General features: G+C 33.5%; 12 protein-coding genes and 4 long non-coding RNA genes across 23 annotated transcripts in view; 6 read left to right on the top strand and 10 right to left on the bottom strand.

The window, feature by feature from the left end:
• LOC111505101 (1-phosphatidylinositol 4,5-bisphosphate phosphodiesterase epsilon-1) overlaps positions 1–67,778 on the bottom strand; it is a 702,515-nt gene extending 634,737 nt beyond the window's left edge. Inside the window, exon 1 of the mRNA XM_074172786.1 lies at positions 67,688–67,778. The gene's annotated coding sequence lies outside the window, so the exon portion shown is untranslated. The remainder of the gene's footprint in view (positions 1–67,687) is intronic.
• Positions 67,779–68,120: 342 nt separating this feature from the next.
• LOC141481378 (uncharacterized) lies at positions 68,121–68,386 on the top strand. Its single transcript, XR_012464925.1, has 2 exons — positions 68,121–68,231; positions 68,286–68,386. It is a non-coding gene; the product is annotated as an uncharacterized lncRNA (long non-coding RNA).
• A 20,624-nt stretch (positions 68,387–89,010) lies between these two features.
• Positions 89,011–108,122, bottom strand: LOC111509594 (uncharacterized). 3 transcript variants are annotated; one of them, XM_074172783.1, is made up of 2 exons: positions 108,061–108,122; positions 89,011–89,322 (listed from the first exon to the last, which is right to left on the bottom strand). In XM_074172783.1, exons 1-2 carry the CDS (start codon positions 108,110–108,112, stop codon positions 89,066–89,068), a joined length of 309 nt encoding a protein of 102 aa, XP_074028884.1. In that variant the 5' UTR covers positions 108,113–108,122; the 3' UTR covers positions 89,011–89,065. The 3 variants fall into 3 exon arrangements, with proteins under 3 accessions (XP_074028884.1, XP_023021137.2, XP_023021144.2); XM_023165369.2 differs by lacking the exon at positions 108,061–108,122 and adding an exon at positions 100,339–100,831; XM_023165376.2 differs by lacking the exon at positions 108,061–108,122 and adding an exon at positions 100,348–100,825.
• On the bottom strand, positions 98,758–100,342 carry LOC141481377 (potassium/sodium hyperpolarization-activated cyclic nucleotide-gated channel 2-like). The gene has a single exon (XM_074172782.1). The coding sequence runs from the start codon at positions 100,155–100,157 to the stop codon at positions 98,889–98,891; it is 1,269 nt and encodes a 422-aa protein (XP_074028883.1). The 5' UTR covers positions 100,158–100,342; the 3' UTR covers positions 98,758–98,888.
• On the bottom strand, positions 103,071–105,345 carry LOC111509613 (potassium/sodium hyperpolarization-activated cyclic nucleotide-gated channel 1-like). Its single transcript, XM_074172781.1, has one exon. It carries the CDS (start codon positions 104,900–104,902, stop codon positions 103,214–103,216), a length of 1,689 nt encoding a protein of 562 aa, XP_074028882.1. The 5' UTR covers positions 104,903–105,345; the 3' UTR covers positions 103,071–103,213.
• A 1,224-nt stretch (positions 108,123–109,346) lies between the features above and the next one.
• On the bottom strand, positions 109,347–111,098 carry LOC141481520 (zinc finger MYM-type protein 1-like). Its single transcript, XM_074173143.1, has one exon. It carries the CDS (start codon positions 111,096–111,098, stop codon positions 109,347–109,349), a length of 1,752 nt encoding a protein of 583 aa, XP_074029244.1.
• A 3,336-nt stretch (positions 111,099–114,434) lies between these two features.
• mus101 (mutagen-sensitive 101) lies at positions 114,435–142,604 on the bottom strand. 2 transcript variants are annotated; one of them, XM_023165358.2, is made up of 18 exons: positions 142,318–142,604; positions 142,124–142,266; positions 141,808–142,048; positions 140,547–140,815; positions 139,558–139,850; positions 137,024–137,106; positions 136,673–136,966; positions 134,551–134,686; positions 134,255–134,497; positions 129,612–130,106; positions 127,507–127,680; positions 127,202–127,452; positions 126,996–127,127; positions 126,785–126,923; positions 125,040–125,104; positions 120,021–120,272; positions 119,659–119,882; positions 114,435–114,873 (listed from the first exon to the last, which is right to left on the bottom strand). In XM_023165358.2, exons 1-18 carry the CDS (start codon positions 142,402–142,404, stop codon positions 114,669–114,671), a joined length of 3,726 nt encoding a protein of 1,241 aa, XP_023021126.2. In that variant the 5' UTR covers positions 142,405–142,604; the 3' UTR covers positions 114,435–114,668. The 2 variants fall into 2 exon arrangements, with proteins under 2 accessions (XP_023021126.2, XP_023021117.2); XM_023165349.2 differs by having other exon boundaries at positions 141,808–142,051; positions 142,318–142,603.
• LOC141481376 (uncharacterized) lies at positions 115,019–117,067 on the bottom strand. The gene is made up of 2 exons (XR_012464924.1): positions 116,101–117,067; positions 115,019–116,038 (listed from the first exon to the last, which is right to left on the bottom strand). It is a non-coding gene; the product is annotated as an uncharacterized lncRNA (long non-coding RNA).
• A 1,247-nt stretch (positions 142,605–143,851) lies between the features above and the next one.
• na (sodium leak channel non-selective protein na) lies at positions 143,852–174,524 on the top strand. Of its 4 annotated transcripts, none has more exons than XM_074172780.1 (25): positions 143,852–144,165; positions 144,223–144,370; positions 145,094–145,279; positions 147,446–147,669; positions 147,724–147,855; positions 147,954–148,102; positions 150,306–150,553; positions 156,923–157,639; positions 157,704–157,910; positions 157,981–158,186; positions 158,367–158,492; positions 161,788–161,970; positions 162,028–162,207; positions 162,258–162,510; positions 164,816–165,192; positions 165,245–165,365; positions 165,419–165,552; positions 167,064–167,229; positions 167,290–167,484; positions 168,633–168,850; positions 168,907–169,130; positions 171,881–172,017; positions 172,067–172,203; positions 172,262–172,418; positions 173,853–174,524. In XM_074172780.1, the coding sequence occupies exons 2-25, from the start codon at positions 144,266–144,268 to the stop codon at positions 174,297–174,299; spliced, it is 5,229 nt and encodes a 1,742-aa protein (XP_074028881.1). In that variant the 5' UTR covers positions 143,852–144,165; positions 144,223–144,265; the 3' UTR covers positions 174,300–174,524. The 4 variants fall into 4 exon arrangements, with proteins under 4 accessions (XP_074028881.1, XP_023021091.2, XP_023021083.2 ...); XM_023165323.2 differs by having other exon boundaries at positions 144,219–144,370; positions 158,367–158,471; XM_023165315.2 differs by having other exon boundaries at positions 144,219–144,370.
• Positions 174,525–175,726: 1,202 nt separating this feature from the next.
• LOC111509572 (replication termination factor 2) lies at positions 175,727–178,271 on the bottom strand. Its single transcript, XM_023165337.2, has one exon. It carries the CDS (start codon positions 178,111–178,113, stop codon positions 177,202–177,204), a length of 912 nt encoding a protein of 303 aa, XP_023021105.2. The 5' UTR covers positions 178,114–178,271; the 3' UTR covers positions 175,727–177,201.
• A 1,648-nt stretch (positions 178,272–179,919) lies between these two features.
• Positions 179,920–182,648, top strand: LOC141481519 (uncharacterized). The gene is made up of 3 exons (XM_074173141.1): positions 179,920–179,924; positions 179,968–180,831; positions 182,639–182,648. Exons 1-3 carry the CDS (start codon positions 179,920–179,922, stop codon positions 182,646–182,648), a joined length of 879 nt encoding a protein of 292 aa, XP_074029242.1.
• A 1,930-nt stretch (positions 182,649–184,578) lies between these two features.
• On the top strand, positions 184,579–224,656 carry LOC111509531 (putative helicase mov-10-B.1). The gene is made up of 18 exons (XM_074172779.1): positions 184,579–184,726; positions 184,939–184,995; positions 185,057–185,157; positions 193,384–193,498; positions 194,020–194,200; positions 203,311–203,444; positions 204,255–204,364; positions 204,416–204,529; positions 205,788–205,905; positions 205,956–206,137; positions 209,038–209,229; positions 209,307–209,588; positions 212,625–212,929; positions 215,061–215,206; positions 215,267–215,430; positions 216,050–216,179; positions 216,261–216,437; positions 219,594–224,656. The coding sequence occupies exons 2-18, from the start codon at positions 184,975–184,977 to the stop codon at positions 219,813–219,815; spliced, it is 2,694 nt and encodes an 897-aa protein (XP_074028880.1). The 5' UTR covers positions 184,579–184,726; positions 184,939–184,974; the 3' UTR covers positions 219,816–224,656.
• A 7,163-nt stretch (positions 224,657–231,819) lies between these two features.
• LOC111509492 (uncharacterized) lies at positions 231,820–251,993 on the bottom strand. Its single transcript, XM_074172778.1, is given in 8 exon segments — positions 231,820–232,979; positions 236,865–237,145; positions 239,471–239,786; positions 241,446–241,807; positions 241,810–241,912; positions 246,510–246,642; positions 249,338–249,471; positions 251,100–251,993. Coding segments are annotated over 7 exon segments (1,572 nt in total). The 5' UTR covers positions 249,432–249,471; positions 251,100–251,993; the 3' UTR covers positions 231,820–232,696.
• Positions 251,994–254,696: 2,703 nt separating this feature from the next.
• LOC141481375 (uncharacterized) lies at positions 254,697–258,415 on the top strand. Its single transcript, XR_012464923.1, has 2 exons — positions 254,697–257,072; positions 257,184–258,415. It is a non-coding gene; the product is annotated as an uncharacterized lncRNA (long non-coding RNA).
• On the bottom strand, positions 258,076–263,401 carry LOC111509463 (cytokine receptor-like factor 3). The gene is made up of 6 exons (XM_023165227.2): positions 262,988–263,401; positions 262,640–262,924; positions 261,011–261,173; positions 260,659–260,927; positions 258,649–258,828; positions 258,076–258,441 (listed from the first exon to the last, which is right to left on the bottom strand). Exons 1-6 carry the CDS (start codon positions 263,204–263,206, stop codon positions 258,283–258,285), a joined length of 1,275 nt encoding a protein of 424 aa, XP_023020995.2. The 5' UTR covers positions 263,207–263,401; the 3' UTR covers positions 258,076–258,282.
• Positions 263,402–263,936: 535 nt separating this feature from the next.
• LOC111509453 (uncharacterized) lies at positions 263,937–288,053 on the top strand. 2 transcript variants are annotated; one of them, XR_002722642.2, is made up of 5 exons: positions 263,937–264,170; positions 264,236–264,333; positions 267,364–267,793; positions 269,371–269,747; positions 287,698–288,053. It is a non-coding gene; the product is annotated as an uncharacterized lncRNA (long non-coding RNA). The 2 variants fall into 2 exon arrangements; XR_002722643.2 differs by lacking the exon at positions 267,364–267,793 and having other exon boundaries at positions 287,698–288,051.
• Positions 288,054–288,358: the final 305 nt, after the last annotated feature.

The following is a 288,358-nucleotide window of genomic DNA, read 5'->3' as shown; positions in this document are numbered from 1 at the left end:
AATTTTATAGTCAAGGGGGAAACTTTCAAGGAATATTAGTCGCCCTCCTGGTTCAACCCCTAAGGAGGGGTAGATGTTACCCTCAGAATCTCAAATGGGAAGGGACGTCAAGTGGCATATTTTTTTGATTGGCGGTAAATTCTGCTTTCAATGATACCGTAACGTTTTATTTTTTGATGTACCCTGGCGCTGACTTATTATTTTTTAATGCTCAGCAAAAAATAATGAGCCAGGATACCATTGGAAGCAGAATTTGACGCCATTCAAAATGATGTGCCACTTGATCCCCCCCTTCTCATTCAAAATTTCAAAGGTAACATCTACCCTTCCTAGGGGGTTGAATCACAAGGGCTACAGATAGTATTTGGAAGTTTCCCCCTTGATCTGTATTTTTATTCCTTATATTGTTTACTGGAAAGAAGATATTAAGGGAGGGAAATTGACACCCTGTATATTTCAACTTATGTTATTTAGTACGGAAATACTTTATTTCTAATTTTCCTATGAAAAACCTATCACAGGGGCCTTTGTTTGGATAACTTAAATATGCAGGTATGAATTTCAATTGTATACTGTTTGTGCTATTACTCAACCAAACTCCACAGAACACTTTCTTATCAACTTTGATTTTCCAGCTTCATAAATTGTTTCTACTTGTATTTCCACAACGTTGAATGGCGCACACTTAATTGGAATTTGTTGAAAATAATTTTTAAACGAACCCATAGTGCTCCCCGGCTGAAAGCTGCCGTTTGCGATTAAATGTACAACAGATAATTGAATTGTCAATAATTTGCTGCTACATGTTCATAGTCAATTCCTATAATTTTCAGAACTGTAAATTTAGTTGTATACCTATAAAGAGAACAAGTGTAAAACCATACCTATATAATTATTTCCTTCTCCGCGTTTACGAATTTTTTTACATAGTGATAACACCCTAATATCGATCATTCAAACGCACAAAGTAAATAACGTGTATGACCCGGAACTGATGGGAAACAGTTAAAACCGCCAAAATTTCACCAAGTATCTCCCTTGAAAAGCCATTAAAGCCTGTCACGAGCGGTATTGCGTGATAGAACACATACACGGGAGGATTATTGATTCCATTTTTTCAATGTCGCTGGCGAATTCGAAGTGACATAATAAAAATTAATTGAAAGGCGAAAACACTCGCCACGGGTCAACGCTGTGAATGGAAATGCAAATACGAGTGGACGAATTCGTTTGTCGAATAATTGGGAATTTGAGAAATAATTAATTGAAATACAGGACTCCGACTCCACCTGTAGAATGATATAATGCCATTGTTGACGACGAGGTAGAGTTTCATATGTTTCCTCTACTCACTTGTTGAATTTACCAATTTGGTATTCAATGATAAACTTGAATGAGAGAATGTTATTTATACTGTATATATATCAGAAGGGGATGGAAAAGCGATGTAAAGTTGTATACAGATGTCATTTTCATACATACTTCTAAACGGAACCACATGAAAAAAATTTACACAAAGTGTCATAATTTTTTCTACTTTTTGATGGAAAAAAACAGTGTGCCAATACTCGTTGCTGAAAGGGCACTATCAACTTTTTTTCTCAATGGGAAGGGAGTTCTTGTGATTTTTCGAAATCGAAACAGCTGAATCAGCAATCAAATGATAAATATCATAATTTCATTAAAAATTTTGTTCAAAACTCACTTCGATTTATCCCAACACTCAATAAGAATTGTATTCAAAACTAACTTGTTCATCCTCATCGACGGTGTCCCCACCTTGTCGTGACGGTGGAGCTTGCGATCTCGAAATTATTAATAATAATAATGATATCGTCTTTATTATCTTCTAATACATTTAAAGCAAATTAATCAGGAACAGTTCATTTATTATATGAAGATGAAAAGCGAAGTTCAATTTACATGATGACAAGTCACCATTTAATTGCTCTTCCACTTAACCTGACTTAATCGTCAGGCCGGCTATAGCTCAGCTACTGGTTGGGCCTAACAAGCCGGATGGGTAGAGAGGAAAAAGTCAAACGAAGAAGGATATAGTAGCATGGGGGTTAGAATCAGTTACACAGAATGTTAGAATCATGAGTTACCAGCGGTAACTCATGCCTGTTGTAAGAGGCAAGACTCATACCGAAGGATGAATGGTACCTGAGCGTTATCAGGTATTTCCAACTGGGCCTCTGAAATACCAAGTATTCCGTCTTGCAGGCATCCGAGAGAAGTTAATTCACAACAGAACCTCAGAGACCTCAGGAACGCATGAACATACAAAAGGAATCAAATGAACTACCGTTGAATAACTTCTTCGTACCTTCCTTAACGATAGTCAGGCCACCAATCAGGGATGTAGATGAGCTAGTGAGTACCGCTGGCAAACAGAAAGGCATAGTTTATAATTGACTCTGATATCAATGCGCACCACCTAACCTGGTGAAAGCACTGATACCAATGGAATATGTAAGCATTCATTACATTTTATTATGGCAAACAATTTAGACATATTAAACGTAACCCAACCTTCGTTGGGAAGTAATAGGGAAGTGTTATACTCAACATTCGGTACTACATTTCAATGAAATGTATCTGATCAGGAAAGCTGTTTAGATCCTTGGAATGAAAACTTTTGAATCGGAAGGTCTCATACCTCGATTATATTTTATCAAAACCCTCGAGAAACAAAGTAGAATGCCTATAAGTCAGACCTAGAACTGATAGGTTTTGTAATAAGAAATTCTACAGAATCAGCAGCGAAGGAAGTCGTACCGTCAACCAGAGATAAAACAGGAATGTTTCCTCATGGAGTAAAGATCTGGCAGGGATAAAACAACAAACTAGATAAACCTCCAAAACAACTAATGAAAAATGTATCCTGGATTAACACAAAAGGTCGCTAACTGATGAAAACAAAGCTCTGCGGCTTTCATGTGGACCTTCTACTGAACGGTTTCCGGTGACAGAGTTGTGATCGCCTCGTCCAGTGACGAGAACTTAACCGAATCTATCAATCGCTCAGGCAGCAGCCTGAAAAAGAATTGCTTTAATAACTGCTCGGTCATGTTCGGACCATGCAGAACCGGGGATCCAATGAGTGGCGTTGTTTCACCCCAAGGTAAGTATGCGTCTCTTCGGCATCCAAGTGACACAGAATGCTTCCGCCTACGAGGTATACGAGCTGTTTCGAGATGGACCGTTGAACATTTTTCCATCCTGAATTTCTTCATGATAGCATGCGCGTATCCTTCCGCCACCCTCAATGACTGGTGATGATCCTCTTCTCCAGGGGCATGAATTTCAAGTAAGTAAAGTTCAAATAACCATATAAAGAAATGAGGTGACCTTATACATCCGGTTTCTGGGCATGCCACAGCTATACCCTCGAGTATTTCCACGAGCAACCGACAACAGATACAGTGAGATGCATAAAAGAATATTTCATCAACTGCGGAAAGTATTCGTGTATATAGAATGCTCGTACACCGTTTATATCACGAATGCAGGCATAGTATCGGTCTGGTATTCTTAGGAATCGACAAATCTCCGTTTTTGGGGATAAGAACGATTCACTCTTCGACAAACCATTTCGGAATCAACTGCTCTCCGTTCAGCCATGAGTTGAAAATTCTGGTTGGAGTGCTTGGTAGTTTTTCCAGCTAATAAGTGTTCATTCCAACTGGGACTGGAGCACCAAAATTCTTGAAACCCACAAGGGCATTTCGATCGTCATCCGGAGTTATCGGGTATTGCAGTTCATTCAACTGGCTGCCAAAGCTCTCTACTACACTACACTAGGGCTGAAGGGTCTAGGTCCAGTGACTGGGGTCTTTATAAGTGTCAGGAAGGATTCCATCTGTTCAGCAATTGACGTATTAACCAGAACACGTGGAAGCTGTTAGAATGAGCGAGGTTTCTCGAGAAAGTTTTTCGCGATGCATCTCACTGGCCTCACCAGTGACTTTTCAATAGTCACACCAACATTCGTACTCTATCGGATTCAATATCCCCCAGAGCGTAGGTTAACACCGGTGCCTCGTCAATACCGTAAGAGTGCCGTAGATGGTAATATAGCACGATTAGAACCGCGTTATGTCGATGGATATATGCCGAAACAGCATATGCTGGACATAGTGATAGCAAGTGCATTAGGGTATCGGGCGCCACGCGGCAGGCCCTGCACCTTGTCTCAGGAACCTCTATACCCATCACGCGACTGCGGTAGACTAAGGTATTCAAGACACCATCCTGGCAAGCCATGATGAACCCCTCAGTTTCCGAGTTCAACCCACTCGACATGAGGAAAGCGAAAGTCAGGCGCTTTGATAAGTCAAAGTCTATTTTTCGTATTATTATTATTATCATTATCGAAATCATTATCATTACATTATTCCATGAATATGTTGGCTACAACCGGTGAAAGTGCGAATTCCAAATGTTTTAAAGTAACTCATCCGAATATTTCGGTACTGCTATTCATAACATTTCATTAATTTTTTTCTTCTCATAGATTTCATTGATATTTTTGCAAGCCATGGATTTCCGAACATCTAACAGCCATCAAGAAACATTGTCGACAACAAAAGAAAAATTTTCATTCTTCATGATGAGTTTTGATGGGTTTTTCTTTGAACTGGCTAGGACGGAGGAATTATCTTTTGAATGCAATTTCTAGCATAGATGTCATCCTTTCAAAAACAGAAGTGGTGGTAGAACTTCACAAATTTCTAATATTTTAAAATTTTCATAGTATTCACAATGGACACTGTGTGTCATTTTCAATTTCAAATAATCGTTCAAATCAAAACTTTGGGAGCTCTTCTATATTTTCTTTATGAGAACTGAATTTTCAAAGCATGAAAATTGGCAAATCAAATGTTTGAAGGCACATCACAAGAAACATCTGAACGCATTCGCTTCATGAAGAAAATGATCAATATTCTTTTATATTTTCCCTGTTATTCAGCGAGTATAATTAGTAGTGCTATAGAGCAGGCAATAAAATTTTATTACAATTTCGTGTGCCCCAGCTGAATAACCTGAAGCAATAGTACTTACAATAATGTTAACTGTATATAACAAAGCAATCTTGCTGCCACTTTATGGACAGAGGCATCGCAGTGCTAAGGGCCTCGCGCCTCAAAGCCGAAAATAAATTATAAAAAAAGTATGGAAAATCCAAAAGGACACGCCATGATTTTTTTATTATTGATACATTAGAAAATTCTAAATCAAAAGATATTCCGCTCTTCGGCGCCCGAGAAAATATGAATGAAAATTCATGAATATATTTATTTTTCTAATAAACTATATTATATTATAAAATCAATTAGATGATTTTTTCGGGCGTTTCTGATCATTTGTTTTCATTCAGTCTGGCAACTTAACGTTGATCAGCTATCGCGGGGAATCCCCGGTCAGAGACCTCGGGACTTCCTCTTAATAGAAAGCGAATCAAAGTATCACATGCAGACGCAGTCTCGCTTCATGTTCCTATATTATGATTTCTGAAAGTATTTGATGTGGGAATAAATAATAGTGTTCCATATTTTTAAAATGATAACACGCTTTTGATAAGTAGAAATTCGGATTGTGTCGTGAAGAAAAATAATAACGACTGTGTTAATTGTATCCATCATGAATAAGGTAAGAAGTATTTATTATACTTGCACTCATATTTTTTATAGTTTTTTTTTACAAAATATTACACGATTAAAACTTATGTCTATTATTTGATATTCGATTTGTTGCGCTAGAATTCACCTTCTTTTTTTTCATTATGCATATTTTATTGTAATAAACATACATTACGTTAGTGGAATACCAAAGTAGGTAATATACAAAGAAGATAGAAGAGTGCCTAGAAGATGACAGCACGACCAGCTGTCGAAAGCGCTCGCAGATAATCAAATAGAAGTCATAGAGCTTCAAATCCTTTTTGTAACTTACGTTAATAGTAAAATACTGAAAATAAAGAAAAAATTAGTTGCATCATCCAAAAATATATATGTATATATACCGGGTGTCCCACATTTTATGTGACAGGCAATATCTGGTTTGTTGAAGGAGATACACAAAAATGTTTCATACAACAGTTTCTGGAGTTCATGAGAGCTATATTTTGATATAATTTTTAAATATACAGGGTGTTTGGTGTAGGTGCTACAAACCAAAATTCCATTTTTTTAAATAGAACGCCCTGTATATCATTACCTATTCAGATGCTACGTTAAATTCTGATATCATTTCATGTTTGGCTTTTGAAATTCGGTTACGGCGTTGTTGAGTTATTGCACTTTTCCTTAAATATAAAGTTTCAAAAAAACGTATTTACTCGACAAGGAATTTGGTGGCAACAAGATGGTGCTCCTCCTCACAATTCACAGGTTGTTACTGAATATCTGGATAGAACGTACCCAAATAGATGGATTGGTAATAAGGGTCCAATTCGGTGGCCGGCTCGTTCCCCAGATTTATCACCGCTTGATTTTTTCCTATGTGGTTATTTGAAAGATATTGTTTTCACTACTCCCCCTTTGAATGTGGATGATCTGAAAATGAAAATTCGACTAGCGTGCAGTGATATTACGCCTGATATTATAAGAGCGACTTGTACGAGAGAAGTGATTCGACGTTTCGAAGCCTGTATAATATCTAATGGGCATCACTTTGAACAATTTTTATGACTTATTTCTAGGTACCTACCATTCTTATGAAATGATTTATCAAGTTATATTATTTACATTGTTATTAATTAAAGATTTGTTTTCGAATACACCTCTTTCAATTTCGCAATTGTTTCATATTCAAAATGATTCCTGACTGAATTCCACAACTCAAATTTGAAACCATTACTTCGAACACCCAAAATTTTGACTAATTTTCATGTGATCTGATGCAGAGAGAATAATTGTATGAGATATTTTTAAAAATAATAGTCGTTCTCAAGTTTGAGCAATAACTCAGCAACGCCGTAACCGAATTTCAAAAACCAAACATGAAATGATATCAGAATTTAACGTAGCATCTGAATATGTAATGATATACAGTGCGTTTTATTTAAAAAAATGGAATTTTGGTCTGTAGCACCTACACCAAACACCCTGTATATTTAAAAATTATATCAAAATATAGCTCTCATGAACTCCTAAAACTTTTGTATGAAACATTTTTGTGTATCTCCTTCAGCAAACCAGATATTGCCTGTCACATAAAATGTGGGACACCCGGTATATATATATATATATATATATATATATATATATATATATATATATACACCATTCTATTATTTTGGCAACGATACATTGTGGTTTTACCATCAATTTGACGTCACACAACGTTGTGGCGTCAGTATATCGCCGCCACACTGTTTTTGTAAATAAATTTTGTTTCGAGTGAGATAGAAACACTGTTTTTACTGCATTCGAACCAGATGTGACTCCAAATTGTTGGGCCCAAATACCACCTATCTAACTCTCTTTAGTGTAAAGTAGGTAGTTTAATGTTTTCGTGTGTGCCCAAATGATAGTAGAATGTAAAAATTCATATATAATTAGTTTGGGGTTTATCCACATTGGCGCTGTTATCGATGTATTTCCAGCTTTCACTCTATCGACATTTTGGCATCGAAAATCTGGCAACACCGTATATTGATATTTGGTCGATCTCGAAATCTTTTTACTCTTTGAGTAATTTTTAGTGAATAACATTTCAACCTCAAGATATATAACTATATACAAATGGGATTACTTACTATCATTATGGCATCAAGATACACCACTATTATAGTAATAAAATGAAGGAAAACGTAATTCAGTTACATTGTGGCAGTTCGCCACTTAGTCATGTTTTGTCGTATTTATTAAATAAAATCGAATAAAGTAATATAAAGTAGAACGTATTATAAACAAAGGCTTATTTAAATTTTCACCACTTTTTAATGAAAAAATGTTTTTATTTAGCGATGACGGCCGTTTCAAGTTATCATGAAACGGCCGTCATTACTTAATAAAAACATTTTTTTATTAAAAATTGGTGAAAATTTATATAGATTTGTGTTTATAATGAGTTTCAAAGTAACGATAAAAACAATAAATTTCATAATATAAAGTAAACAATATATATTTATAAAATAACAATTGAAAACTACTAAGTTTGAAATTTTGATATCGGTGGAAAATTTTTATTAAAAGCTTTTTGTACTTTTTTCAGGTTATTTTGACTATTAGTTTATTAGAATATATTAGTTTTTTGGTTTGTTTAGGATTTTTTGGTAGTTTTTGAGAATTTTCGGGTTCAAGGCTTTCATTTTAAGTGAATATTGATGATTATGAGATTCAAGTAGCATACCAATTTGCACCCAAATATTATTTTTTTATATTTCTTTGTTTTTTTAGAAAAATAATAACTGTTTGAAATTATTATTAACTTAAAGTATAGTTTTTAGAATTTTATGGATAGTAGCCCCAAAGTATTATGAAAAATCTTAATTATTCCCTATAAAATCGGAAATATTGAAAAAAAATATAGAATCCCAATAGAAATGAGCTTCTCCAGCTTCTATTTCAGACAAATTTGAATTAGATTAGATTATGAATCCTAGTCTTAGAGTTTTTATGTTGAATTAGTTTTCTGTTTCAGAACATTTCCTACCACTTTCGGTAATAGTGTATTCTTGACACAGCTTAGCTACCTAATCCAAACTGGAATTGTTTGAGAAATATAAATCCAGTATGACCTAAATAATAGTGAGGTTAATAAAATAGAATAAAATGTATAAAAGTTTTTATTTAAAATCAGCTCCAAACAACCAAACAGGTAATAATAAAATCAAAAAAGAGAACACAAGATTTGCATCTATTGTTTTATCAAAAATATTTTGAAACAGTTAAAAACTAAAATATAAGTTACATAAATGACTGTTAAAGTAAATAAGATATAATTAATAAAACGGGAATAATTTTCCAAGTGTTTTATTGAAATAATAAATATACTTACACAAGGATCCCGCTGAATCCATAATTTTAGAAGCTATAGAACTCACCATAGAATAGAATATAATTTATTCATCATTAAAATATCATACACATATAATATCAATATTTATCAGACTAGTCACACAAACTGAAGAAAAAGCAGCTTATACATTCGAATCTAAAAATTCTTCGACATTGTAAAAGGCATTTTCTAGAAGAAGGTCTATTGAAGCTTTTTTGATTTTTGAAGGTATTGTATGCCAGCGATACATCAAATTATTTTTTTTTAATAATAAATACTTTTGTAAGGTATCTTGAGTTTCCCCAGAATATTAACCCATTTGAGATATTAGATTGTACTAATTCGAAATAGGCCAATTTAGGTACTTCTAGAGATACTGTTCCATGTAGTTGTCTTTTATGAAGCAGACTCTACTCAGTTTTGTTATTAGATAATCTGTATGTTTTCGCCGAGTTACTAATCCTAGATACTTATATTGATTGACCTGCTATATAGATTTGTGATGTATTTTTATAAGTGAACAATGATCATTAGTAAGATTATTTTGTTGATGATTCATGAAAACAGTTTTATTTATATTAACAAGTAGACCTTTATTTGTGCACCATTGTGAAAATTCATCAGCAGTTTTATTTGCAGCTTGAACAGAGAGGAGAATTTCATTCTCTGCTACTATTTGATAGGTATCATCAGCATATATTATTGTTTTTTGTGGAGAAGCTGGTTGTGATTTTATTCCATCTATTACCACTATTTGCGACCTTTGACATAAATATGATGCTACCCATTCATTGACTACTCCTCATAATCCCATTCTATACAGTTTCTCAAGTAATAAACTGTGGTCAACTGTATCGAATGCCCGGGATAGATCAAAGAATAAACCAATTGGAATTTATTTATCATTAAGGTTTCTGTAGATGTCACACATTTCGAATATGGCGGATGATGTTGATTTTTGCTGTCTAAAACCATGTTGACATTCTGGTATGAGTTTATAGTGTTCAACAATTTTACGAAGTAATAGGCATATATAGGCAAATAATAGGCATCGTCGATAACTTTGGCAATTTGCGATTGCAAACAGATATTTCTATAGTTGGTTTGGAGCCCTTGTTTTATATGGGTATAGACTTTGATGTTTTCAGCGATTCTGGATATATGCCGTCACATAAAGATTCATTTACAATAAATGATAGAGGTTGAATTTGTCATTGACACTTTTAAGAGATTTACCGTGTATATCATCCATTCCTGAGGCTGTAGTTTTAATGGTTTTATTATTGATTTTTGGATCTCTATATGTGATGTTGGATATAAGAATAAGCTGTTGTATGAGAAAGGAGATAATTTCAATTCATTTGTATTAGGTTGACTTGTTTTTATGTCAATGAAAAATGTATTGAGAAGGTTACTTATTGTTGTTTTATCTGTAGTAGTATTACCATTGATTGTTAGTTCTAAAGTATCATTAATTTTTATTTTATACCTATTTTCATTGATAATTTTCCAACTTTCCTTATTAATATTTCTTGCATTTATAATTCTGTTGCTGTATCCCATTTTTGCCCATTTCACTACTTCTGTATATAAGTTCTTCAGTTGTATATATTTTTGTTTGATAATTGCTATGTTAGAAAATTTAGCTAATTTGCACATGTCACATACCATTTGATGTAGTTCTTTGATTTCTTTTGATATCCAGGGTTTGTCCTTTTACGATTATAATTGTTTGAGACTCTTCTTAGTGGAAACGCATTATGGTAATGATTCGTTCAAATCAGTTGATAATATCAACTGATTTGAACGAATGTTATATGTAGACATCTTCCCAAGTTTCGTTTGCCAGCACAGTAATACAACGTCTCTCTTTCAACACAAAATCTAAACTGAACTATATTATTCTCTGTATGCAATAACTTCAAAACAGAAAAGTACTCCATCACACTGGCGAAAAATAATAGTTTGTAAGCAGACTGCAATTTGTAGTAAAATTTCAATAGGTTTTTATAAATTATGACGTCTTAATGATGGTAAAATATCTTTCAATTGATTACATACACGATTGCTACAAATGTTACATGATTTATACTTTTAATACATGTTTTTGTACATTGAGTCCATAATGATGTGCAAATAAGACGCCAAAATCATATCTCTTGTCAATGCTGAAAAATTGGCAACCTTGTATGATGCCAGAATGTTTCCTTATGGAATGATTTTTTGAACAGAAGTCAATTATTACAGTACTGGTGCATTCTTCATAATTTATCAATCATGTCAGGCTTAAGCACTAAGAGAGGTAGACTCAAAGGGAGAAAATGGAAATATGATTTAGCAGAAAGAAATAAATAAATCTCTGCAACTGAACTTTCTACCCCTCTTTTAGTCGTAGCCTCCCCGTTATGGAACGAAAACCCACGAACTGTTTCAAAATTTCGTGGTGGCCTGATATATCATTACTGGAAGTTTCATTTTCCGTAGCGATTACCAGCAAACATCCGGATGCGTTCCAGAGAAAAACAAAGAACTAAATGGGCAGGGTGAACTATGAGAGTGAACGATTGGCGAAAGCATTTATAAAATTGGCACGTCGAACGTCGACAATCTTGCTCTTACTCAGTTACAACTGCCGTCTTCTCGTCGTTTTTCTTTTATAAATCGTTCCGGGGTTTGGAAGCAAATCAGAAAACGACTCGAAGACACGCTCCTAATACTGATCGTAATTTGTTATGACGGGGATGTAATATCTACTTTAGATGACAACCGGAAGATGGGAGCAATTCGGCTGTTCATCACGGTATTATTGTAGTTTTGTTTCATGATCATCTGCGACCGGAGTAGAAGAAAAAACAACGGGATCTTCATCTTCGAATTATACAGTGCATTTCTTTAATGTCAAAAAATTGCAATTTGGGATAATGAAATGAATGCATGAATACTTTATTTTGAAGTGAAATTGAGAGATGAAACTTTCAAAATGGCGACTGGGCGCCATCTGGAAAAAAAATGTGACATCTTTTGAAGCTCCTTCACAACCCTAGAATATGTCATTACTTTCAACAACTTCATAATGGCGGAACATTTAATAATTGCCTGCATATATTGACATTTAACTACCTACATAATATGAAATAATAAGCTTGAGGTCAGTTCATTGACCTTTCATTGAACTTCTTGACATATGAACAGCCTACTCGATATTTCACGCTGAACATTTTCGAACACAGTAACGTCAATATCTCTACAAATATTTATTATTTTCTGCCGTATATCCAATATTGAAGCAGGTTCAGTTTCGCATAGCCCTTCAAATAGCCCATGAAAAAAGTCCAAAGGTGTCAAATCTGACTAGCGTTCTGTCCATTCTGTAGGACCTCGACGGCCAATCCAACGACCGGGAAAAGTAGTAACCAAATAGTTTCTTACTTTTCTGAAGTAATGTGGAGGTGCTCCATCTTGTTGTAATAAAATCTCCATATCGAATTCATTAGGATTCGCTTCGACGATTTCAGTGATGAGAGGGTCAACAGTAGTTTCCAGCATATTCAAATACAGTTTTCCTGTTGAATTTTGATCAATGAATAGAGGTCCTACAATATGGTTTCAAATATTCCTGCCCAAACGTTTACTTTTTCTGGATATTGGGTAGGTGTTTCCCGGAAAACGTTAGGGTTACGGTCACTTCAATTACGGCAATTTTGTCTGTGAACATTGCCGAAAAAAAAATGTACATTCGTCACTAAAACAAATATTGTGGATATAGGATATGCCTTGCAATGGTTTCCGTCATGATTTCGAAGAATTCTGTTCTTTGATCAGGGTCATCCTCAGTTAATTGGTGTACTATTTATTCCTATTCAAAAGTCTCCACACCTCACAAACATTCGCGACGGAATAAGTAGACTTTTCAGGATTTACTACCATCCCACCAATTATTTGTACTTGCTCTTCTTCCGGAATAGACCTGGGGGCTTTTTGTTATCTACACTACCTGTAGTTGTGAATTTGGATACAAGTTTCTTCAAATAATTTCTACAGATAGGACGATTCGGAAAACGTTCATTGAAAATCCTTTCGGTCTCTTGAAAGTTACGCGTCGCGCTGTAAATAAAAATCGCTTCAATTTTTTTCCAATGGACGATAATTGACCATTATAGAGATTGTTGACGTGGTACCTTTCTACTAGTAAAACCGAAAACTAAATGAGAATATTCTATATATGATAGAATCGGCCGATACTTGATGAAAATCCATAACTAACGTATTCCAAAAACACTTTATTGTGAGATTTTCACAAAATTGTTTTACAAGGACAAAACTTTGGTGTCGGATAGATCAGGAGTATATAAGCTGACTTGTGGCTCTTGTCCAAAACTGTATATTGGCCAAACATGAAGAACATTTTTCCAACGAATTGAAGAACATAGGAGTAGTTTTGTAAATAGAAAGACCAATTCCACATTTGCAAACCATCTTTTAGCAGAAGGACATGAGTTCAATCATGAGTACGAGGTGTTACATTTAGAAGAGAAGAGTTTGAAACTTAATCATCTAGAATGTTTAGAAATCAATAGATTCAGGAATTCGGGTAATTTACTGAATGATCAATTAGAACTCAATAACTCTCCGTTACTGAATATATTTTTTCAAATGTGAAAATGGAACATAAGTGCAGGTAATTTAATTCGTTAGAAACTCAGGTAAAATATCAGCTACTTAAAATTCAGGTACTTCGTTTACAGGTACTTTGATTTCAGGTACTCCATAAACTATATATATATATTTAGTATTGAATGTGTAGAATTAGTTGAAAGACACGCCAGATGAAGCCATTGTATGGCGAAACACGTGTTGCGTTTTTGTAAAACAATTTAGTGAAAATCTCACAATAAAGTGTTTTTGGAATACGTGAGAATATTATAACTGAACAATGATGTTCATTGTCGTACTGACACTTTTTGTCATTTTTATGAACAAAAAATAACTTAACAAACTTTATCGGGTTGTTGGAATTACCATATGGCAGATAAAAAGGAATATTTCTAGAAATATCGGTACTAATGTGTTTGTCTTCAGGAAATTATTAAATGTTCCGCCATTTTGTAGTAGGTGAAGATATTAACTTCACATATCATATATCATCTAGGGTTGTGAAGTATTCATCAGGAGCTTCAAAATGATGTGTCACAAGACCCCTCTATCTATTTTTTTTTTTCAGTTGGCGCCCAGTCGCCATCTTGAAAGTGTAATCTGTCAATTTCACTTCAAAATAAAGTATGCATACATTAATTTCATTATCCCAAATTTAAATTTTTTGAGTTGACCCGTTCAGAAAATAAAAGGGGAGGGGACATTGAAGAAATGCACTGTATGGATTTTACGTGTTTTAACATCAAACATTAGTGCGTTATCACATCACCGCCGAGCACAATTTGTATGCATAAAGATGTAGAGAGATTGGGATTTGACAAAGCTGTTTATAAACATTTCCTACGCACGGACTGATGATATAAGTTTTATTAATTATCATCACGAGTTCATGTATCATTTGTTGAGAGCTCAGTTGCTCTGTCAAATACCTAATAGATTTTCCGCAGATTTTTCGCATTTTCTACACAAAAGTGTAGATGTAGATATAAAATCAATCCTGTATGTAGTTATGTCTGCCTGAAGTATATGTGAAAACTCACTAATATAATTATTTATTATGATTTTCACTGTTCTAAGAAGCTTTTACAAATGTTGAGATTGAGGATACTTCAATATATTATCTTCGTTCTCGCAGTCAACCACTAATGATGTTTGTCGCAGTATCAGACAAAACGTTTAGTTCTGCAAGTTCCATTTAACCACATCCCATCAGACCGGATTTCTTTCTTTCTAATCAGAATTAAGTCTACAAATATTCAACGAACGACCTGGGAAAACTAGTCTAGAAAACAAAATTGTAAAAAGGAATCATGGAAAAGTTAGAGAAAAAACATAATGCACATATGAGGCTGAAGTGTTTCCCAAGATCCGAAGACTTCGAAGGAATAGACAAGCCGGGCAGCTTCTAGGTAGCAAAATGCAGATGTAAGTAAAAAAGGTGCAGCAGAAAATAAGAGGATGAGGTAAGATCCTGACGCACTCCTCTGAAAATAAATTGATCCGTTTGGATTTCAGCTTTACCAGATGTTAGGATGAAAAACTCTTAGATATCGCTAACAGTTATACAAAGCAGTGTATAAATGAAACATGAGTTCGTGGGAAGTTTTGTCAAATACTTTGCGATGAGCAATCCAATTCATAGAATGGTTAAACTGTATTTTACTAAGTGCAATACAATACATTTGGCAATGAAAATTCTTTCTCATGCATCCAGCAACCCCCAATTTGAATCTTTCTGTTAACATACTGAGTTAACTGTATTCGAATATAAAAATTACTTAAAAAGAACGTATACCACATACTGAAGAGAAAATGACTAGTGTCCGGCTGTAAATAAAACAATCCGCTGCTTCCTCTTCGAATATAACGTTGAAATTTTTTGTCCAAAGCATCAAAGTTCTTCGAGTTCAAATCGTTGAGAGAATGAGGACATTAAATGTCCATCCAGAAGGTATCCACTTGATAGCTTTCAAAGTACTAGTAGTACTATCAGTGAAGGATTATTGTTCAATATAGTAATCAAAAGATTATTAACTATTTAAAAATTCATTAATACTATAAAAACAGTGATCTGAAAGTACATTTCTAATAGCCCTTTTGAATTCAGAAATTTCCAGTGATCGCATCTCTGAAGTCAACTTGTTGTAAAGTATCAAATTTATGGAGTTCGATATTCACACACGAAGATCAAAAATATTTGTACCTATTTTTACTAGCTGTTATCTGTTATTTAGATAGGATGATAATAGTTTGAGAGGTACACCTCTGATACCGTAACACTTTAACTTAAGCAACAGGTCATGTGAGACAAAGTCGAACGCCTTGGACAAATCGCACATGGTGATAATTGCATGTTGCTTGATCTCAAGACCTTCGACAATATCTCCAATGATCTTCAGTAAAGCCCTTATTGTTTGTTGATTTGTTCTTTCGGAAACCATATTGAGTGTTTGATATAAACTTATTTTTTTCGAAATAATCTGCCAGCCTAACTTTCAATAATAACTCCACTATTTTTGAAAAAATATTTATGATTAAAATTGGACGAAAGTTGCCTAAAATATTGGGATCATTTTTTTTAATATCGGTAAGACTCTAGATATTTTAAATATGTCAGGAAAAACTTTTGATAATGTTTTCTGCAACTGTACTGAAATAATCAAGGAAGTCGTCGCGATTATGATCTGAATAATCATTTTTATTGCAATTTTTACAGTATTCAAAATTTTTAATTCTCCAGCTATCTTTAACTAGATTGGTAGATCTAGTGAGAAAGTTCTTATAGGCGACCCTTTTTGTATTTGTAATCGAATTTCTGTAGTCGGTTTTCAGTTTTTTGTAAAATAACCAATATTCCGGATTGTTAGTATTATTGCGAATTATTCTGATATATGATAGAAATTTTCGTGTTTTTCCAATTCTTCATTGAACCATTTTACTGGCACCTTATTTGGGGGACATCTTTTTAGGGGAAACAATTCTTTACAAGGTTATTGTAAGTACTAACCAACCAATCGGCAGATTTGTTTACATCGTTACCCAAATATTCCAAAAATAAATGTCAATTTGCTATTCTTATCAAGTCACTGAACATTGCTAATGATTTTTCGTCATCTGTCTTCTGTAATCCACTATTGTTTGCGATCCGTTTAAAGGGACGCTTATGTATTGTCCCATGTGGTCTGACAGACAAGGATCATACATTCCTACGGTACGATTTCCGTCAATAGCAGTAATTATGTTATCGATTCAAGTTGCAGATTGGCAGGTAATTTTTGTATCTTCTTAGCATTTATTATTAGTAACATTTTCTTGGATGAGATGATTGAATCCACATGAAAGTTTAAATCTACCTGACGGTGTTCACTGCTCTTTTTCAAAATAATTTCTATTCAAATTCTCCATGTCAAAACGCTACTGGTTCAGTTAACTACGCTGCCACTTCCACGATTCATTTTCAGGATGATATATCTGCGCCATTTACTTTATATTTTTCTTTCAGTTCCGTTTCCATTATCTTTGATAAGTTCGGCCTAATAACCTGTTTCGTTCATTTTTTCGGATCATTTCCCCGTACAAGAAACAGAAGTAATGAGGAACTCGTTTGGTGTGATCGATACCACAAGTCAGAGGGACGTTATCAATCGATCTTATAAGATTGCATGTTAGACAGCTTCGTGAAAATGAATCCCAGCGTTTTTTTTCTCCAAATATTGTATTTTCGGTTCGTTCAGTCAAAATAATTATCTAGAACTCTTATAAATTTTCTTTCACAGACTGGAAAACTAGTGGATATTCAAAATCACAAAAGATTAATAATCAATAATCGTTATGAATGCCAAAATGCTACAAGAAAGTTATTGTAGAATAAGCAAGTCTTTCGTCATGTATGAAATAGAAAAATCACATAAACTGTTTTCTACAACAAGTACAACGACTGAATGGTGTTTTAAGAAAAAAAATACCTGGCCAAAATTCAAAACTGAGAAATGATTGGTACTCCCGAAAAAGTAAATTCTCTTGGTCATGGATTCTTGATTTTTATTGCGAAGCATCCCTTTACGATTTTTTTTTGTTCTGAGTAGGAAAAAACTCTGAATCAAAAGAACTCTAGCTTTAGATCGAGAAATAATGAGTCAACTATCGGCGTTACATTGTAAAATGGTGTCACACTGTCAACGAGAAGTCAAGAAAAGATAGTCTATGCTTACTTGGAACCACCTCAGAGAAAGTCGCAGTAGATATTTTTCCCATCATTGATAATAGCTATAAATGCCAGATGTTGCTTATGGACTATTTTTCTTTAGGATTTGGATAAGCATATTGGGGACGAATTACTGGGTAACAGACCACTGCATCAAGACCAATATGCGTTCAGGACAGGAATGTCAAAGAATACGACCTTATGCTAGTTCAAAGAAAATATAGAATATGCTTATACAAAAAAGTACTTCCAGCTGTATGCTTTAGGGAAATATGGTAATCGCGACCGTAACGTTTGACAGAGAAGAAACATCTACGAAATGAGCAGATCAATATTTTTGTTGACAGACAGACCTCACTCAGAGCAACAATAAATCCAAAAATGACATCTAGACTGGTTTGAGGACGTTTTGAGGCTAATCGATATGATATTAAGATTAGAGAGTATTCAGTGAAGGCATGATTCTACCTGAATTCCACAGAACATCCACCACAGAGTGATCTGGGTAGTACCGGGGTTCGAGAAGTAAATATTCATGCTTCAAACGATATTACTGTTTCACTTTGATGAACGAGGACGAATTCAATATCCTTCGGAGCATGAGGTAATACCGGTGTCTCGTCAGTACCGTGGGAGTGCTGAAGATTATCATCATCAATATCATTATCATACAATTGAAAGCGTGACACCTTCCTAAAATTTGCATCTTTTTTCCGACTTCGAAGAACATCATTTTGAATTGTAGAACTCAAAAAACTGTACTTTCGGACCAAATATCATTTTCTTTCTAAAATAAACCAAAACCTGCTGCGAATATTTCTATAGGTTAAAATACAAGAAATCGTAAAAGTGATTTATTTAGAAAAAAATTAAAAAAATTAGACTGGCCACCCTCTTGAATGATGATATATCAAATTCATTAAAAAAATATTCAATATCATTAATTCTGTGGTCCAATCAAAGTAATTATAATTATGAATTAATTAGAGTGTCTGATGGACTGAGAAATAAAATAAACATTGATTAATCGTTAATTACTGTGTGGCAAATTAAATAAACAAATGAACATATTCAGTCTGATCAATTAATCATTGAAAAGATTAAACGACTGGAAAACAATATTTAACAAATTATTGTAGATAGAAACAAGAATGAACGTTCATCAAATTTTTGTTGTTTCAACCAATGTCATTCATTCAATGCACTTGCCATTCCAATACGTAGTTCTTCTACTGACTATGGTCTGAAGTTTTTGCTTCACATTATTCCAAAGAAAAAAATCTAGCGGTGTCACGTCCGGTGATCTTGGCGGCCACTCAATATGGGGACTATTTCCACTTATCCATCGATTTACATAATCATTATTCAGTCATTCTCTTGCAATAACTGCATGATGTACAGAAGACGTATCAAATTGAAATTTCAAATAAAGGCGACCATGCACTAGTATGTTATGTATTGCGTCCCAAAACTCATTTTTCAAAAAGTCTAAAAATATAATTACATTAAGATTACTTTCGAAGGAAAACGAACCGAAAATCTTATCACGGATTAAATCTGTTTTTCCGTTAATCAGCTGTCGCTCCCATACGAACGACAACTCTCAGAAGTTGAGAAACTTATATAAGCTAAGGACTAACGAGGTCTTGCCTTTCAACGTGTTATTCCTAACACATTTATTTTATGGGAATATAACCTTTTTGCATTTATAACCCAATCAGTAATATCCGCAGACTAGTACCTTCAATTTTGGAACGAGACTACTCCATTTGCAGTGAACGTAGCTTCGTCACCAAACAAAATTATTTTGAAGGAGTTTATACAATCATTCAAATATTCTCCTTGAGTCCACAAACAGAATTCTAACCTTTTTCATTCATCTCCCGGTCCGAGAGTATGTAAAATTTTTGGCTTGGGTGGTTTAATTTTATTTTTCACAAGGCATTTCCTGATATATTTTCTCTAGGGATATTTAAGTTCAAACTAGCCGTTTGCAAGCTTGAATGAGGATTATTACGAAAATATTACAATATTCGCACACATTTTTTCTCTCACGATGTGCATTGTTTCTGTTTCTGAGCATAAATATGCCTCGATACCCAACCTGTTTCGTTAAATACAGAATATATACTCTCCTGTCCAAAACTGTATATTGGGCAAACAGGAAGAACATTTTTCCAACGAATTAAAGAACATAGGAGTAGTTTTGTAAATAGAAAGACCAATTCCACATTTGCAAACCATCTTTTAGCAGAAGGACACGAGTTCAATCATGAGTACGAGGTGTTACATTTAGAAGAGAAGAGTTGGAAACTTAATCATCTAGAATGTTTAGAAATCAATAGATTCAGGAATTCGGGTAATTTACTGAATGATCAATTAGAACTCAATAACTCTCCGTTACTGAATATATTTTTTCAAATGTGAAAATGGATCATAAGTGCAGGTAATTTAATTCGTTAGAAACTCAGGTAAAATATCAGCTACTTAAAATTCAGGTACTTCGTTTACAGGTACTTTGATTTCAGGTACTCCATAAACTATATATATATTTAGTATTGAATGTGTAGAATTAGTTGAAAGACACGCCAGATGAAGCCATTGTATGGCGAAACACGTGTTGCGTTTTTGTAAAACAATTTAGTGAAAATCTCACAATAAAGTGTTTTTGGAATACGTTAGAATATATACGGTTCATCGTGCTGCTGCTCACTGAAAGTTTATCAGGACGTCTATTATGAAATTCTCTGGCAGCTTCTCTTGCCGAAAGAGCATTATCTCCAACAAGGCGCACAAGTTCAATTTTATCTCGCAGACTTAGTTCTCTCACGATGAATCACTAATTTCTATCGCTTTACAAAATATTTTTTTATAGCAGCAGTAATAAACAACAATAGTCTTTTGTTTCCAGTGCCGAATGAAAAGACCGCGATTTTGCATATCCGCACGGTATTTCACGGCCAACTCACCAAGATTTGAAAACCATTCAAGAGGTGTGCAGTTAACATTCTATCGTGATACAATGTGAATATTGATTCGACCACAGAATTATCAATATTGAATATTTTCTGATGAAATTTGGTGTACCACCATTTGAGAGGGTGCCCAGTCCAATAGTGGTTTTAAATTTTTCCTAAAAAATCGCTAATACGATTTCTTGTAATTCAACCTATAGAAATATTCGCAGCAGGCCTTGGTTTTTGTAGATTGAAAATGATATTTGGTCCCAAAGTATAGTTTTTTGAGCTCTACATTTCAAAATAAAGTTCTTCGAAACCAAAGGAAAGATGCAAATTTTAGGGAGGTATTCCGCTTCAAAGTGGGTCACACCTGAATTGCTTGATTCTTTCAGATACTCTTCATTTGTTCATGTATGCGTGAACACGTCTGTTGGACGAAAAATCTACAATGTACGAACATCATCAAGAATCTAAACACAAGATAAATAAAGATAACCTCAAAATCTTACACATATGTAATAAATGGAAAAAAATGAATTTTTTTAAGGCCATGGAAATTAATAAATCAATTAAAAAACAGAAATATATACCCCTAAATGAGCAACTCGATTTCTCCTTTCTTAAATTTATGAGTTTAACAACCCCTAAAATTTCCAGTGTGGAATTTTAAAGTTGGCATCCTGGTTCGCCCAACTACCTGTCTTTCAAATACCTGGCCTTGCATCATACCTGAAAATTCTATATAACCGAAGTCTCAAACTTCAGATTCAGTTTTATACTTGATAATGGGGTCAAACCCGAAACCGGTCTGTTTAAAAATCTGTTTAAAATCTATTTTTCCGTTAAGCAGCTGTCGCACCCCTACGAACGACAATCCTCAGAAGTCGAAACTTGTGCGAGCTAAGGATTAACGAGGTCTTACCTTTCAACGTGTGATTCCTAACACGTATAAATAAAAATCTACCAGTGGTATTCAGACAAAAGTGTTTTTATTCATTTCATTAAAGATGTCTGTGGGGTTTATATCATTGCTGTATACCATAAAATCGTCTTCATAATCAGATCTGCAGAGCTCATTTGGATGAATGCATGAATGAATAAAAATTAGTCGTACCTTTCCATCTCATTCATATGTATTTTAAAACATACTTCAAACAAACCGAACTGACCTATTTTGATTGCACCGCAACCATCATTTCAATAATAGCTTCCTGAAGTCTAATGAATGCCCACACAATACCATCATTTTGATGGAGAAATACATATTATTCGAAGACTAATTGTTGTATCGGTTGGAATATGCCTGCAGAATAACTCACTATTAACATGCACGTGCCACTCAGTGTATGACATTTTCAGCACGAAACATATAACGATGACTGATTATGATGGTTGAATATTCATGGAAGCTCACGCAGAATACATCAGATCATATTATCAGAATAGACTAGAAATTGAGTGTCAAGTCTGCTGTGAAGAATGGAATTTTTTATTTGGACACTGTTTTAGTACTTATGAAGTTTGCAAAAATTTCGCATTATTTTCAAACGGACTTTGTTAGACGGCATTTTTTGTAAAACCCAACGTTAAAGTTATCATTTTGAATGAAAAATAGTTCGAATTGATATCAACCGTAGCACTGTTCATTCTAGCGATACAACTGAATTTTTGATAATACATTGACAATATATTTATTCGCGATCACGAATTTAAAATCTTTTTAAAGTCAAAAATATTGAAGAATCGATTTTTCAGAGGTTCAAGTTCGGCAACAAGAAATTGCAAAATACCTTCTTCTTTTTATTATGAAACAAATTGAAATTTTTTATCATTTCCTCAAAACGGCGTTATATTTATCAACTAGCCAGAAGTAAATACTTTTAATATGGATATTAAAAATTTTACTTTCATTTTGCATGAGATGTTTTATTCACTTCAAAAATTTTTGGAAATATATGAAATATAGATATGATGTATATTCTTGAATGGTAATTGTTTCTGAGTTATTTTGAAGAAATGCAATTTCTGCAAAATCACAAAAATGATCGTTTCACTTCAAACTCGTTTTTGTTTAAAAACTAAGCATCAGTTAGACTTCTACAGGATATATCAAAAATACATAAATGAAGTGAATTTTGAATTGATAACTATTATTTTAAATTGAGTAGATGAAAACATGGTCATTTCATCGCCGAAAAAAAAATAAAACCACCATTTTCGTCATATCTCGCTCAGTTGTGATGCTACGTTTTTTATATGCTACATTTTAATTCGAAATCAATGTTTCAGTAAAATACTCACTTTTTTAGTTATCCGCGATAAACCGTTAGTTGTGAAGTCAACTTTTTGACTCGCAAATAAGCAGAAAAGTAATGACTTCCAGAAAAACTTCATAGAATAGAATTTGTTTGGAAGAAGCAAGCAAAATAAACTGTCGAACAGATGTAAATGACGAAGGACTGAAACATCAAACTCGACCAATAAACTAGTTAAAAGTATATGGTGCATTTTAATTCCAAATCATGTTGAAGATCTTCGACAATACCAAGTGTTTTTCATAAAAATCTACAGTATCTTCCCAACGAAGTTGAAGAAATTTTGATTGTGTTGTGATATGTATCTCTAATCATTAATTGACTGAACTGAATCATCAACTTAGACTCAAGTGAATGGCAAGCAATCACTTCAGTTCGAATTGAGTACGTGGTACTTCAAAGTTCAGTCCTGAGGCCCTTACAAATCATTCTTTACATAGGTGACTTATATCAATACATGCTGCCAATAAGGAGAGTCGCTTTGCCGATTACACTACTCCTAACAATTCTGACGAAGACGTTGAAAATTTGCGGGCACACTCTGAATTTACGTTATTAAGGGCTGAACGTGAGGAAAAATCAACAATTAGTGCTGTCTTTCCACTCCAGTATCACAAACGGTGATCTTATTACTCTGCTGGGCATTGTAATCAGTGACACACCAAACCGGTCACATCGTATCAACTTCTTAGGGCTCAAGTTTTTTAGTGCAGTTTTCTCAATCAGTACTGTAGATCTCTCAGTTGTCGTGGATTTTCCCAAGTCTACGTATTTCAGTTTATTTCATGGTCATTTAATACTATATTAGAGAAATCCATGTGCTGCTCATTAGATTTTTACTCTACCTACTTATGACCGAAGTAAAATATAGAGATCATAGTCATTCACTCTTTGCACTCTTTGAGATTAGATTCATTCAATAAATAACCACCACATGTGAGAAACTTGAATCTCGGCATGAATTTTAGAATTATAATCAAATCGGTTTTGTTGGAACACTGTTACTATTCGATTGACACGTTTTTGAATACGTGTTCATTTCAATTCAAATAGATATTATACGAATGGAAATGTTACCATTTTGAAGTGATAACTTCTTATGGGAGGGTAAACGCATCGTTACCTAACGCGTTACAGCGTCAATCTGTCTAGCTTCACGCATACGTCAGCGGAAGGCAGGCTCCTTCTCTCTCGTCGGACAGACGCTTAGCGTTTAGTATACGATAGACATATACTGTTGACAGTATTATAAAAATCTAACCAGCAAGCATTATTATGTGAAACGTGGTTAAAAAATGACGATTCTAATTTTGTGTATGTACGATATTAGTATCATTATTTAATCCTACAAAAGTAACAATTGGCTTATGGTAGCTGAAATATAGGTTAGGTTAGGTCTAAGGTGAGTAGGTCTATTCGACCCTCCACCGCAATCCACAAGGGTTTATTGCGGCTCACACCTATTCACACTCGACCAAATAAACCCAGATTCTCAACGAAGCCGATTAGTTTGTATGGTGAGTGGTCTCTCATGTCAGATGGTACGAGCACGGCTCTGCCGAAACCTGCTTCGGTCCCCAGCGGGGCAGGCACAAAGTATATGCTCTGCTGTTTCATCATTTTCCAAACAGAGGCTACACACACTATCTACCGACAGTCCGAGCCTCTGCATATGTTGATTCAAATGACAGTGACCTGTAAGAAGGCCTGTTAGACATGGTAGTTCATCCCTACTGTAGTCCAACAACTGTTTGGTATCAAGCTTCGAAGGGTGAATAAACGCCTTGGAGTGAGTCAATCCTGGAAGATTCTGCCAGAAGTCCACAAATCTTCTTGTCATCCAGGTCTTCAATGTTTGTTTGGCAAAGCCTAAAGCGATGCCATTGACAGGTTCTGGTCCGATGAAGCCACTTGCAGCACCCTCCTTTACAAGGGAGTCAGCAGCCTCATTGTCTTCCAGGCCAGTAGGTATGGCCAGGAATCCAGACCAGAGACAATCTGTTACGTCTTCGAGGAAAGTCGTTTTTGGCAATTTGCTACCAATTTAGATGTTGCTCGGTAAGAGCCAAGAGCTTCCAACGCCGCATGACTATCCGAAAATATTTTTATTGACGTCTGTATGAGTTTGGATTCTTCCAATCTCTCTGCACACAATTCAATAGCGTAAATTTTCGCTTGAAATACAGTCGCATAGGTTCCTAGGCAGGTAGATATCTCTGTTCTGGGTCTGCGACTAAAAACACCTGCACCAGAACCGGAAGGTGTTTTTGATCTATCTGTGAATCAACAACTATCTGCTTTTAATATTTTCTTCTCCTGGAGGATCCAGTCCTCTTTACTCGGGAACAGTACTTTATAAGGCAGTTCGTAATTGACAGTTGAAGGAATAAAGTCAGAGGTCATTTCCAGAATGCTGTGACTTCTAGTATCAACCAACAGTCGGTTGCGCTCTGCATTAAATTGATTTGTGAAATTGGCAATGTGCACAAGTCTGTATGTAGCTCTCTATATATCTATAGCCGCTGCCGGTGTGGTACTGATGGCACCACTGACATCCAGACAAGCCTGTCTCTGTGAGCCAGAGAGCTTCGCCTGGGCCGTTTTCTGTAAAGCCTTCGGCCACCAGGCAATTGCACCATACGTGATCATTGGTCTGACAATCATCACATGAATACAATTGATTTCTTTGGGACCTAAACCCCAAGTTTTACCACATTTAGGTCATACACAAAATAATCGATAGAAGATTTTATTAATAGATGGCATTTCCAAACATTATCATATTGATATACATAAAATTCAAGTAGCTCTTCTAGCATCAGTAGCATCAGTAGCTTAGCTGTTCTCAAGTTGAACAATTTCATTATTACTTAGATTACTTTAAGTTATCATTTCTGTCGGGCGTCCAGAGCCGCACACTTTTTTGTAAATACATTTCAGGAGTTTAAATTTACTTCAGTAACGATTTGACTCGATGTAAATATACCAATGGTATGTTAAGTTGTGAATGACTATTCATTTCATTCTATTCAAATACAGAATACCTGGCTGTGTCGCCACCACAAAATTCCCCATACTTTCATGAAAACCTCTCTGAAAACCACAACACAAACCCACAACCCACAACTCACCCCCTATTGCAAACTGAACTGTTACGCACTTCAAAGAGCAGGTAATTTGATTTATAACGTCGTATACCTCAGTGCAAACGCGATAATATGAAAAGCCCGACAATACAGTCTTCTATAAGAATCCATTTACATTGCAAGGCAGCTTCGAAAGTACGCTTGTTCTTGTTCGAGCTTAATGTGTGTTTGCTGAAAGCTCAGTTTTCAGCACAATGGATGCGAGGTAGTTAATGTGGAATTTGGAGCGAGAGAAATAGGTCGTCGGTAAGCAATGCAGAGAAGACCTTGGAAACGACATTGCTTTATCCAAGTATTGAAAGAAAAATTAAAATATGAAATTTTATCAGTTTGGATTATTGTCCAGCCCATCTTCATGAAAATTGCGACAAACTGGGATAATTTGAATATCGCGACTCCAGGTAAGTCTAAATTAAAAGACCAGAGTGAAAACCATCCGAAATAGTGCAGAAACGGTTCCAATGAGGAATGAATGATGTGTTTTAGGTCCAATATTCCAGGTCACGAGGGTCATTTTGCATAATTTCAATTCGATTTCGGGGATAATTATTCAAACGAAAAAAGTTTTTTAAAAATATCTCAAAAACTTTGAAATAATTCAAAATTTGAGGAAACATTCCTAAAGAATTAATTACACAATTCTCACTTCCCGAAACAATAGCGCCAAGTGAATGGTTTTTTCGTCGTTTATTTTTCACAAATTTAAAATTCAAATTCATTTATTCGTAATTGCAACAGCAGCCATCTATAAGATGGATATACACATCATGTTTTACACTCACACACAAATTGACAGTACACTTAGAAACAGGTAGTTAAAAATAAAAAATATAAAATACATATAATGGTAAATATAAATGGTCTCTAACCGAATAATATGCCTTTACCAACATCATTTTTTTAATTGTTTGTTTGTACTTTCTGAAACTCATGTTCTGTATGCCGCTCGGTAGTTTGTTAAAAAACTTATCTCCGACATATCCTGGACTTTTTTCTAATTTTGTTAATTCATGTTGAGTTACGCTCAATTCGTTTTTCAGTTATTGGTGGATAATTATGAAAGGATGAGTTTCTCTTGAATGAATGTATGTTTTCTTTTACATAACTTAATGTTTTATAGATATATATGCAAGGATAAGTCAATATTTTGTTGTCATTGAATATAGTCTTGCAGCTATCTTCGGATTTCATACTGAACATAAGCCTCAGGATGCGTTTTTGGCAGACAAAAATTCTTTCAGCATTAGTGCAATCTCCCCATAGAATGACGTTGTATGTGAGGTCGCAGTAGAACGGTTTTGTCCATTGTTATTTTTAGCTTCAGTATAGCAAAGAATCCAGAATTATTTTATTTTTGTATGTGTTGAAGATGGTTGTCCCATGATATATATTGATCTAGTTGGACTCCTAAGAATTTGGTCGATTCTGAGTTCTGAATTACGGCAAGAGAAGAACTGGGACTGTTTCTTCTGCACTTAAATTGAATATATACAATTTTTTCAATGTTTACTATCAAATTATTAGCATTGCACCAATTTCTGAAAGGGTCTGTGCAGAGGCCACCACCGAAGAGTCGTCTGCAAACATTGTGACTTGTCCATTCGTGATATGGTCGGGCAAAGACAATGACTACTGTGTGAGAGTCGTCAATTCAGAAAAAACTAAACCTAAATCTCAATCTAAGAATATATAAAACATTATGAATACGCAATACAAACTGATACTAGCATAATTCCTTCGAGGAATATTAACTTCGACGTATCAGAAATTCCTTCAAATTCTTCTTGAAAAGTGCCACATTGGAAAAAGATTTTATTTCCTTGGGGTAATTTTTCAAAAATTGAACAGCTACTTATATAATTAGGGGATCTACATGCTGCTGAACATTTTGTAATAGAAACGTGAAAGTTTTCTTTATTCCTGGTGTTCAGATCGTGGGTTTCAGAATTGTTCTGGAAAATATTCAAGATTATTAATAATTGTGATAAAAGTTTCCAATATGAATAAACCATTCAATGACAAAATAATAAGCAATGAACACATCAACTTGAGTTGGCAGATGAACCCCAAAAGCAAACTCTATATCTCACCAAGAGTCGACTATTGTTTTTTAATTTAAACGGTCCTCAAGATTGGTTCAGATAGCTGACATGTTTAGTGAAGAGGAGTTCTGGATGAAACCATAATCCTAAATTTTTATCTCGGTCGCGAAGGGAAGTATTTATTTTCGATGCGAAAAGTAGAGTATTAGATATCCCTCATGAATATGAGGTAAACAATATTTCCGCTGTGTGATCGAATCAACAATGATCCTGTTGTTAAGCTTTTATTGATGAACACTTAAATGTTCACATTGAAACCTTGTCAATTTCTATAATTGGAGTGTGGATTTTTTTCCTTTTTTGAGGACATGACTATCTCACGTAAAGGTGATGTGAACTGGCTACCGAGATCGTGTGATTTGACCCCGTTGGACTTTTTCTTGTGGAGTTTTCTAAAGTGGTAGATGTATGTGAATGAGCCACAAACCTCAGTGGTTCTCAAAGCTCCACCCAGAGAAGCTGTGGCGAACATTTGAACGATATTATATCCCACACATAATGGCATGCATCAATAGGTCTTTCAAAATAATAAAAATTTTTGATATCTCACACATACTTTGTTTTATTGAAATTTAAAGATAGGTAGCGCTTAATGAGAGATCCTTTTGTTAACACAACTTGGTTCCAATCCTAAATTACTTTCTTCAAAATTACGGAATTACGATTCGAAGCGAGTTATAATTATGTGAAATGGCTCTAAAACTAGACTACAAACAGAAGGAATACGACGACAGCTGAGGCGGTTGGGGATCGTGCGTGACATTAATTCATGCAATTGTAACGAATTTCAAGCCGCCCCTGACCGATATGCCGGCCGACTCTTCGAACAAACACATGACATAACCGCGAAAGAATGCAGTCGGAAATCGCCGGTAAAATTCTACGACCGAACCGACTTCAGATTTCTAGAAAGGACCGTTACCGATATAAGCACTTCTTCCCGATACAAGAGGGCAGTTCAGAAAGTGAATCGAGCGGCTAGAAAAGAAATTCAAATAGTGGCAATTAGGCGTTAGTACTGTTGTAAATAAATTAGTATTTGTTTGAGACATTTAATTATTCAATTTGTTACACAATGTTAGTTCTCTTAACTAACTCCCCCCACCTGAGTTTGAACAATTTTCACTTCTGATTATTGAGAAAGGGTCCCATTTTGGTTCATTCTCCACTGTCACTTCTGACACGATTCGCGCTAGGCTAGTCGATAATCTTCAAACACTTCCCAGAGTTAGTTATATTCCATAAAAAAGTCCCGTCGTTTGCACGAGCCGAAATTATGCTCGAAAATAATTGGCGTGGCGTTTAGTATCATCAACTCATGCAACTCATGCAAAAAGTGCATTTGTATTTGACGGTATTGTTTGTGAAATGTATGGAGTTGAAGACTGTAACATTAAAGAGGGGTGGCTGTCATTGGAATTCAGGTAACACTTCGTTGTGAGACTTTCTCTAAACAGTTTGCAAGAAGGTAACACGTGTGTTGCTTGAATATATTATGGATTTTTTTTCAAGTACCGGACAATTTCATCACACAATATCTGTGTTGTTCATCGTCCTAACATACAAGTACGAAGATGGTGCTCTAAACATTATTATCTTCAATTATTAAGGACTTTCTTATAAACTTTTACAAAAAAATCAGCGGTTTTTATTGTTGCCTTGTTTGAAAAATCATACGTTAACAAATACAAAATGTCTAACGGAGCCAAAAATGACGTAAACCTCAGGAGTTTCCTTTACAAATGTAGTTGAGAGCTGGATTAGTTCGAGGGTATGCTGCATGATATAAGATAACTGTTCAAAAACAATAATTTCAATTACACACAGTGTGTCCCAGCCAAAGCTGGTCACCCCCTGATCTATGAACTCGTGAAAAAAATTTAAAATCGCTCAGACTCGTCGATTTTTATTTCAAGGGGGAACACTTTCACCAAATACATCATCATTGTGTTATCACCCCCTACCTCAGAATTCTCAGTGGGACTGCTATAATTGTGATACATCATTTTGAAGGGAATCCAATCCCAAATATATTGGTGTACTGAAATTGAGGATCGATCAAGTGTTGTTGAAGTTTTTATGAAAACTAAAGTTTATCAAAGTATTTTTATTTTTCATGACCTAAAATGTAATCATCATATGAGAGGTTTGAAATGTGAACCATTTAGTTCCATACAGAAGTATTAGCAATTTTCTCAACATTTCTGGAGTCACTGCACAAAAAATCTCCTGCGTAGATCATCAAGAGAATTTGGATATGTTATATGAACTTTGGATTTCAAATGACCATGAAAAAAAGTCTAATGGTGATAAATCAGGAGATCTATCCGGCAATTATATTGGCCTTGCTTTCCAATCCATCTCCCTGTGAAATTGTCATCTAAAAATTGACGAACGTACAGGTCTAACAAAATGTGGAGAAACTCCATCTTGTTAAAAGGTAGCTGACCTTCAAGTAGACTATCATCGTCTTCAAGTATCTGAGAGATTCTGGGGTTCATAGATTTATCAAGAAGTTCAAGATTCGTTTGTCCGTTGAGGTTACCATCAATAAAATATGGACGTACAATATGGTCTCCCAGAATACCAGCCCAAACATTCAATTTCTGGAGAGTTTGTGAACGAGTTTCCCTGTATCAATGGGGATTTACGTCACTCCAGAATCTGCAGTTGTGCCTGTTCACATGTCCATTTAAATAAAAAGAAAATTCGTCAGAAAAGCACACATTGTAGAAGTAATTATTATCACCAATCGATAATTGACTCATGATTTCACAAAACTCTATTTGTTTGTCAGGATCATCTTCATTCAATTCTTGTACATTCTGCATTTTATAAAGATGGAACTTTGCTTCTTTCAGAATTCGATGTACGCTGCTTTTAGAAACTCCAAAAATAGTCTCAAGTTGTCTTAGAGATTGTCCATCTCTGCATGTCCTTCAACTGCAACAGCGACCCCTTCATTCCTCATAGGCTTCTCTCGTTCATGTTTTTTATTTAGCACTGATCCCGACTCCATGAACTTATTCATCAATTGAATCACGTACTGATATGATGTGGTTTTTTCTGGATGAATTTCCTTAAAAATTCAAGCCGTAACTCTAGCTCATCGTCCATTCTCAAAATATTATTGTTCAATACAGTGGCGTAACCACAGTGAACCTTTCTTACGACAATAACATTTTAGACGATGAAAAATATCTTGATAAAACTTGGTTTCCATTAAAACTTCAAAAACACTTGATCTATTCTCAATTTCAGTAAACCGATGTATTTGGCATAGCCCATTGACTAATAAGAACGATGTATTTGGGATTGAATTTCTTTCAAAATGATGTATAACAAGTATAGTAGTCCCATTGAAAATTCTGAAGTAGGGGATGCTGGGGTTGAGAAGGTTCACAACACAATGATGATGTATTTGGCAAAAGTGTTCCCCCTTGAAATAAAAATTGACGGGTCTGAGCAATTTTCAATTTTTTTCACGAATTCGCAGATTAGGGGGTGACAAGTTTTAGCTGGGATACACTGTATAAACTCTATACGTTAATTTGAGTGGTTTGGATTCAAGGATGACCCCATCACTTAATTTGTATTTGAAATGTTTTCTGTGTGTCTTTGGATTTTATACACAAAACCAACCTCCTCCTAAGGGAATATCATTTCATGAATAAAGCATTTCATTTCATTTCAACAACCAAAACAATGAATGAACTGATTACTACCCAACTCAAATCTCAGACGGTATTTACAATGGTTGCCATTCAGAAATATTATTATGTTTTTTTGTATTTTCAATTATCGTAGGTAAGACTATTTAATAACAAATATCAGTAGATCTTTTTTCTATTATTGTGTTTATATGTAAATTAATGTGAACATCATTATCATTGTTGTATATTAGGATGTATCCTATTTGAAAAAAGCATTTTTTCAATATCTGTCCAAAAAGCTTGAGGCAGTTGACTCTTCGATATCTCCTCAAGTGATTTGCTTGATTCTGCTACATATCTCACTGAAAATGCTCTACTCAATATGGTAATCATGAAAGAATCCTGAGCTTGAATCCGGTTGTTTCTTTTCCTGAATTTCATAAAATATACGGACTCCTTCGAAAAAACAAAGGCGTCATTCATACTCAACATCAACGCTCATTTTGCTGTGTATACTCGTATTCACCACATAATGCAGTGAGCTCTACATTTTTCATCATTCACATCGTGAATGTTATTTAGTGAATCCCTCGCTTCTGATACAGACGATCCCGATTTTTTTGTACCTAGGGTGAACTTTCGTAATTTCGCTCAGGTTTACGGTTCATTAAATATAATTGTTGCGAAACAAAATCCGCGTTCATAAATCTCTACTTTAAACGAAGTTAATATCCATCCATATTTGATGAGAAAATTCGTTCTTTAGGAATTTGATACACTTTTCAAAACTTGAACTGCTCGTTTCAGGTAATAACTGAAAATTGATAATTATGTACCATCACACATGTGTATTAAAAGTTTCATTCGACTACTTTATCACTTCCCAGCAAAAAGTCGCTCTTTCACGTGATATCAGATGCTTAGCCCAAAAGACACTTTTTAGACCAATAATGTCCCGATAAATGGATTCAAAGAAGAATTATTCGAATAATTCGACTCCTCTATCAGGATATAGTCTACACGATTAAAAAAATCTGAGGTCAAAGGTCACAAAAATCGATTTCTTGCACATTTTTTGGAAATATCTTATTTTCTATTGGTTTTTCGCTAGTTGTATTCATCATCAATATTGTAGAAAATCAAATTCCCCACACTTTTTTTTCAAAAACTTTCCATACGTTCACCCGTTTTCGAGATATAGGGTGGAGAGCACGCGGTTAGAGCATCATTCAATGTCAACCGGTAGTCACGGTCAAAAACACGCCATATAAATATTACTGGAATTTTTTCCCAACATCAAACCGTTATTTTAACACCTCGACACGTGTTTCGATCACCAAGTGATCATCTTCAAGAGGAATATCAAACAGTTTGATGGTAAGAGCACAGCTCTGCCGAGCTCTGAAAACCTGATTTGATCCCCTGAGGAGCAGGCACAAAGTATGTGTTGTGCTGTTTCATCATTTTCCAAACAGAGGCGACACACACTGTCTTCCGACAGTCTGAGTCTCTACATATGATGATTCTAATGACAGTGACCTGTGAGAAGGCCTGTTAGACATCGTAGTTCACCCCTATTGTAGTCCTACAACTGTTTGGTATCAACCTTCGAAGAGTGAATAAACGCCTTGAAGTGAGCCAATCCTGGAAAATTCTGCCAGAAGTCCATAAATCTTCTTGCCATCCAGATGTTCAATCTTTGTTTGGCAAAGCCTGAAGCGATGCCAATGACAGGTTCTGGTCGGATGAAGCTGCCTGCAGCACCCTTCTTTGCAAGGGAATCGGCAACCTCATAATAAGGGTGTTGTCAATTAATTAATTTCAATTTGATGCAATTGATATTGGCTTTCCTCATTGATTTGCTAATATAACAGCAGATGTCTCTGATCACTTATGCACCATAACAGTTCTCATTTGTTCCATAGTTTTAGCATAGACAAACAAACACACTCTTTGCCTCTCTTTGTTCTTCAATCACATGGCTTTCAACGGTAATCCATAAATTTAAAACAAATAACAATTTTTAGTAAATTGATTCAATAATCTTCTTCATATCAGTGAGGAGTCATTCTCTTTTGTAGCTCTTCCTTGAAGATAATAATATTTTTTTGAAATATTGGGTTAACTTGTGTTATAAGTGTACACTTCCGTTCTACTGATCACCCAAAGATATTTTTCAAGTTTTGTTCTTTGTTCCATTTTGTGTATTTAGAAACTTGCGTTTCTAACAACTTAACTACGCAGCCTCCTACGGCTCTGAGAAATGATTCTCTACAGCTCCCTACGAGTGTAGTAGTATATATATATATATATATATATATATATATATATATATATATATATATATATATATATATATATATATATATAGAGAGAGAGAGAGAGAGAGAGAGAGAGAGAGAAAATCATACCCAACGGAAAAAACAACAGAGAGTTGAAGTAAAACCATCAGATACCTGTACAACTTCTTCGATTTGGAAAATTCGTCACAAGGTATTTCCCACTATAAAAAGCAGAAATTAATTTCATTTGGTCGACACGACCAACCGATAGACCTTTCTTCAACATCAGTACCGGGCATGGTCTCTTCAGAATGTTGTGAACCGTCTGGGTATCATGACTACACATATATAATTCCAGCTAGTCATGAACTCTTTCTGCAGTGGATTCAGTGGGATGTCTAGTGCGCCACCTGCAAGCAGGGCCAGAAAACAACTCCATAAACACATACTCTGGGGTGGGAGTCAAAATAATGATTAATATTCCGTAGAGGAATATTGCTCCAGGTTCAGGTGAAAACACCTTACCCTTGTCGTTCTGAAGAGACCATGCCAGGTACTGATGATGAGGCAAGTAACATTTCCACAATTATTAATTTTTTATTATAACATTTTCTATTTCGTCATTTTTTTAAGGTTACATACATATGTTTTTATACATCATACCATTCATACATATTATGTCAATTTTTATGGAAAACAAGTGCTTTGCACTTATCCTAAAATCGCTTAATTCATTCACTTTATGCTGTAACTTACTTGCATCTGTATTTGTATTCATCTATTGTGAATAAACCTATATATTTTTTTTCACCGTAGTGTGCGCTGGTCAGGCCCTATCCCCCGAAGCCCCGATACATTCGGGAGGGCGCGCCGGCATTATCAACCAATGACCACTCCCTACACTGTGGGGTAAGTGATCATTGGGTCCGAGAATCATGTGCCCTGAGCAAACGCAGTGAGCCAAGAATGACAGCATCTTTGCGGCTAAGATTTTTGCGTTAGTGCGTCAAGCCCGTATGATTTTGAAATTCGAGAGTAGAGAGGGCATCATTCCACCAAGGACTCCAATAATCAGACCAACCATCTTGACAGAGTGATCTGGATAGAGTCTGCGAACTTCGAAGAGAAAATCTCGATATTTTATCCGTTTTTCCTCCTCTTTTCTGACGATATTCGTTTCGCCAGGAGCTGAAAACTCTACGACAAATATCGTTTTGCTCTGGTGATCAAAAAAGACTACATCAGGCTCATTAGCTTGTATGAGCCTGAGGGTGGGGAACGAATAGTTCCAATAAATTCGGCACTTCTCGTTCCCCACAACGGATTCAATATCCCCCGGAGCGTAGGGCAACACCTGTGTCTCGTCAATACCGTAACAGTGCCGTAGATGGTAATATAGCACTCTTAGGGCGGCGTTATGTCGATGGATATAGGCCGAGACCGCATATGCTGGACATGCTGATAGCAAGTGCATTAGGGTCTCGGGCGCCTCGCGGCAGGCCCTGCATCTTGTGTCAGGAACCTCTATACCCATCACGCGACTGCGGAAGACTAAGGTGTTGAAGACACCATCCTGGCAAGACATGATGAACCCCTCAGTTTCCGATTTGAGCCCACTCGACCTGAGAAAAGCAAACGCGCTTTGATAAGCCAAGATCTCCAATGTTATTAAAGAAGACCCACCCCATGCAGTGGCTTATCCTTTGTCTCCGTAGAAGTAAGGTGATCTCTGCGGTTTTTATCTGAGCTTTTTGCTGAACGGGTTCCAACTCGGTGACAGAGTTGTGGTCACCTCGTTCAGAGTCGTATTATTATTATCATTATTATTATTATTATTATTATTATTTCACCGTAGTGTGCGCTGATTCCACACCGTGGGGTAAGTGATCATTGGGTCCGAGAATCATGTTCCCTGAGCAAACGCAGTGAGCCAAAAAAGACAGCCTTCTGCATCTGTGCGGCTAAAATTTCTGCCTTAGTGCGGCAAGCCGGTATGATTTTAAGATTCGAAAGTAAAGAGGGCATCATTGCACCAAGGACTCCAATAATCAGAACAACCATTATCATTATTTTTTTTTCACCGTAGTGTGCGCTGGTCAGGCCCTATCCTCTGAGGCCCCGATACATTCGGGAGGGCGCGCCATCATTATCAACCAATGACCACTCCCCACACCGTGGAGTAAGTGATCATTGGGTTCCAGAATCATGTGCCCTGAGCAAGTGCAGTGAGCCAGCCTTCTGCATCTGTGCGGCTAAGATGTCTGCCCTAGTGCGGCAAGCCGGCATGATTTTAAGATTCGAGAGTAGAGAGGGCATCATTCCACCAAGGACTCCAATAATGAGAACAACCATCTTGACAGAGTGGTCTGGATAGAGTCTGCGGAGTTCGAATAGAAAATCTCGATATTTTATCCGTTTTTCCTTTCTTCTGATGATATTCATCTCGCCAGGAGCTGAAAACTCTACGACAAATATCGTCTTGCTCTGGTGGTCGAGAAGGACTACATCAGGCTTATTAGCTTGTATGAGCCTGAGGGTGGGGAACAAATAGTTCCAATAAACTCGGCACTTCTCGTTCTATACAACGGATTCAATATCCCCCGGAGCGTAGGGCAACACCGGTATCTCATCAATACCGTAAGAGTGCCGTAGATGGTAATAACAATAATTATTATTATTATTATCAATATACTATTGCTTGTATTTTCATTCAGAAGCCCTAATAATATGTTATACCCTAATAACTTATATTCTACTTTCAATGATATTGTGAAATTCCTTTTTTCAAATCAATAAAAAATTATTCATGATTCCAAAACCACAACGACTTCCACGTATATATTTGGATACCTCTCAGTGCGAAGAATACAAATGCCATTGATTGAACCGCCTCTCGTAACAGTGAGGTTCTCATTTCAACTGTATTTTCGTATTTCGCTAAATTTCGAACTTTCGAATTATTTTGCCAGCCAAGAAAATGCGGTGTCGGTTGGTTCGAACAAAGAAACTTCATTTAAATTCAGCACGAAAGCGGTTCCAAAATCCTATCGAAGGAGCCGATTGGCCGCACAGGCGTTGTCCTCTATAACAAGCTTTGTTCTAGTCACGAAGTCGATTAGATGTTAGTTTCGCCGAAATCTCGATTGTATTCCGTCAAGAAGGAGTACTCCGGAATTACCTCGCATCGAATTAACTCGCAATATATTGTCGGACGAAAAGGATTTCGATACAATTAAGTGCAGGGTTTGCGAAGTGCGAAAGCCGAAAAGCTGATTTTCCGAACGAGAAAGTTGGTTTTGGTTCCTTTGTCTACGATGGTGTAATAGTGGCAATCCAAAAAATCAGAAAAATTTCATTTTTCAACAGTACCACGAAATCAACCATCATTCTAGGTCCGTGGATCGAGTAGTTTTATCTTCTGCTGGTAGCTCGATGATGAAAAAATTTATATTCATCAGAGAACTTTCAGATCGAGTGGTATTCCTGAAAATTATTGTGTTAAATATCATCAGGTGAATACATCGACACTACGTGAGAGGATTGTCGGAAAGGATATAAAGAATTGGGTCGAAGCACACCATCAGAACCTGCTTCAGATCCGGAAACACCATCCGTAGCAGCCTCACGAAAACAAGGCCACCAAACGCGGACTGCGATTCCAAGAATTGTATTTACCGGATATCCTGTGAGTGCGGCAAATTCTATATCGGTGAAACTAAGAGGCCATTGAAAATTCGCATTGCCGAGCACAATAAAAACACACAGCGAGGAGAAAACAGCAATAAAGTAATAGCAGAGCATGTTTAGACTCATCAACATAATATTATAGGTTCCATGCTGCATATATTTTGTCCAACGATGCATTCAGCCAAGCTAGGGAAGAAATACGCAACATATGGGAATCTGCAATCCAGCGGATAACGATCAACTCCCGCCAAAGGGTCAACTTTCGCTAAACCGGTGAAACGAAAAGAGGAAAGAACGGATAGGAGAAAGCGCTCGAATGACCTATAAATAGTAATTTCTCGGAGGAATAGTCCAATCATCACCCAAAGACGATTGTGGAAACTAACTTTCGAAAGGTCTTGAAGTAACTTAGTTTGAAATATTTTTTTATTTATTGTCCAATCAATCACTCAAAATATGCTTTGAAATCAAAGAATAAAATCTTGTTGACAAAGCGGGTGTATATAAATGTAAATGTAAATAAATCAATAACATTTGATAAATGTATAAAAATAGTCACTAACATATAAAATTGAATTAAATGAAAACAATCAGTCACTTTGAAATTCAAAATATAACAAACAATAGAAGGTGTATAGTGTATAGAAAGTGTATATAAGTGTATATAAATTATATAGTTTTGATCTACTCATCATTTTATTATATCCACATAATATTCTTCCAAACTATAACAGTATCGAAAAGAACTCTTTTCACTGCTTTTCTGAAGCTGGCGTTGGACGGTACATCTTTAATACTATTTGGAAGGTGATTGTACATTTTAAATCCGTTATATACGTATAATTGAATCCTTAACGAGAGTGGAAGATGGTAATGATAGTTTGAGATGGTTACTTTGACGAGTGGGGTATCTATTCCCTGTAATGAAATTTTGTTTGTGTTTATTCATGAGACACATTGTTCCAAGTATACTTCACTCAGTCACTATACTCACGGTAGTGAGTGAAGTGAAATCTGCACAAATCGCGAGATACAGAAGTATCTCAGGGCTCTTTTTTATAAGACAAAAACACTTTGAAAAACATCACCACTGCACACTCCCCAGAGTGGGATACCGTATCGCAAACTCTATCAAGAAGTAGTGTATCCGCTCTACGGTTGGGTTTCCTAGTTCATTTGCAGCAATTTTCACAGCATAACAACCAGAGGACAATTTTGTATTCAAGTTTTTGATAAGTTCATTGAATTTGAAGCCTTTGTCGATGTATAGTCCTAGAAATTTAGAAAAAACACTGTTTTCAAAAATCTGGTGGTTTAAAGAAATATCAACAACTGCACATTTGAAGGACACTATCTTAGTTTTCAATATGTTGACGGATAAAAGTCTCGAGTCGCACCACTCTTTGACCTTTATTATAAATGAATTGATGATATGATGAAGATCATAATATGATGGTATCATTGGCGAATAGGGTGACATTTCCTGTAACGTCAAGCGTCGTCAGGTCATTAACATATAGTAAACACAAAATTGGACCTAAGACTGATCCTTGTGGAACACCACATTCTATATTACCTAAACTTGAGATTGATTTTGTCTCATCTAGTTGGGTGCAGCCTGATAACGATGTCGTGAACCATCAATGTGCTTTATTTCGAAATCCGCAACGGTGAAGTTTCCGCAGCAGTATCTCATGATTCAGTCAAAAGCCTTCGATAAATCACAAAATACAGCCACGGCAACTCCCCATTATTGATTCCAGTATACAGTTCATATAACAATTAAAATAAAGCACCATTTGTGTTCTTTTTGCACTGAAATCCAAATTGTTTGATGCTCAATTTTTAATTTTTCACTTCCCTTCTTTTACCCTGTGGTCATTTTCATTTTGTTTCTTGATTATTCTATCCATTTTATTGTATTTTCATTTTACGTTTTATTGTTTAATATAATTGATATTTCAGCTATTCATTCCAATTCAATTTGTTCTTTTATAGATTTCGAATCATATTAGACAATGCACATGTCACTCTAACTTCCCCGTATATTGAGCAATATATGAGTTCACAAATAAGTAAAATCTTTCAAAGTTATCATGCAACTGATATCTAGTATTGAAAATGAATTGGAGCAGTATATTCAAATGAAATCTACGTAATTGGATAATTCTAACCTCATCTATAAGGCTGACCTTTCTGAAATGTTATTAAGATTTCCCGGAAAGCTAATTTGGGGTACATTCTCGAAACTGTCTTAATGATAAAATGCTGCTACGTTCTAGTTTTGAGGATTCGTGATGGTCCTATTAGCAGAGCTCGACCATTTGAAAAGTGCGTGTTTTTAGAAGGTTTGACTCTCCAAACCAAATATGACATATATATACAAAGAAGAGTCGAGTCCTATTGAAAATTGGATTGGGAGATCAAATAAGTAACAAAATTTTCATCACCTGTCAATCACATCAAAAATACGTATAAACATTGCTGTTCAAACCGAATCGTTTTCGTTTTGTGAAAAAATCCCAACGCGAGAAATGATGTTGACCCAACTTTGCACACATGTTGATAGATGGTGTAAGATTCGAAATCTGTGTCTCGTTTTTCATTCAGATCTTCAATTTATGGACCATCTTGTTAGTCGGTGGGCTATGCTTGAAGACTGGCTGTAAACAAATCTAAAGAAATGAACTTTAAACGTTCAAGCCAGTCTCGGATATACCTACACAGTGGGTTGAATGGACTGACGCCTATCAGAAAACAACTAGTCATCTGGCTAACACCACGAAGGGCGTTGGATTATATCCGACAGGCGTCAGAAAATTTCCTGCATATGCAATTGGCAATACAACAGAAAGAGTCGACCTTCAATTTTGGAACGGGCACACTTGCAGATCGGTTTCGGGCTCATTAGCTACTCATCAGTGCAAGATAGTGGCCATCATCGACCTAAAGTCAATGATATTCCATAATTGAAAATCGGAATTCTTTCAGAGTATTTCATTCCTCTTCCTAAGTTGGAGTGAACAACAAAATGTCACTTCATCTAGTGGAGGAGGTACTAACCAACTGCATATCTTATTAGTCAGTGGGCTATGCTTGAAGACTGGCAGTAAACAAATCTGAAGAAATGAACTTCAAACATTCAAGCGATGCTGGCCACTATCTTGCTCTGACGAGTGGCTAATGAGCCCGAAACCGGTCTGCGAGTGTGCCCCTTCCAAAATTGAAGGTCAACCCTCTCAGTTGTATTGCCAATTGCATATGCAGGAGATTCCTGCACTGACGTCTGTCGGATATAATCCAACGCCCTTCGTGGTATTAGCCAGGGGAGTAGTTGTTTTCTGATAGGCGTCAGTCCATTCAATCTACTGTGTAAGTATATCGGAGAGTGGCTTGAATGTTTAAAGTTCATTTCTTTAGATTTATTCATGGACCATAATGTGAAAAATCTTTCACATAATATCACTTTATTCCCAGATGTAATCAGCATTAAAAATTGAATATCGATTTAACATTGACAAACAGTGTCACTTTCAAGTGTTCTCAGCACATCTGTGAATTGTAGGCTGAAACTTATAGGATCTCTCAATTATTTCTTTATCAAGAGTACCGTAAGTAGAGACTTTATGACAAAATATTTTACATAGGAGAGGAGTAAAAGTGATCACAGGATGGGATATTCGATGTAACAATACCACATTGAATTAAATGTCAAAAAACAATAATACTCACCTAGATGCACTCAACATGATTAATTGACAAATTTTTTGGGGTAGAATCTATTGAAATATGAATTGAATTCAACCTGCAATAATATTGAACTAATTCGATAGAAAGTGAAACCTGAGCAAGCCGAAGAAATATGCAAATCCAGTTCTGAACATTCAAAGTCGGCAATAGTTCAACTTTCCAGAAGGACTTCAACAGAAATGAATAATTTCTTGGATTATATTAGGAGATGAGTGAATGTCGATTTGAGTTATATAATGTTTCATTCATATTCTCCCCTTGTTTTTATCCTTGCTAAAAATTCAAAGAAATTTTGTTTCATTCATTGTTTGAAATCCAATCAATCATCTACCCTGGACAGTTTGAATCCAGATGACAATCATCCCTCTCAAAGCACTCTTGCGTATATAGTCATGCTGTTGATGTCACTGAGGAAGGCAAACACTTTCTTTTGACACTGCAAATCAATAAAAGCTTCCGACTGAGCATCTCGCAGTAGAAAGCAAGCAATGCTTTTTTAGTATGAGGTAATAATGAGCAGTCACTTTCAGTTCAAAATCACACGAGGTTACCGAACGTTTAGTCCAGTTATGGATCATTCACACAAATATGTGATACAAATGTATGCTAAAGGGTGAGAAATGTACTTATTGCGAATTGCACTACTTTTGTTTGCTTCTGCGGACCTTCGGAACCAAGGAATACAACGCTTTGCGATGCTTGGTTGGCCGTTAGCAACAAAATATTTAATCCTTTCTGAACATACCCTTGCTCAGTGGAGACGGGTGGGGTTCTTTATCGAACAAAAAAAATAAACCAATAAAACTCGAATAGTTATACCAACTATATTATTAAATTAAACAACCTATCAAGTTCGATAATCCTCAACAAAATCAAATAAATCTTAATTGCTTGTCGTTGACAATTGACAGGGTGACAATGTTGTGGAACCGGAGCTGGATAAATATCTCAAAACAAGAGTCCGTCGATGAAAAACGTTTGACAGTTGGGGAAATCGCAATTATGAATGATGGCTAGCCTGATTTCAATAAGGAAAAGAGTGAGAGGAGTGACAGGAAAAGAAAGAAAAAGAGGGGCTATGGTATAAACAGGGGTCAAAGGTCGATCTTCATGTAAATATTGCAATAGAGGCAAAAATGCAATCTTGTAAATTGTATGGTAATATTATGTTCTTGAGGCAATTATTCGTCATAAATGTACTAGTTACATGCGCTAAATTCCTTAACCTTTTAGTATATATACTGAAAGTGTACACTGTTAACGCTAGAGGTAAGTTGTTTAATTTTGACCCACTATAGGTTCTTTTAAAGTTGTTCTTTATATGCTTCTTCTTTACGGGAAATGAGGATGTGACTGAACTAATGGTCTAGCACAACTTGATAACTGTACAACTATAAAGAAAGAAAACAAAACAATTTGTGTGGTAATTCATGCACAATCAGTGAAAGCGACCATGCTGAGCAATAAAATGATAGAAATAAAGCGCAGTTATGAAAAAAGCTTATCCGTTTCAAGTCCTGATCCACTTCATAAGAGTATCCTAAGAGTTGGGGTGTTTAAATATCACTCGTGCATTGGGTCAATTAAAGCAGAAGCAAATCCCTCAACCAGTGAAGCCTTATGACAGATTCCAAATCCCTATTATTAAGCAGGAAGGAATGAGGAAGCCGGGTTCAGCACTATACTCCACTACTCTATTTCTTGATATACAGGGTGTCCCTGGACTTCCTCTTTTCCTCTCGGAAATGTATAGATGGGGTCAAAATATCACCAGTACTTCATATAACTTTTTTTTCCTAAAAGTCTTCGTAACCAAGTTACGGGCTCTCGAAACTACAAAATGAAAAATGTTTTTCTTTGATAACTTTTCAAGTGAATATTCAAAATCATCCAAATTTTGGTAATTGACTAAACAAATGAATTCCGTCGATGAGCTTTCATGCAGGAGTCAGTTGTTTTGCTACAAAGTCAGGAACGGACTACCCCCGATGGTCCACACCCCAAAACTTTGAAATGACAGATATTTTTCAACAAAATAAGGTTACTTGGACAATTTTATGAATAAAAGTACTCGTGTGGAAAGTCGATCGGAGCAACGACTCTTGATAAAAATGTAGTTCTACTCGACGACATCAAACCCGCTCGTCCACCATTATTTGAAATGAATAATTATCAAAGCAGAAATAATAATGATAACGTTAATTCAACAACATTTATAACAGGAATAATACAAAGTATGCTAAAATGAAGTCGTAAACAAAAAGTACAGTACCTATATGGAAGTTTAAGTCACAATTGTGATAGCAGATATTTTTTCAAAAGAAATATCAAGTTCTGTAGATTCGTGGTGTTTTTAAACTAACAAGCTACTCTACTATGAAATATCGAATTCATTCCATATTTTGTATGTACATAATACGTGTGGAATAATCACGTTTCGTGTTGATCAGTTATCTGAATCTCATGAAACTCAACATTCGAATGTTTCAAATTCTTCTTCACAGCTAAACTGTTGAGGAGTTTCACTGATAATTATAATTTTATGGGAGAAATTCTTCAACACGAATCTAAATTTAGCTGAAAAAACGCACATCGGAAAAAATATTTACTATACTAATAAAAAGCAAACGAATGAACTACAAAAACAGCTGCACATGATCAGGTGAAAAATATCCAGGGAATAATATTTCTTTCACAGATGTTGACAAAAAAACCTTTTAGAAAGTTTTGATAAAAAATGAGAAACTGGAATGCGATTTTGTTTTGTTGAGTGGTGCGTTGTCATATGACTATCATTGTATTGTCAATATTCTATATTCAACGTGAATGTTTGGGCTGGTATCATAGGAAACCATCTTATAGGACCATTCGTTCTACAGGACCGATTGAATGGAGAACGTTATTTGGAGTTCATTCAGAACGATTTGAATGGACTTTTGGAACATGTTCCATTGCAAACCCGAAGAGATATGTGGTTTATGCATGATGGCGCTCCTCCTGATTTTAGTTTGATTGTGCGTGACCATCTGAACCATATTGTCCACAATAGATGGATTGGTAGAGGTGGGCCATATTCATGGCCATCGCGGTCTCCGGATTTAAATCCATTGGATTTCTTTCTGTGGGGGCATCTAAAAAGCCTTGTTTACGCTACACCTATTCACACAAGAGATGCATTGTTGAATAGAATAACATTACATTGTGAAGCCATACGAAACGACCCTGGAATGCTATTTCAAGTACAGAGAGGGTGTCTTCGCAGACTCAGAAAATGTATAGAGAGAGAAGGTGGTCATATCGAGCAGTTTCTGTAGCGGATTTTTCATTTCTGTTTGCTCTTGAGGCTCTTGAGTTTCGTTAGTTAAACGTGTTTGCATTATAAAAATTCGTTATGAACATTTTACCTATCATTTCCATTTTCCTTAAAAACTAATATTTTCGAATAATGGTAGACATCTCAGGATAAATGTTGTTGAATTAACGTTATCATTATTATTTCTGCTTTGATAATTATTCATTTCAAATAATGGTGGACGAGCGGGTTTGATGTCGTCGAGTGAAACTACATTTTTATCAAGACTCGTTGCTCCGATCGACTTTCCACACGAGTACTTTTATTCATAAAATTGTCCAAGTAACCTTAATTTGTTGAAAAATATTGAAAAATATCTGTCATTTCAAAGTTTTGGGGTGTGGACCATCGGGGGTAGTCCGTTCCTGACTTTGTAGCAAAACAACTGACTCCTGCATGAAAGCTCATCGAAGGAATTCATTTGTTTAGTCAATTACCAAAATTTGGATGATTTTGAATATTCACTTGAAAAGTTATCAAAGAAAAACATTTTTCATTTTGTAACTTCGAGGGCCCGTTACTTGGTAACGAAGGATTTTAGGAAAAAAAGTTATATGAAGTACTGGTGATATTTTGACCCCATCTATACATTCCCGAGAGGAAAAGAGGAAGTCCAGGGACACCCTGTATAAAGCAGAACAAATCAAGGATAATAAAAGAAGGAAACAGGCCTGAAAACAATGAATACATTCAGTATTAATGACATTCTATTGTAGTGAATGTTCAAATGAAGAAGGTAACATACCCTAGATGTTGTGTGGCCTCGAAAGTGATTACGTAGAACTTACATCGAACAAGATTGGAATGTTCAGTACTCCAGAAAATATATCCACAAATAAGTGAAGGTGGTTAAGATTACCCAACTTATCAATAATCTGGTGCTTTTGAACGAGATTTCCAGAATAAATCCGCAAAATGCGTAAATTGAATATCACCATCAAAATGGAGGACTTCAATCTTTTTTTCCAGTTTTTTTCTTTCCTTCACATCTGTGCCAGTTCTAGTTACCTTTTTCCCAAATGAATGGTACCAAATGTGGACGAAATTTCAATCATAGAGAAGAATTTCAATACAGACATAAATCAATCTGAATGGATGATGATGACAAGTTTAGGTTATGTTTTGAAATTTTATTTATTTTATAATAACTGCTATATTTTTAATGATCTAAGTGACTGAAGAGACCAAGTTTACTGCCAGAGATAGTGAGAGTAGGAAAATTTGAGAATTGAAATAAAAAAAAATAATAATATTTAATAATAATGATTATCTGTAAGGGCATGACCACATATAATATAGATTTGTTGACAATCCGATTCCTCTATTTATTTTCTCCTTCTTCCCTTCCTTTTTAGTCTAAAATTCTTAATATCTAGAAAGGGAAAATAAAACCGTAACATGTTAACTCTGGTGAGAATATTAAAAATGTAATAACATGAGCTAAAAAGTCACGGGCCTAAGAGAGAAAACGCGTTTTTTGTTTGCCTTCATTCATCAACGTAATCAACATCAAGAGACACAATAATTCTAGTGCAGCTGTAACATTTCAATAACACTTTTGTGTGTGTGTGTCCAATTCGTAGTCTGGATAAGGTTGTTTGAATGTTTCTCTTCTGTGGTAGATTGCTCCATGGTAGTACTGTTGATTCGATTTCTGAAGTTTGGCTTTAGATATATTCCATTTCATCTGCCACTTAGATAGTACGGCTTTCCTGATGTGCGGTTTTAGATCGTTATAGTGAATGTCGGGGCAAATGATTGTGCCCTCTTGAAGTTTTGTGCATCCTTGGCTAAACTATCAGCCTTCTCATTGCCCTCTATTCCGATATGAGAAGGAGCCCAAAGAAATTGAATTTGAATGTTGTTTTGATGAATATTTGATAGTTCTGTTTCAATCTTCATCAGAACCGGATGGCTAGGATAGAGTTGATTCACTGAAGTTACTGCACTCAATGAGTCTGTTATTAGACATTGAGGGATGTTATGAAGATTTATGTAGTGCAACGCTTCAAGAATTGCTGTCAATTCTGCAGTGTAGATAAAGGTTGACGATGGTAATTTGAATTTTGCATTGAATTCATTTGTAGTGAAAGCGGCGCCAACGCCGTTATTGGAACAAGAGGCGTCTGTGAAGATGAGCTGATGGGTTCGAAATGATTGTATAGTTTCTGTGAATAGTTTTTTGAGAATTGTGGGGTGCATTTGGGATTTTTTTTTAGCTGTTCAAGTTAATGTTGGTTAAAGCAAGGCGGATGGTCCATGGAGGAGGATAATCGATTTCAGATAAATGAGCGGTTTTGAGTATGGTCAAATTGAGGTTGAAGGAAATTCGATTCAGACGTTCGTAAAACGGAAAATCAGTTTTTCTTCGATGGTTGTAGGTTTCTTGAAATCTTCTGACAAAAACATTTCTGTATACTGGATTGTTGGGATAAGCTGAGATTTTAGAAGCGTACATCATCGCTAAATATTTTCGACGCTCCGCTAATGGTGGTTCTCCTGCTTCGCAAAGAATGCTCTCGATCGGGCTTGTACAGAATGCTCCCAGTGCTATTCTCATAGCTGTATTATGAATTGTGTCAAGCTTCTTCAGTGTGCATTTACTGGCGGAATCATAAACTATAGCTCCGTAATCTAATTTAGATCTGATCAACGTTTCGTAAATCTGATTCAAAGTGAAAAAGTCTTCTCCCCATTCTGTGTGGGAGACGGAGATTGCTGATGTGTGATTTCCAAGAAAGTTTGCGATCTAAAGTCATTCCTAAAAAGCGTTTCTCCTCTATGTATTCAAAAGGGATACTATTCAGTTTCAGAACAGGGTGGAGGTAATTTTTTTTTTAGAAATTTGAGCAAAATTTCTTACCGGTGAGCCAGTAATCGTTGGGAGCCAAATCTGGCGTTGTGACATTTTTTTTCTTTGCCTTATGCGGCTTGCAAACGCTATAATAACGCTATATTATATTCACTGTTGATGTTATTTTCCTTCTCTAGATACCGAAGCCATAACCTTTTCAGCTAATTGTTGTGCTTTCGGACGCTTAAGACGTGGTTCACCAGTTGCTCTTCATTCAGGTGATAATTCTTTTGATTCCAGAGTAAAGAGAAGGATCTACATTAGATTAGCTTGTCGGAGAGCTAGCCCATGGCCTGATTTATTGCGACCTTTTCAGATCTATCGTGATGCTCCTTCATTGTCTAGCTTGATCTTTGATGATACTCCATAGCCTTGACGCTGACACCTTCATATAGCTGGCAGCCTCTGGTTTCTCTTCCCCGCATCTTGCGTGTCTTAGCCTTGTTATCAGTTCGCAGTCACAGGCCACATGCAGTGCGGTTTCTTCCTCTTCTTGACAAAACCTGCATTGGGTTTCTTCTGTCAGACCCACGTTGCTCATATGTTTCCTGAATCGGTTATGCCCCGTTAGTAGACCCACCACTACCCTTACAACCTTACGGCTGTGGTTTAGCAGGTCTTCCGTGAATCTGGTGATGGTTTCTTCATGAACTCTTTCGCTTGCCTCATTCCTGGGAGCTTATTCTACCAATTTATCGATTCGGCTTGCATCCATGAATTTATGGATGTCTTTATACATGCGTTCGCTACCCCACAGAAGAATTCTGGGCCGATCATAGCCTTGGATGCGCCTTCGCGGGCGAGAACATCGGCCTCCTCATTGCCCTTGATACCCTCATGTCAGGGTACTCAAGCTAGAGTGACTCTATTTTGGGTGCTCAGCTCCTTGAGTGCGCTCAGATAGCTTCCCACCAGTTTTGAGAAGACTTGAAATAAGCCGAGCGCCTTAATTGCCGCCTTGCTGTCGGAGAAAATGGCCGCTACTTCTGCCTGGAACACAGTTGCATTATGTCCGAGGCCGAGTGCGATTCTCGTCTTTGCTCTGCCTTCGTAGGTATATACCGGCTTCTACTCCTTCTTTGGTCTTTGAGCCATCTGTATGTGATGGATCTATGTTCAATCCATTGTCATATATCGACGCCAAAGTTCTGTTTTGATACGTTTGAACATGACCAAACACTGCACAGAATCGTCAAGATGTTCTAGTTTTTGGTCAACAGTGAGCTAGCGCGGCATCCACTTTGAACAGAGCTTTCTCATAGACAAATACTCATGAATTATAAAGCCAATATTTTCTTTTGATATTTTTACAATGTCAGCTAACTCATGCAACTTCACTTTTTGATCATTGAAAACGATTTTTTGGATTTTTTTATGTTTTCTGGTTTAACTGCTTCATTTGGACGTCCACTGCGTTCTGCATCATCGGTGTCATCGTCAAAAAACCAACGTTATTTTATTGTTTCTGATGAAGTGGAGTCCTTATAACACTTTTCAAGCCATTGCTTCACTTGAACGGTATTTTTTTCATCAAGAAGCAGTGTAAAATTAAAACACAAAATTGTTTTCGATCCATTGGTTTGAAAATAACAAAAATGGATGTCACTCTTAGCACAATAACTAACAAACTTATAAGTAGAGTATCATGAAATTTCCGCCTTTCTTAAAGGTTAGAACCAACTGAAAAAGCGATGAATGTAATAAGACTAGTGCGATCTATATGTTAGAACTGAGACTTTTTAGCCCATATGGCAAATTATTATTTGAAAAGATATAGTACTAATTCACAAATGGAGTCAAGTTTTATTCTAATGGAAACTGACGATTCGATATACAAAAATACCAAAGGTGAGTAACATGGCCAATAAAATATATCTATATATTTCTGGCGAATGCGTCTCAATATTATTTTGATGGTAGTTAAAATAGTGCTTCTTTGGAAATAAAATTGATCAAACAGTTACAGCCACTTTTTTTTACCTAAAAATTATTGACACACTCATCAATTTCGCCTGGTATGTAATAAATTCGTTTGAAGACCATTTCGATACACACGCATTGAAAGAGAAAAAACCTACATGTGCGATTTTATTCGTCTCGAATATAGCTCAATAAAATACTTCATTTCTTTGTTGATAGAATGGAAGGAAAAAAGGAAACCCAATAAAATCCAAGATTTTCCGTGACTTTTTTGATGGGCATCTCATTTTCCGTCTGTCATGTAACCCTGCACAACCAACATCATACAATAGATCTCTGTTAACCTCGTCAACCTCCAAAAGTCGGGATAGAAATGAACGGCTGGTTTTATCTTTATGGCTTCCAGTTACGCCGTTTTTTTTTGCGGGACCTTTTTTCTACTCCAAATTGAATATGTAGATATTTATCTATTCAAATTCTGTTGGAAACACTCCTCGAGGATATGTATGAGAGTTACGTGGTGCCACGCATAGAAAAAAATGGGGATAAAGATATACGATACTTGATCCAAAACCGATTGATGTAAGTTGCATCCTGAATGGGAGTGTCTGTTGATAATGATATTCTAGAAAGCTTGATATGAACCCAAGATACAATGGAAAGTAAAGAAATTGCTTCTTTCACGATATTAATACAGATATTTTCTCGCAATATATCTTCATTACTTCCACTCCGGAGAAATAAAGTTGGGCATTATCAGATCATTAGTAACTATAATCTTCGATGGAGTGAAAGAAAGTACTTATGATTATCATCATCGTCGAAGTAATTGACAAGATATTAAAATAAATTGGATAAAATACTAGTCCTGAAATGTTGTGAAATCTATGTATGTGATTACTCCAATGAATAGAGGTAACTCATTTTCTCAATCTTCTATAAAAACTAGTATGATATATCACCTGTAATATATTGTGATTCAGATGCTTTCAAATAGTGAAGAAGTATCAGTATGAAAAGCCTACTCCCATCAATTCCTGCAAACGCAGCTTTTTTTTTTGTAATAAACTGGTGAGTTGATAAAGGCAACTATCGAGACCCAAAAATATTCTATAAGACTTTCACTTTCATCGTCTAAAGGAGTATTGAAAGGTTTGAAAATAATTGAATGAAGTATACAAAATGATAGAACGAAAGTATTCGAATGATATAGTGAACTGTGAGAAAAACTAAATAACTCAAAGAACCTGATTCAGTCCCCAGCGGAGCAGGCTGTTTCATCATTTTCCAGATAGAGGCAACACACACTGTCTTCCGACAGTCCAAATCTCTGCATATGATTATTCAAATGACAGTGTCCTGTAAGAAGGCCTGTTAAACATCGTAGTTCATCCCTACTGTAGTCCAAAAACTGTTTGAAATCAAGCTTCGAAGGGTGAATAAACGCCTTGGAGTGAGCCAATCCTGGAAGATTCTGCCAGAAGTCCATAAATCTTCTTGCCATCCAGGCAAGTGTTTGTGTGGCAAAGACCACAGCGATGCCAATGAAGCGGATTGCAGCACCGCCTTTGCAAGAGAGTCAGCAGCTTCATTGCCTTCCAGACCAGTATGGCCAGGAATCCATACCAGAGACAATCTGTTAAATCTTCCTATCGAGAAAAGTCGTTTTTGGCAGTTTGCTACCAATTTAGACATTTCTCGGTAGGAGCCAAGATCTTCCAACGCCGCTTGACTGTCTGAGAATATTTTGATTGACTTGTGAGTGAGGTTAGATTTATCCAATCTCTCCGCACACAAATCAGTAGCGTAAATTTCCGCTTGAAATACAGTCGCATAAGTTCCTTGGCAGGTAGATAACTCTGTCATGGGTCTGCGACTGAAAACACCTGCACCAGAACCGGAAAGAGATTTTGATCCATCTGTGAACCAACAACTATCTGCTCTTAATATTTCCTTCTCTCGAAGGATCCAGTCCTCTCTACTCGGGAATAGTACTTTATAAGGCAAATCGTAGTTGACAGTTGGAGGTATAAAGTCAGAGGTCATTTCCAGAATGATGTGACCTCCAATGTCAACCAACAGTCTGTTGCACTCTGCATTGAATGGATTTGTGCAATTAGCAATGTGCACAAGACTGTATGCAGTCCATCTAGCCTCTCTTTCTAGAAAAATGTGGAGAGGAGTTGGAGAAGGATCTCCATGGCCGCTGACGGTGTGGTACTGATGGCACCACTGATAGCCAGACAAGCCTGTCTCTGTAGGTAAGCCAGAGAGCTTCGCTTGGGCCGTTTTCTGTATTAACACCATTTTTAACGAGCGAACTCGACTTTATCATTGAAAACTTGCTCCACAAAGTTGACGAGTTCCATATTTTTGATTTCTCTTCTAGATAGGCTAAGAAGACGGTTTCGCTAAAATTTCCTTCGACGTTTTCAAATCTACACCACCTAAAAAAATTAAAATATGCGAAGTCGTACTGCTGAGCCGATTTTTTTGGTAACAATTCAATTGAAGCTCTTTTTGCAGCTTCTTCAATATTGTCAGGAACACACAATTCCTCACTATTGTTCTTCATTATGCAAGTTATTATAAACCAGCAAAAACTTTAAATGTGACTTTAAATAAAACGCGTGAGCTGTTAACAATACTGTTTGTTGGTCCAGGTGATTCGGTGTCACCCGACACGGCCACTTCACAACAAATGCGATAACAATAAAATATTTAACTGACAAGAGATGTGAGAATGTGTTTTTATAGAAATATTAAATTCATCTATTTCATTATGAAAACAGAAGAGTTGTACAAAAACTTAGTATGATATTTGTGTTAAAAGTAAATTTTATTTTGTTCGTGAAATTGCTCAACTCGCTACGCTCGTTTCGCAAACTTTTTCACTCACAAAATAAAACCTTACTTTCAACACTAATATCATGAATAGCTATTTCATCACTGTTTCTCCATAACGCTATATTTTCGGAGGCAGAACTGAAGCGTCAAACGCGGAGGAAAACCCAAGTAACAATTTCAAGACAGTTTCTATTTATTTAGTTTATAAAAATAATTCAATTTGTTCAGTAAATCGACATCGGATTCAAAGTAACTTCAAGATAAACTGAAAGTTCTTAAACAAAGAATTCAATGCAGTCTTAAATTTTTTTGCTCTTAATGTCCTATTGATCTTATACTGGTTTTATGTTACTCTTAACATTGGCTTCTTTAAAACTTATTTGCCATAATCAAGAATTAAATAGCAAGTTAGTTTTAAAACAATCCGTTCTGGGAAAAATAGTTACAATGCAGTTTTATGGAGTATCCTTGATGTATTCTTTAAAACTCATTAAAAAAATTATTTTATCCTAAGACTATACATTCAATATAAAACCACATCAAATCCAAAAACATAATTTTAATTTGAATTGAAGGGGTTATATTTTTAGGAGTGATTAATTTTTGGGAAAGAAAGTTTTTGGCTTTCTACTACTCAATCTTGATACTTCCTTCCTTTCTTTGGAAGATTCCCTCATCCTTTTTTTTGTATCAAGATGGAGTAGTAGAAAGCCAAAAACTTTCTTTCCCATAATTTTAACTTTTTAATGAGTACATTGAGAGTATTGTAAAGTTGAAAGGTTTTAATTTATAGTCAATTTAGTTAAAAGAACTACTTTTTGATCTTTTGACGACTTCATTAAAACTGATTTGTGAAATAAAATGTTGAATCAGCAGGTGAAAGTATTAGCAACAGGTAAAGAAGTAATAATTTTCTAAAGAGGTGTGGGCAGAAATGAGTAAGTTTCAAAATTCAAGTAAAAGTGATACAACTGAGAGGAGCTCTTTTCAACCAGTGCAAAAAAACCACAGTGTAATTAAAACCAGCGTTACTTCTAAAGAGTGTCCTTCCACTTCATTTTCCAATACATTCGATTATGAAAACAATGCCAGGAAATTACAATAATAAAACTACGAAAACGACCATAAAAGTAGTAGTAGTAGTAGTAGTAAGATTTATTTTCTTTTTGACAAATTCATAATTTGTATAAGAATAGACATGCTTATCCTAGATCAGGGGTCTCCAAACTACGGCCCGCGGGCCACATCCGGCCCGCCAGTGTCATCAATCCGGCCCGCGACAGCCAATAATTTACTGTCATCAATCTGGCCCGCGACAGCCAATGATTACCTAATTGTTGCCACTATTGCTGTGATAAATTGAAGAAGAAAACACACAATGATAATTACTCGGTTTTATTTACTTGCAAGGTAAAACTTAACGACAGAAATGAAGACAAAGAAAACTTAACTTAAGTTTAAGTTTAAGCATATTAATAACTAACAAATAATTGAAATGAATCACAGTAAAACAAAAAACCCTAATGAGATTTATGTAATTGTGATTTTCCACCGACAATACTTTGTAGTTTTGTATCAATTTCACTTGTACCAATTATCAAAATAGATTTGAGATGCTCATCGGTTAATTGAGATCTGAAAACATTCTTTGTGTACTTTATCTTGGAAAACATTTTCTCACACAAGTAAGTAGTACCATAAACAGAAAACAACCCACGAGCAAATTTATGCCAATTATCGAATTGTTCCACTGGAAGACTCTTATAAAATTCCAACAAAGATGAATTTTGATATTTGTTCTTGAGCATATCACTGCACCGTTAATCAATAATTTCCATTTGGACTTCCGGAGCCAGGGTTTCAATGACAGAATCAAAAGGATTTTGAAAAAGCTTAATTTCATTCGCAATGACATCAAAATCTGAAAAACGAGTATCAAAATTTGTCTTCAAAGCACTCAAAGTTTCGATTGCAAAATTGACAGGAAACTCAGTCTCTGTAGTGTGGCTGAATATTTCACATGTTTCAAAATGTGTGAAACATTCTTTACGTAATTGCGATTAAAATAGTATTATTTTCTGCTTGAAGGATTTGATATTGGTGTATAAATCAGGAAGAAGCTGATTTTCTCCTTGCAATCTCAAATTCAGTTCGTTCATATGATTTGTCAAATCGACATAGAAGGCTAACTTACACATCCATTCACTATTTTCTAAATCGGCAAAAGGGCGCTGCTTCTCATTTAAAAAAAATTCGATCTCTGCTCGAAGTTCAAAAAAGCGCTTGAAGACTTTTCCGCAACTAAGCCAGCGTACGGCAGTATGATATGGTAAATCATTTTCTCCAATATGTTGAATAAACTCGAGGAATTGTCAGTGATTCAGCCCAGTGGATCTGATGAAGTTAACAACTGATATGACTGGTTTTAGAACTTCAGACATATCCAAACATTTTCCGCACAAGGACTGTTGATGAATGATACAATGTAAGACTAATGGTTTTGAACCACCATCATTTTCTACAGCCTTTGACACAAGTGCAACCACTCCTTTATTTTTACCGTACATATTTTTGCCTCCATCAGTTGATATATATTTCAAATTTCTCCATCGAAGGTTCTTTTTATTAATGGCATTTTCAACTCCCTTGAAAATATCTGCCCCAGTTGTCGTGCCGTGAATACTATCAATATCAAAAAATTCTTCATACACTTCATAGCTTTTATCTACTCCGCGAATAAAAATCAACACCTGAGCAGTATCTGACACATCCGTTGACTCATCCAATGCTAGAGAAAACCACTCATGATGTCCATTTTTGTCAGACAGTTGAGATGATATATTTTCTGCGATGTCTTGCACCCTCCAAGCCACGGTGTTTGCTGACAAACTGACACTTTTAAATAAATTTACCTTTTCGGGACATATTTCTTCGGCTACTGCAATCAAGCATTCTTTTATCATTTCTCCATCGGTGAATGGTTTGCCACGTTTTCCGATTTCAAAAGCCACACGAAAGCTGGCGCGAGTTGCAGACTCTTGTTCAGTATTCGCTTTGGTAAACAAAGATTGCTGCGATTTGAGTCCGCGTTTCAAAGCTTCAAATTTTTTCTTCCGCAAACTTCCTGTATACTTGGAGTAACTTTGAAGATGTTTCGATTCATAGTGTCGTTTAATGTTATAGTCTTTGAGAGCAGCTATGGTTTCATTACAAATGAAACATAGCGCTTTATTACTGGACTCAATCACAAAATACTGAAAGTTCCATTTTTCTTGGAATGTTCTGCATTCACTGTCGATTTTTCGCTTCTTTTCCGTACTAACAAATCACACATAAAAACAATAAGTCAAATCAAAATACTTTTATTGACGGGTGTTACTTTATTTCACAATAGACAGTTTGCTGTTGCGCCGCTTGCCTTTTTATATGCAATTATTACTGCCATCTCGAGGTGATCGGAATACACTAGCTAGAACCAGAACTTTCTCGAACCAACGCGGTAATTCCAAATATTTAAATACGCCTAATGCCACCCAGCGGGTAGCTGAAAAAGATAGTACATAGTATCACTGCTCGCCACTAGATGTCGTTAAGTGTCACAATACACAATAATAATTGAAATGCAAAAAAAGCGTCACTTTACTTAGGTCACGCACTTTGCGACTATCCTAGTCTAGAAATATAGTTAAGGGAAGAAATTGGCCCTTGTAACAAACTGAAAAAATAATTATGGCCCGAAGGCTTCAAAGTTTGGAGACCCCTCTCCTAGATCATAAAAAAATAGGAAAAAATCCATAAAAAACAAAATTAAATAGAAAATTATTTATAAATAAAAACTCCACACACAACGTTGATACATTATTTACAATGGGCATACAACGATATTTTTTCTAAGTCGAAAATCACTACGCCACTGGATTCAGGTGCCTCTAAACAGGTGTGACCAAAATTTCATGAAAAAATATTCATTATTAACAAAGTTATGACAACTCAAAAATTCGAAAACTCACACAGCTAACAGTCACAAAAAACACCCTATATCAACAGATATAGCCACGAGAATATTTTTTATGATTTCGACAATAAAGTGCCGCCAGATGAAAAAAAAAACAAATAGCGTAAATATTTTTAATGAAAATAACGGAATTACATTCAAGTTTTCACGCAAATTAACTAAAACTAAGACCTAATATTTCAATTTAAATCTTAGTTGCCATGGAAATGATATTACAGTTTGACACTTGTGAAAGATTTAAGTGTCAAAAATATTCATCTTATAGTTCTTCGAATTATTTTGTGTCATGGCTGCAAGATTGAGTGTAAGAGAGAACACTGAAATTGTACGCCTTTCGGGAGATGACGTTAGAAGTGCTAGAGAGGTTTGTAGAGTATTTAATGAGAGACATCCAGATCGTCCTCGTATTAGCTGCGAAAAAGACGAAAAAGAAATGACAGGAATGATCAAATCATTTCAGATTATTTCGGAAATAATCCTAATGCCAGTATAAGTAATGCCACTTAGATTTGAATATTCCACGAGAAACTATTCGGAGATGTCTCAAGGCGAAGAATATTAAACCTTTCAAGCCAAAATTGTTACACACACTTCAAGAAGGCAACGAAGCAAGACGCCTGGAATATTGTTTATGGGCCCAAGGGGAATATTTAAACAATAGAAATTTCCTAAAAAATATTTTATATGCCGACGAAGCCACTTTCACTACAAATGGAGTAGTGTCATCACAGAATTGTCGCTATTGGGCAGCGAATAATCCTAACTGGGTAATAAACTGTAAAAGCCAGTATTTCCAAAAAATCAACGTCTGGTGTGGGATATTGAACGAACGAATTATTGGTCTTTTTTTTTGAGGAAAACATTAATGCACAGAGGTTTCTAGAATTTTTAAACACAGAGTTTTGGGATGCTATTCACGAGCTGCCAATCAATGAACGATCAAATTTAATTGTCCAGTTAGATGGGTGTTCAGTTCATTAAGCCAGAGCTGTGAGGCAATGGCTTAACGAACATTTTCCAAACCGATGGATAGGCCGTGGTAGTCCGTTTATAGAGTGGCCACCCAGATCTCCAGACCTCACAGTTTTGGACTTTTTTTCCTGAGGATTTCTCACACAAAAGGTTTACAAAAACCGCTCAAGAGATAGAAAAGAACTTTGTGCAAGAATTCGACAGGTATGTGCAGATATTAGCCCTCAAGTAGACATGGCAGAGTGAGAACACCTAATTCTTAATTAATCAATTAATTAATTGGTCTGCATGATACATTTCTTTTTTTTTTTAGCAATTATTCTAATCAGCATCTTCTGTGCCAAGAATACATCATTGAACATTGTTGAGTTGCCTCACAAACATATACCATATCTCATAGTAGAAGCTGCTAAGCTGTGATACAACATCAACATTTGAGGACTTTTCAGAACTGGTCTGAGAAAATCTCAACAAACATTTTTTAATTTTTTGTTGTTAGCACGCCATTGGAAATTTTTGTTAGAGTGATTTATTACTGCATGCCTTTTGAACATGGACTGGACAGTATTCATGATTATCTTCTGGCATTGACTAACTTATACTTGGTAGCTATTTACAAGTCATAAGTCAATAACTTCCGAGTTGGACAGTGACTTTCACTTATTCAATTTGACAGAAATTTTTTTCATTTGTGTCTGTTGACTTCTTTTCCCTTCCATTCGGACCTTTTTTCAATCTTTCGAAGTCAAAACCTAAAAGGTTTCTGTTTCATTTCAAAGAATAATTTGATCTTGAATCAGGGTATGACATTGAATGTATACAGTATTGAATAATCTTCGCGTTTCTCTCTATCCAGTCATCGTTAAAGCGATCGAAGAATTCCTTTTAGAGTTATTCTCGGTGAAGTTACACAACGCAATCGGCGATGTGACGAAAATGGCATGTACTTTACCGACATTCAGGTGAATCTTTTTTCCCATCTTTGCATGTATTATCGGTTAAGAAATCATCATTATCTTTACTTTATCATTTCATAACTTTGTTCATATGATAATCATTATATGGTTTCAATAAGTGTAATCTAAATGTTGCCATTGGTTTCATGGGTCCTATACACCAAGTCCCTAGGAGTTACTTAGATCTTTTCTGGAAAGTTGACACGATGATTTGAATAAAATAATCAAGAAACCTAAAGTAAGTTTTGATGCAAATTTAAGTAACAGTGAAAAAGCTCAAGAGTTCTGGTCGAAATATTTGAAGATCGATAACTCCAAGATTATAAACAGTTTCTTGGGTCTGTTGAAAATGTACATGGAAGTGTACACTCTGTGGACAGGTGGACACTCTTCACTAACCTTTGATTCCTTCCGGGACCTGTCCCTTCCTATACCACAAAATTCTTGGTACAGTATGGTACATAAGAATAAAGAAAAATTTAGCGCAAACCAGCAACTCCACCCATACGCAACTAGAGCTAGGAGGTTGTTGATAGCGAATCCTCATCGAATCTCCCTCTATCAAAAGAGTCACCTATACCTTGGACCCAAACTGTATAACAAGCTAGATGTTTCTATTAAGGACTCAATGAACATCTGCATTTTCAAAAGACAATTGAAAAAATATCTTATCGAAAGAAACTGCTACACCGTTGGCGAGTTTTATTAGTTACTCTTGGTAAAAAAACTGTTAATTACCTTCATATGTACAGTTTAGGTAATTAACAGTTTTTTTATCGAGAGTAACTAATAAAACTCGTCAACGGTGTAGCAGATTCTTTCTATAAGATATTTTTTCAATTGTCTTTTGACAATTTCGTCCGTTTCGTCTTTGACCAATGCATAATAATGGCCAGATTCAACGCCAGAACCACAGTGAACAAAGACTGCATGAATATTATAATAGTGGTCTGCTAGGTTGAAATGTTCATCTATTTCGAACCTTCCAAAGAGTTTCTTGCTTCCGTTAGAGGTTGAGTCTTGCTTGAAGATTATCAGTGTTATTATTTGATTGACTGGTGCCTCAGATATACTTGTTTCCTTATGACAATCACTTAGTTTGGCACATGTTTGGCAATACAGTCGATCATCACCTGTTAAAAATTCTATTTTCATATGATTCATCAATAAGCTTTGCACGGACTGGTTATTAGTCATATTAGGAAAAGCTAGAAGAAGTTCCAGAAATTCACAAGAGTTTTCGCTACCCCTTGAACATTTACTACAAAGTGAACAAGTGAGGATTTTTCCAGCAAAAAATTTACAAACACAAGACGAGATAGACTGTACGGAATCATTCAATCCAGAGCGGTCAGGAGTATTGATTCTGCTATTGTTTTGCTCACGAAGAGTATTCAACAAGAACCCCAAAAATTCGGATCAATCCTCTTGTTGCCCTAACGAGTATCTAGTGGACTTCAAAGATTCCAGGAAATCGGTTGGAGGAAAAGATGATACATTCATATAAAATAACAAGAATACTTTCATGAAAATCAGAGATATACACTCAAAACAAACTAGGCAAACGTATGATTTCGATGAACCCTTTTTTAAAAGTTTAAAAATTCTAGAAACCTCTGCGCATTAGTGTTTTCCTCAAAAAAAAGACCAATAATTCGTTCATTCAATATCCCACACCAGACGTTGATTTTTTGGGAATACTGGCTTTTACAGTTTATTACCCAGTTAGGATTATCCGCTGCCCAATAGCGACAATTCTGTGATGACACTACTCCATTTATAGTGAAAGTGGCTTTGTCGGTATATAAAATATTTTTTAGGAAATTTCTATTGTTCAAATATTCCCCTTGGGCCCATAAACAATATTCCAGGCGTCTTGCTTCGTCGCCTTCTTGAAGTGTGTGTAACAATTTTGGCTTGAAAGGTTTAATATTCCTCGCCTTGAGACATCTCCGAATAGTTTTTCGTGGAATATTCAAATCTAAGTGGCATTCCTTATACTGGCATTAGAATTATTTCCGAAATAATCTAAAATGATTTGATCATTCCTGTCATTTCTGTTTCGTCTTTGTACAGGATTACTTTTTAACATCATTTTTGATACAGCACCAGTTTCATTGAATATTTTATTTATTTTATCTACCGTACCGCAGCTAATACGAGGACGATCTGGATGTCTCTCATTAAATACTCTACAAACCTCTCTAGCACTTCTAACGTCATCTCCCGAAAGGCGTACAATTTCAGTTTTCTCTCTTACGCTCAATCTTGCAGCCATGACACAAAATAATTTGAAGAACTGTAAGATGAATATTTTTGACACTCAAATCTTTCACAAGTGTCAAACTGTAATATCATTTCCATGGCAACTAAGATACAAATTGAAATATTAGGCCTTAGTTAGTTAGTTAATTTGCGTGAAAATTTTTTGCCAAAAAAATTATCCTATCAAATTTGTCTATTTCTAGTCATGTGTGTCGAAATAACCAATGAAACCATCATTACACTGATAACTACCCATGGATAGTTTTCACGGGTAGTTATCACTTATGTCATAACATTGCTAAGCAACCAACACAATAAAGTTGTTTGACATTTCAGTAATTCAATTTATTTCGGAAATGTCACTTCCTCGCTTTGGTGTTCATATTTGAATATTGATCAGGAACATCATAACCAAATAATCAATAGTATGCGTGGAAACACTTATGCAGTAACCGAGACAAATACAGCAAGATCAACGGAATATCATTATACGAATTGTTCTTTTAATAACTGTGTGTTCAATAAATAATTTTGTTCGAATTGCAAAAAATTTTCTCACCGAATATCCCTCGAACATTGATAAATAACTCATAATTTTATCACAACTTCCTCAAGCACGTTATTTTAGGTAACATCCCTCCGCCTTCGGCGTCGGGATGTTACCAAATAACGTGCTTTCGAAAACTGTGATAAAATTATTTCGTTAGTTATCAATGTCCTTGGGATATTATAGCTGAAAACTTGAATGTAATTTCGTTATTTTCATTAAAAATATTTACGCTATTTGTTTTTTTTTTTTCATCTGGCGGCACTTTATTGTTGAAATCATAAAAAAAATATTCTCATGGCTATATCTGTTGATATAGGGTGTTTTTTGTGACTGTTAGCTGTGTGAGTTTTCGAATTTTTGAGTTGTCATAACTTTGTTAATAATGAATATTTTTTCATGAAATTTTGGTCACACCTGTTTAGAGGCACTCTGAATCCAGTGGCGTAGTGATTTTTTCAATGAAAAAATCGCTTATAACAAATCCCGATTTTCGACTAAGAAAAAATATCGTAGTATGCCCATTGTAAATAATGTATCAACGTTGTGTGTGTGGAGTTTTTATTTATATCTAATTTTCTATTTAATTTTGTTTTTTATGTATTTTTTCATATTTTATATATATATATATATATATATATATATATATATATATATATATATATATATATATTTGTTTTTAGTTATACATGGACGTCTTCCTTGTTACGGTATATAAATGTTCATTGTAATGCTTTCATACTGTTCAACAAGTGAGATAAATATTAGTATTATGATTACAGCAGAATATGATCACGTGATTTGAAACTCTTTGTAAAATAGATAGATAGACAGATATATTTTTTTAATCACGCTATGAATATACATTTGTGACAAGTCATAGACAGTTGGTACAAATTAGTATGCAAATAGAGAAAACAATAAAAAAGGAGCATTAAATATAAATTTTGAAAATGATTTAGAAAATAATTCACAAATAAAGAATCGAATCTTAAAGAAAGATCCTTAAATATATAAATAATATTGTTTAAATATATATATAAGGCTATTTAGTCTGAATATGTACTTTGCATGAAATCATGTACAGAATAAAAACAATTTTGTATAAGGTACTCTTTGATTCTCCTTTTGAACAAATTAAAATTCAATTCAGTCACATTATAAGGAAGTTTGTTAAATAATTTAACGTCCAGAGAATTTCGTAATGGCATTTCAAGTATAAATCTTGGCTGTCTGAGTTGTCCCGCATTTCTATTTATGATGAGTGTTAGGAGACTAGTATTTTGTTTTCATGTATTTCAAACAGTGAGTAGAAAATTAGAAAATCAACATATCACTAAGAGTAAGATAGATAACGATTTGGAATAAGATAATCATACTCTGAATAAGAAACTTTCGCAATAAAGATGACGATATAGATCTCTTACAGAAGTAGAAACTCTGAATGGAGTGTATGTAATCTCTATCTATTCTGGTTTTCCCAAATTTTAGTGATACATTTCATCAAGAAAGTAACGGAAATCGATCATATGAAAAACCCATGTGAAGTTATTTTCGGAAATCATTTTTGTAGCTAGGCACAACTGATCATTCGTCATTCAGTTTGTTTATACTGCGTACTCAATTTGTTGAGTATCCTCAAACGTGTTTTGCGATTTTTACAGTTGATACAAATATTCAACAGAGAATTTGTCCTAAATTTTACATTGCAAATGGAATTTCGTGTGCCTAAGTGCTGATAATGTTGCATAAGACTTACTGTGGATCGATTCTATCAAAAACAAGTGCGTATGATTGTTAAAGTGAGTAAAGAAGCATTATTTGTGATACTTTTTGAGAAGAAAAACAATAGTGTTCCATCACTTGTCGCCAAGAGAGCGCTATCATTTTTCATTAGGAAGGTTAATCTTGTGATACCTCTTTTGATTCGGATCAGTCGTTTTATATTTCTGCTGTTTTATATTCGTTTCAAGGTGCAAATAATGGATAAATATAATTTTAAAAAATGTATTCCAAAATCACTCCAATTCATTCCGATAAATGTTTGAAATAAAAAACTAATCAATATAGTTTATTGTATGATTTTCACTATACAGGGTGTAACATACGTACGTTGAAATATTCAAGTGACGTATTCCTGAGACAATTTTAAGAAAAAAAATCTATATGAACTTGTGTCCGAAAATGCTTCTTTTCGGAGATACGGGGTGTTGAAATTGAATTTTTTTGTTCGTTTTTCGAAAATAACTGTTGCAAGAAATAAGTTATTTGCACGAAACTCGGTACCCAGGGTTTTTTTACGTGGGAAATCATAATTTCGTATTAATTTTCATGTAACATCTAGAGGGCGCTGCGTACGCTGTCGTTATTTATTTCAAATTGCCCTAACTTTTTTGACAGTAAACTTTTGGTACTTTTTATGAAAAAACCTAATTTCCACACCTTTTCCAAATAAAAAAGGTACACCTCCTCAACAACGCTGGAGGTGATCGTTTTCGAGATATTTACAATTTTCTATATCGATGCATATTACTTTATAGCCAAATTTGATTTCAGTAATAGGCTATGAAAGTTTGTTTATAAAAATAGTAGTTCGGAGTTTATGAAGTGATTTTTTGGTACCATGCCCGACTTTACGAATGCTGAAATGGCTGATATGGTTTTTGCATACGGCTTGGCTGACGGAAATTCAAGCGAGGCCAGACGCATCTATCAGGAAGGAGACGGTTCTCGAAGAAATTAGTGAACATCCAGAGACAAGTACAAGAAAAATTAGTCAAACTTTAAATGTGAGTCGCATGACAGTTTACAGAATTTGAAAGGAACAGCAATTATATCCTTATTATATTCAGCGTGTCTAGGCACTTACGCTACGTGATGTCCAACCACGTATCGAATTTGCTTCAAAGAAAAGTCGAACAACATCTGTGAATTTTATCGAAAATCCTCTTCACATATGAGGCTAAGTTTTCAAGAAATGGTATCATGAACTTCCATAACAACCACATCTGGGCGGAAGATAACCCACATGCGATAACGCAAACTCATTTCCAAGACAGATTCTCTTTTAATGTATGGATAGGCATAATTGGGGATTATTTAATTGGGCCCCATTTTTTCCCTTTACGTTTGAATGGACATGCTTACCTACATTTTTTTGGACACGAGCTTCCCCAACTTATGGAAGATGTTCCCATTGGTCTCCGAAATCACTCTTGGTTTATGCACGATGGAGCTCCTGCTCATTTTAGTGTGATAGCAAGAAATTTTTCAGACGTAGCATATCCCCAACGATGGATAGGAAGAGGAGGCACTGAGCATTGGCCCCCGAGATCACCAGACCTCAATCCCGTCGATTTTTTCTTTTGGGGACACCTAAAATCACTAGTTTATGCTAGCCCCATTGAAAACGAGGAAATGTTGAGGGATCGCTTCATAGCTTGCTGCGAAACGATAAGAAACACTCCGGGCATTTTTCAACGGGTCGTCACTTTGAACAGTTGTTGTAATAGTTGTTTCTTTCAATTTTTGTTTATTTTCCTAATAAATAACATAGTACTTCTCAGAATTGTTTTTTACAAACTCCGAAATGTAGCACTTTCTAATTGAATAATTAAACCTGAAAAATTTTTTTAATTTGGATTGAATAAGCAGTTCAATAATGCTCAGTTTAGAAGAAGTCTGTACGGGTATACTGCGTATAAAGTTCGATGAAAATAACTAAAATTACAAAAAACTTATGACAAAAACCTACCATGTTTTGAAACATTTCAACAATCTATATTTTGAAAACGAATCATTCTTCGTTAAACATTTTATAGGAAAAGTTGTTTATTTTTACGAGATCCACCACATACTTAGTTTTTGTAATGTTCTCAGGAACTTCACTTAGCGTCCTATGGGCTAAGTAATATGCATCGATATAAAAATTTGTAAATATCTTGAAAACGATCACCTCCGGCGTTGTTGAGGAGGTGTACCTTTTTTACTTGGAAGAGGTATGGAAAATAGGTTTTTTCATGAAAAGTACCAAAAGTTTACTGTCAAAAAAGTTAGGGCAATTTGAAATAAATAATGACAGGACACGCAGCGGCCTCTAGATGTTACATGAAAATTAATACGAAATTATGATTTCGTGGAAATAACTTATTTTTTGCAAGAGTTATTTTCAAAAAGCGAACAAAAAAATTCAATTTCAACACCCCGTATCTACGAAACGAAGCATTTTCGGAAACAAGTTCATATAGACTTTTTTTCTTAAAATTATCTCAGGAATACGTCACTTGAATATTTTAACGTACTTATGTTACTTGCCTGTATAGTTCACTATATTTATAGTGAAAATCATACGATAAACTATATTGATTAGTTTTTTAATATGGATTTTCATTAAGTATCGGCCAGTTCTATTCAATTAATGTTTAAAATGTTCAACATCGGCTTCCTGATAGTACTGAGGTTTATTGTAGTAAAGCAAATCAGTGTTTTGTACAACTTACTGTCATGATTCAACTCAGAATACAAGTAAAAGTAACATTGAAATAATAGTTTGGGAAAACTTTCAAAAAACGCTTCAATAGCAACACGAACTAAAAAATTGAAAATTATTCGAAAATTATTTGAGATTGTATTCAACATCGATAATAAGTCCTATGGCTTAATGTTACTAATGACTTCTAATAAGTCGGAAATCAAAATAAATCTATTTACAAAAAAAAATCATTGTAGAAAAACGTCGAATGCTTTAAATAATATTTTTATTATGGATCCAATCTGGCAAACAACTCCTGGTAAATTTTCGTTTTGAGAACACCGGCGATTTTGAAAAAATGTTTGCGTGTACTCACGTATTTTGATGCGCAGATTACGAATCCGAAAGAAAAAAGCGAAAAAAACGGCCCTTCAAAGTTCTGGAAAGGGCAACATTTCAGCCTTCTTTTTCACAAAATAAACTATTCAAAAATACAAGCATCTATTCACTAGGTCACTTTTACACCTTATTCCTCCTTCTTTGACACTTTTCACTTCAATAATCAACATTTTCCCAATAAAAATGTTAAAAAATGTATGGAGCTGCTTTTTGGTTACATATCTCTGTATTTTACGTTTTTAAGATTAATGGCATGGTTGGTACGACTGATGCAATCCATATTCCTAAAGTGATTCAAATGTTTTTTACCTTCATTCTTTAGATCGTAAATTGGTTTTTGGTGGTGTATTACGAATTTGAAATAGTAGGCGGCGGCAAATACCAACCGCTTTTTTCACAAGTAACTAACCTAAAAATAGAATAATGTCACCAGGAGAAGCATTCGTTTTTGAATTAAGTTTTTTATAAGGAAATTGTTGATTATTGAAGTGAAAAGTGTCAAAAAAGGAGGAATAAAGTGTAAAGGTGACATAGTGTATGGATGCTTGTGTTTTTAAATAGTTTATTTTGTGAAAAAGAAGGCTGAAAAGTTGCCCTTTTCAGAACTCTGAAGGGCCGTAACTTTGTAAATGAGGGAGAGCGCCGCTTTTTTCTTTCGGATTCGTAATCTACGCATCAAAATACGTAAGTACACGGAAACATTTTTTCAAAATCGCCCGGTGTCCTCAAAACGAAAATTTACCACAATCTCAAATTATTTTCGAATAATTTTCAATTTTTTAGTTTGTGTTGCTATTAAAACGTGTTTAATAGTTTTTTTAAACTATTATTTATTCACCACTTTTTAGTTTGGCTAGCTATTTCAAGCCCATTTGTTTTGATATAAAATATACACGCATGCGCAGACAGTGTGGTTATCTCACTTGTCCGCACACAGAGACTGTGTTACGAAATTATTCAATCCTGGCGATCCTGATCAGGATAATGAGAAAAACTTATGAAATTATTGTACTGTCACCGATTCTTCATAAACGTCATAAAAAATATCAAGTGTCAGACAGACATAGATATCAAAATGTATGCATTGCAACATTTTGTTTTATGTCAACGAAATCATGTAGTTTTCAATATTGGCTGATCAAAAATAAATATAGAATAAATATTTTATACTATTATTATGATCCCTCCAAATCTCATCAACTATTTTCCTTCATATTGGAAATAGGCATGGACGTATAAAAATATTTTTTTACGTCCATGGGAATAGGTATTCTAGTAATGTATCGATGGTAGAAAATTGGCTTTGAAATAAACATGACATTACTTACTATGACTGACGTTCCTTTGAATTCGTCCTCATTCTACAATGTTTTCGCACATCTTCAAGTCATTTCACTGATTCACTTTCTAATTGTATTTGGTAAATTTTCGTTATCTGGACACCCGGCGATTTTGAAAAAATTTTTGACTGTACTTACGTATTTTGATGCGTAGATTACGAATCCGAAAGAAAAAAGCGGCGCTCTCCCTTATTTAAAAAGTTATGGCCCTTCAAAGTTCAGAAAAGGGCAACTTTTCAGCCTTCTTTTTCACTAAATAAACTATTTAAAAACACAAGCATTTATTCACTAGGTCACCTTTACACCTTATTCCTCCTTCTTTAACACTTTTCACTTCAATAATCAACATTTTTCTTATAAAAATATTAAAAAATGTACGGAGCTGCTTTTTGGTTACATATCACTGTATTTTACGTTTTAAGGTTAATGATATGGTTGGTACGACTGATGCAGTCCATATTCCTGAAGTAAAGTTTTTCATAAGAAAAATGTTGATTATTGAAGTGAAAAGTGTTAAAGAAGGAGGAATAAGGTGTAAAGGTGACTTAGTGAATAAATGCTTGTGTTTTTAAATAGTTTTTTTTAGTGAAAAAGAAGGCTGAAAAGTTGCCCTTTTCTGAACTTTGAAGGGCCGTAACTTTTTAAATAAGGGAGAGCGCCGCTTTTTTCTTTCGGATTCGTAATCTACGCATCAAAATACGTAAGTACAGTCAAAAATTTTTTCAAAATCGCCGGTGTCCACATAACGAAAATTTACCTTGTATTTTTCCCAAATACACCAAACATCACATCCCGAAAGAAAAACAACAATCCGAACATATCTGTTGAAAAATAACACGCGACATTGTGACAGATCGATTTCACCGAGACACGGCATTCCTACATTTACGTTCCACATTTAAAACGACAAGTAAGCCTTGGCGATGTTAAAACCGAATAACAATCGAATCGTTCGATGGAACATTTCGAAAAATATTTTTCAGACCAATAAACGAAATCGCTTACCAGGCTGCCAACGTTTCAAATGTTGGAAGGCGCGAAGATAAAATGAGGCATTCTACGACGAGGTTATTAAGGAAGTGCAGAAGGGTCACATATTTTTATTATTTATTCCTTCAAAATTCCAACTTCAAAATTATAAATTTTGACTTCAATCTCGAAATTAAAAAGAAACATCAGCTGTGATTTCAAATTCAATGAAAAATACAAAATTGGACATGAAAATAGTGAACGAATAAACATTATATAATATAATTTCAAAATAGTGGGCAGTTAATTCTCAGAAATGACTGATGTTTTTTCATTAATCTGAATCTTGCAGTGGCATACGGAAAGTATTCTGATCATATTAATATAATGTAATGTTTGTTTCATGCTATGAAAAATGATACTCGTTTGCTTATAGACTGATCGAGTTAGGGATATATTTTACTTATCAGGCCTAATCGGTCCCAAGATCTCTTTATATTTGCAGAAAAAAGAACAATTCGAAAAGCAAGAATTTAAATTGGTCGCGTGTCTGTTGACCAATAAAATTGATCGTGTCTAGAGCGGAGTTGCCAAGTGTATTGGTTTTTACCTTAGTCAAGAGATTGTCTTGTCAAAGGTTTTTAATATCCAGTCACAGATCTGATGATCCAATTCGACAGACGCCATTTTTGTTGTTATTGTTGTCAACTCGGTGTAAATACAACTGTTACAATTACCTAATTAAAGAACGTTTTTTTTTTCGTAAAAGGTAGGTCTCGGCGGGTGCCTATTTTGCTGCATATTCCGTATCATTAGTTTACATCCTGAAAAATATTTTTTTCAGGTTATTTTTCGATTGAATTTTACCATTACTACGACCAAAATTGTTAAAATATGTTTTATACCTAGTTGTAAAAACAGATCATCCAAACCAGACAAAAAGTTTTTTTGTGTTCCAAAACCGCAACTCTAAGAGATCTATGGTTTTCTTCAATTGGCCGAGCTAAAATAAAAATAAAATCAAAACTTTCCATCCTTCGATAAAAGACAAAGTCATATAAATAAAAGGCACCTACTAAATGTACCACCTACTTCATTTCGGTACCAAAGTGTTGCAAATCTTTCAAGTAAAATTCATGGATCATTTCAAAATCGACTCTTGGTAATTTGTTGGAGTCAGCTTTAACAAAACTAGGCTCATCATTCATTTTGAAATTATTTTAACAAAAATACGAAGTTATGTGTGAAAACCATTGACATTAGAAAAAGCACTACAGATGGCGCTGGCTGACCTGTTGACAATACGGCTAATATATCAGTACCTAACGTTGAATTTCTTATGGGTGTCATGAATGCATAATTGATTTATTTTATTAGGGTTCATGAGCATTCGGAAACCATTTGAAAATACAGCTCGTTAAATTCTTTTTAGAATCATATTTAGATATAACTTGTACTATATCAGTTTTCGAGGCAAATATTGTCCATTTTTATGCTTAATTCGTGGATTCGAGTGATCTTAATTTTGTATATTTATTTGTTTGCCGACTTCATTCTTAAAAAAAATTAATGAATAATTACAGAAAATTTTCTCAGGAAAATGGAGTACCCATATCACAATTTATTGGTTTATTCGGCATTGAAAATGTATATCATATCGGATCCATTCTCGTTGTTTTTGCAACATTGAGTTTCAACTTTTTCTTAGCTGACAGCTCGCGCACGAACAATTCATTTTTTCATCAAATTTAGTTTGTGTGTGTTTTAAAAGTGAATATTGTGAATATTAATATTAATATGGTCCATTCTTGTGCTGATTTTAATTCTGCGAAAAGGCACAAGAAAACGGAATGCGCATTGTTTTATTTCATATACCTAATGAGTTTAGGTTCACAAAGGATAAAATGATGATAGGATAGGGTGAAAGTATTGAAAATAAAGAACTAGGTACAATCCTACTAATCTTCCAAGACTTATTAGAAATCATTTAAAAAGTGGAGGAGAACGAAAATATTGAATTTGATGACACACTTTTTTATTTCAACTTCAAGTATTCTCCACAGAAAGTATTATCTGGAGTTGATACTGTTGCTGAAAGTATGAAACAAAATGAATTAATATTTTTGCAAAAAAATCAAATGCTTTTCATTTCACTTCATTAAATTTTATCGTATGATTAACGGTATTACCTCAGAAGTTTTTGTTGGATCAGTTCGAGTACAATCAATTCTGTCTATACTTGAACTCATTCAACCTTCCTCTCAAGTTTTGGAAGATTCAACAGATTATCCAAACGAGCCTATATCGCTTGAATTTAGTAGTAATATCAGAAAGAGGTATGTATGTAGGAATAGTTTTTTTTATAATACATTGCAGTTGTACAGATTGAAAATTGTAGAATAAATTGAATATTTGAAATGATTTTTTAATCCAGTTTGCTATATTTTTTTATTTTTATAACTGTATATTATTAAATAATGCATAAAATCATAGTTCAGGTAAATATTGTGTACTGATTTTAGATATGAAACTTAGTTCCAAACATGATTTTTCGTGTGTGGAGAATTTTTCATTAATTGAAACATTAACGGGTTCATATACACTTCCATAATTAAATTGATAATTATAGGCTTCCTATAAATTTTACGATTTGGCAATGTTGATTATTTATATTGTTCCTATTGGTCAATCTAACAAGAAGCGGGAATATGCGCGTGACGTCACCGCCCTACCACATTCGATTTTTAATGATTAATTACGGGAAAACTACGATACTTAGACAGCTGAAACGAAGTGTACTGTTTTTCAATTTGAAATTTCTATCAAGTGAAGCATAAACCAAAAATCATGAAACAAGCCCTTATAAAATATATGAAATCACAATCTGACAGCAATGTTTCCGTTTCAGTTCAATGCTATGTCTGAGAATTCAGTGCCTACTATTATGGACATCACTGGAGTTTCATCCCAACACCAAACCGTTATTTTAACACCTCCTCTTAAAAAATGATCACTTGGTGAGGTATCTATGGTCTACGTTGTACGTATATTTAGTTCAATCTTCCTCTTGAAAATGATCACTTGGTGATCGAAACACGTGTCGAGGTGTCAACGGTTTAGTGTTGAAATAAAACTTCAGTAATATTCATTACTACACCAAAGGTTACAAACAGTGCATCACAAGTACTATTATGGAATTTTAGTATAGATCTATCTATTACCAGAACAATAATACGTTTCTCAACGCACGTTTCGATAATCAATTTCGCTGTGCGAACCCGTGGTTCAAACGGCAAGTCCGGACGATCGATTTTCACTTCCTATCGTCCGGTCGATCGATTTTCACTGCCTATCGTCCAACCCGTGTAAGGAATCACACCTTAAAAGGTAAGACCTCGTTAGTTCCTCGTTAGTTTTTAGCTCGCACAAATTTCGACTTTTGAGACGTGTCGTTCGTAGGGGGCGACAGTTGGTTAACAGATTTAACAGATTTTACAGATTTCAGCAGATCATCAGGAGATGACTAAAAACACTCTGATAGAAATGAATACAACGAAAATAATGAACCATTGTATCTTCAGACATCATTGAGAATGAAGCAAAATCAGAAGAGACGAGTGGAAAAAATGCTATTGATTATAACAGAAATTTTACACATTCCTACAATCAACGAAAATCAAAAACCCGACCAACGAAATTCGTTCGCGACACTGAGCATATAATTATGAAGAGACAATAACGTCAAACAATGCGTCACAGTGGCTATGAAGAATTGGAGTCTCTAAACAGAAATAATATGTAGAATTTAGTGGGAAGCCAGAAAACCGTGTCTTAGTTGATTGCTAATGAGTTTTCATGATGAAGTCAGCAAAAATTCAGAATGTTAGAAGAAAAGCCCGAAATGTTATAAAAGGTTACTCTCAAAAGAAAAGGGTAAATATTCGTTTTGAGGGCACCCGACGATTTTGAAAAAAATTTTGAGTGCACTTACGTATTTTGATGCGTAGATCAAGCGGCGCTCTTCCTTATTTACAAAGTTACGGCCCTTCAAAGTTCAGAAAAGGGTAACTTTTCAGTCTTCTTTTTCACAAGATAAACTATTTAACAACACAAGTATTTATTAACTAGGTCACCTTTACACCTTATTCTTCCTTCCTTGACACTTTTCACTCCAACAATCAACATTGTTCCTATAAAAATTTTAAAAAATGTACGAAGCTGCTTTTTGATTACATAGATATTTCTGTATTTTACGTTTCTAAGGTTAATGACATAGTTGGTACGGCTGATGCTGTTAATATTCCTTAAGTAATTCAAATGTTTTTTGTCTTTATCATTTAGATCGTAAATTGGTTTTTGGTGGTGTATTAAGATAATCTACGAATTTGAAATGTCATTAGTAACTAACGTAGAAATAGAAGAATGTCACCAGAAAAAACATTCGTTTTTGAATTAAGTTTTGTATAAGAAAAATGTTGATTGTTGAATTGAAAAGTGTCAATTAAGGAGGAATAAGGTGTAAAGTTGACCTAGTGAATAAATGCTTGTGTTTTTAAATACTTTATCTTGAGAAAAAGAAGGCTGAAAAGTTGCCCTTTTCAGAACGTTGAAGAGCCGTATCTTTGTAAATAAGAGAGAGTGCCGCTTTTTAATTTCGGATTCGTAATCTACGCATGAAAATACGTAAATACACTCAAATTTTTTTTCAAAATCGCCGGGTGCCCTCAAAAACATATGCATGAAATATTGGCTGAAAAATTTGAAATTACTCTAGGAGATTCAAACTGTTATATTGGACTCGAAATCATAACAAATCGAAGAAACCGTCGAATATGCATTGGGCATACATTCCAATTATTCTGTCTAATATAATGGTCGATCAGTAACTATACCAGTAATTGATCCGATGTTGTTCTTTGGAAAAATCTGATGAAAAAGTGGAATTTCCATATCTAGAGACAGTTGGATCTTTATTATTCGCTGCAATCAGACCAGATATTGCTTCAGCAGTGGACGAAGTAAGCAAATTTATTGAATGTACTGAATCGCAATCACGTTCAATCAGTGAAAAGGAATTTTGAATATCTGTGAAGTAGTCAAGATTTGGATATTATGTATCAATCATCTTCATAGGATATTCCGGTGTAGATTTTGCTAGAGAACCCGATACACGCAGATCCACAACAAGGTACTTTTGCATGCTTGAATGTGGATAAATACCATGGAAGGGTCATCACCAGAAAGTTGTAGTTCTATCAACAACTACAGCTGAATACATTTAGTCCGGTCAATTTAGACATTCGAAGCTACCTAAACTCCCGCCAAGCTGAAAATCAGTAAGATTATTTAAAATATGATTGAAAATAAAATATGAATGTTCCCCGTCTTTCCCTGCATGGAAAAAGTTTTATTCAAGGTCAAAAAAATTAGTTTTTCGCGATTTTCAGCAAAACGGTGAGTTTCATCATAAAAATACTTCTAACAAGAATTGTAGATCATAAAATTATTTACAAAAAATATATTGGTACTTTTTTTCTACGAGCCACCGTTTTTGAGATATAACGATTCAAAAAGTTGTAAAAGTTGTAATCGTCATAATAAGCACACGTTTCCACGCCACCTGTGAGGTAGTATACTTAGCCCGTTATTTTAACTTATTTTTCCCAGTAGGCCTATTCCACGGGTCAGTTGTGATCCAGTTTAATTTGAAACTATTGCAAAATAATGGATATTAGCAGATATTGAAAAGATGAAAGCAATTCAAGTTAAAAAAAGTAGTGAAATGTAATCGCCCGAGTCGTAACTTTCAAATGCTTCTTGATCTTCTTGTTCTTGTTCTACTTCATGTACATGTAAACTACGTTAATACCGATGTATCGCATGTCACCTCGTTGGAATCAAACTGATCCTCCACTGTTGGTGATTCAGTATTAGAGCACAACCGATCTTGACAATGTGTACATGCCAGAGAACAGTCCGGCTTTTTTGCAACCACATTTAGCACTGCACCCCTCTTTACAGTTGCAAAAAATTGTGTTCAGCACTTTTTCCGGTGCAGGTGGAAGTAAAGTTTGGACTGGTTCTAATGAATTGTTGACCAACTTCCAACACCAGTCTGTAGGATCTAACTGATAACCAAGCCACACTTGAACTTGGTAATATACCCGACAAAGATGTTGATGAGCAGCAACTGAGGTTTTTGGGAGTTCCGTTTTTAGGAGTTCCGTTTTTAGGAGAAGAAAGCAAATGTCGTTAGTGATAATTTCTTGTCGAGTTGAATTACTATTTTTTAAAACTTCAGCACATTGAACTAAATTTTGTTAATTGAAATATTTGGAAAACTGTTATTTTACCCGTCCTGTAAAATGCAGATGTCATTTTATCTGATATTCTTATAGTTATAACTTATGTATATTTTAAATTACAAGTGAATGTTACAATGACCGATAGAAAAATATTTCAACATATATTTCAACTACATAGATGTATATACGTGTATATACTCATGCACATTATGACGATTACAACTTTTATAACTTTTTGAATCGTTATATCTCGAAAACGGAGGCTCGTAGGAAAAAAAGTGTCAGTACATTTTTTGTAGATAATTTTATTGTCTACAATTTTCATTTGAAGTATTTTCAATATTCAACTCACCGTTTTGCTGAAAATCGCGAAAAACTCATTTTTTTGATCTTTGACCTTGAATAACATTTTTTCCATACAGGAGAAAGATGAGGAACTTTCTAATTTTATTTTTAATCATATTTTAAATAATCTTAGTAAATTTCAGCTTGGTGAGAATTTAGGTAGCTTTACTCTTATGTTTTGGTCTAATTTGACCGGACTAATTGCCGCTTGCGAGGGTTCAAAAGAAATTGTTCATGAGAAAATTTCTGAAAAAATACAATTCGATCAAACACAAATCCAAAAATACATCACGGAACCAAACATATAGATGTGAAACTGCACTTAATCCGTGACTTAAGTAGGATAATTGGATTGAAATATATACAAAGTGATCATCATTTTGCTGATATATTAACCAACCTTTTGACTCTTGAGAAGTTTATATGGAATATTCAGTGTAGAAAATGACACTTTTTATGTATTTGGTCATTATGTATATCTAGTAGTATTTTCGAAATTAATATCATTTTCTGTCGATAGTTTTATCAAATAGTTGTACAATGAACTTCACTTTTTATGCGAAAACTTAGTAAACCTCGCTAATTCTTAGCTCGTACAAGTTACGACCTCTGAGGATTTTCGTTCGTAGGGAGAAAAAATGATATTTCAACAGACCACATTTTTCAACGTATCATATTCTCAAGATATTAGGATTTCATGATGAGTTTCACTTCAAGAAGAAGAAACGACGTATCACCTGTCCCTAAAAATAATTCGGTGCAAATAATTTCGTACGAAGGCCTCTGGCAAGATCGAAAAACTGTGTTGTATAGCAGGAATTACTTTCGACGAATAGAAGATGAGTAATACCAAGTTTCAACAACATATTTAGGATTAAGCTAAAGATATGACATATTTTTTTCTAAAAACTTTAGCAACATCAAATCACATTATGTTCATATTCTCATAACAAACAAAAACTAATATCATCCAAAATCAACATTTTATTAAGAGGTTAGGTTAGAGGTTAAGATTTCAACTAGAACAGAAAATTGATGCGCCTATCTTTCACAAGGAAATGAAAATGGAAATGAAAATGAAACAAGTATAATAACAGACTTGAATCTCCTCTAACAATGAGTTCTCTATAAATTCCGAACAAGTTTTATTGGCAAGCAAAGTTGGTATATCTTTATTGATCTTTATTATACCACTTTAAAATAGCGAACTCATTAAAATCAGCGACTCATTATTATACGATTTATAATCTTCAGATTTCTGAACGTATTGACTTAATTTTATTCCTTTTCGCGGCAAGAAATATAGACATATTTTTCATTAAGCTATGTTTGTTTTTGCAGTCGTTTTTTTTTCTATGGACACGAAGTGCTCTTGTATCATACATCCACACCTTATTTGTAAAATCCATGTATAGATGATTCAATTTCTAATTGCGGTTATCCAACCGCAATTAACAAGGATAACCTATATGCAGTTACGGCTTCGCCATAGGCGTTCATAATTATTTCTTCTGCACTAATAATCAGTTTGAAGCTTTCTTTGTCGCCCCCATTCAGCGATTTTTTACGAATATTTAAACTTTGGGTTAGTCATTTTCCTAAAATACTATCGCAAAACCAATTGATTCGAACCCACTGTTACGCCTCTGCTGCCACTGTATCGCCACTGGGTCCCGTTTGTCTAACGTATCGTGACGTCACGCCATCACCATACTACTCAGCAGGAAATTACATGCCCGTAACATATCTTCTATCGCAAAAAAATGCACTTTATTTCCTGTTGAAACCCAAATTTTTAAGTTATACTTAAACCAGGAAGAAAATTTGAACAGTTTTTTTCAAGAATCGTTTGGTTACGTCAAAAAATTGTTATTCTTTGGTATATCACTGCAATTTGTTTAGTAATTTTAGAAAAAGCAAAGATGTTATCAATTTTTTTATTGTAACCCAATTTTTGAAGTAACTGGAAAGAAATTGTTTTTGTGCATTAAAAAAATGTAAAATACATGGTGAGATGTAGAGGACACCTTCGGGAAATGCAACATTTACAATATAGATCATGTACTGAATTTAATTGGTCAAATTGTTGAAGAATTCGGTTTTCTGTTAATCAACTGTTCTCATACGATTTTGCATGCTATAACGTACAAAAAAATAATAGGTCAACTGCTCAATTGTTTACTATTTACTGTCCAGATCAAACCCTTCTAGTTGTTTTTGATGAAAATTGAGATTGATATACAGTTTCTTTTGATAGTTTCTGATCTGGACACGCTATCCAGTTATTTCAGGTCCACATTTTCACTAGGATCTGCTTTAAAGACAACCAGAACACTTCGCCCTTTGCCTCATCATTTTTTATAATATCTACCGCTCTTTTAGACGAAATATCAGGTAAAGAAACCTGCCTGCCACTGCCAACAAACCCGAGAAATAGCTGTGGCACAGTTTTGAAAAGCCCACAGCTAAATAGACTAGACCAGAAATCACGAATTGAGAGGTTAATCCAACTTGCTACAAGAATAGGTCACTTCTCGAAGAATTTGCTTTCTATTGATTCTGGTCCTAATGTGAAGATGATATTGTTTTGAAAAAAATCGAATAGTTTTCACTCATCGGTAACGGTAAAAAATAGATAAAGACCAAGAACTTTCACGTCAACAATGTCCCACCAACATTCAATTTTTGTGATTTTTGACTGTGATATTACATTATTCATCAATCTGAAGTCTTCCATCCAATAGATAACAACCCTGAACTTCAGAATCTGCTGCCATGTATTTAATGTCGATTACCAATGTATTTCATCAGTTCGGACTTCCATTGTCTAATATAATATAAATTCATTTCAAATTCCTGAAAAATTATTAAAAAAGATCAACTGAAAATAACAAATCTATTTGAACAAAAAAAACTGAAATTACAAAGAAATAACATAAAATCAAACAACAACCAAAAAATAAAAATTGAAATATTAATGAAAGCTGAAAATTAAAAAAAATTATTAGTAACAAAAAATGAAAAATAAAAATTAAAAGATTTCAAACCAAGTTATGTCACGACGTTTCGATTGTTAGTATCCACAATCGTCTTCGGGTGATCACTGGACTTATTCCTCCGAGATCTGACTATTTATAGGTCATTCGAGTGCTTTCACCTATCCCCTCTTCCCTCTCACCCCTTCATTGGTTTTGGCGGGAGATGACCGTTTGGCGGGAGTTGGTCGTTTTTCGCTTGATTAGAGGGATTTCAGGGCAGAGCAGTTATCACCCGAAGACGATTGTGGATAATAACAATCGAAACGTTGTGACATAACTTGGTTTGAAATCTTTTAATTTTTATTTTTCATTTTTTGTTAATAATAATTGTTAATTTTCTGCTTTTATCAATATTTTATTTAAAATAAATTCTTTTGGTTTTTGTTTGGTTTCATGTTATTTCTTTGTAATTACAGTTTTTTTTTTGTTCAGATAAAATTGTTATTTTCGGTTAATCTTTTTAATATTTTTTCAGGAATTTCAAATCAATTTATATTATATTAGACAATGGAAGTCCGAACTGATGAAATATACCACGAAATATTGTCAACCACCTTCAAACAATCGATTACCTATACTAAATTATACTACAGAGCTTCTGGTTTCTGAATTAACTAACTGAATAAAAAGCTCGGGAAACTGAATATACATATCTGAACGTAGTTATCTAAAAAAATTGTTTTATTAGTATTACTAACAAAAAACTCAAAAGTAAAATGGATTATAACTCAGCCGTCCACAATTCTCCTAACAGAGTCAATAAATGTTGCATTTTTGGTAAATTATACTTTATACCGCCTTATCGAATACATTCTGTTACAAGTTAACTGAAATATTAGATATAAAGAATGACTTTTTCTACAGCAATATACGCTACAACCTGATACTGTTAGTTCATTCATACAGTTTTTGTTCACGTACTTGCAGTGCACCAAACATGTGGAAAAGGGGCAGAAAGTCTTGCTGATATTGTGTTTCCGCATATAAATTACCAATATTAGCGCCATGCAGTGTACTAACACAGCACCAATTACTATTTCCCAGATGGTTTCTTCAAACGTTGTTAATATTTCATTTTTCAACATAGTTTTTAAATATTATAAATAGCAACTGATTAGCAAAATGTGACAATTGTATATGTATATTCAAAACGTCTAAAAGTCTTCTTACAGTTTTTTTGGAAATATAACCTTTTTTTCAGATTTTGGAAGGTTATATACCCAAAAAACCAGTATGAATTATTGAGTCCTCCATAAAAAAACGTCTTTTAGAGAATGTCTTAAAGTCTTACGGCATTCGCTGATGCGATATTATTCCGTTAAAATAGTGATGGGCTAATTCGAATAAAAAATAATCGATAACTCGATTATCATAATAATTCGAGATATCGAATCGATTATCGGAATTATTCCAATTATTCTTCTTCTTATTCGATGTTATTTAACCGAGCTGAGACAGCGAATAACGTTTGGCGGAAAGATCCATTCTGGAATACGATTAATGTCAACCAATGACAATTTGGAACGTAATGAAACTTTATTCCAAAATTCAAACACAGAACTTAATGAACCAAATGAACAATACATTCACAAACTCTAAATGAATTCTCAAAATGTAAAAATAATTTTAGTGTGCAAATACAATCACAGCAAAATTACAGTTCAATCTATTTGGAGAGATGACTTCTTCTCAAATTTGTTAATTGTCCCATTTTGAAAAATACACGTTTTGAAGGTATAGATAAACCCTCAACAGCTAATTTGTATAGCTCAGCTTGCATATCTTGAATCGTCTCAACAGTCGTAAAAAGTTTGGGCTAAAATGAAATCTACTTTATAAAAATGGATGTTTGTTGGTTGGTTGGTTGGTTGGTTGGTTGGTTGGTTGGTTCTGCGGTAGCAGAAATTTGGGAAGCTAACCTGAAATATCATCGGAAAACGAATCCACATGTTTCTAGAAATGATATGAAATCCAGAAAGGTTAATGCGATGAAGCTGCTGGAAAATAATTCCATGAAAATCAAAAAATAAATAGATAAGTACTCTTTGATAATTCCATATTGATTTCAATTTAAGAGCCACCGGTATACAGCTGTTTCAGCCTATTGGGCATCGTCAGTACCGGGCAGGCGGTCCTCGATTGAAGACAAAATGAGAAAAAACCAAGAAAGTACTTGATGAAAATAGCTGCGTAAATGGAAATGAGGTTATTGGACAAAGCACTCATATGAGGTTATTGGACAAAGCACTCATATGATAATACCATCTCACTCAATATCCCTCTATCTTTTTTTATTTATCTTGGACCCGGATGTCATGTCGTGCCGTGACGAAGTTGGGAGTTAGTCCTTGTAATCACAAGGTCTTCCAACGATGACACGAAATCGCACCCCTGATGATGAATCCGCTTGCTTGTTTGACCCCTTTCCAAGTGTTGTCTATCCTTTACACTTGGCTGTACCGTACTGACGAAGGCTAAATAGCCATAAACACGTGTCTGCGGTTTGCCCACCTTCCTATGAGTGCTTTGTCCAATAACCTCATTTCCATTGATAATACCATCTCACTCAATTTATATATATATATATATATATATATATATATATATATATATATATATATATATATATATATATATGTATATATATACAAAAATCAATAGTCAAGGTTCAAGAAGAGTGAGCATTATTTTCACAGCTTGTCAAATATCTAGGAATAAGAGTCTTTAAAATTCTCACAACCTGTGAGTTCCTCAACAAAGCAAGCATCAGGATGAAAGAGGATGGAGGAGATTATCAAGAAGTACTGTCACACAAAAATCGAACGCTCAGAATTTTGAAAATTTTCATTTTCTAGATCCAAGACAAATTTTAATCAACTGCGTGACAAATTTAAAGTAACAAAGAGTGGAAGATGGATTTTCAGACGAGTCATTACCTTAGTTATTGTTCTTGCTGTAAACGAAGACTCATATAGATTCTGTCCAATGACTACAGATCATGTGGTTCAAATTGTTAATTGAAAATTTTAAAGAGTTTTCAATGAGTATAAAGCAATGTATGTTCTTGTATTGAATACATCACTTATATCTTGTAAATTTAAAATTATAGTATGAATAGTTGAGTCAAGATCAGTTTCTTGAGGGGAATGAAACTTTAAGCGTGTTCGCATCGTTTTTCTTTACATTATTCTTCTAAAAATGACATGGAATACTTGTCACACGAGCCTGCAGTGATGACCATAATAATTCGATATGATTCAAAACAGTATGATAAGGAGGCAGTATTACTACTTGTATTTCCATAATGAATTGTGACTTTTAGGTTTTCATTACAGATTACAGATCGATTCCGTGCATATCACTTATGATTTATATTTCGCGTTGTCTTAACCACTCTTTCATTTTTTCTATTTTTGATGACATGTTGGGACATTTTTCACTTCGCACGTTGTGGAATAGGACATTACATATAACCGAACATTTTTTCAAGAAGATGAAGAATTGATTTCTTGCAACCCCTCCCTGTACCAAAGTTTACCGAAATAGTATTCTGTAGTCTTTGCCTGTACTGTGCGTAATACATCATTTCACTGTGATAGTCAACTGATTCAGTATTTAATTTGAATTTCAAATAACAGTTTTATACAAATCTACATTCTTCTCCTACGTTTACTATGATTCATGCAACCCTTCGTTTTAATTGTCGTTCAAACTTTTTGAAAGTGTGTGGATGAATGGATATAATTTTCATCCACATAAATTGTTGTTCAACCTCTCCTTTATTATTCACTATGTGTTTCAAAAAGTTTCTCCTCAAGTGCTTGATATCTGATTATTTCAGGAGTAATTTTCTATTATTTTATGTTTTTCTCCATCCGAATCCAATTTCTTTCAAAACTTTCCACAATGTATCATAAGATCCTTCATAATCATTTTCGCTCTGATTTTTTCTATTCGCCCCAGAAATCGGCATTTTTTTCTCAGTTAAATGAATATTGATGACATATCGACAAAGAAGGCCTTCGTCCAAATCATCATGACTAGTTTTTGTAGCTTTTCTGTTTTTTTCGAATGGAAAGTAAGAACGACTCAACATTTTCGTAATGAAGAAAGGAGAATTGAAACTTTCTACGTTTTTTACCACTTTTATTTGTGACTGACGTTACTGCAGTTTCATCCTATGAGGACATTCACATCAATATGCGTTCTTTCAGTGGTATTCAGACTTACACCCGTTACTTCTGCACTATGTTCTTAAAAAATGTTTTTCTCAAGTCTGAAGAAGGTCCATTATTTTCTTCATGTTCCATCCTGTTGAAACTTTGTGTTTCGATTTAGAAGTAAATACCATTTTCAATGAAAATATTTCGTACACTGTACTGCCGATATCACAACTGAACTCTCTCATCATTTCCTAACGCGTAATTACAACTAGCAAGACCATATAATAATAATAATAATAATAATTTCTTTATTTTCACATATTAGTTTGCACATCAGCAGTGTTATAATGCAAATAAAAAAGAGAAAAACGTCAATAAAGTCAAGTAGAGAAGTAATATAAGAAAATGTATATACATATGAAATGACTAGAATGAGTAAATATCTCTGGATGTGTATAAGTGTGTAAGACCATCACATCCACGTCACAAACAATTATTACAAAAAATATAAGGTATAAATATAAAATATATTAAAGTTACTAATTCTACGAGTGTATAAATAAAAAAGGTGTATATTAAATAAACCGTACCCTTCACATGGAAATAAAGTTACGGCTGAAACTCCCCAACAGTGTAGCAGTTTTTTGACAATAAGAGTTGCTCAAAATTTTCTCTTGAAAATATGTACATTTCCTGAAACTTCAATGTTGTCGGGAAGTTTGTTATACAGTTTGCATCCCTGATATTCAAAACTATTTTAATAGAGAGCAGTTCGATGTTGACTGGGTAGAAGTAAGCCACTACGTGTCAATTAGGTAAGTGATGGTCTGTTGGCAGTCTGTTGCGGTATACATGCCTCAAGTAGGTATGTATATTCCTGCAACTGTTAATATTTTTAACTTCTGAATTCAGAAAGAGCTTCCTACATTTGGCAAGCTGTACTTCAGGCAGTCGTTTCAAGCTAGTAGTATGCACTATATGTTCGTAATGATACTACTCTAAACCATAATTTTTATTTCTAAAAAAATAGGTAAGGTCTGGTGGCCCTATGGTCTTTCTCTAGAACTGCATTTGAAAAAAAGGTAGCCATTTTTCAAAATGTGTGTCAGTTACTACGAGTCACCATAACTGTCAAAGTTCTGTCAGAATATAGAGGCTTGTCGAAAATTTAACCTCAAAATGAATTGTGAAAAGCCTCAACGAGGTCGAAGAAGAAAGAACCCACTTTATAATAAAGACGGAGTACTGATTCGAAGTGGTTTAGATATTTGTGACTGCCTCGACGTAACTTGCACAGGATGCTTCTTTCCTTGTCCAAAATGTCGGTCTTCAAAATGTGGACCAATATGTCGTAACAATAGAAAATTCTGTTATAATGCATTGGTGCGGGAACAAGATGAACGTGATTATGATCGATATAAATAAATGTGATTTTTAAGAATTAAACCGTTTTGAATAGAAAATGTATGACTTTTTTTCATTGATAAATACTAAACTGCAAAGTTATTTTGCTGAAAACCACAAAAGTGCATATAATTACAAAAGTATAATATGCATTTTCAATGAAAAAAACCTTTTTGGTTTCCACTTCATCATTATAAAATGAATGTGAGAAACTTACGAAGAAACGAAGAAAGTAATTAAATGTTATAAAAACTCTTACTTTACAAAAATGTGTATATCTTGTGCAGGAATTTCTTTCAGTATCTGAGCCAACTACTTTCTACAATATATAAACATTGAATCATTCATCTCTTTAGCTTGTTCTTCAAATCAGAACCTTCACAAAATGAAATTACTTCAAACGAAATTCCTATGGCTGGGATTAGATTAACCAACCTTATGAATGTATGACTTGTGTTTTTGTTTCACATCAATTTTTTTATATATTATATTTCCAGCGTTCCTATGAATGATATCCGTTCCATTAAGGATATTTTGAGTACAAATTTAATAAAAACAGTGATTTCCATATAATATACTGTTTATGTCTGAATGTAGTTGTTATAGATAGACTTTACTTTCCAGTACGTATCTGTGAGCAACTTCTGTGGATGATTCATATATTTTTCAAGGAGTCTATACAGAATTCAATTACTTTCTTCATTTTTCGGGTGTTTTCCAATTTTTTTATCTTATGATAACGAAGTAGAAAGCAATAAAACTAATCTCTCCTAAAATAGTCTCTTCTCATTCAGAAAGAATTCAAATCTCATGTAGTCATAGGCTTCAAAATAACAACTTCTATACTACAAGATCATAATTTTCTCACTTCAGCTTTCACCATCTATTTTTGAGGTCTTGTTTTAGTTAATATCAAATCAAAGTACCTGTTGACAATAATGAACTTTCAAAACGATAAAATAGAGCTCAAGTTCGAAAGAACGAAGAATTATTTATTAAACCACTCGTTTCAAAGTTCATTTTCAATACAGAAAACAGTTGTGTACCCAATGAAGAACGAGGTATCTCATCCTGATACATCTGGTGTAAATATTGTGTGATAGAGTTTTGGTCGTCTGCTCTAAAGTTTGAAGGATTAGTGCGAAATAGTTCTGCCTAAACTATATTTATTTAAAATGGTTTATCGTTGGTAACATTATTTCCTGGGATTAATTTTATCTCAGAAACAATGGAAAAAATTTGTGTATGTCTCACTAGAAGAAATAAAACTCCACCTCTCATGCTCTCATTGCTCACAAACAACTGCAGATTATTTGTGAACAACAGTACCATCCTCAATAGTCAATTTCGTTCCCAATATCCGTGGTTGGAAAAATATGTCTCTGTTCTACGAGAACCGCTGTTGTTCAACAAGAACTTTGAATTCACACCAGTCAAATAAATATCACACTATATTTTATAACGAAGTGATTATTATATGAACTTTTAGACATTAATATAACAATCAAAGTCGAAATCTATAAGATCTACAGATTCTACAGGCATCAAAGAAACATGAGGGACCAAAGACAATCTGTTGTTAACGCAGACATCGACCGCCAAATAAAAATAGCTTTCTTATCAGTCTGCAATTTTCACTCAAAGCAAAAAACTAGATAAATTCAGAGTCGACAAGATGTCTGATAAATGTTGTTTCTCAGCAATTAATGTTGAATCACAGTTTTGTAACATTATTCATCAGAAACATCATTCTTCTCAGATGTAAGAGAGGTAAGTGGATCAACGTAACGTAACCCTTTGTGATTATTCTTGTTAATTTCTTTTGAAATTAATTCAAATGTCAATCCATGAAAGTTTAAAGCATCGTTATAAGTAAAAAGTGAATAACGCATTCAACAAAGAGATTAAAAAAGTATTACAGAAGAAATAAGAAATACAGTCAGGTCGATAAAAAAATACACATGCGTCATCAATGAAAAACGCAAAAACTATTTTTTTTGATATAGCATCATTTTCTTCCACGAGTGAAAAAAAACGGAATCGTTCAGTCATTGTTGAGACTTCGAGATAAAACCTTCGTTCTCGCAGTCAACGCACGTACCACTGATGATGTCCGCTGCAGTAACAGACGAAATGTTTAGTATTCAACCACGACCTAACAGCCCAGATTTTGTTTTTTCTCATCGTGTCTCCTTGAAAGTCTATGTTCTCATAATTAACGTTTGCGTTTAATAAGAGAGACCTCATGTTTGAATGATAACATGCATACAGTACATCGAAGCGAGAGATAGATATATCAGCCTGAATCGTCGACAGTTTCTTAGATTTTGAGACCAATTTATGACGTATAGTATCGTTTGACAATTCAAAACTAATGAACTGTGGGCATTTCATATTTCACACCAAGGCCGGAAACATGTAGCCAACAAGTTAACATTGCATGCAACATAATTTAGAGATATTTGGCGCATGCGTATTAGCTTTATCAAAAAAAAAAATCTGTTCAAAATCTGTTTTTCCGTCGTACCCCTACGAACGACAACCCTCAGAAATCGAAACTTATGGACGATAAACAATATTTTAACTTATTAGTTAATGTTAATGCTAATGGTAATTCAGGCTGCATGTTTCAACCCTAAGTAAATATCACACAACATAATTTGAAAAGTGCTGATGAATAGGGCTTTGAATATTAGTGGATTTGAAAAATAAAAGCAATTCTTCATTAGATTGTTTAGAGCAGTACCCACTTCGTTCCGTTTTCATTAGTTTGTCGACTCGTATCGGATGCACAAATCAATGAGGGATGTGTATTTTTTTGTCGTATAAATAATAATTCAAAAGTATTATTATCTTGCCAATATGACCGTATCATAACTCATTCGCTATCTTTCTGCCACTGTACAAGAGTTCCATTCCGTTTGTTATCAGTTTTGTCTTGGTCTCTGAATGCTCTTGGGCGCACTAAATTCACCATTACCTTTTATATTGTTTACCGCAGTTGTAGACGAAATGTTCGGCATGAAAACCAACCAACCTGGAAAATAGCTTCGATGCAATACAAGACTAGTGATTGAGGATTAGTGACATCAGAAACTTTGAAGTCAGAATAATTATAAGCACATATATTTGCTTACAAAATGTCAGTTTTGATAACGCGGTATCAACTAAGCACACTTGTCAAACAGTTGCCATTGGTAGTACAACACAAAGAACATATGGATGTTCGATTCAACTCGCCATATCCACAATACGACTCTACTTCTCCAGTTCGGGAGATATACGGGAAAAAATAAAAAATTCGAAATCATTGTTTTTTATCAGGAGTCCGATAATAACCCAAACAAAAACAATACTTGAAACTCTTTATTTACCATAACTGATTCTAGAAAAACTATTCGACATTTCAATAAAAAAAGAAGCAGTCTTATATTTCTGGTACTGTTTTTTTCACATCGCGGAACCTCCTTCATGTTTGTACCGTCGCGTCGGTTGCATAGATGACTTCTTCGTAAGAAAAAATGTCATTGCCTTTTCTAACTAGAGGGTATGACGTAATTTTTCTTAAACACCGATTCGTATTTTTCATATTCTTCCGTTAATTGAACACCATGAGAGTCGAAAGAGGAGAGAGACAAGAAATAAATTCAAGTCCATCAACTAAAAGTTATTTGAAAATATTAAGGACGACTCCATTTATTGCTTGACTCTTTTAACTAAACATGTTTTGTCAAAGAATTTCTAGATAATCATCATGAACGTAATAAAAAAAAATCACCTGATCATCTATACAGGCAAGAATGGTTCATATCGGATGCCACTCTTTATAGAAGTTTTATAAACATGATTGATGGTCTATTAAAAGTACTTGCGGCAAAGTAGGTATAACAATAATAGAATTTGGCAATATTTCATTTTTTAATTTGGAATCCAAAAGATCTTGGTATCATTCAGGATTATTTGTAGTTAGATATAGACAACTCACTACCAATTTATTCAAACTTCTATCTGCTTCCGGACCAAAAAAGTTCTTTTTTTTTCTGATTGATTCGGCCGTTACTTGATGAAGATCCATAGTAATTTCAAAAAGTACACCTCACGATTTGAGAAAGCTACTGTGCTAGCGAAACATGTTGTGATATATTTTTTAAATAAAGTTTGTGGAGATCAAATCGTGAGGTGTAGTTTTTGAAAATCAAAAAAGGTCTAATTTCAACTTTATAAGGTGTGAATAGTTGCTGAGAAGTCGACATTGCTATTCCAGTAACGTAATTTTGCCAAAAAAGACTGGTAAACAATTAGACACTCAACAAATTGATTCACGCAGCTAGAGAAATCGTATGCCCCCAGTATTTTGAAGTCCGTTTCCGCTACATTCACCCTCTTAGAATAAATGTGATTCTTGGTTTTTCGTAACATTACACTCTACACGGTTTCTGTCACCCTGAATTTTTTGCCATATCAACATTGAAATAGGAAACCTCTTTGGAAAGAAATGTGTGTTGTCAGCAAATTGAAATATTGAATCGTTAATTTATGATACAAAGGGGATTGATTCAATATGGATCCCTGGAAAATGTTGACGGTAAAGGTATTCGATGGTAAGCCATCGATGGCTACTTGTCAGAAATGTTATTTGAAAAATCTGCATCTACTTTTCCAGCAACATCAGTAGTTGATGTTGCTGGAAGAGTAAGAGTAAGAGTGGTTGAATCTTTAACAAAAACTATCATGGTAAACAAATTCTAAATTCTGTTAAAAGCTTGCAGATTCAGACCTCAAACCATTTCAGGATACGATATATTTAAGCAACTGATTTTCAATATTTTTTTTAAAAATCCTGTCCAATATGAGGGTCATTCCCTCTTTTTCAAAGGTGTTGGTCAATTAATCTTATGTGATGGAAATAAACATCTGAACGTCGTAATTTTGATATTTTTTTCTAGTATATTCAATCGATGCCATATTCCCTCTACTATAATCACCATAGTACTTAAAAATTACTAGTCACCACAATCAAATTTTAATGCTACGATCAAAAACATTCCCTGTAGAAAAATTTTCATTATCCAATTTAGAAGCAATAGACTTCAAATATAATGTATTTGCTATTTCATCTCAAAAATAACAATTTAAATGATATCAGTATTTTCTTTTCGAAATTGGTTCAACACGTGTATTAAGTAATTTAACGACATGGTACTTTCTTTTCTTCGATTCTACAGGTTTAACTTTCACCAATTTTGTTTTCGCATAGATTCCTCTTGTAGGCGGAGGAGTTTCAGTTGCATTCTCTCCATAGTCGTAATAATCAAGTTCACCAAGATATCCAACGCTCTGTTTCTGCACAACGATACATCTTTTTGATCTGCTCAAAGAGGGTGATTGATCAGTGTCACCTGAAACATTAATATCTATGTTAAGTTCATTACAGATACAAAACCTAATCAAATGATAAACAGGCACTTTCGCATTTGACATGGCGGTGAATGGACGTGTCGACAATGACCATTCACAAAAAAGATATGTGAACGTTTTTGTTGGAGATCGAAGTCGGATCATGTTGTGAATGTACGTGCGTTGCAGATATAACAGCACCTCCATTCACGCCAGTTGGAGGCCGGAGTAGATCGGATTTCCACGTGGCAGTGCTAACATTTAACAAGAAGAAATTAGGATGGCTGGAGCCTCCCAATGGAAGAAGGTAATTAATTGTAAGTAGTTGAAAGAAAAATAATGAGTTAGTTACGTGTAAGTGTAGTACCTATTCAGAACACGAGGCTGATAAATAACCGAAGCAGTCGAAGTCGTTATAAAGAGCACAGTATTTAGTCTAATCAACAAGTTAAAAAACATGAAAAATAGAGATAAAGGTCCTAAAAATATGAGCGATAGCTCAATCGATTCGGAATCACCTCTAGAAAAATGTTTTTGAAGGATTTTGGTGCAGGTAAAAAATTGCAATTGTTATTAACAAAATAAGATTGAAAAAAATGGTATTTAGTTTTTCGTTAATAACTCAAAAAATATTAATATTTAAGCAATTTTAAAAAAAGCTCGTTAAAGAGGAGGAAATTTCCGATAAAGAAGTCCCGAGTCCAGAAACTCTATTTCCATTATTTACAATTTCAATATGACGTTGAAAATAGTGTTCCGCGCGGCTGTTACGGCAAGAGCGCGCTACCGCTAAAGAGAGTTTATCAAAATAAATAATTTTTTATAACATAAAATGTCATTTTAAAAATTTAAAAAAATCTAGTATCTTCTTAACACTTGAATGAATCGAGTCCCGTAGAAAAAAAAGTTTTATCACCATTTTTCAAAAAGTTATTCAATTGTTAACTAACAAATTTTTTCCCAATCTCCGTTGGCATAAATAATGGGATGAAAAGTATAAATAATTGGCCTATAAATTTTAAACTTCGTGGAGCCCTTTTGATATATATACTTCATACGATCCTGCCAGTACCAATCTATTGGTACAGGAGCATGAAGAAATATCCTCTCAGTTATCACGTGTTAGGAATCACACGTTAAAAGGTAAAACCTCGTTAATCCTTAGCTCGCACAAGTTTCGACTTCTGAGGTTTGTCGTTCGTATGGGTGCGACAGCTGGTTAACGGAAAAACAGATTTTAAACAGATTTTTTTCAAACAGATCTCAAAGGTGCGATAAAAGAGGACGTATGCCCAATAAAATTCTTATCAATTTTGCCACAACTCCAAAATAAAGAACGTATCAATTAGACTGCTCTGTTATGATGATAGTTCTGATTAGTGGAGTTCTTGGTGGAATGATGCTCTCTCTACTCTTGAATCTTAAGATCATACCGGCTGGTAGCATAAAGGAAAAAATCTTGGCCGGACAAATACAAAAGGCTGCTATTTTTAGCTCATTACGTCTAATTAGGAAACATCGTTTTCCATTGAATGTTGATGATGGGCATCTCTAGTATCGGAGCTTCGAAAAAGAATGCTCGACAGAATCAATCGATTGTCTTCTTGTAAACTTTTCGAATTCAATCAAATTCTTCTTCAGCACTTGAAAACAAGTTTTTCCATATTAGAAAATGACCTTTTCATAAATCATCAGACATATTGAATGTATTAAAAAATACTCTGGTAATAACATTTTCGAAACCAACACTATTCAAATGATATTTGTCTATTATTATATTTTCAACATGGAAAAACTCTTCGAGCCCTGAATGAAGGCTAGAAAACAATTGTCTCTTCGAAAAAAATAAATCCTGTTAAGCAACAAACATTTTCGGAAAGAATAATGATAATGTATTTCTTTTTCGCATCATTTTCCGCTTTTTCATTTTTCTAAAGATTTTACGTTAGAAAGAAATAAGTTAGTCAACTGAACTCGGGTGACTAGTAGGTACGTGAGTATAATTTCAAGAAAAAAAAGGATTCATAATCGGAATAAACTATGGAAAAATATATCTGGTTTTCGAAAATACCAGAAAACGTAAATACATTTCATAAAAGACAAATGTAGGGTGTCTCCAGAGGCTCCAATAAATTCAATGCATCGCCAGAACACTTCGTGACACGACTATCGTCAAACTTAAACCAGTCCGTTTCTTCTTTGACTAAGGCGTAATAATGACCACATTCAACGCCAGAACCACAGTGAACAATGACTGCATGAATATTATAACAGTGGTCTGCTAGGTTGAAATGTTCATCTATTTCGAACCTTCCAAATAGTTTCTTGCTTCCGTTAGAGGTTGAGTCTTGTTTGAAAATCATCAGTGTTATTATTAGATTGACTGGTGCCTCAGCTATACTTGTTTCCTTATAACAGTCAGTTAGTTTGGCGCATGTTTGACAATACAGTTGATCATCACCTGTTAAAAATTCCATTTTCAGATGATTTAACAATAAGCTTTGCACGGACTGGTGATTAGTCGTATTAGGAAAAGCTAGATGAAGTTCCAAAAATTCACATAAGTTTTCAGTACTTCTTGAACATTTACCACAAAGTAAACAAGTGAGGAATTTTCCAGCAAAAGATTTACAAACACAAGACGAGATGGGTTGTACGGAGCCTCTGGAGACACCCTACATTTTGTTTTATGAGAGAGAGAACATTGTTGGATCAAGATCTTCAGATGATGTGGTGCTGCAGGTTTTTCCTGCAGCTGAAAAAGCAAATGCGCCACTGGAATCAATGAAGTCGCCCCGGAGCGCCAATTAATTTTTATTGTTGTATTTATTTTATTTTTATCGTTGTTTTAACATAATATTATACCTAAATTATAAAATTCAATACATTTCATCTATTTTGAGTTTCAGCCATTATATCAATAAAAAACAAATTCATTGAATATACAATGAATTATTTCATAGGTGCATGTTGGATGAACCAATGTAATATATTTCAAAGTATAAATGTCAAAGTTGATTAGAAGTATATATTTCAGGTTTAGATGTTTGAAATTTTTATAGAAACCGAAAAAAATCTGAAATCTGTTTCAGCAATTGACACAATCCCATTTTCTCTGATTATTTTTGCTAAATATCAGGTTATTTTCTCGAAGACAAAAACACAATCACTACAGGAAAATACTTAAGGTGATCTAAGAGCGGTGCCTGCGCAAAAGTAGCTATTCACATTGAATTTGAATCGCTAGAGGTCAAATCCATTTGGAAAAACGTTCTCAGGAAGTTTATTTCACATAAACGCAGTTCTCCAAATGAAAGAGTTCTTAAACAGTGAAGTTCGAGGTGTACTGAGTCGATCCTCAAAACGATGATCAGCCACAGTCCTTCGCATGTTTCTGATATGTACCGCTTTTGGTGGAATCAACTGTGCCAAGTCTTGAAAACTTCCCGTGGAAGTATCTATAAAAGAGAGATAAATCCCCAACATTTCTTCGATGTTCCAGACTATCAAGGTTGCAAGTGGTGTTCGCGTCTCCGATCAGTCGGATGGCTCGAAGACCCTAAGTGGAATGGCGGAAGAACTGGGCATCAGCTCTCATACGATTTTTTGATGGTTTAAAACGTATTGAAAAGGTTAAAAATCTCGAAAAGTTGATGCCTCACGATTTGAACCACCGACAGAAATTGTCACGTATCGAAGTCTGTTTTTCGATTTTGCTCAACCGAAACAATCCTTTTTTGGATCGGATCGTCACGTGTGAGGAAAACTGGATCATCTACGATAACAGGAGATGTTCAACACAGTCGTCTCACACCGATGAGCCACCCAGGCACTTCCTAAAGGTGAAAACCCATCAAAAAGACCATGGTTACTTCCTGCAATCGAGCCAAACCGTCACAGAAGAGTGCTATTGTGATGAAATCGACAAAACATACCGAAAATTGCGTCAGCAGCAGCCAGCACTGGGTAATAGAAGAGGTCCGAGCATGTTCCACGACAACACCTAGCCGCACGTTCCACAAATCACCGTCCAAAAATGAAACGAATTGGGCGTCGAAGTTCTGCATCACCCACCATACTTCTCAGATCTCTAACCAGCCGCCTACCATTTTTTGAAGCACTTCGATAACTTTTTAAAAGCTTTTATTTAACTTGACTTGTATGTATGTTAACAAATCTTGCAAGTTTAATTTGACCCACTTCCCGATATCTGATTGACCTGAAATTTTGCATGCTGGTCCAGAACCGATGGCAATGCATGTTAATCATAAATATGACCTGATGCTGCTGCCAGGATCGGCTCCGTACGAAAGATCTCTCCAGCGGTAAATAGCAGGGACACGACATTTTGTATACGCATTCGTTTATGATAGGCAATTGGTAGGCCCACCATGAAATAGATGCCACATCCAGGGTTGGCTTCAATAAAAAAAATATATGTCTAGAAAAAAAATTAAATCAAGCTTTTACCGTTGAATACCTACTTCCCGACTCTAAAAAGAAGACAATAAATGGAAGAACCTATAAATGTAAGAAACTATATCTATTTGCATAGCTCTGTTTCCCTGCTTAACGAAGCTCTGGGAGGATTGACAAATATTTCTTCGGTACTTGTGTAATTTGTAATTGAAATTTTGTAATTAGGTAGGCACCTACTAAACTTGTAAGCAATTCATAATGTTTGTAATTAAATAAAAGTGCCGTGAATGCTTCAAATGTGGAACTTTAAGCTTGAATAACTTTTTTGTACACATAGGATTTATCGGGTTTGAAATTTATTGCAATACCTAGTTGATCTATCAGCATGTTTCTTAATTTAAATTTCATCTGACTGAATAGTTAGAGATTTCTTCTCGGCATAGCGACAAGCTTTCATTATAATTTCAATTCTGTAAAGTCATAAATGAATGTGGTTAATGTGATTTGAAATTTAATTTTGATCTTTTTATGACACTTAAATAAAAGCTTGTTTTAAAAGTTTTTTATCATTAGTTTATTCATCTGTAGAATCTTCGCCAATCAGGACCAGACAAAAACGACATTGATTGAAAATGCGCTTATTTTGATTAAGTTGATCAAGTATTCACTGAGATATTACAGTTTGAAGTTAACTCATAAAAACCGGCAAAACTTTGGAAACAACCTAATAATATACTATGCTTACAAAATTAACTACGTTCTTTGAAATGATATGTTCTCAGTACCACTTGTATTTCAAAATCAGATGACCAAATTTGTGAATAGAAATGTAAACTTGTAAACAGACGTCACAACTTGATGAATAATTACTGGCATTCAGTAGGTCAAGGGGGCAGGGGGGAGCAGTTGCCCCCCCACCCCAGAGATCAAATGTAGCTAGCCGCAAAGCGACCAAAGTGCGAGCAATTGACTTCCTTACCTATTAATAAATTCCGCATCGCATGACAAAACATAAATAAATTCACAAGGTTTAATGTATATTGTAGAAAGTATTGAAATATTCAGAATAACATTAAGATTTTGACATCTGTTTTTAAAATCGCCGCCATTATCATCACGACTATATCAAATTTGCCATTAAACAGTGTAAAAATATGTAGGTCGGAGGTAGGTATGGTGTGTGTGTGTGTTGTGTGCATTGCATTTCTTTTCACAACAGCCTTTCACCAGCATTCACGTTAGTTTTGTATAATTTGTATGCGGCCTACCTGAAGTAGAAGTTATTGTTACGAACATACAATTTCAATTGGTTTTGTGGACAATGCCATCTGTAAGTGTAAGAGTTCATAAGAAACGCCTACAGCCTACAGTTGAATAAATCGACTACAATCCTTGTAAAACCTAGTATTGCTACTCGACGCTAGATGGCGCTTGTTCGATGAACTCTGAAATTTGGTAGCAGTTTCTAGACCGGGTAGAATGTTACTGTATGATGTTCGTTTGGACGGACTCACATGTTATCAACCGAAAACAAGAAGGAATTGATTGAAAACTGTTGGTCCCCTTCCGCGACCTATAACTTTGCGAAAGATGCAAAACATTAAAAGAGAAAATTTAATTATTCTTGGTTGGAAACATACTCTCCATGGTTGGTATATTCCAGGCGCCAAAAAGGAGCATTTTGTAAATATTGTACGTTGTTCCCAGCAAATCCAAATTCATTCAGAGGCATATTGCACGCACTGCACGAGCAGTGCAAAAAGCACATTGAAACCCACTTCCATAGGGAGGCAGCATTGAAAGCTGTTAAATGTTTTCTCGAAGGTGTGCCTGTCGATTTGCAACTGAACAAATATTCCCAGGGAATTATTAAAGAAAATCGCAAAATTATAAAATCTATTATTTCCTGCATTACATTTTGCCGGTCACACGACTTAGCACTGAGAGATAAACATTATGGTGAAGGTATTCTCGAGGATTTATACAGGCTGCGAATTGACGCGGGAGATTTGATTTTAAAGAAACACACTGAGCATGGGAAAAAGAATGCAAGCTACCGTTCAGTGGATATTCAAAATGAAATTATTGGGATTTGTGGAAGCGTTATTAAGGCTGATATTATGAAAAAAGTGAAAGAAGCAGCAGCATATAGTGTGCTAGCAGACGAAACAGCTGCTATTTCTGGCACTGAACAACTATCGATTGGGATGCGATATTTTGATGAAGAAACACAGGAAGTTCAAGAAATGTTTGTCGGAATCATTGAGTTGAAAGATTTGGATGCGAAATCGATTGCACATAGCATAGATGAGTTTTTGGAAAAAGAAGATCTGAATATAAATAAATGCGTTGGTTTTGGTTTTGATGGTTGTTCAACGATGTCAGGAAAACACGGAGGAGTACAAGCGATCTTACGCAAAAAGTACACCAAAACCTTCTACTCGTCCCACAAACTGAATCTAGTTATCAATGATCTAAATTCACTTGAAATGTCATGGGAACTACCAAAGATATTATAAACTTTTTTTGGGAATCAGTTTTGAGGAGGAAGTTGATACCTAATATTTCCAGACTTTGCGAGACAAGATGGAGTGAAAAACACAAAACCATCAGAGTTTTTAAACAAAATCTTCCAATAATTCTGGAAGCCTTACAAACAGTATCTCAGGAGGAAATAGTGCAACTCGGAAAAATGCCTTCCAACTGCATGCGGCTACTTCCAGAATTTCTTTCATTCTTGGGATTATGTTGGTAGCCATATACTCGGCTTTGATGGAACCTATTGTCAACGTACTCCAATCTGTAGATTTGGACGTGGTCAAAGCCTCGGAACACGTTAAAAGGATTTTACTTTTAATTAAAAGCCACCGTGACAATCCGAAAAAAGTGACAGACGAAATTATAAAGGAAGCTACTGCTGTTGCGGAGAAAATCGGACTGGTGGAGGACATTACATCAATGCCGCATATTACGGGGAAACAACGTCATATCAACGTCATAGAAGCAAACATCCAGCAGGAAGACCTTCAGAATATTGGAAGAGGTCTTCAGTAATACCATACTTGGATTAAATTATCACCTCCCTTAAAGTATGTTTTGCTGAAAAAAACTCGCCATTATTCGCATAATCTAAGTTACACCCGCGCAGATGCAAAAGATGACAACTGAAAATCTGAAACAAACTTGTGAATCTATTGCCCAGGTTTATGATTTACCGAATATAAAGAATAAAATCGAACTTTGGTAACAATTGTGGCACGATAGGCTTAATCTAACAAATCTTACAGTTGTTGATGTCCTAAAAGAAACAAATTCCTTCTTTCCCGAAACGGAAAAAGCATTGAAAATTTGGATCGCTTTACCATGCACGACCTGTACAGTAGAGCGATCCTTTAGCAGCCTCAGAAGACCGGAAACATGGCTAAGAAGCACCATAGCAGAAAAACACCTTAATGGTCTGGCCATGATGAGTGTACACAGAGCTATAATAAATAAAAACCTAAATAATTTTAATGATAAAGTGGCTGAAAGTTTTGCGAAAAATCCCCGCAAGTTATGTTTCAATTGAATATTATTTTTGTTAAAATAAATTACTGTGTTTTAAAGTTTGATTTAGTTATTGTGCTGTCGAGGGTTTGTGAAGTTTTATACATTGATATCAGAACCGTTCTTATTACAATCGTCACCGAGGCAAAGGCTTCAAAAATGTAACGCTTCATGCTTTCGACTGTACCAGGCGTTCATATTTTTTATCCTCCATAATATTACCCCATTCCCCCCTCCCCCCCTTAGTCATAAGCTGGCGACGCCCTTGCAATAGGTTCACTATATCATATAAGTAGGTATGACATATATTCATTATAACTATCTTGTAGTGTCGTTGAAAAATGGAGAAAAAGAGATTCCGAAAGCTCACACGAAGTAAATTGATTTTTTTTGAAGGCCTCCGCTTACTTGGCTGCACCTCCTTATTTTTAAACTTTATTCAAGTATAATCTCTTTAGTCTCCTCGAAGCGACCACACCCCCTTGAAAATGTTTTAATTGAACCATGATTCACCGATATCAAATTTGTATAAATTTTGTATGGTCTCCATCAAGAAACTTTATTTTCGAATTCAAAATGTATTTGAAATGTATACATTCAATTGTATCCTAATAGTACCTAAGCGTAAGTGGCAAGGATTTGTCAAATCTGAATTTTTAATTGGTTTTGTGTCACAACATAACTTTAAGTAAAAAAATATATTCAACTAAATGATACAAATTCAAATTACAAATTATCACAAAAGAAATCCGATTTTGTTCCCACCTGTTCATAGAAGGGGCATAAATCTCTCTACTTACAATTTTGGTGAAATTGGTGACACGTGAATCGTTAAATTCTTGTCATAACTATTCAACTCAAATGTATTGCTGAGCACGCTCATCACACTGTTACCGAAACCTTTTAAAAAAAGTACGAAAAAAGTTCTAGATCTGATGTAAAAGTACCACTACTATTACTATTCACCCTTTCCCGTACTATAATCGTCATTTTCATTTGACATTCCAATTTGACACATCCAAAACGAGTGCTGCTACCAAATATTCAATATTATTACAATATTGTACGCCAGAGGTTCAAGTTTTACCTTTCAGTTCCAATTTGACATTAATAAAAAATGCAGTGGTAAGAGACCGAACAATCAATTTTTGTTTAGAAAAAATCAACAATGAAAGAATGATTTTATGTAGTATAGATGGCATATATGCCACTCGGTAAAAATCGATATCAGTTAAACTGTTCCAATAATCAACATGTTACAAGAGTACTAAAATATCAAAAAGCGTTACTACTAAAAGTATTATAAGGTACCAAATCTAGTTTTGAAGTACTAAAACGGTAACATACACATGTTTGACACTCGATTGATCATGAAGGAACCAAAAAATACAGCAGAGTCAACAGAAAAGGTAAACGTCTGTAAGTCGCATCAAGAGCAAAGTTATCGAGCATAAATAATTGAAACGATAGGATTGAGTTGAGACTTGTTATTATAACAAACATTGAATCTGCGAAACCAACAAATTATAATAATACATATTACAAAAAAATGAATTCAAAAAAATTAACAAAGCAATGAAAATCGAATTAAGTGAAAAATAGTTCAGTCCAATGCAATTGGTCTCAGCTTGGGAACTTCAAACAGCAGTTTTCCCCTCAACTCGGATAATAAATCGGTCCCACCTCTAGATATGCTTTCATCGAGACGTTTGTAAAGTTGAATTGTTTGTCTCACTTTATTTTCAAAATATTTTTTAGCTTCTTGGTTCCTAGCGAAAAATTCGTTCATTTCCTTCGTACTGACCGAGAAAATTTCGCATGTCTCCACGGCAACATGAGAGAAAATATGTTGTAAATCGGGTGAAGTCCAATAAGATATGAGGCCGAAGTGATCCCCATCTTTAATGTGAATTATTTCTCGATCTTTAGCGTTCAAAACAGCTACGGTTCCATAACAAATAAAGTAAATCTTATCTACTGTAGACCCTCTTTTTGAAATCACGTCGTTGGTTAAATAAATTGTGGATTTTTTGTGCATGAACAGGTCCACAAATTGTGTCCTCGAAATCAATTGAAAAGCTTCTATTCTCAGTAAGAGTTTTCTTGCGCTGAATAAAAGTATTTCTGTTCTCATGAAGTCGTCCATGTCAGAAAAAATATCATCCTCGTTGAAATGGTGCCTCATATATTTACATTCGTAGTAGTTCACCAACTTTTTTCGCAAATCTATTGGGAGGTTTTCGGATCGCATCAAAGCATTCAGTTGGGCTAAATGGCGTTCATATTCACTTTCAGAAGTACCCGTGAAGCCGAAAACTCCTAGCAGATCAGCAATCAGAAATAAGGTGTATATCCGTCCTGAGAAAATCATTATGAACAAACACAATTGTTCTTCAGGAACAGTTATATCTTCCGAATAATCTACTCCCAGAAAATTACAGATAACAAGCAGACAACATTCCATGTATAAAGAAGAACGAGAGGAAGCGCGGTTTTCAACAATCTGTAATAATGATCCATCGGGAACATCATCTTCATGAATCCACAAAGGAATAGCATAAATCGAACATGTGAAAGTGTGAATCAAAAAAACTAAAAGAAAAGTGTGGTATGCGACAACACAGAATGATTTCTTGGCGCTGTGAATTTGTATGAGGTCTTTGACAACATTCAGAAATGTTTTTAACCTAACCAGATATGATAAGACTGGTATGAAACAAAGAAAACTATAAACACTTTTCCATGAAATGAATACATCAGAATATGTATTGTTAATTATAAAAGAATGACATAATGCTACTATGTCGAAAAAAAAGTATGATGCCACGTAATTTTTCACTATTTGTTTTTGATCTATAATTATAGCCTTCATATTGGAATCAATAAAACCGGTGAAAAATGTGATTATTATTAAGAACACATGTAAGACATCGATAGCGATAGTCGGATATCTAATATGATCATTATAAATCTTACTAGAAATTGAATGGAAAATTAGCACAGTGAAATATCTCCAGGACCAAATAAAAAAAAAATTACCTCTAAAAGAATACCTATCTTACTCAAAGGGTGAATTATATAAAAATAGGAGCTTTTAATATGTCTCCTCATCTCAATTCTCATCGGGGATTTCAAACTTCCAAAAAATTGGTTGCATTTCTTGCTACAAGGATCTATGGTTATCATTTCTTGAAATTTTCTTGCAAGTTTTTGACATGAGGTTGCGTTTGGATGCAGAGGCGGTAAAATGTGCCTAGTTTTGTCGCCTGCAAGTCTGCAGATATGTTCCATCTTCTTTGGTTTTTATGTGATATTAAATTGCTTCCAACTCAACAATTTAAGTTTGACTTTGAAGTAAGGTCTTTTCAATTGACGTTTGGTATCAGCGGTTGACGTAACTGACATTAATTTGTTAAACGGTTATATTGGTACAATTGGACATATTTAAAGGTGCGTATCCATATGAGCTAATGTCCCATAACGTAACACCAACATGTTCGACTTGGTTCGCAATTTTGAGTTACTGCTGTATCGATCATTCCGTAACGTAGTTGAACGAAGTTCCAAACTGGAATTCATTACATGAATGGCTCTATCTAAATATATATCGCTACATGCTATTAATGTGTCATCTGCAAATGGAGTTATAAATCCACAACCCATGTATAAATTAATATCATTCAAGTACAATATGAAAAGCAGTGGACCTAAGACTCTACCTTTAGGAACACCCTATATGCTATTAACTTTTACTCTCTGTTTTCTGTCAGTCAAATAATAGTGAAACCAATCATAAGTCTGATTCTGTCTGCCATATCTCTTGAGTTTTTCAGGAAAAATATTTCTGTTTGTTTCCAATGCTTTTTTAGGTCAAGAAGTAAGTACATATACAGGGTCACTGATATGTATGGATACGATCGATTATCTCTTAAAGTAAAATAGCTAGCGAAAAACGTTAAGATACAAAAGTTTCAAGCCTTTACAAAACTTTCACACTGAATAAAAATTGAGTATACAGAATCAGTCAAAAAGTCTTATTCCATATTTCAATTCTGCTCAAAATTCTGAACAAAATTTATATACATATCATTTCCTAAATTTAACCGTTTTCGATATATCGAATTTTTAAAATAACTTTCTACTACTCTCAAATTTATTAAAGAAAAAGCACGAAATTATGGATATTTACTATGAAATTCACACAAGGTGGAGTATGTGGATATAATTGCAATTTAATTATAATAATAAATAGAATAAAAGAAGCATAATTGTTAAGGGTTGATAAAAATGCATGAAAAGATAAATTGTATTTTTTAGTGAATGTCCAGAACATTTAAAATTTTATGAAAACAATAGTTATGCCTTTTTTTAGAAGATTCCCTCATCCTTTTTTTTTGTATCAAGATGGAGTAGTAGAAAGCCAAAAACTTTCTTTCCCAAAGAAAAAACAAGTTTTAATAAACAACAAATATTTTCTTCAGAATTCTATTTAATAAGGTGCTCAAAGTGTTTACCATTCACCTTCCGACAGTAATGAACTCGTTGAACAAAATTTTGTAGTGAATGTAAAATCATGTGAGGAGGAATGGTAGAAATTCCATGCCTTATTCTTTCTTACAACTCTTCGATATTTGGCGGCCTATTTTTGTAGACTAAATTTTTTCATATGATCCCATAGAAAAAAGTCAAGTGAGGTCATATCGGGAGACCTAGCTGGCCATTCAATTGCTCCCCTGTGCCCAATCTATTTATCAGGAAAAGTTTCTTCAAGATATGGCCGTACCACACGTCCAAAATTTGGAGGAGCCCCATCTTGTTGAAACCATATTTGTTCTGTCGGCAAATTGGGATTCTTATTATTCGGAAATAATCGTCTAAGCTCTGGAATAATATGCTCTTGTAAAAGTAATGAATATCGTTCAGAGGTTAAATTTCCGTTTATAAAATAGGGTCCTATGACGTGTCCACCAATTAATGCCACACCAGACATTTACTCTTTGTGGCCGTTGAAATTTTTGTAAAATATCATCAAAACATAGAAAGATAGATTTAAAAAAAACATAGAAGATAACATAAAAACGGAAAATTGGGTGAGACGAATTTTATTCCCTACAAAGTCTGAAATGTCCAATGTATTTCTCTGTGGAATAAAAACAATGCGTCAAAAATCAGTTTTTTTATCCTTATTTTGATTAAATTTATACTTAATGATTTCTATTTTGATGGTAATATATTGTATAGATAATAACTCAGTGAATTTTTCTTGGATTTGGTTAGGCAGAACCTGTTTTATCTCAGGTTATCTGCTTATCTGTGAGCATCGAGGGGTTTTTGTAAATCTCTGTTAGAACTTGAAAATGTACAAACACGGCAAGGGCATTATTCTGTGTTTAATAAACGAAGATTGGCTTTGTTTCAGATAGCTTACACAGGACAAGATCCTGACAGCTTTTTTCTGTAAACGAAAAACTGATAAATTTAAAGAAATGAACTTTAAGTGTTCAAGCCAGTCTTGGATATACGCATACACCGATAGGCGTCAGTGCAGGAATCTTCACTGCATATGCAGTTGGCAATACAACTGAAAGAGTCGTTCGGATTTATTAGCTGAATCTTAGTGAATTCTGTGCTGATCTGATCTCAGTTTACAAAAATAAAGGAACGTCGTATCATCAGCAAATGAAATAATTTTCACCGGAACCATATAGTTACTTAAATCGTTAGTATACACTATGAAAAACAACGGTTCTAATATTGACCCTTGAGGAAACATAGATAATTGAGACGATATGTTTGAGTTGAATGTCGTGTTATTATTTATAATAAACATTGAATCTACAAACCATAAATTATAACTTACATATTCAAAAACATGAAAATTATAGAAACTAACAAAGGGATGAACGAATAGATACAGTAAAAAATATTTCAGTCTCTTGCGAATGGTCTCAGCTTGGGAACTTCGAACAGCAGTTTTCCCCTCAACTCAGATAATAAATCGGTCCCACCTCTAGATATGGTTTTGTCGATAAGTTTGTATAGTTGGATTGTTTCTCTCGCTTTATTCTCAAAATATTTTTTAGCTTCTTGGTTCCTATAGAAAAATTCGTTCATTATCTTCGTACTGACCATGAAAATTTCGCATGTCTCCACGGCAACATGAGAGAAAATATGTTGTAAATCGGGTGATGTCCAATAAGATATGAGGCCGAAGTGATCCCCATCTTTAATGTGAATTATTTCTCGATCTTTAGCGTTCAAAACAGCTACGGTTCCATAACAAATAAAGTAAATCTTATCTACTGTAGACCCTCTTTTTGAAATCACGTCGTTGGGTAAATAAATTGTGGATTTTTTGTGCATGAACAGGTCCACGAATTGTGTTCTCGGAATCGATTGAAAAGCTTCTATTTTCAGTAAGAGTTTTCTTGCGCTGAATAAAAGTAGCTCTGTTTTCATGAAGTCGTCCATGGCAGAAAAAATCTCGTCCTCGTTGAAATGGTTCTTCATATATTTACATTCGTAGTAGTTCACCAACTTTTTTCGCAAATCCATCGAGAGGTTTTCGGATCGCATCAAAGCATTCAGTTGGGCTAAATTGCGTTCATATTCACTTTCAGAAGTACCCGTGAAGCCGAAAACTCCTAGCAGATCAGCAATCAGAAATAAGGTGTATATCCGTCCAGTGAAAATCATTATGAACAAACACAATTGTTCGACAGGAACAGTTATATCTTCCGAATAATCTACTCCCAGAAAATGACAGAAAACAAGCAGACAACATTCCAAGTATAAAGAAGAACTAGAAGAAGCGCGGTTTTCAACAATCTGTAATAATGATCCATCGGGAATATCATTTTCATGAATCCACAAAGGAATAGCATAAATCGAACATGTGAAAGTGTGAATCAACAAAACTAAAATAAAAGTGTGGTATGCGACAACACAGAACGATTTTTTGACGCTATAAAGCATTATAAGGCCTTTGAAAACATTCAAAAATGTTTTCAACCTAACAAGATAGGATGAGAGTGGTATAAAACAAAGAAAACTATAAGGACTCTCCCATGAAATGAATAAATCAGAATATGCATTGTTTATTATTAGGGAATGACATAATGCCATCATATCAAAAAAAAAGTATGTTGACAGATATTTTTTTACTATTTGTTTTTGATCAATAATAATAGTCTTCATATTACAATTAGCACAACCGGTGAAAAATGTGAGTACTATCAAAAATATATGTAAGATATCTATTACGTAAGTTAGATATCTAATATGACTATTAAAAATGTCATTAGAAATTGAATGAAAGATTAGCACAGTGAAATATCTCCAAAACCAAACAATGAAAAAAATTACCTCCAAAACCATACCCATCTTACTAAAAGGGTGAATGATATAAAAATAAGAGCTTTTGATATGTCTTCTCATCTCAGTTCTCATCGGGGATTTCAAACCTCCAAAAAATTGGTTGCATTTTCTGCTACGAAGATCTACGGTTATTATTTCTTGAAATTTTCTCCTGAATTTTTGACACAATGATGCGTTTGGATGCAGTGGCAGTAAGATATGCCTAGTTTTGTTGCCTGCAAGTCTGCAAGTATGTTCCATCTCGTTTGGTCTTTATGTGATATCAATTTGCTTCAAATTTGAAATTCATGCCCTACTTTAATGATAAACATTTTCGACTAGCGATCGATATCAGAGGGTTGACCTAAAAATGACAGCGGTTTGTGAAGCGGTTGTATTGGTACGATTGGCAATGTGTAAAGGTGCTTATCCATAATATATGATCTAATATCATATAACGTAACACTACCATATTCCGCTCGTTGCGACACAGTTCGCAAGTCTGAGATTTAACCGTATCAAGCAAAAATATGTTATACCTATATTCCCGTCTCAGCTATTTGCTATGCGTAAAGTAACGGTCATCTGATGTCTAAAACCCGATAAATTGTGGATTAGCTTGTAACTGTTTCACGTAGGTATCAAATATAGCTCTGTATAATTATTGTGTGATAAAACTCCGTCTGCACTATCTGTACCTAACGTAATATTTTCTCGGTTAGGTTAGGTTATGTGTCAAATACTCAGAAACACGAACACTTCAAATTGCTGTCTATGGCCATTAGTCTTGTGTTCTGGAGATACTTTGTTAATTACTTTCCCTCAGATATGTAACGTGACAGAATCCATCCACCCACAACTAGATTAGATATAACTAGAAATATGTCTGAGGCGTTATTTTCAAATCAGGTGAAAAATCGGATGTCTCTATTTAACTTTCTGAATAGAGAGAGACATCAGATTTCTCTCTCGATGTGAGAGTTAATCAGATTTAAAAATAAGGGCTCTGGTACATAATACCTTACAGAAGAGATACTCATCTGGCGGCACTTTGATGTTGAGGGGCCCAGTTTCTGTGACCTATATTCTGTGTTCGAGGTGTTTTATCTCATTTTTAGCGGTAAATTCAAATTATTTGAAACATATAATCAAGATTTATTTATTTATATATTTATTTATATAATCATAATATAAAGATAATAAAGATATCTTCATACTAAGCCATAATATACAAAATTTGACCAAACCATTTTAATTTTACCATGTTCAAATTCACTAAGCACTCGACGAAGTTTTGAGGTTGAAATCAATCACCTCGAGGTTTTTAAAAAGTACTGTTCCTGTTCCGTGGTGAGTATCCCTTTGAAGTCCCTTCTATAAGGTATTTTGTGCCCTTAGACAATGGGAGATTTAAGCAAGATTTGAGCCCACTTTCGTGAATTCACGGCTCTGACACAATAAAAATGTATTATTCTACTGTGGCTCTGATACTATAATTGTGTTACTGTTGTCAGCTTTCATCTTATTGAATAGTGGATTTATTTAAAATATTCAAGAAAGACAGACCTACTTTAATTCCTCTTTTCAAGAAAATCATATATTGAAATAGAGTGAACATATTATTCAATAAGAGAGAAATGTCATCACTCGTAGATTTTATTATTTACAAAGCATGGAAATCAAATTAATGGTGCATTTTGTGTCTTATATTCAAGAGATCAGTAGTAAAAATTACTTTCGAGTAAGGTTGAATTAAGCAAATTTTAACGTGTTTTCTTTAATAGAAGTTTTCGGAGTAATTTCACTTGATTTTTAATCACCTTTGTCAATTTTCTAATTGGGAATTTTTTATGAGATTTTGTATTAAATTAGTTTTCTGAATTAACGATTAGAACGTTTTTCCACTACACTATTAGTCGTAATAATTTTCCGTAATACAAGTTTTGAAAAAAGTTTAAAGTTCTACAGATATTTTATCAGCAGGTACAATAAAGCAGACTTTCTTATAAAATACGATATTTTGTACATCCACAATTGAAAAAAAAAAATTGCAAACTCCATGGGTCCCACTGTAGAAAAATATTTTGATAAATTTTTCAGAAATGATGAATTCAACCACTTTTCATTTGATGAAAACACGTTTTTGTTCGAATGGAGAGGTCAATATTTCTTAAGCTTTTCGCAGTTTTAAAATTTCTACAATCTGAATTAATGCAAGAGTAATAAAGGGCAAACTCAAAACTTGTATAATATAAACTTTGAAAAAAGTCCAATTTAGTTAGTAACCAACTTACCATTTATTCCAAATAAAATTATCGAAACAAAAAAATAGGTATACTGCGTCAACGCTATTTTCTGTGTTTTTAGCCGTGTTCTGCAGGTTTTTATGCCTAACGTTTCGTCTACTACTGCGGTAAAAATTATCGAAGGAGATGAGGTACCGGTCGAAGTGCTGGAGCGACCATTACCTCATCGTCTTTAATAATGTCTACCGCAGAAGTAGACGAAACTTCAGGCATGAAAACCTGCAAACCACGGACAAAAAAATTCAGCATATACCTTATTAGTGACCACATTGCACTTTATGAACTGTTTGAAAATAAAATATCTCATATTTTATGAATGGTATTTCAAATCGTTTTGAAACAGGTTGGTTCAAGAAACGACACATTTTTCAAGAATAAGTTCCATTATTTTTTTATTGATACATTTTGAATAATTCAAGATGCTAAGTAAATATTTGATGTTGCTTTCCTTGCAGATTTTTTTTTCTCAAGTAATACAAATTAAGTTAACAGCAATTATAAGAAGATATAGATTTTCGATTACTTTAAACAGTATCTGAAGACTGTATCGAGGAGAGATACATACGTACTGGAAAATGAAGATTTCAAAATAAAATCTCGAAAAATTCATCTCTCCCAACTATCTACATCGTAGGTTCTGGTGAACGCCTGCGGGAAAACAATTATTTCCCCGGGTAATACCACGCTGAGGTATCTTGCATAAATGTCTGTCTGATATAATTCAATATCGTGGTATTATCCAGGGAAGTAGTTAGTAGTTGTTTTCCGACAGGCATTTACCAGAACCTACAATGTAGATAGTTGCGAGAGATGAATATTTGGAGGTTTTATTTCAAAATAACCATTTTGGATTACTTTAAAAATTGAAAACGTTAAAAAATATTCTGGTCAGCCCTGTATTCAGGTGTTTATTATTAAATGATACCTTCGTGTTCCTTTATTATGCCACTGATCTATTTATATCCACTGTCTGCAACACTTCAATTATACTCACTCTTGACAAGAAAATCAATAAGTAATACCAGGAATACAATAATTGTAATTACAACTTTATACATTTTTGTGTTCTCAACTGATGATACAACGAAATATAATGATTTTTTATATACTCACCCTTCCTTTTGAAAGTAAATGATAGGAGCAACCCACATCCTAGTACCCTCATTTCTAAATGAATTCTTACATTCCTTCCAAGCATACTTATCAGAGATTCATGAAAGAATTACAAAATGTTGATAACTCAATCACGTAATTCAATTTGTCTTAAACATACACAGTGAGGGACTTAGGCCAACTAAATTCGGTGTTTTGAATTCTCAAAACACTAGGGCTCTCAAAAGCATACTTCTAAAAGTGCAATTTTTGCCAAAATTTCTACCTAACTTTCTTCATTCCCTTGAAAAGTAATATTTGGTTATGTTGACAAGTATTTCAATTGTATAAGGGTTTCCTCATTATTTTCTTTAATCAATTCGTCTCATTCATGTAGTATTAAAACACCTAATGTATTTAGTATGTATCCTCAACTTTGGAGAAAAGCATTAATGAAAAAGTTAAATGGGCTCAGATCTGGTGATCTAGGAGACATTTCTGCTGTTCTTCTCCTTCCTATCCACTGATCTGTAGAGATTCTGTCTACAAACTGTTGCACAAATGTAAGCGAAATGTGGTGGTGTGCCATCTCATCAAAACTAGATTCAATATTTATTTGAAAATCAAATAAACTTTGAGTCAAATCTGGAATTGATATATTAAGTGAGAACCTCACATACAATGCAATTATCAATTGTATTATTTATAAATGTGATAACTATGTTCCTGAGAACACACAAATAAGAAGTTCCGACAGTTGAGGGAATCGGCCGATACTTGATGAAATTCAGGCCCGTGCTGGACCCTTTCTTAGGGCGGTGGACGGCCATAGCCAAAGGGCGCCAACACCCCCCCCCCTCCACCATTCCTAACCTCTGTTTTTTTAGCGTGTTGATCGCTCATGACGCTGGGTTCAATTTGCTATTCTGGCATCTGGTCACCGTACGAGCGAACGATCACACTTACACAATCGTACCAGTATTTGTCAAACAAAATGGCCATTTATTGTTTGCTCAAGAATAACGGTAATTTTAAATATTTGCAATGCGGAATGGGAAAATAACTGTCGTACTTATATCGTTTGAAGAAATGTTTAAGCTTAAGCTTTTAAGCTAAAATAAAATAATTAAAAGAGAAAGTAGGAGTTGAAACGTAATAAGTGTAATTTTCGGTAAACATTTCACATATAACATGCAATATATACATTTAAAAAAAAGTTACCACTTATTACATAATTTTTAAGGAAATAAAAAAATATATATAATTCACAAATGTAGGTCTTCTTTGAGTCAATTTGCAAACTGAATCTAAACCTGAAGAAGTCTTTTAAGTTCGGAGCTGGAGTTGCAAAGATAGTCAATAACGCTGTCTGGATCTATGGAGTTCAAAATATCAGCTTCTGATTGCATCAACAGTAATGATTCTAAATTGTCATTTGTCAAAGACGATCTTAATCTGGTTTTGATAAGTTTCAACTTTGAAAATGCTCGTTCGCAAGAGACTTGAGTCAATGGGATAGTTAGAAGAAACTTATACACTTTTGAAAGTTCTGGGTATTGTAAACAGTACATGTTATATTCTAATATAACTTTATATGCACACTTGATACAGCTATTGCATGATGCCGACTCTTTGCACTGGACCTCGTGGTCTTCATCATCTTCTTCTTCTTGCGCATCGATTTTCTCGTCTGAGACATCTTCATTCTCATAGTCGGCGTTCAAACTTGCATTTGAAATCTGGGGCCATACATTTACGAATGAGATAAGTTCTTCTTTCAGCTTTTCTTCATCAACGTTCAAAACTAATTCTCCTATTTTCTTCAATGCTTTAGGTGGAAGAGATTCTTGGGATTTGAATGTTTTTGGGTCAAAACATGCCAGATCCAAGTATAGCGATTTGTGCTGCACAAAACGGCTTTCCATAGTTTGGACAGCTCTCTCTACAATTACGAAGAAGATCTTTATTTTGAATTCTTCTTCCGGAGAAGTTCCAACACTGTCGTCTTCAGCAAGTTCTCCTGCCATTTTCTTTACTTTCTTCTTTCTTTTCTCAGTTATTGCTTTGCCAATAACAATCTCATTAAGAGTTTCATCGGCCTTTGCTCTTTCTTCGAGTTTCTGCGTCATTTTCAAAACAAAGCGTTGTGCTGCATTCAAAGTCTCATCAAACTTCTCCCTTAGGTGTTTTAGCCTACTAAGAGAAGACTCAATATTCCTCCACGCTTGGGCGTAGTCCAGATTCTTTGTTTGGAGGTAATCCGATAGTGGCGTAGTGATTTTGAACAATTGCAAGAATATCATGCCAACAAGTACTGTTTCAAAATCCAGATACTTCTTAAGTAAAGCAGTTGCTTCATGTCTCACTTTGGCGTTGAAATCAGCTGAATGTGAAATTTTGAACAGAGCCAATACCAACTCCAGATAAATGTGTTTGTTAGGTTTAGCTGTGTTTGAAGACTGTTCTTCAGAAGAGGTCCACATGTCTATTCTGCCGAATATTTTCGTTGCTGCATTGCTGCGGCTTCGCCATCTGGTAGCCCCAATGGCTTCCAACTTGTACTCAGGATTTTGCTTCCTAAACATATCCAGTCTTTTAATTGAATCCTTCAAAAAAACCTGGGTCTCTTGCATTATGCTGAAAAATGAGATTGTTACAGTGAGGCATTGAGCTGTATCAGATATTACGAGATTCAAAACGTGCGCGTAGCACCACGTGTGAATGTGATTTGGGATTTTGCTGGCCATTTGTGCAGTCAAACCATTATACTGACCGCTCATGTTAGACGCACCATCAAACGCATTTGCGACGCAATCACTCAAAGGTATTTCAAGTTCTGTCAATACACCAGAGAGAGTGTCAAATAATGCCTCTCCTGTAGTAGAAACCACACTTTTTAATGCCAGTAGTCTCTCGCACACTTCATGACCTTTAACATACCTGGCAACTATTGCACATTGATCATTGCTACTTATGTCTATCGTCGTGTCCATCAAAACTGAGTATTTGCCGGCCGATTTGATTTCATTTGCCACGACAGATTTGATTTCTTTTGTCATACAGATCATTATTTTTGCTACCGTGTTGTTACTTAGAAATGTCACGGCACTTCCTCTGCCCACCCTTTTGTTTTTGCTTTTTTTTCGTGTTCCACGTCTGTTTTTTTTGTTGACCTCTTAGACATGCGCGTATCACTTTCTTCAATAGCCTTTTTCAAGTGTTTCTCTAACTGTGGATCATACTTGGACATTAACATAATAATTTCTAAGAAGTTGCCATGGTTGATTGTGTCATCTTTAAGAGAGTAAGCAGCTTCCTTTGATGCACGAAAAGCCAATCCTTGCTTTCCTATAAGCTTCAAGACATCTATTACAATTTTCACCACATGTCTCCTTTCTAAGACTTCTTGTTTCCTCTTATCTAGTTGATCACAAAAAAGAAGGTCACGAGTACTTTTCTTACGTTTGGCTACCATAAAAGCCTCGACGGATTGAAAATGAGCTTTGGACATTTCATGTTCATTAACTCTTTGGTGGACATGTTTCCAGTCTTCAAACCCTGTACAAAAGGTTGAATTGGAGTTGCTGCTGTAAACGATGCAAATAAAACAGAACAGTTTCTTTGAATTTTCGTCATATGAAATCCAATGTCTCTGAAAGGTTTCTCCATCGTTTCGTTTTACAGTGTATAAGGGTTTTTTGTCATTAAAAGGCAACTCTCTTTCATCAGGTTGTATTGGATGATAATCAAGATATGCCGATAAATGTCTTTCGCTTGGTTTTTCGAAGTAATTGATTATATGTACTTGAGATTCTTCTACTGAAGAATAACATCTTCGAGCCGAATTTCCTGTGTCAAGTGAAGGTGCTTCCAGTTTACGAGGACTAAGATAATTCGGGTCTTGCTCTTCAGTTTGTAAATTTTCAACTAATTTGAACCCCTGAAATCTATCAGAACTGAGATCGGAAAACTGATTATCATAAATCATTTTGGAACAATCAAGATTTGATGAGCTTGATGGTGAAGACAAGTTGAAGCTAACAAATTCTGCTTCCTCAAACGTTTTGTTTTGTGCATGTGATTCAAGATTTTCATCTTCAGATGGGCCGTCTGGTTTTTTAAACAAAGCTGTTATTTTTGAACATGATATTGCAGACTCGAGTAGAAGTTTGTTTTTCTTTTCTTGACGAAATTCATGTCCACTTTTTTTCCTTTTATTTTTCTTGTCCATGATTTGTAACCCGCTAAAAAAAATTTAACTGATCACTTTATGTATTTAAAAAAACAAGATTTAGTTTTAAATAAATGCAAGATTAAAAGAGCATACTTTGACAACATGTGGCTATTTGACAGTTCGAGTAAAAGATAAACAAACATAGTATGTTACCAATAATAATTTTAATGTGATCTGTATAAAATATTTTGATGAGATGATTAGTAAAAGTAAATGCTTTGGCCAACTTAGACGCCCCTTATATATACTCTGTTTTTTTCTCAAATTTACCAGCCACTGTTCCACTGTTGTGAGAAAAGGCTTAGGTCTATGCTATGCAGAAAAGGCTTAGGTCTATGCCTAGTATTTTGCTTTAGGTTATCTATATCTATGTGCTTTTTCCACCTCAAACCTCAACTCACTAATAAGAATAATAACAACACTTACCTTTAACATTAAGGGTTTGAAACTTGCACGGGAAGAACAGTAACAGCACCGAATAACTTGAAATAAAACACTAATACAATACTACACAAGTACAAGTTACAATCAGGCCGACTGCATGAGTTTACTGACTAGTGAGTAACATGTAACATACAAGCATGAACAGGTAGACGAAATTGGGACTCTCGTACCGCCCCCACTCCCCACACTTCCTGAGGGCGCTGTCGTAGTTCATTCTGTGTAGCCTACAGCCGCAACACTCAACCCGGCCGCTCGGCAATATCGACGATAAGCTTCGTCTTATAATGATCCAAATTTAATTATATTTATTATTTAAATTTTCTGTTTACTTAAACGGTGTTAATTATGCTGTTAAACATTTAATGTTGGCATTCTAAATGTAAAATTTGTAAGGTTCGGGGCCGGAGGGTGCCAGAAAGGTCCGGCCAAAGGGCGCATCCGGCCAAAGGGCGCACCGGGACACGTTCCGGTGTCCCGGCGGCCCAGCACGGGCCTGATGAAATTCCTTATTTTTTTAATAAGAAGATTCGAAAAGAGCAAATAAATTGAACTCAAAAATCGATAACAAAGTTTCTATTTTTATGGTGAATATTATATCTACTTTGCATATATGAAAAAATTCCAGTAATGTGGTTTCAGGTTTTAAGGCCATAGTCTGTGATGTTTCGCTGGCACAAGTGTCTGGTAATTTGAGAGGTCTGTGTCATCACTGAGGTTATAGGTACCTCCAACGTTAGGAAGAAATGTCAACAGAGGATGGCCTAAAAAGCTGAAATACTCAGTAACAGTAGTTTCACCTTCGAATTTCATAAAGTAGTTTTAAGAAATGATGCTGAAATCATATGAAATAAAATGAGTCTGATCTTTCAAAAAGTACTGAGCAAAAGTAACTGCAGGCATAAATTGGTTTATTTTTCTCTTTATATAAAAAAAAACAATTCTACTCAAACATAACCTCAGTTTATTTTCACTGTAAAAATATATATTCCCACTCTTCGTTCGTTTATTGATCCTTTTGAAACTCTTAGCATGTTCAATAATTACTCCACTCCAGCTCCACTCGCTCCTAACAAATATCCGAACGTAGCTACAGAAAGATTTATAGAAACCCTAGTGGTTTCGCCCATTTGCTTTCGTTTTGTTAAAATATCTCAAGAAAATAAATGATACTGACCCAACTTTGTACATATGTTGATAGATTGAAAAAGAATTGTTTGCAAATGTAAACATCGGTGTGCGCTTAGCGCCTCAGTGAGTGAAATACCGAAGTAAATTGGATATCTTCATTTTATGAAGATATCCAAAATTTTATATAGGGACGGTTCAATGTGATTACACCATGGTTAAGTGGTAGAACAAATCAGTAATTTTGAATTATTGATGTGAACTTTGCCTTTGACGTCAGCCCTAGGATTAGCATTAGTTTTCCAAATGTAAGAAAAAATGTATATGAATCCTCGATTGACAGAATAAAGACACATTATTATTATTTCAATGCAACTTGAATTACCGATATAAAAGATAAATGAGAGTCAAAACAGTATTGACGAACTTGATAATATTAATGATAATAACAAAAACAACTCACACCAAAAATGTTGGGCTACAGTTGCCCGTGTCTCAAGATATTTACTAATTAGTGGATTAATTTCTATATGAAAATTAAAAGCTTGAAGTTGTTTTGGAAAATATCAATGCTGAAATGAAATGAAATACCTTTTTCAATTTTCATATTTTACTTAAAAAGTAACACAATATGTGTATAAAATTTAATGTATTAGTTATCACAATAATTTTCATTAAAATACTTCCTATTCGTTCATCATAGCTGAATGAGCAGAAAGAAAATAAAAAATGTGATTGAAAATTATGGCATTAAATTAATTCAGTTCGGAAGTCATAATATGACATAATCTAGTCTCAATCATTAGGACTTGATGCAGTCACCTGATCAACTGCGAGCATAAAACTTTGAAAAGTACGGCAGCACACAGTCCCTTATATCTCTATTCGGCTGATGTAAGTAATCACTAATATACACTGTGTTTACTAAGTAAATGCCTTGTCTAGCAAGTGGTATGTAGTCCGCAACATTCTCTACACTCTTCAGTTCCAAAAGGCAATGTGTAGCGTGAACTGTGTCATCAAATGGAGGTCTAGAAAAGAATAATGATACATAGATAGATCTTCATCAATTATAATAATTATAAAATTTTTGGAATAAATTTCATTTGAGAAGCGTTTCAATACATGGTAGCTTCAACAGTTAGACCGGTACATTGATGAAGCTAACGTGTAATGAAACAAGTCTTAAATGAAACTTGTTGTGAAAATTCCATAATTATTATCATGGATAGTGTAATTGATTTTCATCAAGTAATGGGTCAGTGTTATCATAAGGTAGATAGATATGCATTAAGGTGAGTCTCCTAATTTACATGTATATTAAAAGTTATGATAACAAAGTTAACAGTTGAGAATTGATGAAATAGAACATACATAGATATAAAATGTATAATCATTTATGTTTTTTTATTGTTTTATTATTCCATATGCTACTCAATGGCACCATTGTAGCCTGAAACGCTTTTGCCGCACTCCTGCCAGTTTGAGCTTTAGTACTGCTTGCATTACCAATTTCATTGAGCGCCCCTTTCCACCCCTGTAAATAGTTGATTGAACATTGATGGTAGCGGCTAGATTTAAATAAATATTTGAAACCAATTTGTTTCTTTTCTCAAAATAGTTAAACATCTTTGCCGCTGGTAAACAGGTTGAATTCCCAGCAAAGTCAAGTGAATTCTGACTTTCTGGTTACCCCTGGATTACCGTTTCACCACTGTAGCTCCAGAGTGTAATGATGCCTTTTGTCACATAAAATTCACAAGGCTGGCGTCTCAGATCCCCTTTGTACCGTCAAATATTAAGTTGGCGCAATCAAGAGAGTTACTACACTTGTTGGACTTTTTCAGTAATTTTCTTTCTGGAAGACGCCTCTAATTTTTCTAGGACGATCATCATGTTGCTTCTCTTGATAGTGGATTTTTCTCTCTTCTTCATTTCTTCTCTAATTTCTTGTGGGCCTACTTGTTTAGGCAGCATCTACTGGTCCCTTTACTGTTTCTTTCCTGCTCTCCTAGTTCCACTTTTCTCTTGCTTTTTTGTTCTTCTATTTCTTTCTTTCTTTTGATTTCTTTTTGCCCTAGCTATTTCAGAACTTTCTTGTTCAGTTCTTTTCATTTCTTGTTTTTGTAGACGCTTGAACGCCTCTGATTAGTCTTTTCTTTCTTATTCGTGTTCCGTAACTCACTTTGTTATTTTCTGCAAATGAATTCAGAAACTCAATCCATTTTTGTTTCTTTTTTCTCAAGTACCACTCATACCTCTATTGTCACCATTATTATGCCAATATGAAGACTTTATTTGATGACTGAAAAAAAAACAACTTGAAAACACTTTTACTTCACTCACATATTTACTTTCATTTTCTTTCTTTTCATTTTACCGTGTTAGGAATCACACGTTAAAAGGTAAGACTTCGTTAATCCTTAGCTCGGACAAGTTTCAACTTGTGAGTGTTGTCGTTCGTAGGGGTTCAACAGCTGGTTGACGGAATAACAGATTTTGAACAGATTTTAAACAGAATTAATTCTCTGGTTTGTTTCGCTTTCTACTATTGTAACTTGGACAAAGTTGCTCGCTCTCGGCAACTCTGCAGTATTTTATACAACAATAGAAGGTACTCGAATAGTTTTCGTCACATACACAGTCTCCCCGCCAGTATGATTCATAGTTGCTAACAGTGCATTCTAGAAATAAATAGGCGGCGGACTCATTTTGGTGTCATAATCAGTTGTCATAATCTGTTGAAAATTAACGGGAACTTTCGCGAGAAAATATGTCCTCAGTTCGGGCCCAAGAAATCATTCATGTGTATCTAGAAGTGGAAGTGGTGATGTATCCTGTTAGATATAAATAGGTTTAAACTTAGGAATTAGTCTATTTCCTGAAGGCGACAATTTGGGTGGTAAAACCATGTCTAAAAGAGTGTTACAGTTCTAGTATTTGATGGCAGTTCTTGTTTTGAAAAACTATATAGTGTAAACTTATGACAAACTGTCAACAATTTTGAAAAAAACATAAAATTAAAGTACTTTAAAAATTCATAATTACAAGTATAAGTAAATGAATTTCAAAGCAAATATCCCATGGTTAAATTCTAGGCACTCTTCTATAGATAGAAGAATGCCTAGATAGATGACAGCACGACCAGCTGTCGAAAGCGCTCACAGATAATCAAATAGAAGTCATAGAGCTTCAAATCCTTTTTGTAACCTACATTAATAGTAAAATATGGATGTATATATATATATATATATATATATATATATATATATATATATATATATATATATATATATATATATATATATATAAAATCTAGAAAGGTTAATGCAGTCAAGCTGCTGGAAAATAATTCCATGAAAATCAAAAAATAAATAGATAAGTACTTTTTGATCATTCCCATATTGATTTAAGTCTAAGAGCCACCGGTAGACAGCTGTTTCAGCCTATTGGGCATCGTCAGTACCGGGCAGGCGGTCAAACCACCAACACTGACAAAAAAACTTGGCAAGTTGACTTGGGTATCACACCAATAGGTGGTTCCACTCATGTTTCGCTTGCGTTTACTCAGCTATTTTTATCAAGTACTTTCTTGGTTTTTCTCATTTTGTCTTCAACCCGGTACTGACGATGCCCAATAGGCTGAAACAGCTGTCTACCGGTGGCTCTTAGATTGAAATCAATATGAGAATGATCAAAAAGTACTTATCTATTTATATATATATACATATATATATATATATATATATATATATATATATATATATATATATATATATATATATAATTATGTTAATATATGTGTGTAAGTTTGGTAAACACATTAAATATTTTCATCTCACTCATCAACAATATTGAACCAAAGTAGATCATAAAATATATTTCAACTCGAGTTGACAACATTGTTGTCATAAGTATGTATGTGAGTGTATATGTATGTAAGTGTGTATATGTTTTTATATATGTATATAATTATGTATATGTATCTGAGTAAGCTAGTAAATGCAATAAATATTTTCATCTCACCCATCAACAATGTTGTACAAGAGAAGATCATAAAATATATTTCAACTCGAGTTGTCAACATTGTTGATAATCAAGAGTTGACAGTCTTTAATTGACTAATCAAAATCTCATGTATATTTGTCACAGCCAACTTTTCATTAAGAAGTCAAATTATATATTTCCGAAGTGATATATTGAGTCTGTTAGATTTACTTATATAATATTCCTGTTGCTGTAAATTACTCTCTTATCTATTAGATCTATTCTGTTTCTGTTTTTTGCGTTAATCAGCTGTCGCGCCCCTACGAACGACAACCCTCAGAAGTCGAAACTTGTGCGAGCTAAGTACCAACGAGGTGTTACCTTTCAACGTGTGATTCCTAACATAATGAGCTCATTTAACAATTTTTTTATTTCATAATTTGAAAGTTTATGTTTCAAATAGTACATCTGCAAAAAATCTGAATTTTCACTCTTTATCTTCCCCACAAATTAATTGTTGAATGTGGCGTTCACCGAAACGGGGCGTGGTCAAGCTTGATGTCACATCAGTCGACTCGGCGACAAGGGAGTCCTGACGGATAGGCAAAATACGTGTGTTAAAGCTGTGAAAACAAGTTGTGTGTTGTTTACTGCAGTGTGTCAACTGCGTGAATATGAATAATGATTAAAAATAACGTTACAAGTATTGCATCGTTCCTAAATGCCAGAATTCTTCGGTAACTGCACCAGACAAAATTTTTATTTCACCGTTACGAAAGTTATGGCAGCGCGCTATGCGTAGGGCCGACTTTGTATCTGCCAAAGGGACGTATTTTTGTTGCGAAGATCATTTTAATGTTAGTATGAATGATAATGATTAATAAAAATAATTATAGTTTACTTTATCTATTTTACTCTATTTATGTCATAGAGAAAAATCCGAAATTATGTCTTGGAATCCCAAGGTACTCTTTATTTATTACAGAACTTTTGTCTCAAAAATGCCAGTTACCTAGAATTGATATATACATTACTTTGAAGAAAATTAAATTGAATTGACGAAAGCAGCGATTCATAATCTCCAACTACAGGCCCGGTTGCCACCGCTCGAAGCTCGTTTGCCTGGTGTGACGTCACGATGTTCCGCGGGCGATCTCACATTTTCAATTGCTCTTGCTCAGTTGTTAATTGAGATATAAACCGGAAAATTTTGTGGGATACTTGGGAGATGATTTACTTTCATAATATATAATTTTCAATAAAAAAATAAATTAGTCTAAATGAGCCCATTAATGTCCTCTTTGTGGTTCTACTTACTTCATCAATTCACTTTCTGAATATTACTGGAGTTTTATTCCAACACCAAACTGTTATTTTTTACAACTCGACACGTGTTTCAATCACCAAGTGATCATCACATTTTCAGTACATCACTAAATATAATTAATTTCCTCTTTGTAGTTCTGCTTATTTTATCGAATCACTTTCTGAATATTACTAGAATTTCATTCCAACACCAAACTGTTATTTTCAATACCTCGACACATGTTTTAATCACCAAGTGATCATCTTCAACAGAAAGTTTCAATCTTCATTACCTCGACACGTGTTGTTTTAATCACCAAGTGATCATTTTCAAGAGGAAGAGTAAAACTTCCTCTTGAAAATGATTACTCGGTTATTAAAACACGTGTTGAGGTGTTAAAAATAACGGTTTGGTATTAGGATAAAACTCTAGTAATATTCATTACTACACCAAAGGTTCCAAACAATGCATCATAAGAATTTACTTTCTGTAGAAAAAACGCAGAAGACTGAAAAAAACTCACTTCACATCTATAACAACTCCACCCCCTGCTTCAATCACTCTCATTATGGGATTCCTTTTATTCGCTACCACAATAGCTCTCATATCATTAAAAGCTCCATAACCTCTTCGGGATATTTCTTTTCGCCACCAATGCATTCTTTGGATCCTCAGTTCGCTCTCCCTATCCTGGGGAGTGCCAAATTTACCTTCTGCTTTAGGATTTCCAAACTCGAATTCTTCTTCCTGCAAAAAATTATCTTTTAGAAAGCCCAGATATGAGCAACGTTGAATCCTCAAAAAAAATTATAAAAAGCAAAATCTTGAATAATATAAATAATTGTCAGGTGTCATATTCTCAATGAATTATCACAAGTAACTTACATCGAGAAAGTGACCCGCCTGGACACATTTCTCCAAATAGGAGGTATGGACAACCCATTTTCCTGCTGCCATACAGGACAAGGACTTTTCATTTCGGGCAGGTTTTGGACATAGTAAGTGGGTGCAAGTCGGGTCATAGTTCGTTAGATTAGAAACCTGAGCACCTAAGTTCTCCAATTGTTTCACTATATTTGCTTTTACATCGTCAGCTACTCCGGAAATAGCAAATTTTCTTATTTGTTTCCGAGGTTCCTGAAATATAAAATATAATTATAGTTTTTAGGTATCCAAGAATGAAATAAATTTCCTTGTCTGCAAAAAAATCCAAAATTGCATTATATATAGACTAATTATGAGTCTTATTTGCCAAAAGTCATATCTGCGAAAAGAAGATTAGTCCAGTGTATATACAAGAAATGATGCTAAAGAAAAATTCAGTAAGTTTGAAATCTCATTTATGTTTTATTATAACATTAGCTTTTCACTCACTAAAGTAAGATTTGAATCGAGAGCATCAAAATGGATAAGTCCTGAGGTTACAGCCTCAAAAGATATTTTAATGCTTGCATATAATATACAAAGGCAAAATCCTTCTGAACAACATAAAAACATCTATAAAACTTGTAAACAACAATATCAAAAGTCACTATTGGAGGCTTAAAAAGCACATTACCACAGTATATTAAGTGAAACAGATAATTACAGCAAAACTGTGTGGCAAATCATTAACTCCGAAACAGGTCGGAAAAACAAAATGTTAAATGAACCAGAAAATCTAACAGCTAACTAAATGAATGACTTCTTCATCAATAACATAAACACAACTCTATTGCACTACCCAAAATCTGATGTTGACCCTATCGCTTTTATGGATAAAAAAATGAACACAAATAAGTCGATGTTCTTTAGGGCTGTAACGACAGATGAGGTGAGAATAATCATAACTAAGTTAAAAAATAAAAAAACTGAAGGTATAAACGGTGTGAATGTTTTAGTCATAAAGAGTGCCATTGAATGTATAACTCAACCGTTAACAAATATTATCAATACTTGTCTAAGTGAAGGCTACTTCCCCCAGCAATTAAAAATTGGTAGAATCCTGCCAATTCATAAAAAAGGCGTCACATCCGAACCAAAAATTTTTCGACAGATAGCAATACCGCCAACCTTTTCAAAGACTTTTGAACAAATAATTTACGAACAACTAGTAAAATATTTAGATATAAATAATCTTCTGAGTCTTCATCAATTTGGATTTCGGAAAGGAAAATCGACGTCTGATGCAATAAACTTTCTCAGAAATAGTATAAAAGACGCCTTTGATAACCAAGAAAAATATGTGAGCGTTTTTACAGACCTTTCTCCAGCATTCGATTATGTAAATCACTCGACTTTATTGGCCAAATTAGATTTCTACGGAGTGAGAGGTGTCTGCCTGGACATGATGAAGTCACACCTTAACGAAAGATCAAAATCTAGGAAATACCAAAAGTGAAAAAAGAAAAATATTAGGAGGAGTGCCACAAGGGTCCATATTGGGGCCACTTCTGTTTCTAATCTATATCAACGACCTGCCTCACGTGATGAACTCGTCAGACATAGAAACTATATTGTATGCAGATGATGCAACCTTGAGCAAAAAAAATCGATAAAATAGATAATCCTCATATGATCCATACTGACATATAAGAGAAAGCTTGATCATGGTTCACACCAAATGACTTGATTCTCAATGAACAAAAAACAGAAACTCTAACTTTTGAAACAATTTGCTTAAATGGAGATAACAAAAATTCTACCAAATTGGGAGTACAAATAGATTCCAACCTGAAATGGATAGACCATATAAATAGCATGTGTAACAAACTTAGCAAGGCAGTTTTTGCTATAAGAAGAATAAAAAAAATAGTAAATCAAAGTGCGGCACTTGCAACATATCATTCACTTTTTCATTCAGTCCTTAGGTATGGTATAATCAATTGAGATAATGCAGCAAAGGTACATCTTAATAGAATATTTGTCATTCAAATATCTGCAATAAGAAGCATAATCTCTGCCAATTATGATGAAAAGTGTCGACCAATATTTGCAAAACTCAAAATAATGACCCTATACTCAGTTATTGTCTAAGAAAATCTGCTTCTTGTTCAACAAAACTTTATGAATAAAGTTGCTCACAAGGATATCCACCAACATGATACAAGAAATAAATCAAACCTTGTTCCTACAGCTAATAGGTTGAAATAAACAGATAATATAGGAATTAAGCTATACAATGCCTTATCTGTCGAATTTCGTAACTTGCCATTCAGAAGATTCAAAAACTGATTGAAGAACCAAACATCCTTTATATGATATTGATCAATTTTTCGAAGTTATTCAAGAAGACAGAGACACTTTTGTGGTCACCTCCCGAACTTTTACTCAACTTTGATTATATATGTTAGATATGTGATTTATAATTTGTAAAGCTCATGGCTTTACATTTTAGTCAATTTTTATACGATTGGAATTTTATCTTGTTAACTTGTATTTTTTTGTAACTCTAATTTATCTACAAGCATTTTTTAGAAACTATATTGACGAATCTTATCCTCTAAAACTTATTTTAGAAATTGTATTGACGTGTCTAAAAACTGTGTGTTTCTTGAGACTAATAAAATTATTATTATTATTATAATTAGAAATCAATACATTAGACAGATACAATTGGAAAGGAATGCTTATTCATCACTAGCTTATTCATCACACACCGAAACTGGAACCTATTTTATGTCATCTCCCGAGAAACGTGCTTCAAGAAGAGTAATTCAGTTCTGGAATAAGGTAGAAGTATTTTTATTGGATTCATTTCCAATCAGAGGTTCCAATATCTTTCAGTGTTCAATAATAATTTGAATTGAAGGGGTTATATTTTTAGGAGTGATTAATTTTTGGGAAAGAAAATTTTTGGCTTTCTAATACTCCATTTGATACAAAAAAGATGAGGGAATCTTCCAAAGAAAGGAAGGAAGTAATCAATTTGAAAATAAGTAACTCTATACATGGATGTGTAGATCATGCAAAGAAGTAACTATCAGACACAAACTGAAAGAAAGTCCTCCTGAAAGAGCTACTTTCATATAAACATTGAATTACACGAAAGAAAAAAATTCTTTCGAAATAAATACTTCTATATGAACACTGAATTATACAGAAGATACTGTTCTTCACTCAGTTTGTATTTCAAACATTCGTTGTGGAATAAAATCAAATATCATTCACATGAATTCTACTTTAAATGAATTGTAACAAATTGCACTTACATGGAACAATGTCATCCTCACTGGTATACTGGAAGATTCCCTCATCTTTTTTTATATCGAGATGGAGTAGTAGAAAGCCAAAAACTTTCTTTCTCAATAAGAATATTTGTTTTTATTCACGAAAATAAATTGTCTAGGAATGATCAAGTAGAGAAACAAAACAGAAACATTACAGTTTTCAGTAGACACATTCAGATACATAACCGCACGGGGACACCGAAGAGCATCACTTTCAATGATTTTAGAGTGACCTGCAACACATCTGTAAAGTTTTTGGGTATATATATATCGACGACACCTTAAGTTGGGTAAATCAAATAAACAATCTCTGCAGAAAACGTTCTTCAACTACATATGCTATGAGAATTCTCAAAAAAAAACGTTGACAGTGATGTTCTGATGACTGTCTACCATGCTAATTTTTGCTCTGCAATAAGGTTTGGTATTATCGTTCAGGGCTCCAGTCATGAGCTGAACAGAGTATTTCTCTGCCAAAAAAGGGTAATCAGAATACTTTTTGGTATGAAGGTCAAAGACTCATGTAGACGAATCTTTAAAATGAACAAATTATTAACAGTACCAGCGATATATATTTTTGAGTCATTAAAATATTCAGTAAATCAAGCAATCAACCATAAAACACATAAGTATAGAACAAGATTTAGGAATGATTTTTTGTATCCGATACATAAAAAATCTCTATATGAAAGAAGTACTGTTCACAGTGCGATTAAATTTTTTAATTCTCTCCCACAGAATCACGGGATATAAGAGACATTGGGATTGCCAGCGGTTTTCTGAAGTCTGTGAAAGAATTTTTATGCAATATAGAGACTTATACTATAGATGAATATTTTAACAGTTTATTTGAAATTTCATTATATCAACTCTATATTTATATGTGTATGTGACGTGTTTTATTCAAATTTTGTATGTTATTACTCTTTTGTAATTTTTTCACTGACGTATTTCTCGGACAAAGTATTTCTTTTAACTTTTATACAATATTTACATATACTGTGTAGAAATAAATGAATATCTATCTATCTAAACAAGATTACACAATACAAATCATCACTGTATATTATAATATAAAATCTGCTATGGTGTTATTACATTTTATTGCAAGGCACATCTTCAGTTTCTTTTTTTAATTTGAGAAAGTGAAACGAATTTTCAAATCATTAGACAATTCATTGAACAAGATCGAGCCAGTAGTATCGGTCAGACAGAATACATTTCAAAATATCAAAGTTATCTTTGAACCTGGTATTCCTGGTATTCTAACTGCAATCGACAAAAAAGAAACGTTTTAAAAGAGGCATGTAGTGTGAACTTCAATATCTTAGTTTTACTAATACATTTGTTTGAACTATTTTCAAAATGTCTGATTAGTGAATACTCAGAATTCACTTACTTACTGTTAAAAGTTTATTCATAACTAATCATTATTGACTTCGCAGACTTTACAAATAACTCGAAATGAATAATTAATTTTCACTGCTTGGAGAATAGGTTACATGTTGTTCTGTCAATACTTCTTTAAAGTTATGATATATTTTTTTAATAGCATTTTACTAGATATGTCGATTTTGAGAGGATTTTATTTCGTGACTTAGAATCTGAGTCAAATCTGAATATTTTGAATGCCATTTTATTAAGTTGAGATTTCCCAACAACAAAAAAGGAAATTTTGTCTATTAGTCTCACTCACCTCTTGTTCTGTAAAATCCCATCCAACAGTGCAGGGCTGTGAATCTTTGAATTCAATACTTCTGGCTGAAAAAAAAATGCAAACCTAAGGTTATCAGTGAACCACAAAAGAATGCTGGCAAAATATTTATATATCAGAAGCATTCAAATACTTACAAACAATTTTAGAATTTTTGATATTTGAACTTTTATTGAATATAAGAGACTCAATAAATAATCTAAGAACACATACCATAAAATATGTATATGTCCTCATAGTAAACCCTTAGTTGCTTTGGAAAAAGTGTTCAGAATTGAAAATAAAAATTTTTTGGTCAGTTTTATTGTCTGAACACAGTTTCTCAGATGAAAGAAACAAAGCCTTTTTTCAGGATTTTTGGAACTATCAATTTTTTTTTGGTTGATTTCATACACATAAAGGAGTTCTTGAAGCATTATATATTGGGTGCATTTTCATTGATTTCAATGGAACCCATTAAATATTTATAATCTTTCTGCATAATCGATAGTTCAAAAAATGTTTGAAGAATAACTGAAGAACTAAGATTTTTCTTTAGATACCTTGAAAACTAGTGAAAATAAAAAAATCAACTACAGTACGTTTTCTTAGGCCTGAATGAGTTTGAAACATTTTTGGGAGAAACAGAAAGTAAATGAGATTAAATTGAAAGGGATATATTTTTAGGAGAGATTAATTTTGGAAAAGAAAGGTTTTAGCTTTATACTTCTCCATCTGTATATAAAAAAAACTGTGGAAATATTCCAAAGGAAGAAAACAATTTATTACAGAGTGAACTTTTTACAGAGATGTTTGTGTAGATCGTGCAAGGAAGTAACTTTCAGACACAAACTGGAAGAAAAAACCTTTTGAAACAACTACTTCCATATAAACATTGAATTACACGAAAGGAAAAGTATTTTTGAAACAACTAGTTTTATATGAACATTGAATTATACAAATAACACTTTTTCCTATTCAGTTTGTACTTCAAACTTTCGTCATGGAATTGATTCAGATATCACTCGCAGGATTGCTACACATATCATATATCAAAGAGGTAAAACTTCACTTACATAGAGCACTCTCAATCCACTCATGTCAACGATGACAGTATTGAATGACATCCATTAGCTTATTTGATTTACTCTCAGCCATAGTAATCTTGTTTAAATTGAAAAGGATATATTTTTAGGCGAGATTAATTTTCGGGAAAGAAATGTTTTGGCTTTCTAATTCTCCATCTTTATCCAAAAAAAAATGTGAAGATCTTCCAAAGTAAGAAAGAAAGTAATTTACAAAGATGTGTAGATCATACAAAGAGTAACTAACTTTCAGACACAAACTGGACGAAAAAACCTCTTGAAACTTTTATATGAACATTGAATTATACAAAAACACTTTTTTTAATCAGTGCGATCTACACATCTTTAGAAGTTTTCCACAAGTTTTTTTTTTTTTGTATAAAGATGGAGAAAGAAGTAGTAAGCCAAAATCAAAAATAAATGAAATCGACTCAAAATACTTCCTCAAGCTGGGCAGAGTGGTCACTGTATTCACATTACTGATTGATATCCAATCACAGTGCAAGAAACACATCTACATAAAGTCGAGATGAGATTTCTAAAACCACCTGTTTCAAAAATTTTGCAACTCTTCAACTTCTGCCTAGAGCACATAGCCTCCCTGGTGGAGTTCATTCAATTATCTGAGTTATGAAACATTCATTTAATAAAAACAAATCTTACCAGGAACAGGAACTGTTGAGTGAAAAGTCCTACTTTGTCGTCTCCCACCTCCACTTGCACTTAACATCTCCTCCAACTGCTGAAGTCGACTGGCCAATTGGGGATTTTCGGGAGTTTTATCAACCCCTTGACTAGGGCACTGGAACAATAATCATTCACAAAAACGAAAGGAATGAATATTTAAAATTTAAAGCAGAAAAGAGGTTATCACCTTTTGCGCAAGTTCCTCACTATCCATATTTTCTTCCAACTGTTGTTCGCCTTGGGAGTGATCAAAATCGAGGGATTGGCCACTTTTTTTCAATACTTTACTCCAGAGTTGCCGCTTTATCTCTGATAGAGGCTGAAAATAAAATGTTTTTCCATTTGTAATAATAAACATTTTTGTGCACACGTGCACTGAAATATGCCACTTACAGTGCTGACGTTGCTCTTAGGAGATTCTTTATCGGGAAATTGCTGGAGCCAGTACTCACACTGTTTCCTCAGTCCTGGAGATGGATTAGGAGTCATACAAGCCCCCAAAGGAGTTTCAGGAGTTTTGATAGCCATCCAAGGTTGTGGTAAAGTGTATTCCTTTTTCTCCTTTGGAAGTGAAGAGTTTAAGTTACTTTCTCTGAAATGCTTCATTATTTTGTTAACTGGTGTTACTTGACTGAAGGGCTTTTCTGAAATTTTGTCAAAAATAAGAATGCGAAAATATTATTAGTTTATTACTTCACCTGCACTATCCAAAAATCTTTTGTAAGCCGGTGTCAAGTGATTTACAGGGGTTAAAACCCTTGAAATCCTACTACTAGGCCTACTGGTTGAAGGAGTGGTATTTTTTGCTACATCTTCCACACTTGTATGAAGCGTTTCGACTACTGGTGGGGATGAAGGTTTTCTTTCAGGAGCTATAATTGAATTTCATAATTTTTGTCAAGTCCAAAACATTTTTTGTAATATAATTCAACTTAGGGTAAAAAGGGTAAAATCACTATTATGTGTTATGTCTATAAATAAATCATTTATTTACTACAAATGAAAAGATGTTTTCTGCTAAAAAAAATACCGAGTTTTGAATTTAGCCCTTCATAATATGTTCACTACAAATATCCCCCTCAATGAAGCATATTCTTGAATGTACAATACTTTTCAAATAAAATAGTTATTTGTTTAAAAACTAGGCAGGAAAGTACGAGATTTACTGCCCCAGGCTAGCAACAAAACCAGAGTTATGAAACTAGCTAAGGCAGTGTGAAACTTAATTTTTTCTCAGATTATTTATACACTGTGTTGAGAAATCAAAATAAAATTGAAAATAATTATACTAGGATTACAAAGAGCAAAATGGCTAGTGGAATCATTTTAACAAATTGTTCATACTTTACTATAAATATCCACAACAATCAATAATATAGAATTTGGCCTCATTGCATTTTTGTTATGTTCTGTGTTTTGAATTGATTATTAATGTTAGAGTTAAAATTAAAATAAAATTCTGAATTTTGTCCCTCTTTTCAAAAATATCTACCTTTAATAATATTTTCCACTAAAATTTACCTACAGTTTGGATTTGCTTATTGAATTTCAAATTGTAAGTGACAAACACTAGTGACAATACAAACAATATTGATATTAAGATTTAAATAATTTAATGATCATTTTATATTTCATTCAATTCATAAGGAAAGTTCAGAAGTGAGAGTTATTGGAAGTGTGTTTCATTGTTTTTCTTTGACTTCTAGTGAAAACAAAACAAAATATCGTAAAAGCAACTTCAGAAAATGCATTCCAAACAGATAATGATATAATTGACTCTAAAGTATTCGGTAAACATTAGCCAGAAGAAACTAAAATATCGCATCATTCTTCATTATGAAAATGCCAGGACAAAAATATCGAAATGAAGAATCATCAACCATATTCTCCTGGTGTTTTCCCAAGTCACCATAAGATGCCATTGAAACTTTAAGATGAATATTATGAAAAAATGAACCTGAAAAGGTGACTCACACAGTACCCATTATGTAATATATAACCCCGAAGAAATCTTAAACTAGTTCTCTGAATACCTCAAGTTGTGATTTAAAATAATGACATATGTTGACACTAACAAACACTGAACAAAAGTCATTTTTCGAGAACTATTTACAGCTGTAAAAAAATCAGTTTTTCCTGAATTGTTACTGCGTAAATTCAAAGTATTCTTTACAAAGTAAAATGTATTAGTTATTAGCAACTTGTAGTATTTTATAATTTTGCTTTCAAAAAAAGAGATAAGTAATTGTACAGGTACATTTTGGACACCAAAATCTGTCTACATCTAATGAATTGAAAAAAATCTAATTTGACTTGTTTTTTTCCTTCGATTCATTTCATTTTCAAACTTTTTCAATAGATATCAAATGAGTGAAAAATATTTTGAATTTATGCAGTAACTTATCAGAATTAACTGAAAATTTTGCTCTTTCAACACCTGTGAACAGTTCTCCATTACAGTTTTCATTTTCTTTCCGACTGTGGAAAGTGAAAATCCCCAGAAATGTCGATGAAAGAAACAGAAACATCTTTCAATATAAATGTTTAGAACTAGTATGAATAAGTATTACATTGTTGCCAAGTCCAATTCTGATGAAGGTCACGTGACGTCACTATGATATTTTTTCTATGGAAAAATTACTGACAAAAAATGGTAAAAAAATAAAATGAGTTACACATAAGTTATGAGAATATTATTGCTTCAGATTTTTATCTAATTGACATACAGCTAAAGAATCAACCTGAAGAAACATAATGGATTAGTTGATGAACATTTTGAGAAACAGTCCTCATAATTGCTTACCTTTTGATGTTCCCAACAAATAATCTGCCTCATAAACCAATCGTTCAGTTTTGGCGCAGTCAAGTAACCATTCTTTGCTAAGTACAGGCAATCCCCACTTCAATGCAGCTTCGTATTTTTTGCCTGTTGCCTCAGCACTCACCAAATGTGTGGACGCCAAAACGCCTTTAGCTTCTGATCTAACTCTGGCGAATTGTTCTTGAGCAACTCCACCCAAAGCTTCAATAAGATTTTTCAAGAACACTCGTTCTGCGCCCGAATAGCTGCTGATCGTGATGACACAGTTTACAAGAGGATTCGTGTCTGGTACATCAAAAGGTCTGTGATAATACAGAATGTCAGGAAGGAGTGTCTCCTCTCGAATACATTCAGTGATGAACAGGTCGTTGACTATTTCAGTAGCATTGTGATGTATTTCCTCTTTGTTAAAAACTGGAACTACTATGAAGTCAGGAATGCCTTTGTAATTTTTTGGGACCAATTCGCCATAAAAGCCTGTTACAAAAATAAAAAAGTATGTTTTGTTAAACAGAAATTAATGTTTCGTCATATATATTTGAACTTTGCTAAATTTCAATATTACTCAGTACTGAGGGTACTGATGATGAAGAAGCTTGACCCGTCTCAAAGTCTATTTATTAGAGAGACACAAAAAGAGAAGCATTTATTGTCCGAATAAATATCTTATTGATAAAATAAACTTAAATTTAAGATCTTATTATTGTGATTAAAAGTCACAATCATTTGAAAAACATTTTTTGTGGAGGAGTTAATGCTAAAGTGTAATAAATGGCAAACTGAATAATTCACCTCGAAAAGTTACCGCGTAATATAAACCACTGAAGAGTCCGATTAGTCAGTTTATGTGATCTCTGTGAATGAGGTAATCTTCATTTTTTGTTTGGGTTCCATATTTTTTGGATTGCAATTGTATCTTTTTATTTCATTCATATGTGTATAATGCATAGGCTGGCTTTAAATACACCTCAACAAAACTTATTATACTTCTAATTCATAATCATCCCATAATGGAAACATTCAATATCGACTCAATATTTCAGGTACTCATAGATTGTGCAAATTATATTCAATTTAACAATTTTTCCAATAAGAATCATGAAATACAAATCAATTAACAAAATTTAGTTTATGAAAAAAGAAAAAAAACACCTCAAAAGTGCTGCTTTGTTCCCTCCTGTTCATAAAAGAGGACATATGCTTCCCCACTTACAAGTGATTTCGGTAAAATTGGGGACACATGTGAATCATTGCAATCATGCCACCTGCCACTATAACGGTGTCTGCAATATGCTGTGTAATGCCCGTTGTAAGTAGTCCCACTGTAATTCGAAAGTGTATATGGATTATAACGACAATGAGCAAATTTGTCTGCTGCATAGTTGCTCATATCTAATTCTTCTAAAGAAAAGTCAATGGCAACATTCAATTTGCCTTTCCATTGGAGATAATCAATTAATTTCTAAAATACGGGGAAACTTATGGATTGATAGGGACTTTGTGCATTTTCTTCTTTCCTTGCACCTCAAACACGGTTTTTCATCTCCACTCAGAGTATCCTCTCTTGTGAAGAAATCCAAGCATTGTGACAAACTCAATTGGCCAGGTCTTTGTGATATGGGGAGAGACAAATCCCAGAAAGGATCAAAGGTTACTGATGAGTGTCAACAGTGTGTGCACTTCATAGTGGATTTTAATTGACCAACGAAATTGTCTACAATCTTAGAGTTGCCAGTCTCAGTCAGGACTCTTGCGCTTTTCCACTGTTGCTCAATTTTTCGTCAATATCCGTTAAGATCGGTTTAGGTTTCTCAGTAATTCTATTGAGGTCCTCATGTAAACCTTCTAAAAGATATCGAAGGTATTCCTGGGCGTCTTTCCATGTGTTTCCAATATTTTTGAACCCATCAAACCCAAGAGTTCTGAATAAAGAATGTATCACTGATCTAATGTTGTAACTGTTGATACTACGTTCGCCACTGCTGTCTTCTTCATTGGATAAGTGGGATAAGGAATTCGAAGCTAAACTGCCTAAAACTGAATTGGATATGGCAGGCGTTTTGAATTTGAAAGAAGATAATTCGAGAACTTGTTCATATTTCTCTGTATCTTCTGATGAAAACTTATGGGGAGTAAATATGGGAGATTTTAAGAGGAAACAATATCTCATCGTGACTAGGGTATAAATATGATTTGGAAGCAATGGGATAAATAAAAATTATACTAATCATTCCCAAATATTTTCTGTGTCACTATTGCTCGATTATTTTCATTGCCTTAATATGTAATTATTTATTCCTCCGCATATATTGTTTTATTAAGCTTTCTTTAAATGGTTTATTATATGGTTGTGCCAACACAAATACCCATTAATATAAATCTCTAGCAATTTTGTATTATCAATTGGTTAAGGATTTTCGAAATTCAATTGTTTTGTACTGTATGAAATTATTTATATCAAAACATATCTGGAAAATTCTCCTCACTGACTAAGAGTTTTACTCTGGATTGTTAGATAGAATTTTGTATTACTAAGTCTGATCAATTTGAATTAATTGAGGAACTTTCAAATTCTTTTTTTTACCGAATAAAAATGTTTTATTACCACCACATCTGATCCATTGGGAATATCCAAATTCAGAAATAAGTTTTTCCAATTGATAGTCTTGTACCTTTTTTTATGCACACCTTCTGAATATGGTTTGCCTAGGCTTTTGATAAATCTAAAACTCTCAAAGTGCAATCCATTTTTCCTCCATTATTTGAGTAATATTAAACATAAATTGTTTTTGCAGAAAATATATAAGCCTTTGAAAATAGTTGCCAAAATGAATCATTGTCAAATTATTTATTATTTCCACTTTTTATATATTCATTCATATTCTACTTCGGTAAAGAAAAAATAAAAATTTAATCGCTAGGTTTTCCTAACAAATATTTTATACCCAAGTTTAGTACTACCAATAATTGAATTAAAATTAACTCTCACACATACTTCTGTTCATAACAATCTCAAAAACTTTCCAAACTTAAGGAAATCAAGGCTACATTATATCTTTGGAACAACAAAGCAACAAACCGCTTCCATCAAGTCATAATTACAAGATTACGACTGGGCCACACTCGCCTTACGCGTGAACATCTATTGAGGAAAAAATCGCCACCAAAATGTTTTGCGTGTGAAGTGCTTGTGACTGTTAAGCATGTTCTGTTAGAGTGTCCGCTCTTCACAGTTGAGAGACTGCACAATAAAATTCCCTCCAAACTAAGTGAAATTTTCCAAAATACCAATACCAACAATATTGTTGAATTTCTCAAAGAATGTAACCTTTTATTTAAACTGTAATGTAAACAACTGCATATTTTAGATATATTTTATATGTTTACCGCTAATAGCTACGGCTGATGCGGTTTTTTCTAAATAAAAATATATATATATAACTCTAATAATTTCATATTAATATATACATGCACAAGAATTACTGGCAATAATAGCATCAAGTCCAAAACTTTTTTCTTTATTTCATATCCTCAGAAATATCATGATATTCGCATGTTTCAAAAACTGCGTCCGTTTTAATGTTGTGTGTTTTTGTAATTCGATGAATATTTATTCTACTGTATCGTGGTATATACTGATCGATAGAAAATGTTATGTAGTCTATACATTGGTACCCGAAAAATGACCCAGGCAATTTGGCAATGATAGTGTAAATGAACACACTGTTCAACATTGGTTTGCGAAGATCTGAGTCTCGAAGATGAGCCCCGAAGTGTTCAACCAACAGTAATCCAGGACGCGGAATTGAGGATCCTGGTGGAGATTGATCTACTACAAACGGTGCGTTATATGGCGGAAGAACTGGGCGTCAGCTGCCATGCGGTTTTTGATGGTTTGAAACGTATTGAAAAGGTCAACAAGCTCGAAAAGTGGGTGGGTGCAAAACGATCCTTTCTTGGATAGGATCGTCAAAAGTGATGAATAGTGGATCCTCTACAACAACAGGAAATGTTCAGGACAGTGGCTGGACACAGATGAGCCACTCAGACACTTCCCAAAGGCAAAAATCCACCAGAAAAAGACCATGGTTACTGTACGGTGGTCAGTTGCTGATGTGATTCACTATAACTTTCTGCAACCAGGACAAATCATCACAGAAAGGTCCTATTATGAGGAAATCGACTAAATGTACCAAGAATTGCGTCAGCAGCAGTTGGCACTGGTCAACGGGATAGGTCCGATCCTGATTCACGGCAACGCCCGTCAGCACGTTTCACAAATCACCGTTCCAAAATTGAACGAATTGAGTGTCGAAGTTCCCCCAGACCTCTCGCCAACCAACTGCCATCTTTTCAAGCACTTCAATAACTTTCTCACCAGTAGAAGCTTCGCCAATCATGACCAGGAAAAAACCCGCCTTCGTCGACCTTATCGAGTCCTAAGCTACCAATTTTTATTTTGACAGAATTAATTGACTTGTGTTACATTGGCAAAAGTACACTGATCCAATGGCGCTTATTTCGATTATATTGAATAAGTATTCACTTATATATTACAGTTTAAAGTAGACTCATAAAAACGGACAAACCTTTTGAAATAACCTAATACTATTGTAATAATTTACCCTCAATATTTGATTTCAGTTCAGCAAACTCTTCTTCCTCAAATCCAATGACAAGAAACTTGAAGTTTTCAAATATTTTACTAATCTCTGTTTCGAGATCTTGTGTAACAGACATTGTAGATTGTTGAGTTGATGTATCAGGAGGATTGAACTGAAGTGTTGATTTTGGCGGTTCTTGCACCTGCTTTGAAAAATTAGAGTTATCGACGTTACCCAACAATTTGACTAAAGTATCCTCTTCGGCTAAAAAAAGCAATTCAAATGTTGCGGAGTCAATCCAGAGAGAGATTACTCACAGTTAGTGTTGGTTTGTTTCATGTACTGTCGAACTATGTCATCTTCCATTTTATCCTCAGTATTATTGAAATTGCCGAGATTGTTTTTAACGTCTCTTTGAGTAACTGTCCTGTTAGTTCGAAGCATACTCAAACCCTGAAAAATATATAATTTCAATATAAAGGCTGATTCAAATTTAGACGATTGGTAACTGCGTAATTATTGGAGATCATTCATTTATAAGAAACAGAATAAAAACAACTGGGTAATTGAATTTTTGTGTGAAATATCTTTTTGAAAAGAAAATCCTGCGAGTAATTTTGTTTGTGAGTAGAAAATACTTCAATATTGTTAAGTTGAAAATGAAGGCGTTATGGGAGTTGTGTATCAAAACACAATGCGTTTATAGTAAAACAATCAATCGCATTTCCTCTAAACATTTAGATAAATCATAGTAGATCTGCAAAAGGTTTATTTCGGCTCCCAGTTCGATCATGCGCGGTCATTAAATTTGTTTTGGTTCATTTAGGACAGTTGGCATCGTCCCCAAAGTGTTTCATTTTTTCAGAACTAAGTCAGAACTATTCCAGAACAATAACAATAAGTTCAAACACTGGAATAGGAACTAGTCTGAACTTCCGATTTGCACGTGTACAATAATAATGAATGTGTATTCTGTTATATATAATAGAGACCAGATTTAGAGTCAGGAATTAGTCTACTTCATCTTCTGAAGAAGCCAAATTGGTTAGTTAGTTAGTTCTTATGTTTGGGAGAAGTGGTTGTTTTGGGGGTAGAATAGGACGTCTCAAAAGCAATCATGAATTGGTTTCAAATAATTTATACGTTGGCATCCTCTCACAATATAATTCTAAGAAGTCCTCAGAGAAATATCCAAGCTTTGAAGGATAATGAATTCATTTTTCAAATCTGTATGTTATTCAATATTTGTTTACTTGTTAAGGTGTATTTGTTTTAAAACAAGAATGAATCCAATTACATTTAGATATCACGAAAATTTCAATACAAAGTACAATATACCTCACATTTTTTACTGCTACTTTCAATGTTCATATTATAATGTAGGTTTTAATTGATAGATTTTCACTGCTTACTCTCATGATCAAGCTGTTGAAGTACAAATGCTCACAACAAAGAAACACCTCCAACTACATGCAATTAACAACAAACCTAGTTTAGATAGTGTACTGAATCCATTCATAATTCTAGTTTCTGAGTGAACTTTTCGGTATGCTCTTCATTACACTTTAACATATTCTTTTAATTTGGTTTCGTCTTTCAGATTGTGGAACGTTAAAAAGATCTAGAAAATCAATGAGAAATATTGAATTGTCTACAAAAAAATATTTCAATATCTTTAGAAAGAGGTGGTGATAATGGCCTCTCAAAGGCACACTTTTTGAGATCTATCGATCTTATAAAGTTTGTCTTTTAAAAAAAATTGGTTATTCAAAAATAAAAATGTATTATAATTTTAAAAAATCATTATGTAAAGTTTACTTCAGTAATTTATCACGCCTAAAAAAGTCATTTTATAGCTTTTGCAAAAATATAAGAAGAAAGTATTGTATTACGTATAGCAAAAATACCAACGTTTAGCAAAAATACCAAGTTGACTTTAAAATTTCAGTTTCATTATGATTATAAACATTACTGCTGAATTCAAAGTAATTACAAGTTGTACATATAATTTTTAAAAGTATATGAGAATTCATAAGAATTGTTAAACATATCCAAAATGCTGCTTAATAAGTGGTTGGAAAAAAGTTTATTAATCCAAAACCCTTTATTAAATTTTCATATTGAAAGAAAATGCAAGTTAATTTTTTTATGATTATTCTCTTTTATTAATTCGACTGTGTAGTTTCCAATGAATGATATCTTGTCTCAATTCTCTAGTACAAATGTTTGGATATACAAATTGAGAAAGGAAAAGTGATTTCACTTCAATCAACTACTTTAATATACATATTTACCTAAAGAGTTTTTAGTCATATTTGTTTAATCAAGTATTTTTTAGTTTTTTTGGATTTTCTTTTCTCAAAATCAGGTTTTTTTGAAATAGCAATCTCTCCATGAAACATTTTATTCAAAAAACCAGTTTTCGATTTTGAATCATACCTTTTTGCTCAGTGGTGATCCCAAGTGACTGTTTTCAAAATCTGATCTATTGATAAGGTATTTGTCCTCATTCATTGGATGTGTCTGTTCAATACTATCAATTAGCCAACGAACTGAAACTAATATAGATGAAAGGCCTTTGCTTTGGATAACCTTGACCTCATGAAATGTTGGATCACCCACTATGACATGTGTCACTCTTTCTGAGAAACTGTCATATCTATTAGCTCCGCTTAAATTCAACACTTTATTCAATTTTTCAGTATGTTCGGTGCTGAAACCTGTGACATAAACCTACAATGGAGAAAAAACTGAGTAATTTAGTTAAATTATTCTATGATGTGATATTACAGTACATCCGTCCAAGTACTGTCCTGCATTTTTTGCCTTCTTGATGTCTAAGCTATCAACTAGTTCTTCAAAATCTTCTTTCACTGCAAAAGAAATCAAAGTAAACTGTTCATGCAGTTGTTGCATTTGAAGTAATTTTAAGCTAAATCTTGGAAAATCTGCTACTCATTTAAAATTCAAATGTTATTTCAATTTTTATACTAAAATGCATCTATCGTACATGTTATGTATGAAAATATCCAATATATAAGTTCAGACATATTTTATTTATTCATTGATTAGATACGAAACTCCCAGGCAGAACATATGTTAGGAAGTTAGCATAAATGTATATATAATAATGAATAACAATTTTCTGATACGAAAATATAAACATTTAAGTAATTATAATTTGATGACTATCATTGAACTAGAAAACTTTTTTTGATATTCTTAGAAAACATATGAACTGTTTTAGATTAGAAACAACATATTTTTTTTTTGTTTATATGTATCACATCAAGATGGAAATTATTTTGTATTATGAGCAAATTAGAATTTTTTTAAAGAATTTTAAGAAAACTACATTTTGTAAAAAATATCATAGAACTGGCCGATATGTGATGAAAATCCATTATAATGTATTCATAAAACACACTTCAATGTGAGATTTCCACTTGAAAGTTTACAAAACCACAACACATGTTTTATCTCTATTGTTTTCAATGAATAAATGAACGATAAAGGTAAAACTCCACTGTTGGATAGATCCAGAGTATACAAGTTGACTTGTGTTCATGTCCAAAATTTTGTATTGGGCAAACCGGAAGAACTCTTTCCAAAGGAATAAAAGAGCACAGAAGTAGTTTTTTGATGGAAAACCCAACATTTGCGAACCAAGGGGCATAGAGGGGCACCTTTTGGCAACCTTTTGGAATGTTAAGAAATCAATAGATATAAAAATTCGGGATTATTGCTCAATGATCCTTTTCATTGAATTCAGTTTGCAATGAGGAAATGGGTAACTAGGATTGAACTTAAAAGTAGGTAAAATGATGGCTCAGGTAAAAATTGTATTCATTATTCTCCAGTTTTATGAGTTGTTCCTAGAAATGTGAATAGTTTAAGTAATGAATTTATCATGTAGAAATTTGTCAGGTAGTAATAGTCATAATGATTGTTCACTGCCTTCTTCAGTCGGGGCTAAAGATTAGACAAATTGAGACCTTTGCAGAGACCAGAGACGAGACCTGGGGAGTCAGCAGATTGAGACCCCGGCGCCGGTATAAAAATCCACGGGATTGGGATTTGAACTTTAGGTCAAAATTTGAAAATGATTGATTAAAATTTCTTTCGAGTTTATTAAAGCACAAATCAATACAAAATAGTTAATTTGAAATTTGATTCATTTTATGTATATTATAAAGCTGTTGGTTGGTTTATAAATGAGGTAGATAATTCCTAATAAATAATAATATTTATTATTTAAATTTATAAATATTTTCAATTTTAATTTAAATCAGCACTAATCGGTGCATAATATTCTTGGTAAACTTGTCTCTAGCTAGCACAAATAGTTTAGACGGTTTTCCCACACATGGGCATGCATCTAGTTGCCCATGAGAAAAAAATGTACTTTCCAAATCTACACCACAAATGGTGTAGTTTCAAAATTACGTCCATCGGATGCGGGATCGCAAATTTTAGTTGCCCCAAATGACTTCATTTGAGAGTAAGAATGAAATTCGCGTATCTTGCGCATAAGTAATTTCGAATCATCTGAATCGCCAACAAGAAGCGATAATAAAGGTTCCGGCGGAGTGGGTAGAGATGACAGCACAACTTTTCCTGATGCGCAGCACATGCTGGGTGTTTCATTCTGAAATTTCAATGATTGACAATATTGACATACTTCATTCATTGAATCGATAGCAATTTTTGAATCCGCAGAGTAATAATTAATGTCTGGTGCATATTTAAAAGCAAGGCGAACAAATGATACACATGTTAATGAGCGGCCGGTACCCTGTCTCTGTCGTTCTTGTACTCGTGTTGTAGCTATGTTTTGTTCACATGCTGCTCTTGTTCTCGCTATAGTCTGCCGTAGACGCTCGTTTGTGCTTTTAACATAACGCCATCTATTGGATACTTACTCAATCCAGTCAACTTGTACCGCCATCTATTAAATACTCACTCAATTCAGTAAAATTACACTGTCATCTGTTAGAATCTTATCGAACTAAAAGATAATTATGACTCTTTGTCAGATAATGAATAAATAATTTGCAATAAAATAATATTGTGATTATTAATTGAGATATAAACTATCCTACCTTTCAATATACATAAAACTGCACAGAGTGCAAAATTTTATTGAAATCAGTTCAGTAGTTTAGGAGTCCATTGCGGACAAACAACATGACACATAATTTATATATATATATATATATATATATATATATATATATATATATATATATATATATATATATATATATATATAAATCAAAAAATCAAGAAAGATGATATAATATGTATTGAATTTGAAAAATTACCTTTTCTCTTAACACTTGGGACTTTATCATTTCCAGGTGAAAATGGTGAGGCAAGTGTTTCTTCTACCCAAGCTCTTTGGGACATATTCGGACCTCCAATGGCGCTCAAAACGGAGAACTCTGGATTGACAGGTTCATCAGATTTTGTGGGAGTTGATGTAACTTTCTGTATTTGATACTGGTTATGAGGAAGGGCGTAACCTTTTGCCACACTATCTGTTACCCAAGACAAATTCACACATTTTATATGGGGATATTGACGAGCTGCTTTATATTTTTCGCTGATTGTTAATCTGAAACAATATTAATGATAAATATTAAAACCATTGAATGAAAGATGATCGACTTTATCGAAACAAATAATACTTGTAAGAAAGATGAAAACACTTTTATTTAATTGTAATAAACTCAATTTGCATTGGAGCATGTAAATTAACAATTAGTGTTTAGAAAATGCTCACGTCTTCAGTAAAAATATTTAAATCATCCACAGACATTTTTTTCAAGGAGAAAAAAATTAGTTCCCTCAATACATATTGAATTACACAGAAGTAACCCCTTCTTTCTCAATTTGTAGTCCAAATATTTGCAGTGAATAATGAAACATAAACCACGGAAACGCTACACAAAAAATAATAAGTAAGATTTTTGGCATAACTACTCAAACGGTAGCCACTTGGTTATTGAGTTCCACTTATGAAACAAAAGCTATTGAAATATGAATTTGAACCCCACTCGAGTATTACAAGACATGCTTTGAACAAATGTGGCATGATAGGTGACATTCTCACATAAGATGTTCTGTCTTTGCAATATTCTATTAGGTAGTGCCTGTAGAGTTCTAGCTTTTCTAAAGCCTTGTCTTCCATTCGGTATTAATTCAAATTTGTTGCAAAAGCAATAACTTTGTTCAGAAAGTTGGCAAAAGGTGTAACCTTTGCTATTTTGAGACGAAATATTTTCTATTGTAAATATGGCAACATACTTACCCTTCACCACAGCATATCAAGATATCTGTATTTGTCAGATTCAGCTTTCCAGAGAATATTCCGCCGTTTTTCTTAATAAGCATCTCTATTTTTTGTCTCTCAGCAGCTTTTGTTAAACCAGTCGAACAAATTGTCAAATTTTGAAAAGGAAGACAAGTATGTTTCTTGAATTGGTCATCATCAGCATGAGCATTGACAGACTGACTGACTTTCCACACATCATCAATCCAAGAAGGACACATCAACTTGACACCAGCCTCAGCAGCTGCCTTAAAAATAAAATTATTGTCTTTTTCAAGTATTAAAAAAACAATTCATAAAAAAATTGTATAAGAGATTGTTTTCATTATATATGAGATTTGAAATTGGTATTGATGAAATGAGTTATAAATTCTTTTCAAAAAATTGTTCTATATCATATAAAAAAGTAAAAATGTCTTTTGATAAGGTTGCTCTTGGACCGAGCAAAATTACTTTAAAAAATGAAAAATACATATTACCTTTATCAATAATCATTAATTAATGTATATAAGGTAATAAGTTCTCTCATAAAAACTTTGAAAAGCAATAAAATGAAGGGTGTGAAAATGAAATGGGTCCAATTACCACCATAATTTTAAATATATTTTCTCTGATAGCATTATCAAGATTTGTTAACGCTCGTTCTTTGTGAGACGTAACAATTACTTCTCATGAAGAATGAGCAAGGACGTAACAGTTAGGTCTCACAAAGAATTAACATAAATAGCATAACAAAATTAACATTATCATCTTTTACAGATGATACTGTAATTTATTATTGTTCTACAGAATTGAAATAATATATATGTAAATCAAAATTCAATTCTGATATTTCCTCATAATATCGTGCTCCACCTATTATCTGTAGCATGTGTTTTGAAAAGTTAATTCAAGAAAGAAAAATGTTGCCTCAATTTTCACATATACGAAGCCAAAAAAAAACACTGGTTAAAATAAATTAAGGCATATGTGATATTAAATAGTATACTTTTCTATAATTGACCTGTTTTTCTTATTATCTCAGTTTACCACAATCATCTCAACATAAAACAAAAATTAGGTAAGCTTCAAACTTATAATCTCTCGTGGCTTCAAATGAATCAAAATTTCACAAGCACAAGCTCTTCAAATTGGTTGAGGCTGACCAAAGCAAATGCGGTAAAGAAAGACATACCTGGCTTCACTTTTTCAACTAAGATTGAATATTTTAGTAACGAAAAAATATCCATGAGCCACTTACTAAATATTTCTCAGACTTAGCACTTCCAGTAACCAAATGTGTATTTTTTGCTACCAAGGTATCCACATAGCATCCGCCCATTAACTCTACCTTTGTCTTTATTTCCATTTTGATATTCTTAGACAAATGGGAACTTGTAACTATACAATCATACATGGCCACATTGTAAATTGGCCAAGGAAAGTTGGGAATTGATTTACCTTCCATCAAGCATACACTCACTGCCCATGGCCCCAAAATTCTGCTACAAATAAGGTAGATCGGTCAAATGTGTTTATATATTTCACTCAGATACAAGCATTTAAAATATACTTACGCACACTTGGTAGTTTTTAGTTCTTCGAAACACTTTCCTACAAATTCATCAAAAACTACAAAATCCGTCTTATTCAATGTTGAAAAATCGAATTCAGATTCTTTCATCCAATCCACATTAGTTGAAATATTTTGTTTACAAGCCTAAAAGTAAAAAATGGGGATATGGGATCAAATTTGCAAATATTATTCTACCTCAAATGCCTGTTGCATTATTTCTGAAGCTTCACTTTCGTCAGTTAACTTTTCTTGCAATACAAATATGATTCTAATATTTTCCATTATAGTATTTTAAGCACCTCAAACATAAACTAAATTAAATATGATAAACAATTTTTTTTCACAACAAAAAATTAAAAACAAGACGAAATAAAAAAAAACACTCTGTAAGTAATTGAAAGACTTGCAATCAAAATTTACATTCCATATCTTTTATGGTTAAAAAATAAATATCTAGAAGAAAACGGTATCACATCAAAAAATGTCAGTATGACTTTTGAAAAAATCAGTAATACCAATACCACAATCGTTCTACCAGAATACCTAACTGAACCAGCAATAAAACAGATGTAGTCCGCGAACTAGAGACATACAATATAGATAATATTGTGAATCAAACGATGAGTCCACCGATTTATTTGATGGATTCATGTCCATTCAACACGTTAGGGCGAGTTACATGGTACCGGCTATCAGGAAACGTGCTATATCTTCAGGAGCCCGAGAAGAATAAACAACCACTTCAATTTATTCTAGATACCAGGGAATAAACTTATATAACTGATAATTTCCAACTAGAGTGACCATGTTCCAATACAAGCACTTTTCACACACCAGAACAGCAATACTCTTTCCGACGCGCGTTTCACCACCCGAGTTATTATTACTATCATCATTAGGATATAAATGTATACTGAAGTATGTGAAACGAGCTGTAAGAAGATTATTGCAGTTCTAGTATGTAGGAGCGCTGTTTATGTTGTATAATGACCGTTATGAATGAAAAAGGAGATCCCTGTGGTTTTCCCAAATCAGAGGCGTTTTCTGGCGCTCCGCTCATGTATTCAAAACGTATTCGTCTGTGATTCAAATACATTCATTCTGGCGTTGAAAAGATGACGTCACATCAACTATAATTTGAAACCTCAGAGTAACAAAAGACAGTTACTCTGAGTTTGAAACGTATTCATCATGATTCAAAACAAGCGACAAGCGTGAGGTTCGTTTTGAAACGGAATTTGTCATTACGTTACGTCATTACAGTTACGTCGTTATAGTTTATAAAGTGCTGAAAACTTTTCATCAAATACGTTGTATCGATGTACAAAATAATGCTGGGAAATTATTACTTGCACAAATCCGATTATAATTGAGTTAGAGAAAATTATAAAGTTTGTTTTTATTTTTGAATTTGACTTCTGACACAAATTGATTCATGCTTTTTGGGCGAATTTTATTATTAATGACGTAACTACGAATCGTTTTTGAATACATGGTCGAATACGATTAAACGCCAGAAACCACCTCAGACTATTCCTGTTCTAGTAGTTTCTTTGTTATCTATCCTTTAGTTTTGCAGCGTTGTCTTGTGAAAATAGTGGTCTTGAGTAGAATAATCTGAGCCACTGGGGATAATACCTAACAGATGTGGCTAATAATTTAAAGAAGAAGAGTTGGTAACAAATAACGGCGCCAATAATTTTTTAAACTTGATGTTGCAATTTTGAAACTACCTACATTGCATGTTTTATATTTTTAGTCCGTTGTAATATTTATAAATCTGAAATATTCAAAATTGAAATTCAATTTCCTGTTCAAATCGAAGGTGATAACCTGAGTGTTCCGTATTGTACCCCAGAATATTACCCTCAACCCTCATACATTATTGATCAGTCTGGTCCATTTGCGCAGCTTCTCCATATCCGCCGACATTGATACAGAAAATCTGTGAATTTGGAATACTCCAAAAAGAAATCTTTAAAATGAACTCAATATTATATAATACAACCTCATCATCTTTCAGTCGAAAAAATCAAAAATAGTGTACGTTTTTACATTCATCAGTTAATTCAGACCAATTGATTTTACAATTCTAGGTAGAATTTCACGAAAATTTATACCGGAAAAAATCAAGAATATCAAGATGATGCTGGGTCGTAAGCAAAGTCTGAAGGGAGAACCTGTTTTGGCAGACTATGGTCCCGATGAAGCTTTCAATGAAAGTGCTGATATAGAGTGGGTGAACAAGGTATTTTCAATTTGGTCACTATAGCCAGTTAATTTATCTGTTATTAAAATCCTAATTTTCGTTATTCATTCCACTGTATGTAAAAAATATGAATGATGGAAACTTTCGAAATAAGTAAAGAAACAAAATTTTGAATAGTGACATTCAATCAAATTCATACATTACATAATGATATATTGAAATACCTGACATTTGGAAGACACAAATCATTTCTACAATTTTAGAATAGCTGAGGTCAAAGTAAAGTTGTAAAGGAAGTATTTTACCCATAGTGTGAAATATAAGGAAATTGTCCAAAAATTTTAATGAATGATTGTCTTTCAAATTATCTGAAATTAACTGATGAGGATAAGTTGAAAGCAAATGTTTTCAGTTGAAACCTTGTGTTTAGTTTGAGAATGAAAGCACTTTCATATAAGTAGAATTTGATATCAATACCTTACTCTATCTTGTTTTACATTGTGTAGTTTTTCACAAGAATAACACATGTTTAATTTTTGTATAAATCCTTTCCTGTGAATAAAGAAAGAACAGTAATTTCCATTAAACATTTCTACTGATTTATATTATTCATTGCCTTTTTTCAGAAACTGGTCATCCAAGTGAATTTTTATGACTTGATTGATAATTTGTATAAAATTAACAGACATTTCAACGGAATTCATTTTGTCATTTACACTGACATAACAATTTTTTATATTTCCATATTGCTGACTCTGAAAGAGATGGGTTAGAAGAGTGATGAGAACCTGTGCCCTATTGAGCCTTGCTTCTGTAAGCTGCAATACCCCAAAAACATTCGAGAAATTTCATTTTATGCAAACTACCACTTTTTCTGTGGATGCCGTTGTTACATTTCTTTTCACTTCTGAAATGATAGCCAAAATGCACATAAGAGGAATACTGAAGGTGAGGCAACAAAGTTTATTATCACCTTATATGAATATGACAATAATTTCTGATTTATTGGTATTTTTCAAGATGTTTTATACTTTGTCTCCAAGATAAGGAGGGAAAATTAAAAAACTGTGAAAATTTCAGAGTCAGGTAAATTAAGAAAAAGTTGACAGTTTTGGAGCTGATTTAAATGACGTTTTCAAATTTAGAAAATTCAAATTTTGTTTCTAGATATATTTGAAAAGATTCGAAATTTGCCAATTTTGTTCTAACGTTTAACTGACGTTATTTGAAAATATATTGAAAAACAAAAAGCACTTTTTCATTACCACTTTTCAAACTGTATAGATTTTTAATCCAACATTCTGTCTCTGGGAAACCATTATAAATTTAAATTTTTTATTACTACTCGAAAAAAGTAATACCCAATAAAAATTAGCCTGTTTAGTGACAATTTCACTGACTTGTTTCACTGTTTCACTTGTTCACTGAATTGTTTATTTGGTAAATTTTTAAACTTTATTCAAAAAAAGGTTCAAAAGGGTAACATTTTCCTAATTTGATTGACTTTGCTGGCCCTCCATTTCTTTGATACATTGTATATGCTTTCTAGGAAACTACAACTTCTAATAACAAAAAAAATGAGGTGAAGTATTTCTATAATTAAAAGATCATCATCTATAGATGAATTTTATAGGTTTTGTTTCTTATCAGATTGTAAATTCTTTCAGGTCTTAGTAATATTCAAGTGGTATTGCATGAGTCCCTTTTAGACCCTATTCTATTGCATCAATGTTGTCTACAATCAAAGTCTATAAACAAATTTGTTCTCCTTGTTGTGGACATAACCCATGATTCATTTACATATGGTGAGATTGGCAAGAAATCAAAAAATAGTTTTCTCAGTACAGAATAGAATATAATTTACAGCAAAAAGTCTCAGTCACAAAAGTTTCTTGATGCTAAAAGAAGCATTGTTGATTTTTTCATTTCAAGTAGAATAAGAGTTTTAACTTTACTTGAGTACTGTCTGCATTTCAACTATTATTACATGATAAAACATTGTAATACAAACTATTGTATGTTTTGATAATAATAATAATGATCTTTATTGAAATAGGAAACCTAATATACATATCTATGAGTGTAATAATAACACTAGCACAATGAAATATAAAAAAAAGTATGTAAAAATTTTTAAATTAAAACAATTTGAGATTCAAACTAGCATGTAGCCAGACAATGAACATTACATATAAAGGTTTCAGTATCATATGTTGAATAACATTTAAATACATAATGAAATATAGGTACATATATACATTAAATTATTATTTAAACAGTGATATTTGGTTTCATTACAGAAAGTACCCTAGTGAACAATTAAAAACAATAGATGATAGCCAATAATGTCCCAAATAATTCCACTTAACTATGCAATTTGTATTCTATTACTTTTTTCTTTAATTGCTCTTTCAAAATCATCCGAAATGGATTTTTTTTTTCTTCCGGTAATTCATTAACTCGTGGAAGCCCTTGAAAAATAACGAATTCATGGTACTTCCGAATGCCGGTCTGTTTATATGTATATTATTGGAATTTCTTGTATTATAATTATGAATGTTTTTATTGAATTTGATGGAATCTTCAAAATATTCTGGTGCCATTCCATTTTCAATTTTGTATACTAGTCATTGTAAAATAGTAGAGTCTGTTCTCAACTGATAACCAATTCAAACAATCAAGCATACTTTTTATGAGAGTACGGTGATTTGTTTTCAAGATTACGCAATTATGCAATAAACTGTGTTGATTTAATCCAGTGAGACTATATCATGGTCATATCATTTCAAAAAACGCACAAAAAAATATATTCTTGAACACTGCTTTTACTCTACAGACGAGTTTCTTGTCACAACAAAGCAACTGAGTCATACACTCAACACATCGCTTCTCTGAAATGTTCCATTCTGTTTGTAACAATTTCAAAATATCATATGTTTTATTGTTTAATTTTATTAATTGTATACTTTATATTGTATCTATTTATATATTGACATGCCATAAATGTATTTATATATGTAACGTGGTGAAAAATATATCATATCATATCATATCCTATTACTCATTTCAATGTAATAAGATAGCACATTCCTTATGATGATTTTGTATTTATAGGGAGATCGCCCATATCTGAAAGACCACTGGTGCCAGTTCGATGCCAGTATGGTGTTTTTCTTGTGGATATCGGTAATTCTACAAGTTTTTGAAATGCTAGGCATCGTTCCAAGATACAGCTATCTATCTATCCTGAGAGCTCCTAGACCACTAATAATGATACGATTTTTAAGAGTATTTCTCAAGTTTTCAATGCCAAAGTCTAGAATAAACCAAATATTCAAGTAAGTTAAGAGAATGCCAGTGATGAATGTTTGATTAACCAAGTAACTTTTCAGGCGATCCAGCCAACAAATATACAATGTGACGTTATTTTTCCTATTTTTCATGTCACTCTATGGATTACTGGGAGTTCAGTTTTTCGGAGAACTGAAAAACCATTGTGTAACTGAAGGTACTCCTTCACCCAGGTGAGAATATAAACTTTAATGATGCATCAGTAAACTACTCTTCAAAGTTTGTGTTACAAGTATACAACACCGTCCAATATCTGATTTGATTTTTTCAGGCATGTTACAATCAACAGTCTTGCAATACCAGATACTTTCTGTTCTCTAGATCCATCCTCAGGTTATCAGTGTCCAAAAGGGATGAAATGTATGAAAATGGAAGGGGTGTCTAGATATATTATTGGATTCAATGGTTTTGATGAATTTGGTAACTGTCTTTAATTAAACATAAAAATTATATCAAGAAAAAATCTCAAACACACATGATTATGATATTAAAAAACTATTTGAGTAATTTCATAAGTAATATTATTTATTGTAGCTTCATAATTAATCTATGTTTTCAGGAAATAGAGAACTTGAACAAAAATTGAATCAGTCTGAGACAGAAAAAAATAAACTACTGTTTCTGTTCATATTTTATAAATAAATATTTCCATAAGGTATACTTAGTATTTCAAAGGTAATGGCCATAAACGTTTATATGTAGAAAAGCAGAGTGATATAGTGAAATACATGTGAGTTCCTTATAAAGAATATGAATATGAATATCTTCAAATATATTTTGGTTTTTATAGTTGAGGATAAAAGAGTTGATAAATACTTTTTATTATCGAGCAGCAAAATTCACTGAAAATCATTTTATTGAATGTCATGATATAAGGAAATAAGTTTTACACATAAACCGAGCAAAAACAGAAAAAGAGTCTCAATATGTCATGATAAACTATTACAATTTTGAAAATACAGGGTATTTAAAATATTCATGGTATTAGGTTGTTTCAAAAGTTATGTCGGTATTTATGAGTTTACTTTAGACTGTTACATCTCAGTGAATCTCAATTCATCTCAATTCAATCAAAATAAGCGCTGTTTGATTCAGTTAGCATGAAACTTTATGGTCTCGGGATTCGATGGTGAGAAAGTTATCGAAGTGTTTGAAAGGATGGTAGTCGGTTGGCGAAATTCTGGCGAGTATGGTATATGGGGTAAAACTTCGACGCTTAATTCGTTTGATTTTCGGACGATGATTTGTGAAACGTACAGACGTTGTTGCCGAGGAGCAAGATCGGACCTTTTCTGTTGACCAGTGCCGGCTGCCGACGCAATTTTTTGTACATTTCGTCGATTTCTCACAATAGGACTCTGCTGTGACGGTTTGGTCTAGTTGCAGAAAGTTGTGAAAGTGAATCACACCAGCCGTAAACCATCAAAAACCACATGAGAGCTGACGTCCAGTTCTTCCGCCATCTCACGCATTGTTTGTGATGGAACAGTCTCATCTTCGAGACTGAAATTTCTGGACTGAAGTTTCGAAAACCAACGTCATTGAAACTAACATTGCCAAATGCCTGCTTAATTTTTCAGGCTGTTTCGGAAGTGCTTCGGTTCAATTCGTATTCATAGAGAAAAATTGACCAAAAATCGCTTAGCGACATCATAGAAAATTAAAATATGAACAGCAACTATGTATAGAGTACAAATTCTCCATCGATCAGAATATACCACGACGGTATACAAAAACCCATGAATTCAAAACGGACAAAACTGAAACAACCTAATACTTATGAAAGGGAATATATGTTCAGTATTTTCAATTTTGACAATTTTTTCCTGTAAACCTGTATCAAAGATATTTTCCGGATTTGTTGGTCATAGTCTTTACACAGTTTTCTTGCCTGACGTTTCGTCTACAACTGCGGTAGATTAATCAATAGTGAGGCAATGGACACAGTATTCTATTTGTGCTCACAGTACATACTGCAGGGTAGCTTTCTTTCCGGTTGACTTGATTAGCCCGATCCATGTTTTGTTGACTGTGACTAACCAGTCTTTATTTACGTTAATCCCTTCTTTCTTTTCATCAAAATTATTTGTGTCTTTGAATATCGTTTTATGAAAACTTGCAAGTAGCTTTGACCCACTCATCTCCAGTTAACCAATTAACTGGTTTAGATCCAATAATTTTTTCAAGAAGGGGTAGTTGGGTAACAGGATCAATTGAAAAAAACACAAAGACATGAAGCAAACGGATCGTTTGTTTCATATCTGATCTTTTTAAAATAGTTATGTTCGATGGAGAAACTTCTTTTTGAGCCCTGATGAATAGTTTAATTAAATTCGAATAATTGGTAAGAACACATTTTTTTTTTAAGAAAAATTGATTATGTTACCCAACTAACATTCTTTTATCTACAAACCTGTTCATATACTTTTGAGAGTCAAACAGAAATTGAATTCACCTCTGATAGACTCTATTTCTTGGAAAAAAAATATAATATAGTTGTTCAAAATTTTCTGAAAATATAACATTGGACCTACACAGTAAACTCAACATTTTATAGAAAAACATATTTGATTTTACCAAATTTGTCAAACTTTGTGAGGAACATAAAGTTCTCATTTTTCAGTAACCAGTTTCTTCACGGTATATCAAGCAGCCTCTCAAGAAGGATGGGTCTTCATAATGTACAGAGCAATTGACTCGCTTCCAGGCTGGCGAGCTGTCTTGTATTTTAGCACCATGATCTTTTTTTTAGCTTGGCTAGTGAAGAACGTCTTCATAGCTGTTATCACTGAAACATTTAATGAAATACGAGTTCAGTTTCAACAGATGTGGGGTATTAGAGGCCATATTCAAAACAGCTCAGCTTCTCAAGTATGTAGTTTTTATGTTTGAAAAAATGTCATCTTATTTTGATCAAGCAATTGACCAGTCAGTTGATGATTGACTTGAAATTTGATATATCAACTGTATTTTATTTATCGAAATTTTCTTCTCGAGAAATTTTATATAAATTTCAACTCATGTGAGATTATATAAAAACAACAGTTGAATTAATAAGAGAAATCATCACTAACATTGTGATTTCATTGTCTTCATATCCAGATAAATAAGTACAATTTAGACATAAACATTATTTATGTCGCAGGTGGGTCAAGTTACAATTGTTGTACTCAAGGGTTTCTCATGGGGCCACTACTGTTTCTTATTTATATTATTAGAAGAAACATAGATGCTTCATTATTTATCAGTCTTTCAATGCAAACTTTTGTTTGGGGAAGTCAAAATATAAAAAGATATTACATATTCTATTGAGGACATCAATTTTGGTGTGGACATACAAATATTGAAAATGGAAAATAATAAATCTATCAGTAAAGCTAATAAACAGTTCAACGGCAGTAGATCAACTATTATTGCTATCACTTTTTTTACATGTTTAGAAGGATGAATTCTTTACTCACTTTGAATGTTCTTAAAATTGTTATCTTTTGCATTATCCAATGGGCCTATGAAAAAAATTATACAAAACACTTTTTTATTTTTCTAAAAAGAACAGATTCTAATAGATATGGCTTCATTAAGTGAACTCAATATACAATTGAATAAAAGCAATAAAACAAAACCAGTTTACATAATGAAATATTTATTACTTGATTGGAATAGAAATTAATGAAAATGGTATGTAGAAAATAATCGATTCAGTAAAAAAGTGCACTTTTCTATGTCAATTTTTTTTTACTTCGTTTTAAAACAAAATATCTTTTTACATTTGCTTATTGATTATTGCATTGAATGATTCTGTTATAAAATATACTAATGAAAGATTGTCTGCATATCTTGCAGAATAATGTGATTAGGCGAGTTAGTTTGTAATTTCGGATTTAAATGTATTATTATTATATTTAAATATTAGAAAACGAATCTTAAGAAAACACTTTCTCGCACCAGATCAAAAATAGTATCATTCCTCGCGCGTTTTACCAACTAAGCTAGCATCAATAGGGAACAATAAAAAGTGTTTTCTTTAGATTTATTTCCAATAGCCTATTTCATTCCAAACAAGAAATGTCTCTTGGGTTTTTTGCTCAAAATAAACCAGTTCGCAGCAAAAAATTATTTTACGAACAACTACAGAGATACATCGTCATAAATGTGAAAATACGAAACTAATCTATCTAGTAGGTCGCTATTAGCGATAGTGACAATTAAATTGGTATGACGCTGTCAATTTGTGAATTTTCGAAAATGAATTAATACTAATTGTGTGTTGTTGTTCTGTTCTTAATTTGTTACTTTAATAATTCACTTGTTATTAAAATGGCATACACAAATGAAGAAATGGCTGATATGCAATACATTTACGGTCTGTCGCAGGGGAATGGGTTAGAAGCTTCTAGAAGATATGCTGAAATGTATCCTCAACGGCAGCATCCTTCATAGAATATTAATAATAATATTTATTTTTTTGAGTCGCTAAGAACATTTACATTTTATGGACCAGTCAGTTAATAAAATACAAACTACACACAATAATACAAACTACAATTAAATATAACAATTTCAAGTTACAAGAAAATACATTTATCAGTTGCTATTTTAGTAAAATCGTCAATACTATAAAGACAATGCTCAGTCAGTATGTTTTTCAATTTGTACTTAAATATTTTAAACGATAAGTTGCGAAAATGGATGGGTAGGGCATTGAAAAGGTAAGTGTCCACTTTTTGCGTCTTTTGCAACCTCAATTGTGGTTTTATTAGATTGTTCTTTGACCTGGTGTCATGGGCGTGAACATCAGAATGAGCTGAATACTCATTAATATGTTTCCTGACATATAGTAATTTTTCATATACAATGACGGCATATAAAGTCATGATCTTCAGAGCTGGGAATATTACTTTACAGCTCGAGTCCCAATTTGCTTTGACAATTTTTCGTACAGGAGATTTTTGTAACATAAATACTCTCATTAAATGTGATTGAGCTGAGTTTCCCCAGGCTAATATACCATAGCGAAGAAGAGAATGAAACAGAGAAAAGTAGGTGGTAAGAGCAGCATATTGATTGACTACTTCTCGAATTTTTTTTATTGCAAATACACATTTAGCAAGTTTGTTACAGAGAGTACTTATGTGTTCAGACCAGTTTAAGTGACTATCGATTAGAATACCAAGAAATTTGGTGGAAGTATAATTACAGCTGTTGTTTAAGGCTCTCGAATCAAAATTAAGAGTTACAGTTTTTGTTTCATTCAGTAAGAGATCATTCGCAGAGAACCATGTTTTGGCTTGATTCATAATTGCCTCGAGGGCAATTTCGGGATCCTCCCGTCTATCAATACTTGCACTGATTGTAGTATCGTCAGCAAAGATAACTGTTGCTGTATTATGGTAGGTAATAGAAGACGTCATATCGTTGATATAAATTAGGAAGAGTAATGGTCCCAAAACTGACCCTTGAGGTACACCCCTCATTTTTTCAAGGGGATTACTTCTTACATTATTACATTCAACAGTCTGAGTTCTGTTGCATAAGTAAGAGGAGAATAGATCAAGCGTGTTTCCCCGAACACCATAATAATTGAGTTTACTCAATAAAGTTGAGTGATCAACACAATCAAATGCTGCTGATAAGTCAGTCAATAATCCTATACAATGTTGATTGTTTTCAAAGCAATTTTCAATAAATTTGGTTAAAGAAAGAATAGCATCAGAAGTTGAAACACCTTTTCTGAATCCAAACTGTTGAGGTATTATTGTATTAAACATATTAAGATAACTGTTTAGGTTACTATAGATTGCTATTTCAAAGATCTTTGAAAACGAAGGTAGTATTGATATTTGTCTGAAATTTATTGGTTGAGATGGATCTCCTTTCTTATAAATAGGGATGATTTTAGCTTTTTTTAGTTTAGTAGGAAAGTTACCTTGTGATATACAGCAGTTTATTATATCAGCCAGGGGATCAATAATCCATAATACACATTTTTTTATAATAAAAATATTTATACCATCAAGATCTTCAGTTTTTTTATTTTTAAGACCGTTTATTATTACTCTCACATCATCTGGAGTGACTGGTTTAATGAATAGAGACTGTGCAGAATTAAGTTTCATATTAGAGAGTAAAGTTTCAGAGTCAATCGGGGATTTAGGTATTTTCTGAATCATTCTGTCAGCATTTTCTACAAAAAAAGAGTTTAACCTGTCTACAGATATGTCATTGGGATAAACCTTTTTTTGGGTACTGCCAGCTTCACGATTTATAACTTGCCATACAGCTTTGTTATAATTATTTGATTCATCCAAGAATTTTTGATTATGAGCTTGTTTAGCTGATATTAATGGAAGATTATACACTCTTTTATACTCATTGTAAGCTTGTTTATTATTATCAGATGGATATTTTTACAGTAAGAGTGCAGAAAGAGCAATCTGTTTTTTGCAGCAGTCACTTCAGCTGTAACCCATTTTTTAGAAATATTTTTACGTTTTTTATTTGGACCGATGAAGCAAATATTATAGTAATATAAAAATGTTTCATAAAACGCGAATATTTGCTCGACTTCATCAACGATTACGAGAATATGGTTCATTCGACAAAAGAACGCAGGTTTGTGGAACACCACAGTTTGAGGAAGCAGTACTTAATTTGATTGAAGAACAACCTACTACCAGTACTAGAAAGATTGCTTTCCAGCGAAATGTTGATCAAATGATGGTATTTCGAATTTTAAAGGAACAACTCGTATACCCTTATCATCTGCAACGAGTACAGGCACTGTTACCGCGAGGCTTTCCGAACCGTCTTGAATTTTGCAATTGGATGCTGGAAATGATTAGAAGAAATTGTGACTTTCTGAAGACGATAGATTTCACAGACGAATGTAGTCTTTCTCGAGACAAGATTATTCATTTTCATAATTACCTTATATGGGCTGATGAAAACCCTCACGCTATTGTCGAAACTAACCATCAAGAACAGGTTTCTCTTAACGTGTGGCTCGGAGTTATTGCGGATGATTTAATTGGGCCTCATTTTCTACCGCTTCGATTGAATGGTGAGGCATACGTTCAATTTTTAAGAGAAGTGCATCCAGTACTGCTGATGGAAGTTCCTTTGGGCGTCAGAAGGGATATGTTTTTTATGCATGATGGGGCTCCCGCCCATTTTAGTCAAGTAGCACGTCAGCAATCAACTGAAACATATGCAAATCAGTGGATAGGTCGAGGAGGACCACAGAACTGGCCCGCTCGATCCCCGGATCTCAATCCTCTCGATTTCTCTATTTGGGGCCATTTAGAGCATTTGGTTGCGCACTTCTGTGCGATGTAGAGGACTTAAGAAACCGCATCATCGATGCGTGCAAGGTAATCAGAGAGACTCCAGGAATATTTGAGCGAATACGTGGCTCACTGCGCCAACGTCTAGACGCATGCGTAATGTCTGAAGGTAGACATATTGAACATTTCTACATGTTATGTGTTTTGTTATTAATAAATTAGTTTTGCAGGTACTAACTACAAAATAACAATAAATCCAGTTCGCATTTATGATGATGTATCTCTGTAGTTGTTCGTAAAATAATTTTTTGCTGCGAACTGGTTTATTTTGGGTAAAAAACCCAAGAGAATTTTTTTGTTTAGAATGAAACAGGCTATCGGAAATAAATTTTTAAATGGTAAATAAACAATAAGACAAAAAGTTACACTGGAAATAAATTTTATGGGTTGCGTTTTCCACCCCTTACAACCATGTGGTAAACCAAATGAATTACTGGCTAAGTGTCTTTTTGGTAGTACAAGACATCAGGTTAATTTCAATATTGTAACTTTTTCAGTGCTTGTGAAAAAAATTGTTATACAAATTTTATGTACCCCCTTTAAGGGGCTGTATCTTAGCAAGGGATGCTCCAATGAAGTTTCTTTATATGAAAGATCCAATCTTTTTTTTGATGAGGAATCACCTCCTTAAATGTTTTACAGTTATTCAGTTACACCCTCTGTATGATGTCGTTGAGCGATTTTTGGCCAATTTCTCTCTACGAATTCAAATTGAACCAGAGCGCTGCCGAAACAGCCCGAAAAATTAACAAGATATTTGACGATGATAGGTGTTAATGAATGCACTGTTCAACGTTGGTTTGCGAAATTCTTTTCCAGAGATTTTAGCCTCGAAAATGAGGCCTGAAGTGGTTGGCCTACAGTAATCCAACAAGAGGATTTGAGGATCCTGATAGAGACTGACCCATCACAAAAGGTCCGTGGGATGGCGAAAGAACTGAGCGTCAGCTTCCATGCGGTTTTTGATATTTAAAACATATTGGAAAGGTCAAAAAGTGGGTGCCCCACGATTTGAACTATCAACAGAAATTGTAATGTTTCGAGGTCTGTCCGTCTTTGCTTTTGGACAATCCAAACCATTCTTTCTTGGATGTGTGATGAAAAGAGGATCCTCTATAACAACAGGAGTTGTTCAGGATAGTGGAGGGACACCGATGAGACCATGGTAAATGTATGGTGGTCAGCTGCTGCTGTGATTCACTATAACTTTCTGCAACTGGGATAAACCATCACAGCAGTGCTATTGTGAGGAAATCGATTAAATGTACCGAAAATTGCGTCAACAGCAGCCGGCACTTGTCAACAGAAGAGGTACAATTCTGCTCAAAAACACCCGCCCGCACGTTTCACAAATCACCTTTCGAAAATTAAATGAATTGGGCTTCGAAGTTCTGCCTCACCCACCATACTCTCTCTCTCGCCAACCAATTACCATCTTTTCATCTTCAATAACTTTCTCACTGGTAGAACCTTCGCCAATCAGGACCAAGCAAAAATGGCCTTCGCCGACTTCATCAAATCCTGAGCACATCATTTTTTATGCTGATGGAATTAATTGAATTCTGTTATGTTGGGAAAAAGTGCACTGATTCAAAAGACGCCTATTTCGATTGAATTGAATAAGTATCCACTGAGATATTACAGTTCAAAATAATCTCATAAAAACTTTCAGAACAACCTAATACAAAGAATCCATGGCTAAAAATCCTCTTGTATTAATATATAGAGTCTCAGTGTGTTCGCAATGCTCCAGCAGATATTGTTCGTCTTAATTTAAATGTATATTTGAAATACGCCTGTTTTTGTAGTTACTTTTCTAAATGACTTTTTTGATATATTTTCATAATGCACAACTGAAATTTTAGTAACATTTTCTGGAGTTCTCTTATACTTCCAGATTTTGATTGGTGATGACAGAGGCTGGAAACTTGTCACTGTTGATGAAAACAAGCATGGAGGTCTAGCTCCTGAATTCTGCCACACTATCCTGAGATCTCCTCATTTCAGACTGATTGTGATGTGCGTTATTTTGGCTAATGGTATAGTAGCAGCGACTATGCGATTTGAACATGATGGAAGACCCCGACATGTATTTTACGAAAATTATTACTATCTAGAGCTTGGATTCACTGCACTCCTTAATTTGGAAACGATTTTCAAAATATGGTGTTTGAGTTGGCGTGGTTATTGGAAACATTCGATACATAAATTTGAGTTGCTGCTTGCAGTAGGTACTACCATCCACGTCATACCGGTTTTCTACATGACTGGCTTTACCTACTTCCAAGTTTTGAGGGTAGTAAGGTTGATCAAAGCATCCCCTCTACTTGAAGATTTTGTTTATAAAATATTTGGACCAGGCAAAAAATTGGGAAGTCTGATAATTTTTACTATGTGCTTGTTGATTATATCGTCGAGTATTTCCATGCAGTTGTTTTGCTTTTTGGATTTTGCAAAATTCGAAACTTTTGTAGAGGCATTTATGTCCATGTTCCAAATTTTAACGCAGGAAGCTTGGGTGGAGGTTATGGACGAAACTATGTTGAGAACACGGTCAATGTTGGCTCCCTTGGTTGCTGTTTATTTTATATTGTACCATTTGTTTGTCACATTGGTAAGTATGAGATCTAGGAGAGAGCTGATTGAATCTGTTTCAATTTGAAATGTTTTGTTTTCAGATTGTATTGAGTTTGTTCGTCGCAGTTATTTTGGACAATCTAGAACTGGATGAAGATATAAAAAAACTAAAGCAACTAAAATATAGAGAACAAAGTGCAGAGATAAAAGAAACCTTACCGTTCCGGCTTCGAATATTTGAAAAATTCCCTGACAGCCCTTTAATGGTAACTTTACACAAAGTACCATCGGATTTCAATCTCCCAAAAGTAGGTGCTGTTTCTTCTTTTTAAAAATTTGAATAAGTTACCAATAATCTTTCATTTCTTGAATTTCCAGGTGAGGGAAAGTTTCATGCGCCAATTTGTTAGTGAGACAGAAGATGATGAGAATTCAGAGGGTGGAATCAAGAAGATTAGTGAAGAGGTTTTTGATTCTAAAATCATTTACAGAAAACAAAAGCCTCTCAAAATTTTGAACAATCTACCGAAAGTAAGAGTTGTAAATCTAAAACTGAAGAAAACTGCTGTGGCACATATTATTAAGTAAGTTTCCTCTGTCGAATGATTTGTCTCTAAATGAAATTGTAATTCTAACCTGAATCAAAATGTATCATTTTTAAACAATACAACAGCATTCAGAGCATAACAAACAATGTTAGTGGAATTTTTATTATTTTCATGAATCATATTAATGAAATATTTTGCATTCATTTTTTTTTTCAGTGACTCCAACAATCAAAGACTAATGCTTGGCGACTCATCGATAATTCCTGTTCCTGGGACTAAAGGAACCCTCAAACCTCAAGGAACGGTTAATAGTATGAAACAGTTACGTATTGACCATAAGAAGTGAGTTACACTAATTGGCAACTAAATTTCAATGCAAATTTTTTTTGGCATGCAAAATTTAGTTTATAAGCACACATGTATTAGTCAACTGGGCTGTCTCTCATCAGGAGTTGGGAGTGGAAAGAAGGCTAGCTAGATTATTATAGGTGGCACATGGTAACAATTTGAGAGAATTGATGATTTCATGCAATGATATATATCAGAATCGTAATTGTTTTTATATTATTTGTTCATAAGTCTTATTATTTCCTGGAACAAGCGAATTGATTTGAATAATAATTTTTCTAATCTCTAGGAATATTTGCATGACTCAATTTTTCTGCCACTGTATACCTTGAATGGAGAAGTAGTACTAAATTGATAGTATATATTTATGAGATTCATAAGATAGATTAGCGGAAACATAGTGACAAGTCAGTTATGACGATAACTATCAAATTCATAGAAAATACAATACAATGAGTACAATACAATATACAAGCCGTTATTTTTAGCCTATTCCACTATTTCTATTTTGGAATCAGTAAGAACTACAAGGTCGGTTGAAATGAACAACTAGAATAATTTCTGTGTCACTATTTTTCGGGTTTGAAGGCTGCGAATTTTTGGAATCTCTTCGTGACGTTTCGCTGGCGTGAGTGGCTACCTTCTTCAGAGATTTATACATCCTGGGTTAACATCTGATGAGTCATCAGATATTAACTCGATGACTCATCCTATCCAAGACTAATTGGATATTAACTCAGGATGTATAAATCTCTGAAGAAGCTAGCCACTCGCGCCAGCGAAATATTCCCCAAAAACTAGAATTGTCGAATTTTTGGCTCAATCACCTCCACTTCGAATGATTTTAAAAAAGGCAGAGGAACTTTCAATAATACTGTTTCATACTTGTTATAATCTGATATGTACCAATTTGTAGTCACTGTAAAAACAAATTCAGCTGTGTATTACAATACAATAGTGTATTCAAAAAATAAAGTCGATGATGAAAAGTGATGTCGCATTGCAAATTGGTTTATATCAGATTATAACAAATATGAAACAGTATTGAAAGTTTCTCTGTCATTTTTATATCATTCAAAATGGAGGCGATTCCCCTCCGATTATTCTAGTTCCCCAAAGTAGTACCTAAACTTTTGTCCGATTTAACTAACCTTGTAGGTCTCAACATTTCTGAGATAGCAATTGTGGGATCAGCCAAAATAAACGGCCTGTATATTTATTTCCTAAAGCGATCATTTCACAACGATATACAAAAAACAAGTACTGCAAAACTTGAAACTACAAAAATCCCAACTTCTCAGAACCTCGCTTAGCAACAAAGACAGGAACAATGAGGAGCAAAGAGCTTATTGATGAAGTGGTATGTATATCTAATTTATATAATTAAAAGATCCAGGTGATGTTGAAAACAGAAGTACATTGCTTATTTGCTGCTTTCAGGTTTATTACTCGTGGTTTTTAGTCCTCACTTTTCATTTGCAACTGCAGGTAACATAATCAAAGGCGATGTGACAGTGTGTTAAATGATTTACAAGGGTGGTCCCCAGAAGTACCCGGCTTGACCTAGAGATGGCGGTAGTTCTTTGAAAAATATCACTGTATCAGAAAGTACACAATCTATAAAGCATATGTTTCAAGTTTCGAGAAACTGTTATTCAGTATTTGTTTTGCAGCCATCAATAGCGAACATTTCGGCAGTAAAATATTGGGTAGCAAAGTTTAAACGAGGCTGTACAAACTGCCAAGACAAGAATCGCAGTGGTCGACCAAATGAGGTGAAGACTCCAGAAACGGTGAAGACAATCCACAAAGCGGTCTACTGAAAGTGCGAGAGCTAGCAGACTTAGTAAGCATTTCAAAAAGTGCAGTACATTGTATATTAACTGAAAATTGGGACATTAGAAAGCTGTGTGCAAGGTGGGTGCCGCGTTTGCTCACACTCGAGCAAAAACAGTGTCGTGAAGATGTTTCAATTGAGTGCTTAGCGAAGTTTCACAGCAACAAAGCAGAATTATTGCGTCGTTTCATAACCATGGATGAGAAATGGGTCCATGACTTTACACCTGAGATAAAAGAACAATCAAAACAGTGGACTCAACAGAGAGAACCGGCTCCAAAGAAGGCGAAGACCGTTTCATCTTCAAGCTAGGTCATGGCATCGGTTTTTTGGGATGCACATAGGATAATTTTCATTGACTATCTTAAAATAGGTAAAACTATTAACGGCGAGTATTATGCGAACTTATTGCAACGTTTGAGTGAAGAAATCAAGCAAAAATGGCAGCATTTGGCTTAGAAAACAGTGTTGTTTCATTAAGACAATCCACCAGCTTACAAATCCAGTATCGCAATAACTGAAATTAACGATTTGAAATTTGAATTGCTACCTCAAGCACCTTATTCGCCAGATTTAGCCTCCTCGGATCATTTTCTGTTCCCAAACTTGAAAAAATGGGTCATTGGTCAAAGATTTTCCAACGAATGAAGAAGTGACGGCAGTTAATGACTATTTTGAGGAGCAAGACAATTCTTATTATAGAAACGTATCGAACTTATTGAACGTCATTGGGAAAAGTGTATAGAACTGCAAGGAGATTAACTTGAAAAATAAATATATTGTTTTCCAAAATTTTGTGTTTTCTTTGTTGGGCCGATAGAAGAAGGTATTCATGACATTGCCTTTGACTGAACATAATTCTTGGGTGAAACAAGCAGATCTGCTGATCCGCAGCTAAACAGGGAGGCCATAGAAATCGTCAGGAATAGAGCTTGAATATCGATGAAATGTGGATACCAACATCTGGTTTTGAACCAAATATAAAACATTTTTTTCATTTCATGCATTCACTCACTTGAAGATTCATTTGATCACTCTTGCTGATATCAGTATTATAAACTTGTGATTATTCATTGTCAGGGAGAAATCACATTGATAAAATTATCGGTGATTATATTGCTTTAATACCGTTGCCATACCATGGAGAAATAATCAGCTTTTTCCGAATTTCTTGAGATTTTCATATTTGAATAATACTGTAGTTCTACCCCAACACCAAACTGTTATTTTCAACATGTCGTCACGTTTTTCAATCTTAAAGTGATCATCTTCAAGAGGAAGATTATAACTGTTTGGTGTTGGGATAGAACTCCAGTAATATTCATTACTACACGAAAGGTTTCCAATAGTACATCATAAGAATTTCAATATTTGGCAAATCAGTTTCATTATAAACAGAAAAACTTAAATTTCATCAGAGTTCTATCAAATATTTTAATTCATCTTCTTCAGATTTGGTTCAAGATCAATTAGACGAAGTGTACGTAGTGGTTCTATTAAACTAAAACAAACCTACGAGCATCTGATGGAAAATGGAGACATTGGAGTCAACAGAGTAACTTCTAACAGAGCCAGGCCCCACGACTTGGATATCAAACTACTACAAGCTAAAAGACAGCAGGCAGAAATGAGGAGGCATGACAAATATTTACTGTTGTTATTTCTGAATCAGTTTTGACAATCATTTTCTAGGAATCAGCGTGAAGAAGATTTACGAGAAAACCATCCCTTTTTTGACACCCCCTTATTTGCAGTTCCAAGAGAAAGTAAATTTCGAAAATTCTGCCAATTGATTGTGTATGCAAGATATGATGCTAGGCTCAAAGATCCTCTTACTGGGAAGGAGAGAAAAGTTCAATATAAAACATTGCAGTAAGTTTTATTGAGTCCCAAAAAAATGTTACTTTGAGTTCTCATTTCAGCAACTTTCTCGGCTTGGTGACTTACCTAGACTGGGTGATGATTACAATGACTACTTTATCGTGTCTTTCTATGATGTTTGAAACACCCTCCTATCGCGTGATGGAGAATGCCAGTTTACAAGTGGCAGAATATGGATTTGTTATATTTATGAGTATAGAACTGGCTTTGAAAATTCTAGCTGATGGTTTATTTTTTACTCCAAAGGCTTATGTAAAGGATGTGGCTGCGGTTTTAGACGTATTTATATACTTAGTAAGTCCCATCAGTATTTTTTTTCAGTTTGTTAGGAATTTCAATTAAATTTAAAAAATGTAAGTGCATTTTTAAAAAATTATTGTTGTTTGACATTGAAATCGCCCGTCTGTTTACATTTTTGAAAAATATTCACACAAGTTGATTTTTGTTATTGTCCGTGCAGTCTTTTGTGGAAATGAAAAATTATATTTGATTGAAAACACTTTTCAAACACCAAATGAAATTATTAATAACTTTGGTGTACATCAAGGCAGTGTTCTAGGAGCATTGCTGTTATTAATACATACTTAAATGCTACCAAGTGCAATTTCACAGTTTACTAAATTTATATGTGAATGCACATTTGTCGGCCACGACTGAAGTAGTCTGATTAACTATCGCTGAATGCTCATAGAGATTACATCAACAAAAAACTCCGAAAAACTTTTTTTTGTAGAATATCACCTTAGGTGACCTTATTTTCAAAATTAACAATATATAAAAACATTATTTATACTCATTTCAATTACTGTTTTAGTCTCAAATTTGGATGAAAACAATAAAGTTGCAAAAATTACAAAATCGAGAAATGAGAATAATTTTTATGTGATATAGATAACTCCTATTCAAATTATGTTGATTACACTGAATTAATACAGTGTAACTCGAAGATTATTTTATATGTCAATGATACTCGATTAATAAATATGAGAAAGAATTCATTAACAAGTTACTATGATTCCTTTATTACTTTTAATAACCAAATTCATCAATACAATACAAGGATTAATGATGAATTTCATGTGTCTATAACCAAATCTGAAAATTCTGTAGTCTTTGTTTTTAGGGGACTAAATGATTTTTATAAACTTCCTCATACATTTAGTGATCTGTGATGTTGACAGGAATTTGTCTCGCTCGTCTACCGCCAAATTTTTGCTGGCTCGTTTAGCACACCGTCAATAGAATTTATAAAAATACTGGACATCTGTAACAATGAACGAGAACGACAATGTTTCCTACTTATTCACCAAACTCAAACAATTGTTCATGCAGTTGCAGTTTCGTAAGAATGTATGTGTACACTGGATACTCGTTAGGTCACAAACGAGGATTGTTCCGAATTCTTGTGGTTCTTGTTGAATACTCTTCATGAGCAAAAAAATTGCAGAATCAGTACTCCTAACCGCTCTGGATTGAATGATTCCATACAGTCTATCTCGTCTTGTGTTTGTAGATCTTTTGCCGGAAAAATCCTCACTTGTTTACTTTGTAGTAAATGTTCAAGAGGTAGCAAAACGTATGTGATTTTCAGTAACTTCCAACTAATGTTTCCTACTATGACTGATAACCAGTCCGTGCAAAGCTTATTGTTAAATCATCTGAAAATGGAACTTTAAACGGGTGATGATTAACTGTATTGCCAAACTAACTGACTATTATCAGAAAACAAGTATAGCTGAGGCACCAGTCAATCTAATAATAACACTGATGATCTTCAAACATGACTCAACCTCTACTGGAAGCACCAAACTCTTACGAAGGCTCAAAATAGATGAACACTTCAATCTAGCAGACAACTATTATAATCTTCATGCAGTCATTGCTCACTGTGGTTCTGGCATTGACTCTGGTCATTATTACGCCTTGGCCAAAGACGAAACTGACTGGTTTAAGTTTGACGATAGTCGTGTCACTAAGTGTTCTGGCGATGTCTTGAATTTATTGGAGCCTCTGGAGACACCCTACATTTTGTTTTATGAAAGAGAGGACATTGGACATCAGATGATGTGGTGCTGCAGGTTTCTCCGGGTTTTTCTGCACTTGAAACAGCAAATGCGCTTCTGGAATCAATGAAATCGTCCCGGAGCGCCAATTAATTTTTGTTGATGTTTCATTATTTCATGATTTGTTTTACTTTCTTCTTTAATATAGGTATTCCTAATTGAATGAATATTTTATATAATGTATGAATGTAAATTGAATTATCTATTATGTGATGTAAGCCAATAGCTAAATAAATAAAAATAAATTCATTTGGTGAAGTTTCAAATATCAATTGAAAAAAATTGTGATGTCACGAAACATTAAATTTTTTTCTGTTTCTTTTAACTTTTAGAATTCAAAATACTTTCAAATTCATACTCAAATATATCAATATTACTATCCATGATAATAATTACACAATTTTCACAAATACTTTAATTTATAGACGCGTTTCGCTAATACAGTAGCTTCCTCGGTAGAATTTACTTTCTACCAAGGAAGCTAGTAGCTACCGAGGAAGTTAACGCGCCTAGAACTTCACTAATTCTACTTACAGGTTAGCCTAACATTCCTTTGGTGGATGCCAAGAAGTGTTCCCCCTAACTCAGGAGCACAGCTTTTGATGATTCTTCGATGCTTGAGACCCTTGAGAATATTCACCTTAGTTCCCCATATGAGTAAAGTTGTGTGCGAACTGTGCAGAGGTTTCAAAGAAATCCTTCTTGTATCTACATTGCTTATTCTGCTCATGATCATTTTCGCAACTTACGGAGTTCATATGTATGGAGGAAGGCTTGCAAGATGCAATGATCCGAATATAACCAGGAGGGAAGACTGTGTAGGTGTGTTCTTGAGAAGAGTTTTTGTGACAAAAATGAAGGTTCAACCTGGTGAAAACGAGACATATCCTACTATGCTTGTTCCTAGGGTGTGGTAAGATATCGAGATTTAATATGTGCCTAAAACCAAATATCGTAACTTTCAGGGCAAATCCAAGAAGATTCCATTTCGATAACATAGGTGACGCGTTATTGACTTTATTTGAGGTTCTTTCCTTCAAAGGTTGGTTAGACGTTAGAGATGTATTGATAAAATCCTTGGGCCCTGTAGGTTCCATGTAATAAATTCATATGCAGCAAATTGAATTTTGTTCTTATAGGATCAAGCCATTTACATCCACATCTATATATTTTTGGGCTGTATGATTGGTCTAACATTATTTGTTGGTGTTGTTATCGCAAATTATTCGGAAAACAAAGGAACAGCGTTATTAACAGTAGACCAAAGAAGATGGTACATATTCTTAAAAAAATTAATTTTATTTGTAGTACTAGAACTTTATTGAACATGGCCAATCTCATATTTTATCAACAGTCTGAATTATGGTTACAGATATCTACTTCGTTATTGAACATTTCAGTCCTTTTTCAGGTGGAAGAAATAATGAGTCTTTTTGAAAAGTTATTACTGCTATACACATACAGATGCCGAACTGAGTCATGGCCAGTGAGAAACCCCTATTCGAAGATGCGTAGTAGATGTGTAGAAATCTGTTATCAGTCTGTTAGATTATCCAAGCCGTAAACATCCAAATTCAGGATAAAAGTTTCTATTCTTTTTTCCTAATATTTTCTTTGTCACACACAGACCCAAACTTTACGCAGATACGATTTCTCCCACAGGCCATGACTCAGTTCGGTAGCTGTACTGTTACCCTGTTACTATTACAAACAAAAATTGAGTTGTTATTGAATCAGAAAAGAGATTTAAAATTGTTTTTTTTCTCTATTTCTCATTTGTATATTGATTATTTTCTACATTTCACTATCTTAATGGTACTGCTAACCTTACAACAAAAAGTTTATTTTATCAGTTCAAAAACTGCTCCAGTTGTGGTGTGTCAAAGTACTTTCATTAAGATTCATTTAAATAAGGACTATAATAATAATAACTTCAATAATCCCAAGAAACATACATGTAGATAAAAGGAATATAAGGTAACAACTATTATGAGACAATAACAAAAATAAAATTAATACTCAGTAAAACCAGGTGAAATCCATGAGTGTTTCATGTTTATTGAATTAATTATTTTCGACACTAGCCATGAAATGCTTTGTAACAGTTTTTTTTTATTTAAAGTGGCCAAATGGATGAACATACTTAACTCTGTTTTGGTTGTTGATTCAAGAAATGACAAGTTGTAAATACATTTTTTCGTTTTATTTTGTAATATCTATTTCTAAGGGTTTCAAAGTCGATTTTGTGGCAGTATCCCAAAATTCCGTTGGTTGGTGATTTTCTATTCCTCAGATTCTGAGTATGTAGGTATTAACCTTGACAAAGTTTGATTAATGTATAAAGATGAAAATTTTTTATTTTTTGCAAATTCATTCTACAATTATTGTGCAAGGGAGGAGTATTTTTCTCATAAGGCATTAATTAGTCTTTCATGTATTAATGTATAACTAGTTTTCTTGAAGTTCAAACTCAACTCACACCGGCAAAGTTTCCAATTTAACTCTAACAAGATAAAATTGAAAAAGTGTTGTTTTCTCCGTGGGTTACACGGTAGTAAATTAATTGTATTGTTGGAAATGCAGTTGAAAGCGAAATCCAGAAATTGTAAAAAACCTGTTGGTTTTCATTTGAAATGATGTTGTTGATACGATGTATGCAAAAGATTCGCCATCTTCGAAAAAGCCCTGGTCCAAATTGAACTCAATTTCTGTCAAACTTTTAATAGAAGCTTTTATTGAATAATTCTACATGATGATGTGAATGTTTAATATCTGTTTTATTAGGTGTGATCTTAAGAAGAGATTGAAGATCGCCCAACCTCTGCATTTACCTCCTAGACCAGACGGAAAGAAATTCAGAGCATTCATTTACGATATAACTCAAAATATTAAATTCAAAAGATGTGTTGCTCTCATGGTTCTGATCAACAGCGGGCTCCTAAGTGTTACAGTAAATATGTTGTGAAGTTTAGAAGTTTGGATCATATTGTATTCAATGAATTCATTTTAGTGGAATGAAAAAGATACATATACAGATATTTTAGCAACAGTTGATATGATATGCACTCTAGCGTTCGTTGGAGAGGTAGTAATGAAAAATATAGCTTTCACGCCTAGAGGATACTTGCAATCAAGAAGAAACCGATATGACTTATTCGTAACTGTTATGGGAGTTCTATGGATGTTTTTCCATTGTATGTTCAAGGTAAACAATTTTGATTAAAAAAGTAATGTATATAGTGCAATTATGCACAACGTAAAGTATTAGCTGACAGTGTATGAAAAAAAATGAAGACAATTCACCTGATATGCAAACATTTTCCAAAAGACCACATGCAAATATTTTCATGAATGAAAAATAACTACTTGATTATCGAATTTGAAAAATATTTTTCGAAGTTGATTCAAAATAAAAATGAACGAGATTCAAATATAAATCATATAAGTCGGCATATTCGCGAATGTGAATACTTGTGTGTTTTCAAAATCTTAAGACGTGACGCCGAAATTTCTTGGCAATTCTGGGCCAGATTCAGTCATTTTTTGTTATTTTTTTTTTGAATGTGTTTTGATTGTAAGCTGTTGAATATTGTTTTTTCTCTCAGGAGATTCATTAAAGAACCATTATGTCTATGTAAAGAGCATTTACGACAGTGTCATTTAAATGTAATGAATAAAAATAAAATACCGCACGATGTGATTCTAAAAAGTTATCAACAGAAACCCCTTGGTTCATTTATGGAGAAAATGTCTGTGTAGGTAAATTTCATAATAATTCTGTAACAAGTTAATACGAATCTATCCTCAGAACAGATAATTTAGCATCAATCAATAATAATAATCATTATCCATGATAATTATAGAATTTATGATGCACTGTTTGGAACCTTTGGTGTAGTAATGAATATTACTGGAGTTTTTTCCCAACACCAAATCGTTATTTTTAACACCACGACACGTGTTTCGATCACCAAGTGATTATCTTCAAAGAGGAAGTTTAATCTTCCGGTATTTTTATCAGACACACTTGAATTGGAAGTTGAAAACAATGAGAAGATTCCGTTGACATATATATATTATAATAAAAATCAAATCTCCAAATTTATTATGTAGCTCATAAAGACCCTCAAAGTTGAATAAATAATAATTTCTTAATTTTATGAATGAAGCACTTTTTTCCTAATTTAACCTACTTCGCCTTTCTCATGGTTTACGTTTTTCGTATGCTGGCCCTCCTTATCTTGGGCACGGAGTATATGGAACTCCTCAATATGAAGTTGTAATTTTGATAGCTATCATGCAAAAATATACTCTTCGTTATACATTATATAATGAACAATGTTTCTTTTTCAGAATGATTTAACCTATTTCGTTGGTTTCATGGTGATCATTCTTCGGTTTTTCACAATAACTGGAAAACATGCAACACTCAAAATGTTAATGCTAACTGTCGGAGTTTCTGTGTGTAAAAGTTTCTTCATCATTTTTGGTATGTTCTTACTAGTTTTCTTTTATGCTCTCGCCGGAACAATAATATTTGGCACTGTCAAATACGGAGAAGGTATTGGGAGGTAATCAAACATTTTCAGCATTATAAAATTGTTAGACTTCACTAAAAATATTTTAGACGAGCAAACTTTGAGTCTCCAGTAACAGGAGTAGCCATGTTATTCAGGATAGTTACTGGTGAGGATTGGAATAAAATAATGCACGACTGTATGATACAACCTCCCTTTTGCACCCCTGCTGCAAACTATTGGCAGACTGATTGCGGAAATTTTTATGGATCACTGATATATTTCTGCACTTTTTACGTTATCATCACTTACATCGTATTGAATCTATTGGTGGGTAAGTAGGATCACATAAAATGCTGCACTATATTATAAAAAAATATGTGACATATGGTACAACTATTCCGACAACCCATATTGAATATCAATTTCAGTAGTTCTTTTTCTGTGCAACAAAAAGTCTAGGGAACTCTTGGCACATCCCCAAGACATGATATTAAAGCTGATATGAGAATGAGCCATAGGACATTTAACAATCAAATATATAAAAGTAGTTGTTTCAAAAGAATGTTTTCTTTCATGTATTTCATTGTTTATATAAAAGTAGTTGTTTGGAGAGGGCTTTTTCTTCCAGTTTGTGTCTGAAAATTACTTCTTTGCGTGATCTACATATCGTTGTGAAGAGTTCATTTTGAAATTAATGGCTTTCTTTTGAAGATTCCTACATTTTTTTGTATAATTATGGCAGAGTAGAAAGCCTAAACCATTCTTTCTCAAAAATCAGTCTCTTCTAAAAATATACCCCTTTCAACTTATCTCAATTGGTTTTTCAATTGTTTGATTGAATAATATACAGAATTAAGTTTGTTGCAGACTTTTTGAATATACCTACTCCAAGTTAGATTTTCGTCCAGCAATATTCCTAAAAAGAATTTCACATTTATAAATATTTTCTTTGAAATAGTGTTCGAATTACTCAGAATCATTTTCAAATGTTTTTTGCGTTTTTACTTCTCATCGATGGAGGGTGGATCATACTGACAGCTCTAGAACTCCATAGAGTCCTGCTAAATTCCATCGAATTTCTGCAGTGACTTTTCATGATGTCGTCAAAGCTTCTGATTACAAATCACGGAAACTCCGGAAACTGTACTATTATGATATCGAGGGGATTATTTTCAAGTGGTACAAATCATATCACCTGATAACAGTCAAAAGAATAATTTAACATTATATGAAGTGAATGCTAGAGTTCGGACTTCCATTGTCTAAAAAGGTGTTGAACAGATTTGAAAGCTCTAGCAAATAAAATAAAAATGTATGAAATGTTAAAATTATTATTCTCTGAAAGACAATTTTGTAGAAAAGTCACTGTTTTTTCATTGTATATCCTTCCACAATTTACCTTTTTTTAGATGGTTGACGTTTCGGAAAATAATCCTTTTCTGTTTTCAAAACCCAAAAAAATTACTTGTAAACAACGCCCCAATTGCAGCTATATTTCCTTTGAAAACACTAAAAATAATCGAACCAAAAGATTCCGTTGGAACAGAAATAATGTCAAAAAAAGTAACAAAAATAAATAGCAAAATACTCTAAGAATGCTAATTTGTAAAGAAAACATATTGTGACTCAAAATAAAAATGAATGGGTTAGACAATAAATAAAATGTAACTTTTATGCAAATAATAAAAAATAGGAAAAATATTTCAAATCAAGTTACTTTATGATGTTTCAATTGTTAGTATTCACAATCGTGATAGATGTTTTTCTTGTGCCCGCCAATTGGGACTTTGAACGGTCTATTGGTTTCCCCAATATAGGATTTTCTGCTCCCGCATGATATCCGGTAAATGCAATTCTCAGAATCACAGTCCGCGATTGGTGGCTTGGTTTTTGTGAGGCTGCTACTGATGGTGTTCGCGGATCTGAAGCAGGTTCTAATGTTGCACTTAGACCCAATTATTCTGGTTATGACGAAGTCTCTCTTATTGTCTTCCAGTCAAAGTCTGTTTCACCAGCTTTTTGAAGTAACCATTCTGATGTGTCCTAATTATTTCTCGAGACTTTCCTTCGTGTTGCACGATCAAGCAGCGTGTTGATGATTTCTTGATAGATTGGTGCTGGTTGGATTCGTAATTCAGATTCTGTGACATATAAGTAGGATTTCGGTATACAAATGTTTTGCACTTGTCGATTCTCGTCACCATTACATCTAAAAATGACAATTCATTGTGGACCTCTGTCTCCATAGTAAATGTTATAGAAGGTCTCAAGCAGTTGAGGTGTTGTAAAAAGGTGTCCAGTTCCAGTTCGTCTTGCGAGAAGAATTTGTACCTCAGATTGAAATAGCAGTTCTGCTGAGATAAAACCATGGCAAACTACAAAAAACTAGCAAAGATGTTCTTATACAATTTCATAAATACATTTATGAACCTATTTTTGAGTATAGATGGGCTCGTGTGTACGTATTAATTTGTCTACTGACTATTCACTTTTATTTTCATACAAAAAGTATGCTTTGACTTATTACAAATTTAAAATTCATGTATGCTACTGTGGGACATTACTTTTGATGAAGTATAAATTACTGTAATTGCTGTATTTTGCACAACTTTCAATGATCTAAATTTCTTTTTGATTTGGTCCCAAACATACCTCACAGAATGAAGATGAAAGAGAATATTAAAATAATATATCGATTTTAGATGTTTTTGTTAGCAAAACTGCTGAATAGTTTCAATATTATATTAACTGCAGATATTCATCGAGGATAAAAATTACACGATTTTCTTACACCATTCAGACCTAAGTCAATCCCTTACCTTTTATTCTAATGATTTTAATTTTCTTAAGACTTTTTTATTAACTGTGTCAAAAGTTTAGTATAAATCATGTGACATGTGAGAACATTTTAGGGTATTGCCAAGATTTGATTGTATGCAATATTATTATTATTATTACTCGTTGGAAATATTTTCACATACCAGTCTGTGCTTCATTCCAAACATTAGTGAGAAGCAAAATGACATTCATGAAAAGCTTAATAATGTTAGAAGAAGCACAATTATTTGAATTACTTTTCAGCTATCATCATGGAAAACTTTTCTTTATTTTATTCTAACGAAGAAGATGCACTGCTATCATATGCAGACATAAGGAATTTTCAAAATACTTGGAACGTTGTAGATATACATCAGAGGGGGGTTATACCAGTACGAAGGGTGAGTAGTTTCAGGTATTGTTCAATCGACTTTAAAAATGTTATTTCAGGTCAAATTTATACTCAGGTTACTCAAGGGTCGTTTGGAAGTAGATCCTCAAAAAGACAGGCTCCTATTCAAACACATGTGTTATGAGCTGGAAAGACTTCACAATGGAGAAGATGTGACTTTTCACGATGTTATCAAGTATGGAATATTACTTATGAATAATGAGGATATGTTGGCAGTTTCTTTTTGTTTTTAGTATGCTTTCTTATCGATCAGTTGACATTAGGAAAGCCCTTCAGTTAGAAGAATTATTGGCTCGGGAAGAATTTGAGTATATTATTGAAGAAGAAGTAGCAAAGCAAACCATAAGGACATGGCTGGAAGGTTGCCTCAAAAAGATCAGATCAGCAAATGTAAGTACTTCATTCATTCATAGAATGAATGAATTTTTTTGCCCAGATAGATTTAGGACCCAGTTACATGAACAGCTTATTTTAGTGAATAAGTTATATAAGGGTACAAACTCTGGGATGAAAATTTTATAATACATTGTGTATTTTTTTTATTTTAACTTAATTGTCTGTCAACATAATTGAAAGCCTCTGATAATAAATAATTTCTGGTTTAATCAGTCAAACTTGATAGGTAGATTTAAACAGGTAGAATTGGATACTCTACTGTTTTGTTCTGTTATCGGAAGAGTATTTTCATCAGATCAGTCAAAGTAGCGGGAAACACATTGTTAGAGTGAATATTTAAAGTGCCACTGAAGTAATTATCTGTTGGGTTAGTTTAATCAGTACTTCCAAGTAAATTTTTCTCTAAGATGAGACCCCTGTATTCATGATTTTACACATATTTCAAATGGTTGTTTTATTGGAGTGGCAGGTATTATCGTGTTGCAAATTTTTTGAAATATTGCATTGACTAGTAGTTGTCAAAATATTTTGAAATCACAGGATTATTGCTAATGTCCAATATTCACTCAAGTCTAGAACTAAAGTTCCTTTAGGAGAGGACCAAATAGAAAAATTCAAATAACAATATACTGACTTATCATTCAACTAGGTAAGGTAAAGAAAAAATGTTTCAATCAGGTTAGAAAGATAGAATTAAGAGCTCTGGGATAGGATGAATCCAAAAAACCTGTCTCTCACATACTAGAACTGTAACATTCTTCCCGACTTTTGTTTCACCAAATAGCATCGTAAGGGGATGGTCTAAACTAATTCCTGAATCATATTTATTTTTCAAGGTTTTCTTATAATGAATATCAATAGAGTTCATTAGAGCACCACTACCAGGAACAGTTATTCGTCAGGGAATACAAGAAATATTATGAAATATTATTTTATTTGGGAAGTGAAATGAAACTTTCAATTTACCATACTGAAAGTCAGTCATCTGCAAACTCACAAAAAACGTGAAACTATTTTTACTACCTTATTGAGTATACTCGTACTTGTGCAAATGTTATCGCCAGACATGTTGTTTTTAAACAGTCTAAACATGTGACATCTATTTTTGAAATGTCTTTTTCAACCTCATAAATAACCATTTCAGAAAACAAATTTGTAAAATAAGAATTTACAGAGCTGTAGTGAAGAAGTTACTGAGTGGAAACTCTATATCTATATCTGCACAAATGTATAAATAGAGAAATATTTGAACAAATATAACAATTGAAGTGAATTATTAGAATAATGAGTTTATGTGAGTAGTGTTTAAAATATATTAAGAGAAATCATTCCAAGAAGCACTACAATTATTTATAATAAATTTCAATTTCAAAATATGTTGTGCGTTTTGTTGGAAAGGCAAATAATGAAGTAGATATATTTTTTCAGAAACAACAAAATAGTTTGATAGCAGGCCTGCGAGCAACGAACGAGGCACTTTCAGCGCCTGACCCTGCAGAGGAGAACAAAAATGAAAGCCTCGATCAAGAGACTGAAGCAGAAGCGAATAAAGAAAATGAAGCTAAAAAACAGAAAACAACTAATCTGCCGAGATCCGACAGTGTGGGTAGTAGCTCCGGTAGAAAATTCCTAGCTCCAACATTGTCTGATCCAGCAGCGAGACCGGAAAAGGAGCGAATCGTGACAAAAAAGAAAAACGCTCGCCCTGTGGTCGTTAATAAAAATCTGACGCATCTGAATGACAGTGAAAGTAGGATTCCAAGAGAAGTGTTCAACAGCAAGACTACCGTTCCAAAAGCTAGTAATGCTTTACACGAAATCAGGGACTGGTGGAATGAGCAACTGGCATATATTTCATCCAGCGATGAAGACTAAGTATCAATAATTTCCAGAGAGTTTCTGAGAGCCCAACTAGTTTCATAACAATATTTACGTTCTGAAGAGAAAATGTAGGAAGCACAGAACTTACAGGATCAAATCCCTTCTTTTCATATGTTATAAGGATGTATTCTAGATCATAATTGTTTTGGTAATTTTTCTGAAAGTTGTTAATGAAAGATTGTAAGTAACAATGTTGAATAAAAGGTCATTTTTGATGTAGCCCAGATTTTTTCCAATCTCAAAATTCACTACAATTTTTGTTGGGTAGTATGTATTTCTTTACCACTGAATGTCTTCTTCCTATTGTATTTTTTAAATGTATATTTGAGGTAAATAAATATTATTATTTACTTATTAAAATGATTGTTACTGGATTACAATTCTCCATCTTGAAATTTTCCGAACTTTCATGGATTGCAATTTCATAACTGAAATATAAATGATACTTGCTTGGGTCCAAAATTTAAAAATTGATCAATTCTGCAACTTTGTGACTTAGTATTTTTCTTCAAAATCAATCAAAATTTCTGTATTGTGTTGGTAATGATGGTAGTTCGGGATGAGTTTTATATTGCTAGAGGTGTAGTTACTCTTGATCCATTTGAATACTTATGTTACAACTCCAGTTGTGAACGCAATGGATGTTATATGCTTGTGTAAAATTTCACAAACTACACCTAACTATATGATCTTCACAAACTTTATTTTACATGGGGCACATAAAAATTAGAGTAAATAATAAACTTTCAGTATATTATTCACTTTGAAAAAGCTACTGTGATAACAAAACATGTGATATTTTTAAAAATAATAAAGTCCTAATGGTACTCTTCTTGCTTAGCTAACACAACTTGAATAAAACAAAATTCTAGAACTACTAAACTTTCATTTAGTGTTTTTAAATCCCACAATAAAAGAAAATCCCAATTTTGCACCAGAGGTGTCCACCTAGGTTGCCTATATGTATCAGCCGGCCCTGTTTGAATTCTTTCTGAAGTAATATTGAGAGTGTCTTAAATGAAGACCATATTATTGAGCCATAATCTAGTATTGAATGATTTCAATAGAAGGTAAACTATTCTTGATGCTTGAACTTTGCCTTCCTAAACAATGATTGCAAAACATTTTGGAGCCTGTACCGCAATATACTTCAAGTGGTCCAAAAATTAAAGTCGAGTACAGTGAGAATCTTGAGACACCCTACGAGATCGCTGGTTTATATTTAATATAACACCTTCAATTTCAACTTGTTGTATTTGGTAATATAGTTTAAGAAACTTCTGAACCATGACATAGCTAAGTCAGAAAACAAACAAATATATGATATACTTTGTCAAAAGCTTTGAAAAAATCGGTACAAACCAAATACATCTGGCGTTTAGTTTTCAAAACATCCACAATTTTTAGGTTGAAGATCAACAAACTGGTAATTCATTTATTTATTTGTATGGGAAATAGACTCCTTTTTACATAAACATTATACAATAGATACAAATTCAACCTAACCTAAAAATTCAATATAAGTCAAATAATTTCACAAACTACACCGGAAACGATTTGATCTTCCCAAACTTCATTTTTAAAAATATCACGACATGTTTCACTATCACAGTAGCTTTTTTGTAGTGAATAACATACTGAAAATTAATTCTATTACTCTAACTTTTATATACCTCACGTAATCATCAGCGAGAACTATGTGCACAGGTACATATTCAATCATAATTACCTAGATTCTCAATTCTAAATCAATAATAATGTTTTTTTCCTGATTGAATCGGCCGTTACTTGAAGATCTATAGTAATTTCATAAACTACACCTCACGATTTGATCTCCACAAACTTTATTTCAAAATATATATCACATGTTTCGCTTACACAGTAGCTTCATCAAGCGATTCAAATGACTTGATGAAGCTACTGTGTTAGCGAAACATGTTGTGATATATATTTTTCAAATGAAGTTTGTGGAGATCAAATCGTGAGGTGTAGTTTATCAAAAAATAATATGTCTACGAAGACTCGTATAACGTCGGTTTCTAAGAAAACCAAGTTCAGTAATGGTTATCTATTTAAATCCAGTTGGTCATTCAGTAAAATATAGATCACCATTAATGAACTTGTTTTCTTAGAAACCCATGTTATCCTAGTTTATTGATGTAGAATTGATATAATATGGGCTAGGTAATTATAATTGAGGATGTACTTGAGGTATATAAGAGTTGATAAGATGCTTTGGGTAATTATGATTGAGTATGTACCTCAGTAAGTAGTTCTCACTGGTGATTATGTGGGGTATTTAAAATTAGAGTAAAGAATGCACTTTTAGTAAGTTTATTTACTACGAAAAAGCTACTGTGATAATGAAACATGTTGAGATATTTTCGAAAATTAATTTTGTATAGATCAAATCATTTCCGGTGTAGTTTGTGAAATTACTATGGATCTTTATCAAGTAACGGCCGAGTCAATCAGAAAAATAAGTCAAGTATGTGCTACGGGGAGAAAGTTAAAGAATATTTTCAATTGAGCAAAGCTATCCTGAGTCCACAGTTAAAAAAAATCCGAGCCACATGAGTTGTGATATTGGGTTGAAATATCCATCACTAGTAGTATGATTCCATGTTGCTTTGACTGGAATTCTGAATAACAAAGTATACAATAGAACAGTTTAGATCACCTACCAAGACTTTGTGTATAAATAACAGATCTTTTAAGGTCCTACGTTCCTATAGAGAAAACGAACTTGTATCCAATGAGTACTTGAGAAGAGAAATATACAATATGCCAAAGTACACATACATTTTGAAAATACTCAGCAAAACTATCTAGTACACTACGCAAAGTTTATTAAGGATTCAATGAAAATGAGATACACTATCATTAATATTATAAACTAATTATAAAACGGATTATATGTGACCCAATGAGCTCTACCTTGGTCTTTCTCGGACTGGTGACTGGTGAAAAGAGATTTGTAAACACTGCTCGCCTGCTTATCTTTGGCTACACTATAATCAGATTTCATTTTTCTCAATTCCTCTGCTTTAGTTACCGTTCCCACAGAAACAACATTACCGATTTTTGACAATGTAGAAGGTTCTGCAGAACTTTTGCATTTTTTTGAACTATCTTCATTTTTTATGAGGTTTGAATGTCGCTTCACTCCTTTAGAAGTCGTAGGTTCTGAACTCATACCTTCATTAGTGTCTTCTACTTTGATCTTTTTTTCTTTGTTTTTTTTATTTTTTTGTCGCCTTATATTCATTCGGTTTTTCATCAACTCCAGATCTTCGTCAGTTCCATTAATAACGACTACATCATCATCTTCAAATGGTTTTGTGCATTTGTGACAGTTTTTGGTACCTATTTCTTTAAGAGCTCTTTCCGAAAATACACATCCGCATGACCAAACAGCTACAAATCTAAATTTTCCACTCATTTCAAGTCCGAGAACTGGACAAACATAAGGAGCTGCTCTGTGATCCAAAGAGCCATCTTTTTTTCCTTCATCTTTCATGAACTCAGGATTTTCAGTTAATTTTAAATCTTTAACGTCTTTCAAGGACTTGATATGTTTGCAGGATTCTGGTAGAGAATTTCTGTCCAGCAAAGCTTCAATAAGAGACATTTTGCTGTAAAGTTTTCCCAAATGGCAAACCACAATAGGTTTTTGAAGAATTTCCTGACTAATTGTACAACATCTCCATCTAAAGGCCAATTCAGCATCTTTATCCTTGGCTTCTGGTTTCTTTTTCACTCTTACAAGTTCATCTCTTCTCGGAATGGTACCTCCATCACAGCCCATATTGTTGTAGAAACAATAAAAAGAGAGGCTCAAGTAATCAAGAATTGAAATGATTTCAAAATAATAGAAATACCGCAGTGTCAATCATCAATGGGTCAAGACTGCGGATGAACAATACACATACAACGCGAATACAAATACAACAATGACAGATGAAAGATGAACTGATGAACTATAATAAATGATTAATGAGTTATATCACAGAATACAGAATGTAGAATGTAGGTCCGATATTCTGTGGTATTATACCTCGTTAATCCTTAGCTCGCACAAGTTTCGACTTCTGAGGGTTGTCGTTCGTAGGGGTGCGACAGCTGGTTAACAGAAAAACAGATTTTAAACAGATTTAAACAGATATATATATATATATATATATATATATATATATATATATATATATATATATATATATATATATATATATATATATATATATATATATATATATATATGATGAGCTGTTTTCTCGGGTTTCGCTCCGTGTTCTGTGTATTTTCTCCCCATAAGGATTATTTTCACAACGTTTCGGCAAAGTCTCATTTGCCATCTTCTGGTGATGTCTGGTTTTTTCAACTAGACTGATTACTTCGAACTCTGTGTCTCAATTTATAGGGATGGATGTTTCCCTTTACCTGCGTTGCTGCCACTACCTGTGTTTGTTCGACTACCTGTTTTGGTCTTATTACCTGAGCTGCCTCTCCTGTCTCTGTTATTGTACCTGTATTGTCATGTACCGAGTTTTGCCTCTGAAGTTGAGCGGTCTGATTGCTTGTGCGAAGTGATAAAACGGATCTCCATGTTGATGGTAATCTTTGCACATCATCCCTCTTGTTCATATTATTAGGTCGTTTTTCAATTTCGATTGCCTCTCTGATTGTTCGTGAGTAAAAGTTTTCGTTGCTTGCTAGCATTTTTGTGTTGTCGAAATTGATGTTATGTCCTGTTTGAAGTACGTGTTGGAAGAGAGAAGACGTGGTGACTTTTCCCTTCACTGCTAGTTTGTGTTCATCTTTGCGAATGTTGATTCGTCTGTTGGTCTGGCCGATGTAAGTCCTGTCACAATCATGGCATGGTACTTCATACACTCCTTGTGATTCCAGTGGTATCTGATCCTTGGGATTACGAAGCATGGACCTTATTGTTCGTTCTGGTACGAACGAAGTTGATATGTTATGTCGGTGAAGAATTCTGCTGATTTTATCTGTTGTTCCTGCAATATATGGTAGTGTGGTTGTTATGACCGGTGTATCTCGAGTTTTTTGTTGTTTCCGTGTGGTCTTGGCAGCCGCTTTTATACTTCTTTCTGAGTAGTTATTCATTTGTAGCGTTGTTTCGATGGTGTTCAACTCTTGTTGTCTGTGATCGTTGTCTGCCAGCCTCCTCGAACGTGTAATGAGTGTTTTTGCCACCGCGTGAATTTGTTTTGGGTGGTGGTGTGAATTTGCGTTTAGGTACCTGTTCGTGTGTGTTGGCTTTCGATATACCGTGTGACCTAATGTTCCGTCTGGCTTTTTCATAATCAGTACATCGAGAAATGCGAGCTGGTTGCCTTCTTCAACTTCTTTCGTAAATTTAATGCGTGGATGGATTTCATTCAAATGATTAAAAAACCTGGACAGTTCCTGGTGACCATGAGACCAAATCACGAAGATGTCATCGACATACCTCAGCCAGAGTTTAGGTTTCAAGGGTGACGTTGCTATTGCTTCGGTTTCGATTTCTTCCATAAAGAGATTGGCAACAACGGGTGATAGTGGCGAGCCCATTGGTGCCCCTTCAATTTGTCTGTATCGTTGGTCGTTATAGATGAAGTAAGTGTTTTTGATGCAATGTACCGGTTGAAAATATAATTAGCAATGTAGAATCAGCCCTGAATAGAATAGACGACAAGGAGACGCAAGAGTCAATTAGACAGGACATTGCACACGTACTCAAAAATGCAAAACCGCCGACCAGAAATATACCCCATAAAGAATACCAAGCACTGAAAAATCTACGAGAGAATGAGGATATCATCATCCTACCAGCAGACAAAGGCAATGCAACAGTAGTGTTAAACACCATAGATTATGAATCCAAAATGATGAAACTACTAGAGGATCCAGCCTACAAGAAAATAGTTAGAGATCCAACTACCTATCTAGAGAAAACCACAAAAACTGCCATCAATAATTCTCCTATCGACGACGAAATCAAAAGACATCTGATTCCAAGAGAGAAATCATCCAAGTGCCCTAAACTTTATGGACTCCCCAAAGTCCACAAGGAAGGGGCACCACTTAGGCCAATCGTGAGCTCGGTAGGTTCGCCAGTGCATCAATTAGCGAAACACGTTGCTCATGTACTTCAACCACATGCGGAAAAGGTCGATTCATATGTGCGCAATGCCGACCACCTCATAGACATATTGAAAACACAAACCGTTAGTCCGGACGACATCCTTGTCAGCTTTGACGTAACCTCGTTATTTACCCAGGTACCCACCGGAGAGGCACTAGAAATAATCAAAAAGAAATACAAACCGGAAGAGCATATCATCACATTGGCGGAACATTGCATCAAAAACACTTACTTCATCTATAACGACCAACGATACAGACAAATTGAAGGGGCACCAATGGGCTCGCCACTATCACCCGTTGTTGCCAATCTCTTTATGGAAGAAATCGAAACCGAAGCAATAGCAACGTCACCCTTGAAACCTAAACTCTGGCTGAGGTATGTCGATGACATCTTCGTGATTTGGTCTCATGGTCACCAGGAACTGTCCAGGTTTTTTAATCATTTGAATGAAATCCATCCACGCATTAAATTTACGAAAGAAGTTGAAGAAGGCAACCAGCTCGCATTTCTCGATGTACTGATTATAAAAAAGCCAGACGGAACATTAGGTCACACGGTATATCGAAAGCCAACACACACGAACAGGTACCTAAACGCAAATTCACACCACCACCCAAAACAAATTCACGCGGTGGCAAAAACACTCATTACACGTTCGAGGAGGCTGGCAGACAACGATCACAGACAACAAGAGTTGAACACCATCGAAACAACGCTACAAATGAATAACTACTCAGAAAGAAGTATAAAAGCGGCTGCCAAGACCACACGGAAACAACAAAAAACTCGAGATACACCGGTCATAACAACCACACTACCATATATTGCAGGAACAACAGATAAAATCAGCAGAATTCTTCACCGACATAACATATCAACTTCGTTCGTACCAGAACGAACAATAAGGTCCATGCTTCGTAATCCCAAGGATCAGATACCACTGGAATCACAAGGAGTGTATGAAGTACCATGCCATGATTGTGACAGGACTTACATCGGCCAGACCAACAGACGAATCAACATTCGCAAAGATGAACACAAACTAGCAGTGAAGGGAAAAGTCACCACGTCTTCTCTCTTCCAACACGTACTTCAAACAGGACATAACATCAATTTCGACAACACAAAAATGCTAGCAAGCAACGAAAACTTTTACTCACGAACAATCAGAGAGGCAATCGAAATTGAAAAACGACCTAATAATATGAACAAGAGGGATGATGCGCAAAGATTACCATCAACATGGAGATCCGTTTTATCACTTCGCACAAGCAATCAGACCGCTCAACTTCAGAGGCAAAACTCGGTACATGACAATACAGGTACAATAACAGAGACAGGACAGGCAGCTCAGGTAATAAGACCAAAACAGGTAGTCGAACAAACACAGGTAGTGGCAGCAACGCAGGTAAAGGGAAACATCCATCCCTATAAATTGAGACACAGAGTTCGAAGTAATCAGTCTAGTTGAAAAAACCAGACATCACCAGAAGATGGCAAATGAGACTTTGCCGAAACGTTGTGAAAATAATCCTTATGAGGAGAAAATACACAGAACACGGAGCGAAACCCGAGAAAACAGCTCATCATACTTTATCCGTGAGAATCTTCGAGTTAACATATATATATATATATATATATATATATATATATATATATATATATATATATATATATATATATATATATATATATATATGTATATATATATATATATATATATATGACAGATTGAGAATTGTAATCAGTGTTGCCAATTAATGATGGGATAATTCGAAATAAAAATAACGGATAATTCGACAATAATAATTTTAGATATCTAATCGATTATCAAGATAATTCTTCTTCTGATTATATGGTCATTGCTTCATTATTCATAATAATGACCATAATTTAAATTAATTTGACATTATTGGCATCGCAGAACTCAATCTATAACATATAGCTTTTCTCGATTGCTTGTATTAAAATCACAACTGTTCTACATATTGTAAATGAGATTGATGTCAACAAAATACACCTAGTACGAAAGCCAATAAAAAACAGTCAGCACTGATTTATCTCAAAAATTAATGAAATGACACGTCATTCCAAAATTCAAACATCTTAATGAACAATGAATTCAAAAACTCAAATGAGTGAATTCTCAATGTACAAAAATGAAATAAAACATTGTTTTTAGTTTACAGTAAAAATCACAGTTCAACGAATGATAATTCAATTATTCAAACAATTCGATTACCAATGATTCGATAATCAAAATAATTTGATTATGCCCATCACTATTGCCGATGATGAATCGTCAAATTGCCCACAAGTGTCTGTTTTGGATATCTAGCGTTCTTTTAAGATAGCGGCACGCGTAAATGAACTCAAGTAAGCCATATTGTCTACAGATTTGCACGAAAATTCTACACTAATGAGTCGCTACACCACTGTATATACATCTCTGTTTATATAAACGAAACGAATATATTGGAAGATATTGAAAGTGGCAGAGCATTTGAGTTAATGTGGATTGTCATTCATATGCATATTACGAGCAATGAGAGGGCGGATGACCTTGCAGCATAGAAAAGAAATGATCGACCCATTTGTCTACATCAAGCGCGTTATAGTGAATTATATCCTTGCCTCAAGCAGAAGTACTGAAAGAGATGAACTGCCGATTACAAGAGAATGTGACTTTACAAAGGAACTGTTTAAAATATGTTTTTCCGTTAACCAGCTGTCGCACCCCGATGAACGACAACCCTCAGAAGTCGTACGACTTGTACGAGCTAAGTTAACGAGGTCCTACCTTTAAAAGTGTGGTTCCTAACACGGATTGGACGATAGTAAGTGAAAATCGATCATTCAAACTAGGGCTTGAACCACCGACCAACACGACAGTCAATTCGAGTGAGTGAACAAAGCACCCAAACCACCCTCTACATCCCGCATCCCAAAGAGTCACTTTCAACCGATTTCCATTCTTCAAGCCCACAAGAACCTTAATACAAGCAGTGAACCTTTTGGCAGGCTAGCTTCATTAGCTTAGGCCACTCCATGAGAAGTAGATGAAAGGGTTGTATTTATTTTGTTGTTCTGTGATCTACACATAGACATGATAATATGGACTGAAAGTGTCACTTCACATATATTCCTACTGCGGATCACACGTCTGGCCACTGAGTCACAGTACCATGTGACGAATCAAATCCCAAAATATTCATATGCAAGATGTTGCCCAGGAAGAAAAAATAACATTCAAGGTGAAATAACGATGATGGAATAGCAATGCCACATGATGTAAAATTTCTAGGTACCATGTTAGATGAATGTATGAATTGGGATCTGTATATTGATGATGTTTGCAAGAAACTCAATGCAGCATTTTTCGCAATTAAGCAGATGAACTTGTTTGCAGATAAAAAAAACCTCTTGAGCAGTATATATTTTGCAATGACATATTCGCATATTTCTCAAATATAATGTCATGGGGGGATGAGGTAGAGATTTTAAAAGTATATTTATTGCCCAAAAACGCATCCATTTGTCCCTCTGACAAAACTTAGCTACAAGGGGAGCTGGCCTCCAACCTGATGAACACGAAGATGACGCGAACAACAAAAACGCATCGTAAGAACAATTTCTGATATGGATTATGGTGACAGATGCAAACCTATTATTATATATGTCCCACACAGATATGTATATATATATATATATATATATATATATATATATATATATATATATATATATATATATATATATATATATATATATATAAATAAATATGTATATATATATATATATTGAGAGGGCAGGCGGCCCCCTACGCCAGTAACCAGGCTGGATGTCGACGGGGTCGTCAGTTTGATTATAGATGTGTTATTCTATCCGAAGGCCTCCCGAGAATAGAAGTGTTTCTTTTAGAGAAAAAGTGAGTGAAAAAACTCAGGGTGGCAGCATTGCCTCGTGCAAGACAACTGCGCCCCCGGACGAAGCTTCTGTTCAATATAGACAGAAGGAGTCTGGCCAAATGCGAATGAGAAGCTGCGGCCATTGAAATTAGGAGAGAGAGTGAGAGATAATTACGTCACTGGGTACTGGGTCTGCAACAGCATTGTTTTGTTTTGTGATTTGTTTTGTTTCCGTTTAGTGAGTTTGCGATTGTGTGTGTACTTTGGATATTTTTGCTATTTCCTATGTTTGATTTATTTTTAAATTAATGACGCCGGCTGTTCAAAGTGAGAAATTTATTAAGAATAATTTAATTTTGAAGGTTTGTTTTGTTTTTATTCAAATTTTCAGTAAGTTGAATATGGTTCTGATTATTGGATACCATCTTATCTTATCGAATAGCAATAATGTTATCAAACGGTCAATAGGTATTCGCTTTCATTACAGGGAACTTTGATGATTCATTGTTGCACTTAGCCATTTAAGAATTATTAAGTTACCACGTGAAATAAATATAAAACTAATTATTTTCAGATATAACACTGTTTCATAAAACTATCACTGCAGAAAATGACTGACGTACATGCACGGGTAAGTCCCCGAATTTGGTTAATTATACTTGTATATTTAATAAGTGATTCTGTCTTTTCAGCATTGCCAAGTCTGCAATTTGGACCATGATGATGATCCTTTGCATAACAATTCTCTTTTACACAGATTCAATTTCTTGCTTTTCGAGTGGTCAAAATACAGGTGAATACATTGTTTATTTAAATATATTTACTAAAAAATGAGTACAAGTTCCAAGTCATAAGAATTCATATTTTTCATTTGTTACTATGTAAGTCTCACTACTCCTGCATATAGATATTTGGAGTAAGTATATATAATATTTATGTTTGTGCATGTATGTTGCCAATGGAAATTAATGATCCAAAATCCAACTGCTTACAACTTATTGACTTGCAACTTGAGACTCAAGACTGGGGTATGAGTGCACTTCAATTCGTCACCCAAACAGATATTAAGCTGAAATATTGCTGATACCTTATATACCTACTGTCTGTCCAAGATAAGGAGGGCCAACATGGACGTTATTTAGCAAGAATCACCAAGTTTGCTTTTTTGGCGACAACTTCACTGGTATGTCACACATAATCGGAATTTACAAAATTTTCAAATGTCATTTAAATGAGCTCTGAAATAGGCAACTTTTTCCTGACTTAACCGACTTTACATCTTTTACGGATTTCCGATTTTATCATACTGACCCTCTTTATCCTAGACACATTGTATACTTATTGAGTATTATTTGTATTGTTAACTATTTCAATATCTATTATTTCAAGAAAGATCATGAAATACTGATCAATTGACTAGGTATTTTACAGTTTTTCCCTTCTCAAGTAGTAGATACATTCATTCATTTACTAAACAGTTGCTGAAATTTTCAACAGTTTCAAAATTTCTACAGATTCAAACATTTTCTTGTCATTTATGAGAAAAATCTGTTATACCAGCCTTCTGTATTTTTACAATTGAGATTCATTTTGCATTATTATTACACACATTCAGGCTCCGCTGTTTCAATAGATTTTTTTGTAATGTTCTTACTTTTGTTGTAGTTTGCAATATCGAATTATTTGTTGATTGATAACTTATCTCTGTGAATCCCCAACAAGATAAGATCCCAAAATTGAAAACAATACTTATCTACTTAATAATTTGATAAGTTGGTGTATATAAGTGACAAATGTCAATCAATATATTTCTAATCTTGAAGCATACCAATTTCTTTTGAAGGCTATATTGAACCTTTGCCTTCTGTTAAACTTCAATGCATTTGTATGAAGAATTAAAAACCTTCCAAAATTTTTTTGCCCTCCAACTATTTTTGTTGACAGTTCAAAATCATTTCTATTTGGTGCAATAGAAATGTAAAATATTGCAAACAAAAGATGGTATATTTTTAGGAGAGATAAGTTTTTGGGGAAGAAAGGTTTCTACTTCCCTATCTTTATGTAAAAAATGTGGGAAAACTTCCAAAATAAACTCTTTACAAAGAGGTGTAGATCATATATAGAAAGAAGTCAATTTCGAATTATTGTACATATACAGTCACTAAACCATTTTGATTGATACTCAAAATAACTCATTGAAATCGTTTGAGGAATATTACCTAAAAATGGCAAATGAAAAGACTGTATTCATAAAATTTGTTTTTAGGATTCAAAAGTAGTTACCTGACAGTGTTCTTATTCATTATTCACCTGAACTGTTGTACTAGAACTTGAAAAACTTTTATTGTGCAAATTGCAAAACAGTGACAAATTACAAATTTTATTTTCTAACAAAGTTATTTTCTGTCATGAACATTACTATAGTCTATTTCAAAAGAGTGTAGAGTAATAAAATCTCATTAAGTATTCAAAAGCGCTACAGGGTGATCCGTCAATAAATTCTGTCACTTCCCTAGTCCGCATTGCAAAATTATGTCGTTTCATAAAGAGCAGGTAGGTATCACCCTGTTTTAAGGGATTTGTCCATTGTTATCGACGGATAAATACTGAGCCAGAGGCGCGCTAGTGGGATAATTGCCAAAAGAATATGCATTCATAAAAATTATATTAAAGGAAATAAAAATTTAATACAGCAGAACAGTGTTATTAAAAAAATATAAAATGTAACAATAAAATATATACGAACCGAAATCGGGAAATACTCACAAACACACACGAACGAACTTTACGTATTGAAACACTTGTGGGGACTTTAAATCAATTTATTCACAAAAACGACAAGAACTTTACTGGATACGTTATTACAATTTGACACTTGAACAATACTAAAACTGTGAACTTCCCTTAACGTTTAACAACACTCTATTTATACCCTAATTGAATGTTCTAGAGATTACTAGGTACAATTTTCGAGAACCTTCCGAGAAAATAATTATTCAGACTACCCTTAATTCTAAACCCTAACCTAAGCAAAAGTGTCACTGTCACTGATACACTGGTCTCTGTCCAGATTGCTTATCCCGCTACAGTATATTTACAATTCAATTAAATTATTCTACATCAGTATAGTCTTCATCCGAAGAACTGTCATCATCCCCTGGTGTTATAATTATAGGGTCAACCACCTGATCGACCAAGTTGTCCAGTTCCCACATTTTATCTTCCTCTTTTAAAACATGCTGGATTGCTTTTTGCCAGTTTTCTGATGTGATTTCCATAATGGCTTGATCAAACAATACCTTGACATCTTTCATTTTAAATGTGGTATTGTGCCTTGCAACATATCCTTTAACTTGTGCCCATATAAGTTCTATAGGATTTAATTCGCAATGATATGGCGGTAGGCGCAGCACAGTTACTTTATACTTTTCTGCTACATCTTCTACGGCATATTTCATGAAGCGAGATTTATGTTGTTTTACTATGGCTAGTAGTTCCTTCTTTACTGAATTCGTCTCAAACTGAATACCTTTATTTGACAGCCAGTTAATAATTTCTTGCTTTCTCCAAGCTGAAGTTGGTACCTTCTCTAAGCGCCTTGAATGGTAGCTTGCATTATCCATAACCACGACCGAATCAGCTGAAAGAAATTTTAACATTTCCCCGAAGTAGTCTTCGAAGACATCCGAATTCATGTCCTCATGATAATCTCCCGTCCGGCACGACTCAAAGCTTAACAAACCGTCTTTAAAAATCCGTCTTCGCTTCCAATGTGAGCAATTATAAGCCTCTTCCCTTTTCCCGAAGGCACTTTAATACCCGTCGAAAGGCCTTCTATGAAAGCTTGGCGAGAACTTGTTATATTTTTATCTTGCCACATTTTTTTGACTATATAACCTTCGTTTATCCACGTCTCATCAAGATAAAAAATTTTCTTTTGCTCTCTGCGGTACTGCTTTATAGTTGTCAAATATTTTCGTCTCCAGCAAACAATTTCATCACTTTCCAGTAATAGTGCCTTTCGATTGTGCTTTTCCCAGGCAAAATTCATACTTTTTAAAGTTTTCCATAAAAGTTTTCTGGATATCAAAGGAATATCGTTATCTTGGCTTATCTCGATAAATATTTTTTCAAGAGTGGGTATTTCCTTTTTAAAATAAAACGAATGAACTTTTCTTCGAATGTCACATTTGGTGTCTTCATCTAAGATTTTTATTGGTCTTCCTGATTTTCTCTTGCATGGACTTACCTGGCCTGATATCTTTCTTTCTCGCAGTAATTTAAAAATCGTGGACTGTCCAATTCCAGTCATTCGGGCACATCGCTCAACACTTTCTTGCACAGACAAACTAGGGTGATCGTGTTTTATGCAATCATATACATTTAAAATTATAACTTTTTCGCAAACAGATAGCGGAGAATTTTTTACACTTCTTTTCTTTGGAGTAAATGTCCCCATTTTATAACTTTTTCACTATTTCTATATCACAATATCACTGTATGTTTAATTGGTGTAGTAACAATTACTATTATAACTCGAATGTTTAAGACACCATTACAATATATTTAAACCCTTTTTCTTAATTACCTGGGTTTAATAGGTATTGCATGATTGGTGGGCAGGGTCAAAAAGGGATTATTATAATGACATGGCACCTCGGAACTAAGTGTTAACCCTTTTTTGAGAAATCATGCTCAAGTATATGAACCCAAATTGCATATTAAATAAGTTTACAAGAACCACTAAAATTAATCTTAATCTTTTTTTAAGAAATTTTACTTACCTAAATACATGTAGGTACTTAGTTTTAGACCAAATTACTTCCCAAAAATGGCCTTTTATTATTATCTATGTCTGTAATTTTTAATTTACTTTAATTATTAAGTTTAATAATCCTAAGATTTGCCTACGCCCATGGACGACAACGAAATTCAGGCAAATTTTATGACACTTCATGATTTATTACTCTACACTCTTTTGAAATAGACTATAGGAACCAATCTATACATGAATATATATATATATACAATGTGAGAAATTTCTCTACAACAATATTAATATCAAATAACTATATCCACTTTAATGATGTTTGCAGTTTCACTAAATAAACAAAATGTTCATTGCTTGCAGATGACATTTCTTTATTATGGTCTAGTCTACAATAAAGAAAAATGAAATGATGAAAATTAACATATTCACAATGGACAATAGATTGAGCTCCTCTTATTATCATTTTGAATGACCTGATTTGTGTGTAATTCAGAATGTAGCCAGATATTTTTGTTATGTTAATCCCCTCTTTGTTTTTCCATTGCAATTGTATCTGTTTAGGAATTTCTTTCGCCTCCCTATATACTGTTGAATAGTAATTCTGAGTTTAGTCAGGTATTTATGTTTTTTTCCAATGAGATAACATGTTATACCCCAGTGTTGCTAAAGGCTCTCTAGGGTTCTTAGTTGACTTGAGACTCTCTCTGACTGATGGTTTTCGTTGCTCTGTATATTGATTTTACATTATGTTTATCCAGAATTATCCCAATCGGATCTGTAATATTTCTAACGTAGGTGAGAAAAGATTTTTCATTCTCTCCTGCATCGTATTGCCTGCTTGAATTTAACTTCGGTATACTCATTTCCTTTGAAGGCATTTTTCAGGTAACCAAGTTACTCGAAGAGACTTTCAGTTTCACAGTTGCGTCAAGCCTACTCAACTAACGTTTTATTTACCCCTCTCTTTTGACGTAGCCGGTGGTGGGAGTTTTTATTCAGATACCTGTCAGCATCAATTTTGCTAATATACTTTTTCAATGTTCTTACTCTTTTTGTAATTTGTAAGATGTATGTCTAATCAGTTGTTGGTAGGAAAATGTTATTTCTGTGAATCCCCAACCCAAAAGAATGAAGGTTGAAAACAATACTTAAGTAGGAACTTGAAGGTCATTAAAGCATTTCACTCAATATATTTCTTATCTTTTTAAAAGCATATTAATTTGTTATCTATATTGAACAATGTTTGTCTTCTGCTCCAAGTAACGGCTTTTGTATTCTAAATTGAAATATTTCAAAATTGTTTTTGCAACTTCATTCATTTTTGTTTGTCATACATTTTGTTTTTGTTGTTTGAAAGTATTTCTGTTACATCAGGATAGTGACACAACTTTGTACAGTAAGATATGCTTTGATACTTCTTTCCTGAAATTAACAGATTTAAGATGTAAGATAAATTATTCAATTTATTTGAATAGTAAATCAGAAACGTTGAATAAAAAGAGTGTGGCATTTTCTACTCACAGAATGCCTGTCTTCTGATAAATCGAGTTGGATTTTTAAATCCCTGACTCTTTCGTGCTCTCTGCCTGTGATATATAGGCTTAGTTAAGACTCTGAGACGTGCGTTGCACGGTCGAGACTAATTCTCGCCGCCGTGTTCTTTGTTGAACTCTGTTCAACTCGTAGCTTTCCGAGGTCACTAGCCAGTGACCTCGGAAGGGTTGTCGATAGCGTAATCTACCGCGGCCCTGACTAGGAGGTTCTCATGAGTTTCCGCAATTTCAAAAACCATTTCGGGACTGTGTACTCTCCCGAATGGTTGGGAGATTCAGATCCCGTCTGATGTTGACGTTCCGTATATACCACGGAACATTTGTTGCCATCCTTAGGTTTTTATTCTGGACTCGTTCCAGAATTTCGACGTGTGTTTTTGCTGTATGTCCCCAGACTTCTGAGGCATACATTATCATGGGTTTAAACACAGTCTTATAAAGTAAGACTTTGTTTTTGAGACTTAGCTTGCTCTTGCGATTGAGAAGAGGATACAAATGTGACATCCCCGCACTCACTTTAGTCTTCACGGATTCGATGTGCTTGGCCCAGGTAAGCTTGCGGTCTATAGTTAGACCTAGGTACTGCATTTTCTACTCATTATTTCCTCGAACTATATTAATATCAATGAACTATATTTCAATAGCAACCATCTTTGCAATTTATTGAAAGCAAAATGTTCATCAGTTACAGATGATACAATTTCATTATGTTTTTACAAAGTCTTAACCAGCCTACAATGCAGAAATCAGCTTATGATCAGAGATTCTTATTGAAGTCATTTTCTACTGACTTGTTACCATATAATTCATAATGCTTTATTTCAGTCAGTTATTCCATATGATATTCTGATTTGGGATCATGCAATTAATTCAGTTTAGGTGTCAGAAAAAGCCTTTAAGAATTCTGACAAAGCAGGGTTGAAGATCTTTGTCATACTCTTTTTATTCATCTAATTTTTTTTTGACACAAGTCAAATTCTGTGTACTATACTATATATTGTCAGAGAAAACTACTCAATTCGCATCTATGAAGTCATTAAATTATGCGTATTTTAAATTTATTGTCAAAAATTTTCTCTAACACCAGTTCAAACACATTGAACATATTGAAGTGGCAGAAACTTTAACTAATGAACATCTCATTAAAACTGAAAACCAAATGTTCATCTTTCAATCACCTATTTTATTGATTTTTATGTTATTTACCAAATTTGTAAATATCACTCTTATTATTTTGTAATTAATTATTTTATTTTATCCAACATTTTTGTATTTCATTTTCATAAATGTGAAGTTACTACAAGTGATTGAATGAACTACTTTACTATTCTCTAATCAATAAAGAGGATATGACACTAAAGAAAATTCAACAAGCCTTGCTGCAAAAATACAATAGAACACATTATGATCATTTACAAATTTAGGTAGGAATTCTGAAAATTCTCATTGAGTAAGAATTATCATCAACATATATTAGGGTTACATTGATAAAAAAGTATCAATATTATTTAATGTCAATTAGTCTTTTCATTGGATGATACTAAAAACTTGAACTCGTGCTTATTAGCATTAAGTAAGTAGCTACATATAATATGACTATGCTTGTGCATGAGTGTTGCCACTTGAAATTAACGGTTGAACTGCATAAGTTTTGACTTGAGATATGGTGCATAATCCATCCTCATAGAAGCTCTGAAATGATAATATAAACATTCTACATTGTAATGAATATTGTTATGACTAATCTTATTATTTACTTTATAAAGTTTGCCGCTTGGCATATTGAAAAAGTGCCAATCGTCAGATTTGACTGAAATTGACATAATGCTGTTCCAACTAATTTATCTGGTCCACCTTGTATACACGTCAGTGTTTTCGTAAGTGCTCTAAGACGAACAAGAAAGAAATCTGCTGGGGCAGATTTTATGTAATATTACTGGAGTTTTTTTCTCAACACCAAACCGTTATTTTTAACACCTCGACACGTGTTTCGATCACCAAGTGATCATCTTCAAAGAAGAAGATAAAAAAACAGTTTTTAATCTTCCTTAAAAAACAGTTTTTAATCTTCCTCTTTGGAGATGATCACTTGGTGATCGAAACACGTGTCGAGGTGTTAAAAATAACGATTTGGTGTTGGGAAAAAACTCCAGTAATATTCATTACTAGACCAAAGGTTCCAAACAGTGCATCATAAGATTTTATGTAGTTGATTATAAAAGTAGCGACATCTTCCACAGCACTCTTCAAAATAATCTGATACTCCATATCCCCACACCCAAAGATTCTTTGTATAACTTATCAAAAAGAGAAGGTACAACATTTTCAGAAGTGAAAAACAAAAATTACTGAGTTGAATCGCCTATTATAATTCATCTGACGTTCAGATCTTTGGTATTGATATTTTGATTTGATTTGTTTCAATACTATCACTTATAGACATAAGTATTTCTACTTGTACAGATTTCAAATAATTTTTGTGAAAGTATTACTTGACCTATTTTTATATATTATTGTCAACAAGAACTGTTCTTGTGTACAATAAACATACAAGCAATATATGGTTTAGCAAAAAAAAAAAGCTACTTATTGTGCGTTAATAATTTTCCAACTATTTGAAAATGATATGAAAGTTGTTGATATTCAAGGTAAAAAAAAGTATATTATTCATTTCAGAGAATATTTTTTGTTGTAGGAAAGCCCTTGTGAAAGACCGACATGGTATAGAAATTGTAGTTGATGTACAAAAAAGAAATGGATTTAACTACAATTATTTTCAAGACCACAATAAAGGAAAACATTCCATAAAGGTAAAAATATTATCCATATATGTAAAAAATGTAAAATATTCAAAAAATAAAATTAATATATTTTAAGAATAATTTTTAACAAATGGCGAAAAATCAGTTTGAATTTAGAAGGACTTATAGAGTTTGTTTCATAAGCTATGTTGAAATGTTAAATATTTTTTTGTTGATAAATCAAGATTATGACCTTCCTTTTTTTACATAGTGGAATAAATACTGAATTTTTATCTTACTTTCAGATAAGTCATACTCCTAATTTAACTTTGCCACTATGTTGTAGGTAACTTATAATTTTTAGAAACCTTCGAAATCATCACTCTCAAAAAATAATATATCTCTAAGAATCAAATTTTGATTTCTGGTTTTCAATAATAGTAATTACTTATTAATTTCTTGTTGATTCATATACTTGTTTTTTTTCTGTCCTATGAAATATAAAATGAAGTTTCATAAAAATATTTGGTTGTTATCAAAACGATTATTTTATATTTGAAAATAGAGAAATCAATTTTTCCCTATTTCAGGTCACTCCAGATGTTCTGATCTCACATGATAATACATTGGAGTTTTCATGCACTGTGAAAAATATCAGAAGTGATTCAATTTACCTGACATCAGCTAAATTGCTTCACTGTTTTCCTATGTTTTCATTGTATGATCCAAACAACAATACCGAAGATAACAAAATCATCGAGCTTCAAGCAGGTAATAGATTCATTACTTGAGATTAGTAATATGATTTCAGAAAAATAGCTTGCAAGATAATTTAAGAACATTCTTTTTCAATTACATAACTTTAGTAGATTATGTTTAACGAATTCTCAAAATAATAATGTAAATTGATTGATCGGTCGGTAGCCGGCCGGTTCGACGTGGGTGCTTTGTTCACTCACTCAAATCGACCGCCGCGTTGGTCGGTGGTTCGAGCCCCAGGCTAAAAGATCGATTTTCACTTGCTATCGCCCAACCCATGTTAGGAATCACACGTTGAAAGGTAAGACCTCGTTAGTCCTTAGCTCGCACAAGTTTCGACTTCTGAGAGTTGACGTTCGAAGGTGTGCGACAGCTGGTTAACGGAAAAACAGATTTTACAACAGAAGTCTTAACCTAGGTAGGGTTACAAAGAGGAACAGAATATTTGAATAAACATCAAATTATACTGAAAAAAAAGTGCATTTGAGTGTAAAAAAACCACTGAGAAGGTGTTTACAAGCTTTTTAAAGACACATTTTTTGCTTAACATCTGTATACAAGTATAAGTAAAAAAGAGGAACTATGACAATTTGAATATACCTAATAATAGGGGAGCCCAAGCGGGGATTTCGGGATTTACTAAAGCGCGGCAGATTAATATACAGGGGGATACCTTGTACCCGATTAAGTACCTCCACCAAATATGAGCCCATATATAAGGCCGCCTGTGAGGAATAAAGGATCAGATTATAGTCCGTTCATAATTTGTCGATAGCACAAAATGAGGGCCCAAGTCATAAAACGGTCGTAAAACTCGTAAAATCATAGGCGGAGGTTCCTGAGGTGTTTATTCATTAGATATAAAGCTTCAGTTTATATTCGAAACTTGCCTTGAAAGGGTGAAGTTGTTACGAACGAAAATAATTTTTGGTTTAGTACATTTTTTAATCGCATTTAATTTACGGCTCGTTGGTGTTTCGGCGTCTACGGCAGTAATTAACGTCTCTAATATTTATTTTGCAGTGCGTGAGTAACTTTTTTTCATATTCCTACAAACATATACGTACCTTTCGTTCCTGCTTGTTTTGTTTGATTGCGTGCGATGGCTTCGTCATCATCATCAACATCATCAAGTTTTACACCGGTACTGTTGCGTACAGTCAGTAAGTCTGTCTATTCACCAAGAGAGAAGACTATTGTTTTGAACGTTCACGATGCTCTGATTTATCAGAATCCCACAAACACTGTTCAGAACATAATCAAGAGTTGTGCCAACATGACGGGCGTAGGGGAGTCAACAATATATAGGTTCCTATCAGAAAGAAAAAAAAAGGTATAGCTAACCCAAATACAAACGAATACTTAAAGAGGGGGAGAAAACCTATTGAAATTGATGAATTTGCCAAAAATGGTATTCGAAGGAAAATTCACGAATTTTTTTACAAAAAAGAAATACCCAACTTATACAAAATTTTACAAGAAGTTAGAGACGACCCGGATTTGCCTCATGTCGGACGAACCAAATTGTGGCAAGTTTTAAAAGAATTAAATTTCCGGTGGGAGAAATCAGACTGAAAATCACTTTTGATTGACCGGGAAGAGATAATATGTTGGAGAAGAAAGTATCTAAGATCTATACGAAAATTTCGGGCTGAAGGAAGGCCAATTTACTATCAGGACGAAACGTGGGTAAACGCAGGTCATACTCTCACAAAAATTTGGACAGATAAAAATATATCAAGCTCCAGGCAAGCCTTTATGGAAGGTTGGCCTACTGGTATTTCCCCACCCTCTGGTAAAGGCAGTAGATAAATAGTTTCTCACATTGGCAGTGAAAAAGGATTTGCTAAGCATGGTTTGTTGGAATTTGAATCCAAAAGCACAAAAGACTATCACGAGGAGATGACGGCTGATGTTTTCGAAGAGTATTTTGAGCAGATGATTGAACATATACCACCAAACTCAATTATAGTATAAGATAATGCACCTTATCATTCACGACTCGTTGAAAGACTTCCAACGACTGCGTGGAAGAAACAGGATATCATTGACTGGCTGCGGAATAAGTCCCTGCCTTACGAAGATGGAATGGTTAAAGCAGAACTTTTAAAAATTGCCCGGCAACACAAATCTAAGTTCAAGAAATACGTAGTTGACAAAATGGCGGAAAGACGAAACATCACAGTCCTTAGACTTCCACCCTACCACTGCGAATTAAATCCAATTGAACTCATTTGGGCACAAATGAAAAGCTATGTGGCTAGAAAAACTATGTCATATAAAATACGAGCTGTACGTGAATTGTTATATGAGTCTTTACAACATATTACAGAACAAAATTGGCGAGATGCAGTAAGACATGCAATAGAAGAAGAACAAAAAATGTGGGATCTTGACAATATAATTGATGCGACTGTAGACACACAACCGCTAATTATTAACCTGCAAGACGACTCGGATTCCGAAGATGATCCTGTTTATTTTGAATTTGAATAGTTTTGTAAGTAATCGTAGTTTATATCATTTAAAAATAGGTATTAATTAAATAACTGTATCTTTTACAAATTGCAAGTAACTTATTATTTTTGAATAAAATAAAGAAATTTTTTTAAAATAAAAATACAGTTTACAGTACCTACAGTTTAAGAATATTAATATATTTATTTATTTAAAGTAACTAATGTTTTAATCATATACTCTACGACACTGGTCACTCATTTTCACTCAAAATACCTACATAATTGGACTAAAAGTTTTATAGCTGTATTGTATTTCTTCAGATACAAGGTGGGTTAGTCGAAAACATCTTAAACTGCCAGTTTTAGTTTGGTTTTTGTTATTATATCATATTAGCTGTCCTCTCTGTATTTCAGTTCTCTAATGAGGGTCAAACTTGCAGTGAGCTATCAACAAATTATGAACGGACTATAGTAAAAAAAAAGATCATCAGAAATTCTCGAGCGCGTCATATTAAGGTATGGTGAGTTAATTACCTGCTAAAAAGTGTATATTCCAGTAATCTGACAATTTGAGAGTGACGTAAAGAAAGGGAAGGACAGCGTAGCTAATTTTTTTTATTTTGAAGGAAATAATTCAAGGATAACGAAAAATATATAATCTGACGATTTCCGCAAGCCGAAATAACAAAAATTCGTTGATAAAATTTAATGCGTGCAGCTGTGTGATACCTACATTTCCCTCTTCGAGTTTCTATTCCTCTATTCTCTATTCACTTTTTCTCTATCTATTACTCTCTCACCACGTCCCCACTCTGAATTCTGTTGCCATGACGCCATCACAGCTGATCACAGAGACTCGTTCGTGATGAAGATGATGATTAAGTAATCAATCAATTGATGGATGTAGCCGTTAATACGTGGTAGAAAATCATAATGAAGAAAAGAGAAATTAAACTTTCTATGTCTTTTACCACTTGTATTTGTAACTAACGTTACTGCAGTTTCGTCCTATAAGGACATTTTCAAACTTATATAATATATAAGGACATTTTCAAAATTATTCAATATATAAGGACCTTTTCAAACTTATACAATATATAATATATACAATATATAAGTTTGAAAATGTCCTTATAGGAGGAAACTGTAGTAACGTTAGTAACAAATCAAAGTGGTAAAAAACATAGAAAGTTTCATTTCTCTTTTCTTCATTAATTAATCAATTGATTATAAAAAATTAATTTTTTTGAGCATTTTAAAAAAATTATTTTCTTATAAATACAAGTATTCTACTTAAAAAACATACACTTCTTTATTTGCTTGCTATTTCCTGAGCTTTTCAATTAATTAAGTTCAATGAATTGAAAAAAAAAAATAAAAAAAATATTGTTTTTGTCAGATTAAGCGAATCCCTCTAGGTAATCGTCAGATTATGAGACAGCACGTTTAAAACATAAAGATAAACCATATATATCTTAATCTGACGCGCCTGAGTATTTCAAAATGACGATTTTTTTTGCACATTGTAATAATGGCCGCGAGTTTGCGTCAGATCGAAATCGTCAGATTATTGAATGAGAGCTTTTTTTTGGTGCACTTAACACCCCCTTAGAAAATCTGACGCGCTCAATTAAATTTTTTTTTCATTTTTAACCCTTACGTACAACCACCCACATCATACAAACGATCAAATTAACATACCAACATTATTAAAAATACGTAGGACATTGATGCTATCAATATAAGACGCGCTCGAGTATGTCTATGCAACAGTATTTTTTTACATATTTAAAAATCTATAGCCGCTTCCCCCACCAATGAAAAGGTATATATTATATAACATTTTTTTCTTCTCATCATCTAAGCTTTGCAACCTAATATGTCTCAATGACGCTCGAGTAAATCGCCATTTTGCATCGTGGGCTCCCCTGCTATAAATAAAATCGTTTATAAATCAACTGAATAAGTATATTTACATACTCCGTTTACGTACTCCGAACATGGCATCTGATAATACTTTTTACTGAAATGTGCTTCCCAGAAGATGAGTTCACAGGACAATACCGAGCTCAGTTTACATACAGTGGTATCAATGTGTTTTTCCACGTCATTTCATTTTCTGAAATGATTCTTGAAAATTTTAAATTTACTTCCACTAAGCTGTCAAAATTCTGACATGTATTTTTCGTAGAAAATTCATAGACTGTTTTATTTTCATTTTTAGTCAAGCCATTTCTCAAACGATATTGATGAAATTCATATGCACAGGAATTGGCAAGCGGAATAGAATTATTAGATTTACTATTTTTTTTAACTTAGTGTCATATCAATCACAAATAGTATGAAGAGCAAAAGTTCCAGGATGAATCCCTGTGAGGCTCTAACTTCTGCATGAGCTTCTTTTAAACTACCATTCTTAATTTCCACTACTTGTTTTCTCTCACTCATAAATTTCAAATAAAAATTCAAAACATTCACCTCTCCCAATGTCCCAAACTGTCAGAGATAATCACTCAATTGATTTCTGACGAATGAAACGTGTCTGTAAAAATTCTCGAGGAAGTTTGCACAAATAACACAGGTCTGCGACCAAAAAACTGCATAGGATTTTTTTACATTTTCTTACAGATTTTAACCTCCCAAAAACAGAAAAAATATTCAAATTATTATATCACATAAGTTTTTATGTATATTGCAGTATCTATGTTCATTGGTAATAAACCTATTCGATTTTTATTTGATAATGGAGAAAAACAACCTGAGCTGTTGGTGAGACAGGGAATGTTTTAACATGTTGGGACAAGTCAAATGACGTACACTTTTACACAATTATATGCAAACTAAAATTTAAGCACATAATTTTTAAAGAAAAATAGCGGTAATCATTTCTTCTTTGATTTGATTTCTCATTTTTTATTCTCTGCTACAATCTTTTCCCGTTATTTTGGCGCAAAATAAGTTCTAGCATATTAAGTTGCATTTATACCTTCAATTGACGCCTAGTGTATATCACTTGAAACAAAGAAAAGCTCTCAGTAGACATACTGATATTCAAGTGAACAGTGCTGTTGTCTGTTAATCATGGCAACAAGGGGTTGTGTTATTTCTCCAAACAGTTTTTGTTATATCTGTGGTGAATTCGCTATTAAAAGTCAACAGAGAAATATAAGTGATTTTGTAAGGAAAGTTTATTTTGCCTATTTTAAATTAAAAATTGGTGATCAAGATAAACCATGGGCCCCGCATAAGGTGTGTAGAAGATGCGAAGAAGATCTTCGTTTGTGGTTTAAGGGAAAGAAAAATGCATTTCGATTTGGAATTCCTATGATATGGCGTGAGCAAAAAAATCACACCACTGACTGCTACTTCTGCTCAGTTGACGTAAAGGGATTCAATTCAAAAAACAAAAGAAACATAAGTTATCCTAATCTTGACTCAGCTATACGTCCAGTGCCCCATAGCTCCGAGATATCTATCCCGCAGCCACCTTCCTGTTTGGATGAATACCCTAGTGAGTTGGAGGACGAAGCTACATTGCCTCCTCCGGGTGAATCAAGCTCAGATTTATCTTTTGACGAAGATGAAAGGCCTCAACTACTTTGTCAAGGTGAGCTCAATGATTTAGTAAGAGATTTATGTCTTTCAAAAGATGCAGCCGAACTGTTAGGTTCTAGATTAAAAAATAAAAACCTTTTATCACCTGGCACTTCTTTCTACTGGTACAGACACCGAGAAAAAGAATTTACTCAGTTTTTCTCAAAAGAAGGAAATTTAGTTTTCTGCAATAATGTGGAAGAACTCATACATCGCTTTGATATAAAGTATGACTCATTTGAATGGCGCCTATTGACTCATATAAGACTAGCCTTAAAGCAGCATTATTGCACAATGGAAATAAATTTGCCTCGATTCCGATTGGACATTCTGTGCATATGAAAGAAGATTATAACGATTTGGCTATTATCCTGGAAAAAATTAAGCATCAAGACCATCAATGGATGATTTGTGAGGACTTCAAAATACTGACAATGCTTTTGGGTCAGCAGGCAGGTTATACCAAATATCAATGCTTCTTATGCTTGTGGGATAGCAGAGCCAGAGAACAGCACTGGAAAAAAAGTGATTGGCCATCCCGAGAAACTTTAAAATCTGGAGAGAAAAATGTTATAAACACTACCTTGGTACCACCAGAAAAGGTTTTGTTGCCCCCTCTCCACATCAAATTGGGGTTGATGAAACAATTTGTAAAATCGCTGCAAAAGGATGGAGACTGTTTCAAATATTTATGTACAAAATTCCCGAAGCTATCAGAAGCAAAGTTGAAAGAGGGAGTTTTCACCGACCCCGACGTAAGAAAACTTTTAACGGACCCTTCATTTGTAGAAACTATGAATGAGAAGGAAAAAGAAGCTTGGGTATCGTTCAAGGACATAGTATGAAAGTTTTTGGGAAATATTAAGGATCCTAACTATAAAACCATTATGCACCGGATGCTAGCAGCTTATGAAGCTCAAGGCTGCAAGATGAGCTTGAAGGTCCATTTTTTACACTCTCACATAGACTATTTTCCTGAAAACCTGGGAGCTTACAGTGAAGAGCAGGGGGAGCGATTTCACCAGGATGTCCGTGATATTGAGAGAAAGTACCAAGAGCGATGGGATGTCACTATGCTTGCTGACTACTGTTGGCTGCTTAAGCGAGAAACTGAAGATGGAAATTGGAAAAGGACTCGTCAAAGTATCAAGGAAAAGAAGAAGAGGTTTCATAAAGAACATGAATAAGTATATGTATCAAAATAATGTTTTGTTTGCTTTAAAAAAATATTTATTGTTTAAAAATTTTTAATAAAGGAGTGTTTTAACCAATTTTTTGTGTTTGAATTTGCAAAAAATCCTTATGTGATAGAAAAAAATGGCCATCACTTTTGAAATCATCGCACTTTAAAACATATAATTCAGTAAAAATAACTCATGCAGCTGACAAAAATTTTTTTTTCGCAGACCTGTGTAATTTTCAGGCAGATACTACTCTATAGGAACATTTGGAAAATATAATATTCTTAATTTTCATTTGAAATTTTTTCTTGATGTATATATCTCTCCTCCAGACGATTAATGTCTTATACTAGTATACTGTTTGTTTAAATTCAGATACCATTGTCCCTTTTTTTTTCAGCTGGTTTATTGAAACAAATTTCAAATTATCAGAAATTTGAAGAATTAGACTGTAAATTGATTATTAAGAATGGCTTAAAAATGGTGACTTGATGGAATTGTAAACCTTCAACTTCGATCCATGGTTTCATTTTCTATTATAAATATAGTAAAACGAATTTATTTGATAAGTCATCCCAAGCTGTCATATGATATAATCTAATCTAATCACTAATAGCAAATTATGAAAGTAGGCGACCTCTAAATCTAATAATATGTCTAATCAAAGAAATCCATATCACAAAGAAAAAATCAGATGCATCATTTTTTAAATGTAACAATTTTTTGTGTTGCTGAAGTATTAAATAATCATCCATTTTATTTGAAAATTTTTGAGGAATAGCTGTCACTTCTAATTAATTGAAATGGAGGTTCACATTTTCACGTTAAATAGTATAATATTGTAGCTCTTTTTAAAAATTGTCAATAAACTTGGAAATTAGTTTGTCCGTTGCTACTCTATTATGCTGTTACCAACTGGTTTTATAATTCATTAACACCACTGAATTTTTATTAATTCTTTTAATTCCAATCCTATGGCATATTTCATTAACACCACTGAATGTCTATCAATTCCAATAATATTGTGCCACATGGAATTTCTGTGGTTTAGTTTGAAATTGACCATATTTGTTGAGAAATAAATGGTGGCTGGGTTTTAATTATTTTCGTTACAGATTCTAATCAATGAAATTATTCAAGGATTTGTCAAATATTTGAACTATTTTGACTAATGGCATTGACAATTATGATAGAAATGATTGTCAACAATGTAATGCAATATAAAACCAGGCTACAACTTCTTTATAAAATACACTGTAAATCAGAACAACGGCTAATTTTCACTATGAAGGCATATAGGGTTCTTGATTTTGTTATGTGGAATTTGAAATATTTCAAATAAATACAGTCGTTAGGTAATTGTGAGGTGTCATCTGGAATATGCTAGTTGCATATGGAAGTAGTATACAATTGTACAAAAAATATTCCCGAAATGTTTATATAAAAAAGTTCGATGTATATTCCTTTGTGATTTATTGCCAGATATAAACAGGTCAATTGATAGGAGAGACTGACAAGATATTTTATTTATTATATCATAAATAATATAACGTTCAGAAACTGTAATTTAATGAATTATATTTATTTTCGTGTATCAAAGATTAATTTGAGAATACTCATTTTATCATAATGAACCATGTTCAAGTTCGCCTCTGAATAGAATAATGGGAAATGCATTTGTTCAGCTAAAGTTTAGATGTAGACTTCTTCAACGTCAATATAAAGGAACTGATTTTATTATAAAAGCCTCAAATTATACATTCTAGCTAATAATTGACTATGTATAGTTGGTTTAGGTAAATTGTACGTTTATTTAGGTTTTAAGTAGTTTAACTGTTTGTAAAATCTTTTATGATTTGATGATATATTATGGGAAATATTTCTTTAGGATCCGATTACAAAGTTTTTGTAAGATTCTCAAGCGGTGAAAATGCCATTGTTGGTGGATTCAGGATACCAGTCATTTTTTCATTTCAAAGTGTTGGTGAGAACCCGGATACGTTCACTATAGCGAGGTCAATTGTAAGTATACTATTTTTTTATTATTCATACATTTGTTCATTCATAGTTGGTCAATTAGCATGTTGATAAAGTTGAATATCATCATGGGAATAATTTTCACAGGATCAGTACAGAGACAGGAGACCTCAGACCTCCCTCTACTAATCTTGATAACATCTAAGTTCTTTGAGTAACTTCAAAACATCTCTTGTGTTTCTGCAACATCAAATTTGTGGTCTTCCCTCCTGCTTATCTCTTCGTCTTCTCACGATAGTTTAACTGCATCGCTGCCTTAGTATGTTTCTCATATAATCAGCAGCACTTCATGTTCTTGTCTGCTCACCTGAGTTGACTACCTTATTTCTTATCAGTATCTTCTTGACACAGTAATAATAATAATAATTTATGTTACGTTCTTTTTTAAGAAATCAAAAGTTTTACTTTGCTTTCCAAACTATTCACTAATTGTTTCACAATATTACCCCTATTTGATTCACAATCATACATCACTGATCACTCTCGTATTCACTGTCCAAAGTCAAATAATTAACTCACTCTGGTAGCCGTGCTCATTATCTATAGTTTGTGGCTGAGGCTCTAGTACTTTCCTAAATACTCAAGAAAACTGCTCATTCAAAATATAGAAGTTTTCTATGGGGATATTTTAACTCACACTAGAGTATTCAAGAAGAAATTCTCGGCATGCAGTGATGTTTCTACAAAGTAGTCTTTGTTGTACGGGTTGATTTAGGTTAGTGTATATTTTTAAGAGTAGTATTCATAGCAAAAACTGCATAAAGATGGTATTGTTCTCATAGTAAATTATTTCAGGTTATATTTGTAGCAGAAGATCATACTGAATACAAAGTGCATGAGGCGAGTCCTTTCAAAGGAAATGAATGGCCTAAAAAAATAAACGTATATCCACCTTTAAAACAGGGGTAAGGAGTTATGTTTTTTAAAATTCGACAAATAATAATTTATTTTTGCAGCAATATTTCAAACAGATATCCTATACCATATGACATCGTAAAATTCCTGAGATTTGGTCTCCAAGATCCTCCAGTAATGAATGGAGATGATCATCAAATTTTATTTAATTTGAGGTAACTATCATACTTTAGTCAAATATGTACATTTTTATATTCAGTACGGATGTGAGAAGTATTTTCCTGTCAATTTTTGAAGAGGATAAGATATCAGAGTTATACAAAATTTACGTAAAAAAACATCGTTTTAAATACTTTTTGATGAGAAAGACAATAAAGTTGCATCACGAGTCGCTGAGGGGACACTACTGACTATTTTTTTTTCAAATAGAAAGGGGTCTTATGATATTACTTTTGATAACCATGTCAATTCTCTGTCCAACACTTTTTTTAGAAATAGGATCGGCAATTTCTGAGTAAATGGCAGTTATATATTCATTCAATTTGACTTCAAGAAAAAATAAATTGAAAACTCATTCCAGTTAATCCCAGTGAATATTCAAAATGCTTACTCTTCACCATAATGATTTTTTTTTTCTAAATCTTATATTATTAATGTTCCTAAGATAATTTCGTTAGTAGCTTCTCTCATTCAATAAATGAGTTCTAGAATAGACTACAGTCGTGTAATTTATACTTTATAAATTTCAAGAATCCACACAAAACAGTGGTGATCTAGTTTGCTGTTCTAATGGACCCCGATTGCCTATCCACAGGTTTGGATAGCCTCTTTCGAATCAGCCTAATCTTGGGTAGGAGAGAAACTACGCCAGGAACGTTTCATAATGTAAAAAATAAATTTGTAAACAGTCATTATTATTATCAGGAATTGAATGGTAATCATTTTGAACCTTCATTGGATTCTTAAAACTCGAGCAAGGCTCACCCGATTTCCAACAACTATAATGTTTTTGATAGAGAATTGAACACTCACACAAGGTATCACAAGAACCCCTTTTCATTAAAAAAATAAAGCTACTAATGGACTCTCGATGCATACTCTTGTTTTCATTTCATCAAAAAGTACTGATGTTGTTTTTTCACACTTTATTGTTTGGAATGAACATGAAAGATAAGTTAGATAGCCTCTTTACATTTGATATTTGAAAGTGCATTTAATGTGCATGCATGCCATAATTAAAAAAATATTGCAATAAATCATTGATTGAAAAAAGTATGCCATGGGCTTCAGAAATTTTGCAATAAAATTTTACTGAGATGTGGTGATGGTGATGATGATGTAGGAATTCTACTGAGGTCATTCACAATACATATGAACAATATCTGAAAACTGTATGCTTCCATATTATCGCAAAAAAATGATACCTAATAGGCAGTTTTTGAAAGTAAAAATGTTCTACTGTTATTCTTTCAGAAAAGAAGTAGAACCAGGTCATATTACACTAAAAAATTATGGAAAATTTTGGCATATTGTTTTATGGTTGGAAGAAATGGGACAGACTCTAGGACTGCAAAGATACAATATGGAAAATGTAAGAAAAATCTACCATTTTATATATTTTCTTTGATAAAATTATTTAAGGTAACGTTGAATCTACGTGGAAGAAATTTGGAACTGTTTGTTCCTGGTTTAGCTGAAAAACGCCCTTCAATAATAGTTGGAGATATGCTTGATATAAGAATACATGAAGATCACACAGCATATAGGGGCAACATTAAACGTGTCAATGATAGATCAGTTGATATTGGTGATATCGACGAAGAGTAAGTATTGATGGTATTATATAGGCTGTGATCAATGCTTTATCACCACGCACATTTGCATCTGATGGGTAAAATAAACAAACCTCCTTACGCTGGCTAATCAGATTTAACTCCAATCGGCTGAAGGAATTCATTGTATCAGTTCTGCACGAGTTTCCTCATAGCTTGGTCCTGAGTACTATTTCTGATATATATTATTGATTTTCCTATGACTGTGCCAAGCAGTGAGATGTTTTTCTTTGCTGATAACACAAAATTATGGAAATAAGTCTACCTTTTTTGGAACCACAAGAAAAATTCAGAGAGACACGATCAAAGGTCAATAACTGGTTCAACTGTAACAGACTGTTTAAGCGACTCAAAAATTAATAAAATGTTTTTTTTTTTTTTCGAAATATTGAACTAAAGTAAACTTGAATGTCAAATTTCTTGGAGTAGTTCTTGATTCTATCTCAACTTAAAAATCTCATGTGGGTTATCTATCACGCAAACTATATAGAGTAACATATCTCTTAAAAACTTGAGAAACACTGTCGGTATTGAGGGAGTACTGAAGGCATGCATACTGTGCACACAGTCATTATTTCTTAATGAAATCCTTTGCTGTTGTCATTCACTTATAGAGAATATGTTAAAAGAAGGTTTAGGAATCTTTTGTTTCATCACACAATCTCTACGAATGTCATATTCAGGTGAGGATGATTTTAAGTGCCAACGATACATAATTCATTATTCATTCACATAATATTCTTCAAAAAGATGATTATGTACAATATGACCCGTTGAAAAAAAATTTTTGGCTCTTATTACACAACACAACAAAAAAATATTTTTTGAATGTTTCCTACACTAAATTAGTCAATTTCTACTAATTTTGGGGTGATAAAAACGAAAATAACAACGAAAAATTTTTATTAGCTCTGGTTTTTGAGATACACAGTACTTAATCTTAAAGAGTAGTTATACTATACGTGAAAAGTGAAAGTACATAAAACAATATTGTTATGTTTCTTTTAGAATATTTTAAGTACAAAATCAATAAAAAAAAACATTATTCTTAGTGTTTTGACAAATAAAAGAAGTTTGTACCACCAAATTTCAATTAAGTCCATCCGATTCATTGTAAGATCGCTGTCGTTTAGCTTATCTTTTATAAAACACTTCTGGAGCATCCCTACACACAGACCAGCAGTAGTCTGCAAGCATTGCTTCATTCCAACGGCCCTGATATCTCTGTTCCATTAAGGCAATGTCTTGATGGAATCTTTCTCCATGTTCGTCACTCACAGCTCCACAGTTTTGTGGGAAGAAATTAAGATGAGAGTGAAGAAAATGAATTTTTAAGGACATGTTGCATCCAAGTTGGTGGTAAGCTTGAAGAAGCTCTTTAACCAATGCTGTGAAGTTATCATCTCTTTTGTTACCTAAAAACCCATGTACAACCCCCTTAAAGGCTTCCCAGGCTCTTTTTTCATTTCCTGTTAAAATCATGTCAAAAGCAGGATCATTTAGGATTTCACGGATTTGAGGCCCAATAAAGATGCCTTCCTTGACTTTAGCATCACTCAACCTGGGAAACTTTGCTCTCAAGTACTTAAAAGCTTGTCCTTCCTGGTCCATGGCCTTCACAAAGTTTTTCATTAGTCCCAACTTGTCTGAGTGTGGTACAGGCCGAAGAGCAGATGGGAGATTAGGGTCTTTAACCGTTCCTCTTTTCTTCATAGATAAACCTTGCTTAATGGGAGGAGTTAAGCAGAAATAACAGTCGTCTGTATGATTGGTAGGCTCACGCCAAACCATAGGTACTGCAAAAGCCATTGCCCGGTTTTTATTTTTCAGCCACTCTCGCAATATGACGGAACAAGAATTACAACATATATGAGGAGCCCATGATTTATCTTGGTCCCCAACTTTCACACCAAAATAATGTTCATAGGCTGTCTTAACGATAGGTGTCATTTTACGTTTCTGAGCCTTAAATGTTATTTCACCACATATATAGCAAAAGCTATCGACAGAATTCACACACTTTCGAGGCATTTCAGATCAGCACTTAAATTAATTTAAAAATCAACTTCACACGATAATTTCAATAGCAACCACGTGCGTACAATTGACAAACTCACATAGGTTATGTTTACTACTTAAGAACAGCTGATGAGAGGGGTGTTATGTAAACAAACATGTGTACCAACTGTTGGTGATGAAATATTTCATTTGTTGAAAACTCAATATACATATATATATAATATAATGATACTATATCTTGAAAACAAGAGCTAATATATAATTTTTATGGTCACTTTCGGTTTTAACACATACATTGAAATCATCTAATTTCAACCCCGAAACAAAAACTTTGTTGTGTTGTGTTACCGATAATGGTAATAGTTTGTCCAGATGTATATTAAAGGATGTGTGCGAAGAATAATATTTGCGGTTTGATGAGTAGTCATCACTGAATATTTTGATACTAGAATAACTTCAGATACCAAAAACCCATTATTGAACATATTATTTGATAAATATCTTAAAATATCTTAGGGTTTATGTTATTGAAGATTTCAATATCGATACTGGAGAAACCTTCTGGATAACATAATTGTTTATTTTGCTGTCTACTGCTCTGTACAGATAATTAATTCATATTTCTTCCTTTTTTCCCTAATAGTTACAAAGATGAATTGTTTCCATCTAAAAATGAAGTTACTTCAGTAAATTTGAAATACAAAATATTTATTGATACCTGTCTACTATTTTTCTACAACACACAATGGAAATAGTGGTGTTTTGCATAACTAAATAGGCAATATCAAACAGGCTGTAGTTATTAAGTATTTTACAAAGGAAATCTGTTTTTACAGTGTATTGACTTAGTTATTATTTAAAATATTTTTCAGGCTTCTGGATATTATTGAACAAAACCCAAAAATTGAGATGGACGTACGGTTTTTATTGGGACGTTTATGCTTCGAAAGAATGCATGAAGCCGTTGATAAAATTGTAAGCAAGGGAATAGTTCAAACCATATTTCCAGAAGTGTCTTTGAGGAGCAGACAAGTTCCTCAACCACGTACCATAAGAGATGGAGAGTGAGTGACCAACCAATATTTCTTCCTTTTCTATAAGCTAAAAAAACACCTTCATACAAATGTTTTTCTTTTTTCAGATTCTACAATCAGATGATTGTAACAAATCCTGAACAAAAAACGGCTGTTTTAAAAATTTTGAATGCCTCGTCTTTGCCAGCTCCTTATATAGTATTTGGTCCCCCCGGAACTGGTAAAACTGTAACAATTGTAGAGGCCATTTTGCAACTGAAGAATAAAACAAACAGTCAAATTTTAGTTTGTGCCCCTGCAAATGCTGCTTGTAATATGCTAACATCAAAACTATTGATGCACTGTAATAAGAATGAGCTAATCAGAATTATGTCAAATACTGTGGATGTGTAAGTTTGTAAAAAGAAATTTTTTGTAGAATAGATTGGTACTTATGAAAATCTATTATAAATCATATACTGTGGACATACAGTAGAACTCCAATTATCAGGATTATTAATTATACCGATCAATTTAAGGAAAAAAATATTTTTTTATGAAAAATTGAATTGTAAATAATGCAAGTTCAAAGGCTGAGCGGGAGTAGAACATTTCCTATCCATTACCAAAATGTTTAAGTAGTAATTTTATACTATGCATATCTAACTATGTACTGTTTCCAATATGCTGTAGTCCGACTTGATTGTTTACAGTACAAAAAATTATATTTTAAGTACTGCATTAGAGTCAATTTGTTGTTTTAAGTCACTTACTTTCTTTGTTTTCTCTTCAAAATAAGCTTTGGTATCAATTGATCAGGATAGTTCTACTGTAGTTCTACTGTATTAAAACCTGAATTGTTTATAGAATGAAAACACACGCCTCACTATATGTGGAAAAAGTAGCAATTATACACTTTACATATTTCCACCAATACAAATAATAAAAGTTGAAGTACTTTGAAATAAAGTGTCAAGAAGGTGGTATCAAAATTTCTGAAAAACACTTTTTATACTTGCCAGAGCACTCTTGTCGCCATCTACTTTGCCTTTTCCAGGCTTTTGAACGCTTCCAAAAGTCTTCTGTTGAATTTTTCAATACTTTCGAACAATTTCTTTGAAATGAGCTTTTATGACTCATTTAGTCTGGCCAACATCTTTTTTGTTGCGGTTCTCACAGCGTTTTGCAGAAATCTCAGTTTCAATAATCAGGTTACCCAACATTTGCCGCAAGAAACGAACTGTTTTGAAAGTTACTTTTATGTTATTAGGTTGTTTCGAAAGTTTTGTGTGACTCAAAAATCTACTTGAAACTGTTATATATATATATATATATATATATATTTTATATATATATATATATATATATATATATATATATATATATATATATATATATATATATATATATATATATTATATAAATACTCATTTAATTCAATCGAAACAAACACCATTTGAATCACTGCACAAGTCGATTAATTCCGTCAGCATAAAAATTGTGTGCTCAGGATTCGATGAAGTCGACGTGGAGCAGGATCGGACCTCTTCTGTTGACCAGTGCCGGCTGCTGCTAACGCAATTTTCTGTACATTTCGTTGATTTCCTCACATTAGGACTCTGCTGTGATGGTTTGGCCTGGTTGCTGAAAATTATAGTGAATCACAGCAGCCGCTGACAACCATACAGTAACCATGGTGTTTTTTTGGTAGGTTTTTGCCTTTGGGAAGTGCGTGGGGGGCTTATAGGTAACCAACCACTGTCCTGAACGTCTCCTGTTATTGTACAGGATCCACTTTTCATCACACATGACAATCCGATCTATTGGTTGCGCAAAAGCAAAGAACAGACCTCAAAACTTGACAATTGCTGTCGGCTGTTCAAATTCAGCCACTTATAAAGCTTTTTGACCTTAATACATTTTAAACCATCAATAACCACATGGGAGCTGACGCCCAGTTCTTCTTTAAATCTTCGTCTTCGATCACTTCGGGGTTCATATTAGAGGCTAAAATCTCCGGAACGAAATTTCGCAAACCAACGTCAAACAGTGCGTTCATTAACACTATAATTTAATTTTTCTGGCTGTTTTGGCAGCATTTTGGTTCAATTTGAATTCGCAGAGAAAAATTAGTCAAAAATCGCTCAACAACTATAGTGGCATTTGGAAGATGTATTTAATTTTATTCCTAAAGTAGAGGCTACATCAATGAAAGGCAGATCAGTTTTAGATGTCTTTCCCATTGCATGTCCAGTATTCTGATGTACTTACAGCTTTAGCGATAATGGATCTGCATTCATGCTGTTTAGTCTAAAGCTTCTCGACAGTGAAGAAGAATCTTGGTTTGACAGGAGCAGCCGAAAAAACTTGGCTGCCGCACTCCCCCGTATATTTGGATGTTCTGAACCAGTATAATCAGGTCCCATTTCTCAACACGAGCATGAAAATAATTCAGTTTGTTGAAGCTAAAGGCTTCAGACTGCATAACATTTCTCCAATATACAAGTATCAAACAACTGCTGAATAGCAAATTGTTAGTATTTCATTCAGAAAGAGTGGGGTTGACCTTTTGATTTGAGTATTTTAGTAAAAAAAAAGTTAATTTGGACTTTTAATTATCTCTTAGTTTATTTGAATCTATAACAGCAAGGGAAATTACAGAAATCAGCAGAATACTCCACTGAAAAAAACCTGACACTTTATTACTCTGTCTACCCCTCCTCTTCTCAGTAAGACATTTGGCTAGAGTATCTTGACGTTTCAATTAACAGTAATTTCCTCAGCAAAAAATATTTAATTTTCAATACTAAAAATTTTAATCCTGTAGACGACGTCAGTTATTAATTCACCAATAATGAAGTGGAAGAGAAATGTTATTTTGCAGTTGATACAATTTTCATTTTATTTACTTTGTATCCGCTATCACAAAAAGTAATTTTTATTCTGGAAGATATCAAAGATATATGATTTTCATTTCCCAAAATGCAATCTAACAAGTTCAATGAAAATATTATTTTATAAAGGCTTAAATCAATTTAATAAATTACCTCAAGACATAAGAAGCAGCAAAAGTTTACATATGTTCAAGGACAGATTAAATTATTATATAAAAATGAATAATATTCAACGATATTGAAGTGATAATATATATGTATATATATTTGTTAGTATATAGGTCTGACTTAGAGTTAGATTCAAGTTGTCTTTGTGTATGTATTATTAAACCAATGTAATGTTTGTATATTAGGATTTCCTTCCTATGAAAATAAATTAATTCATCCATTCATATAAAAAATTACTTACCAAAAATTATAGGGTGTTTAACATTTTTAACTTGTTTATCAAAAAATAGCATTTATTATATTTTTCAAGTGCCAAAGGCTTCAAATACATTTGAATTTATCACCCTAAATTGTCTATTCACTCCATTATTGTTATTATTACAGATCAACTATTCACCAAGATGTACTGGAATATTCTAATTACATTGAAGATGGAGAATTCTATAGAGTAGACGCAGCTAAATTGAAGAACTACAGAATTATCATAACTACTTTGATTCATATTGGTCGTTATTCTGGTATGTTAAAACCCGATATTGTATTCATCGATGAGGCCGCTCAGGCTTGTGAACCAGAAGTTGATTGTGCTCTTGCTATGATCGAGAAGGGCAAGCAGGTTATCTTGGCCGGAGATCCGAGGCAATTGGGACCTTCGACTTCTTCACTTGCTGCAAGACGATATGGTTTAGGTTAGTATCTTCATTCATTAGAATTAAATAAGATTTTTGATTTACTTATTCAAATAAGTAAACTATTGAGTCAAAATACCATAGTAACGCGTTATTTGAATACATTTTAAAAGATTTTCATCAAGTATTGGGCTTTCTGATAAACATTCTAAGGCTCATATCAAAGTCAACAATATAATTAATTGACTCATCTGAAAGACAATTATTTGGCATCTTTATTCAGTCAAAGATAATACAGTTCAGTGCAGTGGGTGACAATTTTTTATTATTTCATTTCTATTAGTCAAGCAATATCATCTAGTATTTACTTTGATGTTCTTTTTGATTCCACGGCTGGAATCTTGGAACTAGATTAGTAGGAGACACTAAGCTTAGTAGTGTCTCCTATATATCATATGATGCAGTGTACACTTACAGTAATGTATTAAATATAAATACTCTGAATCTGTCATTGAAGTCACTCTAGGTTTTACCAAACAAACTCTGTATTCCTAGACTGTAAGAAGGAACTACAGTTCGAAGAGGGCGACAGCTGGTCAACGGAAACACAGATTAACAAGACTTTCAACTTGGCTCGTATCCTATCTCATAATTATCTAACTTGGCTACGGAATTATCATGTTTAAAGTTTGACGATAGTCGTGTCACGAAGTGTTATGGCGATGCATTGAATTTATTGGAGCCTCTGGAGACGCCCTACATTTTGTTTTATAAGAGAGGGGACATTGTTAGATCAAGATCTTCAGATGATGTGGTGCTGCAGGTTTTTCCGGGTTTTCCTGCAGCTGAAAAAGCAAATGCGCCACTGGAATTAACGAAGTCGCCCCGGAGCGCCAATTAAGTTTTATTGTTGTTTTTATTTTATTTTTATCGTTGTTTCAATAAAAACATATTATCATGTTGTTTCCCATATGACAAAATCAGCAGTCAATAACCTCTTTAGCACCAAAAGCTCACAATAGCCTTCCTATACAGTCACTCATGACTCACTGGCAATGAGGTTTCTATTTTTGAATATGTCTATACCAACGGTCGGCAACAGGCGGACCGCGGCACTTTTGCGGACCGCAAAAGGTCGAACCTCGGACCGCCAAATATTGTAATGAATAGAATAGAATAGAAGTTTATTTAACCACATTACACTTTACATGTTTGTAGCAAGTCATGACAAATTTGTTACATATGCTTACGCACAGCAAAAGTAATTTCAGATCGGATGAGTATAAAATATAATTTAAGATAAAAAGTAGAGCAACATAAAAATAAACATTAAAAACATGAAAGAACAACATGATATAGCATATTTACGGTAGTCAGATGAGTATGTTGCTTGTATGTTGAGACTTAGGAGCGATTTTTAAAATACCCCAGGTAATCAGAGACAGTAAAAGCAGCCCTCCAATAGTAGTTGTTTGATGGATTGTTTGAATTTATTCATACTAAGATCTTTCAGCTTGACTGGTAAACAGTTATATAAGTTGTAATCCAAAGAATTTTTTTTTGTGTTATATACCAAGCATAAATTAATACGTAGATAAGGTATAGATACTACACCTTTATTAATTGAAGTAATATTTTCAAGCCACATAGAATTCAACTTAGTATGTAGGTACTTATATTTCAAGTTGCCTAGTCAATCTGACTAGAAGAGACACTTCTAATTTGCTGTTCCTCTCGAGAACCAAACTATAAAAAACTTGCTCAAGAACGTCTTTGTAATTTCTCACATTAATTTTAGGTATTGTGTTTTATAATTCAGAATTTGATTTGAAACCAAAATGATACATGGATAGCCCTTACTTTTTATCAGTTTTTTCTGGACCTCGTCAAAATTTTCCCTCAGTATCCAGACCCCACCTAAAACTACTTGCCGACTCCTGGTCTATACTGATCATTTATCATTCATATGCCTCATTGCATTTCATTTTACTCTCGGGTATTTTACCGATTTCCAAACAAATGTTGACTCACATTTATATTTAGTGTTTTGTTAAATAGGTTAAACTCGTGATGCAAATGATCATTATTGTTATTACAACCCTTGTAGGGTTGTAATACTCACTCACTTAGGACTTGGCCTACCCTTCACTAATGTTTTAGTTCATTTGATATTGAACCAATATATTTCCAGGCGTTTCTCTCTTGGAGAGATTGATGGATTTAGAATTGTATAAAAGCCAGGATTCCAATTATATTACCATGCTCCGTCAAAACTTCAGGTCACACTCAACCATTTTGAAACTTCCTAATGAACTTTTCTATCAAGGTCAACTTCAGGTAGGTTTTTTGTTGTTTTGATGAAACATTATTTTGAAATCCAACAACTATTTGTTCTAGGCCGCTGCACCAAATTCAGAAAATGATCCCATAGCTAAAATATTTGTATATGAAAAAATAGACGAATTGAGAAAGGGCAAAAATGTTACAAAACGAAGAAAAGGAAAAGCTGTGGAATTCTGTAACATTATTTCCAAAGAGAGCAGACAGGGTAGATCTCCGAGGTAGGTATTCAGTTATATTTATTTTTGATAAAGCGTCAACTGACGAATTATGCCCAAAGTCACTCCTTAGACTTGAATTTGTTTCTATTGAAGTCTGATGCCGATTTTTTTTCCATAAATCACTTATTTGCATATGATTTTAATTGTGGGCTTTCATATTTCATGTTTTATTCCTACGTTTGCAAATTTGCATTTAAAAAATATTCAAAATAATTTCAGATTCTTTTTTTTTAATTTTATTTATTCATTTCAAAAATATTCTGTCAAATATTCACTCATCGGTGGAGTATTTTCAAAGATGCAAAAGTATATCGTAGAAAAATTAATCTCTATTATTGATCTAAGTTATCAATAGAAATACATAAAATTGGACGATGAAAACTTAAAAAAATTTGTGATAAAATAGTTTATTTCAAAAAATCTCTTGGATAACGGCAATTTATACTCCCCAAAAAAATGTTAACAATTTGTTTTTAAATGTATCTGGGGATTTTGTATGTTTTATTATTATACTATAAAAATAACTTTAGCTATTGAATTGATTCATAAAATGCTTGAATGTACCATTGAAAGTTTTTACTCTCGTTACCTACTTGACAATTTAATTTCATCTTTTTAGCTATTTTAATGGAATGGAAATGCAAATGGTTCTGAACTATGTGAAAGCCTTGATATCCCTTCAATTTGAAAACAGTGAGGATAATGTACTTCAAGAACAAATAGGCGTTGTTACACCGTACATTAGACAGGTAAAATATTACTTCTTGTGTCTGAGAGAATGTTCTCTTTGGTTCATAAACAGATTTCAAATATGTAATCAACATTCATAGGTATACAAAGTGAGGGAAATTTTAAGAAACAACAATTTTGAAGGAGTTGAAGTGGGTACTACAGAAACATTCCAAGGGCGCGAGAAACGAATTATCATCATTAGCACAGTTAGAGCTCAACAAGATCTGCTTTTGCATGACAAACAATACAATCTGGGTTTTGTACGCAATGAAAAGGTAGGTGGAATCATTATTGTTATTTGGGAATTTTTTCCCACCTAATACACAGCAGGCAACATTATATAGTTTGTCGCATAGAGCTTTTTTTGAAAGTTTGAGGTGAAAGAGTAAACAAGTTATCAAAAAATGTTTTGTATATCAGTACTTTTGACTTCAAAATTATTCACCAATATATATGGTATTGAGTAGAAGGGGTGCGAATCAAAGTTAGATTTTTCAAATGTATTATTATATACTAGGGTACCGCCCCGGCTCCGCACAGGTGCAGTGCTGATACTAAATATACATATAAACGCGTGCGATCGCTGCTAATCATAAAGTGCTATTGGGCCTTTGACGCTTTGACACTCCACCGGCTCCTCGACCGGTACCGCCGCAACTGCTGCATTTTAAACCTGTAATATCTTCGAAAATATTCATTTAAATTACATGCTGCAAACGGCCATATTGATCTATATTAAATGCCAATGTATTTAAGGTACTTAATTGGATAATGATTAATAATGCTGTATTGTTTAAAATCACTTCATAAAAAAGTAAAGGATAAAATATAGTTATTGTGGGTTATTCCTAAAAGATAGACATATACCATTACAGACTTTTTGTAGACCTTTTTAGGTTAACTTTACGATTTCTTTCAAAGATATTTTAAAAATTAAATTTGTTCAAAGTATTTATTTTTATAACAATTTATAAAATAATAAATGAGTTTTCTCCTTTTTTAAAAAAAAAAAAACAAATGGTCATCTATAACTGTGAAATTCATGAGCCTTTTAGTCAGAACAAATTTCAAAAGTAGTATGAATACATTATTTAAATGTATTTGAATAATTTAAAATCAATGACTTACCAAATGACGTAAAAGACAGATCTTCACTGTTTTTGAAAGGAAATAATTGAAATATATACAAAAAACATAGTCTAGGTACCAAAATATCCTTAGTATAAATTTGGGTTTGTATGTACAATTGATTAATTAATATTTGTAACGCTTAATTAGTTATTCCTTATAAAATTCAATTTGTTTCATCTGATGGTATCTTTTTATATCAAGCACTACACATTAGAAATAGTGAATATTATATGCATAATTATTGTATTTTGAATTTTTTTACACTTAGTAGGATAAACTATTTCTGAATAAGACTTCTTTTTTCATAAACTGTTCTTATACTGTACATTAACAATCTGACTGATGTTTGTGTGACACTATCTGATAGGTTGCGTGATAAACTCACTTCTACCAATGGAAGTTATCAGGTAACCGAATAATAACCGAATATTTCCAAAATTGGAAATAACTTGGGCAAACCCTCAATAGTCACCACGGGTCTTCTCAAGGGTACAATATTGGGTCCATCACTATTCGTTATTTACATGAACAAAATGTATGAAACAAATTTACAAACATTTACACATGATGTGTGGTCAGAGCTGTATCAGGCTACTGATTTTGAATTTTCTGAAATACATAAATGGCTAATCTCAAACCTCCTAATTTACGCATTCAAAAATAGAAAAAAGGTCAAAAATCAAATATCTAGGTGTAATATTAGACCAGCACTTGAGGTGGAATGAGCACATTAATTTCCTTCTCAACAGAGAATAAAAGCTCTTACACAAATTCCGAGAGATATTTCAAGCAGAAAAGTTTTATTCGTAGTTTGCAACTCATTAAATTGAATCAGTATTATGATAATGTATCACAGTTTGGGGAGGCATGTTCAATAACCTCAGACCAACTACAGACTGAAAAAAAATTTTCAAATACATGTACAAGATAAATAGACGAATTTCCACTTCAGATCTATATGAACTAGTGAATTTTTCATAAATTCCCAATTCACATAAATTCCCAATTTACATATTCTATTCCACAAGATATACCACAGACCTCACTTTAAATTTTTCCACTCTTGCAAAACTCGTTTTCAAATATATTTCCTTTATATTATTGGAATTGAATCTCCTCTTACAAATATGCCACCGCTGAAAGAGATTCGTCTTTTGTCTTTCACTGCAAGACAACTAGGTGAAACCAAAGCTTCAAACAAAGCATTCATAATCCAATACCAAACAGAACTGTTTCGATCATTCGTAGGCCTTATCAGACTAACTATGAATGCATTGTTGAACTCAATTATCTTTAAAGGACAGTAAGTTGAGGCGGTGACATATAATACTATCGATAGAAGACTCAATTCACGATATAAATGTGGCTGTAAAAATTGAAAGTACTACATCAGTACAGTGGATATAACATACTTGCATATACAGTGTAAATCATTTGAAAAAATTTCTTGGGCCCAATAGCAGTAATCTAATCTTTATTTTCGTCATCTTCTTTCAATTTTCTCTCTACTCAAATTTAATTGCTCAGACCTTTAGCACAAACTGATTTGGGTATTGGCGCGAATTGAAGCTAAGACATTATTGTCATGGTACCTTCGATATCGACATTGAGAATGACGATTTTCCATCCGAAAATTAGGCGGAATCGCAACCAATCTTAATTAGAGACAGGCTTGTAAAGGAGACTTACATTTGATGGAATAATAATTTTCAATTTCAATTATTTTGATACATTTATTTCATTGATTTTGACTATTTTATCATTTCTGTAGCTTCTTATTCAGAACCATTAATTGAAAATCGGACTCGAATATGAAAATTACAAAAAAATTCAAATGTAGGGTCAAATCTATTTCTGAGCTACTTTTTCAAATAACTTTTATCTCCAACGCAAAGCAAAGTATAGAGAATTTGCCCTTTTCGCGGGATTGCAGTAGGCTGGGTTTAAGACTCACTCAGGCTAAGTATTGTGAAAAGTGCGACCCATGTACGTCTACGCCTGCACCATAAATCAAATCTCTGTTTTCAAAAATGAGTAAAATAAGGGTTTCTTCGTCTTAAGTGTGTTACAATTTATATTCGACCTCTGAACGTGCATTGTTTGCAATGTAATTTCGCCTGAAAAATCTAAAAATGAACAACACAACTAATAGTGTAAATAAAAACATAACCCACGAAAGTTTATCGTGTACTCTAGTAATGTGGGTATATTACCAGATTATTATATATTAAGTTTAGGGAGACTTTATAACATTCAGTGACCAGTGATCATATTTACACATTGTTTTTATTCATTTTCAGAGATTCAACGTTGCTCTAACCCGTGCCATGAGCAAGCTCATAATCATAGGCTGCGGGCATGTTTTGGCTACAGATGCGAAGTGGTTGAGTTACATGGAACTATGCGAAAATCTAAATGGTTTTTGTGGTGCCCCCTTCGCGAGACGTACAAGAGAAGTAATAGAGGAGATTACCAGCAGATTCAATAATGTAAAAATGATTGACAGCCAGTATAATCATTGACAATATCTTTGCTGAAAATTTTTCCTCGTGAGATGCTGTGTGGAATGTGATTAATTTTGAGGGTTGTGAATATATATACAATCAACATGATAAAATTAATAATTAGTTAGGGATTAGTTAAACCTTATTGTTTGAGGCAACAAAAAAATTTGACAATTTTATATTTTTGTTTACCACTGGTTTGAATTTTTCCGAAATGCAAATTTTGTAATTTTTTAAAAGCCTAGAAGTGACAGTCATAATTTAGAAGTTTTGAAATGGAAGTCTTACGAAGGTTATTAGTACAAAATAATCTAATCTAAAATGTTTTACTGTATGGGGTTAAATTGAAAGTATTTTTACTTTTTCGTGTTTCCTTGTTTCAAATTTTAAATAGCCAACCAAAGAAAATGAGTTATTTTTCTTTCATTATTGTAATTCATTACCTCTCTATTTTTGTCTCAAGTTGTGATACTTTATTATTGTATACTATTAGCTATTTACCAAAGAGATATGTGTATTTTAATAAGTGAGATGTATTACTGAATTGCCAAACAAATGATTGCCAAATGTATACATCATGGAAGGTCAGTTGATGATTCTTTGCATCTGCAAATAATTTCGAGAATTTAAAATAAATTTTGTAAATTAATTTAAACACACATTTATAATGTGCAATAAAATACAAAGAACACAAGTGAAAAAATCTTATGAATTTTAACATATTTCATAGTCTTCAAGCGTGTATTGCACATTCTTGTAGTTGATGTCATTTTTCTTGCTAGTCATCACTAATCACTTCAAAGAATATGAAAAAGCCGTCCACACAAGAGATATCTTTTGTCAAAGTAATTTTCTGGGTTGATGGCAGTGGTCTAACCAGTTTGCCTTACTTTTTATTTACAACTGCAAAGACATTTATAGTCTAGTTCACAAGTTGAAATTCATGTTGAATACATATAAAATTCCTAAGAATATGAGTGATATCTCATTTTAATGATTTTACAGCAAAAAAATTGCAATTGATATTAACAAATTGAGATGAAAAATAACTTGAACTAGCAATACTTGAAGAAATTAATATAAACGATTATGAATGGAAGGAAATTCATAACGAAAAAGTTCTAACTATTGAAACCCTACCTCTATTATGTATAATTTTGATTTAATGCCGAAAATAAGGCTCTGCGCACCTGTTACGACATGGACAAATCACCGCTGAAGACACTATAACCCATGAAATATAGTATGGAATATAATTTTAAAATTTGAAAAAATTAGGATGTTATCTGAGCACTACAAAGAATTGAGTCCTATTGAAAAAAAATAATCTAGATTTTTTAAAGTCAAGCAATTGTTGGGATATTTTTGTTTACTTAAGTAGTTCATGTCATAATTTTATCCTGCTTATTATAATTTTTCTATTCTATCTATCTATCTAAAAATTATGTAGATTTTTTTCACAACTAACAAAGGCAGTAATTGTCTCTAGGTATATTTTTTTTTACAATTTTGCTGTCATCACAAAATAATTACGTTTATAAATGATTGAAATGGCTGCATCAATAACTGCCCTTGCTAATTATGACAACAGTAATGATGTGAGATTTGTGGAAAAAAAAAATTTTTGGCATTTAAATAAATTTCAACTTCAAAAAATCATAGCAGAGTGAATTTAAAAATGTTCAGAGCTTATCATTTAAACTTTCATGCTATTTGAAAAAACGAAAATTGGAAAAATTATTTATATTTATTTCTCAAGTATCAAATTTTTTTTTGTTACTAAAGAAAAACGAAATGCCTTCTGTATATTGCTCATGTTTTACATGAGCTTCGTGTTTATTCTACACGAATTTCAACTTGTGAATGAAAATGAATAAAGTGTCTTCTTTGACCTCACAGCAGAGTTTCCTTGAAGTTTAGATATCTTGTTTTATCCTATCAGATATCCAAGCTTCAAGCGAAGTAGGCTATGCCGTAAGTTCAAAGTAAACTTTGTCTATTGCCTAAACTACTGCATTTGTAGACAAAATGTTACTAATAAAAATTTGCAAACCTCATCTATTCTTGAAAACGAAAATATCATTCAGGAACTCACAGTCGTCATGAAATGATTGTCTTATTAATCATTTCGTGGATTGTGCTGAAATTTTTCACTTCTTAAGACAGGGTCAGAAGATATACCTTCATGAAGATAACGAATTCAAATCAGCTACTCTTCAAATAGGTTTTTGAATTTTTACTGGAATCAAATATTAAACATTTTTTTTTTTTTTAGATAAATGTGAAAAACAGTTAAATGTTCACTGAACCAAACTAATGAAAACTTATCTGCATATGTATAACCTATTTCATTGTTTTCCATTAGTTTTGCTATAAGCTAGAGCTGCCTTGTGGCAGTGGCCCTTTTGAATATGCATTAGTCAAGATATATTGAGATAAATGCTCATACTGTTTGAATGTTCCCCATGGCAGTTCATGACGGAGGCAAATGACAAAAACCTTGCAGCATTGAAAATCCCAGCGGGGTTATTCTGCTAAAGAGTTACAAAGGTGGTTACAACTGTAGTCACTGTATCATAACAGCAAGGAATTCTGTTTTGTGAATTCGGGTGAAGCAGACGTGTTTAGAAAGCAGTTGTTATTAATATTGAAATTGAATACTGACCTCATTGATTTCTTACTACACTTGGGTGCTAGCTACTAAACACATTTCGGATCTGTCCAATTCTTCGGAGCATGAAGTGTGAAATATTTTCAAACCAAAACCCATTAAACATCTGCATACTTATTTCAACCTATTTGTTTCATTTTTATTACTAATAAATATCTTCGATAAAAGTGCATGCCTGAAAATTGCCCATCGAGTACAGCTCAAAGAAAGCAGCAATTTTTACAGAACAGTGTACAAAACGACAACATGTGCTGTAAAAACGCTGTTTCTTACGAAACACGTATTGAGAATTTGTAAACTACTTTTCCAAAGTTCTGAGTTCCTCCTCCCGTCAAACGAGGGCTCTGTGTGCACGTTCGACTTGATTCTCTGTGTTTTACACTGAAAATTTCAAATTTCGCAAAATGACAATAGTTGAAAGCTAAATAATGAAAATATCACAATTGAATTTTACTTGAATATGTTATGGATTTTCATGAATTATCAGCCATTTCTATCACAAGTCTACAAAATTATCAGAATAACTTCACAGAATTAGGGTTCTGCGTTCAAATATGTGCCATTTTTAATTATATGATATCTCTTTAATTAATCACTTGTTGGCATTTTCAGAGGTTTAATTTTATATTATAGATTTGTAACTTTACATTCTTTATTATATTTTGATTTGGTACATCTCAAAACTTTTCTTCCAGTTCATTCTTTAGTTACCAATTTTATTGTTGTTGATTGGTCAGGAAATATTTAAATGTTATTATATTATAAATAAGCCTCAATTTCATAATTAGCGGGATGTTATAGTCAACTGACTACATCTCTAACTGATGTATGAAAGTGTAATAAATATATCAGGGTGAATAATGAAATATTTACGGCATGGGGTAGTTTCATGCAGGTTAATTCAATACATTTAATTAAACTTTATAGTTTTCGTCAAATCACAAAACATATTTATTAAACTTAAAACTGACTTGATAATATTGAACTTGACTCACAGTCAAGTTCAATATTCACCTGAAAATGTTTCTACATGTTTCAGTTAATTTCAGGCGTTTCATGATTGGCAACACTGATATTTGACCTATGAATTTAAGAAATGTGATTGTAGTGTAATTAATAATGTATTAAATAATATTTTAGTAATCTAGCATTTATAAGAGCATGTGAAGTTAATATTGTTCGGCCTATGATATCTGAAACGTTACTTCACACTACAATAAAATATGTGACAATGCCAACCACTGATGCGTTCTTTGTTTTTAGTTGAAGTTCTCATAGTCATAGAATGAACAGTATAAGCGCTAGATATAGATGTCATTTAACAAAAACACTAAACCATTAAATTGAATGCAGTAAAATTTATTTTCAATTGCAGTAATTAAATGTCTTCTCAATATTACATGTTGAATTTCAAAATTGCCAATCATGAATGGTCAATTCTCTTGAAAAATTTCATTTCACATAATGGCAATTCTAACCTTTATAACCAGTCAAAATGAAATCATTGTAAATTATATTTAGTTGTTACCTCATACTTACTGTATGAATGTATTCCATGTGTGAATGCTGACAACTTTCCCCCAGTTTCACTGGATGGTTGCTCAGCATTTATTTTGTTTTGTTACATCGCAGAATTCAAATAGCGATGGCTTGGTACTTACTGTTCAAAAAATTGAACAAGACTGAAATGATAGTTTATATTATATTATAACTATAGCTTAGTAATTTAGTTTAGTTCAACGGAGCTTCTAGTTTTATTTCATGGATAGTGCATGTTGGATATGAGTAAACAGCAAAATACATTACTGAAGAGGTAAATTAGTTATTTTTCAACATCTGGAATAGTTGATCTCAAAAGTCTGTTCATGTATTTGTTCTTTTAACATCTGTTTTACAAATTTTTCACTTTGGAGAAGAAATTTTTTGTTTCAAAGTTTCATTTCAGTATTCAACTAAACATTCCCAGAGTATTTGTACATACAGTTGTTGAACTTGTCTTTTATCATAATGTTCAGTACTTTAGAGAAATTGTTATTTTTTAAAATAGCATACATTCTCAAAGCTTTGAATGTTAACACGATTAGGACCTTGAAGTGTTTTCAAAGATTTACTGATATAAATGAAAACTTGCTAATATAAATACATATTTTTATATTTTATTGTGACAAATATATTTTGAGAATTTTAATATTTGTTTTTTATACAGTTTTGTTGTTCTAAAAACCTAACGCACATTGTTCTTATAATATCTAGTAAATGTAACGTTTTGAAGAGTGTGTCAAACTTTCTATAAACCTACCCACATATCATTTGATAGAACAGTGATTTACACCCAAAATTTGAGAATTGCAAATTTATTCACAAAGCATTATTGAGAATATCTCAAAATATTGTCAAATCTTTTTGGGAAATAAAGTTTTTGGCTTTCTACTACTCCATCTTGATACAAAAAATCTGAGAATTTTCTTATGTTATCCAGAGTGGTACTAAAGAGCCCTAAGGGTAGCGTCTTACCATGAAACATCGATGTCTACCAGTGAGGATGACAGTTTTATATGTAAGTGAAATTTTTGCCTTTCATTTAGTATATTGTGTAGGAATCCTGTGAATGATATCTGATTCAACTCCATAACGAACGTATGGAATACAAACTGGAGAAAAGTGTTTTCTGTATAATTCAGTGTTCATATAAAAGTATTTGTTTCGAAAGAATTTTTCTTCTGTGTAATTCATTGTTTATATGACAATAGCTGTTTCAGGAGGTCTTTTTCTTCCAGATTGTCTGAAAGTTTTCACAAGGGAGTATATTAGGACCAATTTTATTTAATATATATTTAGAACACCTACATAGCATTAATATATTTGAGTAAATCCGCAGTTTTGTTAATGGCACAGTTATAATATAGATCTCTCAAACTGGAAATATTTTCAAAAATCGTAAAAACACAGTGTAGTGAAGGAAATCTTTTTCCGTGACTCGCTTAGCTGGGGATTATTTTGGTGTTCTCTCTCCTGCCCCCTCGAATTTTTCTTCGCTGTGAACATATGTTCGAGACGAGTGTACAAATATAAAAAAGTTGAAACATCGCTAATCGAATGTACGTAGCCTGATAAGTTTGAACATTCACCATATTTTTCTAACAGTCCACGAACTTTCATATAAACATTAAGTTTTTTGACATTATTGAAATTTGAAATATATTTGTAAACAGAAATTACAAAAATGAGAAGTTGAAAAAAAATTACAAAATTGAAGAAACTAAGAGTAAAACTTTCCCTCGGTTATCTTAAAGGCGCGATTTTGTTCCATCCTTTACATAAAAGAGGACGTATATAAATTTAAGTTATACAAAATAAGAAGCACTTTCGAAACAACTACTTTTTTATGAACATAAGAGTTATACCAAAAATAACTTTTTCCAATTCAGTTTGTGCCCCAAACATTCGTTGTGGAATTGAATAAGATATCATTCATAGGAAACGTACACAATATACTTTATGAAAGAGTTACGATATGAAATTCCACTCACATGGAACCATGTCCTCCTTTTCAGTTGATATCCATATCATGAAAGTGTATAAAAGAACGGGATCCTCCATCTTCCGTAGTCCGCCATCATGAATTCAGAATGAAGTAATTTAATTTTTCGTATTTTTTTAGCAACCCATTTGTTTAATACCTATATTATGAGGTGCATAATCAAACCAGTCCGCCATATTTAAGTATATAACTTTGCACCTTATGAATATTTTCTTGATATCATCTTCAATTCTGACTATTTACATGTATGTGCGCGTGCGTGTTTGCGTGAATTTGATACCGACAATTGAAGAAAGATTTTTTTCTGGAGCTCAAAAATATTGGAGCCATTGGTCAGTATAGGAAACAACTGTCATATAATCAGACTACAAATTAAGCAGATATTACATATTCAATTTCATATCGTTCAATAACATGGTATTTGATTTTTGACATAGGTCTTTGGCGGCCAAAAGTCTGGATATTTTGTAGTCTTTAGGCGTGATTTTTTCTATTGAAATTCGGAAATTCAAGAGGGGGGACTAGTTTTGTGATATCTGGTCGTGTTCTATGGAAGACTGGCTTTTAGGTTCAAAGATAGTTATTTCTCTGTTGAAATTCAGGAATTCGAAATGTCAAACGAGTTTTGTCATTAATTGTCAAATTATATATAACACTGGTATTTTATAATAATAATATTTATTGATTTCTTTAGGACATCCTAATATATATACATTATTTTTAAAATATTTAAATAAATAACATAAATAATAAAAATGATGATATGATAGAATCATATTTATATAAATCACACGTTAAAAGGTAAGACCTCGTTAATCCTTAGCTCGCACAAGTTTCGACTTCTGAGGGTTGTCGTTCGTAGTGGTGCGACCAGCTGGTTAACGGAAAAACAGATTTTAAACAGACAGATAGAAGAAAAAAAAATAAAAACCATTTTTCAATGATTCCAGAATGGTTTCAACATGAGGATATACATAATAAATATATTACCAAACAGAAAAAAGAAAATCAAGTATGATATTTTATATAGTTCATGAGTTTTTTTGAATTGGAAAACATTTATTGAATCTTTCAACGAAAGTGGGAGTTTGTTATACTCATTCAAACCTTTATAAAATAAAGACTTCATCGTACTAGTCAAATTAGTTCGAGGAAGGTGGAATTTTTGGGAGCTACTCGCTCTTGTTAAGTGGTTATGGATTTGAGATTTATATATACAGAATTCTTCAAAATAAGTTGGAAGCAAGTTATGTGTTAGTTTGAAAATGAATATCATGCTAACTCGTACAGTCTCTGGGAAACAGACAGCCACTGCAATGTACTTAACATGTCTGATATACTAGAATACCTATTCACTTGTAAAATAATCCTCATTCCACGATCCTGTAATTTTTGTAAAGCCGATACCTTATTTTGGTCAAATGAGTATAACAGACAAGCACAATTATCAAAATGGGGTTGGATTATATACAATTATATAATGTAGTTTTTGAGTACATCGAAAGCTGAGATGAAATTCTTGAGAAAAAATATATTTTTTTAGTAATTTTTCTATATATATAATCAAAATGAGCATGAAGAGATAAACGATTATCCACCATGAAACCTAAGTATTTGAATTCACTTACGAACTCTATTACATTACTTGCAATTTTTAATCTTATGTTGAGATTGTTGATAGCTTATAACCAGTTGATAAGATCATATATTTTGTTTTGGAGGATTTGAGTTTTAATTTATTGCTATTCATGTACTTGAAAACATTTCTTAGTTCATTATTCATTTGATCAGCTACTGTTTCTATATTATCTCCTGAAATTGATCAAGTGTCGTCTGCAAAAACGGTTCATGAAATCACAACCATGGATGGTATCTATATCATTCAGGTAAGTTAAAAATAATATAGGTCCCAAAACACTCCCCTGAGGTACCCCGAAAATGACATCGCGAGATGATGACACTGAATCCTTTATTTTGGTTATCTGTTTGCGTTGTGATAAATAATCAGTCAGCCATAACAAAACAGTTTCCCTGATACCAATACTTTGCAGTTTATTTAGTAATAGGTATGTGGAGATCAATTGTCTCAAAAGCTCTTTTAGATCTAAAAATACGGCTATGATATAATGTCCCTTATCTATTGATTCTTTCCATTTTGATATTGTGACTTGTAATGCAGACTCACATGAATGATGTTTTCTGAAACCTGACTGATATTTTAGTAAAATATCATTATTTTCTAGATATTCAATGAGTTGATTATAAACTAAGTGTTGATTGGTCTAAATTCCCAGGATTTATTTGTGTTGGGGACTTTCTGAATTGGCACAAGGACACTGGTCTTGAGCTCCTTCGGGAATCTGAAGTTGAGGTTGAAGGTAATGTTTTTCATCAAATTTCAAGAATTCAAAATAGCAGCAAGATGGCTATGGGTTATTCTGTGATTTATGGTCGTGTCCTGTTCAAAATTGCTTTTTGGGTGTTTTTGAAAATGAATGCACCAATTTTAATTTTTTCGAAAACATGAGCAGGGCGTTCAGAAAATCGGATGAATGAAAAATTGAAAAATCATCAGATTTTGAAATGACGGAAAGATTTTATGATTCATAGTCCGATCCTCAAAAATAAATCATCAGGGGCTCTTCGGAGTAAATTACTTATATTTTTTCTCAAAATTAATTCATACTGACAGATAATTTTTTAAAATTGAATGAAACACCGTTGACAATAATGATCAATATGATCTCATCTCAACTATCTTGAAAACTATTCTATCGATTTGAATATAATCTTTTGCAGGAAAGGTCCACAGTTTACATAATGTGTCTGATTCCATATAAAAGGTTAGACAATATAAGTAAATATCTACTGTGAATAATTCAGTTAAAACTGATTTTTTTTCTGATTGATTCGGCCGTTACTTGATGAAGATCCATAGTAATTTCAAAAACTACACCTCAAGATTTGATCTCCACAAACATTCTGTTTGTGTTTGTTGTGTTTGAAATTAAAACTGATGTGTATGTGTAACTGTTGAAAATAAAAAATCAAACTATCGCATTTAGCCTGCCCTGCTAAATGGGATAATGCAGCACCGTGAGCTCTAGCAGAAAACGAAACATTTTTTGTAGAGTTGAATCGGTGCATAATCACAAAACTCGTTAGACACCTTGAAGCCGCCATCTTGAATTCATTAATTTTAACTAAAGATTCATAATCTCCGGCCCCGAAAACCTCCTTGCAGCAATTTTGACCCTAATCACAAAACTCGTTCGCATCTTGAATTTAATCAATTTTGACAAAAGACTCATAATCTCCAAATAATTTGCAATTTTCGTACAGAGATCAACACGAAAACGAACATGTTTGTTCGAATCTAAAATGTACTTTGGAAGAACGGACACGACGGCAAATTGAATTTGGCCCTATAATGCCCGAGCTTGGTCAAGTTAGAAGTAGGGAGGAGTTTGTATTTATTCCATCAAGGCACCGTACATAAGTAAACAGACTTCTATACGGTGATCAGGGGAACTCGCACCGCCATCTGACGATATACGTGTTTCGTAACTAAAGGCTGAAGACTCAACGGTCCTCATTTCCCATCTTTCTTTTCAGACATTCCCTTCTGCAGCAGTAGAAGCAGAACTTATTGAACGAAGGAACGATGAAGTGAATTCAGCGCTGAGCGATCTCGCCAGTTTGGAAAATATTTGGCAATACTGGGTTTTGTAGCACAAATTATTTCAGAAAAATTAGTGGCCTTACAGCAAAGTATATAATCTAGGGCTTCCAATATACATCCGTCGGCAGCAGTGTTCATTATGAATGTTAGATTATGATGCTTTTGCAGCGAATATGTCCTTGCTTACCTACTGAGGGGTTTCTTCACAAATATTGTTCCTGGAAGGTATTATCAAGAGAGATGTGGCAGACTCCTAAGAATTTTTGGAATCTACCGACTGACTGACTGATTCCTGACACCAAAAGGTTTCTCTATCATCCGCTGAATGAGTTCCAGTTGAAGCTTAGATAAAAAATGGCCTAAGCATTTCATCGTATAGCTAAATATAGCAAAAAAAATTAAAAATGAATTCTTTTTTTGAAGGTAATAGTTTTCGGAAACAACTTTTTTGATTTTCTTCATCCCCACAAATATACAACAAATCTGTGAAACTTCTGTAGAAATCAAGAAAGTAATTAACTTCAATACAAACTCTACAAAATTCTTTTTTTCCAGTTTGTATTTAATAGCAACTTCGGTGCATGATCCGCATATCTTTTTGAAGTGTTTTTATTGAAATTTATTATTGTCTTCAGAAGTTTAACATATTTTTGTATAATGATGGAGCAGTAGAAAGCCATAAAGCTTTTTCACTGGTTTTGTGTTTCAACATTTTTGGAAAGAAGCTGGTCTACCTATTTATTGATTCAGATATTTCATACTAAATATTTTATAGCAATACTTGAAATTCCAATTTTAGTAATCAATTTATTTCTTCTTGATTTGAGTGATCAAGTTTTTTGAAGACAGTTTTTTCCTATGTAATATTAATTATCCTGATTAATCTACTTTGAACTATGGATGAGATAAAATTTCACTAACAGTTTCACTTATCATGGAATTTCAACTCAATACTCTTTCATATAATACACATCTTTGTAAGATAGAGAAATATGAATCCAAAAAGCTTTTTACCAAAAACGAATTCCTGCTAAAAATATGTCTTTTTCAATTTGAAATTATTAACAAAATTCTCAACGAGGAGCTGCATTTTTCTTGGAAACTTGTAAAGGTATAGATAGGGTGGTGAATGACAGGAAAAATTATCAGATTGTAAGCTCTCCTAGTGTGTGTGTGTGACTTGAATTTTTTGGCTTTGGGAGAACCAATTAGCCAGACTGTTTTAATAAAAAACTATTTGAAAGCAACATTGAGTAGTAGCTGAAATATTGTTTTTTCCTTCTATTTTGTTTTTTGAATTTTCATTTGTTTTTGCATTTTTATTGCTATTTATTTTTGTTTGTCTTTTTTCTTTTTAAATAAGTGTTTTTTCTTAATTTGTTTTATGCATTTTCTTTCCCTGAATTTTTTTTATATTATTTTATATAGATTTTTCCCCTTTTCAATCCATTTGTACATAATATGATTTTGCATCTTATTAGATGATTGTATAATTTGTATATATTTCTGTTGTTGAAAGTTAACATACAATTTGAGTTTATTGGAACAAAGATATTATGAAATTTCAATTCAGAGTAAAGGGTATTTATACTGTGATACATAGACAGTTTGAGAAAAAAAACGTAGTATCAAAAATACACAAATATTGATTAATTATTAATAATGATCAGTATCATCATAATAGGTCAATGACTTTAACTTGATTTTTGAAAGAATATATGGATAAATCAATAACACAATTATTTTCTAGCCTAAGCATTCCAGTAACAAACTCATTCAAGACATAACTAGTACCATGGTAGAGAGCTTTAAACAACACAGACACTGGTTCTGTCAGCAGCAGCCGGCACTTGTGAAGATCACTGCACTGACACCTGTCAGATATAATCCAACGCCCTTCGTGGTATTAGACAGGGGAGTAGTTGTTTTATGATAGGTGCCAGTCCATTAATCTACAGTATAGGGAGTTGAGAGGGACCTGAACGAATTGTTCCTTTAGATGATTTGATTTATAGCCAATCTTCAAGTATGCCCACTGACTATATGTGAAAAGTATATATTTGTAATTAAAACAATTGTTATTCTATTAATGGATGTTTGGCCCTATTCAAGAAATGAAATTTCCATAAGTAAATAAAACATTTATTATGCTTACGTACTACATTACATAAATTTGAATGTCTATAGTTTTGAAAATAAAATCTACAGTCAATAAACTGAGACAAATAATAAATAAAATTAATTAGATCACTTTCTGTTATGAAGAAACCCTAATACCTAACAAATTATACATACCTTGATCACATGCTATAGATCGTCTGAAAACTTTAAGTCCAACCATGTGTATAAATTTTCCGAAACATCTCGATTAACATTATTAAAAGACTCAGCCAATTTTCAACATTACACTCATTCTAACGGTAAAATGAATGTACACATAGAAAAGGAAATGTCAACTATACAAAAAACGCATACTAAAATGTTAGAAATAGTTCTGATAGGATAGAGATATTGAACTTGAATAATGAAGTTTTACTTTCTTATCAATTTTAGATAAAATGTTCATAAAATATCCAAACATTTCAAAAGGAATGTAGAAAAAAAGAAACGAATTGAAAATCGCTCATTTCACAATAAATTACCTTTCGAATACTCAATCATGAATTTTTCCTATATATCGAATAATGTAGGAAAAATGTTCCCGCTCTTTTCTTATTAGCTGTAGTACAACATTATTTTTAACGCTTTGTAAAACATCGAAATGAATAAATTTACTTTTGTTAGGGCGAATAAAGAAAGTCGTGAGGTGAAAGTGAGTATAAATATCTCTAAATGAAAATACTTTTCCGAAACTCTTCCCTACAGGAAACAGAATCAAATTGAAAAGCCGATAAATTTAAACACGACAAGCATTTTCCTTCACCTATTTGCACCAACATTTCACCCTAATCAAGAGTCACCTCTTCCATATATTTTAATACTAACGCTAAGCAAATCGTATGCTCTTAGTTCAATCGTTGCGTTGCAGGTATGCGTTTCTTGCCGCGCCTCCTTCCGCCTCCTTGAGTGCTCAACCAGTGCTCATAATGCCTCTCGTTCGCTAACCAATCTTGATATTTGTACCACCACTCTTCCCATTTGACGTAATCATCCAGAGTCAGATCTCTTAAATAACCAAGGTCTTTGTAATATTGATAACGAACTCTAACGTCGTCCCAGGCTGCCGTTCTTGACTGGCTAGAAGACATGAGTTTGTCAGGGAAATGACCCGATGGCACTGGTGACAAGCTGTAAAAAAATTAAATATGAATATGTTTTTCCATTTTCATTTCATTTTGTTTGTTTCGAAATAGACCATAAATTTGTACTATTACTTGTTGAGTAAACAGAAGAACTAAATTTGTATGATTATCCACAGAGAGTAATAAACCCTCACAAGACAAACTAATTTAATAAGTTTTGAATTATTTGTGGAAGTAAAGGGATGGTTTAAAAGGTGAGTAAATATGAACATTTTTATCAATAATAATAATAATAATATAATGGAGACCTTGGCTTATCAAAGCGCCTGACGTTCGCTTTTCTCAGGTCGAGTGGGCTGAAGTTGGAAACTGAGGGGTTCATCATGGCTTGCCAGGATGGTGTCTTCAACACCTTAGTCTACCTCAGTCGCGTGATGGGTATAGAGGTTCCTGACACAAGGTGCAGGGACTGCCGCGAGGCGCCCGAGACCCTAATGCACTTGCTATCAGTATGTCCAGCATATGCTGTCTCGGCCTATATCCATAGACATAACGCGGCCCTCAGAGTGCTATATTACCATCTACGACACTCTTACGGTATTGACGAGACACCGGTGTTGCCCTACGCTCCGGGGGATATTGAATCCGTTGTGGGGAACGAGAAGTGCCAAATTTATTGGAACTATTCGTTCTCCACCCTCGTGGAGTTTTCATCTCCTGGCGAGACAAATATTGCCAGAAAAGGGGAGAGAAAACGGATAAAATATCGGGATTTTCTCTTCGAACTCTGCAGACTCTATCCAGATCACTCTGTCAAGATGGTTGTTCTGATTATTGGAGTCCTTGGTGGAATGATGCCCTCTATACTCTTGAATGTCTGCCTTAGTGCTTGCCGCACTAAGGCAGACATCTGAGTCGAACAGATGCAGAAGGCTGTCATTCTTGGCTCACTGCGCTTGCTCAGGGCACATGATTCTCGGACCCAATCATCACTTACCCCACGGTGTGGGGAATGGTCATTGGTAGATAATGCTGGCGCGCCCTCCCGAATGTATCGGGGCTTCGGGGGATAGGGCCTGACCAGCACACACTATGGTGAAAAAAAAAAACAAGAAAGGCTGGACATATTTTCATGATTTTTGTGTTTTTTGGATTTGTCTTCGTTGGGAATATGATAGAAAGTATCGAAAACTTATATTTTACCAATTAGAATAATAATAGTAAAAGAACTCAAGAACGGCTTGACTGATTTTTATGATTTTAGTGTTTTAGGATTTGTCTTCATTGGGAATACGATAATAAGTATTGAAAACTTATATTTCATCAATTAGAATAATAATAATAATAAAAGGACTTAAGAACAGCTGGACTTATTTTTATGATTTTTGTGTTTTTGGATTTGTATTCGTTGGGAATAGAATAATAAGTATTGAAAAATTATATTTTATCAGTTAGAATAACAATAATAATGATAAAAGAACTCAAGAACAGTTGAACCCCTTTTTATGAATTTTGTGTTTTTATATTTGTCTTCGACGGGAATAGGATAATAAGTATTGAAAAATTACATATCATCAATTAGAATAATAATAATAATGATAAAATAACTCAAGAACGGCTAGACCAATTTTTATGATTTTGGATTTGTTTTCATCAGGAATAGGATAATAAGTAATAAAATGTGATATTTTATCAATTAAAATTTTAATAAAAGGATTCAAGAACGGCTAGACCCATTTTCACGAATCTTGTATTTTTGGATTTGTCTTCTTCAGGAATGGAATATTCAAATATATTTCATCAATAAAAATAATAATAATGAAAGAGGCAAAACATCAGTGATAATAGTGACTATTTATAATGAAAAGCAAATGACTGCTCACATTCATACCTGACATTTTCAGGTAAATTCATTCATTAAAAAGTAGGCATACGAGTAGGTAATAAATTAGAGTATCAAATGGTTGTAATTTAGAAGTACCTTTTAGTTTAACCCTTTATAGTGAAAATCATTCAATAAACTGTATTAATTAGTTTATTTAGAATTGATATAACGTGTTACTTTGCATTGTAATTTATTGTCAATATATCGCACAAGTTTTAACTTCTGAGAGTTCTCATTCACAGGAAACGACATTTAGTTGGAAAAACAGATTTCAATAGATTTTTCAGTAGGAAGAAACACTAGAATTGAGATAATGTGCTACTATGCATTGTAATTTATTGTCAATATATCGCACAAGTTTCAGATTTTGGTAGATTTTTCAATAGGCATATATATCGAAATACAAAATAGTTAAAAAATGTTTCTTGTGTGACTTGGATACTGTGCAATGATGAAACTTTCAATAATTGTTCACTGAAGTTGGTTTTTGATAAAAAAATTACTGGAATTGCAATGAAGTTACAACTTGATTTTATTGGTTATCATAACTCGTATAATAAAAAGTTACTGTTTTTGGAAATAATTACAATGAATACTCAATTTAATGATTTCAGAGTGGAGAATACAGAAAGTAATATATGATTCTTCTAGATTAGTATACAATAGTATGAATATCTGCAATATACTATTTGTAAAAATTTGCATTTTTGAATTTGACAAACAGCTTTTCATAATTTCTCCAAATTTTTTTTGTTAAGTGAATATACCAAAAAAATATATGAATTTTGCAACTGTCTGTAATGTTATTTATGACGATATTTCCATTCAATGATATAAATAAAACATTTCGTAAAAATGATAAATACTATCTCAAGTCTGCCGACAGTTGCTTTAAAAAAGCTCAGTATTTATTAGTCTGTTGCTGTCCTTCTCAATCACACGAGCAGCTACAATCATTGCACGAACCCCAAAATTGAGTTCCTTATCATAGGTGATCTTGATCATGCCTAAATAGAGTGTTAATGATCACGAAGAGTAAAATAACCAGAGATATATAGCCAGATGATGTCAGTAATATTTGGTAAATACAGGATAGAGCCTAGAAGCAACCCTTGCGAACCACTGATTTTATATCATTTAATTTGGACCTGAACCATAACTTATAAAGCTATATTGAGGAAATATTTGCAACTGAACATTGCCTTACACATTCAAAAGCGAGTAGAGAAAAAAATCTCTGTCAAATTATTCTTTATATATCATACAAAAAGTAAAGATTTTTTGAAAACTATCATTTATAATGATTTGTTTGTGCTAAGCTCCTTTCTCTGAATTATGGAAAATATGCAACAATATATTGAACTCTAATGAATGGTTAGTCAGGTTATATTAGTAATATCTCATCGATTTCATCAGCCACTAATGTTGAGGTCGAGTAGCAATCTGCAACATCTATTCATATTTAGATTCTTGATTTTTTTCAAAACACAAACACATTATTTTCCACAAAAAAAATTTAGGCATTATTTGAGAATATGAAATTCGTGAAAGATAGAACTTGAGCCTCCGATATAAATCCAAGGAAGCACTGCTGCCAAACACCAGAACTGCAACACTCTACACACTACATAATTCTTTCAAGAAGGATATCATTATACAGTTGAATATCATCTGAAGAGTGTATTGCAGTTAAATAGTTAGATATTACTAATAAAGTATCTTTCTATGTTCATGATGATCTACCACGTAGTAACGGCTACATCCGTCAATTCATCAACAATATATATCTTTTCTGAATATAAATATTTTTGTTAGGCAATTATTTGAATGTCTTCAAAATAAAATTCTTCTGATAAACTTTGAAAATCTTGAGACAAGCCAAAAAAGTAAGTTTCACTAGTACCTAACTTGCTGAAATCAAAGTCAGTATTGTACTTGAAGACGTGACAAAAATACAAGAATTAAAATATACTAACAAAAATAATTAAAATTCTACAGAATATCAGAAAAAACATTGAAAATACATGGAAACAACATAGAGCTAACCTATACCTCCTAGGCGAGCTTCCATAAAGAAATTCATCCTCTTCTACTAGAACTTTCATATTGCTTCCAGTCTTTGTTATTCTCATGTTTTCCATGTCTCGTTTTTCTCTGTCTGCACTCCACTGAGCTATTTTACCAAATCTCTCCGACAAGGTAAGACTGGTTGTGGCAACTATAGGTGCGGGTATTTGGGATGCACTATCCTCAGAACCTGAAGATTCCACGCCGGGGGATCCAGGTCTCTTTGCAGTACGTTCTTTCTTTACTCTCTTTAATAACATCTGGAAAATATTGAAATTTTAATAGTGCAGAAATAAAATTAACTTTCATATTGTAAGTAAAATGAATGGAAAGCTTTACAATCAGACACATAACTCGGGAGAATGAATAATATAATGATCTCTGTCACTTTTTATGCAAAAACCACAATGAAATATAATAAGTGCAGTTGCTGCTATCCTCGGGCAATGATATTTGCAGTTTTGGTCAGTATCAAGTTAGTTAGAGTGAGTGGTTCTTTCTGCTCTTTCAATCAACATCTGTGTGAAGGTTGGTTCCAATCTAACCGTAGAATTTTGGATTTTCTCTGCATATAATCGGACCTATGCTAGGAATCGCACGTTAAAAGGTAAGTCCTCGTTAACTCCAGTGAGGTTGAAGAAAGAATTCTGGGTACCCAGGTTTTTTTCAGAAATAATAATTATTTGTATAAATGAGTATGAAACTATTCAATTGCAAAAATAACATTTTGTTTAACTCAAAAGAAACACACAAATGATTTGCTTTCACGAAATAAAATATCATTTGTAAAACTTGATGAACTACTTACATATGATGGTTGAGCGTTCAAGCTAACAAATAAAATTTCAAATAGCAGTCATATAAAATATTTAACATCAAATATTAGTCCGTACAGGTTTGTTAAAAAAAAACAGGTTTTTTAGACCATTGCCAACTTGAAAATGGTAAGATTTACAAGGTTGGTTGAATTAAGAGGTATCTATGTGGGAAAACAATAAAAAATAACTGTTCAGATTGCGACTATGAATTGCTGTTTTTAAAATATTCATAAATAACTAAAATTGACAAATTTTGTTATATAATTCGAAATGGATGCCACCGCCTCCATTTTGAATTATATTGAAATAAGGCAGATATACTTTTTGTATTGTTTAGGCAAGCAGGAAATTCTGATTTGATCAACCTTGTGAGTGTTACAATTTCTGTTACCATTATCAAACCTATAAAGACGAATTTTTATTACAAAATATGACATAATATTGCCAATTGAAATTTCAAAAGTATGATAAAACTTGAAGAATGTCACTCAATCATTGAATGAACAATGCTTATCAAGTTTCAAAAATGATATGTGGTGTATGCAAATTAGGTGCGTTTTAAAACTCAAATGATTTGTTTTCAGTATACAAAATACTGAACATACAAATACAGAACATTTTCCGTGATGTATTTCATTATGGACGATGAACTTCGCCCTTTATTTCAGTTGTAAGTTGAATATATAAGTTATGTTGTGTTTTTTGTTTTGGTTATGAAATAATAAAGGTCATATTATTATTATACATTTGTGAAAAAATTTGCCCCAAGAATTATTTGTATTCTTCATTACTTGTATTATAAACATGCATTCTCATTTCAACATTCATTGTCATTAATATTAACGTTTTGAATGTGACACTTACTACCTGTAAATGCTTTCAATGTGTATAATTAAAGATAGGGAACTACAACTACTTCTGGATGACAAACTATCCAGAAGTAATTGTAGTTCTCTTTTATGAAGAATTAAAAAAAAACCTATCCATTTCAATTGACGGGTCAAAATTTAAAAAAAAAATGGAATATACCACTAGATGACGTTTTTTGAAGACTAATATGAGATCAACTAAAATTCGAGAGTTGCTGACCAACTTGGGCGGTAAAAACTATATTGGGGAAAAAAATTTCAAGTCACTGCAGTTTTCCTGGCCTCGAATATATATTGAGGAAACCAGATATAAGTTAGAATATGGGATGAAGAAAATAACTTTTTTCATAAACTACACCTTATAATTGGATCTCTACAAATTTTATTTGAAAAATATATCACGACATGTTTTGCTAACACAATAGCTTTATCAAAAGTGATTTGATAATTCAAATATGAAATTACTAATGATCTTCATCAAGTAACGGCCGAATCAATCAGAAAAAAAAAACTTTTGTTTGTTTTCTACTAAGTTTTTTATTTGTTACGAACGGTTTCGGTTTAAGAAACCGGTTTGTTAAACCGCAGCCGGTCGTAATATATAAAAAGTTAGTAGAAATCAAACGTAAGTTATTCTTTTTATCCTATATTCACTATGAATTTATACAAAATAAATAGGTCATCAATTGAACAAGATAAGTTAGGATGTTTATGGAGTTTAGTTGGGTCAGATACACATGAAAATAAGGCTATTAAATTACCAATGTGGTTCTGAATTGCATATCTGATCAATTTACATTTGGGAAATTTTCATACACCTTTCGTCATGTATCAACTGTCCATTTTTGTGTCTATCAACACTACTCAGCATCCCCCTTATTTTAAAAAGTTCTCTTACCGGTTGTAAAGTGTTTTTGTCAGCAGGTTTCTTCACAGCACCGAATTTGGCATTCGGTTTCACTCCTCTCACGTTTATAATCTCTCCAGTGCTGCCTCTTGGCCTTGGTGGAGGGGGTTGCCTTCTCGGATCTGTTGGTCTATCTGACGGACTTGGTTTAGGTAATCTTCTCGAAGCTGGGGGTGGGGTAGTTGGTTTTGCTATACGTCTCGGAGGGGAAGGAGATGGGGGACGTGGTCGAGCTCGGGGTTTGGGCGGGTTAGGGGCAACTTTGACGGGTGGCTTACGCACGCGTTTCGGAGACAAGGATCGTGATCTAAAAAAAAAAGTTATAAGAACAATTTCAGTCATGAGATTTGTTGTAAAAATAATAAACCTTTAATCAAATCAGTTTGTTCATTCAAAGGACCCATTAGGGTATAGAACATGTCAGGATATAATGTTTGAGTACATGTATATAAATATAATAAAGACTACGTACATAACTACAAAACAACGAAAATGAACAGCAATATAAAATATTTGATTAAGAAGTTATATTAAAAATTCATCAATGTTATAAAATGAATTTTCTTTCAAAAAGCGTTTTTATGGAGTTTCGAAATTTGAAATGTGTGGCTGAATTTTAATGCCAGTGGATAATTGATTGTAAACCTGTACACCTGTTGAGAGTGGTCCATTTGATGTTCTTTAGAGATTGTTATGATTTGGATAGATTAGCTGATTGTTTCTAGTTTTGTACACATGCATGTCCGAATACCTGGGAAGAGTGTTTTTCATTTTATGAATGTAGCAGGCAACTTCCATGATATAAAGACAGGCCAGAGGAACAATGGTTTGCATGACTTCCTGGGTGATAAATTTTTTATAGTTCTTATGGCTTTTTTCTGAATAAGAAATAGATGCTGTGCAGTTTTCCCATAGTAAAATGTCATAAAGTAGAATAGACTGGAATTCAGCAAAGTAGAAAATTTTCAAACTGCCGATATTAACCACATTCCGCATACATCGAATTTGATATATTTTTGTATTTAATTTTTTCATAGTTGTTGTGATATGCTCATTCCAGCTAAGATTGTCCTCCACGGTTATCTGATATTTAAATAATTCAGTTTAATTGAGAGTATATTGTTTATTTAGTACAAAAACGTTAGTTTCCGTTGGCTGGGAGAAAAATTCATAGCTAATGCAATTCATAGCCAAGGCTAAAGTATGAGTTAAACATGAATACAGCGAAAAAACACAAAAAACAATCTAATTAAAAAAAATTGTACGCCATTTCAACATATGACAATTCAAAGTGGTTTTTAATGCAGAGAGAAATGTTGCAATGAGAAAATATTGCGTTGTGCTGCAACATTTCCATGTTTGTAGTACAAACTCGTTATATAAATCAGCTCTTGAAGCGTATACACTATATTTTTTTGAGCCAAAGATAATAAATGAAATAGACATAAATATCTACAACTTCAGAAATCATTATATGATGAAATATATGACCATATTGTGTACTTAAACAAGAAATTACCCACTTTGAGTTTTTTTCTTCTGTTATTTTCATCATTACCATTTAATAGTGTTTAGTTTGAATATTTAAAATAGTGCAATTGTGTGTTCACCTTCTAGTTTGACAATGAATAAAAATTTTATAGAGAATTGATAGAGACCTTTTAAATAAAGTGTCACTCGACTATTATTTACATTAGAAATTTTTGACAAAGGGTTGTGGGAAAGAGGTTTCTGATAAGGAGTTTATTTTTACGAAGAGATCAAAACTAAAGCTGAATATTTCACGACTTTTTCACAGTCTCAATATCAAATGATTTATTCAGGAAGGCTCGTTTCAACAGGAATGCAGTATAATAGTCAATGTAGGTGTTATATTTCAGAATATACATATTTTACATTGTTTGTTTCACTTGGCGATTGAATCTATTCTATTATAATTGATGGAATATAAACACACATAACTCACCTGGATCTGGCGTTCCTGTGCGCCTTGGGCGAACACACGGAACACGAATCGTCCGAACAACTGCTGATAGAGCTATTTGAGATCGAGCGTCGCTTCACGTTGTGCCTCGACGAAGGGGGCTCGCGAGGTGACCGAGGTCTCATTAACGGTCTCGACGACCGCGCCGACGACGGGGGAGGCGATCTCCTGCCCCCTCCGACTACCGGCGATCTGTAGCTGCCAGGAGGCGAGCGCCTTCGAGGAGGCGGCGACGACGACCTGCTGCTACGCGGCGGCGGCGACCTTGGCGATCGTGGCGACCTCGCGCGGCCGTACGGAGAAGAGCGACGCATCGGAGGCGATCGGGGGAGCGGCGGCCGAAGTATGGGGAAGTGGGGGAACGCGATCGGCTGCGTTTGTCGCCGGACGAAGGCGAGGAAGAACCACCGCCGTCGATGTAGAGCGACTTATAACCGCTGTGGCGCCACCTGGAACAAATACAAAATAAATGCAATTCTGTTCTCATTTTTCTCGTTTCAGAAAATCACCAAAAGTAGTTCAGATCTGTATGTAAAAATATTTCGCAACACCATGCACTCTGCTGCCCCCTGCCTGTATTTTATTATATTACCAAAATCTAGTGTTTTTATAACATGCAAAATTTATTTGATTCAGAATTCCTTTTAAAACGGTCTTTCATTTCTGACATAACATTTGATTGCCTACTTCACATCAACATAAATGGGTTTTTTGAAATTTATGATAATTTGTGTTAGCCTACAATAAATGTCTTTTAATTAATATTTCCTCAATAAAAGTATGGATTTTACTGATGCTTTGCAACTCTTCATGATCTCTTGCAACCCACACTTTGAGAAACACTGATCTAGTTTATATGCTTTATAATAACCTACCTCAAGAATATAAAAACCTTAATTTGCCACTTATTATTATAAGTCTAAAAAAATATTTCCGGAGACGTTGTTTCTACTCTATAGATGAATATTTGACCGACATAAATCTTCTTCAAATCAATTGATTTCTCCTTACTTTGGCTATCATGTAAATGTGTTAAACTGTTACCTCTATGAAGTTATTTCATCATGCAACTTTCAGACACAAAATGAAGGAAAAAGCCCTCTCGAAACAACTACTTTCATATGAACATCATAGTACACAAAAGAAAAAATACTTTCCAAACGACCTTTATATTATTTGACTCAAGCTTTATTTTATTTTTTATTAAGTAGGTAAGCCTAATATACAAAAAAAGAAAAATTACAAATTCATAAATATCTCACGACATTAACTATGTAAATATAATAACATTTAAAAGTACCTTTCAAGGAAAACCAAATATACATACATATCTATAGATTGTTAGGTTAGTTCACATTAAAAAATAAAAAATTACAAATATCATAATGAGCTGTCACTGATATACTTCTTTAATGATGACTTAAATTGGTTTATTGAATTAGATTCTTTTACAAATTGTGGTAGTTTATTGAATTCGTTTAGGCCTTTATGAAATATACTATTCATTCCAAATTTAGTGTTAGTTTTATTAATGTAAAAATTGTTATTTCTTCTCGTATTGTAATCATGAACTTCATTATTTCTCAGTAAGAATTTTTGAAAGTAATTAGGTAGCAATCCTTTATGCAGCTTAAATATCAAGATCATAGTCATATATAATATACGTTCTTTAACTGAAAACCAGTTTAGACACTGTAACATCGATTTAATTGCTGAGTAACGGCTACATCCCAATATTAATCGCATGCCCCGATTTTGAAGCTTTTGCAATTGCGCTATTTAATTTTTACCAAGTAGAAAAAGTAATGTTGTACAATAATCAAAATGAGGTTGTATTAGGCTTTTGAAAAGAGTCAACCTAGCATACATAGACACTTTTTTACATATACGAGAGAGAAAAAAAAGTTTTTTAGATATTTTTTACAAATAAAATCAGCATGACTATTCAGTTTTAAATTTTTATCAATTATAAAACCCAAATATTTTATTTCAGCCACAATTTCTATGCTAACATTATTATTTGATCATACTTATAAGATGATGTCAAAATCATACTTTTTGTTTTGTTTTACTGACATTTAGTTTCAGTTTATTAATAAATAAATATGTTTCAATGCTATTTAAAGACCTATTCATTTCAACAATTGCCTGATCCAAATTTTCATGTATACAATAAACCAATGTATCATCTGCAAAAAGATTTATACAGTGTGATCCAGATATGTGATTTATATCATTTAGGTAAATAATAAAAAGCAATGGACCTAACACACTACCCTGGGGTATGCCACTCTCAATTATAAGTTCATCTGACAATTCTTTTCCAAATTTAGTTTTTTATCTTCTGTTGAATAAGTAACTTTGAATCCAATCGAAAACAATCCCTGATATCCCATAATTTTTTAATTTTTCAAGTAGAATATTTCGATTAATTGTTTCAAATGCCCTTTTAAGGTCGAGAAATGTCGCAACAATGTACTGATTTCTATCAATTGTATTTTTTTTCCACTCCATTCAGTTATTAAAAATTGTAGAGACGTTTCACATGGGTGTCCAGCTCTAAAACCTGATTGGTTGCCTATAAACAATTTATTGGTATTAATTAACTGAATTAATTAAGTGTAGTCATAGTTTGTGAAACGAATTTCTCAATAATTAAAGATAGGCAAATACATGATGAGAACTTTTTGCTGTTACAAAATCTGGAATAACAAAAGAACTGAAGAACACACAAATGAAGTATGGGCAACAACTTGTGTACAATAAATATTGTATTCTCCAAGGTTCCCCAAGGTAATCACTGTGGTCTGTTATCATTCAACATTTTGATCCACAATCTTATAAGTAACAAACTCAAAGGGGTTATTGTTTGTTGGTGATTTCAATTTGTGTTGAGAAATTCGTTTGTCCCTAAATTGCTTTACTCTTCAGAATGATTTGACTCTCTTGATAGACTGGTGCAGAAAAATTTGCCTAGAGCTGAGTTTAGACAAGTCTAGTTATAAGTTTTAATCTTCGCTAGTCATCCCTAAATTTACCTTTAGCAGCTGCTTCAATCTCTGATTAAGTTGAAGTGTTTGCTTCAAGTTATTTATGAAGAGACTAGTCAATTCAAAAAAGAAAGCATATTTTTCAAATGGTAGTGCATCCCATAAAATATAATTATTAAGAGTGAAGACAATATATTTGGATCCAAGGTAAATTTCTAATACTATTAAAAATTTGTCATACTATTATATATATATATATATATATATATATATATATATATATATATATATATATATATATATATATATATATATATATATATATATATATATATAACAGAATAATTAGTGACTGGATTAACTATAAATCGATTCAATTCGTGAGGTTGCAGTCAATAGCTGGGCTGTTACAAAGAAAACTCTTTGTTATATGTCAAGCTTTCGGTATATTTCACACCTTCGTCAGGACAACTACAATAATAAGATTATATATCTTGTAAAAAATATATAAATATGGAGAACTTACTAACGTGAGAATAAAATATAAAATGGTTCAAAAACAGATAGAAAAACATTAATAAATGACAGTTGATAAAAATTTTGGCTGACAATGTCAAGTGGGAAAATTCTGAATGATACTCGAATTACTAGATTTTTTATTTTCTTTATCATATTTCAGTAGGTACGTGTAAATTTTGCTAAGACTATCAATATCAGTTCGACATTTAACATTTCAACGAAATGTTAATTCTTGTGCATTAACAGAACATGTTAATTCGGAGGATCATAAAATGAATTTTGAAAATCCAAATATTTTAGATAGAGAAACCAATACAACAAAAAGAATATTTTTGGAAATGATACATATTAATAACGAAGAACATTCAATGAATAAACGAACTGATATTGATAGTCTTAGCAAAATTTACACGTACCTACTGAAATATGATAAAGAAAATAAAAAATCTAGTAATTCGAGTATCATTCAGAATTTTCCCTCTTGACATTGTCAGCCAAAATTTTTATCAACTGTCATTTATTAATGTTTTTCTATCTGTTTTTGAACCATTTTATATTTTATTCTCAGGTTAGTAAATTCTCCATATTTATATATTTTTTACAAGATATATAATCTTATTATTGTAGTTGTCCTGACGAAGGTGTGAAATATACCGAAAGCTTGACATATAACAAAGAGTTTTTTTGTAACAGCCCAGCTATTGACTGCAACCTCACGAATTAAATCGATTTATATATATATATATATATATATATATATATATATATATAATATATATATATATATATATATATATATATATATATAATCTTGAACCCTTTTACCCTCAGGGTGTCGGCACTATTAGTTCATATCGACATTAATAAAAATCTATCTGAAATACCCCCAAAAACTCTATTCAAAATGTGGAAAAAGGCAGAAGCAGTTTTTAAGGTACAGTAGCCTTTTTATGAAATTATGTGGTGGAATAAGTCGGTACTTCATGAAAATCCATGATAACGTATTTAGGTAACATTTTACTATAAGACTTCACACTGCAATATGCTTATACAATAACTTTTACAGGCATGTTCATGCACAGTATTACTACATAATTTACGAAATGTTTTATTTCCTGGGCATTTTTATAGTAGATTATGTATGAAATTCAGATAATTAAAAAGGCCAAATAGTATGTTAATTTCATGTTAAAAACAAAAATTTTAGGTGAACATACATTCTAACAAACTCTAAATTAAAAAAATGTTAAGTTGTATCTTAGAATGTATAAATATGGTATTTACTGTTAGGGTATTTGATTTAATTACATTTCTTTATTATTGACGTTTTTTAAATACTAAAAAATTATCGCTATTTTGAGCAACTCCAGTTGACCATGTGTTTGAGTCAGAGGAAAATAAAAATAAATTATTGAATAATCAAAATGTTATTTCCCCAAAAAAAATTGATGTAATATGAGTTTATGAAATTGGTCTTCAAAAATGATTCTGGCGAATTTTTAATCATAGCTATTGAAAATGTTTAGAGATTATTCACCTGTTTGGATCTTTAGCTTCAACTTCCAAAAGTTTTTTATCCCAAAATACGCCTGAATTTGGTGATTTTTGAGCCCTAGCCTTTTTCATAACATTATCAATTTCTCTTCTTCTGCCAGCAGGTAAACTAGGGTCTGAAAACAAACAGTTCTCTGTGAAAACATTGATATTTGAAAAAAATACCTTTTATTTTAGTTTGGAGCATATGTATGAGTATATCATTCATTTTGAGAAATTTTGTTTCCAATAAATTTAATCATTACATACCTAATTGATTGATTTTAGGCTTTGATGTTACTCTGAAGAGACATAAATAATAATTAATTATGGTTTTTTGATAGGAAAGTGCCAAACAAGTTGCCACTCTAAAATAGTATGAGTTCTTTCAAATTTAAAATATTTCACTTGGTTCAGATAGACCATGGCATAATATATATGTAAAATAGTTTTTTAATAGTTTTTTTTACTCATTTCGCTTTTGTACTATCACTTTATACATGGTGGTGTTTTATCTATACATTTTTAAAACTTTTTTTTTGTATTTACATTTATACATTTTTGGAACCTTTTCTTTATATTTACATTTATACTTTTTTATAACTTTTTCTATATCTACATTGTATTTCTTGGACTTGGTCAATAATATGCAAATCTTGTTGATTTACAAGTTAATTATATCAAAATTTGGATCTTGTATTTTTTCCAAGTATGAAACTTTATTTAACATTAGTGTCAGTTGTCATGTTAATTAGAGAAAAGAAAATCCGGACTGGTAAGCTGTGGTCAAATGAAACTTGTGTAGCCTTTATGTTTTCAATTTTGTAGGTCAGATTTTCAATTCAATTTAACAATATAAGAATATGACAGAATTATTTCAATGACTACATTTATCTCATAGGCTTTGATTCACTCAAAATAGAATAAAAAATATATATTTTTTTTCAAAGCCCTAAATGAAATGTGACAAAAAGAGTTTCAGTGAACTTTTCTAGAATACAAAAGTTGTCGACATAAAGATAATCATTTTATTTTTTATTGTTGATATCAAAAAGAAATACCTAATTCATTATTTCAATTGTACACCATTTTGTGCTATTTACTGCATATACCATATTAATAAGGCTAAGGAAGAAAATTCAAACTACGATCCATCAGTGTATCAGAGTATTTAAGTGATCTACATATTTCTTATGAGCTTGAAAATTGATTAACGTTCATACACATTCTATATTTAAAGAGCATTTCTCCGCTTCCATCAAGTTATGACTCCTCAGAATTTTCTTGTATAACCTAGATTCCAATTATGTTGCATAAAGAGGCGGAATTTAACTTCAAAAATTTTAGAGCAAGTTTAGCTCCAAAACACGGAGACTGATTAAGGTCAACTTCATACCGAAACCAATGGAAATTAATTTGTGTCTGGACATGACGTTATCCACTGAAAGATACCAAATTGAAAAAAAAGGAGGTTATTAAGAAGAATGCCGCAAGGTCTACATTAGGGACACTTCTGTTTTCAATTTATATCAACAGCTTGCCATATCTGATGAACTTCACAATAGGATATTAGAATGAATCAATTCTGAAAGAACAAAAAACAGGAACACTCTCTTTTGAAATAAACTCTAATCAAGATAACACAACTTCTAGTAAACAAACAAATGACAGTATAGATAGGAGACCATAATGGGCATAAAAGTAATAGTCTATACAGATAATTCAGTCATCCTAGTCCAGCTCAAATAAAGTGAGGGGTCGCAGATCCTGAACATCCTAAAAAATAGATTACAGAATAAGTGCTAAACATAACCCTTCCAAATTGACCACTTTAACGTTCTGATGATACCAAGATAGAGGAATTAGGAGCTCTTAAAACTTTGAAGTGAACATTTTTTGTGTTTTTACGTTTTTTTATATATTTCAAGCGAAACAGAATAGACAATACCAACTTATAATTATACTCGAATACTCTCGACACATCAAATTGAATAAAATTATAATTTTTGTTGTTTTGGAGTTTTTTATCAAATTTAGTAACTGAAAGCTTTTCAGAACTCCAATTATACAAATTTAATTTCATTATAGTTCAAATGCATGTTTGCGATGCTTTGCTAACTCTTCCATTTTTGGAAACAGTTACAAACAATACTTTAGAATCCTCTATACCAACAACATGAGCATGTGAATACAAACATGCTTTTCGAAGCATCAGATTTACTTTGTGAAATTTTTCTCCAATATTCTTTCAATTACAAGCTGATTTCTTCCCCTTTTAATGTTGTATGTAGCAATACCTACATGGTTGTTGTATCCCCCATTCAAAGCTAATTCATTGGTTCTTCAAATGAGGCACTGCACTTCTCCAAATTGGTGGAATGATACTACTTCAATTATAATTTCTTTTTGAAGTCTATCACTACAGAAACTCATCTGGCAATACCAAACCATTTTATTAGCAGCAAACTTTTTTATTAAATTGAATAGAAATACATAAACCTCAGTAATCTAGTAAGTACTATAGTAAATAACAGTTACATTTTTGTCTACGGTAGTAATGAATCCAATTGAAAAATAATATTTCACTTGATACATCTGATACACAATTGTTACAATGTTATATTCAGCACTAACGATTGTTAGAATTTGGAAAAATGAATAATTTCTTAGGAACGACCTGAAAAAATAATGCTGAGAATACCTTGAAATTAGTAATTCGTTAAAGAAATTATAATTGCAGTGGAAAACCAAAACAACTCAAAATGAATGCTTATCAAACAGGTCTACTATTGAAAATTTGTCTATATGGCTGTCAAATTATTATTATTATACCTGTAATTCGAACTGCTTGAGGTTTTGTGTCCATTCTAAGTTTGGCAGGCAAAATTTTCTTATCTCTACTTCGACTTCTCCTTCTCGAAGACATTCTATTAAATGTCCGTTTCTGTCAATCGACTTGTATTTTTCTTAAAATAAAATATCAATGTCTGTATTAGTGAAAATGTTTTACTGAATTAGGTATATTTGTCTGAATGAGTGAAAATGTTTTAGCGAATTAGGTATATTTGGAGAAGTGAAAATAAAAAAAAATGGATTGCCATGTTAATTATATTGAAAAGTTAAAAGGCAATTATTATTACGAAAAATCTGTGTTTTTTTCCTTTGTTATCTGTAATTTTGAACTCCTTCATAATAAGAACAGAAATTCAGAACAGAAATTCAGTTTCAGATATCTTTACTAATCTGAGTTAATCACATATTTTGTTTTAATTGTACTCTAATTTGTATACGTTCTGAATAAAGTTATTATTTTACAGTTGACATTTTTGGTAATAAATCAGTTCACCAACCGCTGCAAAACAAAGCAAAATCAATATATTTGAATATTCTAAATGTTTGGTTCTACAAACATAACCCAATTTGTCTAATAAAATTAAGTTCATGGAAGACTTATAACTTTTTCCATTGTTAAACCAGTGCACATTCAGAGTTACTATGTTCTCTTTACTCATATACTAGTACACGTTCCTATACTGGACGTGTACTAATTTTACCAATTATGGATAAAGAAAAAAATTAATTTGAAAATGGACCATCAAGACACATTGAAATGTTACTAACAGCAGAATCATACAATTTCCTTTCATTTCTGCCAAAGTAGGTAATTGACTCCTCGAATAATTAAAACTGTGATGCATTATTTTAAATTTAAAGTTTGTTGAACACGTCTGTTTATTCATGTTAAGCTAGCAGAACCACTTAGAAGTTTAACATTTCTTTTTAGGTTCTAATTTTGAGATAATTTTGTTCTTAATTCTGGAATTTTTTCCTTTTTATTTGGAAATATTGTCAGTTCTGATATATTACCAATTAACCAGCAAAACCCAAACAAAAAAATATTTTTTTCGAATCAAATTAAGCCATAATTCTTGGATCCTATTTCAGCCAATTTGCTATGTATTGTAAAATGTGTATCATTGATTTCGTTCAACAGCGTTGATTTCCTTGAAATGTTGTGGATTGAAACTATTTTCTTTCATTTCAATTATAATGACACTAATAAGACTAGTAAATTACATTGTTAATCAATGATGGTTGATATAGAAGAAGGGTTGGAAATGGGTAGAAGGACCCACTATTTTATTCAAAAAATTCAATACATAGAAAACTGGCGATGGGTGGAAACTTATGTCTAAAAAGGAGATTTTCATTTGTAAATGGTTTTGGTAGTTTAACATGAGATATTTATTACATAAGATAGAAATATGCCGACTACTCTAGGACAATTCTAAAACATGCACTTTTCTCAATCACCAAATATGCAATACTCTTTATTGACATACGTTTCATCAACCAAGTTGGCGTCTTCAGGAGATGAAGACACTATCTCCTGAAGACGCCAATTTGGTTGGGGCAACATGCATTGCATTTCTGCTGATTGGGAAAAGTGTTTTGTTTTATTATATACCAGAGGTTCCAGTTGAACATTTCATTACTCTAGGACAGATGAATAATTCTATTACTGTAATCAGTTGTTATAGACAGTGCCCAAATTAAAAACTATATAACCATAATAACCAATGGTAAAACTCACTTCAATTCATGAAAAACTTTTCAAATGGTCGCTCAGAAATGGTACTGCTCAATTTTTCAAATTCTTTCCAATGTTTGCCACATTTCAGATTGGAAATTCGCGAAGATCAACAAACGGCGCTAAAAGCACGAAACGCGTTAGTAGACATCGGATAAGCCACCACATTGCTACACCGACACCAAAGACAATGTGGTTCAGAACGAATCTCGAACGAAACATTACTGATGCTGGTTAGTAAATACTTAATAATCTAATGTTACCATTCACCAATTCATTCAACATGCACACAATCACTCTCTATAAATACTACCAGTAATATGACCTGGATCTAAATTTATGAAAAAAGATTCTAATATGGGAACAAGGAGGTAACCGCTTTACCGTCTCACGATTAACCGACGCGAATCAATATTAAATATACAATAGGTCACGAGAAAGAGAAAGTCTCACTAAAGTAAAATGTAATGTCCAAATCAATAAAAATAGTTCGCACCATAAGGACACAAAATATACACAATCACAGGGGGTCACTGAAGTACCAATGAATTACGGACACTGCCACTGCACAACGAGAATTTTAATAAACGAACCGAATCTAAAATAAACTGCAATTTCGAAAATTGCCTTCAACAAAGATCTGACCACGGCGCGACGAAATGGAGAACGAGATCGACAAAATCAATATACACATAACACGTCTTAAACACTACGATTCACTTACTTTTCAAAAACTAAATACAACAATCGCCCTTAAAAACGATTTTCTGAATTCTGCGAGAACGTTCACAAGTATTCGAAAAATTTTCAATGGATTATTCAATAAATCTACCACAACGAAACCCCAACTACGACACTCAAACGTCTGACATTTTTTCTGTGCTGCGCCGTACAATAGAATAGGGAGACGCGCAGTAGTTTATTTCCGCAAGTCTACAAAGGTAACGTATATACACGTCAAAAGGTTAGCCAAGTTTGTTGATGTTCACTGCTCCAAACATAAAACGCACTTTCAGTTACACCACTAGCAATGCTATTGAGTGATAAAGCTAATTTTCAATCATTTTTTTCTATACAAATTCAACGTTAATATATTAGATATATAATTTCTCAATAAGAAACATGTTCCACCTCAATATTTTATTCATAAAAATAAAAAAAAGAAATTATACAAAAAGAGATTCACTGAACTTAACTAGTACCATTCTCATTGATAAGATCCATGTTTGGAATACAAACTACTATACTGTCTTTAAAATATAATTGGGAATTCGATTGAATTAATATTTATTTGAAACTAGATCATTTTTCAAATGTTAAAGGTCAAATATCTCGGAACATTCTGGATAATTAATATGACCAGGGTTCGCATTTACGAACTCATGAAAATCTCATCTGATATGGTATTTTTGATGACTTTGCAACAATTTCGAATCTTCAGTTTTTGTTACATTTAATGTGGGCTTAATTGAGTTACAGATTGAATTTTATTGCTTGCACTGTGTACCTTTAGTAAATCCGCCTGTCATCATCTACTCATGATAATCACGTGAGCCCATTGATCTATTAGGGATGATACAAGAATGATGTGGCCTCTAGGCGATGGTCTTTTAGCATTCTACTATGGTCACGTTAAGAAGATTTAGCCTTTAGCCTTCTTACAAAGTAACCTTAAAATGAAATAGAGATAAATTCTTAAATATTCCATCCTTGTTATCAAAGAAACCAAAATAAATATTAAGGTCCACTTGTATAGGTTGAGTTTAAACCACAAGTGTTAGTTAAACTTTGGTTTAACGAATAAAGTTCATTGTATAGGTGTTTATGACTGCTATTCGGAGTTTAACTGTCAACTGATGAATGGGCGGGCAGTTAAATTACATGCGTCAGTTAAACATATGTTCGGATTGAATACTGATGTGTCAACTATTTGTAGTTACTTTATGTATTATAACCTATAAATATTTGACGCGTCCAGATTTTTCATGTTTTCATAATGGACATATTTGAAGAGGAAGATGAGATAGATGTTATAAATATTGTGGAAAACTCAAGAAGACCGCGACTTTTTCTACCGCGAATCGACACCATGGACATTTGGATAGACCAGGAATTTATCAGTAGGTTCAGGATGTCGAAAGCATCTGTAGGGGTATTAATTCAAGAAATTGGCCTAAATTTGCATAGGAATACGCCACAGTGACTTTTGTGAGTTTTTTTCATTAAAACAATTAATAATAATGATACATTATCCTTGAGTGAGCGAGCCCATGTCACGGCTTCACTTTTCTTGGATTCCAGAATGTCCTTATGGATTTTCACCAGACGTGATATATCCTCTACTTCCTGCTTGGAAAAATTGGATGACCTCCTGTTAGTATGGCTCCCGCATTCCATTTTATTACAAAGTCAGATTATGAACTTATCAACAAATTGCATATGGCATTTACGTCAATGTCCGACAGCAGGTCAATTTCAATTCACTTGTCACTTGTCAATGTTGTCGTGTCTACGAGTCTTTAACTGGAAGATATACAAAAGATATTTTAGCATTTTATCTGTTTAAACCTGAGTTCAAATATAAGATTGAACCCAAGGTTAAACTAAACTATAAACGAGACCTATACAACCGGCCCTTAGTGAAAGAGGTGAAGCTACCAGAAAATGTAGAGAGTATTCCAAATGCACAGAGTATTCAAAATGTATTGTATTGAACGTGTAGTTGGGTAACATTTAAATTATTGAATTTTGAATTAAAAAAAAATTATCAGTAATATTTCATAACCGTATCAGTTTATAAGTGTGTTATCACAGTCACGGAATTCATGGCTGATGTGAAAGAAATAGTGACGAATGCGCGGTAGATCTGAATTTAAGGTATTTTGAGGTTTTCACTGACGATATCATCAATTCGGAACAACCTATTAAATAAAAACATTTGAGTTACGGAGTTGAAAGAGAAATTGAAAAATATATTAATTATAGACCAGTGTTACTTACACTTCACATATAATGACAGAATGCCAATGTCATCAAAGAACAGTTATGTTACAAAAAATATTGAGTATAAATACTCAAGGTTAGTATCCTGGGACACAATGTTCTGTGCCTAGACAATATTACCACAGTAACCGTGCCACAGTCTAAAATCCAATATTCTGTGATACTATACCGGTCAACACATGATGAGAATCCTTTTATTTCAAAGAATTTTAAAGAAAAAGTAGTCGTCTACTTACCTTGAAGTGAAAGAAATACATGTAGGGGAAACAATTTTTTCCTTGAGGCTTTCAAAATTATTACTCCGATGTTTAGCCATTATTCATAACCCATCAAAACGGGATTTGAAATGTGTACTCTTGCATAATGGTCAGTTTTCTATCTATTATTATAAAGAAAAAACAATATCTTGCAATATCTATAGTTCTTGACATAATCGAGTATATGGAATTAATGTGAAGTTGGCCACAGACTTCTAACCGCATATTGTGGCCTCTAAGTTAGAGTTCTGTGGTTGTGGCGTAGAAAAACTCTTACAATCAACAGCTTTGTTATGGTTCTATATTTCGAACTGGAACTGATGCGAATCGACGCCGTTGCAGTTACGGAACAATTCTTTAACAGTTCACAGAAGTAAAGAACCAAAACACTGAAATTATTTGTTTCATCTTGCATGTTTCTCTGAGTTGTCTTTAGTCCTTTGTCTTTCAGTTGTTTGACTTCATTAATGGTTACTGTTTCCTGAATAATTGTGATGAACCTTTTTCCTGAAGTACGAAAAATAACTCACTAGCAGCGCTAGTAGTTCGGTAGGGACAAACACTGCCTAATCCTCATATAAACATATGGTAAAGTACAATTAAAAAAGAATGTTTTTAACAGAAGAAAATGTTCCTGGAGCAAAACTAAAATTTACAAACTGTAAAGGATAACAATGTTGTAACATTAAAACGTTGGCTTGCATGCCGTGATTTAAAAATAACTGAAAAAAAAGTGAATTAATAGACAGGTTGGTATACAGACTCTAGTAAAAGAGTAGCGGTAGATTCAAACTGTAATAAAAGAAATTTAAAATGATTATGGATTTCAGATTTATTTCCGAGTGAAATATGAATCAAATATAGATGGTAATGAAATAAATGTAATTAAATATAATAAATGAATATAATTTATTAAACGATTGAGTTTATATCTCATTCTAATCAATGGTAATTAACTATGAAAAATTTACTATTCATTTCATGTTTAGAGCATACATATGAATATTTATTTATTTTTTGCACTGTTAAATCCACTCTCCTCGAAGCATGTATCCGTTTCTTACATCTAACCTCATTAATATGAGGTTTTATAAATAGTATAAAAAACACGTTTTCTTCCAGATATCGATTATCCGACGTACAATTCGCAAAACAGCAATGCTTTGTTGGCATTATACTAGCACAAAATATTTTTTTATATCAGATTTATATTTTTAAATAATAAATTAATACATAAATAACACTGTATTACATGTGAATAATTTATGTTTGTCCCTACTACTAGTGCTGCCTCTCGTGACACGTTCGCTGTACTATTCTCAGGAAAAAGGCTCATTGTTGATACATATATTTATACAGGCTGATTCAAGGTGGATGGTACGTTAGACGTTTCTGGTGAACCAGACAACGGATCACTTTCAAAATTTATTGGAGAGCTCAGCATATTCAGACATTCTCTACCCAACTAAAATGTTGCCACTTCCATTAGAAAGTAGTAACAACTACTCAAGTTTATTACAATAATGGCAGATAAGACCACAGATTTGTCTGTTGAAGAACATCTTACAGTTTGCATAAGGTATTTCAACACCAAAGAATACAAGATTGAAGAAGATTCCATCAAGTTTGTGTATGTGGTGGATCTCAGTGGTGAAACCTCAGCTCACACAATTTCACGAGGCCTTGATTTGGCTAATTGCTGAGAACAAGCTTTTGATGGATCCTCCAATATGAATGGAATATTTAAGGGTGTGCAAGCCCACATTTTCCAGATTCAGCCTCTTGCAATCTACAGCCACTGTGCCTCTTCAAGAGGAGGGTTGATCTTCCTCTTGAAGATGATCACTTGGTGTTGGATAAAACTCCAGTAATATTCAAGTCTCATTGGCTTCAACTACATCCTGTTCGTCATATGCTAAAGTTTTGCAACTAAACTATATTCCAATCTGTGGTTCAGTAAATGTACACAAAAGCACTCAAATGTATTTTTTCACTAGAAATATTTTAGAAATATTATTTCACAAAACTCAATATCAACGGAAATTACATACACCCGTTAGTGTTATTGAAACAACTAAATAAATGCAGCTTCTCAATGAAGCTGATTACTTCATTTGGTGAATGATCCAAAAAGTTAGTGACCATTATTGGATCTGAGAATTATTTGGAATAAGAAAATGCAATCAGCCAAGAGTACCTAAGTGCGGCAAGCCAGTTCGAGAAAGGAGGGTAACATCCTACCAAGGACTCCAAAAATTAAAACAAGCATTTCATCAGAGTGATTTGGATAATCTTAGAAGTTTGAATGGATGTCTGTACAATCTCCACCTAGTACCATTCGGTTATGTATAACTAAGAAACAGACGATTTGGAATACAAACTCTTATGGAGTTATTGTTATATTTTTCAAATACCCAAAGACCATTCTCCTCACCATCAGAATACTCGGTCTGAGAATCATGTGCTCTGGAAGGATGCTATGAGCAAATTATGTATGTACGTAGGTATATATGTAGTTAGAGTATTCACTTGACTAAAGCATAGTCTATAACTGAAAAATTTGTTGCTGTGAGACTATATGATTTTTTTTACCACTTACATAATTTGTACAACAACAGCTACTTAGGAAGGCGAGAGTTTACACTGGACATATTCAGAGATCTTTTGTTGATCACTAGAAGTAGTCATCTAAACTGTATCTACCCAAAGCAGTGATGTCCTGTGCCATTTAAAAAAACGCTCAAACGATTTTACCGGGCATTTACAAAGAGAATGAAAAAAGGGGTTGATACCAAGAATTCTTGAAAGCTTCACTTAACTTGTGGAGTCGGACAGAAGAAAAGGGGCAAATAATTTCAAAAAGCTCAAAGCTCTAATTGATCTGTATTCAGGAAGACGAAGAACAACATGACATGGCAGAAATGCTCAAGGTTCCACATAATCCATGTGCAGACACAAAGTGTTCTTGGGATGGATAGACAAATATCTGAGTTCGGAGTTAGTTCAGAAATCGGAAGAAGCAGGAGGCTGCGAAGAGAAATGTGAGGTGCGGTTGAAAGTTCGGCACTAATACTTCAGACTGGCTCGCTTCTCAATTGTTTACTCCACGATCATTGGAACAACAACCGATGCCGGGGTGCGCGCAATTTTTTTCGCCAAAGAGAGTATTCAAGCTAATATTTAACAAGACAGGCTTAATTCAATCACCAAGAATAGTAATTCCCCTTGTTAAGATCGGGGTGGAGTGGTTCATCAATCAAGTTATTTTAATTTGAGCTTTCTTTCTGTAAAACGGTATATTTGGTAACACAAATACAATTTTGTGGAGATTTCACACAGTTTGACTATTTACTGATTCATATTGGAAGATTCCCTCATACTTGTTTTTTGTATCAAGATGGAGTAGTAGAAAGCCATAAACTTTCTTTCCCAAAAATTAATCACTTCTAAAAATATAACCCCTTCAATTCATATTGGAACCATTTCAACTTATTGTTTTTTAATTATATCGTCCTATCAATATATGCTGGAGTAATGAAGTTTTTCTGATTTTTATATTTTGCAGGACGTAGTTGTGATGGTTAGCAATTTCATAGTTCATTCAGTTTTACAATATCTTTTGTAGGCGGCGAAGTTGAGAAAATAAATTTACAAAATTGTGACTTATATTGAAAAAACATTTTATTAGTTGAAAGTTCGAATACAAAACTGCAAGAAAGAAAGCAATTGAATAGTTTTTTTATACAAATAAAGTATAATAACAATGTTATAAATACCTCAAAAAGTACAACAAATAAAATTCAACAGTATAAATGGTATCATTAATAAATAGTTTTAGGTATATCCGAGTATAAATATGTTTTCATATTCTCCATTTTTTGAGATCTGCTAACATAAAAATTATAATTTCTTTACAACAAAAAAAATTACTCCACCATTATCTTCCACTTGTTCGAACAAAAATGCGCAACAAATAACATCTTAGAATCCGGGTTCACAGGCCAGTCATAAGTAACTCTCTTTTCATTGGAGTCAATATTTACTCTGACTTTTTGGTTATTGACCAAGTCACATGTAAAACAGACCTGTAACAAGAATTGTAAAAGTATTGAAAAACTCAGGCATATTTTAAGTCTAAGATCAGCAATGTGATAAGAATTTTTTCAAAACATATTTTATATCTGTTTTAGGTCTCAGAAGCAGAATACTTCAATTTGAATAATGTTAAAAACCCTCAATTCAGATGCTTTTCAATTTGAATCATTTATGTGAATGGGTCCAAATAAGCATACCTTTAGTCCTTTGGTAAAATTGGGCAAGACAGTGGATTTTTCACTCCCATCCACATATATCTTTCCATTACTGTTAACCACAAAACAACCTTCCGCCATCAAATTTGAGATTTCCATGTCATTTTGTAAATTGTCCCATATCAATCCCACTAATGCTTCAGAGGAGTCCACCTCTAGAAACTGAAAAAATTCACAAATTATACTCAAATGTAATAAATTTTGAATGTAACAAAATGTATGAAATTACTAATGAAAGTTAATGCCTGCATAAAAATACATCAGTACCTACTATTGGAAGTTAATTTTTTTGCAGTTGAGTTCATTAGTGAATTAAACAAGTCCTCACAGTGAAACAAAAATTGACAACAAAATGATTGTACATGAGACCATTCAGTTTGTGATATAAGAAATTTGGAACAGAAGTATGGTTATTGGAAGCGATATTTCTAATAATGAAAAAAAAAACTGTATATTCTAAATCATTTGATGGTTTATGATACAAGTGACCAATTCTATTCAAAATGGTAGCGTAGGAGCCATTTTCTCAGAATTCAATATGAAGGCACTAAGTCATCATCATCAATTATGTTCTTACAGCAAAACCTGATGACAACAAAACGATTGTGCACGACGTCATTCAGTTGTCTTTGAGATAAGAAATTTGAAATTCACAAAAAAGGTTTGGGTCATAGGAACCGATATTTCTTGTTATGACACAATGTTTCCCATTTAGTGTCGGTATATTGACATCTGTATATCGAAATCCCACTCACACAGGACAGTATTTGAACCAGAAATCCAACCACCATCAATCGACTAAGAGAGAAATCATCAGAGCTTTCGGGCTCTGTAATACAAAGGAAGGTCTCGAAAAGGAACTAGGCATCATCAAAAATGACCTTCATCGGAATGGTTACTCCAGAGTGATGGTAGAACAGGCTTTGGCTAGAAGAGAGCAAGAGCGCCACAAGGAAGAGAAGCCGTCACAACCAGTACTTGTACTTCCTTACATCAGAGGATTATCGGAAAGGGTAAGAAGGATTGGGTCCAAGTATAACATCAGGACCTGCTGCAGATCTGGGAACACTATCCGTAGCAGCCTCACAAAAACCAGGCCACCAAACGCCGACTGCGATTCCAAGAATTGCATTTACCGGATACCCTGCGAGTGCGGAGAATCATACATCGGTGAAACTAAGAGACCTTCGAAAGTTCGCATTGCTAAGCACAAGAAACACACACAGCTAGGAGAAACCAGTAAATCTAGAATAGCAGAGCATTTTTGGACTCATCAACATAATATCAAGTGGTCTCCAGCTGAAAACATCCACAAAGAGGAACACTGGTTTAGGAGAAAATTCAAAGAAGCCTCATATATGCTGTCTAACAACGTCAAAAACGACTAACTCCCGTCAAACGATTATCTCCAGCTAAAACCTATGAAGCAGAAAGAGGGAAGAGGGGATAGGTGAAAGCACTCGAATGACCAATAAATAGTCAGATCTTGGAGGAATAAGTCCAGTTATCACCCGAAGACGATTGTGGATCTAACAATCGAAACGTCGTGACGTAACTTGGTTTGGAATCTTTTTATTTTTCATTTTTTGTTATTATTTTTTAATTTTTAACTTTCAGCTTTTATTATTATTTCAATATTTTATTATTTTGGTTGTTGCTTGTAAGTTATTTCTTTGTAGTTTCAGTTTTTTGTTCAATAAAATTGTTATTTTCGGTTAATCCTTTTAATTTTTTTCAGGGATTTCAAATCAATTTATAGTATATTAGACAATGGAAGTCCGAACTGATGAAATATCTCTTCCGGTTTAACCGGAAATGGTTCCAACAACTGAAAGGCACCTTGTACAATGAATTCGTATGCCACGTGGTATGAGTGTTCCGCACCATTTGTTGTTAAAATGTTGCTAAATTGATAAATTATGTTTGTTTACGGAATTTTAACTAGAAATAGAGTATATGGTACAATGAGTGAAACTTAAAAGGAACATTTACCGTGAACTCCACAGAATGTCCTACAGAGAACTGTGCGCCATCTGAAATTAATATCTTGGAGACACTTTTCTTAGGAGCTGCAATTCTGTTCTCATTAGAAATAATATAATCCTCGTTTGGTTTCCATGAAAAGTGTTTGAGAGATGTGGAAGACACTTGAGGCAAAGACCAAGGTGACCACTCTGATGTTCCTTCGAATTTACAGCATACTCTGAATGAATATGGTTGTCTGGCTAGGAGATCTTTCACCAGAAACTGAGTATCTAAACCTAGATGACACAATTAAAAACAGTTTGGAAAATTCAACAGTAACATCATTTTTTTATACTTAAGAATTAAGCAATATACCAACCTTTATAGCAATCTTTAAAATTAGCCACCAGATGCTTATCTTTAACAACATCACCAAAAGCTCTCTGCAATCTGAACTCCTGAATATCTGTCATTCTTTCTTCAATTTCAACATTTCTCCATTCAATAAGTAAGGCACCAGGTTTTTCAGACAAATCTGTCACCTAAAAATGTGATATATTTATATAAAATTTAATAATAATAATGTTTATTTCATAAGATTGAATACATATAAACAAGAAGAAATGCAGACATAAACATGACAAGCCACTGAAGCTCATAGAGCTTGTGTATGACAAAAAAAACTGAAACAATAAACTAAGTTAAGACGTTTTGTGTGTGACGTCAGTGGAAATGTCCTTGTTCAGAAAGATTGCAACAGTACAGAATATGGTGAACAATAATGGCAGATGTGAAATAAAACATATGAAGGCAGATACAAGAGCTTTGCAGTCTTTAAAGCACTCTTAAGTTTTTTCCTATACAAAAATGAAGATTAAATACTGAATTTAAATTAAAAAAAAAACATATTCATTTGAAAGACGTTGAGAAGAGTGACATATATTTCTGCAGTATCTGAATGCTTCAAGTTTGTTGTGAACAATATTTCAAAGATGGTTTGGTTTGAGATATATGGCGAGTAAAGGAAAAAATCCTGAATGCCAATTTTCAATTTCAAACGAGTATCCTATCAGATTTTCTTTTTATTAATTATGTTATCATTGTGTGAGTGATGACATCAAAAATAATATTTTTTAAAATTGAAATGAGATTCTTACACATGATTTGAAAGTTTTTCAATTATGCACTTCGAAGTTTGTTTTCTTTCCATATGAACCAAGGAACAGTAACGGATTAGATTGTATTTTCAAAGAGTTGAATGTGAAAGTACCCCTCGAAACTTCTTGCTCACTTCAACAACTGTTAGGTAACTCTAAAGACAAGATGATGGAAAATGAAAAGTTGGAGATATATGAAATGAGCTGTGAGGACTGTGGCAAAAACTAAGTAAGGCATTAAAACTTGTTTTAATGTACATATCTGATTACAAAGTCCAGAAAATCTAGTGTCACTCAACACGCCTTATAATAAATGAAAACTGCCTAAAATTAGGATTGGTGCATAATATTAGTTTTATGGATTCTAGAAATGGCAAAGTGTAGCATGAGAACTATGAACACTGACAAAAGTCCCATTCCAAACAGCCCACTATATTCCTTTTCATGAATCATGCTGTTGAAATTTGCGGGAACTTTCAAAGGAAAATTTCCTACAAATTTCTACACATAATCATTGATGTGTATCGGAAAGTGAAATTGTGTCCTATTAGATATAAAGTGAGTGTTTTACAGTTACAAATTAGTTTTCTTTATCTCCTGAAAACGCCAACTTGATTGGTGAAAGGCATGTGAGAGGAGTATTGCATTTATGGTGATTGGAAAAAGTGTTTGTTTTGGATGTATTTATTCACTTCAACCTTATTCATCATTGAATTTTGGGAAATGTTGAAATAGTTTAAGTTTAGAGCTGCTTGAAGTAATTCCAAAGAAAAGTAAATGAGAACATCCGTTGTTACCAAATGTATGCTGTAACAAATAAAATGTTTATTTTTCAAGAGAAGTGAAATTACCTGTATAGGAGCTATTCTGCAAACATAACCAAACTGTGACAAAATATCTTTGACTTCGACTTCTGAAGATTGTTCATAGTGAAAACTGAGATAAGGCACTTCTTTCAAATCGGGAACTTCAGGCAGACTTCCCAATTTGCTAGCATTTGTCACAAATGTGTCGACACTTTCGTTAACACCATCTATAATTGAATTACCTATTTTTATTAATTTGTTTGTGGATTCAATTTTGTTTAAAATAATACAACGACATTCTTGTAAAGGAGCTAAACTCTCACTCTCAGTCTAAAAAAAATATTGGAGGTTTCAAGATCTGAAATGAAGAATTATTGGGATAGGCGAGATTACCTTTTTGGCTTTATCTAGTAAGAACTTTTCTCTTTTCTTTAGAATGTACATTAACTCGTCCTTTAGGTTAGAAAATGTTTCACTAATATTTTTTTCAGTGTTCCTGAAGGTTGTGTCTATTTGCTCCAGAGCATTTTCCAGTTCTCCTTCTAAGCAGTTCAAATGATTCAGATATAAATTAGCGGCCTTCAATGTTTCCAAAACCTCAGATTTATCCATTTTCCGTTTTAAAGTATCGCGGATCCACAAACTATACTATGACTATTTATTTCAAATACAAGAATCAATAATAGAAATGTCAAATACCAAAGCTGGCGAAAAAGTATCTAGTTTCTAATGTTTTCATTTTCTATAAAGGTTCACGTCTGGTTTAGGCAACCATCAAAACAAAGGCGTACTGCTTGGGGGCGCTCATGTTTTTTATGTATTCATACAAACTCCAAAAGATGTCAAAAAGTAACGACTTTGTTTGAAAATCTCTTCATACAACGATATCGAATATAAGATGCCTTTACTGGTGATGGAAACTAATTCGGAGTCTACGTCAGAAGTCGCCGGAAGATGGTGCCCTTAGTCAATATTTTATTTTAAACAATACTTTACAAGCATCCATCACTCGATAATACAAAAAAATACATTTTGAATTCAAAATACTAAAAACGAAATGTATCTTCATAACAATAATCTCACATTACAATAAATATGATTCACCTAGCAAAAGTTGTAACAAAAAAATTAAAATTCGATAAAAATAAATTGAGACGAATATATCATTCCATCTTTGTCTTATACAAAGATTCCATCGTTCTCTGGTAAGGGTGGCGTCACTTTCCAGTTAGATTTTGTATTATGTTCCACGAAGATCTGATAGATGGCTCTCAGGATTACATCAAATGATTTTCACCATGTCTGTGACCTGACTATAATATTAATATTAGTCTAAATTTCGGAGGGGGGAAGAAGATTTCTGAATGTCGAGAGGGGGTATTATAAAGACGGAATAATTTATATATGTGAAAAAAAAAAATATCTCCAAACCTGAAAGAATTGAAGATGACATTCTGCTATGTGAAAATATGTGCGTGTATTTGTTACCATACTCGTTGGTAATTTGTTGAATGTTCAAAACGAACATTGTTCCCAAACACCGGAACTGCAACACTTGACGTTTTCAGGAGATGAGGTACATTAATTCGTAACTGAAACTGGTCTCAATTTATAAGTAACAGGGTACACTTTGACTTTCAGACACACATCAATGATTTCTGGTAGAAAACTGAAGCAAGATTATCAATCAATTGGAAGAGAAAGATGTTTTATATCGGAAAGCAGATAAAGGCAATAAGGTTGTGATATTGGACAAATCAGATTACTATGAGATGATTTAATTAAAAACGGTCGCACAGACTTTGAACAGGAGTCTTCTAGTCCTACCGTTCCTAAAATATGCGGTCTGCCAAAAATTCACGTACCTATCTGACAAGTCGGTTCGGTTCGGTGTGACAAATTGCTGAATGGACAACCTAACAATTTGAAACTCTCTCGATCTCATAATAACCTGAGTTTTGTTGATTCACATAAATAGGAGCTAGATTACTTTCTACGGAATTGAATAAGATATGCAGATGATATATTTTCGATGATTAACGATCTAAGGTAGAGGATTCTGTTTCAACATCTAACAACAGACCTCCAAATATTAAGTTTACATATGACATGAAAAAAACAACGAGGAGTTACCATTCTTGAATATCTTAGTGATTAGAAGTAACCAGGGTCTAGAATTTGATGTCCATAGCCATAGAAAGAATACCAGTACTTTTAGATATATTCCACATGATTATTCACAACACAAAGTGGCAGGGGTAGCGTTCAAATATAGTTTTAGGCAATCGCCAAAGGCCGATTTTGCCTAGTCCTGATTGGCGAAGGTTCTACCGGTGAGAAAGTTATCGGAGTACGGAGTGTTCGAAAAGATGGTAGTCCGTTGGCGGGAGGTCTGGGAAGTAAGATTGGTGAGGCAGAACTTCTGCGCTTAATTCGGACGGGCGTGTTGTCGTAGAGCAGGATCTGACCTCTTCTGTTGACTAGTGCCGATTTCGAAGATCAGAAAAATCTAGCGCCTTGAAAAGTGTCTGAAATTGTTGAGATCGGTTCATGACACTAGATTTTTCAATGTTTTGAGAAGTCTGAAAACAACAAAGTATGGCATGAGAACTAAATACAGTAAATAATATTACTGGAGTTTTTTTTCCAACAACAAACCTTTATTTTAACACCTCGACACGTGTTTCGATCACCAAGTGATCATTTTTGAGTCCATTGTTTATTCTCAGTTGAATCGTTTTATTAAAATCAGCGGAGACTATGAGAAAATTTTTCGCAAATTTTTAACGGAAATTATCGAAATGTATCTGAAAGTGAAAAGAGTACCCTGTTAGATTTAAATGTTGACCAGTTTTACAGTTAGGAATTAGTGTACACCATCTTTTGTAGACGCCAACTTGGTTGGTGAAACGTATGTCAAGACGAATGTTGGAGTTCTGGTGTTTGGGAACAGGGCTTGTTCTGGATTTAATCTACACCAGAGGTTCAGTATTGAATGTTCATGTCGGGGGAGGGTAATTACCCCCATTATCTCCCATATAAATCCGACCTAGATTAAGACAATAACTATATAGATAATTGAGTTTCAAACAACGACGACATTGGTCATCTGATTTACATGAAAATTCTATAAGCACAATCGTTTATTGGATAAGAATTTTGAAAAGAATGTAGATAGATAAATAAATCTTTATTTGCTCCGGTTACATATATAATGTACACATATAAACTCCGAGGAGTGTAGAACATGTCAGTAATAAATAACAAATAAAAGCTTCACATACATAATCAACATTATCACACACGTAGTTTTAAGACAAAAAAATAAAATAAAATCAGGCATATATAAATAACATTCGTATAGTTAACATAGTATCATTTAAGAATTCCTGCAAGCTATAATAACGTTTTTCTAGGAGGTAGTTCTTCAAACGACATTTCATTGTTGAAATTGGTGGATTTCTTAGAGTGAGTGGAAATTTATTGTACATGTTTATAACGCTATATTTGACATTTCTCTGTATAGTTGCATTGCTCATTTCTAAGATCATTCTTTGTTCTGGTGTTGTATACGTGATCTTTTTCACAGTTAATGAAAAGTATATTTATTGTTGATAGATGACGTCACTGTTACCTATGTTTATACCACGAAAAAAATTAGGTCACTTTTCAATTAAAAGTGAAGTTTATATAGAATAATAAACTACGATTTGAAATTTATTTGATAATGGTAGTTTGTTGAATTCACCATTTCGATTTATTGTTTTATTTCTTTTAGTTGCAGAAAGTCTGTAGAAGTAGTGATGTTTTAGTGTTTATTGAGATAATAGAGGACAATACTTTTGTTTTGCAAGATGATAGCAAAAAAATTTTGTAATATTTTCTATATTACTAACCTCTACTCATATTCCTACCAATTCAGGATCTTTACGTGCAAGGCGTTATATTCAATGTGGAATGTTCTTCAATTTGAGTTATTACAGCTAATGCAAGTTTGAACAAAATAAATTTGAGTTTTATTCATGAGTTTTTCAAATTCACTTCGAAAAAGTATTCAAATTGATGTTTCATATGATGGGTTTTAATTTTTAAAGGGATTTGTTTTTGATTCACATATTGGCAACAGCGCCTATATCAAGTTGAAATAATTTATACGTACCTAGATATTCTACTTTTAAAAAAGAAAATTATCTTTATAAATCAACAATTAAGGTAAAATATAAATTATAGTTCAAAACCACCTCTACAAGCCCCATAAACAATAGTTGTTTTGTTATTTATTTATATAGAGGAAGATAGGTTAGGTGCACAAAATGTCATATGTCACAGAATGTCTCGGAACTCAGAACATAAGTAAACAGAACAGCATGCCTCTGAAATATGTCATATTTGTTTGTCTCATACAGGTAACAGATTCATTGTCCTTTATTAGTTATAACCGATGTTGCCGAATGGTGAAATAGAAACGAACCCCTTTAAATGTTGAATGCATTATTTCATTCTTCTTTTTTAAGTATTTAAATAATTTTTCAAACAAAAAGGTTGAAATGATAAGTTTAAAATGCGTTGTTTTAGAGCTCTTTTATGAAAACTACTTGATTTTCGTCAGGTAGAACATTCCCCATTGAATCTATTCAATAGGGGCCACCATTGGCAAGGTCGCCAGAGGACGCTGGTGGGTGGTGGGCGAGAGACCAAGAGGAGAGTTTAACATTTAAATTGCTATTTGAGTGCCTAAGAGATAGATGTTTGATTTTGTCTTATTTTAGGAACCTAAAGTTCGTTTTGCGAGGTTTTGTTTGTTCCCATATAGAAGGCATAGAACATAAATACCATGCTATTACCACTTGCCAGATAAAGATATACACAGAACGGAGTGTGCCGAGAGGGGAGCAACTTTGAGATAGGACAGAGATAAATAATAAGACAACCCATAAGAAAAGCTAGTGCTCGCACTAGCGAGACATCAAAGCACCAAGTAGTGGGAAGGTGTGATTAAAAACATGCTGCTCTACGGAGCACTTATATAGTATATGGTATGGGGTTATGAAAATCCAGAGATACAAAAACCATGATTACCAGTTTGCAAAGGCGAATTTTTCTCAGATATCTCCTCTGCAAGTCGAATTGAAGAAAATATCGATTATTGCCATAAGAACCAGTTGTAAATTACTTTCAAATATTTGTTGTGACATCTAGGTATCTATTACAATATTATTTTACATACATAAGAAAGACCATTTTTCATTATAATTATTAAATCCAAACGATATTGATGATTATTTATATATTAGAAAATGTGTTTTCACTTGTACATATACTATGTATGTATGTGTATATATCTATCGCCATAACGATAAACTAAACTGACGTTATTTACAGTTGCAAACACCTAATTCATTCACTTTATTTGTTAGGGATGTCGTAAAGGGAGGATTGTAATAAAGAAATTTGTAGGCAAATTTTACATTAACATAAAAATATCATATAATTTAACTTTGAAAACTGCTTCGCCTTCAACTATCGATCTAATTTTATCTTCCAAACAACGTTCCAATGATAATGGCATTTTTTTTTTAATTTCAATAGAAAATGTCTTTTCTCCCTTCTTTATTTTCCTAGAGTTCCATACTGCCATCTTGTGGCAATAATTTCCTCGTAATACAGATACAGCATTTTGCTAAACGTTGTTTTCATTGTGGGTCCATGAAATTGGAATGTTTCTTTCTATAGGTTTGTTCTGGTTCTAACATCCGAAACTGGAGACTGCACAAGACATGATGCGTAGGTACAAGTACAAAATCTCAAACAGTCCGAAATAGCCTCAGACACTTGGTGAAACCAGAAACCAGAACGCTCTATATCAACTGCGCATGGACCTGACGTTCTAGGACCTGACGTCCTAGAACCTGAATTTCGTAGAACCAGGACATACATCTTATTTATAGTCTTATAGCCTCTCAGGAGCATTTATAATCCGTTTTTATGCTCGACATTTCGTGTTCTACTCTGTGGCTACCTATTTCTCTAACAGGGAATCCTCAATTAAGTGGTGAAAACTACTTGGAAATACAAATGAAACTTTTATTTCTTCATAATACAAAATGGAAATTGAGTAGTTTTTATAGATCTGCCAAAAATGTTCCCGTGGTAGGTAGGCAAATGGATCGTTATTTTGCCCAGTTCCAATTTTATACAGTTGTCAAAACTTGAATATTTCTGAAGATTTTCATCGCATTATTATTGTGGGTCAGAAGGTAGAAATGAGAAGTAATTTGGTTTGAATGAAATAATCGATAAAAATATATCATTGATTTTCTTGACTAGTTCAATTTGTCATTGTCATTTTCCATTAGGGTTGATAAAAAACGTTCACTTAACGGTCAAGATCGAAGAAACGTGTCAAAATTTTGTTTAAAGAAATATTTCTGACCAAAATCATATATCACCCAGCAACTTTACACCTAATTACAAATTTTTGACTACTTTTCACTGTTTTTTTTACCTGTAACACTGCACCTACTAGAAAGAACAATTATTATTTGCAAAGAAATTCCCAATTCCATTGACACATGATGAATGACAAAATTGTTACAAAATCAAACAAGTATATACTTATAAAATATTTCCTTCACATAATAACCCATAATTTGTCAACACCATCCCATACTCAAACATAATCGGACTTTTTTTCTCATAAAAATCAGCATCAAACAAGACCGACAAGGTCAAACGAACCATAAAACAAACAACACATTATTTGTTTTTTTTCACAGCACTTCCTAAGGTGATTCCCGTTTTTGACGCGCAGACAAGTTGGCGATGAGCTCCCACCCTTCCTTCGTCAAAACAAGTTCTCCACACCAGAGCTTACTCGATTCCAAGCTCGCGTTCAGTCAAAGACGCAATCTAGAGGGTGCTGGATGACGCTGTGGCATTCGGTTTCATCAGAGTTCGCGCGAAAATTTTGAGCATCGGACGTTTGGCGGAGTTTTGTGAGTTGTGGAGGATGTTTTATGAAGTTTAGTGAGGCTCGTTGACAATACAATCAGTGAAAAAAGAAATTTTGGTTTTAATGCTTCTAGTGACTTTCCTCGTGTGAAATGTTTCATTTGACGATTGAAAGTAACGATGGGGTTCAATAATACCTAAGGTTAGTGTTGCTAATGTCAATATTGTTGTTGTCTTCAGTTGGAAGTTATTACAGCATTTAGCATTTATAAGGTTGTTTTCTTTGAAATTTGGGTATAAGAATGATAATACGTCGAAAGAATAATATTTTTTATAGTTTCATTGGTACACGCATTATGAAGGCTTCTGAATCTGATTTATTTACGTACTCTTCAAATGAAGACGTACCTATGTAAATGAAACACTTAATAAGAACACATCAGTATTTGTTCAAAAGACAAATGAAAAAAAGTAACTGAATTTGCACTAGAAACTTTACTGTTTAGGAACTATTTTCTGGTAAATCTGAACATCGAACCTTATTCGTATTCCTGAAATAATAATGAATTAGTTAATATCTAAGACTAGGTAGTTTATTGAATTAATTTACTAGTTTCAATTCAAGTCAATAATATTGGCAGAAAGATGAGGCACATGGAAATGATAAATCAATGAAAAATTTATGCTGACAACATTTTCAAGTGTTTTATTAACTTTTTTCGCTCATGAAAAATACACCTGAATTCTACGATAAACATTACTGGTTTTTAAGGGGACTCACTAGGTGCCACACGAAAGTGACAAAATTTTAAAATATGTTCTAATTGCACTTTCAAAGTCATTGATATGCAATTATATGAGCTGAAAATCCCATCTGCTTTTTCTATGTCGCTTGTTTTAGATGTACTTTTACCTACATGAATATTTGATAAGCTACAATACGATTTCTGAATATTTTTTGAAGATTTTTCTTCTATAAAGAGAATAATAATAAAATAGTCTACTCCATGTTGATGAAATAAGTTTCAAGGATACATTTTGAATCTAATAGTGCTTTGGAGCAATAGAAAATTTTTGTAAAAACATTTTGGAAAACACCGGTCCATAGAAACTTACTTATGCACTTAGGTAGCTACCATATTTTAAAGTTCAAATGGAAGTAAAAATGTATATTACCTACTTATTAGATTTCAGTTTCCTTTTTTCCTCATCATTCTTATTTAGTTTTACAAAAAGTTTATTTTGGAAATCTAATAAAAATCAGTGAATACCTATAAGAGAATTCAATAATTACGTAAATTTTCATTCAAATCTACGGAATATATTCTTGAATCTCCTTTGAATAAATTAACGTGTACTTTGTGAGGTTTACTTAGAGAACAATAATGAAACACACAGTATCATTTTTCCATTCACTCTGACTTTATTGGAGGTATTGCTATTCATACCAACAACTTATTTATTGTATACAATAGAAGTACCGCCTATTGATATTTTCTGCCTCTTAATTCAACTATAATGCAGTCCTACCTACCTATTTGTTGCACAATTGAAAATAGATAATATGGCTATATTATTACCATCCTGGGCGATTTCATTTAATGCGGTATGAACATTTCTCATGGCATAAAAAGTAGGAAGGATCACCCACCTTGCATTTGTCTGAAATTTAAACAGATTGACGATCTAAAATTTTGTGTATTTGTTATAAATATTCTGGTTTCCTTGCTCTCAGGACACTTGTTCTTGCGCAAAAACCAGTATTACAATTTTTCTATAAAACTAGTATTTTTTTTATAAAATTAAACATTTTCTCATTTAATATTTCTAAACAAATATCGATGATCATGTGGCTATTCTATTAAATTCTGCTATTCTTCCACATGATCATTCCACATGAATTATCATGTGGCAGTGTTATTACCATGCCATGTGCGTGAAGAAGAAATCGCACAAGAGGAGCGTCGTGCTCAGTGTTGTTAGATCTACTGTTTTTGCAGGGGATTTTCTGTTTTTGCTTTCGAGCTACTTTTTCTACTGTTTGAAGAGTTGAAATGTACCAATGATTCAGTTTGCTTTCTATAATAATTATTATACAGTGGAAATCACAATGTATATAGTATGCACCTATAAAATATTTTTTTTTGTTGCAATCTATTGTTTTTGGCACAAAATTTACTGCTGAACATGATTATTTATAAGTAATTTTCCATTCATCGCATTCTTAATAAAATGTAAAAATTAATTTGAGAATCTCTTTTTCTAATGGCGATTTGATCTGTTGATGTGAAATATTTTCAGAATCACAATCGTCTTTTATTTAATGATGACCTGAAAATGCATTTAGAAATTTCAGCATTTCACATTATGTGGGTTTCTATCTAGGAATCTACTTTAGCTTTAGTGGGTGGTAAATCACGACGTATTGTAATAAACGCCCACTGACATTGTTGTTAGAACAAAATCAAAATTCTTCATTTCAGGCGCTTTTATTACTTCACTGATCAATTTTTTGACGGTCATATGGATTGTTACCTCAGCTACAAAACATATGAGATGAAATAATTTGTTTTTATCATGCGTGAAAAATTTGAACATAAAGAAATTTCTGAAATATCGTTTTGTTTCATATTTTTTCAAAATCTGAATTTAATAGTAGATAATTTTCTCAGATAATCTTCTGGATCATTTGTGAATATTTGATTCAAAAATAAGTATACTTACTCATCTAAGTAGTTGATATTCTTGAAAAGTACATTTTTATATTTGAATTCTAATAAGATAGGTACTTGATATAGCTTAACCTTCATGGTGCACATTGTTTTTTTAAACTGGAAAGTTTATATATAAATAATTGGAAAATTTCGACGTACCTAATGTCATCTTGTAGAACTAAACACACCAAAAACATATTTCAATGTAGCACAACTTGAGTTTTCAATCTAAATGTACCGAACTCTTCAATTCTCAACTATTATCTACGAAAGAAGTTATGAAAGGAGTTCGAAATGGAAAAGTATTCAATGGTGTAAGAAAGAAGCTTCAAATGGACTTGAATCATAGCAATTTAATCTCATTTTTATTACTGAACTGGCCGAACCCATGATATCTCAGATGAATGACAAACAACATTTGGGATGGAGTTCAAAATCTTGGTTAATGGCCAACATGTTTAAATCTGTTTAAAATCTCAACTTTATTTCACTTTAAATACAACAAACACTTCAACTTAATGTCTATCGCCTTACTAGATCACTTCGCGTACCGCACTGTAACCCCCCTAGGAACGACAATTCTCAAAAGTCGAAACTTGTGCGAGCTAAGGACTTACGAGGTCTTACCTTTTAACGTGTGATTCCTAACAATACATCCTGAAATGTGGTAATGAGAAAGCGTTCTTATATTACGTCAAAAAACCTAAACTGAAATTGGTGAATATCGAATGTCTCCAGAACTAATTGGAATATTCTGAATTTCAAAATATTATTTAAATATACTCTGAAATAGGCAACTTTTTTTAAATTCAACCGACCCTGTATCTCCCACAGTTTTTTTTATTTTCCCATGCGAGTGGCATTATTGGTGGATAACATATTTTAACTGACTAAACTTGATGCATTTGGGATATAACACTTGAAAAATTATTTCAGGAAAAGTTATAAATTCGTAAGGTTTGATATCACTATAATAATAATATTTGAATGTAGCGATATAATAAAAAAATTGATCTTGAGTAAAAATTGTTTTTTTTTTAACCATCATTTACACGAAAAAGGTACTGTGAAAGGCATAATTTTCATATAAGAATCAACATATTGAAAATTAACTCAAATTGGGTTTTCTTCATTTTTCGTCCAAAAAAATTGTAACAGCGTCATGAGGAATAAGAGAACCAAACTTAACACAAACTGAACCCAACATATATCCAACCAATTGTATGGCCTTTATTTTTCATTTAAAACTTTCGATTGTCAAAAATTATTGTTTTTGTCCCTCAAGTAGGTATAATAGTATATGTATTTATCGTGTAATAAAATTGTCAAAAGTTAACGACCTTTTGATTTTCTATGGAAGGGACTTTGGTTGAAAAATTTCTATCACGTTTATAGTGTTATACTAGAGTAATTGTGTCATTGATCCACTCATTTTCTTAAAATTTAGTTGTCAAAAATTGGCTAATTTACAAATTCTCTTTATTTTCTTTTCCAATAATTTCTTGATTATATCACAATTTTTCTAGACGAGTTACTTCTCGTAGCGTCTCTCCATATCTGCCAATTCCCTATAAACTGGCAAATATAGTCATATTTGTTTTTATAACCGATCCACTTTTCGAATTTTATTACAATTTCAAATTCCCTTGCTGACTATTCAAAAAGACCTCGTGGTCTCTCACGATTCCCAAGGCGTTCCTGCTGAATTTGTGTATGTCAACGTTTTTGCGAAGTGTGAATAAAATGCCCGTACAAAAAAACGACTGGGGTTCGCCAAGTGTTTTCCATCTTTCGGAAAATATCGATGATTGAATATATTGTCCGTTTCCTTTAGTGTTTCTTTATATAAGAAAGAGGGATATTTCACTATAGTGTATTTTTCGAGTAATACGAGTAATACGAGTATTAGGTTGTTTCAAAAGTTTTGTGTTTTAATGTCATGTGTTTTCGTAGTTTCATATCTTTATAAATATTTATTCTTTTCAAGTAAAATTAGTTTTTTAATCCTTTTCTGCCAGTCTTCTTCGGTAATATCAGATACTTCTTCTTTAATTAGCTCTATTACCTTCTTATCAAATTTTGGAAAATTATTTTTACGCCAAATCCCCCAAATCAACTCGATGGGTTGAAAACACAAAAATTGGGGGGAAGTCTCAGTATGGTGTGTTCATACTTTTCAGCAATACTCTCAAGGGCATGTACTTTTTCAAATGTTTTTGTCTGCAAAACTTCAAGTAGTTGGGATCAATGTGTACAAATCATTCTTTGAAAAAATTAGCTTCCATGTTCTCATGATAGTCAACATTGCAGTCCTGAAGTTTTTTTCCACATAATTTCCAAGAATTCGAAAGCCATCCTTTACTTCCTCCGCAATGCACAATGATTAGTCGCGATCCTTTGTTTGCAGGCATGTTAGGCGTACACATTCTCGAACCATCAGTCCACCCTTTCGTAACTGTGTCGTGAGTGTCATACCAAGTTTCGTCCGAATAGAAAATTTGCCGTTGTTCTTGTCTATATTTAGTTGTTTGTTTTAAGTATTTGTTACGCAATTCCACCATTCTTCTGTTTTCCATAACTGATTGACGTTTGCTTATTATTTTAAATCTAAATCCTAGTTTCTTTTTCCAATTCTGAAGAGTTTTGTCACAGCAGCTCAAGTTATGACCGGAAGTTATTCAATTTCTTCCTTATGATTTCAGTTGTAGGAATCTCATTGCTTTTGTAACAGTCGTATATTGTTTTTTCAATGATTTTATTAGATGAACATCTAAAGGTTTTGGTAATCCTGTATTACATCGCGTCTTGCGTCCATAAGGTTTGTTTTTGACTATTTTACTTACAGTTGTCACAAACATTTTTTATTTTTAGAAGCTTTTTGCTAACGCAGTTTTCTTGATATCGGTTTCAAAATTTATAAAAGATATCTTGATAGTTTTTGACCATGAGATCCAATTGAACTTACAATAGATCTTAAAGGATCATTAGGTAATCCAGTTAGTTTTGAAAATGGTGTAATAACCAAAACTAGTCAACAAATATTTAACTATCGTGGAAAAGTGTGTTTTTATAGTGAATCCTCAGTGAACATTAGGCTTATGTATTTTGGTAACCCATAAGATTGAGATGGTTTTCTAAGATAAAAAATCAGTTGAATGTGTTCTGTTTGGTCAGAATATTTTTATATTTAGCAAACGTTCTATAAATATTATGTTCAATTGATTTTGTTGGTTCGTGAACGTTTTTTGTTCTATTATCTGTTTGGCATGTTGAACTCGAAAATCAACTGAGATAATTTATTTTCTAATCGATAGAACCTATCCATTATTATACTATGGCATTATCCTTATAAGCTGGAAGTATTTCAGTATTATCATCTGCACGAAGAAATGTTATTGCAAAACTCTCATATAAATTTAAATTACTTCTAGTATGATGAGGTGGTCACAAAACATTTTTCTATTCAGATTTGTAATCACCAGATATTTCTGGTGGTATTTTTTATCATATTACCTCTATAGAAGTAAATAGTTCAAATGTGAGTTATAGAGAAATTCAGTCTTTTTCCTTGTAGTGATTTTTCATAAGAATTTCAGATGACAACTTTACTACAGTTTTCTCAATTTCATAAAATACAACAATGTTGTTTTCAATTTTTCTGCCACGGAATTCATCAGTAAATGCCTGGCAAGAATTTCACCAATTAAATTTTCTATGTTCAACCTCGATAAAAGCTGACAAAACTAAATAATTGTAAATTATCGACGTTCTTATCAACACTCATATACTACTGAAGGTTCAAAGCATCGCTCCAATGTAAACAGAGAAACAATGTTTTTTCTCCGCTTCGCTTGTATGACCGCTCTTATCCTTCATTACGGCTCCAACATGAACTAAAGTAAAGACGAGATTTCTTATTTCAAAAATATTGATTGCTCTCTAAAAGATTAACGAACAAGCAGATTCTACACACGGGAATGCGGAATGTTTTGTACGGTTCTATTTCTACCACAGTGCTTTACTAACCCACATTCAATTTGTCCGAATAGGCCGCATGCAATTTTATTGCGGAAATATTGATACGAATGCGGATTCATTTGTTTCTATAAGAATTAAACTGTCGACGCAGTGAAAGTAAACTGATTCCCACGGATATTTATTTTCTCTAGCAGCAATCTATCGATGCCGTCCACAAGTGGATCGCAAGAATAATAATCAGAGTATCTGCTGGGATGTTATTTGTGGAATTTAGGTTGAATCGACGGTCTTCGAACCAGGAAAGGACATCACACATTAATCACAAAATTTTTGACAACAATGATGAAGACAATAGGCTTTTGATATACGAGGTCTGTTCGAAAAGTTTCCTCAAAAAATATTAATTTATTCATCAATTTATATTTTGTCCTCTTCAAGGTAGTCCCCCTAGGTATGATACACTTGTGCCAGCGTTTCATCCAATCCTCGAAGCAGTTCTGATATACACTTTTTGTATGTCCTTGAGCTGTCTTAGCGATTCGGTTTTATCTCCTCAATCGTCATAAAACGCCGTATTCTCAAGGGTCTCTTTGATTTGGGGGACAGGGAAAAAAAGTCGCAGGGTGCCAAATCTGGTGAATATGGTGGCTGAGGCATGATCACGGTGTTGTTTTTGGCAAACAAATTACGAACAAGCAAAGACGAGTGAACAGGTGCATTATCGTGATGCAAAAGTAATGAATTGTTTTTCCACAATACCGGCCTTTTTCTTCGTATTGTTTCTCGCAAACGGCGCATAACTCCAAGATAATACTCCTTATTGACCGTACGACTATGTGACAAGAACTCCTGATGCACTGCGATTCGGTAATCGAAGAAAACAATGAGCAAAACCTTGACAATTAAGCGAACTTTTTGTGCTTTTCTTCGGTCTTGCTCTCCTGGGCTCTTCCATTGGAAAGATTACAATTTTTTTCACTTTCACAACATTTTCATCGGTTGTTGATGTGCTGTGGCGTCCAGGGCGAGCATCTTCTCGACCTTCTGTGGAAAGTTTGTACCACTTGTAAACATTTTTCTGACTCAGAGTACAATTACCGTATGCCACTGTCAACATTTCAAGTGTTTTTGAGCACTCAATTCCATTTTGTACCTACACAAAATTTGATTCAAATTCTTCGGTCAATTTTTCTCGAAAGCAGAAAAATGTCAAACACGACGACACTTCTAATTATTTTTATGCCTCTCACCAACAAACTACAAATGATAAACAACTGAAACGAAACTGTGAACATATGTTCGAGATGAGTGTAACAACATAAAAAAGTAAAAAACTCGCTAATTGACCTCGTAGAGAAAGCCAAATAATTGGAAGTTGTCAAAATCCTAGTTTTCCATAGACAGTAAGGAATGCATAAGCAACATTCTTCATTCACGATTGTTCTTGGCGTGAATCCATGATTTGTGAGAATTTCACTAGTCATCTCCCACGGAACTAGTGAAGCGGAAAATGGAAAGCGGGGATAAGTGAAAGTACTCGAACGACCTGTAAATAGTCATCTCTCGGAGGAATCAGTCCAGTCATCACCCGAAGACGATTGTAGATACAATCGAAACGTCGTGAACTAACGTGAATTGGAATCTCTCAACTTTTTATTTTCTTTTTTCATTTCTTCATTTTTATTTATTTTTGTTCAATTATTCTATTTTACTTGTATTTTATTTCACTATTATTTTATTTCAGGTTCATTTTGCCTAATATAATTGTTATTTTCAGCTATTCATTTTTGATTCTTCTTTTTATTAGTTCTTTCATAGATTTCAAATCATTTTATATAGTAGACAATGGAAGTCCAAACTAGTGAAATTCATCGTGAAACATTGTCAATCACCTTCAAACATTTGTGAGAATGTTATGTGTCGTCGAAAAGCAGTTTTCATTACTTCCATTAAAATTTTACAAAATTGATTTCAAGTAAGTCCAAATTATCAAACAATATCAGCAATATTTCACAGAAAAAACAGTTTTACTGCAGATTTTTTTCATGTATATAAAAATGATTTATTGAGCCCTCTAGAATGATAGATACAAATTATTAGGAGTACTTAAAATGAAGGGCTAACGTACATATACATTATTCTGTCAATAATATCGTATTTATGAAAAGCGATAGTAAAGAGCCGAAATCACAACCTCTATAAACTTAGCTAGGCCACTTTTAGTAAATTAATAGAAATATTTTCTTTTATTTTTGAATAACTGTCGAGGATTTGTTGTATTATTTTTATGTAGCTCTGCTAACTACCATAGTGACATTCTTAATAAAATTCCAATCAAGTTCAAAGACGGTTTGGATTAGTTAGTTTTAAGTTACATTGGTGGTATAAGGGGGGCCCTGCTACAGGCTCATGCCTTTTCAGGGTTATGCTGAAATATATGTTATGAATATTTTTCTAATAATTATCGTAACTCATTTTGATAAAAAAAACACAAAAACGTATTTCTCTGAAAATTATTGTACTATACTATATGGGAACACTACGTTGCATGTATTTGATTTTTTAACAATTTTTTCAAGAGATCGTGAACGAAAAAAACCAGAATCGATTTTCCGTGTATCCATCTCCTTTGATACATTCTTTATTAGAAAAGAAGAATTTGAATTTCTTTCCTGTTTGCAATGTTATCCGATGCTTATGTATTTTTTTTCAATAAACACAGTATTGATTATTTGTACTCATCTTTTTCGACATCTATCATTTTTTTCAAATGGGTGGATATGCTAACTCAATATAAAGTTACCACAATCGTCTCATAAACGTCTTGATAAAACACATTATAATTCTGGCCTTTCGACGATTGATAAATACCTTTTTTGTTCACGATATTTCGACAAAATTATTGAACGAATCAAATATTTAGATCGCGGCGAGTTACGATAGGTAATCGACAAAATATCGATATCAAAAGTTTCCACATTCAATTTCATCAATACTTTTACCGGAGTGGTTGTGTTAACTCTTTATCAAGTTAGCACTATTGTTTTTTATTCATAAAAAAACGATTGTCTTGAAAAATAAAATTTTTCGATTGCAATAAGAAATAATTTATAAAAAAAAGAATCACATTGCTAACTGAGAGACATTAATTACTGTTCTTTAATAATATTAACTACAAATTCTCCTGATTCGTTTCGTTTATGATCTTTTGATCCATTTGATGCCATTTAGTGCAATTCTCGAAAATTTTATAAAACTACTAGCTGACCCGGCGAACGTCGTTACCGCCTTAGAATTAATAAATGTGTTAAATTGTGTTAAATTTTCCTTCATTCACTTGAAACGTGTGCTTGTTCTCATGGAGCTGATGCAAAACCCGTAGACCTGGCAACACTGAACACGTGATATAACTTCTTCATCTGCAGTGGATTGATTCACAATAATCCGCAGTCTAATAGCATTATGACTTCGTTATGAAAAATTTAAAAATTTAAAAATCTGTTCAAAATATGTTTTTCCCTTAACCAGCTGTCGCACCCCTACGAACGACAACCCTCAGAAGTCGAAACTTTTGCGAGCTAAGGATTAACGAGGTATTACCTAGGGCTTGAACCACCGACCAACACGGCAGTCAATTCAAGTGAGTGAATAAAGCACCCACGTCGAACCGCCTGGCTACCGACCGACCGAATTATAAACTGATAAACTTTAATATAGAACAAGACTAAAAGTTTGAAAAAAGTAAGGTAATTTTTATGAAAAAAACTTTCAACAGTGTAAAGTTAAAATGTCAATTTTCTGTTTTTAGTCGCACTGATTTTTGTTGAAATATTTATATAAAAACCGCACTTCGATACTAAACAGTTTAAGTTTTTACTGATATATTTATGTGTAAGTATATCATAGCCAGCAGATGCTTTTCAATCAATATAAATTACAATATAATCACCCGCTGCGAGATCTATTTTTTCAATTGGTTGCAGTCTCTTGTGAAACTCATGGTGGGTTCGTAATATACTAACTATTCCTTGAATTTTTTTAATTTTTTTGCAAATTGCTCTGTATCCACTTTTTTTGCGCCTTTTCCTACAAAGTGCTTCCAAAATTCGGATTTTTTTCATTTATATTAAAATTATGATTTTTGTCAACCCTGGATCTATAAGTTATTCTCCTTGAAGACTGTCTGGTTCTTAAGTCCAAAAACAAGCGAATGTGACAGCTTGTCTACAGTTAACAAAAAATATACCCTTCTTTTTGTAATAACTTCGCAAGGTAGCGTCTTTTTCCTGTTTGTAATGTCGTCAAACAAACCCCTTGATCCATTTTCCCCGAAGACGGTCCCCGAGGATTCTAAAGGAGCCAACTCCGAGATCCGGAGGTATATTGAAATCGATTGACTGCTCAATACATTGCTGTTTTATATGTTTATATAAATTCCCGAACGTTCTACGAGCAGTGAAGTACCAACGAGGGGGAGAATGAAATTTTGTTTGCCAACATCCTCTGCATAATATTGACTTTTCTCTACGACAACGTGTCTTCTTTTTCCCTTTATATTCAAACAAATATCTTATTCTTATGTTGGCGTGGGGGTTCTTAGAAACAATTATTTGTTGAAGGGAAATATATAGTGGTTACAGTCGGTAGATGCTGATATACTTACTCAGATATACTGATATTTAAATCAGTTCAATATCAATAAGGCGTCTGGTCCTGATGAAGTGCCCGACAATGTACTTCAAAAGTGCGCAAACCTTTCTTACAAGAAAGGGGGATCATTTTTGTGAATGGCTCTGCAGCTTCTCGAAAGAACGTTCCCTGCAAGTGCCCGTGAGTGGATATCTCTCGAATACTTTTACCATCAACGCTGGTATTCCCCAGGGATCCGTATTGTCTCTAACCCTCTTTTTCTTCTATATCAAAGACTTATTGGAAAAAAACAAGAATCCAATATATTGCTTTACTGACGATAGCACACTTGTCTCGTCATTCCATTTGAATTCCAGGACATCAGCTGCAGATGTACATCTTCACCGGCAGTAGGAGGTTGCATATTGAATTGGAGTGAAAGTAACCAGGTTTAATTCAATGTCACAAAAATCCAGGCATCTTCAAAACGATAAATGTTTCCGAACCGTGTAAAATAATGTCAGGACAGACAATTCCGCTTTCTGTTTCGATAAGTTTGTTGGGGGTTAAAATGGACACCAATATATCTTGGCAGAATCATGTCGCTGGAATTGCAAAGACTGCTTCTCAAATGCTTCTGTTCCGAACCAGAAAACTGTGCACACTTCAGCAACTTTTGATGCTTTATGAAGCTCAGATCAGACCTTCTTCGGAGTATTGTTCTCATGTATGGAGCTTCACCCCTAAGCATACCTTGAAGCTGCTGGATTCCATTCAGAAAAGGGCCATCCGCCTGATTGGAGACGCGAACATCAATTGCAATCTTGATTGCCTAGAAAATCAGAGAAAGGTTGGAGAATTGTCTCTCTTCTATAGATACTTCCATGGGAAGCGTTCAAGTGACTTGGCTCGTTTGATTCCACCAAGAGCGGTACATATCAGAAATACTCGATGGACTGTGGCTGCTCATCGTTTTGAGGTTCAACTTGGTACACTTCGAACTTCACTGTTTAAGAACTCTTTCATTTGAGAACTGCGTTTATGTGGAATTAATTTACAGGCACCGCTCTAAGAGCACCATAATAATAAGAGCTTGTGTTTTATCCTTGAAAAAAAATATAAATCCAGAAAGTCGAAAAATATTAATAACCACCAAAATACACCCATGTAATGAATTTAGATAAAACAATAGAGCTGGATAATGATTGAATTCGAAATTAATGTTCTTTTCCTCTAAAATTTCAGAGTTGATAGGAGAATTCTCAAAGAAATACTCTTTAATGCCCGAAAGGAAATTTGTAAGATTTTTTCAATTTTTCATTTCACTCAAACCTATTTCGCATCGCAGAGACTACTCACTCCAAATCATTTGCTGCAGTTTTATTCTGGTGATAAATCAATAGTGGAAATACATTTTTGAATACAAGCCTATATTAACACGGCCTGAAAAGAAAAATTATTCTTAAAATAATTCAAACCCATACATTCATTACATTACACAATTTATATCGTATAAAGAATACAGTTTTAATCTTCCTCTTTGAAGATGATCACTTGGTGATTGAAGCACGTGTCGAGGTGTTAAAAATAACGATTTGGTGTTGGGGAAAAAACTCCAGTTATATTCAATACAATATGTATCTTGATCTCGACATGAATAATTATAAGATTTTTTTTATGAAATAGGTAAATACTGTATTAATTCTGTATACTAATTAATTGATGGGTTTGAATCGTTCTGAAATGTAATTTCTTCTTTTTAGAGCATGTTTATAAAAGCTTGTAGACATGTTTTTTACCTATAATTTAACAAAATTCAATTGACCTTCTAACTATGAGGGTTCTTGAGATCCTAATATTGGCCCGCTTAAAAAAACAGCCGGTATAGATTATAATGATTGGTAATAAGCACTGACGAATATATCTGTATATTGTATAACTTCAGAGAAATTGCGAATCCTACCCAACGTTGAACATTTTTCAAAAAATAATTTTAAACGAGAGGAAACGAGAGCTGGTTTTCTAGATTTTCCATCTCCTAGTTTAGCAGCTACATCCTTAGAAACGTTGAGCATATAGCCCAAGGCTCGTTATAACAGTCTTCGAAGATAGGGTCCATCTTTCCATTCTCCATCATCTAAATATCTGAGAAACGCCCCAGGTCGCACTCATCACCGTTATATACATAAAGAATCCATACGAAATTCGTATTTAAATTGCACCGGATATTTTCTTTTATCGGCGCTCGACTCTCTACTGTTTTATTTGAGTTTTATTCACAAACGGCATATTTGTATACCCGACTATACGTGTATGTTGGCTTTCGTCAAGCAAATACGTTTAGATAAAAACGTCTTTGTTACTGAAGCCATGAAAACTCTTTACAATATTTTCAATCTTTTTTTAGGAAAGTGTGTAATGGAATAAGTATTTTCTTCGGGTTTCTCGTTGTCAAAATATTGTAATCAGGTTAGACTAATTTGTTGTTTTATAACCCAAAATCAATACTCCTGACCGCTCTGCATTGAATGATTCCGTACAGTCCATCTCGTCTTGTGTTTGTAAATCTTTTGCTGGAAAAATCCTCACTTGTTTACTTTGCAGTAAATGTTCAAGAGATAGTAAAAACTTGTGTGAATTTCTGAAACTTCATGGAATTTTTAACAGTTGATGAACGACTGTACTGCCAAACATGACTGTTATAAGGAAACAAGTATAGCTGAGGCACCAGCCAATCTAATAATAACACTGATGATCTACAAACAAGACTCAACCTCTGACGGAAGCAAGAAACTCATTCGAAGGTTCGAAATAGATGAACATTTAAATCTAGCAGAACACTATTATAATATTCATGCAGTCATTGTTCACTGTGGTTCTGGCGTTGAATTTGGTCTTTATTACGCCTTGGTCAAAGACGAAACGGACTGGTTTAAGTTTGACGATACCCGTGTCACGAAGTGTTCTGGCGATGTATTGAATCTATTGGAGCATCTGGAGACACCCTACATTTTCTTTTATGAGAGAGAGGACATTGGCAGATCAAGATCTTCAGACGATGTGGTGCTGCAGGTTTTTCTGGGTTTTCCTGCAGCTGAAAGAGCAAATGCGTCATTGGAATCAATGAAGTCGCCCCGGAGCGCCAATTAATTTTTATTTTTGTTTTTATTTTTACCGAAAAATGTATGTTCCTATTATAACCTTTGAAATTCTCTTGGTAGCTGTTTCTCAATTTGTGGATTCCGCTTAATAGTTTATATTTTTAATCGACTGAGTAGTATTTATTAGAAAGATTAGATACGTTCCAAAACATTTTTGAGGTACCGTTTCTACGGTCGTCTATGTCACCTCTAGAGTCTGATGGCATATTTTGAAAATGAAATATACATAATAAAAAAGCGGTTTCATAAGATTTTAATGCACAGGATTGAGAACAGAAACATGAGATTGATCTTTAAGATCAACGGATTTGTAGCCCCATGATTTCTTTTTGTGAGGATACCTTGAAAGTGAAATTTTCCGAATAGAACCAACGCCTCAAGAATAATTACGACGAATTGTCGACACGGGCCCTCGAATCACTCCAAAAATGTTTCGGAATGTGTGAGAATGAATATAATCTTTATTTTCAATCATTATGTATTAAGTAAGCATCTCGACAAATTAAATTTCAGACTAGGTATATATGGCAAAAATAATTTGTTGGAAAATATTCCTATAGTGGTCGTTTGAATTTATATTTAAAATGCTTGCAACGTTATTTTTTTGATTATTTATGCATAAATACCTATTACATGAAGCACGCTTTACGTTTGATTACATTTTTAGTGTATCTTATGAAATTGAATATTCGCAAAAATCTATATATTTGTGAAAGGCAGGCCTGTTACTTTAATCTCACCCTCCACGAATATAGATACATTCTAAAAAAGTTGTTGACGCAACCGAAATTTGACTCCAGTTTACATCGTCATAACTTTTAACGTAAAAGTCCGATTGTATTGATTTTTTTAAAATGAGTAAGCTCACTTCCACGGTTTGATTGTTGAATCACGCTTAAAAACATTTCACATCCTGAAAACACTTTTGTTAAAATCTGTTTTTCCGTTAACCAGCTGTGGCACCCCTACGAACGACAACTTTAACTACTAACGAGCTAAGACAGTCTTTGTCTACTAAATTATTCGGTATTTTAAAATATTAGAATTGTCTAACGTGAAAGGAAAAAAATATTGAAAATGATACTTATGACATATGATTGGTGTGAAAAGGATATTCACAAATATTAATATGCCACACGTATATATGCGAATTAGATCGATTTTTTCCGATTACTAAAATAAAAATAAAGTTTACTTTTAATGATCTCCTGATGATACTGGCTCGCTAATTAAGGAGCTAGGTACTATAATTGTTTGGCTTGAGATGTTCTGGTTTTTAAGGGGAAATTCTGTGAATCATTTTATAACGCAATAAAGATTATAAAATCTTGTGCATTTACTACCATAATATATGATCCATGAATCATTTTTATTAACATTTTTAACTTTCACTCTCCGAAGATTATTTCCCTTTTTTTTCCAAGAAACTGGTTTACCTTCACCAATATTATTCATGCGAACGATATTAATGTTTTTCTGAATTTTTTTTAATTAATACATCACTTACCAAGAAAGTGAATGGTAATCAAAAAGATGCCGCTCTCTGGAAATTGAAAATTTCAGTTAATAATTTCTCTAAAAATTAGACAGGAAATGTGCGTTGTGCTTTTCTTAATTGGCATAACTTGACGGAAGCCTTTGACATTCTTGTACACTGCAATAATAATATATCCAAAGTGACGTTACGGAACGTGCATAATTACATGTAAATGCAATAAACAATACTTCGTGGAAAATATTCGTTATAAATTGCTCCATTCAAATGCCACTTACTAAGGAGTTGCGATCTCACAGTTGCCAGATGAATATTGTAAAATCGGACTTTCCTCATTAACATTTTTTTATTGATATGCATCATTTCAAACAGTCATTTCAAATTACCCACTCAGACAAATACTAATAGTTCGGTCATTTGTTTTAATGACTCGCCCACTTCCTGTTTTTGCTCATCTTGCAGAAAGAAAATATATTCAATAGCAGTTAATAATGTTTAAGAGCTGAGAAATACAAAGAACAGAAGTATATCAAAATTGATGTCATTGAGAGAGAGAGAGAGAAAACATATTGAAATTTTTTAATAGCAGTTAATAATGTTCATGAGCTGAGCAATACAACGAATAGAATTATATCAAAATTGATGTCATTTCAAATAAATATGAACTTATTGTAAAGAACATTTGTAATCAAAGACTTAAATGGTTTATTTGCTGATTGAATTGCAGCCAGCTGAATTTTTCACTAGACCCTAATTTCATCATGAAGGACACCTTCAGGGACTTTATTCAGGCACTTTTCTCAAAAACCAGAACTACAATACTTTTTGTGACGCGGGTTCGATCGGAGTCTTCATCTCCTGAAGACTGTGTATGATATAAATCAAAAGGGAAAATTTGTGGACAGAACACTCAAAAAATGGAGGCAAACCTCCAGCTGTTACTAGGAAGGCAAGAACTCAATTGATATTTTATGAAAGTTCTCAGTAGTTTCGAAAAAAGTGATGAGAACAGCTCTTATTTAATCATTTTGGACGAAATCTACAAAAAGAAATATTTCACAAATCTATTATAAAACCGATTTCTGTAGAAAGACCTATATCGTGCTGAAAGCAGAGTGTTCAAGAATAAGGAATGACCAAATATCAATAAAAAATTAATATTCAACAAAAGTCATTTTATAGGAAGGAAAGCAACGTTTTTCGTAAACTTTTTTGAGTATTTTCACCTTCCAAAATCTGAAAAAAATTAAAATTGCAATGGAGGACTTTATACAGGTGTGGAAAGTTCAAACTTTTACTAAACCCCGATAAATATTCTCTTCATCAGTAAAAATATTCAGAATTTACGCAGTAACTTATCGGGATGGATAAGAAGATTGCCTTTTCTATATCTGTTTAAACTTCTCCATTATAATCTTTTTTTCAGATTATGACAGGTGAAAATAACCGAAAAGGTTGATGAAAAACAGAATATTAACATATAAATATTATCCAACAATACAAATTGAAAATATGAAAGGGTTAGGGTTAGGTTAGGGAAAATTTGTGGACCGAACACTCAAAAAATGGAGGCAAACCGCGGACACGTGTTTCTGGCTATTGGCCTCATCAGCGCGGTGCAGCCAATTGCAAAGATGGACAACAACTGGTTACCAAAAATGAAAAACTTCACATATGTGAAATATTTCTTTGTGTAGATTTCGTCCAAAATGATTAAATAAGAGTTGTTCTCATCACTTTTTTCAAAACTACTGAGAACTTTCATAAAATATCAATGGAGTTCTTGCCTTCCTAATAACAGCTGCCCGTTTGCAATTTTTATTTCCCAAAGTTCCTCAACTTTTTCCTCTGAGAACAAAGAAGGTTGCAATAGTACTTAGTTAGTTGCAATTTATCGGAAAGTTGATATAACTCGAAGACAATGTAGCAAATTGGAAGTGTTGTGAAGAATACAAAATGAAATCAAGACTCAAGCTGATTACCAATTCCCCTTTTTACTGAATAGTTCATCCCAATTAAAAACACCATCAACGTGAAGTAATGAATTCAAATCTCGCCTAACAAACGCTCTCCGAACATAAAATTAAACTTCCAATGTAACAAACTCCTCCAACGAAAACACTTTCAGCACTCATTTCGGTCGTCTTCTAATTATTCACTTTTTTTTTCTTACAGATTTCCACCGGATTTGGCGAGCCTTTCAATCCCCGTAGAATAAAACCTCGTGAAAGTTTCAATTAAGACGAAGTGCCGGAACTGAACCTTTAAAAAAATAAACACACGGCACAGCACTTTGACACCATGCGGGCGACTTCATTGCCGTTCGTGATGGGGTTCAGTTGGGTGTTGTTGGCGGCGGTCGTTCTGGCGGCGGCCGGAGATGTGGCGCATCTCTCCTTCTCCGGATCGAGATGTCCCAGGGCGTGTTCTTGTGTGGGGACGACGGTAGATTGCTCCAGGAGGGGTCTGACTGCGGTGCCGAGGAACATTCCTTTGGATACTGAAAGACTGTGAGTATCTCATTATATGTACTTCTATGGTTGAAGGAATTTACTTTTTTGTCAACCGAGGATGAACCTGTAAGGACAGAATCCCAGACATACGTTGTCTGGCAAACACTCGTTTTTGTTTTGTACTTCTCCATCAGTCATAATAATAATATGCTTTCATGTATTAAGGTAGCTCAAATATGAAGTTAAGATATATCTGCACAAATATAGACATGCATTAAACAATTTTATCCAAACACATACAAAACATACGTTGAATCTGTAAGGACGGAATCCCAGACATACCTAGTCTGGCAAAAACTCGGTTTGGTTTTGTACTTCTTCAT

Source organism: Leptinotarsa decemlineata, unplaced genomic scaffold, assembly GCF_025532065.1.
Source record: "Leptinotarsa decemlineata unplaced genomic scaffold, Ldec_3_MD MMD2_tig00000199_RagTag_RagTag, whole genome shotgun sequence".
Classification (NCBI taxonomy): domain Eukaryota; kingdom Metazoa; phylum Arthropoda; class Insecta; order Coleoptera; family Chrysomelidae; genus Leptinotarsa; species Leptinotarsa decemlineata.
Note: the sequence above shows the minus strand (reverse complement) of the source record. Positions and strands in the feature narration are given on the sequence as shown.

Bases quoted from the DNA above. Each gene is read 5' to 3' on its own strand.
- LOC141481377 (XM_074172782.1), bottom strand. From the start codon at position 100,157: ATGAAGGCTATAATTATAGATCAAAAACAAATAGTGAAAAATTACGTG.
- LOC111509594 (XM_023165369.2), bottom strand. From the start codon at position 100,576: ATGGAACATATCTGCAGACTTGCAGGCGACAAAACTAGGCACATTTTA. The intron at 89,323-100,338 runs GTATTCTTTTAG...TTAATGTTTCAG, and splicing joins TCACCCTTTGAGTAAGATAG to GTGACACTGATCAATCACCC.
- LOC111509613 (XM_074172781.1), bottom strand. From the start codon at position 104,902: ATGGAACATACTTGCAGACTTGCAGGCAACAAAACTAGGCATATCTTA.
- LOC141481520 (XM_074173143.1), bottom strand. From the start codon at position 111,098: ATGACAAAAGAAATCAAATCTGTCGTGGCAAATGAAATCAAATCGGCC.
- mus101 (XM_023165349.2), bottom strand. From the start codon at position 142,404: ATGGAAAATATTAGAATCATATTTGTATTGCAAGAAAAGTTAACTGAC. The intron at 136,967-137,023 runs GTAATATCACAT...TCTCCATTGTAG, and splicing joins AGTACTTGGACGGATGTACT to GTTTATGTCACAGGTTTCAG. The intron at 130,107-134,254 runs GTAAATTATTAC...TTTTTGTAACAG, and splicing joins ACTGAAATCAAATATTGAGG to GCTTTTATGGCGAATTGGTC.
- na (XM_074172780.1), top strand. From the start codon at position 144,266: ATGATGCTGGGTCGTAAGCAAAGTCTGAAGGGAGAACCTGTTTTGGCA. The intron at 161,971-162,027 runs GCATGACAAATA...ATCATTTTCTAG, and splicing joins CAGCAGGCAGAAATGAGGAG to GAATCAGCGTGAAGAAGATT. The intron at 172,204-172,261 runs GTATGGAATATT...TTTTGTTTTTAG, and splicing joins ACTTTTCACGATGTTATCAA to TATGCTTTCTTATCGATCAG.
- LOC111509572 (XM_023165337.2), bottom strand. From the start codon at position 178,113: ATGGGCTGTGATGGAGGTACCATTCCGAGAAGAGATGAACTTGTAAGA.
- LOC111509531 (XM_074172779.1), top strand. From the start codon at position 184,975: ATGACTGACGTACATGCACGG. The intron at 184,996-185,056 runs GTAAGTCCCCGA...CTGTCTTTTCAG, and splicing joins TGACTGACGTACATGCACGG to CATTGCCAAGTCTGCAATTT. The intron at 204,365-204,415 runs GTAAGGAGTTAT...TTATTTTTGCAG, and splicing joins TATCCACCTTTAAAACAGGG to CAATATTTCAAACAGATATC.
- LOC111509463 (XM_023165227.2), bottom strand. From the start codon at position 263,206: ATGGATAAATCTGAGGTTTTGGAAACATTGAAGGCCGCTAATTTATAT. The intron at 262,925-262,987 runs GTAATCTCGCCT...TATTTTTTTTAG, and splicing joins TACTAGATAAAGCCAAAAAG to ACTGAGAGTGAGAGTTTAGC. The intron at 261,174-262,639 runs GTAATTTCACTT...TCACATTTTTAG, and splicing joins GCAGAATAGCTCCTATACAG to GTGACAGATTTGTCTGAAAA.